At 45.5% G+C, this 288,358-nt stretch overlaps 4 protein-coding genes across 4 annotated transcripts in view; 2 read left to right on the top strand and 2 right to left on the bottom strand.

Moving 5' to 3' along the window:
• LOC121556697 (fibroblast growth factor receptor 3) overlaps positions 1–78,806 on the top strand; it is a gene marked incomplete at its 5' end in the record, with an annotated part of 202,654 nt that extends 123,848 nt beyond the window's left edge. The window contains 5 exons of the mRNA XM_045215005.1: positions 22,563–22,685; positions 23,178–23,248; positions 57,546–57,683; positions 57,810–57,915; positions 78,001–78,806. Coding sequence (XP_045070940.1) covers positions 22,563–22,685; positions 23,178–23,248; positions 57,546–57,683; positions 57,810–57,915; positions 78,001–78,168 — 606 coding nt within the window. The remainder of the gene's footprint in view (positions 1–22,562; positions 22,686–23,177; positions 23,249–57,545; positions 57,684–57,809; positions 57,916–78,000) is intronic.
• Positions 78,807–118,011: 39,205 nt separating this feature from the next.
• nsd2 (nuclear receptor binding SET domain protein 2) lies at positions 118,012–172,384 on the top strand. The gene is given in 22 exon segments (XM_041870581.2): positions 118,012–118,130; positions 121,220–121,871; positions 122,100–122,247; positions 122,424–122,593; positions 122,858–123,064; positions 123,066–123,932; positions 124,061–124,211; positions 124,333–124,395; positions 124,511–124,611; positions 131,440–131,757; positions 133,953–134,079; positions 134,176–134,364; positions 141,914–142,093; positions 145,099–145,255; positions 146,361–146,563; positions 153,967–154,070; positions 154,460–154,729; positions 157,537–157,653; positions 159,368–159,509; positions 160,770–160,876; positions 161,656–161,857; positions 171,614–172,384. Coding segments are annotated over 21 exon segments (4,614 nt in total). The 5' UTR covers positions 118,012–118,130; positions 121,220–121,244; the 3' UTR covers positions 171,778–172,384.
• A 267-nt stretch (positions 172,385–172,651) lies between these two features.
• Positions 172,652–175,359, bottom strand: LOC121556696 (early nodulin-75-like). The gene is made up of 2 exons (XM_041870587.2): positions 173,748–175,359; positions 172,652–173,631 (listed from the first exon to the last, which is right to left on the bottom strand). Exon 1 carries the CDS (start codon positions 175,227–175,229, stop codon positions 174,372–174,374), a length of 858 nt encoding a protein of 285 aa, XP_041726521.1. The 5' UTR covers positions 175,230–175,359; the 3' UTR covers positions 172,652–173,631; positions 173,748–174,371.
• Positions 175,360–175,777: 418 nt separating this feature from the next.
• Positions 175,778–262,975, bottom strand: LOC121556691 (protein Jade-1). Its single transcript, XM_045215004.1, has 12 exons — positions 262,819–262,975; positions 261,333–261,421; positions 228,611–228,675; positions 223,387–223,544; positions 207,944–208,128; positions 206,542–206,753; positions 198,539–198,706; positions 197,324–197,440; positions 189,497–190,033; positions 184,620–184,737; positions 176,195–176,425; positions 175,778–175,830 (listed from the first exon to the last, which is right to left on the bottom strand). The coding sequence occupies exons 1-12, from the start codon at positions 262,887–262,889 to the stop codon at positions 175,778–175,780; spliced, it is 2,004 nt and encodes a 667-aa protein (XP_045070939.1). The 5' UTR covers positions 262,890–262,975.
• Positions 262,976–288,358: the final 25,383 nt, after the last annotated feature.

The raw sequence follows: 288,358 nt of genomic DNA, 5'->3' as shown, positions 1-288,358 counted from the left end.
ACAGTATAATACAGTACAGTCCAGTGTGATGGTCTATACAGTATAATACAGTACAGTTCAGTGTGTTGGTCTGTACAGTACAATACAGCCTGGTACAGTCCAGTGTGTTGGTCTATACAGTATAATACAGTACAGTCCAGTGTGTGGGTCTATACAGTATAATACAGCCCGGTACAGTCCAGTGTGTTGGTCTATACAGTATAATACAGTACAGTCCAGTGTGTTGGTTTATACAATATAATACAGCCCGGTACAGTCCATTGTGTTGGTCTATACAGTATAATACAGCCTGGTACAGTCCAGTGTGTTGGTCTATACAGTGTAATACAGCCCGGTACAGTCCAGTGTGTTGGTCTATACAGTATAATACAGTACAGTCCAGTGTGTTGGTCTTTTCAGCCCGGTACAGTCCAGTGTGTTGGTCTATACAGTATAATACAGTACAGTCTAGTGTGTTGGTCTATACAGTATAATACAGCCTGTTACAGTCCAGTGTGTTGGTCTATACAGTATAATACAGCCTGGTACAGTCCAGTGTGTTGGTCTATACAGTGTAATACAGCCCGGTACAGTCCAGTGTGTTGGTCTATACAGTATAATACAGTACAGTCCAGTGTGTTGGTCTATTCAGCCCGGTACAGTCCAGTGTGTTGGTCTATACAGTATAATACAGTACAGTCTAGTGTGTTGGTCTATACAGTATAATACAGCCTGTTACAGTCCTGTGTGTTGGTCTATACAGTATAATACAGTACAGTCCAGTGTGTGGGTCTATACAGTATAATACAGCCCGGTACAGTCCAGTGTGTTGGTCTATACAGTATAATACAGTACAGTCCAGTGTGTTGGTTTATACAATATAATACAGCCCGGTACAGTCCATTGTGTTGGTCTATACAGTATAATACAGCCTGGTACAGTCCAGTGTGTTGGTCTATACAGTGTAATACAGCCCGGTACAGTCCAGTGTGTTGGTCTATACAGTATAATACAGTACAGTCCAGTGTGTTGGTCTATTCAGCCCGGTACAGTCCAGTGTGTTGGTCTATACAGTATAATACAGTATAGTCTAGTGTGTTGGTCTATACAGTATAATACAGCCTGTTACAGTCCATTGTGTTGGTCTATACAGTATAATACAGCCTGGTACAGTCCAGTGTGTTGGTCTATACAGTGTAATACAGCCCGGTACAGTCCAGTGTGTTGGTCTATACAGTATAATACAGTACAGTCCAGTGTGTTGGTCTATTCAGTATAATACAGTACAGTCTAGTGTGTTGGTCTATACAGTATAATACAGTACAGTCTAGTGTGTTGGTCTATACAGTATAATACAGCCTGTTACAGTCCAGTGTGTTTGTCTATACAGTATAATACAGTACAGTCTAGTGTGTTGGTCTATACAGTATAATACAGCCTGTTACAGTCCAGTGTGTTGGTCTATACAGTATAATACAACCTGGTACAGTCCAGTGTGTTGGTCTATACTGTATGATACAGCCCGGTACAGTCCAGTGTGTTGGTCTATACAGTATAATACAGCCCGGTACAGTCCAGTGTGTTGGTCTATACAGTATAATACAGTACAGTCCAGTGTGTTGGTCTATACAGTATAATACAGCCCGGTACAGTCCAGTGTGTTAGTCTGTACAGTATAATACAGTACAGTCCAGTGTGTTGGTCTGTACAGTATAATACAGCCTGGTACAGTCCAGTGTGTTGGTCTATACAGTATAATACAGTACAGTCCAGTGTGTTGGTCTATACAGTATAATACAGTACAGTCCAGTGTGTTGGTCTATAGAGTATAATACAGCCCGGTACAGTCCAGTGTGTTGGTATATACAGTATAATACAGCCCGGTACAGTCCAGTGTGTTGGTCTGTACAGTATAATACAGCCTGGTACAGTCCAGTGTGTTGGTCTGTACAGTATAATACAGCCCGGTACAGTCCAGTGTGTTGGTCTATACAGTATAATACAGTACAGTCCAGTTTGTTGGTCTATACAGTATAATACAGCCCGTACAGTCCAGTGTGTTGGTCTGTACAGTATAATACAGTACAGTCCAGTTTGTTGGTCTAAACAGTATAATACAGCCTGGTACAGTCCAGTGTGTTGGTCTATACAGTATAATACAGTACAGTCCAGTTTGTTGGTCTATACAGTATAATATAGCCAGGTACAGTCCAGTGTGTTGGTCTGTACAGTATAATACAGTACAGTCCAGTGTGTTGGTCTATACAGTATAATACAGTACAGTCCAGTGTGTTGGTCTGTACAGTATAATACAGCCCGGTACAGTCCAGTGTGTTGGTCTATACAGTATAATACAGTACAGTCCAGTGTGTTGGTCTGTACAGTATAAGACAGTACAGTCCAGTGTGTTGGTCTATACAGTATAATACAGCCCGGTACAGTCCAGTGTGTTGGTCTATACAGTATAATACAGTACAGTCCAGTGTGTTGGTCTATACAGTATAATACAGCCCGGTACAGTCCAGTGTGTTGGTCTATACAGTATAATACAGCCCGGTACAGTCCAGTATGTTGGTCTATACAGTATAATACAGTACAGTCCAGTGTGTTGGTTTATACAGTATAATACAGTACAGTCCAGTGTGTTGGTCTGTACAGTATAATACAGTACAGTCCAGTGTGTTGGTCTGTACAGTATAATACAGTACAGTCCAGTGTGTTGGTCTATACAGTATAATACAGCCTGGTACAGTCCAGTGTGTTGGTCTATACAGTATAATACAGCCCAGTACAGTCCAGTGTGTTGGTCTGTACAGTATAATACAGCCCGGTACAGTCCAGTGTGTTGGTCTATACAGTATAATACAGCCCGGTACAGTCCAGTGTGTTGGTCTATACAGTATAATATAGCCCGGTACAGTCCAGTGTGTTGGTCTATACAGTATAATACAGTACAGTCCAGTGTGTTGGTCTATACGGTATAATACAGTACAGTCCAGTGTGTTGGTCTATACAGTATAATACAGTACAGTCCAGTGTGTTGGTCTATACAGTATAATACAGCCTGGTACAGTCAAGTGTGTTGGTCTATACAGTATAATACAGCCCAGTACAGTCCAGTGTGTTGGTCTGTACAGTATAATACAGCCCGGTACAGTCCAGTGTGTTGGTCTATACAGTATAATACAGCCCGGTACAGTCCAGTGTGTTGGTCTATACAGTATAATACAGCCCGGTACAGTCCAGTGTGTTGGTCTATACAGTATAATACAGCCCAGTACAGTCCAGTGTGTTGGTCTATACAGTATAATACAGCCCGGTACAGTCCAGTGTGTTGGTCTATACAGTATAATACAGCCCGTACAGTCCAGTGTGTTGGACTATACAGTATAATACAGTACAGTCCAGTGTGTTGGTCTGTACAGTATAATACAGTACAGTCCAGTGTGTTGGTCTATACAGTATAATACAGCCCGGTACAGTCCAGTGTGTTGGTCTATACAGTATAATACAGCCCTGTACAGTCCAGTGTGTTGGTCTATACAGTATAATACAGTACACTCCAGTGTGTTGGTCTATACAGTATAATACAGTACAGTCCAGTGTGTTGGTCTATACAGTATAATACAGCCTGGTACAGTCCAGTGTGTTGGTCTATACAGTATAATACAGTACATTCCAGTTTGTTGGTCTGTACAGTATAATACAGCCTGGTACAGTCCAGTGTGTTTGTCTATACAGTATAATACAGTACAGTCCAGTGTGTTGGTCTATACAGTATAATACAGCCCGGTACAGTCCAGTGTGTTGGTCTATACAGTATAATACAGCCCGGTACAGTCCAGTGTGTTGGTCTGTACAGTATAATACAGTACAGTCCAGTGTGTTGGACTATACAGTTTAATACAGTACAGTCCAGTGTGTTGGTCTATACAGTATAATACAGCCCGGTACAGTCCAGTGTGTTGGTCTATACAGTATAATACAGTACAGTCCAGTGTGTTGGTCTGTACAGTATAATACAGTACAGTCCAGTGTGTTGGTCTATACAGTATAATACAGTACAGTCCAGTGTGTTGGTCTATACAGTATAATACAGCCCGGTACAGTCCAGTTTGTTGGTCTATACAGTATAATACAGCCAGGTACAGTCCAGTGTGTTGGTCTATACAGTATAATACAGCCCGGTACAGTCCAGTGTGTTGGTCTATACAGTATAATACAGCCAGGTACAGTCCAGTGTGTTGGTCTATACAGTATAATACAGCCCGGTACAGTCCAGTGTGTTGGTCTATACAGTATAATACAGTACAGTCCAGTGTGTTGGTCTATACAGTATAATACATCCCGGTACAGTCCAGTGTGTTGGTCTATACAGTATATTACAGCCTGGTACAGTCCAGTGTGTTGGTCTATACAGAATAATACAGTACAGTCCAGTGTGTTGGTCTATACAGTATAATACAGCCCGGTACAGTCCAGTGTGTTGGTCTATACAGTATAATACAGTACAGTCCAATGTGTTGGTCTATACAGTATAATACAGCCTGGTACAGTCCAGTGTGTTGGTCTATACAGTATAATACAGCCCGGTACAGTCCAGTGTGTTGGTCTATACAGTATAATACAGCCCGGTACAGTCCAGTGTGTTGGTCTATACAGTATAATACAGCCCGTACAGTCCAGTGTGTTGGACTATACAGTATAATACAGTACAGTCCAGTGTGTTGGTCTATACAGTATAATACAGTACAGTCCAGTGTGTTGGACTATACAGTATAATACAGTACAGTCCAGTGTGTTGGTCTATACAGTATAATACAGCCCGGTAGAGTCCAGTGTGTTGGTCTATACAGTATAATACAGCCCGGTACAGTCCAGTGTGTTGGTCTATACAGTATAATACAGCCCGGTACAGTCCAGTGTGTTGGTCTATACAGTATAATACAGCCCGGTACATTCCAGTGTGTTGGTCTATACAGTATAATACAGCCCGGTACAGTCCAGTGTGTTGGTCTATACAGTATAATAAAGTACAGTCCAGTGTGTTGGTCTATACAGTATAATACAGCCCGGTACAGTCCAGTGTGTTGGTCTATACAGTATAATACAGCCCGGTACAGTCCAGTGTGTTGGTCTATACAGTATAATACAGCCCGGTACAGTCCAGTGTGTTGGTCTATACAGTATAATACAGCCCAGTACAGTCCAGTGTGTTGGTCTATACAGTATAATACAGTACAGTCCAGTGTGTTGGTCTATACAGTATAATACAGCCCGGTACAGTCCAGTGTGTTGGTCTATACAGTATAATACAGCCAGGTACAGTCCAGTGTGTTGGTCTATACAGTATAATACAGTACAATCCAGTGTGTTGGTCTATACAGTATAATACAGCCCAGTACAGTCCAGTGTGTTGGTCTATACAGTATAATACAGTACAGTCCAGTGTGTTGGTCTATACAGTATAATACAGCCCGGTACAGTCCAGTGTGTTGGTCTATACAGTATAATACAACCTGGTACAGTCCAGTGTGTTGGTCTATACTGTATTATACAGCCCGGTACAGTCCAGTGTGTTGGTCTATACAGTATAATACAGCCCGGTACAGTCCAGTGTGTTGGTCTATACAGTATTATACAGTACAGTCCAGTGTGTTGGTCTATACAGTATAATACAGCCCGGTACAGTCCAGTGTGTTAGTCTGTACAGTATAATACAGTACAGTCCAGTGTGTTGGTCTGTACAGTATAATACAGCCTGGTACAGTCCAGTGTGTTGGTCTATACAGTATAATACAGTACAGTCCAATGTGTTGGTCTATACAGTATAATACAGTACAGTCCAGTGTGTTGGTCTATAGAGTATAATACAGCCCGGTACAGTCCAGTGTGTTGGTCTATACAGTATAATACAGTACAGTCCAGTTTGTTGGTCTATACAGTATAATACAGCCCGTACAGTCCAGTGTGTTGGTCTATACAGTATAATACAGTACAGTCCAGTGTGTTGGTTTATACAATATAATACAGCCCGGTACAGTCCATTGTGTTGGTCTATACAGTATAATACAGCCCGGTACAGTCCAGTGTGTTGGTCTATACAGTATAATACAGCCCGGTACAGTCCAGTGTGTGGGTCTATACAGTATAATACAGCCCGGTTCAGTCCAGTGTGTTGGTCTATACAGTATATTACAGCCTGGTACAGTCCAGTGTGTTGGTCTATACAGTATAATACAGTACAGTCCAGTGTGTTGGTCTATACAGTATAATACAGCCCGGTACAGTCCAGTGTGTTGGTCTATACAGTATAATACAGTACAGTCCAATGTGTTGGTCTATACAGTATAATACAGCCTGGTACAGTCCAGTGTGTTGGTCTATACAGTATAATACAGCCCGGTACAGTCCAGTGTGTTGGTCTATACAGTATAATACAGCCCGGTACAGTCCAGTGTGTTGGTCTATACAGTATAATACAGCCCGTACAGTCCAGTGTGTTGGACTATACAGTATAATACAGTACAGTCCAGTGTGTTGGTCTATACAGTATAATACAGTACAGTCCAGTGTGTTGGACTATACAGTATAATACAGTACAGTCCAGTGTGTTGGTCTATACAGTATAATACAGCCCGGTAGAGTCCAGTGTGTTGGTCTATACAGTATAATACAGCCCGGTACAGTCCAGTGTGTTGGTCTATACAGTATAATACAGCCCGGTACAGTCCAGTGTGTTGGTCTATACAGTATAATACAGCCCGGTACAGTCCAGTGTGTTGGTCTATACAGTATAATACAGCCCGGTACAGTCCAGTGTGTTGGTCTATACAGTATAATACAGTACAGTCCAGTGTGTTGGTCTATACAGTATAATACAGCCCGGTACAGTCCAGTGTGTTGGTCTATACAGTATAATACAGCCCGGTACAGTCCAGTGTGTTGGTCTATACAGTATAATACAGCCCGGTACAGTCCAGTGTGTTGGTCTATACAGTATAATACAGCCCAGTACAGTCCAGTGTGTTGGTCTATACAGTATAATACAGTACAGTCCAGTGTGTTGGTCTATACAGTATAATACAGCCCGGTACAGTCCAGTGTGTTGGTCTATACAGTATAATACAGCCCGGTACAGTCCAGTGTGTTGGTCTATACAGTATAATACAGTACAATCCAGTGTGTTGGTCTATACAGTATAATACAGCCCAGTACAGTCCAGTGTGTTGGTCTATACAGTATAATACAGTACAGTCCAGTGTGTTGGTCTATACAGTATAATACAGCCCGGTACAGTCCAGTGTGTTGGTCTATACAGTATAATACAACCTGGTACAGTCCAGTGTGTTGGTCTATACTGTATTATACAGCCCGGTACAGTCCAGTGTGTTGGTCTATACAGTATAATACAGCCCGGTACAGTCCAGTGTGTTGGTCTATACAGTATTATACAGTACAGTCCAGTGTGTTGGTCTATACAGTATAATACAGCCCGGTACAGTCCAGTGTGTTAGTCTGTACAGTATAATACAGTACAGTCCAGTGTGTTGGTCTGTACAGTATAATACAGCCTGGTACAGTCCAGTGTGTTGGTCTATACAGTATAATACAGTACAGTCCAGTGTGTTGGTCTATACAGTATAATACAGTACAGTCCAGTGTGTTGGTCTATAGAGTATAATACAGCCCGGTACAGTCCAGTGTGTTGGTCTATACAGTATAATACAGTACAGTCCAGTTTGTTGGTCTATACAGTATAATACAGCCCGTACAGTCGAGTGTGTTGGTCTATACAGTATAATACAGTACAGTCCAGTGTGTTGGTTTATACAATATAATACAGCCCGGTACAGTCCATTGTGTTGGTCTATACAGTATAATACAGCCTGGTACAGTCCAGTGTGTTGGTCTATACAGTGTAATACAGCCCGGTACAGTCCAGTGTGTTGGTCTATACAGTATAATACAGCCCGGTACAGTCCAGTGTGTGGGTCTATACAGTATAATACAGCCCGGTTCAGTCCAGTGTGTTGGTCTATACAGTATAATACAACCTGGTACAGTCCAGTGTGTTGGTCTATACTGTATTATACAGCCCGGTACAGTCCAGTGTGTTGGTCTATACAGTATAATACAGCCCGGTACAGTCCAGTGTGTTGGTCTATACAGTATAATACAGCACAGTCCAGTGTGTTGGTCTATACAGTATAATACAGCCCGGTACAGTCCAGTGTGTTGGTCTATACAGTATAATACAGTACAGTCCAGTGTGTTGGTCTGTACAGTATAATACAGCCCGGTACAGTCCAGTGTGTTGGTCTATACAGTATAATACAGTACAGTCCAGTGTGTTGGTCTATACAGTATAATACAGCCCGGTACAGTCCAGTGTGTTAGTCTGTACAGTATAATACAGTACAGTCCAGTGTGTTGGTCTATACAGTATAATACAGCCCGGTACAGTCCAGTGTGTTAGTCTGTACAGTATAATACAGTACAGTCCAGTGTGTTGGTCTGTACAGTATAATACAGCCTGGTACAGTCCAGTGTGTTAGTCTATACAGTATAATACAGTACAGTCCAGTGTGATGGTCTATACAGTATAATACAGTACAGTCCAGTGTGTTGGTCTGTACAGTACAATACAGCCTGGTACAGTCCAGTGTGTTGGTCTATACAGTATAATACAGTACAGTCCAGTGTGTGGGTCTATACAGTATAATACAGCCCGGTACAGTCCAGTGTGTTGGTCTATACAGTATAATACAGTACAGTCCAGTGTGTTGGTTTATACAATATAATACAGCCCGGTACAGTCCATTGTGTTGGTCTATACAGTATAATACAGCCTGGTACAGTCCAGTGTGTTGGTCTATACAGTGTAATACAGCCCGGTACAGTCCAGTGTGTTGGTCTATACAGTATAATACAGTACAGTCCAGTGTGTTGGTCTATTCAGCCCGGTACAGTCCAGTGTGTTGGTCTATACAGTATAATACAGTACAGTCTAGTGTGTTGGTCTATACAGTATAATACAGCCTGTTACAGTCCAGTGTGTTGGTCTATACAGTATAATACAGCCTGGTACAGTCCAGTGTGTTGGTCTATACAGTGTAATACAGCCCGGTACAGTCCAGTGTGTTGGTCTATACAGTATAATACAGTACAGTCCAGTGTGTTGGTCTATTCAGCCCGGTACAGTCCAGTGTGTTGGTCTATACAGTATAATACAGTACAGTCTAGTGTGTTGGTCTATACAGTATAATACAGCCTGTTACAGTCCAGTGTGTTGGTCTATACAGTATAATACAGTACAGTCCAGTGTGTGGGTCTATACAGTATAATACAGCCCGGTACAGTCCAGTGTGTTGGTCTATACAGTATAATACAGTACAGTCCAGTGTGTTGGTTTATACAATATAATACAGCCCGGTACAGTCCATTGTGTTGGTCTATACAGTATAATACAGCCTGGTACAGTCCAGTGTGTTGGTCTATAGAGTGTAATACAGCCCGGTACAGTCCAGTGTGTTGGTCTATACAGTATAATACAGTACAGTCCAGTGTGTTGGTCTATTCAGCCCGGTACAGTCCAGTGTGTTGGTCTATACAGTATAATACAGTACAGTCTAGTGTGTTGGTCTATACAGTATAATACAGCCTGTTACAGTCCATTGTGTTGGTCTATACAGTATAATACAGCCTGGTACAGTCCAGTGTGTTGGTCTATACAGTGTAATACAGCCCGGTACAGTCCAGTGTGTTGGTCTATACAGTATAATACAGTACAGTCCAGTGTGTTGGTCTATTCAGTATAATACAGTACAGTCTAGTGTGTTGGTCTATACAGTATAATACAGTACAGTCTAGTGTGTTGGTCTATACAGTATAATACAGCCTGTTACAGTCCAGTGTGTTTGTCTATACAGTATAATACAGTACAGTCTAGTGTGTTGGTCTATACAGTATAATACAGCCTGTTACAGTCCAGTGTGTTGGTCTATACAGTATAATACAACCTGGTACAGTCCAGTGTTTTGGTCTATACTGTATTATACAGCCCGGTACAGTCCAGTGTGTTGGTCTATACAGTATAATACAGCCCGGTACAGTCCAGTGTGTTGGTCTATACAGTATAATACAGTACAGTCCAGTGTGTTGGTCTATACAGTATAATACAGCCCGGTACAGTCCAGTGTGTTAGTCTGTACAGTATAATACAGTACAGTCCAGTGTGTTGGTCTGTACAGTATAATACAGCCTGGTACAGTCCAGTGTGTTGGTCTATACAGTATAATACAGTACAGTCCAGTGTGTTGGTCTATACAGTATAATACAGTACAGTCCAGTGTGTTGGTCTATAGAGTATAATACAGCCCGGTACAGTCCAGTGTGTTGGTATATACAGTATAATACAGCCCGGTACAGTCCAGTGTGTTGGTCTATACAGTATAATACAGCCTGGTACAGTCCAGTGTGTTGGTCTGTACAGTATAATACAGCCCGGTACAGTCCAGTGTGTTGGTCTATACAGTATAATACAGCCTGGTACAGTCCAGTGTGTTGGTCTGTACAGTATAATACAGCCCGGTACAGTCCAGTGTGTTGGTCTATACAGTATAATACAGTACAGTCCAGTGTGTTGGTCTATACAGTATAATACAGCCTGGTACAGTCAAGTGTGTTGGTCTATACAGTATAATACAGCCCAGTACAGTCCAGTGTGTTGGTCTGTACAGTATAATACAGCCCGGTACAGTCCAGTGTGTTGGTCTATACAGTATAATACAGCCCGGTACAGTCCAGTGTGTTGGTCTATACAGTATAATACAGCCCGGTACAGTCCAGTGTGTTGGTCTATACAGTATAATACAGCCCAGTACAGTCCAGTGTGTTGGTCTATACAGTATAATACAGCCCGGTACAGTCCAGTGTGTTGGTCTATACAGTATAATACAGCCCGTACAGTCCAGTGTGTTGGACTATACAGTATAATACAGTACAGTCCAGTGTGTTGGTCTGTACAGTATAATACAGTACAGTCCAGTGTGTTTGTCTATACAGTATAATACAGCCCGGTACAGTCCAGTGTGTTGGTCTATACAGTATAATACAGCCCTGTACAGTCCAGTGTGTTGGTCTATACAGTATAATACAGTACACTCCAGTGTGTTGGTCTATACAGTATAATACAGTACAGTCCAGTGTGTTGGTCTATACAGTATAATACAGCCTGGTACAGTCCAGTGTGTTGGTCTATACAGTATAATACAGTACATTCCAGTTTGTTGGTCTGTACAGTATAATACAGCCTGGTACAGTCCAGTGTGTTTGTCTATACAGTATAATACAGTACAGTCCAGTGTGTTGGTCTATACAGTATAATACAGCCCGGTACAGTCCAGTGTGTTGGTCTATACAGTATAATACAGCCCGGTACAGTCCAGTGTGTTGGTCTGTACAGTATAATACAGTACAGTCCAGTGTGTTGGACTATACAGTTTAATACAGTACAGTCCAGTGTGTTGGTCTATACAGTATAATACAGCCCGGTACAGTCCAGTGTGTTGGTCTATACAGTATAATACAGTACAGTCCAGTTTGTTGGTCTATACAGTATAATACAGCCAGGTACAGTCCAGTGTGTTGGTCTATACAGTATAATACAGCCCGGTACAGTCCAGTGTGTTGGTCTATACAGTATAATACAGCCAGGTACAGTCCAGTGTGTTGGTCTATACAGTATAATACAGCCCGGTACAGTCCAGTGTGTTGGTCTATACAGTATAATACAGTACAGTCCAGTGTGTTGGTCTATACAGTATAATACATCCCGGTACAGTCCAGTGTGTTGGTCTGTACAGTATAATACAGTACAGTCCAGTGTGTTGGTCTATACAGTATATTACAGCCTGGTACAGTCCAGTGTGTTGGTCTATACAGTATAATACAGTACAGTCCAGTGTGTTGGTCTATACAGTATAATACAGCCCGGTACAGTCCAGTGTGTTGGTCTATACAGTATAATACAGTACAGTCCAATGTGTTGGTCTATACAGTATAATACAGCCTGGTACAGTCCAGTGTGTTGGTCTATACAGTATAATACAGCCCGGTACAGTCCAGTGTGTTGGTCTATACAGTATAATACAGCCCGGTACAGTCCAGTGTGTTGGTCTATACAGTATAATACAGCCCGTACAGTCCAGTGTGTTGGACTATACAGTATAATACAGTACAGTCCAGTGTGTTGGTCTATACAGTATAATACAGTACAGTCCAGTGTGTTGGACTATACAGTATAATACAGTACAGTCCAGTGTGTTGGTCTATACAGTATAATACAGCCCGGTAGAGTCCAGTGTGTTGGTCTATACAGTATAATACAGCCCGGTACAGTCCAGTGTGTTGGTCTATACAGTATAATACAGCCCGGTACAGTCCAGTGTGTTGGTCTATACAGTATAATACAGCCCGGTACAGTCCAGTGTGTTGGTCTATACAGTATAATACAGCCCGGTACAGTCCAGTGTGTTGGTCTATACAGTATAATACAGTACAGTCCAGTGTGTTGGTCTATACAGTATAATACAGCCCGTTACAGTCCAGTGTGTTGGTCTATACAGTATAATACAGCCCGGTACAGTCCAGTGTGTTGGTCTATACAGTATAATACAGCCCGGTACAGTCCAGTGTGTTGGTCTATACAGTATAATACAGCCCAGTACAGTCCAGTGTGTTGGTCTATACAGTATAATACAGTACAGTCCAGTGTGTTGGTCTATACAGTATAATACAGCCCGGTACAGTCCAGTGTGTTGGTCTATACAGTATAATACAGCCCGGTACAGTCCAGTGTGTTGGTCTATACAGTATAATACAGTACAATCCAGTGTGTTGGTCTATACAGTATAATACAGCCCAGTACAGTCCAGTGTGTTGGTCTATACAGTATAATACAGTACAGTCCAGTGTGTTGGTCTATACAGTATAATACAGCCCGGTACAGTCCAGTGTGTTGGTCTATACAGTATAATACAACCTGGTACAGTCCAGTGTGTTGGTCTATACTGTATTATACAGCCCGGTACAGTCCAGTGTGTTGGTCTATACAGTATAATACAGCCCGGTACAGTCCAGTGTGTTGGTCTATACAGTATAATACAGTACAGTCCAGTGTTTTGGTCTATACAGTATAATACAGCCCGGTACAGTCCAGTGTGTTAGTCTGTACAGTATAATACAGTACAGTCCAGTGTGTTGGTCTGTACAGTATAATACAGCCTGGTACAGTCCAGTGTGTTGGTCTATACAGTATAATACAGTACAGTCCAGTGTGTTGGTCTATACAGTATAATACAGTACAGTCCAGTGTGTTGGTCTATAGAGTATAATACAGCCCGGTACAGTCCAGTGTGTTGGTCTATACAGTATAATACAGTACAGTCCAGTTTGTTGGTCTATACAGTATAATACAGCCCGTACAGTCCAGTGTGTTGGTCTATACAGTATAATACAGTACAGTCCAGTGTGTTGGTTTATACAATATAATACAGCCCGGTACAGTCCATTGTGTTGGTCTATACAGTATAATACAGCCTGGTACAGTCCAGTGTGTTGGTCTATACAGTGTAATACAGCCCGGTACAGTCCAGTGTGTTGGTCTATACAGTATAATACAGCCCGGTACAGTCCAGTGTGTGGGTCTATACAGTATAATACAGCCCGGTTCAGTCCAGTGTGTTGGTTTATACAGTATAATACAACCTGGTACAGTCCAGTGTGTTGGTCTATACTGTATTATACAGCCCGGTACAGTCCAGTGTGTTGGTCTATACAGTATAATACAGCCCGGTACAGTCCAGTGTGTTGGTCTATACAGTATAATACAGCACAGTCCAGTGTGTTGGTCTATACAGTATAATACAGCCCGGTACAGTCCAGTGTGTTGGTCTATACAGTATAATACAGTACAGTCCAGTGTGTTGGTCTGTACAGTATAATACAGCCCGGTACAGTCCAGTGTGTTGGTCTATACAGTATAATACAGTACAGTCCAGTGTGTTGGTCTATACAGTATAATACAGCCCGGTACAGTCCAGTGTGTTAGTCTGTACAGTATAATACAGTACAGTCCAGTGTGTTGGTCTATACAGTATAATACAGCCCGGTACAGTCCAGTGTGTTAGTCTGTACAGTATAATACAGTACAGTCCAGTGTGTTGGTCTGTACAGTATAATACAGCCTGGTACAGTCCAGTGTGTTAGTCTATACAGTATAATACAGTACAGTCCAGTGTGATGGTCTATACAGTATAATACAGTACAGTCCAGTGTGTTGGTCTGTACAGTACAATACAGCCTGGTACAGTCCAGTGTGTTGGTCTATACAGTATAATACAGTACAGTCCAGTGTGTGGGTCTATACAGTATAATACAGCCCGGTACAGTCCAGTGTGTTGGTCTATACAGTATAATACAGTACAGTCCAGTGTGTTGGTTTATACAATATAATACAGCCCGGTACAGTCCATTGTGTTGGTCTATACAGTATAATACAGCCTGGTACAGTCCAGTGTGTTGGTCTATACAGTGTAATACAGCCCGGTACAGTCCAGTGTGTTGGTCTATACAGTATAATACAGTACAGTCCAGTGTGTTGGTCTATTCAGCCCGGTACAGTCCAGTGTGTTGGTCTATACAGTATAATACAGTACAGTCTAGTGTGTTGGTCTATACAGTATAATACAGCCTGTTACAGTCCAGTGTGTTGGTCTATACAGTATAATACAGCCCGGTACAGTCCAGTGTGTTGGTCTATACAGTATAATACAGCCCGGTACAGTCCAGTGTGTTGGTCTATACAGTATAATACAGTACAGTCCAGTGTGTTGGTCTATACAGTATAATACAGCCCGGTACAGTCCAGTGTGTTGGTCTATACAGTATAATACAGCCCGGTACAGTCCAGTGTGTTGGTCTATACAGTATAATACAGCCCGGTACAGTCCAGTGTGTTGGTCTATACAGTATAATACAGCCCAGTACAGTCCAGTGTGTTGGTCTATACAGTATAATACAGTACAGTCCAGTGTGTTGGTCTATACAGTATAATACAGCCCGGTACAGTCCAGTGTGTTGGTCTCTACAGTATAATACAGCCCGGTACAGTCCAGTGTGTTGGTCTATACAGTATAATACAGTACAATCCAGTGTGTTGGTCTATACAGTATAATACAGCCCAGTACAGTCCAGTGTGTTGGTCTATACAGTATAATACAGTACAGTCCAGTGTGTTGGTCTATACAGTATAATACAGCCCGGTACAGTCCAGTGTGTTGGTCTATACAGTATAATACAACCTGGTACAGTCCAGTGTGTTGGTCTATACTGTATTATACAGCCCGGTACAGTCCAGTGTGTTGGTCTATACAGTATAATACAGCCCGGTACAGTCCAGTGTGTTGGTCTATACAGTATAATACAGTACAGTCCAGTGTGTTGGTCTATACAGTATAATACAGCCCGGTACAGTCCAGTGTGTTAGTCTGTACAGTATAATACAGTACAGTCCAGTGTGTTGGTCTGTACAGTATAATACAGCCTGGTACAGTCCAGTGTGTTGGTCTATACAGTATAATACAGTACAGTCCAGTGTGTTGGTCTATACAGTATAATACAGTACAGTCCAGTGTGTTGGTCTATAGAGTATAATACAGCCCGGTACAGTCCAGGGTGTTGGTCTATACAGTATAATACAGTACAGTCCAGTTTGTTGGTCTATACAGTATAATACAGCCCGTACAGTCCAGTGTGTTGGTCTATACAGTATAATACAGCCTGGTACAGTCCAGTGTGTTGGTCTATACAGTGTAATACAGCCCGGTACAGTCCAGTGTGTTGGTCTATACAGTATAATACAGCCCGGTACAGTCCAGTGTGTGGGTCTATACAGTATAATACAGCCCGGTTCAGTCCAGTGTGTTGGTCTATACAGTATAATACAACCTGGTACAGTCCAGTGTGTTGGTCTATACTGTATTATACAGCCCGGTACAGTCCAGTGTGTTGGTCTATACAGTATAATACAGCCCGGTACAGTCCAGTGTGTTGGTCTATACAGTATAATACAGCACAGTCCAGTGTGTTGGTCTATACAGTATAATACAGCCCGGTACAGTCCAGTGTGTTGGTCTATACAGTATAATAGAGTACAGTCCAGTGTGTTGGTCTGTACAGTATAATACAGCCCGGTACAGTCCAGTGTGTTGGTCTATACAGTATAATACAGTACAGTCCAGTGTGTTGGTCTATACAGTATAATACAGCCCGGTACAGTCCAGTGTGTTAGTCTGTACAGTATAATACAGTACAGTCCAGTGTGTTGGTCTATACAGTATAATACAGCCCGGTACAGTCCAGTGTGTTAGTCTGTACAGTATAATACAGTACAGTCCAGTGTGTTGGTCTGTACAGTATAATACAGCCTGGTACAGTCCAGTGTGTTAGTCTATACAGTATAATACAGTACAGTCCAGTGTGATGGTCTATACAGTATAATACAGTACAGTCCAGTGTGTTGGTCTGTACAGTACAATACAGCCTGGTACAGTCCAGTGTGTTGGTCTATACAGTATAATACAGTACAGTCCAGTGTGTGGGTCTATACAGTATAATACAGCCCGGTACAGTCCAGTGTGTTGGTCTATACAGTATAATACAGTACAGTCCAGTGTGTTGGTTTATACAATATAATACAGCCCGGTACAGTCCATTGTGTTGGTCTATACAGTATAATACAGCCTGGTACAGTCCAGTGTGTTGGTCTATACAGTGTAATACAGCCCGGTACAGTCCAGTGTGTTGGTCTATACAGTATAATACAGTACAGTCCAGTGTGTTGGTCTATTCAGCCCGGTACAGTCCAGTGTGTTGGTCTATACAGTATAATACAGTACAGTCTAGTGTGTTGGTCTATACAGTATAATACAGCCTGTTACAGTCCAGTGTGTTGGTCTATACAGTATAATACAGCCTGGTACAGTCCAGTGTGTTGGTCTATACAGTGTAATACAGCCCGGTACAGTCCAGTGTGTTGGTCTATACAGTATAATACAGTACAGTCCAGTGTGTTGGTCTATTCAGCCCGGTACAGTCCAGTGTGTTGGTCTATACAGTATAATACAGTACAGTCTAGTGTGTTGGTCTATACAGTATAATACAGCCTGTTACAGTCCAGTGTGTTGGTCTATACAGTATAATACAGTACAGTCCAGTGTGTGGGTCTATACAGTATAATACAGCCCGGTACAGTCCAGTGTGTTGGTCTATACAGTATAATACAGTACAGTCCAGTGTGTTGGTTTATACAATATAATACAGCCCGGTACAGTCCATTGTGTTGGTCTATACAGTATAATACAGCCTGGTACAGTCCAGTGTGTTGGTCTATACAGTGTAATACAGCCCGGTACAGTCCAGTGTGTTGGTCTATACAGTATAATACAGTACAGTCCAGTGTGTTGGTCTATTCAGCCCGGTACAGTCCAGTGTGTTGGTCTATACAGTATAATACAGTACAGTCTAGTGTGTTGGTCTATACAGTATAATACAGCCTGTTACAGTCCATTGTGTTGGTCTATACAGTATAATACAGCCTGGTACAGTCCAGTGTGTTGGTCTATACAGTGTAATACAGCCCGGTACAGTCCAGTGTGTTGGTCTATACAGTATAATACAGTACAGTCCAGTGTGTTGGTCTATTCAGTATAATACAGTACAGTCTAGTGTGTTGGTCTATACAGTATAATACAGTACAGTCTAGTGTGTTGGTCTATACAGTATAATACAGCCTGTTACAGTCCAGTGTGTTTGTCTATACAGTATAATACAGTACAGTCTAGTGTGTTGGTCTATACAGTATAATACAGCCTGTTACAGTCCAGTGTGTTGGTCTATACAGTATAATACAACCTGGTACAGTCCAGTGTTTTGGTCTATACTGTATTATACAGCCCGGTACAGTCCAGTGTGTTGGTCTATACAGTATAATACAGCCCGGTACAGTCCAGTGTGTTGGTCTATACAGTATAATACAGTACAGTCCAGTGTGTTGGTCTATACAGTATAATACAGCCCGGTACAGTCCAGTGTGTTAGTCTGTACAGTATAATACAGTACAGTCCAGTGTGTTGGTCTGTACAGTATAATACAACCTGGTACAGTCCAGTGTGTTGGTCTATACAGTATAATACAGTACAGTCCAGTGTGTTGGTCTATACAGTATAATACAGTACAGTCCAGTGTGTTGGTCTATAGAGTATAATACAGCCCGGTACAGTCCAGTGTGTTGGTATATACAGTATAATACAGCCCGGTACAGTCCAGTGTGTTGGTCTATACAGTATAATACAGCCTGGTACAGTCCAGTGTGTTGGTCTGTACAGTATAATACAGCCCGGTACAGTCCAGTGTGTTGGTCTATACAGTATAATACAGTACAGTCCAGTTTGTTGGTCTATACAGTATAATACAGCCCGTACAGTCCAGTGTGTTGGTCTGTACAGTATAATACAGTACAGTCCAGTTTGTTGGTCTAAACAGTATAATACAGCCTGGTACAGTCCAGTGTGTTGGTCTATACAGTATAATACAGTACAGTCCAGTTTGTTGGTCTATACAGTATAATATAGCCAGGTACAGTCCAGTGTGTTGGTCTGTACAGTATAATACAGTACAGTCCAGTGTGTTGGTCTATACAGTATAATACAGTACAGTCCAGTGTGTTGGTCTGTACAGTATAATACAGCCCGGTACAGTCCAGTGTGTTGGTCTATACAGTATAATACAGTACAGTCCAGTGTGTTGGTCTGTACAGTATAAGACAGTACAGTCCAGTGTGTTGGTCTATACAGTATAATACAGCCCGGTACAGTCCAGTGTGTTGGTCTATACAGTATAATACAGCCCGGTACAGTCCAGTGTGTTGGTCTATACAGTATAATACAGTACAGTCCAGTGTGTTGGTCTATACGGTATAATACAGTACAGTCCAGTGTGTTGGTCTATACAGTATAATACAGTACAGTCCAGTGTGTTGGTCTATACAGTATAATACAGCCTGGTACAGTCAAGTGTGTTGGTCTATACAGTATAATACAGCCCGGTACAGTCCAGTGTGTTGGTCTATACAGTATAATACAGCCCGGTACAGTCCAGTGTGTTGGTCTATACAGTATAATACAGCCCGGTACAGTCCAGTGTGTTGGTCTATACAGTATAATACAGCCCAGTACAGTCCAGTGTGTTGGTTTATACAGTATAATACATCCCGGTACAGTCCAGTGTGTTGGTCTATACAGTATAATACAGCCCGTACAGTCCAGTGTGTTGGACTATACAGTATAATACAGTACAGTCCAGTGTGTTGGTCTGTACAGTATAATACAGTACAGTCCAGTGTGTTGGTCTATACAGTATAATACAGCCCGGTACAGTCCAGTGTGTTGGTCTATACAGTATAATACAGCCCTGTACAGTCCAGTGTGTTGGTCTATACAGTATAATACAGTACACTCCAGTGTGTTGGTCTATACAGTATAATACAGTACAGTCCAGTGTGTTGGTCTATACAGTATAATACAGCCTGGTACAGTCCAGTGTGTTGGTCTATACAGTATAATACAGTACATTCCAGTTTGTTGGTCTGTACAGTATAATACAGCCTGGTACAGTCCAGTGTGTTTGTCTATACAGTATAATACAGTACAGTCCAGTGTGTTGGTCTATACAGTATAATACAGCCCGGTACAGTCCAGTGTGTTGGTCTATACAGTATAATACAGCCCGGTACAGTCCAGTGTGTTGGTCTATACAGTATAATACAGCCCGGTACAGTCCAGTGTGTTGGTCTATACAGTATAATACAGCCCGGTACAGTCCAGTGTGTTGGTCTATACAGTATAATACAGCCCGGTACAGTCCAGTGTGGTGGTCTGTACAGTATAATACAGTACAGTCCAGTGTGTTGGTCTATACAGTATAATACAGAACAGTCCAGTGTGTTGGTCTATACAGTATAATACAGCCCGGTACAGTCCAGTGTGTTGGTCTATACAGTATAATACAGTACAGTCCAGTGTGTTGGTCTGTACAGTATAATACAGTACAGTCCAGTGTGTTGGTCTATACAGTATAATACAGTACAGTCCAGTGTGTTGGTCTATACAGTATAATACAGCCCGGTACAGTCCAGTTTGTTGGTCTATACAGTATAATACAGCCAGGTACAGTCCAGTGTGTTGGTCTATACAGTATAATACAGCCCGGTACAGTCCAGTGTGTTGGTCTATACAGTATAATACAGCCAGGTACAGTCCAGTGTGTTGGTCTATACAGTATAATACAGCCCGGTACAGTCCAGTGTGTTGGTCTATACAGTATAATACAGTACAGTCCAGTGTGTTGGTCTATACAGTATAATACAGTACAGTCCAGTGTGTGGGTCTATACAGTATAATACATCCTGGTACAGTCCAGTGTGTTGGTCTGTACAGTATAATACAGTACAGTCCAGTGTGTTGGTCTATACAGTATATTACAGCCTGGTACAGTCCAGTGTGTTGGTCTATACAGTATAATACAGTACAGTCCAGTGTGTTGGTCTATACAGTATAATACAGCCCGGTACAGTCCAGTGTGTTGGTCTATACAGTATAATACAGTACAGTCCAATGTGTTGGTCTATACAGTATAATACAGCCTGGTACAGTCCAGTGTGTTGGTCTATACAGTATAATACAGCCCGGTACAGTCCAGTGTGTTGGTCTATACAGTATAATACAGCCCGGTACAGTCCAGTGTGTTGGTCTATACAGTATAATACAGCCCGTACAGTCCAGTGTGTTGGACTATACAGTATAATACAGTACAGTCCAGTGTGTTGGTCTATACAGTATAATACAGTACAGTCCAGTGTGTTGGACTATACAGTATAATACAGTACAGTCCAGTGTGTTGGTCTATACAGTATAATACAGCCCGGTACAGTCCAGTGTGTTGGTCTATATAGTATAATACAGCCCGGTACAGTCCAGTGTGTTGGTCTATACAGTATAATACAGCCCGGTACAGTCCAGTGTGTTGGTCTATACAGTATAATACAGCCCGGTACAGTCCAGTGTGTTGGTCTATACAGTATAATACAGCCCGGTACAGTCCAGTGTGTTGGTCTATACAGTATAATACAGTACAGTCCAGTGTGTTGGTCTATACAGTATAATACAGCCCGGTACAGTCCAGTGTGTTGGTCTATACAGTATAATACAGCCCGGTACAGTCCAGTGTGTTGGTCTATACAGTATAATACAGCCCGGTACAGTCCAGTGTGTTGGTCTATACAGTATAATACAGCCCAGTACAGTCCAGTGTGTTGGTCTATACAGTATAATACAGTACAGTCCAGTGTGTTGGTCTATACAGTATAATACAGCCCGGTACAGTCCAGTGTGTTGGTCTATACAGTATAATACAGCCCGGTACAGTCCAGTGTGTTGGTCTATACAGTATAATACAGTACAGTCCAGTGTGTTGGTCTATACAGTATAATACAGCCCAGTACAGTCCAGTGTGTTGGTCTATACAGTATAATACAGTACAGTCCAGTGTGTTGGTCTATACAGTATAATACAGCCCGGTACAGTCCAGTGTGTTGGTCTATACAGTATAATACAGCCCGGTACAGTCCAGTGTGTTGGTCTATACAGTATAATACAGTACAGTCCAGTGTGTTGGTCTATACAGTATAATACAGCCCGGTACAGTCCAGTGTGTTGGTCTATACAGTATAATACAGTACAGTCCAGTGTGTTGGTCTATACAGTATAATACAGCCCGGTACAGTCCAGTGTGTTGGTCTATACAGTATAATACAGTACAGTCCAGTGTGTTGGTCTATACAGTATAATACAGCCCGGTACAGTCCAGTGTGTTGGTCTATACAGTATAATACAGCCCGGTACAGTCCTATGTGTTGGTCTATACAGTATAATACAGCCTGGTACAGTCCAGTGTGTTGGTCTATACAGTATAATACAGCCTGATACAGTCCAGTGTGTTGGTCTATACAGTATAATACAGCCCGGTACAGTCCAGTGTGTTGGTCTATACAGTATAATACAGCCCGTACAGTCCAGTGTGTTGGACTATACAGTATAATACAGTACAGTCCAGTGTGTTGGTCTATACAGTATAATACAGTACAGTCCAGTGTGTTGGACTATACAGTATAATACAGTACAGTCCAGTGTGTTGGTCTATACAGTATAATACAGCCCGGTACAGTCCAGTGTGTTGGTCTATACAGTATAATACAGCCCGGTACAGTCCAGTGTGTTGGTCTATACAGTATAATACAGTACAGTCCAGTGTGTTGGTCTATTCAGCCCGGTACAGTCCAGTGTGTTGGTCTATACAGTATAATACAGCCCGGTACAGTCCAGTGTGTTGGTCTATACAGTATAATACAGCCCGGTACAGTCCAGTGTGTTTTAAACTGACGTGTTGTTCCTTTTCCTCCTCAGTGTATCCATAGAGACCTGGCAGCCAGGAACGTCCTTGTAACCGAAGACAACGTGATGAAGATCGCAGACTTCGGTCTGGCTAGAGATGTGCACAACATAGATTACTACAAGAAGACTACCAACGTGAGTTTAAGGTGTTATATCTGTTATGGAAAATACACTGTGGGATGGTTGGTATGGTATCTGTTATGGAAAATACAGTGTTTGGGGGGTGTGGGTGGGTTGGTATGGTATATGTTATGGAAAATACAGTGATTGGGGGTGTGTGGGTGGGTTGGTATGGTATCTGTTTTGGAAAATACAGTGTTTGTGGGGTGTGGGTGGGTTGGTATGGTATCTGTTATGGAAAATACAGTGATTGGGGGGGGGGTGTGGGTGGGTTGGTATCTATTCTGGGTAAGACAATATTTGGGAGGCGTAGTGGGTTGGTGGGGTATATCTGTTCTGGGTAAGACAGTATGTGGGAGGCGTAGTGGGTTGGTGGGGTATATCTGTTCTGGGTAAGACAGTATTTGGGAGGCGTAGTGGGTTGGTGGGGTATATCTGTTCTTGGGTGGCTGCTATTCTAATCCTTTATGCTGAGGTTATTGTTCTGTTGTCTGTGTGTTGTTGCAGGGTCGTCTGCCCGTGAAATGGATGGCACCAGAGGCTCTGTTCGACCGCGTCTACACGAACCAGAGTGACGTGTGAGTGGAGACAGCCAGCCTGTCAGCGTGCCTCTGCTCTGCCCATGTAGAGTTATGCAGGACAGGAATCTGTTTTGTAATATCATGACTTAGTGAATTAGCATCAAACCTAATGTCCTGTGGGTCAATATGGATTCAATAGCTTCCCTCCATCTCGCTCTCATCTATCTCTCGATATGTTTCTCTCGCTCTAGCTCTCCATCTCTGTCTCTCTCGGTATGTCTCTCTGCCTCTTCTACCTCCCTCCGTTTCTCTGTCCATCTCTCTCTCGCTCTCTCTCCCTTCCTCTCCCTCCCTCCATCTCTATCCGTCTCTCTCTCCCTCGGTATCTGTAACTCTTAATCTCCCTCGTATCTCCCTCGTATCTCCCTCTCTCTCTCTCTCTCTCTCTCTCTCTCTCTCTCTCTCTCTCTATCTCTCTCTCTCTCTCTCTCCCTGTCATCTGTGCTGTGTGATAATCTAGCTCCATTTAATCAGACCACCACATTCCATCCACTGTTTGTCTTTAATCTGTAAACGTGGCATCAGAGAGGCGTCACACAGCCCTTTGTTTTGTTGTAGCAGTGTAATCAACCATCTCTTATAGAAGATAACAGAGGTCAGTGTGATTACTGTCATCATCATCAATCTACACACAATACCCCATAATGACAAAGCGAAAACAGGTTTTTAGAAATGTTTGTTAATTTATTACAAATAAAAAACAGATACCTTATTTACATAAGTATTCAGACCCTTTGCTATGAGACTCGAAATTGAGCTCAGGTGCATCCTGTGTAATGTATACGCCAGGAGTCAGGAAGGTGAGTTAAATAATGAAACGATACAAATGAACAAACATGAGAAGAAAAGAACATGAGAGAAAACAATACTACCTACTGACTGAGGGCTAAATAAAGGGAGAGTAATCAGGGTGGTGGTGAAGCTACTGACTGAGAGCTAAATAAAGGGAGAGTAATCAGGGTGGTGATGAAGCTACTGACTGAGAGCTAAATAAAGGGAGAGTAATCAGGGTGGTGATGAAGCTACTGACTGAGGGCTAAATACAGGGAGAGTAATCAGGGTGGTGATGAAGCTACTGACTGAGGGCTAAATACAGGGAGAGTAATCAGGGTGGTGGTGAAGCTACTGACTGAGAGCTAAATAAAGGGAGAGTAATCAGGGTGGTGGTGAAGCTACTGACTGAGAGCTAAATAAAGGGAGAGTAATCAGGGTGGTGATGAAGCTACTGACTGAGAGCTAAATACAGGGAGAGTAATCAGGGTGGTGATGAAGCTACTGACTGAGAGCTAAATAAAGGGAGAGTAATCAGGGTGGTGATGAAGCTACTGACTGAGAGCTAAATAAAGGGAGAGTAATCAGGGTGGTGGTGAAGCTACTGACTGAGAGCTAAATAAAGGGAGAGTAATCAGGGTGGTGATGAAGCTACTGACTGAGAGCTAAATAAAGGGAGAGTAATCAGGGTGGTGGTGAAGCTACAGAGGGCTAAATAAAGGGAGAGTAATCAGGGTGGTGGTGAAGCTACTGACTGAGAGCTAAATAAAGGGAGAGTAATCAGGGTGGTGATGAAGCTACTGACTGAGAGCTAAATACAGGGAGAGTAATCAGGGTGGTGATGAAGCTACTGACTGAGAGCTAAATAAAGGGAGAGTAATCAGGGTGGTGATGAAGCTACAGAGGGCTAAATAAAGGGAGAGTAATCAGGGTGGTGATGAAGCTACTGACTGAGAGCTAAATAAAGGGAGAGTAATCAGGGTGGTGATGAAGCTACTGACTGAGAGCTAAATACAGGGAGAGTAATCAGGGTGGTGATGAAGCTACTGACTGAGAGCTAAATAAAGGGAGAGTAATCAGGGTGGTGATGAAGCTACAGAGGGCTAAATAAAGGGAGAGTAATCAGGGTGGTGGTGAAGCTACTGACTGAGAGCTAAATAAAGGGAGAGTAATCAGGGTGGTGATGAAGCTACTGACTGAGAGCTAAATACAGGGAGAGTAATCAGGGTGGTGATGAAGCTACTGACTGAGAGCTAAATACAGGGAGAGTAATCAGGGTGGTGATGAAGCTACTGACTGAGAGCTAAATAAAGGGAGAGTAATCAGGGTGGTGATGAAGCTACTGACTGAGAGCTAAATAAAGGGAGAGTAATCAGGGTGGTGATGAAGCTACTGACTGAGAGCTAAATAAAGGGAGAGTAATCAGGGTGGTGATGAAGCTACTGACTGAGAGCTAAATACAGGGAGAGTAATCAGGGTGGTGATGAAGCTACTGACTGAGAGCTAAATACAGGGAGAGTAATCAGGGTGGTGATGAAGCTACTGACTGAGAGCTAAATAAAGGGAGAGTAATCAGGGTGGTGATGAAGCTACAGAGGGCTAAATAAAGGGAGAGTAATCAGGGTGGTGATGAAGCTACTGACTGAGAGCTAAATACAGGGAGAGTAATCAGGGTGGTGATGAAGCTACTGACTGAGAGCTAAATAAAGGGAGAGTAATCAGGGTGGTGATGAAGCTACTGACTGAGGGCTAAATAAAGGGAGAGTAATCAGGGTGGTGATGAAGCTACTGACTGAGAGCTAAATACAGGGAGAGTAATCAGGGTGGTGATGAAGCTACTGACTGAGAGCTAAATACAGGGAGAGTAATCAGGGTGGTGATGAAGCTACTGACTGAGGGCTAAATAAAGGGAGAGTAATCAGGGTGGTGATGAAGCTACTGACTGAGGGCTAAATAAAGGGAGAGTAATCAGGGTGGTGATGAAGTCCAGGTGTGTGTAACAATGGGGAGCAAGTGTGCGCAATGATGGTTGCCAGGTGTGCGTAATGTGGGTTGCCAGGTGTGCGCAATGATGGTTGCCAGGTGTGCGTAATGTGGGTTGCCAGGTGTGCGTAATGTGGGTTGCCAGGTGTGCGTAATGTGGGTTGCCAGGACCGGTGGTTAGTAGACCGGCGACGTCGAGCGCCGGAGGGAGGGAGCAGGAGTAGGCATGACATCCTGTTTCCACTGAACATCCTTGAGATATTTCTACAACTTGATTGGAGTCCACCTGTGGTAAAATAAATTGATTGGACATGATTTGGAAAGGCACACACCTGTCTATATAAGGTCCCACAGTTGACAGTGAATGTCAGAGCAAAAACCAAGCCATGAGGTCGAAGGAATTGTCCGTAGCTCTCCGAGACAGGATTGTGTCGAGGCACAGATCTGGGGAAGGGTACCAAAAAATGTCTGCAGCATTGAAGGTCCCCAAGAACACAGTGGCCTCCATCATTCTTAAATTGAAGAAGTTTAGAACCACCAAGAGTCTTCATAGAGCTGGCCGCCCGGCCAAATTGAGCAATCGGGGGAGAAGGGCCTTGGTCAGGGAGGTGACCAAGAACCAGATGGTCTCTCTGACAGAGCTCCAGAGTTCCTCTGTGGAGATGGGAGAACCTTCCAGAAGGACAACCATCTCTGCAGCACTCCACCAATCAGGCCTTTATGGTAGAGTGACCAGACAGAAGCCACTCCTCAGTAAAAAGCACATGACAGCCAACTTGGAGTTTGCCAAAAGGCACCTAAAGGGCTCTCAGACCATGAGAAACAATAATTTCTGGTCTGATGAAACCAAGATTGAACTCGTTGGCCTGAATGCCAACCGTCACGTTTGGAGGAAACCATGGTGGGGATGTTTTTCAGCGGCAGGGACTGGGAGACTAGTCAGGATTGAGGGAAAGATGAACAGAGCAAAGTACAGAGAGATCCTTGATGAAAACCTGCTCCAGAGCGCTCAGGACCTCAGACTGGGGCGAAGGTTCACCTTCCAACAGGACAACAACCCTAAGCACACAGCCAAGACAACGCAGGAGTGGCTTGTGACAAGTCTCTAAATGTCCTTGAGTGGCCCAGCCAGAGCCTGGACTTGAACCCGATCGAACATCTCTGGAGAGACCTGAAAATAGCTGTGCAGCAACGCTCCCCAGCCAACCTGACAGAGCTTGAGAGGATCTGCAGAGAAAAATGGGAGAAACTCCCCAAATACAGGTGTGCCAAGCTTGTAGCGAAATACCCAAGAAGACTCTAGGCTGTAATCGCTGCCAAAGGTGCTTCAACAAAGTACTGAGTTTAGGGTCTGAATACTGATGTTTCATACATTTGCCTAAAAACCTGTGTTAGCTTTGTCATTGTGGGGTATTGTGTGTAGACAGTCAAATGTAACAAATAACTACATTTCTAATAAAGAAATGTACAAATTATACATTAGTGACACCAATATATTTTGTTTTTCAAAATTATTTGATACGGTAATATGAGCTCTGCATGTAAAACATTTACATTTGACATTTTCGTCATTTAGCAGAGGCTCTTATCCAGAGCGACTTACAGCAAGTGCATTCATCTTAAAGGGAAACTTCACCGCTAGACACTATTTGGGGTGTTTTCCCAGTCTCCCTACATAATTATGAGTGATGAGAGGTGTTTCAGACATAATTATGCACCATAGCGGTATTTTACAATTTTTGCGCCAGGAGAGTTCAACCAATGATGTCATCGGTTGATTGAGCCTGCTGTCTGATCTTAAAAATGAATGGAGTCATGTTTTGTAGCAATTATTGTGGCCTTTATGTTTCGCCAATTGCACGATCCCACTAGCAGTGAGTAGATATGGTTGCCCTTGTTCAATAGACCCATTGGACTTGTCTCAACGATGTTCCTATCTGCCACGACATTGCAGGATATCTAGATTGACTCATTTTCCCTGGCTTTGTAAAGACTACAGCCTGACGGGAGCCCTACTTCCTTGTCCAATTGTGTTCCCACCCTCGAATGTAGGCTTTTCAAAACGGGAATGGTACTAGTTTCTACAGGTTCACAGGAGCTATGATACCGTGCGCTGTCTATCTAAAATGGCTAAATAATTACAATGACTGCTTCTGATGATTCCTCTTTCCAAGAAGAGCTGGACGACAAAACCATTTTTGATGTTCTTTTACATACTAACATAGGGACATACAGCCCTATCCATTTGAGCCGGAAAACACTGAAGTGGAGTTGAGACAGCGAGAACAAGAATTACGAGACCAGCAAGCAGCAATGGGGAGGCACGGTCAGACTCAGGCACCACCAGTCTATGTGGGTGCTGTCCAGCCGTGCCAACAGAAGAGGAATGTCTGTGCTGCAAACTAATTCTATTGCAGACAGTTCTTACTGGAGAGAGTCACTGCAGACCCCATGGATCGTGTGTGTGTGACAAACGAGAATGTGGTAGCTAGCTAGCAATATAAGCACTCTCTTTACACATGGCAGTGTTGTTTAGTACAGTATAATTTGGGGATGGATTCAGCCATAACGGGGATTGTTAGTACCACTACAAGCCAAGCTAGCCAAGTTTAACTAGCTAGCTTTGTTTGCTATACCCAAAATGTACTGTAGCCTAACATTATAGTTAGCTAGCTACCTAGCCTAGCTAACCTCAGTAAATCTCATAAGGAGCTAAACTGGATAAATGTTTTGATGATTACGACGAGTAAAGGAAAGACTTTGGCTTGATGTCTCATATTAGTCTGAGTAACTATACCTGTGTGTTTTAGCTAGCTAGCTAGCTAGCGTGTCTGTGAGATGTCTCATATTAGTCTTGGAGTAACTATACCTGTGTGTTGTAGCTAGCTAGCGTGTCTGTGAGATGTCTTATATTCTACACCAACAGTAGTAATACAGACAGTACACAGTGATTGCAAGGCATTCTATATTATACTACAACATCAGTCTGACTGAATATGGATGTTGTGTTGGTTGAATGTTCCAGGCAGGGTGCTGAATGCTCTTCAGCTGGTGAACCTTGTCTTGTGTTGGGTAATGGCAGCTGGTTTAGCAGGCTGTGGTGATGTTGGCAGGGATGTTGGGTAATGGCAGCTGGTTTAGCAGGCTGTGGTGACGTTGGCAGGGATGTTGGGTAATGGCAGCTGGTTTAGCAGGCTGTGGTGATGTTGGCAGGGATGTTGGGTAATGGCAGCTGGTTTAGCAGGCTGTGGTGACGTTGGCAGGGATGTTGGGTAATGGCAGCTGGTTTTAGCAGGCTGTGGTGATGTTGGCAGGGATGTTGGGTAATGGCAGCTGGTTTAGCAGGCTGTGGTGACGTTGGCAGGGATGTTGGGTAATGGCAGCTGGTTTAGCAGGCTGTGGTGATGTTGGCAGGGTGCTGGGTAATGGCAGCTGGTTTAGCAGGCTGTGGTGATGTCTGAGATGTTGGGTAATGGCAGCTGGTTTAGCAGGCTGTGGTGATGTTGGCAGGGATGTTGGGTAATGGCAGCTGGTTTAGCAGGCTGTGGTGATGTTGGCAGGGATGTTGGGTAATGGCAGCTGGTTTAGCAGGCTGTGGTGACGTTGGCAGGGATGTTGGGTAATGGCAGCTGGTTTAGCAGGCTGTGGTGACGTTGGCAGGGATGTTGGGTAATGGCAGCTGGTTTAGCAGGCTGTGGTGATGTTGGCAGGGATGTTGGGTAATGGCAGCTGGTTTAGCAGGCTGTGGTGACGTTGGCAGGGATGTTGGGTAATGGCAGCTGGTTTAGCAGGCTGTGGTGATGTTGGCAGGGATGTTGGGTAATGGCAGCTGGTTTAGCAGGCTGTGGTGATGTTGGCAGGGATGTTGGGTAATGGCAGCTGGTTTAGCAGGCTGTGGTGATGTTGGCAGGGATGTTGGGTAATGGCAGCTGGTTTAGCAGGCTGTGGTGATGTTGGCAGGGATGTTGGGTAATGGCAGCTGGTTTACCAGGCTGTGGTGATGTTGGGTTTGGGGGAGCTGTGACTCTGGCTCCTTGTAGACAACCGTCTTGTCCTTTCTGCGTTCCACAGCCAGGTGGACAAGTCTCTCCCTGAAGTGGTGGGTTCTGGGCTCCACAGCCAGGTGGACAAGTCTCTCCCTGAAGTGGTGGGTTCTGGGCTCCACAGCCAGGTGGACAAGCCTCCCCCCTGAAGTGGTGGGTTCTGGGCTCCACAGCCAGGTGGACAAGTCTCTCCCTGAAGTGGTGGGTTCTGGGCTCCACAGCCAGGTGGACAAGCCTCCCCCCTGAAGTGGTGGGTTCTGGGCTCCACAGCCAGGTGGACAAGTCTCTCCCTGAAGTGGTGGGTTCTGGGCTCCACAGCCAGGTTGACAAGTCTCTCCCTGAAGTGGTGGGTTCTGGGCTCCACAGCCAGGTTGACAAGCCTCCCCCCTGAAGTGGTGGGTTCTGGGCTCCACAGCCAGGTTGACAAGCCTCCCCCCTGAAGTGGTGGGTTCTGGGCTCCACAGCCAGGTTGACAAGCCTCCCCCTGAAGTGGTGGGTTCTGGGCTCCACAGCCAGGTTGACAAGCCTCCCCCCTGAAGTGGTGGGTTCTGGGCTCCACAGCCAGGTTGACAAGCCTCCCCCTGAAGTGGTGGGTTCTGGGCTCCACAGCCAGGTTGACAAGCCTCCCCCTGAAGTGGTGGGTTCTGGGCTCCACATCCAGGTTGACAAGCCTCCCCCTGAAGTGGTGGGTTCTGGGCTCCACAGCCATGTTGACAAGCCTCCCCCTGAAGTGGTGGGTTCTGGGCTCGTACACTTTCTTCACCACCCACTGCTACGTCCAAGTCTCCTGGAAAGACATGAAGACTGATCATGAGAATGTGTAACCGTACCATAAACCATGTTAATCTGTAAACAATAAAGGGTGCAGTGGACTGGTATGTGTTTTGTTACACTCAGAGACAATAATGGGGCATTGAGATGGGCTGGTAGCAAAGGTGGGAAACGTTTGAGAGGGGCTTGACTTGTCGACAGTCCACATTTACATTTTAGTCATTTAGCAGATGCTTTTATACAGGCGACTTGCAGGAGACAATAGGGTTAAGTACCTTGCTCAAGGGCACATCGGCAGAGTTTTCACTTAGTTGGCACGGGGTTACTGGCCAACGCTCTTGGGCTACCTGCCACCCTAGTCGTGTATTGTTGTGTATGAGCACCTACAGTTGTGCTGTTGATTAGACAAGCACTGCCAACAATAGAGTGAACAGGCTAGAAGAGGACACTAGCAGCCCCTCTCCCCCAATAGAGTGAACAGGCTGGAAGAGGACACTAGCAGCCCCTCTCCCCCAATAGAGTGAACAGGCTAGAAGAGGACACTAGCAGCCCCTCTCCCCCAATAGAGTGAACAGGCTAGAAGAGGACACTAGCAGCCCCTCTCCCCCAATAGAGTGAACAGGCTAGAAGAGGACACTAGCAGCCCCTCTCCCCCAATAGAGTGAACAGGCTAGAAGAGGACACTAGCAGCCCCTCTCCCCCAATAGAGTGAACAGGCTAGAAGAGGACACTAGCAGCCCCTCTCCCCCAATAGAGTGAACAGGCTAGAAGAGGACACTAGCAGCCCCTCTCCCCCAATAGAGTGAACAGGCTAGAAGAGGACACTAGCAGCCCCTCTCCCCCAATAGAGTGAACAGGCTAGAAGAGGACACTAGCAGCCCCTCTCACCCAATGCCAAGCACTGCCAACAATAGAGTGAACAGGCTAGAAGAGGACACTAGCAGCCCCTCTCCCCCAATAGAGTGAACAGGCTGGAAGAGGACACTAGCAGCCCCTCTCCCCCAATGCCAAGCACTGCCAACAATAGAGTGAACAGGCTAGAAGGAGTGGTGATTTGTCTTGTAGACAGTTTAGTGGAGTGGTGATTTGTCTTGTAGACAGTTTAGTGGATTGGGGATTTGTCTTGTAGACAGTTTAGTGGAGTGGTGATTTGTCTTGTAGACAGTTTAGTGGAGTGGTGATTTGTCTTGTAGACAGTTTAGTGGAGTGGTGATTTGTCTTGTAGACAGTTTAGTGGATTGGGGATTTGTCTTGTAGACAGTTTAGTGGATTGGGGATTTGTCTTGTAGACAGTTTAGTGGAGTGGTGATTTGTCTTGTAGACAGTTTAGTGGATTGGGGATTTGTCTTGTAGACAGTTTAGTGGAGTGGTGATTTGTCTTGTAGACAGTTTAGTGGATTGGGGATTTGTCTTGTAGACAGTTTAGTGGATTGGGGATTTGTCTTGTAGACAGTTTAGTGGAGTGGTGATTTGTCTTGTAGACAGTTTAGTGGATTGGGGATTTGTCTTGTAGACAGTTTAGTGGAGTGGTGATTTGTCTTGTAGACAGTTTAGTGGATTGGGGATTTGTCTTGTAGACAGTTTAGTGGAGTGGTGATTTGTCTTGTAGACAGTTTAGTGGATTGGTGATTTGTCTTGTAGACAGTTTAGTGGAGTGGTGATTTGTCTTGTAGACAGTTTAGTGGATTGGTGATTTGTCTTGTAGACAGTTTAGTGGAGTGGTGATTTGTCTTGTAGACAGTTTAGTGGAGTGGTGATTTGTCTTGTAGACAGTTTAGTGGAGTGGTGATTTGTCTTGTAGACAGTTTAGTGGAGTGGTGATTTGTCTTGTAGACAGTTTAGTGGAGTGGTGATTTGTCTTGTAGACAGTTTAGTGGAGTGGTGATTTGTCTTGTAGACAGTTTAGTGGATTGGGGATTTGTCTTGTAGACAGTTTAGTGGATTGGTGATTTTGTTTTCTCAAGAGGGCATTGTGCTTTCATAAATACCTCTGGCTGTCCTGGCTTGTTTGAGTCCCACATCCTCATTATGCTCCAGGATAGCAAGGTGTGTCCACAGCAGGATTAATCTGTTGGACATACACTAGTCAGTGATTAGCCAACATCAATACACACTCACACAAGGTACTATATCCACTCACCACCCTCATATCAATAGATCATGCATTCTAACCTTCACACATAATACCCACCCCCAACGGGCATCAGTCAGTCACCCACACCATCCCCTCATTACTAATACCTGTGCTTTTCTCCAATTTAGACTTCAAGCCTTGCATGAACAATCAACTAAGCCTCCATAATACAGAGAAAACTACAGTAGAAGTTGTAGCCTACTTGTAAACATACCAACTATGACAACAAGACATGATACATGTTTATGCCTTGCTCCAGTATATTGATTTGCTGATCATGGAATGATTTAGCAAAGGTGATGCTGCTGTAGATGTTGATGGGATCAGACTCTGTAAATAGAACACATAGGCCAGTCACGTTAGCCTCAGCGGTAGTTAGTTAGCTAGCTAACGTTTAGATACGGTCCGGTAGGCTGTAGCTAACATTAGCTAACATTAGCTTGCAAAGTTACTAATCACATCGCCAGATAGCATCTGGCTACATTAACTCAGCTCGACTAATCCCATCGCCAGATAGCATCTGGCTACATTAACTCAGCTCGACTAATCACATCGCCAGATAGCATCTGGCTACATTAACTCAGCTCGACTAATCACATCGCCAGATAGCATCTGGCTACATTAACTCAGCTCGACTTGTTTTTCTGCTGCGCTGCTGTGGGCTGATAGGATGCCTTCCTCTTTGAAGTGAAGGGGAAATCGATGGAATAGCTTCACTTTTCGACGATCTTGCAACCCCATCTGGCTGATAGTGCTGGCTACAAACACATACATTTAGATATTTCTCCACATTTACATTTTAGTCATTTAGCAGACGCTCTTATACAGAGCAACTTACAGTTAGTGAATACATATTTTATATACTGGCCCCCCGTGGGAATTGAACCCACAACCCTGGCGTTGCAAACGCCATGCTCTATCAACTGAACTACATCCCTGCCGGCCATTCCCTCCCCTACCCTGGACCAATTGTGCGCCGCCCATGAGTCTCCCGGTCGCGGCCGGCTGCGACAGAGCCTGGATTCGAACCAGGATCTCTAGTGGCACAGATAGCTCTGCGATGCAGTGCCTTAGACCACTGCGCCACTCAGATCACATCATAGGCAGCGTTCTTTATTGCCGCCAGCCACTGTAAACTCAGAGGAATATCTCCGTCAGGTAACCAATGAAATGTTACCCCAGCAGCCTGTGCTTGTGTGTAGTTTGCACATCACAGAGCAGCACACCATGACTAAACTTTACAGTTGTTGTCGACACAAAAATACAAATAAATAGTTATTCACAATCTGACGTTCTATGAATGAGTGGCTGGTCCAGTGAGTAACGTTAGCTTACTGTTGACACCCATTCTCAACTGGATCCATCTCAACAGGGGCAGTACTACATCCTGAAATCGCTATGAATTCTGGATATTGTGCTTTGCTTACAACCAGGAAATGTAGATGGCCCGTTTCTGCCGGTAAGATGCTGAAACGCTCGTATTTGCGTATATTCTCTATTTTTATTATTGGACATATAGTGGAAGAGCAAAAGTGAAATGTCCCTTTAAGATGGTGAGACAACAACATATCCAGAATACATACATTCCACTCCAGCTAAACAAGGAATGTGGGTCTTTCTGGAAACTAGGGCACCAGTGGGTCTTTCTAGAAACTAGGGTACCAGTGGGTCTTTCTAGAAACTAGGGCACCAGTGGGTCTTTCTATAAACTAGGGCACCAGTGGGTCTTTCTATAAACTAGGGCACCAGTGGGTCTTTCTATAAACTAGGGTACCAGTGGGTCTTTCTATAAACTAGGGTACCAGTGGGTCTTTCTATAAACTAGGGTACCAGTGAGAATTTGTTACAGCAGTTGATAAGTCATTTATAATAATCTGCCAATTCTTTTCATTTTAGTACATTAAGATATAAGGGGGATCATAGCTATATTCAATAAAATTCACAAGTTGATTTAAAACCTATGTTTAACCCTTTATCATGGTTGATGTCTTGACAGATTTATCCAAAATCATGTGACATAAAACATTACTTCTCTGTCCTTGCATTTATGGCAGTGTAAGTTGTCGTTATATCATATATTAAGCATTATTCAGTTAAATTAGACATTGAACTTTAACCTTGGAAGAATCCTGGATCTAGCTGTCAGGCAGTTTTCTGTATAGAGATCTCGGAAATGCAGTGTAACTACGTAACAGTTTGTGTCTCCTTACACTACTGACCAAAAGTATGTGGACACCTGCCCGTCGAACATCTCATTCCAAAATCATGGGCATTAATATGGAGTTGGTCCCCCCTTTGCTGCTATAACAGCCTCCACTCTTCTGGGAAGGCTTTCCACTAGATGTTGGAACATTGCTGTGGGGACTTGCTTCCATTCAGCCACAAGAGCATTAGTGAGGTCGGGCACTGATGTTGGGCGATTAGGCCTGGCTCGCAGTCGGCGTTCCAGTTAATCCCAAAGGTGTTCGATTGGGTTGAGGTCAGGGCTCTGTGCAGGCCAGTCAAGTTCTTCCACACTGATCTCAACAAACCATTTCTGTATGGGCCTCGCTTTGTGCACCGGGGCATTTTCATGCTGAAACAGGAAAGGGCCTTCCCCAAACTGTTGCCACAAAGTTGGAAGCACAGAATCGTCTAGAATGTTGTTGTGTGCTGTAGCATTAAGATTTCCCTTCAATGAAACTAAGGGGCCTAGCCCGAACCATGAAAAACAGCCCTAGACCATTATTCCGCCTCCACCAAACTTTACAGTTGGCACTATGCATTGGGGCAGGTACTGTTCTCCTGGCATCCGCCAAACCCAGATTCATCCGTCAGACTGCCAGATGGTGAAGCATGATTCATCACTCCAAAGGCCGCAAGCTTTACACCACTCCAGCCAATGCTTGGCATTGCGCATGGTGATCTTAGGCTTGTGTGCGGCTGCTCGGCCATGGAAACCCATTTCATTAAGCTCCTGATGAACAGTTCTTGTGCTGACGTTGCTTCCAGAGGCAGTTTGGAACTCGGTAGTGAGTGTTGCAACCGAGGACAGGTGATTTTTAAGCGCTACGCTCTTCAGCACTCGGCGGTCCCGTACTGTGAGCTTGTGTGGCCTACCACTTCACGGCTGAGCCGTTCAGTAAGGCCATTCTACTGCCAATATTTGTCTATGGAGATTGCATGGCGGTGTGCTCGGTTTTATACACCTGTCAGCAACGGGTATGGCTGAAATAGCCGAATCCATTAATTTGAAGGGATGTCACACTACATCACCAAAAGTATGTGATGTTACGGGGTGAAAACAGTTTTCATGGGCACACAAATCCAAATAATAAATGTGATTGCAAAATCGAATGCTCCTAACCGAAAGAGTCACCTTACCTTGATACTTAAAACCTAAATCGATACTGTCATTAAAGTGGTTCTTCAATAATGATGCATAATACTGGTTGGATGTGGTGTCCAGCTGATTGGTTACGCCGTGAGATCTTCACACATCATCATCTGATCCAGGAAGTTTCCAAATGACAGTCGAGTGATGAACAGCTGTTGTGATAGTAGGTCTGGTTACAGTTATACAGTAGTAGCCCATGCGATGCAACAACAGCCCAAGTGCTGAAAAAAAAAGTGTTTGCTTGGAGTCATTTATTTTAGTCATTTAGCAGACGCTCTTATCCAGAGCGACTTACAGTTAGTGAGTGCATAAATGTTTCAACTTCACAGATCTTCATTGTAAAGGGTTTAAACACTGTTTCCCATGCTTGTTCAATGAACCATAAACAATTAATGAACATGCACCTGTGGAACGGTCGTTAAGACACTAACAGCTTACAGACGGTAGGCAATTAAGGTCACAGTTATGAAAACTTAGGACACTAAAGAGGCCTTTCTACTGACTCTGAAAAACACCAAAAGAAAGATGCCCAGGGTCCCTGATCATCTGCGTGAACGTGCCTTAGGCATGCTGCAAGGAGGCATGAGGACTGCAGATGTAGCCAGGGCAATAAATTGCAATGTCCATACTGTGAGACGCCTAAGACAGCGCTACAGGGAGACAGGACGGACAGCTGATCGTCCTCGCAGTGGCAGAACACGTGTAACAACACCTGCACAGGATTGGTACATCCGAACATCACACCTGCGGGACAGGTACAGGATGGCAACAACAACTGCCCGAGTTACACCAGGAACGCACAATCCCTCCATCAGTGATCAGACTGTCTGCAATAGGCTGAGAGAGGACTGGACTGAGGGCTTGTAGGCCTGTTGTAAGGCAGGTCCTCACCAGTCATCACCGGCAACAACGTCTCCTATGGGCACAAACCCACCGTCGCTGGACCAGACATGACTGGCAAAAAGTGCTCTTCACTGACGAGTCGCGGTTTGTCTCACCAGGGGTGATGGTCGGATTTGCGTTTATCATCGAAGGAATGAGCGTTACAGTTATACAGTAGTAGGTCTGGTTACAGTTATACAGTAGTAGGTCTGGTTACAGTTATACAGTAGTAGGTCTGGTTACAGTTATACAGTAGTAGGTCTGGGTTACAGTTATACAGTAGTAGGTCTGGGTTACAGTTATACAGTAGTAGGTCTGGTTACAGTTATACAGTAGTAGGTCTGGTTACAGTTATACAGTAGTAGGTCTGGGTTACAGTTATACAGTAGTAGGTCTGGTTACAGTTATACAGTAGTAGGTCTGGTTACAGTTATACAGTAGTAGGTCTGGGTTACAGTTATACAGTAGTAGGTCTGGTTACAGTTATACAGTAGTAGGTCTGGTTACAGTTATACAGTAGTAGGTCTGGGTTACAGTTATACAGTAGTAGGTCTGGTTACAGTTATACAGTAGTAGGTCTGGTTACAGTTATACAGTAGTAGGTCTGGTTACAGTTATACAGTAGTAGGTCTGGTTACAGTTATACAGTAGTAGGTCTGGTTACAGTTATACAGTAGTAGGTCTGGTTACAGTTATACAGTAGTAGGTATGGTTACAGTTATACAGTAGTAGGTCTGGGTTACAGTTATACAGTAGTAGATCTGGTTACAGTTATACAGTAGTAGGTCTGGTTACAGTTATACAGTAGTAGGTCTGGTTACAGTTATACAGTAGTAGGTCTGGTTACAGTTATACAGTAGTAGGTCTGGTTACAGTTATACAGTAGTAGGTCTGGGTTACAGTTATACAGTAGTAGGTCTGGGTTACAGTTATACAGTAGTAGGTATGGTTACAGTTATACAGTAGTAGGTCTGGTTACAGTTATACAGTAGTAGGTCTGGTTACAGTTATACAGTTGTAGGTCTGGTTACAGTTATACAGTAGTAGGTCTGGTTACAGTTATACAGTAGTAGGTCTGGTTACAGTTATACAGTAGTAGGTCTGGTTACAGTTATACAGTAGTAGGTCTGGTTACAGTTATACAGTAGTAGGTCTGGTTACAGTTATACAGTAGTAGGTCTGGTTACAATTATACAGTAGTAGGTCTGGTTACAGTTATACAGTAGTAGGTCTGGTTACAATTATACAGTAGTAGGTCTGGTTACAGTTATACAGTAGTAGGTCTGGTTACAGTTATACAGTAGTAGGTCTGGTTACAGTTATACAGTAGTAGGTCTGGTTACAGTTATACAGTAGTAGGTCTGGTTACAGTTATACAGTAGTAGGTCTGGTTACAGTTATACAGTAGTAGGGCTGGGTTACAGTTATACAGTAGTAGGTCTGGGTTACAGTTATACAGTAGTAGGTCTGGTTACAGTTATACAGTAGTAGGTCTGGTTACAGTTATACAGTAGTAGGTCTGGTTACAGTTATACAGTAGTAGGTCTGGTTACAGTTATACAGTAGTAGGTCTGGTTACAGTTATACAGTAGTAGGTCTGGTTACAGTTATACAGTAGTAGGTCTGGGTTACAGTTATACAGTAGTAGGTCTGGGTTACAGTTATACAGTAGTAGGTCTGGGTTACAGTTATACAGTAGTAGGTCTGGTTACAGTTATACAGTAGTAGGTCTGGTTACAGTTATACAGTAGTAGGTCTGGTTACAGTTATACAGTAGTAGGTCTGGTTACAGTTATACAGTAGTAGGTCTGGTTACAGTTATACAGTAGTAGGTCTGGTTACAGTTATACAGTAGTAGGTCTGGTTACAGTTATACAGTAGTAGGTCTGGGTTACAGTTATACAGTAGTAGGTCTGGGTTACAGTTATACAGTAGTAGGTCTGGTTACAGTTATACAGTAGTAGGTCTGGTTACAGTTATACAGTAGTAGGTCTGGGTTACAGTTATACAGTAGTAGGTCTGGGTTACAGTTATACAGTAGTAGGTCTGAGTTACAGTTATACAGTAGTAGGTCTGGGTTACAGTTATACAGTAGTAGGTCTGGGTTACAGTTATACAGTAGTAGGTCTGGTTACAGTTATACAGTAGTAGGTCTGGTTACAGTTATACAGTAGTAGGTCTGGTTACAGTTATACAGTAGTAGGTCTGAGTTACAGTTATACAGTAGTAGGTCTGGGTTACAGTTATACAGTAGTAGGTCTGGTTACAGTTATACAGTAGTAGGTCTGAGTTACAGTTATACAGTAGTAGGTCTGGTTACAGTTATACAGTAGTAGGTCTGGTTACAGTTATACAGTAGTAGGTCTGGTTACAGTTATACAGTAGTAGGTCTGAGTTACAGTTATACAGTAGTAGGTCTGGGTTACAGTTATACAGTAGTAGGTCTGGGTTACAGTTATACAGTAGTAGGTCTGGTTACAGTTATACAGTAGTAGGTCTGGGTTACAGTTATACAGTAGTAGGTCTGAGTTACAGTTATACAGTAGTAGGTCTGGGTTACAGTTATACAGTAGTAGGTCTGGGTTACAGTTATACAGTATTAGGTCTGGTTACAGTTATACAGTAGTAGGTCTGAGTTACAGTTATACAGTAGTAGGTCTGGGTTACAGTTATACAGTAGTAGGTCTGAGTTACAGTTATACAGTAGTAGGTCTGGGTTACAGTTATACAGTAGTAGGTCTGGTTACAGTTATACAGTAGTAGGTCTGGTTACAGTTATACAGTAGTAGGTCTGGTTACAGTTATACAGTAGTAGGTCTGAGTTACAGTTATACAGTAGTAGGTCTGGGTTACAGTTATACAGTATTAGGTCTGGTTACAGTTATACAGTAGTAGGTCTGAGTTACAGTTATACAGTAGTAGGTCTGGGTTACAGTTATACAGTAGTAGGTCTGGTTACAGTTATACAGTAGTAGGTCTGAGTTACAGTTATACAGTAGTAGGTCTGGGTTACAGTTATACAGTAGTAGGTCTGGTTACAGTTATACAGTAGTAGGTCTGGTTACAGTTATACAGTAGTAGGTCTGGTTAATGTTATACAGTAGTAGGTCTGGTTACAGTTATACAGTAGTAGGTCTGGTTACAGTTATACAGTAGTAGGTCTGGGTTACAGTTATACAGTAGTAGGTCTGGTTACAGTTATACAGTAGTAGGTCTGGTTACAGTTATACAGTAGTAGGTCTGGTTACAGTTATACAGTAGTAGGTCTGGTTACAGTTATACAGTAGTAGGTCTGGTTACAGTTATACAGTAGTAGGTCTGGTTACAGTTATACAGTAGTAGGTCTGAGTTACAGTTATACAGTAGTAGGTCTGGGTTACAGTTATACAGTAGTAGGTCTGGGTTACAGTTATACAGTAGTAGGTCTGGTTACAGTTATACAGTAGTAGGTCTGGTTACAGTTATACAGTAGTAGGTCTGGTTACAGTTATACAGTAGTAGGTCTGAGTTACAGTTATACAGTAGTAGGTCTGGTTACAGTTATACAGTAGTAGGTCTGAGTTACAGTTATACAGTAGTAGGTCTGAGTTACAGTTATACAGTAGTAGGTCTGGGTTACAGTTATACAGTAGTAGGTCTGGGTTACAGTTATACAGTAGTAGGTCTGGTTACAGTTATACAGTAGTAGGTCTGGTTACAGTTATACAGTAGTAGGTCTGGTTACAGTTATACAGTAGTAGGTCTGGGTTACAGTTATACAGTAGTAGGTCTGGGTTACAGTTATACAGTAGTAGGTCTGGGTTACAGTTATACAGTAGTAGGTCTGAGTTACAGTTATACAGTAGTAGGTCTGGTTACAGTTATACAGTAGTAGGTCTGGTTACAGTTATACAGTAGTAGGTCTGGTTACAGTTATACAGTAGTAGGTCTGGTTACAGTTATACAGTAGTAGGTCTGGGTTACAGTTATACAGTAGTAGGTCTGAGTTACAGTTATACAGTAGTAGGTCTGGGTTACAGTTATACAGTAGTAGGTCTGGTTACAGTTATACAGTAGTAGGTCTGGTTACAGTTATACAGTAGTAGGTCTGGGTTACAGTTATACAGTAGTAGGTCTGGTTACAGTTATACAGTAGTAGGTCTGGTTACAGTTATACAGTAGTAGGTCTGGGTTACAGTTATACAGTAGTAGGTCTGGGTTACAGTTATACAGTAGTAGGTCTGGTTACAGTTATACAGTAGTAGGTCTGGTTACAGTTATACAGTAGTAGGTCTGGTTACAGTTATACAGTAGTAGGTCTGGTTACAGTTATACAGTAGTAGGTCTGGTTACAGTTATACAGTAGAAGGTCTGGGTTACAGTTATACAGTAGTAGGTCTGGTTACAGTTATACAGTAGTAGGTCTGGTTACAGTTATACAGTAGTAGGTCTGGGTTACAGTTATACAGTAGTAGGTCTGGTTACAGTTATACAGTAGTAGGTCTGGTTACAGTTATACAGTAGTAGGTCTGGTTACAGTTATACAGTAGAAGGTCTGGGTTACAGTTATACAGTAGTAGGTCTGGTTACAGTTATACAGTAGTAGGTATGGGTTACAGTTATACAGTAGTAGGTCTGGTTACAGTTATACAGTAGTAGGTATGGTTACAGTTATACAGTAGTAGGTATGGTTACAGTTATACAGTAGTAGGTCTGGTTACAGTTATACAGTAGTAGGTATGGGTTACAGTTATACAGTAGTAGGTCTGGTTACAGTTATACAGTAGTAGGTATGGTTACAGTTATACAGTAGTAGGTATGGTTACAGTTATACAGTAGTAGGTATGGTTACAGTTATACAGTAGTAGGTATGGTTACAGTTATACAGTAGTAGGTCTGGGTTACAGTTATACAGTAGTAGGTCTGGTTACAGTTATACAGTAGTAGGTCTGGTTACAGTTATACAGTAGAAGGTCTGGGTTACAGTTATACAGTAGTAGGTCTGGTTACAGTTATACAGTAGTAGGTATGGGTTACAGTTATACAGTAGTAGGTCTGGTTACAGTTATACAGTAGTAGGTATGGTTACAGTTATACAGTAGTAGGTATGGTTACAGTTATACAGTAGTAGGTATGGTTACAGTTATACAGTAGTAGGTCTGGGTTACAGTTATACAGTAGTAGGTCTGGTTACAGTTATACAGTAGTAGGTCTGGTTACAGTTATACAGTAGTAGGTCTGGTTACAGTTATACAGTAGTAGGTCTGGTTACAGTTATACAGTAGTAGGTCTGGTTACAGTTATACAGTAGTAGGTCTGGGTTACAGTTATACAGTAGTAGGTCTGGTTACAGTTATACAGTAGTAGGTCTGGTTACAGTTATACAGTAGTAGGTCTGGTTACAGTTATACAGTAGTAGGTCTGGTTACAGTTATACAGTAGTAGGTCTGGTTACAGTTATACAGTAGTAGGTCTGGGTTACAGTTATACAGTAGTAGGTCTGGGTTACAGTTATACAGTAGTAGGTCTGGTTACAGTTATACAGTAGTAGGTCTGGTTACAGTTATACAGTAGTAGGTCTGGTTACAGTTATACAGTAGTAGGTCTGGTTACAGTTATACAGTAGTAGGTCTGGTTACAGTTATACAGTAGTAGGTCTGGTTACAGTTATACAGTAGTAGGTCTGGGTTACAGTTATACAGTAGTAGGTCTGGTTACAGTTATACAGTAGTAGGTCTGGTTACAGTTATACAGTAGTAGGTCTGGTTACAGTTATACAGTAGTAGGTCTGGTTACAGTTATACAGTAGTAGGTCTGGTTACAGTTATACAGTAGTAGGTCTGGTTACAGTTATACAGTAGTAGGTCTGGTTACAGTTATACAGTAGTAGGTCTGGTTACAGTTATACAGTAGTAGGTCTGGTTACAATTATACAGTAGTAGGTCTGGTTACAGTTATACAGTAGTAGGTCTGGTTACAGTTATACAGTAGTAGGTCTGGGTTACAGTTATACAGTAGTAGGTCTGAGTTACAGTTATACAGTAGTAGGTCTGGGTTACAGTTATACAGTAGTAGGTCTGGGTTACAGTTATACAGTAGTAGGTCTGGTTACAGTTATACAGTAGTAGGTCTGGTTACAGTTATACAGTAGTAGGTCTGGTTACAGTTATACAGTAGTAGGTCTGGTTACAGTTATACAGTAGTAGGTCTGGTTACAGTTATACAGTAGTAGGTCTGGGTTACAGTTATACAGTAGTAGGTCTGGGTTACAGTTATACAGTAGTAGGTCTGGGTTACAGTTATACAGTAGTAGGTCTGAGTTACAGTTATACAGTAGTAGGTCTGGTTACAGTTATACAGTAGTAGGTCTGGTTACAGTTATACAGTAGTAGGTCTGGTTACAGTTATACAGTAGTAGGTCTGGTTACAGTTATACAGTAGTAGGTCTGGTTACAGTTATACAGTAGTAGGTCTGGGTTACAGTTATACAGTAGTAGGTCTGGTTACAGTTATACAGTAGTAGGTCTGGGTTACAGTTATACAGTAGTAGGTCTGGGTTACAGTTATACAGTAGTAGGTCTGGGTTACAGTTATACAGTAGTAGGTCTGGTTACAGTTATACAGTAGTAGGTCTGGTTACAGTTATACAGTAGTAGGTCTGGGTTACAGTTATACAGTAGTAGGTCTGGGTTACAGTTATACAGTAGTAGGTCTGGTTACAGTTATACAGTAGTAGGTCTGGTTACAGTTATACAGTAGTAGGTCTGGTTACAGTTATACAGTAGTAGGTCTGGGTTACAGTTATACAGTAGTAGGTCTGGTTACAGTTATACAGTAGTAGGTCTGGGTTACAGTTATACAGTAGTAGGTCTGGGTTACAGTTATACAGTAGTAGGTCTGGGTTACAGTTATACAGTAGTAGGTCTGGTTACAGTTATACAGTAGTAGGTCTGGTTACAGTTATACAGTAGTAGGTCTGGTTACAGTTATACAGTAGTAGGTATGGTTACAGTTATACAGTAGTAGGTCTGAGTTACAGTTATACAGTAGTAGGTCTGGGTTACAGTTATACAGTAGTAGGTCTGGGTTACAGTTATACAGTAGTAGGTCTGGTTACAGTTATACAGTAGTAGGTCTGGTTACAGTTATACAGTAGTAGGTCTGGTTACAGTTATACAGTAGTAGGTCTGGTTACAGTTATACAGTAGTAGGTCTGAGTTACAGTTATACAGTAGTAGGTCTGGGTTACAGTTATACAGTAGTAGGTCTGGGTTACAGTTATACAGTAGTAGGTCTGGTTACAGTTATACAGTAGTAGGTCTGGTTACAGTTATACAGTAGTAGGTCTGGTTACAGTTATACAGTAGTAGGTCTGGGTTACAGTTATACAGTAGTAGGTCTGGTTACAGTTATACAGTAGTAGGTCTGGTTACAGTTATACAGTAGTAGGTCTGGTTACAGTTATACAGTAGAAGGTCTGGGTTACAGTTATACAGTAGTAGGTCTGGGTTACAGTTATACAGTAGTAGGTCTGGTTACAGTTATACAGTAGTAGGTCTGGGTTACAGTTATACAGTAGTAGGTCTGGTTACAGTTATACAGTAGTAGGTCTGGTTACAGTTATACAGTAGTAGGTCTGGTTACAGTTATACAGTAGTAGGTCTGGGTTACAGTTATACAGTAGTAGGTCTGGTTACAGTTATACAGTAGTAGGTCTGGTTACAGTTATACAGTAGTAGGTCTGGTTACAGTTATACAGTAGTAGGTCTGGTTACAGTTATACAGTAGTAGGTCTGGGTTACAGTTATACAGTAGTAGGTCTGGTTACAGTTATACAGTAGTAGGTCTGGCTTACAGTTATCAGTATTCACAGCTAGCTGATATCCCACCCACTGGAGCTACTGCCCATTTTCAGAGCACTTTACTAACATGTAACATGTTGTTACGTTACAGCCTTATTCTAAAATGGATTACATTCTTTTTTTCCCTCATCAATTTACAAACAATACCCCATAATGACAAAGCGAAAACAGGTTTTTAGATTTTTTTGCAAATGTATAAAATAAAAAAAACTGGATAACATATTTACATAAGTATTAATATCCTTGACTCAGTACTTTGTTGAAGCACCTTTGGCAGCGATTACAGCATTGAGTCTGTATTTCGCTACAAGCTTGGCACACCTGTATTTGGGGAGTTTCTCCCATTCTTCTCTGCAGATCCTCTCAAGCTCTGTCAGGTTGGATGGGGAGCGTCGCTGCACAGCTATTTTCAGGTCTCTCCAGAGATGTTCGATCAGGTTCAAGTCCGGGCTCTGGCTGGACCACTCAAGGACATTCAGAGACTTGTCCCGAAGCCAATCCTGTGTTGTCTTGGCTGTGTGCTTAGGGTCGTTGTCCAGTTGGAAGGTGAACCGTCGCACCAGTCTGAGGTCCTGAGCGCTCTGGAGCAGGTTTTCATCAAGGATCTCTCTGTACTTTCCTCAGTTCACCTTTCCCTTGATCCTGATTAGTCTCCCAGTTCATGCAGCTGAAAAACATCCCCACAGCATTTAAGAATGATGGAGGCCACTGTGTTCCTGGGGACAGTCAATGCTGCAGACATTTTTTGGTACCCTTTAGACATGAGTGGTCCAACCAGGCTTCTTAATGCTAATTTAGCTGACTGGTTGGACCACTCATGTCTAACGATATTGCCACTGTAAAGGACTCTTCTTAATGCACCCAACTTGAATTCACCTGCGCAATGGAAATCGAATGTATTGCAGTAACCGTAACACTGTCACTACAAATGTAATTCACTTTTGTTGACATATACCGCCCACAATCATCAAACAACATCTTCTATGAACATTTTAAAGCAATTCTAAAAGAACTTGGCACCACTGGAAAGTAAATAATTGTACTTGGTAATTTTAACTTAAACTGGGCTGACAAATAAAACAGAAATAGCTTAATGAAATCACTAGTCAATATGACTTTGCCCAGATGATTAATGGACCAACTAGAATCACACGTTCCTCAAAAACCCAAATGTATCTTATTTTCAGCAACAAACCAGAAAGGATTACAAAATCATTCAACTTTATTACAGGAATATCAAATCATAATCTGAATTCAATAACCAGGAATCCAAAAAGAGATGAATCTACAGACAAGACAAAAAGCAGAATACCTAAGAAGGATCTGGCGAAGTTTGAGGAAGAATTGAAACTAACAAACTGGAGTGACTTGGATGACTCATTTAGATGACTCATTTAGATGACTCATTTAGATGACTCATTTAGATGACTCATTTAGACGACTCATTTAGACGACTCATTTAGATGACTCATTTAGATGACTCATTTAGATGACTCATTTGGATGACTCATTTGGACGACTCATTTAGATGACTCATTTAGATGACTCATTTGGATGACTCATTTGGATGACTCATTTAGATGACTCATTTGATGACTCATTTAGATGACTCATTTGGATGACTCATTTAGATGACTCATTTGGATGACTCATTTAGATGACTCATTTAGATGACTCATTTGGATGACTCATTTAGATGACTCATTTAGATGACTCATTTCAACTCTTTATGGCTACTGTTAACGGTGTAAAGAACTAATAAACCCTGGTTGAATGACCAGTTGTGGACTCTCATGAAGCAAAGAGATTGCTCTGAAAACAGGTTTAAGTGCTGACATGAGGATGTTTAAGGACCTGCACAATAATGTTTTGAACAAGCTTAGAAAGGCCAAAGCAAACTTTTTTATTGATCTTCTCAACCAAGATAGAGGAAATAGTAAACTACTATGGCAGGGGTATTCAACAAAATTTAAAAAAGGTCCAGTTAGAGAAAATGTTTTGAAGCAAAGGTCCAGAAGATCATAATGTCTAACAATTTAGTGGTATATATATTTAAGTAGCCTAGTAGTTCTGAATGTAATCAATAACTGACCGTCTAATCAAATTAATTCAGTACAATTCAAAAACTTGTTGACAATATTTATTATCACGAAACATAGAACTGAACATTAGGGTTGTCCTCGACTAAAGAAATTCTTAGTCGACTAACACTTATATGAGTTTGTCGACTAATCGATTAGTTGATTTAATCGACAGAGCTGTGCAAGACTAGAAAAGCGCAATATAAATGTAGTTAATTAACCATCTGTAAAACTGAGTTTCTCCGAAATTAATCCTGCAAAAGCACCACTTTAAATCTCGTGTTCACCAGAAATGTTCTCATAAGTTACTTGGAAATGAGTAATTAAGCATGAATAAGCATAAAAAATGACTTATCGACTAAAGAAATCTTAGTCGACTAAGACCAAAACGACCGATTAGTCGACTAATCGACTAAGAGGGGCAGCCCTACTGAACATATATGTATGACTGTAGATATGTACAATGTGCTCTCATTAATTAACTAAATAAAACTAGGGCTGCATGTCAAAATAAGAGAAAATAAATAAAATGTGAAAATTGTGCATTTTCAAAAAAAGTGCTTAACTTCAGAAAAATAATATAAAGGGAGGAAAAGTTTGAATTTCCCCTTTTCTGTTTCACATCTTGACTCAACAGTCTCAACCAATTTTACAAATAATAAATCTCAACAGATCTTAACAATTGAACAGTTTTAGAGTATCACTTTCTTCCCCTCATATCCCACTCCACCATGTTTTTGCTCAGTGAGAGAATTGAGCTTTAGCCTGTCTTGCCAGAATTTTAAACCTGGGCTTGAATGGAGTCAGGGCCATTCTCATACACATGTGAAGGTGCTCATTGGTGAGCCTGGAACGATATTTAGTTTTAATTATGTTCATTGTGGAGAAAGCTGCCTCGCAGTTGTATGTGGAGCCAAACATGGTCAAGATGTATAGGGCTACTTTCCTCAGACCCGGGAAAGCAGTCTCAGGGACCATTTGGAACCAGAAAGTGGAAGGGTCAGTTCTTACAAACTGCTCTTTCAGGGCCACATCTGCTTGGAGATCAACCAATTGCATCTGGAGAGACCCAGCATTTACCCATTTAAAGTGCTGTGTGACTTCCTTTGAGAACCCCCTGACATCTGTGATCAGAAATGGGTTCTGAATGAACATGGTGAGCTGCTCTCCAAAGCTGAAGCTGTCAAAACGGTTGCTGAAGTTTACAATCAGCTTATCAATAAAATCAACAAAAGAAGACAAATCTCTCTGTCCCTGAACCTGTTCCTGCACTGCTGGGAAGTGTACACAGTCTCCCTGCAGGTCTTCCTTGAACACTTCAAGTTTCCTCTGAAAGGAGCGAACAGCTGTCATCAGTTCACAAATTGAATTGTCCTTGCCCTGTAGCCTCAAATTCAGTTCATTCAGATGTAACGTGATGTCAACCAAAAAGGCCACATTATCCATCCATTTCTCATTTTCTAAAAAGAGAGAAAACTGTGTTGCCTTCTGACTGCTTAGCTCTGCCAAAAAAGATGCTAATTCCCTCCTGATGGACCAAAAGCGCTCTAGCACCCTGCCTTTGCTGAGCCATCTCACATTGTTGTGCAGCAAAAGATCATCAGCATTGGCATCAACTTCTCTGAGGAATTCCCTAAGCATGCGATGCTGGTAGGAAGAGGATGCCCTGAGAACATTTATCATTTTCATCATTGTATTCATCACCTCAGCATGCTCATCTGACAGGGAGGCACAGAGGACAGATTGATGAATGATGCAATGGTAAGATAAAAGCTCAGGATTGTCCCCTTTCAGTCTTGCTACAGCTCCTTTTTCTTTCCCTATCATAGAAGGGGGCTCCATCTGTGGTTATTGAAACCACTTGTTTTGGCTCTATTCCTCTTTTTGTTAACATCTCCTTAATGGCCAGGTAGATATCCTCTCCTCTTGTACTGGTCTGAAGGGGAGTGACACCTAACATGTCTTCACAGAATGTTTTCTGGGCTGTGTTGAAAAACCTGGCAAACACTAACAGCTGAGCATTGTCACATATGTCAGTGGACTCATCCACAGCTAAGCCTACACATGGTGCCTTATGCATGGCTTCATCTAGCTGGGTTAGCACATCCTGAGTTAATATTTCACTTTTCTTTGTGGCAGATGATGCTGACATGGGAATTTGCTTTATTTTATCACAAAGCTCATTTTTTTGTTTTCCCTCAAGTAGTGTTTCAGCTACTGCACTCATGCATTCTTTGACAACCCCTCCATCTGTAAATGGCTTTTTGTGTTTACCCAAAATCCAAGAAACTCTGAGGGAACACTCAAGAGCACGTTGTTGGGCAGTGAATGTGTTGCTCAGGATCCTGGTGGACTGGTCATATGAGTCTGTCCATTCTGGATTAAATGCTCTGTTTTCATTGTCCACTTTTCTTTTTTTGGAGAGTGCCATTTGTTCCTTATTTTCTCTAACTGTTACCCTTTTTCTGCCTCACTCGTCTGTTTCGCTCCCTTTCTCCGTCTCACTCATATTTTCGTCAACTTTCTCCGTCTCACTCGTATTTTCCTCAGCTTTCTCCGGCACACTCGTCTGTATCTCTCCCTTTCTCCGTCTCATTCGTCTGTTTCTCACTCGTCTGTTTCGTTCCCTTTCTCCGTCTCATTCGTCTGTTTTCGCTCCCTTTGTTTTCTACATATATCGCTATCTTTTTAATCCGACTTTCTTTTCCTTGGTAACTTGCCTCTAAAACTCTCATCTGTCTGCACTGTAGAGTCCCAATGTTTACCGCCAGGAATGCAAAGACTTCATTGGCTGAGTGGTATCACGTGGGATCGCTTAACTCACATGCAATTGGTCGGTGAGTTTCCTCATTCACAAAACGAGTACCGTAAAGACTACAAAAGCTGTGCATATTAAAATAGAAGCGCCCCGTCAGGTTTTAATTCATAATCTTTTGTTTTGGTCCGGGTCCGTATGGGACGGCTTCTGGGTCCGGATCCGGACCGCGGTCCGCCTGTTAGTGACCTATGTACTATGGGATAATCTCAACACATCCAAGCTAGAGGAAATAGTAAACTATTATGGGATAATCGCAACACATCCAAGATAGAGGAAATAGTAAACTACTATGGGATAATCTCAACACATCCAAGAAAGGTGTAAAAGCAAAGCAGGTATATGAACTGAAAATACAAGGAAAGATGAAATAGCCTCAACATTTAACAATTTCCTTAGACTCAGTTGAGAACCAGGCAGTCACATTTGGCCATAGAAATAAAGTGATCCCTTCACCTGACTGACAGGCTCCTGTTTTAACATAGCTGAAGTACCTGAGCAGGAGATAATGAAAAAGGCCAAGGCACAGGATGTGTATGGAAATGACTTCCTGTGAACACAGGATGTGTATGGAAATGACTTCCTGTGAACACAGGATGTGTGGAAATGACTTCCTGTGAACACAGGATGTGTATGGAAATGACTTCCTGTGAACACAGGATGTGTGGAAATGACTTCCTGTGAACACAGGATGTGTGTGGAAATGACTTCCTGTGAACACAGGATGTGTATGGAAATGACTTCCTGTGAACACAGGATGTGTGGAAATGACTTCCTGTGAACACAGGATGTGTGGAAATGACTTCCTGTGAACACAGGATGTGTGGAAATGACTTCCTGTGAACACAGGATGTGTGGAAATGACTTCCTGTGAACACAGGATGTGTGGAAATGACTTCCTGTGAACACAGGATGTGTATGGAAATGACTTCCTGTGAACACAGGATGTGTGGAAATGACTTCCTGTGAACACAGGATGTGTGTGGAAATGACTTCCTGTGAACACAGGATGTGTATGGAAATGACTTCCTGTGAACACAGGATGTGTGGAAATGACTTCCTGTGAACACAGGATGTGTGGAAATGACTTCCTGTGAACACAGGATGTGTGGAAATGACTTCCTGTGAACACAGGATGTATGGAAATGACTTCCTGTGAACACAGGATGTGTATGGAAATGACTCCGCCATCCTGAAGACAAACGCCAGCACCCTGTGCTCTCCAGTGACTCATCTGGTAAATCTATCAATTAAACAAGCAGTGTTCCCTGACGACTGGAAATCTGCTGTCATAACACCAATCTTCAAGGCTGGAGATCTAACTGATGGCCTAATATAGACCCATCAGCGTTCTGGAGATCTAACTGATGGCCAAATATAGACCCATCAGCGTTCTGCCAATCATATCCGAGGTGGCAGAAAAGGTTGTGGCCAACCAACTAATAGCCCACCTAACTCAGGTCCCTCACCTCTCCATTCAGTGCAGTTTGGTTTCAGGACACATCATTCAACCGAAATGTGGGAGCTGTTTTCCTGGATTTAAAGAAAGCATTCGACATAGTGAACCACAATGTGCTGCTATCCAATCTGTCACCCCACAACCTATCAGCTTGCGCAAACAGATGGATGGAATCCTATCTGACCAAAAGAGAAGAAAGCACCAAAATCAAACTGACCGCTCTATCGGGGTCAACATCCTCTGACCGCTCTATCATCGGGGTCAACATCCTCTGACCTCTCTATCGGGGGTCAACATCCTCTGACCGCTCTATCGGGGGTCAACATCCTCTGACCGCTCTATCGGGGTCAACATCCTCTGACCTCTCTATCGGGGGTCAACATCCTCTGACCGCTCTATCGGGGGTCAACATCCTCTGACCGCTCTATCGGGGGTCAACATCCTCTGACCTCTCTATCGGGGTCAACATCCTCTGACCTCTCTATCGGGGGTCAACATCCTCTGACCGCTCTATCGGGGGTCAACATCCTCTGACCGCTCTATCATCGGGGTCAACATCCTCTGACCTCTCTATCGGGGGTCAACATCCTCTGACCGCTCTATCGGGGGTCAACATCCTCTGACCGCTCTATCGGGGGTCAACATCCTCTGACCTCTCTATCGGGGTCAACATCCTCTGACCTTTCTATCGGGGGTCAACATCCTCTGACCGCTCTATCGGGGGTCAACATCCTCTGACCGCTCTATCATCGGGGTCAACATCCTCTGACCTCTCTATCGGGGGTCAACATCCTCTGACCGCTCTATCGGGGGTCAACATCCTCTGACCGCTCTATCGGGGGTCAACATCCTCTGACCTCTCTATCGGGGGTCAACATCCTCTGACCGCTCTATCGGGGGTCAACATCCTCTGACCGCTCTATCGGGGGTCAACATCCTCTGACCTCTCCATCGGGGTCAACATCCTCTGACCTCTGACCGCTCTATCGGGGGTCAACATCCTCTGACCGCTCTATCGGGGGTCAACATCCTCTGACCGCTCTATCGGGGGTCAACATCCTCTGACCGCTCTATCGGGGGTCAACATCCTCTGACCGCTCTATCATCGGGGTCAACATCCTCTGACCGCTCTATCATCGGGGTCAACATCCTCTGACCTCTCTATCGGGGTCAACATCCTCTGACCGCTCTATCGGGGGTCAACATCCTCTGACCGCTCTATCATCGGGGTCAACATCCTCTGACCTCTCTATCGGGGGTCAACATCCTCTGACCTCTCTATCGGGGGTCAACATCCTCTGACCGCTCTATCATCGGGGTCAACATCCTCTGACCTCTCTATCGGGGTCAACATCCTCTGACCACTCTATTGGGGGTCAACATCCTCTGACCGCTCTATCATCGGGGGTCAACATCCTCTGACCTCTCTATCGGGGTCAACATCCTCTGACCGCTCTATCGGGGGTCAACATCCTCTGACCTCTCTATCGGGGTCAACATCCTCTGACCTCTCTATCGGGGTCAACATCCTCTGACCTCTCTATCGGGGGTCAACATCCTCTGACCGCTCTATCATCGGGGGTCAACATCCTCTGACCTCTCTATCGGGGGTCAACATCCTCTGACCGCTCTATCATCGGGGTCAACATCCTCTGACCGCTCTATCGGGGGTCAACATCCTCTGACCTCTCTATCGGGGGTCAACATCCTCTGACCGCTCTATCGGGGGTCAACATCCTCTGACCGCTCTATCAGGGTCAACATCCTCTGACCTCTCTATCGGGGGTCAACATCCTCTGACCTCTCTATCGGGGGTCAACATCCTCTGACCTCTCTATCGGGGTCAACATCCTCTGACCGCTCTATCGGGGGTCAACATCCTCTGACCGCTCTATCGGGGGTCAACATCCTCTGACCTCTCTATCGGGGGTCAACATCCTCTGACCTCTCTATCGGGGGTCAACATCCTCTGACCGCTCTATCGGGGGTCAACATCCTCTGACCGCTCTATCGGGGGTCAACATCCTCTGACCGCTCTATCGGGGGTCAACATCCTCTGACCGCTCTATCGGGGGTCAACATCCTCTGACCTCTCTATCGGGGTCAACATCCTCTGACCTCTGACCGCTCTATCGGGGTCAACTTGGATGGAAAATTACTGAGGATAATAATGGACGATATTACCACTGCTATTTGCCATATCTTCGATTTAAGCCTACTAGAAAGTGTGTGTCCTCAGGCCTGGAGGGAAGCAAAAGTCATTCCGTTACCTAAGAATAGTAAAGCCCCCTTTACTGGCTCAAATAGCCGACCAATCAACCTGTTACCAACCCAAAAATTGTTTGACCACATACAATGCTACAGTGAGGGAAATAAGTATTTGATCCCTTGCTGATTTTGTACATTTTCCCACTGACAAAGAAATGATCAGTCTATAATTTTAATGGTAGGTTTATTTGAACAGTGAGAGACAGGATAACAACAAAAAAATCCAGAAAAACACATTTCAAAAATGTTATAAATTGATTTGCATTTTAATGAGGGAAATAAGTATTTGACCCCTCTGCAAAACATGACTTAGTACTTGGTGGCAAAACCCTTGTTGGCAATCACACAGGTCCCATCTCTCGTACTGTGTCTCAACCACAGTAGTAGGTATCACAGCAATGAAACCAATAAACTCTCTAGAAACCAAAAGCTCTGAAAGTGCTGGACAAAAAACCAAACACATACAGTTGAAGTCGGAAGTTTACACTGTATATACAGTCGGAAGTTTACATACACCTTAGCCAAATACATTTAAACTCCGTTTTTCACAATTCCTGACATTTAATCCTAGTAAAAATTCCCTGTTTTAGGTCAGTTAGGATCACCACTTTATTTTAAGAATGTCAGAATAATAGTAGAGAGAGATTTATTTCAGCTTTTATTTATTTCATCACAGAAGTTTACATACACTCAATTAGTATTTGGTAGCATTGCCTTTAAATTGTTTAACTTGGGTCAAACGTTTCGGGTAGCCTTCCACAAGCTTCCCACAATAAGTTGGGTGAATTTTGGCCCATTCCTCCTGACAGAGCTGGTGTAACTGAGTTAGGTTTGTAGGCCTCCTTGCTCGCACACACTTTTTCAGTTCTGCCCACAAATGTTCTATAGGGTTGAGGTCAGGGCTTTGTGTTGGCCACTCCAATACATTGACTTTGTTGTCCTTAAGCCATTTTGGCACAACTTTGGAAGTATGCTTGGGGTCATTGTCCATTTGGAAGACCCATTTGCGACCAAGCTTTAACTTCCTGACTGATGTCTTGAGATTATGCTTCAATATATCCACATAATTTTCCTTCCTCATGATGCCATCTATTTTGTGAAGTGCACCAGTCCCTCCTGCAGCAAAGCACCCCCACAGCATGATGCTGCCACCCCCGTGCTTCACGGTTGGGATGGTGTTCTTCGGCTTGCAAGCGACCCCCTTTTTCCTCCAAACATAACGATGGTCATTATGGCCAAACAGTTATATTTTTGTTTCATCAGACCAGAGGACATTTCTCCAAAAAGTATGATCTTTGTCCCCATGTGCAGTTGCAAACCGTAGTCTGGCTTTTATGCGGTTTTGGAGCAGTGGCTTCTACCTTGCTGAGCGGCCTTTCAATATGATGTGATGAAAGAAACAAAATATGAAATAAATCATTCTCTCTACTATTATTCTGACATTTCACATTCTTAAAATAAAGTGGTGATCCTAACTAGGATTAAATGTCAGGAATTGTGGAAAAACTGAGTTTAAATGTACTTGGCTAAGGTGTATGTAAACTTCCGACTTCAACTGTATATACCTAGTATATATACAAAAGTCTGTGGACACCCCTTCAAATTAGTGGATTCGGCTATTTCAGTCACACACGTTGCTGACAGGTGTATAAGATTGAGCGCACAGCCATGCAATCTCCATAGACAAACATTGGCAGTAGAATGGCCTTACTGAAGAGCTCAGTGACTTTCAACGTGGTACTGTCATAGGATGCCACCTTTCCAACAAGTCAGTTCATTAAATTCCTGCCCTGCTAGAGCTGCCCTGGTCAACTGTAAGTGCTGTTATTGTGAAGTGGCAACGTCTAGGAGCAACAACGGCTCAGCCGTGAAGTGGTAGACCACACAAGCTCACAGAATGTGGACCGCCGAGTGCTGAAGCACGTACGTCTGTCCTCGGTTGCAACACTCACTACCGAGTTCCAAACTGCCTCTGGAAGCAACGTCAGCACAATAACTGTTTGTCGGGAGCTTCATGAAATGGGTTTCCACGGCCTAAGATAACAATGCGCAATGCCAAGCGTCGGCTGGAGTGGTGTAAAGCTCGCAGCCATTGGACTCTGGAGCAGTGGAAACGCGTTCTCTGGAGTGATGAATCATGCTTCACCATATGGCAGTCCGACAGATGAATCTGGGTTTGACGGATGCCTTGAGAACGCTACCTGCCCCAATGCATAGTGCCAACTGTAAAGTTTGGTGGAGGAGGAATAATGTTCTGGGGCTGTTTTTCAGTGTTCGGGCTAGGCCCCTTAGTTCCAGTGAAGGGAAATCTTAACTCTGGAGCTCTTTCAGAGTGACCATCAGGTTCATGGTCACCTCTCTGACCAAGGTCCTTCTCCCCCGATTGCTCAGTTTGGAAGGGCGGCCAGCTCAAGGAAGAGTCTTGGTGGTTCCAAACTTCTTCCATTTAAGAATGATGGAGGCCACTGTGTTCTTGGGGACCTTCAAGACTCTGCATGCAGAATTCTGCAAAAATATCCTCTGTGTACAACAGAAAACACAAAATAATGCATGCAGAGCAGAATTAGGCCGATACCCGCTATTTATCAAAATCCAGAAAAGAGCCGTTAAATTCTATAACCACTTAAAAGGAAGCAATGCCCAAACCTTCCATAACAAAGCCATCACCTACAGAGAGATGAACTTGGAGAAGAGTCCCTCCCCTAAGCAAGCTGGTCCTGGGGCTCTGTTCACAAACAGACCTCACAGAGCCCCAGGACAGCAATACAATTAGACCCAACCAAATCATGAGAAAACAAAAAGAGAATTACTTGACACATTGGAAAGAAATTGCAAAAAAACTGAGCAAACTAGAATGCTATTTGGCTCTAAACAGAGAGTACACAGTGGCAGAATACCTGACCACTGTGACTGACCCAAACTTAAGGAAAGCTTTGACTATGTAAAGACTCAGTGAACATAGCCTTGCTATTGAGAAAGGCCGCCGTAGGCAGACCTGGCTCTCAAGAGAAGACAGGCTATGTGCACACTGCCCACAAAATGAGGTGGAAACTGAGCTGCACTTCCTAACATCCTGCCAAATGTATGACCATATTAGAGACACATATTTCCCTCAGATTATACAGATCCACAAAGAATTCGAAAACAAACCCATTTTTGATCAACTCCCTTATCTACTGGGTGAAGGATGCAGAGAGAGGATGCTGGCCCTGTTGTACTGAGGCTGAGTGTCTAGGCTGCAGTGTATTCACAGACCCCTTGACTTTTTCCACATTTTGTTAAATTACAACCTTATTCTAAATTAATTTTTTCCTCATCAATCTATACACAATACCCCATAATGACGAAGCGAAAACAGGATTTTAGAAATCTTAGCACATTTATAAAAAAATAAAAAATCTCCAGGTGGTCCTAACCTCTCTCCAGGTGGTCCTAACCTCTCTCCAGGTGGTCCCTCCCTCTCTCCAGGTGGTCCTAACCTCTCTCCAGGTGGTCCCTCCCTCTCTCCAGGTGGTCCTAACCTCTCTCCAGGTGGTCCCTCCCTCTCTCCAGGTGGTCCTTCCCTCTCTCCAGGTGGTCCTAACCTCTCTCCAGGTGGTCCCTCCCTCTCTCCAGGTGGTCCTAACCTCTCTCCAGGTGGTCCTAACCTCTCTCCAGGTGGTCCCTCCCTCTCTCCAGGTGGTCCTAACCTCTCTCCAGGTGGTCCCTCCCTCTCTCCAGGTGGTCCCTCCCTCTCTCCAGGTGGTCCCTCCCTCTCTCCAGGTGGTCCTAACCTCTCTCCAGGTGGTCCTAACCTCTCTCCAGGTGGTCCTAACCTCTCTCCAGGTGGTCCTAACCTTTGATGTATGTTCCCTCCCTCCCTCTCTCCAGGTGGTCCTATGGGGTGCTGCTCTGGGAGATCTTCACCCTGGGGGGGTCCCCGTACCCCGGCATCCCTGTCGAGGAGCTGTTCAAACTGCTGAATGAGGGCCACCGCATGGACAAGCCTGCCAACTGCACACATGAACTGTACGTCATGTTTATACACTATCATATAGACATGGATCATGAGGGAGTGTTGTATTGTAACTGTTGTGTCTCTGTAGGTATATGATCATGAGGGAGTGTTGTATTGTAACTGTTGTGTCTCTGTAGGTATATGATCATGAGGGAGTGCTGGCATGCTGTTCCATCCCAGAGGCCTACCTTCAGGCAGCTGGTGGAAGACCATGACAGGGTTCTATCCATGACCTCCACGGACGTAAGTCACAACTATTACTGTAACTCTAACCCCAGATTACTGTAACCCTAACCCCAGATTACTGTAACCCTAACCCCAGATTACTGTAACCCTAACCCCAGATTACTGAAACCCTAACCCCAGATTACTGTAACCCTAACCCCAGATTACTGTAACTCTAACCCCAGATTACTCTAACCCTAACCCCAGATTACTCTAACCCTAACCCCAGATTACTGTAACCCTAACCCCAGATTACTGTAACCCTAACCCCAGATTACTGTAACCCTAACCCCAGATTACTGTAACCCTAACCCCAGATTACTGTAACCCTAACCACAGATTACTGTAACCCTAACCCCAGATTACTGAAACCCTAACCCCAGATTACTGTAACCCTAACCCCAGATTACTGTAACCCTAACCCCAGATTACTGTAACTCTAACCCCAGATTACTGTAACCCTAATCCCAGATTACTGTAACCCTAACCCCAGATTACTGTAACCCTAACCCCAGATTACTGTAACACTAACCCCAGATTACTGAAACCCTAACCCCAGATTACTCTAACCCTAACCCCAGATTACTGTAACTCTAACCCCAGATTACTGTAACCCTAACCCCAGATTACTGTAACCCTAACCCCAGATTACTGTAACCCTAACCCCAGATTACTGTAACCCTAACCCCAGATTACTGTGATTCTACCCCCAAGCCATAAGACTCCTGAACAGCTAATCATTGCTACCCGGACTATTTGCAGATAACCCTCTTGAACCCCAGTGTCCAAATAACCCTCTTTAACCCCAGTGTCCAAATAACCCTCTTTGACCCCAGTGTCCAAATAACCCTCTTTGACCCCAGTGTCCAAATAACCCTCTTTGACCCCAGTGTCCAAATAACCCTCTTGAACCCCAGTGTCCAAATAACCCTCTTGAACCCCAGTCCAAATAACCCTCTTTGACCCCAGTGGGTAATTAACCCTCTTGGACCCCAGTGTCCAAATAACCCTCTTGAACCCAAGTCTCCAAATAACCCTCTTGGACCCCAGTGTCCAAATAACCCTCTTGGACCCCAGTGTCTAAATAACCCCTTTGGACCCCAGTGTCCAAATAACCCTCTTGGACCCCAGTGTCTAAATAACCCTCTTGAACCCCAGTGTCCAAATAACCCTCTTTGACCCCAGTGGGTAATTAACCCTCTTGAACCCCAGTGTCCAAATAACCCTCTTGAACCCCAGTGTCCAAATAACCATCTTGAACCACAGTGTCCAAATAACCCTCTTGAACCCCAGTGTCCAAATAACCCTCTTGAACCCCAGTGTCCAAATAACCCTCTTGAACCACAGTGTCCAAATAACCCTCTTGAACCCCAGTGTCCAAATAACCCTCTTGAACCCCAGTGTCCAAATAAACCTCTTGAACCACAGTGTCCAAATAACCCTCTTGAACCCCAGTGTCCAAATAACCCTCTTGGACCCCACTGTTCAAATAACCCTCTTGAACCCCAGTCTCCAAATAACCCTCTTGGACCCCAGTGTCCAAATAACCCTCTTGAACCCCAGTCTCCAAATAACCCTCTTGGACCCCAGTGGGTAATTAACCCTCTTGAACCCCAGTGTCCAAATAACCCTCTTGAACCCCAGTGTCCAAATAACCCTCTTGAACCCCAGTGTCCAAATAACCCTATTGAACCCCAGTGTCCAAATAACCCTCTTGAACCACAGTGTCCAAATAACCCTCTTGAACCCCAGTCTCCAAATAACCCTATTGGACCCCAGTGGGTAATTAACCCTCTTGAACCCCAGTGTCCAAATAACCCTCTTGAACCCCAGTTTCCAAATAACCCTCTTGAACCACAGTGTCCAAATAACCCTCTTGAACCACAGTGTCCAAATAACCCTCTTGGACCCCAGTGTCCAAATAACCCTCTTGGACCCCAGTCTCCAAATAACCGTATTGGACCCCAGTGGGTAATTAACCCTCTTGAACCCCAGTGTCCAAATAACCCTCTTGAACCCCAGTGTCCAAATAACCCTCTTGAACCACAGTGTCCAAATAACCCTCTTGAACCCCAGTCTCCAAATAACCCTATTGGACCCCAGTGGGTAATTAACCCTCTTGAACCCCAGTGTCCAAATAACCCTCTTGAACCCCAGTGTCCAAATAACCCTCTTGAACCACAGTGTCCAAATAACCCTCTTGAACCCCAGTGTCCAAATAACCCTCTTGAACCCCAGTGTCCAAATAACCCTCTTGGACCCCACTGTTCAAATAACCCTCTTGAACCCCAGTCTCCAAATAACCCTCTTGAACCCCAGTGTCCAAATAACCCTCTTGAACCCCAGTCTCCAAATAACCCTCTTGGACCCCAGTGGGTAATTAACCCTCTTGAACCCCAGTGTCCAAATAACCCTCTTGAACCCCAGTGTCCAAATAACCCTCTTGAACCCCAGTCTCCAAATAACCCTATTGGACCCCAGTGGGTAATTAACCCTCTTGAACCCCAGTGTCCAAATAACCCTCTTGAACCCCAGTGTCCAAATAACCCTCTTGAACCACAGTGTCCAAATAACCCTCTTGAACCCCAGTGTCCAAATAACCCTCTTGAACCCCAGTGTCCAAATAACCCTCTTGGACCCCACTGTTCAAATAACCCTCTTGAACCCCAGTCTCCAAATAACCCTCTTGGACCCCAGTGTCCAAATAACCCTCTTGAACCCCAGTCTCCAAATAACCCTCTTGGACCCCAGTGGGTAATTAACCCTCTTGAACCCCAGTGTCCAAATAACCCTCTTGAACCCCAGTGTCCAAATAACCCTCTTGAACCCCAGTGTCCAAATAACCCTCTTGAACCCCAGTGTCCAAATAACCCTCTTGAACCACAGTGTCCAAATAACCCTCTTGAACCCCAGTCTCCAAATAACCCTATTGGACCCCAGTGGGTAATTAACCCTCTTGAACCCCAGTGTCCAAATAACCCTCTTGAACCCCAGTGTCCAAATAACCCTCTTGAACCACAGTGTCCAAATAACCCTCTTGAACCACAGTGTCCAAATAACCCTCTTGGACCCCAGTGTCCAAATAACCCTCTTGGACCCCAGTCTCCAAATAACCGTATTGGACCCCAGTGGGTAATTAACCCTCTTGAACCCCAGTGTCCAAATAACCCTCTTGAACCCCAGTGTCCAAATAACCCTCTTGAACCACAGTGTCCAAATAACCCTCTTGAACCCCAGTCTCCAAATAACCCTATTGGACCCCAGTGGGTAATTAACCCTCTTGAACCCCAGTGTCCAAATAACCCTCTTGAACCCCAGTGTCCAAATAACCCTCTTGAACCACAGTGTCCCAATAACCCTCTTGAACCCCAGTGTCCAAATAACCCTCTTGAACCCCACTGTTCAAATAACCCTCTTGGACCCCAGTGTCCAAATAACCCTCTTGGACCCCAGTGTCCAAATAACCCTCTTGGACCCCAGTGTCCAAATAACCCTCTTGAACCCCACTGTTCAAATAACCCTCTTGAACCCCAGTGTCCAAATAACCCTCTTGAACCCCAGTGTCCAAATAACCCTCTTGGACCCCAGTGTCCAAATAACCCTCTTTGACCCCAGTGTCCAAATAACCCTCTTGGACCCCAGTGTCCAAATAACCCTCTTGGACCCCAGTGTCCAAATAACCCCTTTGGACCCCAGTGTCCAAATAACCCTCTTGAACCACTGTGTGTTGTGTTGGTTCCGTCAGGAATACCTGGACCTGTCTGTTCTAATGCTGTGTGTTGTGTTACTACAGGAGTACCTGGACCTGTCTGTTCTAATGCTGTGTGTTGTGTTGGTTCCTTCAGGAGTACCTGGACCTGTCTGTTCTAATGCTGTGTGTTGTGTTACTACAGGAGTACCTGGACCTGTCTGTTCTAATGCTGTGTGTTGTGTTACTACAGGAGTACCTGGACCTGTCTGTTCTAACACTGTGTGTTGTGTTGGTTCCTTCAGGAGTACCTGGACCTGTCTGTTCTAATGCTGTGTGTTGTGTTGGTTCCTTCAGGAATTCCTGGACCTGTCTGTTCTAATGCTGTGTGTTGTGTTACTACAGGAGTACCTGGACCTGTCTGTTCTAACACTGTGTGTTGTGTTGGTTCCTTCAGGAGTACCTGGACCTGTCTGTTCTAATGCTGTGTGTTGTGTTGGTTCCTTCAGGAATTCCTGGACCTGTCTGTTCTAATGCTGTGTGTTGTGTTCCTTCAGGAGTACCTGGACCTGTCTGTTCTAACACTGTGTGTTGTGTTGGTTCCTTCAGGAATACCTGGACCTGTCTATTCTAACACTGTGTGTTGTGTTGGTTCCTTCAGGAGTACCTGGACCTGTCTGTTCTAATGCTGTGTGTTGTGTTGGTTCCTTCAGGAATACCTGGACCTGTCTGTTCTAATGCTGTGTGTTGTGTTGGTTCCTTCAGGAATACCTGGACCTGTCTGTTCTAACACTGTGTGTTGTGTTGGTTCCTTCAGGAATACCTGGACCTGTCTGTTCTAATGCTGTGTGTTGTGTTGGTTCCTTCAGGAGTACCTGGACCTGTCTGTTCTAATGCTGTGTGTTGTGTTGGTTCCTTCAGGAGTACCTGGACCTGTCTGTTCTAACACTGTGTGTTGTGTTACTACAGGAGTACCTGGACCTGTCTGTTCTAACACTGTGTGTTGTGTTGGTTCCTTCAGGAGTACCTGGACCTGTCTGTTCTAACACTGTGTGTTGTGTTACTACAGGAGTACCTGGACCTGTCTGTTCTAACACTGTGTGTTGTGTTGGTTCCTTCAGGAATACCTGGACCTGTCTATTCTAATGCTGTGTGTTGTGTTACTACAGGAGTACCTGGACCTGTCTGTTCTAATGCTGTGTGTTGTGTTGGTTCCTTCAGGAGTACCTGGACCTGTCTGTTCTAACACTGTGTGTTGTGTTGGTTCCTTCAGGAATACCTGGACCTGTCTATTCTAATGCTGTGTGTTGTGTTACTACAGGAGTACCTGGACCTGTCTGTTCTAACACTGTGTGTTGTGTTGTGTTACTACAGGAGTACCTGGACCTGTCTGTTCTAACACTGTGTGTTGTGTTACTACAGGAGTACCTGGACCTGTCTGTTCTAATGCTGTGTGTTGTGTTCCTTCAGGAGTACCTGGACCTGTCTGTTCTAATGCTGTGTGTTGTGTTGGTTCCTTCAGGAGTACCTGGACCTGTCTGTTCTAACACTGTGTGTTGTGTTGGTTCCTTCAGGAATACCTGGACCTGTCTATTCTAATGCTGTGTGTTGTGTTGGTTCCTTCAGGAGTACCTGGACCTGTCTGTTCTAACACTGTGTGTTGTGTTGGTTCCTTCAGGAGTACCTGGACCTGTCTGTTCTAACACTGTGTGTTGTGTTACTACAGGAGTACCTGGACCTGTCTGTTCTAATGCTGTGTGTTGTGTTGGTTCCTTCAGGAGTACCTGGACCTGTCTGTTCTAATGCTGTGTGTTGTGTTGGTTCCTTCAGGAATACCTGGACCTGTCTGTTCTAATGCTGTGTGTTGTGTTGGTTCCTTCAGGAGTACCTGGACCTGTCTGTTCTAATGCTGTGTGTTGTGTTACTACAGGAGTACCTGGACCTGTCTGTTCTAATGCTGTGTGTTGTGTTGGTTCCTTCAGGAATACCTGGACCTGTCTGTTCTAATGCTGTGTGTTGTGTTGGTTCCTTCAGGAATACCTGGACCTGTCTGTTCTAATGCTGTGTGTTGTGTTACTACAGGAGTACCTGGACCTGTCTGTTCTAATGCTGTGTGTTGTGTTACTACAGGAGTACCTGGACCTGTCTGTTCTAATGCTGTGTGTTGTGTTACTACAGGAGTACCTGGACCTGTCTGTTCTAACACTGTGTGTTGGTTCCTTCAGGAGTACCTGGACCTGTCTGTTCTAACACTGTGTGTTGTGTTGGTTCCTTCAGGAGTACCTGGACCTGTCTGTTCTAATGCTGTGTGTTGGTTCCTTCAGGAATACCTGGACCTGTCTGTTCTAACACTGTGTGTTGTGTTGGTTCCTTCAGGAGTACCTGGACCTGTCTGTTCTAATGCTGTGTGTTGTGTTGGTTCCTTCAGGAGTACCTGGACCTGTCTGTTCTAACACTGTGTGTTGTGTTCGTTCCTTCAGGAATACCTGGACCTGTCTGTTCTAACACTGTGTGTTGTGTTGGTTCCTTCAGGAATACCTGGACCTGTCTGTTCTAATGCTGTGTGTTGTGTTGGTTCCTTCAGGAGTACCTGGACCTGTCTGTTCTAATGCTGTGTGTTGTGTTGGTTCCTTCAGGAATACCTGGACCTGTCTGTTCTAATGCTGTGTGTTGTGTTGGTTCCTTCAGGAATACCTGGACCTGTCTGTTCTAATGCTGTGTGTTGTGTTGGTTCCTTCAGGAATACCTGGACCTGTCTGTTCTAATGCTGTGTGTTGTGTTACTACAGGAGTACCTGGACCTGTCTGTTCTAATGCTGTGTGTTGTGTTGGTTCCTTCAGGAGTACCTGGACCTGTCTGTTCTAACACTGTGTGTTGTGTTGGTTCCTTCAGGAGTACCTGGACCTGTCTGTTCTAACACTGTGTGTTGTGTTGGTTCCTTCAGGAATACCTGGACCTGTCTGTTCTAATGCTGTGTGTTGGTTCCTTCAGGAATACCTGGACCTGTCTGTTCTAATGCTGTGTGTTGTGTTGGTTCCTTCAGGAGTACCTGGACCTGTCTGTTCTAATGCTGTGTGTTGGTTCCTTCAGGAGTACCTGGACCTGTCTGTTCTAACACTGTGTGTTGTGTTACTACAGGAATACCTGGACCTGTCTGTTCTAATGCTATGTGTTGTGTTGGTTCCTTCAGGAATACCTGGACCTGTCTGTTCTAATGCTGTGTGTTGTGTTGGTTCCTTCAGGAATACCTGGACCTGTCTGTTCTAATGCTGTGTGTTGTGTTGGTTCCTTCAGGAGTACCTGGACCTGTCTGTTCTAATGCTGTGTGTTGTGTTACTACAGGAATACCTGGACCTGTCTGTTCTAATGCTGTGTGTTGTGTTACTACAGGAGTACCTGGACCTGTCTGTTCTAATGCTGTGTGTTGTGTTACTACAGGAGTACCTGGACCTGTCTGTTCTAATGCTGTGTGTTGGTTCCTTCAGGAATACCTGGACCTGTCTGTTCTAACACTGTGTGTTGTGTTGGTTCCTTCAGGAATACCTGGACCTGTCTGTTCTAATGCTGTGTGTTGTGTTGGTTCCTTCAGGAGTACCTGGACCTGTCTGTTCTAATGCTGTGTGTTGTGTTGGTTCCTTCAGGAGTACCTGGACCTGTCTGTTCTAATGCTGTGTGTTGTGTTACTACAGGAGTACCTGGACCTGTCTGTTCTAATGCTGTGTGTTGTGTTGGTTCCTTCAGGAATACCTGGACCTGTCTGTTCTAATGCTGTGTGTTGTGTTGGTTCCTTCAGGAATACCTGGACCTGTCTGTTCTAACACTGTGTGTTGTGTTGGTTCCTTCAGGAGTACCTGGACCTGTCTGTTCTAACACTGTGTGTTGTGTTGGTTCCTTCAGGAGTACCTGGACCTGTCTGTTCTAATGCTGTGTGTTGTGTTACTACAGGAGTACCTGGACCTGTCTGTTCTAATGCTGTGTGTTGTGTTGGTTCCTTCAGGAGTACCTGGACCTGTCTGTTCTAATGCTGTGTGTTGTGTTGGTTCCTTCAGGAGTACCTGGACCTGTCTGTTCTAATGCTGTGTGTTGTGTTGGTTCCTTCAGGAGTACCTGGACCTGTCTGTTCTAACACTGTGTGTTGTGTTGGTTCCTTCAGGAATACCTGGACCTGTCTGTTCTAATGCTGTGTGTTGTGTTGGTTCCTTCAGGAGTACCTGGACCTGTCTGTTCTAATGCTGTGTGTTGTGTTACTACAGGAGTACCTGGACCTGTCTGTTCTAATGCTGTGTGTTGTGTTACTACAGGAGTACCTGGACCTGTCTGTTCTAATGCTGTGTGTTGTGTTGGTTCCTTTAGGAATACCTGGACCTGTCTGTTCTAATGCTGTGTGTTGTGTTGTGTTACTAAAGGAGTACCTGGACCTGTCTGTTCTAACACTGTGTGTTGTGTTGGTTCCTTCAGGAATACCTGGACCTGTCTGTTCTAATGCTGTGTGTTGTGTTACTACAGGAGTACCTGGACCTGTCTGTTCTAATGCTGTGTGTTGTGTTGGTTCCTTCAGGAGTACCTGGACCTGTCTGTTCTAATGCTGTGTGTTGTGTTGGTTCCTTCCAGGAGTACCTGGACCTGTCTGTTCTAATGCTGTGTGTTGTGTTGGTTCCTTCAGGAGTACCTGGACCTGTCTGTTCTAATGCTGTGTGTTGTGTTGGTTCCTTCAGGAGTACCTGGACCTGTCTGTTCTAATGCTGTGTGTTGTGTTACTACAGGAGTACCTGGACCTGTCTGTTCTAACACTGTGTGTTGTGTTGGTTCCTTTAGGAATACCTGGACCTGTCTGTTCTAATGCTGTGTGTTGGTTCCTTCAGGAGTACCTGGACCTGTCTGTTCTAACACTGTGTGTTGTGTTGGTTCCTTCAGGAGTACCTGGACCTGTCTGTTCTAACACTGTGTGTTGTGTTGGTTCCTTCAGGAGTACCTGGACCTGTCTGTTCTAATGTGGTGTGTTGTGTTGGTTCCTTCAGGAGTACCTGGACCTGTCTGTTCTAATGCTGTGTGTTGTGTTGGTTCCTTCAGGAGTACCTGGACCTGTCTGTTCTAACACTGTGTGTTGTGTTACTACAGGAGTACCTGGACCTGTCTGTTCTAATGCTGTGTGTTGTGTTGGTTCCTTCAGGAGTACCTGGACCTGTCTGTTCTAATGCTGTGTGTTGTGTTGGTTCCTTCAGGAGTACCTGGACCTGTCTGTTCTAACACTGTGTGTTGTGTTGGTTCCTTCAGGAGTACCTGGACCTGTCTGTTCTAATGCTGTGTGTTGTGTTGGTTCCTTCAGGAGTACCTGGACCTGTCTGTTCTAATGCTGTGTGTTGTGTTGGTTCCTTCAGGAGTACCTGGACCTGTCTGTTCTAATGCTGTGTGTTGTGTTACTACAGGAGTACCTGGACCTGTCTGTTCTAATGCTGTGTGTTGTGTTGGTTCCTTCAGGAGTACCTGGACCTGTCTGTTCTAATGCTGTGTGTTGGTTCCTTCAGGAGTACCTGGACCTGTCTGTTCTAACACTGTGTGTTGTGTTACTACAGGAATACCTGGACCTGTCTGTTCTAATGCTATGTGTTGTGTTGGTTCCTTCAGGAATACCTGGACCTGTCTGTTCTAATGCTGTGTGTTGTGTTGGTTCCTTCAGGAATACCTGGACCTGTCTGTTCTAATGCTGTGTGTTGTGTTGGTTCCTTCAGGAGTACCTGGACCTGTCTGTTCTAATGCTGTGTGTTGTGTTACTACAGGAATACCTGGACCTGTCTGTTCTAATGCTGTGTGTTGTGTTACTACAGGAGTACCTGGACCTGTCTGTTCTAATGCTGTGTGTTGTGTTACTACAGGAGTACCTGGACCTGTCTGTTCTAATGCTGTGTGTTGGTTCCTTCAGGAATACCTGGACCTGTCTGTTCTAACACTGTGTGTTGTGTTGGTTCCTTCAGGAATACCTGGACCTGTCTGTTCTAATGCTGTGTGTTGTGTTGGTTCCTTCAGGAGTACCTGGACCTGTCTGTTCTAATGCTGTGTGTTGTGTTGGTTCCTTCAGGAGTACCTGGACCTGTCTGTTCTAATGCTGTGTGTTGTGTTACTACAGGAGTACCTGGACCTGTCTGTTCTAATGCTGTGTGTTGTGTTGGTTCCTTCAGGAATACCTGGACCTGTCTGTTCTAATGCTGTGTGTTGTGTTGGTTCCTTCAGGAATACCTGGACCTGTCTGTTCTAACACTGTGTGTTGTGTTGGTTCCTTCAGGAGTACCTGGACCTGTCTGTTCTAACACTGTGTGTTGTGTTGGTTCCTTCAGGAGTACCTGGACCTGTCTGTTCTAATGCTGTGTGTTGTGTTACTACAGGAGTACCTGGACCTGTCTGTTCTAATGCTGTGTGTTTTGTTACTACAGGAGTACCTGGACCTGTCTGTTCTAATGCTGTGTGTTGTGTTGGTTCCTTCAGGAGTACCTGGACCTGTCTGTTCTAATGCTGTGTGTTGTGTTGGTTCCTTCAGGAGTACCTGGACCTGTCTGTTCTAACACTGTGTGTTGTGTTGGTTCCTTCAGGAATACCTGGACCTGTCTGTTCTAATGCTGTGTGTTGTGTTGGTTCCTTCAGGAGTACCTGGACCTGTCTGTTCTAATGCTGTGTGTTGTGTTACTACAGGAGTACCTGGACCTGTCTGTTCTAATGCTGTGTGTTGTGTTACTACAGGAGTACCTGGACCTGTCTGTTCTAATGCTGTGTGTTGTGTTGGTTCCTTTAGGAATACCTGGACCTGTCTGTTCTAATGCTGTGTGTTGTGTTGTGTTACTAAAGGAGTACCTGGACCTGTCTGTTCTAACACTGTGTGTTGTGTTGGTTCCTTCAGGAATACCTGGACCTGTCTGTTCTAATGCTGTGTGTTGTGTTACTACAGGAGTACCTGGACCTGTCTGTTCTAATGCTGTGTGTTGTGTTGGTTCCTTCAGGAGTACCTGGACCTGTCTGTTCTAACACTGTGTGTTGTGTTGGTTCCTTCAGGAATACCTGGACCTGTCTGTTCTAATGCTGTGTGTTGTGTTGGTTCCTTCAGGAGTACCTGGACCTGTCTGTTCTAATGCTGTGTGTTGTGTTGGTTCCTTCAGGAGTACCTGGACCTGTCTGTTCTAATGCTGTGTGTTGTGTTGGTTCCTTCAGGAGTACCTGGACCTGTCTGTTCTAATGCTGTGTGTTGTGTTACTACAGGAGTACCTGGACCTGTCTGTTCTAACACTGTGTGTTGTGTTGGTTCCTTTAGGAATACCTGGACCTGTCTGTTCTAATGCTGTGTGTTGGTTCCTTCAGGAGTACCTGGACCTGTCTGTTCTAACACTGTGTGTTGTGTTGGTTCCTTCAGGAATACCTGGACCTGTCTGTTCTAATGCTGTGTGTTGTGTTACTACAGGAGTACCTGGACCTGTCTGTTCTAATGTGGTGTGTTGTGTTGGTTCCTTCAGGAGTACCTGGACCTGTCTGTTCTAATGCTGTGTGTTGTGTTGGTTCCTTCAGGAGTACCTGGACCTGTCTGTTCTAACACTGTGTGTTGTGTTACTACAGGAGTACCTGGACCTGTCTGTTCTAATGCTGTGTGTTGTGTTGGTTCCTTCAGGAGTACCTGGACCTGTCTGTTCTAATGCTGTGTGTTGTGTTGGTTCCTTCAGGAGTACCTGGACCTGTCTGTTCTAACACTGTGTGTTGTGTTGGTTCCTTCAGGAGTACCTGGACCTGTCTGTTCTAATGCTGTGTGTTGTGTTGGTTCCTTCAGGAGTACCTGGACCTGTCTGTTCTAATGCTGTGTGTTGTGTTGGTTCCTTCAGGAGTACCTGGACCTGTCTGTTCTAATGCTGTGTGTTGTGTTACTACAGGAGTACCTGGACCTGTCTGTTCTAACACTGTGTGTTGTGTTACTACAGGAGTACCTGGACCTGTCTGTTCTAATGCTGTGTGTTGTGTTACTACAGGAGTACCTGGACCTGTCTGTTCTAATGCTGTGTGTTGTGTTACTACAGGAGTACCTGGACCTGTCTGTTCTAATGCTGTGTGTTGTGTTACTACAGGAGTACCTGGACCTGTCTGTTCTAATGCTGTGTGTTGGTTCCTTCAGGAGTACCTGGACCTGTCTGTTCTAATGCTGTGTGTTGTGTTGGTTCCTTCAGGAGTACCTGGACCTGTCTGTTCTAATGCTGTGTGTTGTGTTACTACAGGAGTACCTGGACCTGTCTGTTCTAATGCTGTGTGTTGTGTTGGTTCCTTCAGGAGTACCTGGACCTGTCTGTTCTAATGCTGTGTGTTGTGTTACTACAGGAGTACCTGGACCTGTCTGTTCTAATGCTGTGTGTTGTGTTGGTTCCTTCAGGAGTACCTGGACCTGTCTGTTCTAATGCTGTGTGTTGTGTTACTACAGGAGTACCTGGACCTGTCTGTTCTAATGCTGTGTGTTGTGTTGGTTCCTTTAGGAATACCTGGACCTGTCTGTTCTAATGCTGTGTGTTGTGTTGTGTTACTAAAGGAGTACCTGGACCTGTCTGTTCTAACACTGTGTGTTGTGTTACTACAGGAGTACCTGGACCTGTCTGTTCTAATGCTGTGTGTTGTGTTGGTTCCTTCAGGAGTACCTGGACCTGTCTGTTCTAATGCTGTGTGTTGGTTCCTTCAGGAATACCTGGACCTGTCTGTTCTAATGCTGTGTGTTGTGTTGGTTCCTTCAGGAGTACCTGGACCTGTCTGTTCTAATGCTGTGTGTTGTGTTACTACAGGAGTACCTGGACCTGTCTGTTCTAATGCTGTGTGTTGTGTTGGTTCCTTCAGGAATACCTGGACCTGTCTGTTCTAATGCTGTGTGTTGTGTTACTACAGGAGTACCTGGACCTGTCTGTTCTAATGCTGTGTGTTGTGTTGGTTCCTTCAGGAATACCTGGACCTGTCTGTTCTAATGCTGTGTGTTGTGTTGGTTCCTTCAGGAATACCTGGACCTGTCTGTTCTAACACTGTGTGTTGTGTTGGTTCCTTCAGGAATACCTGGACCTGTCTGTTCTAATGCTGTGTGTTGTGTTGGTTCCTTCAGGAGTACCTGGACCTGTCTGTTCTAACACTGTGTGTTGTGTTGGTTCCTTTAGGAATACCTGGACCTGTCTGTTCTAATGCTGTGTGTTGGTTCCTTCAGGAGTACCTGGACCTGTCTGTTCTAACACTGTGTGTTGTGTTGGTTCCTTCAGGAATACCTGGACCTGTCTGTTCTAATGCTGTGTGTTGTGTTACTACAGGAGTACCTGGACCTGTCTGTTCTAACACTGTGTGTTGTGTTGGTTCCTTTAGGAATACCTGGACCTGTCTGTTCTAATGCTGTGTGTTGGTTCCTTCAGGAGTACCTGGACCTGTCTGTTCTAATGCTGTGTGTTGTGTTGGTTCCTTCAGGAGTACCTGGACCTGTCTGTTCTAACACTGTGTGTTGTGTTGGTTCCTTCAGGAATACCTGGACCTGTCTGTTCTAATGCTGTGTGTTGGTTCCTTTAGGAGTACCTGGACCTGTCTGTTCTAATGCTGTGTGTTGTGTTACTACAGGAATACCTGGACCTGTCTGTTCTAACACTGTGTGTTGTGTTGGTTCCTTCAGGAGTACCTGGACCTGTCTGTTCTAACACTGTGTGTTGTGTTGGTTCCTTCAGGAGTACCTGGACCTGTCTGTTCTAACACTGTGTGTTGTGTTGGTTCCTTCAGGAATACCTGGACCTGTCTGTTCTAACACTGTGTGTTGTGTTGGTTCCTTCAGGAGTACCTGGACCTGTCTGTTCTAATGCTGTGTGTTGTGTTGGTTCCTTCAGGAGTACCTGGACCTGTCTGTTCTAATGCTGTGTGTTGTGTTACTACAGGAGTACCTGGACCTGTCTGTTCTAATGCTGTGTGTTGTGTTACTACAGGAGTACCTGGACCTGTCTGTTCTAACACTGTGTGTTGTGTTGGTTCCTTCAGGAGTACCTGGACCTGTCTGTTCTAACACTGTGTGTTGTGTTGGTTCCTTCAGGAGTACCTGGACCTGTCTGTTCTAACACTGTGTGTTGTGTTACTACAGGAATACCTGGACCTGTCTGTTCTAATGCTGTGTGTTGTGTTGGTTCCTTCAGGAGTACCTGGACCTGTCTGTTCTAATGCTGTGTGTTGTGTTGGTTCCTTCAGGAGTACCTGGACCTGTCTGTTCTAATGCTGTGTGTTGTGTTGGTTCCTTCAGGAGTACCTGGACCTGTCTGTTCTAATGCTGTGTGTTGTGTTACTACAGGAGTACCTGGACCTGTCTGTTCTAATGCTGTGTGTTGTGTTGGTTCCTTCAGGAGTACCTGGACCTGTCTGTTCTAATGCTGTGTGTTGTGTTGGTTCCTTCAGGAGTACCTGGACCTGTCTGTTCTAACACTGTGTGTTGTGTTGGTTCCTTCAGGAATACCTGGACCTGTCTGTTCTAACACTGTGTGTTGTGTTGGTTCCTTCAGGAATACCTGGACCTGTCTGTTCTAATGCTGTGTGTTGTGTTGGTTCCTTCAGGAGTACCTGGACCTGTCTGTTCTAATGCTGTGTGTTGTGTTCCTTCAGGAATACCTGGACCTGTCTGTTCTAATGCTGTGTGTTGTGTTGGTTCCTTCAGGAGTACCTGGACCTGTCTGTTCTAATGCTGTGTGTTGTGTTGGTTCCTTCAGGAGTACCTGGACCTGTCTGTTCTAATGCTGTGTGTTGTGTTACTACAGGAGTACCTGGACCTGTCTGTTCTAATGCTGTGTGTTGTGTTGGTTCCTTCAGGAGTACCTGGACCTGTCTGTTCTAATGCTGTGTGTTGTGTTGGTTCCTTCAGGAGTACCTGGACCTGTCTGTTCTAACACTGTGTGTTGTGTTGGTTCCTTCAGGAGTACCTGGACCTGTCTGTTCTAATGCTGTGTGTTGTGTTGGTTCCTTCAGGAGTACCTGGACCTGTCTGTTCTAATGCTGTGTGTTGGTTCCTTCAGGAGTACCTGGACCTGTCTGTTCTAACACTGTGTGTTGTGTTGGTTCCTTCAGGAATACCTGGACCTGTCTGTTCTAATGCTGTGTGTTGTGTTGGTTCCTTCAGGAGTACCTGGACCTGTCTGTTCTAATGCTGTGTGTTGGTTCCTTCAGGAGTACCTGGACCTGTCTGTTCTAACACTGTGTGTTGTGTTGGTTCCTTCAGGAATACCTGGACCTGTCTGTTCTAATGCTGTGTGTTGTGTTGGTTCCTTCAGGAATACCTGGACCTGTCTGTTCTAATGCTGTGTGTTGTGTTGGTTCCTTCAGGAGTACCTGGACCTGTCTGTTCTAATGCTGTGTGTTGTGTTACTACAGGAGTACCTGGACCTGTCTGTTCTAATGCTGTGTGTTGTGTTACTACAGGAGTACCTGGACCTGTCTGTTCTAATGCTGTGTGTTGTGTTGGTTCCTTCAGGAGTACCTGGACCTGTCTGTTCTAATGCTGTGTGTTGTGTTACTACAGGAGTACCTGGACCTGTCTGTTCTAATGCTGTGTGTTGTGTTGGTTCCTTCAGGAATACCTGGACCTGTCTGTTCTAATGCTGTGTGTTGTGTTGGTTCCTTCAGGAATACCTGGACCTGTCTGTTCTAATGCTGTGTGTTGTGTTGGTTCCTTCAGGAGTACCTGGACCTGTCTGTTCTAATGCTGTGTGTTGTGTTACTACAGGAGTACCTGGACCTGTCTGTTCTAATGCTGTGTGTTGTGTTGGTTCCTTCAGGAGTACCTGGACCTGTCTGTTCTAATGCTGTGTGTTGTGTTGGTTCCTTCAGGAGTACCTGGACCTCTCTGTTCTAATGCTGTGTGTTGTGTTGGTTCCTTCAGGAATACCTGGACCTGTCTGTTCTAATGCTGTGTGTTGTGTTACTACAGGAGTACCTGGACCTGTCTGTTCTAATGCTGTGTGTTGTGTTGGTTCCTTCAGGAATACCTGGACCTGTCTGTTCTAATGCTGTGTGTTGTGTTACTACAGGAGTACCTGGACCTGTCTGTTCTAATGCTGTGTGTTGTGTTGGTTCCTTCAGGAATACCTGGACCTGTCTGTTCTAACACTGTGTGTTGTGTTGGTTCCTTCAGGAGTACCTGGACCTGTCTGTTCTAATGCTGTGTGTTGTGTTGGTTCCTTCAGGAGTACCTGGACCTGTCTGTTCTAATGCTGTGTGTTGTGTTACTACAGGAGTACCTGGACCTGTCTGTTCTAACACTGTGTGTTGTGTTGGTTCCTTCAGGAGTACCTGGACCTGTCTGTTCTAATGCTGTGTGTTGGTTCCTTCAGGAGTACCTGGACCTGTCTGTTCTAACACTGTGTGTTGGTTCCTTCAGGAGTACCTGGACCTCTCTGTTCTAATGCTGTGTGTTGTGTTACTACAGGAGTACCTGGACCTGTCTGTTCTAACACTGTGTGTTGTGTTGGTTCCTTTAGGAATACCTGGACCTGTCTGTTCTAATGCTGTGTGTTGGTTCCTTTAGGAGTACCTGGACCTGTCTGTTCTAACACTGTGTGTTGTGTTGGTTCCTTTAGGAATACCTGGACCTGTCTGTTCTAATGCTGTGTGTTGTGTTGGTTCCTTCAGGAGTACCTGGACCTGTCTGTTCTAATGCTGTGTGTTGTGTTACTACAGGAGTACCTGGACCTGTCTGTTCTAACACTGTGTGTTGTGTTGGTTCCTTCAGGAATACCTGGACCTGTCTGTTCTAACACTGTGTGTTGTGTTGGTTCCTTCAGGAATACCTGGACCTGTCTGTTCTAATGCTGTGTGTTGTGTTGGTTCCTTCAGGAATACCTGGACCTGTCTGTTCTAACACTGTGTGTTGTGTTGGTTCCTTCAGGAGTACCTGGACCTGTCTGTTCTAATGCTGTGTGTTGTGTTACTACAGGAGTACCTGGACCTGTCTGTTCTAATGCTGTGTGTTGTGTTACTACAGGAGTACCTGGACCTGTCTGTTCTAATGCTGTGTGTTGTGTTGGTTCCTTCAGGAATACCTGGACCTGTCTGTTCTAATGCTGTGTGTTGTGTTGGTTCCTTCAGGAATACCTGGACCTGTCTGTTCTAACACTGTGTGTTGTGTTGGTTCCTTCAGGAGTACCTGGACCTGTCTGTTCTAACACTGTGTGTTGTGTTGGTTCCTTCAGGAATACCTGGACCTGTCTGTTCTAACACTGTGTGTTGTGTTGGTTCCTTCAGGAATACCTGGACCTGTCTGTTCTAATGCTGTGTGTTGTGTTACTACAGGAGTACCTGGACCTGTCTGTTCTAATGCTGTGTGTTGTGTTACTACAGGAGTACCTGGACCTGTCTGTTCTAACACTGTGTGTTGTGTTGGTTCCTTCAGGAGTACCTGGACCTGTCTGTTCTAATGCTGTGTGTTGGTTCCTTCAGGAGTACCTGGACCTGTCTGTTCTAACACTGTGTGTTGGTTCCTTCAGGAGTACCTGGACCTGTCTGTTCTAATTCTGTGTGTTGTGTTGGTTCCTTCAGGAGTACCTGGACCTGTCTGTTCTAACACTGTGTGTTGTGTTGGTTCCTTTAGGAATACCTGGACCTGTCTGTTCTAATGCTGTGTGTTGGTTCCTTTAGGAGTACCTGGACCTGTCTGTTCTAACACTGTGTGTTGTGTTGGTTCCTTCAGGAGTACCTGGACCTGTCTGTTCTAATGCTGTGTGTTGTGTTACTACAGGAGTACCTGGACCTGTCTGTTCTAACACTGTGTGTTGTGTTGGTTCCTTCAGGAGTACCTGGACCTGTCTGTTCTAATGCTGTGTGTTGTGTTGGTTCCTTCAGGAATACCTGGACCTGTCTGTTCTAACACTGTGTGTTGTGTTGGTTCCTTCAGGAGTACCTGGACCTGTCTGTTCTAATGCTGTGTGTTGTGTTGGTTCCTTCAGGAATACCTGGACCTGTCTGTTCTAATGCTGTGTGTTGTGTTGGTTCCTTCAGGAGTACCTGGACCTGTCTGTTCTAATGCTGTGTGTTGTGTTGGTTCCTTCAGGAATACCTGGACCTGTCTGTTCTAACACTGTGTGTTGTGTTGGTTCCTTCAGGAATACCTGGACCTGTCTGTTCTAATGCTGTGTGTTGTGTTGGTTCCTTCAGGAGTACCTGGACCTGTCTGTTCTAATGCTGTGTGTTGTGTTGGTTCCTTCAGGAATACCTGGACCTGTCTGTTCTAATGCTGTGTGTTGTGTTGGTTCCTTCAGGAGTACCTGGACCTGTCTGTTCTAACACTGTGTGTTGTGTTGGTTCCTTCAGGAATACCTGGACCTGTCTGTTCTAATGCTGTGTGTTGTGTTGGTTCCTTCAGGAATACCTGGACCTGTCTGTTCTAATGCTGTGTGTTGTGTTACTACAGGAGTACCTGGACCTGTCTGTTCTAATGCTGTGTGTTGTGTTGGTTCCTTCAGGAGTACCTGGACCTGTCTGTTCTAATGCTGTGTGTTGTGTTGGTTCCTTCAGGAGTACCTGGACCTGTCTGTTCTAATGCTGTGTGTTGTGTTACTACAGGAGTACCTGGACCTGTCTGTTCTAATGCTGTGTGTTGTGTTACTACAGGAGTACCTGGACCTGTCTGTTCTAATGCTGTGTGTTGTGTTGGTTCCTTCAGGAGTACCTGGACCTGTCTGTTCTAATGCTGTGTGTTGTGTTGGTTCCTTCAGGAGTACCTGGACCTGTCTGTTCTAATGCTGTGTGTTGTGTTACTACAGGAGTACCTGGACCTGTCTGTTCTAATGCTGTGTGTTGTGTTGGTTCCTTCAGGAGTACCTGGACCTGTCTGTTCTAACACTGTGTGTTGTGTTGGTTCCTTCAGGAATACCTGGACCTGTCTGTTCTAACACTGTGTGTTGTGTTGGTTCCTTCAGGAATACCTGGACCTGTCTGTTCTAACACTGTGTGTTGTGTTGGTTCCTTCAGGAATACCTGGACCTGTCTGTTCTAATGCTGTGTGTTGTGTTACTACAGGAGTACCTGGACCTGTCTGTTCTAATGCTGTGTGTTGTGTTACTACAGGAGTACCTGGACCTGTCTGTTCTAATGCTGTGTGTTGTGTTGGTTCCTTCAGGAGTACCTGGACCTGTCTGTTCTAATGCTGTGTGTTGTGTTACTACAGGAGTACCTGGACCTGTCTGTTCTAATGCTGTGTGTTGTGTTGGTTCCTTCAGGAGTACCTGGACCTGTCTGTTCTAACACTGTGTGTTGTGTTGGTTCCTTCAGGAATACCTGGACCTGTCTGTTCTAATGCTGTGTGTTGTGTTACTACAGGAGTACCTGGACCTGTCTGTTCTAACACTGTGTGTTGTGTTGGTTCCTTCAGGAGTACCTGGACCTGTCTGTTCTAACACTGTGTGTTGTGTTGGTTCCTTTAGGAATACCTGGACCTGTCTGTTCTAATGCTGTGTGTTGTGTTACTACAGGAATACCTGGACCTGTCTGTTCTAATGCTGTGTGTTGTGTTACTACAGGAGTACCTGGACCTGTCTGTTCTAACACTGTGTGTTGTGTTGGTTCCTTCAGGAGTACCTGGACCTGTCTGTTCTAATGCTGTGTGTTGGTTCCTTCAGGAGTACCTGGACCTGTCTGTTCTAATGCTGTGTGTTGGTTCCTTCAGGAGTACCTGGACCTGTCTGTTCTAACACTGTGTGTTGTGTTGGTTCCTTTAGGAATACCTGGACCTGTCTGTTCTAATGCTGTGTGTTGTGTTGGTTCCTTCAGGAGTACCTGGACCTGTCTGTTCTAATGCTGTGTGTTGTGTTACTACAGGAGTACCTGGACCTGTCTGTTCTAATGCTGTGTGTTGTGTTACTACAGGAGTACCTGGACCTGTCTGTTCTAACACTGTGTGTTGTGTTGGTTCCTTCAGGAGTACCTGGACCTGTCTGTTCTAATGCTGTGTGTTGGTTCCTTCAGGAGTACCTGGACCTGTCTGTTCTAATGCTGTGTGTTGTGTTGGTTCCTTCAGGAATACCTGGACCTGTCTGTTCTAATGCTGTGTGTTGTGTTACTACAGGAGTACCTGGACCTGTCTGTTCTAACACTGTGTGTTGGTTCCTTCAGGAGTACCTGGACCTGTCTGTTCTAATGCTGTGTGTTGGTTCCTTCAGGAGTACCTGGACCTGTCTGTTCTAATGCTGTGTGTTGTGTTGGTTCCTTCAGGAGTACCTGGACCTGTCTGTTCTAATGCTGTGTGTTGTGTTGGTTCCTTCAGGAGTACCTGGACCTGTCTGTTCTAATGCTGTGTGTTGTGTTGGTTCCTTCAGGAGTACCTGGACCTGTCTGTTCTAACACTGTGTGTTGTGTTACTACAGGAGTACCTGGACCTGTCTGTTCTAACACTGTGTGTTGTGTTACTACAGGAGTACCTGGACCTGTCTGTCCCGTTTGAGCAGTACTCTCCAACCTGCCAAGACTCCAGCAGCACCTGTTCCTCAGGAGACGACTCAGTGTTCGCCCACGACCCCCTCCCAGACGAACCCTGCTTCCCCACGACCCCCTCCCAGACGAACCCTGCTTCCCCAAACTGATCCAGGGAAACGAACCATGTCTCCCAAACCCTGTCAAACTGCTGCAGACCAATGGGGTGATCAGGACATAGATCTTTGAACCTCCACCAGATATGGAAACAGAACAGTGCATGCACTACTGCAGACCAATGGGGTGATCAGGACATAGATCTTTGAACCTCCACCAGATATGGAAACAGAACAGGGCATGCACTACTGCAGACCAATGGGGTGATCAGGACATAGATCTTTGAACCTCCACCAGATATGGAAACAGAACAGGGCACTACTTCCAGAGTGCTTCAGATATGTTTGTGTTCCTACTCTTGTTAGAAATTAAATGTAGTACAAACTGACACGTTTTTAAAAGACTCTTTGCATTGAAGGATGGATTATTATTATTATTATTATTATTTATTTAGCATGTTTTTTTTTTCTTCTTTAAAATGAAAATGTATATTTTTGTACTTGGTCTTTAGTTAATCAATCCGATGGGTCACACCAAAGCCAGTCAGCCCCTTCAGTCACACCACACCCAGTCAGCCCCTTCAGTCAGCCCCTTCAGTCACACCACACCCAGTCAGCCCCTTCAGTCAGCCCCTTCAGTCACACCACACCCAGTCAGCCCCTTCAGTCACACCACACCCAGTCAGCCCCTTCAGTCACACCACACCCAGTCAGCTCCTTCAGTCACACCACACCCAGTCAGCTCCTTCAGTCAGCCCCTTCAGTCAGCTCCTTCAGTCAGCCCCTTCAGTCAGCCCCTTCAGTCACACCACACCCAGTCAGCCCCTTCAGTCAGCCCCTTCAGTCACACCACACCCAGTCAGCCCCTTCAGTCAGCCCCTTCAGTCAGCCCCTTCAGTCACACCACACCCAGTCAGCCCCTTCAGTCAGCCCCTTCAGTCAGCCCCTTCAGTCACACCATACCCAGTCAGCCCCTTCAGTCAGCCCCTTCAGTCAGCCCCTTCAGTCACACCACACCCAGTCAGCCCCTTCAGTCAGCCCCCTTCAGTCACACCACACCCAGTCAGCCCCTTCAGTCAGCCCCTTCAGTCACACCACACCCAGTCAGCCCCTTCAGTCAGCCCCTTCAGTCACACCATACCCAGTCAGCCCCTTCAGTCAGCCCCTTCAGTCACACCACACCCAGTCAGCCCCTTCAGTCAGCCCCTTCAGTCACACCACACCCAGTCAGCCCCTTCAGTCAGCCCCTTCAGTCACACCATACCCAGTCAGCCCCTTCAGTCAGCCCCTTCAGTCACACCACACCCAGTCAGCCCCTTCAGTCAGCCCCTTCAGTCACACCATACCCAGTCAGCCCCTTCAGTCAGCCCCTTCAGTCACACCACACCCAGTCAGCCCCTTCAGTCAGCCCCTTCAGTCAACTCCTTCAGAAGGAGAGAAATATAGATGGGGGAGGTTTCTATGTATCTTTGAAAAGTTGTTATTGTAAATATATAAACTCAAATATGTATCATATTGCTTCCACGTACTTAAAATCATTTCCTAAAATATTGTTTTCGAATCAAAGCATTGCAATACACTGTCATGAGCATGTAATCATTTAAAGTGATACAAAATGTTTATTTTAATAATTAACATGTATATTTGTAAAGATATTTATAGACTTAACATGTTGTTCATCTAGTTTAGGATGTTAGTACTGTAAGCAAATATTTTTTATTTCTTTTTTTGTAACTTATTTGACAACAGAACAACATTATTTTCACAACTGGCAGATTTTATTTCTGCCGTTTTTTTATCCATCTTTTTTTATTTTACAGTAAAAGAATAAAGAATGTATGAAAGAATTTAAGCAATTTTAATGAGCAGAGCAGGACAAGGAAACTTAGCGCTATGAAATGTTGATCTAGGGTGTGAAACATTATTGAGCGTTACCTTGGTTACCTTGGTTACCTTGGTTACCTTGGTAGCAAAATTTACTTTTGCAACATCAAAGCGACAAGTAACTCTTGCTGGGGAAGAAGAAGAAGAAGAGGAAGAAGAGGAAGAAGAGGAAGAAGAAGAGGAAGAAGAAGCCGCCAGAGAGGGTTTTAGTAACATTATTGCTAAATGTCACATTTATTTCACTGCTTTTTACGTTTTAATTATGTTTTCCCATGCTAGTTCTAGACGTAATAGTCTTCATCCAATATATTATTTAAACTCTTACAGTGAGGGAAAAAAGTATTTGATCCCCTGCAGATTTTGTACGTTTGCCCACTGACAAAGAAATGATCAGTCTATAATTTTAATGGTAGGTTTATTTGAACAGTGAGAGACAGAATAACAACAAAAAATAAATTGATTTGCATTTTAATGAGGGAAATAAGTATTTGACCCCCTCTCAATCTGAAAGATGTCTGGCTCCCAGGTGTCTTTTATACAGGTAACGAGCTGAGATTAGGAGCACACTTAAAGGGAGTGCTCCTAATCTCAGCTTGTTACCTATATAAAAGACACCTGTGCACAGAAGCAATCAATCAATCAGGTTCCAAACTCTCCACAAGAGCTCTCCAAGGATGTCAGGGATAAGATTGTAGACCTACAATCTGGAATGGGCTACAAGACCATCGCCAAGCAGCTTGGTGAGAAGGTGACAACAGTTGGTGCGATTATTCGCAAATGGAAGAAACACAAAATAACTGTTAATCTCCCTCGGCCTGGGGCTCCATGCAAGATCTCACCTCGTGGAGTTGCAATGATCATGAGAACGGTGAGGAATCAGCCCAGAACTACACGGGAGGATCTTGTCAATGATCTCAAGGCAGCTGGGACCATAGTCACCAAGAAAATAATTGGTAACACACTACGCCGTGAAGGACTGAAATCCTGCAGCGCCCACAACGTCCCCCTGCTCAAGAAAGCACATATACAGGGCCGTCTGAAGTTTGCCAATGAACATCTGAATGATTCAGAGGAGAACTGGGTGAAAGTGTTGTGGTCAGATGAGACCAAAATCGAGCTCTTTGGCATCAACTCAACTCGCTGTGTTTGGAGGAGGAGGAATGCTGCCTATGACCCCAAGAACACCATCCCCACCGTCAAACATGGAGGTGGAAACATTATGCTTTGGGGGTATTTTTCTGCTAAGGGGACAGGACAATTTCACCGCATCAAAGGGACGATGGACGGCGCCATGTACCGTCAAATCTTGGGTGAGAACCTCCTTCCCTCAGCCAGGGCATTGAAAATGGGTCGTGGATGGGTATTCCAGCATGACAATGACCCAAAACACATGGCCAAGGCAACAAAGGAGTGGCTCAAGAAGAAGCACATTAAGGTCCTGGAGTGGCCTAGCCAGTCTCCCGACATTAATCCCATAGAAAATCTGTGGAGGGAGCTGAAGGTTCGAGTTGCCAAACGTCAGCCTCGAAACCTTAATGACTTGGAGAAGATCTGCAAAGAGGAGTGGGACAAAATCCCTCCTGAGATGTGTGCAAACCTGGTGGCCAACTACAAGAAACGTCTGACCTCTGATTGCCAACAAGGGTTTTGCCACCAAGTACTAAGTCATGTTTTGCAGAGGGGTCAAATACTTATTTCCCTCATTAAAATGCAAATCAATTTATAACATTTTTGACATGTGTTTTTCTGGATTCTTTTGTTGTTATTCTGTCTCTCACTGTTCTAATAAACCTACCATTAAAATTATAGACTGATCATTTCTTTGTCAGTGGGCAAACGTACAAAATCAGCAGGGGATCAAATACTTTTTTCCCTCACTGTATACTGTAATAAATAGAGAGCTAGTAATATATATATTGTAATTTATTCCAAAATTGTTATCTAGTGTTACTGAAACATCTCAAACATATTCTACAGTGTTACTGAAACATGTTCTAGAGTGTTTCTGAAACATTATCTAGTGTTACCGAAACATCTGACCAGGCGCTCCAGGTTTCCTTGCTACTCTCCAGTGTTAATATAGAATATGAAGGCCTGCTCTGTGGTGTCACAATCACAAGGTAGATAGTTATAACATTATAGCATTCACTCTGAATCATGTGTGTGTGTTTGTAAGTAATTGATGTGCCAATGTAGTGGAATATAACTTAAGAGGTTTTTATTAAATGCAAAATGTGCAACAAGATGGTAAAGTGCAAGATCCTAAAATGTAGTTTATCAAGAACGAAGTGCCAAATTATTCTTAATTATTTTTCATCTTATTTAAAAATCTCCTGAACCAAATACTGCACTGTTAAGAGAATGTAAGCAGAGTGATGTTGCGACTAGATCTATCTAGGTGCAGTAGGATCAGGAGATATATAAACAAATACCCTGTCATTATGCAATTGTCTTTCCAGTTGACCTTCAGTGGTCTAAATGTTTACAGTCTATATTTAGTAACTAAAGGGAAAATAATGATCAAGTGGCATCAAAGGGTTCCGGAACATGATCCACCAGCTGCTAAGAAGAAGAAGAGCATCAAAGGGTTCCAGAACTGCTGCTACAGTTTCAACTGTTCTGCCTGCGGCTATGGAACCCTGACCTGTTCACCGGACGTGGTACCTTGTCCCAGACCTTCTGTTTTCGACTCTCTCTCTGTCTACTGCACCTGCTGTGTCGACCTCTGAATGCTCGGCTATGAAAAGCCAACTGACATTTACTCCTGAGGTGCTGACCTGTTGCACCCTCTACATCCACTGTGATTATTATTTGACCCTGCTGGTCATCTATGAACGTTTGAACATCTTGAAGAACAATCTGGCCTTAAATGGCCATGTACTGTAATAATCTCCACCCGGCACAGCCAGAAGAGGACTGGCCACCCCTCAGAGCCTGGTTCCTCTCTAGGTTTCTTCCTAGGTTCCTGGAGTTTCCAAAACCCTGTTTTTGCCTTGTCATTATGGGGTATTGTGTGTAGATTGATGAGGGAAAAAAACAATTGAATCCATTTTAGAATAAGGCTGCCCTTGTCCTAACTCGGCAGTTGGGTTCTGGACTGAGGCTACAGGCTGCCCTTGTCCTAACTCGGCTGTTGGGTTCTGGACTGAGGCCACAGGCTGCCCTTGTCCTAACTCGGCTGTTGGGTTCTCTACTGAGGCTACAGGCTGCCCTTGTCCTAACTCGGCTGTTGGGTTCTGGACTGAGGCCACAGGCTGCCCCTTGTCCTAACTCGGCTGTTGGGTTCTCTACTGAGGCTACAGGCTGCCCTTGTCCTAACTCGGCTGTTGGGTTCTGGACTGAGGCTACAGGCTGCCCTTGTCCTAACTCGGCTGTTGGGTTCTCTACTGAGGCTACAGGCTGCCCTTGTCCTAACTCGGCTGTTGGGTTCTGGACTGAGGCTGCAGGCTGCCCTTGTCCTAACTCGGCTGTTGGGTTCTGGACTGAGGCTGCAGGCTGCCCTTGTCCTAACTCGGCTGTTGGGTTCTGGACTGAGGCCACAGGCTGCCCTTGTCCTAACTCGGCTGTTGGGTTCTCTACTGAGGCTACAGGCTGCCCTTGTCCTAACTCGGCTGTTGGGTTCTGGACTGAGGCTACAGGCTGCCCTTGTCCTAACTCGGCTGTTGGGTTCTCTACTGAGGCTACAGGCTGCCCTTGTCCTAACTCGGCTGTTGGGTTCTGGACTGAGGCTACAGGCTGCCCTTGTCCTAACTCGGCTGTTGGGTTCTGGACTGAGGCTACAGGCTGCCCTTGTCCTAACTCGGCTGTTGGGTTCTGGACTGAGGCCACAGGCTGCCCTTGTCCTAACTCGGCTGTTGGGTTCTGGACTGAGGCTACAGGCTGCCCTTGTCCTAACTCGGCTGTTGGGTTCTGGACTGAGGCTACAGGCTGCCCTTGTCCTAACTCGGCTGTTGGGTTCTGGACTGAGGCCACAGGCTGCCCTTGTCCTAACTCGGCTGTTGGGTTCTGGACTGAGGCCACAGGCTGCCCTTGTCCTAACTCGGCTGTTGGGTTCTCTACTGAGGCTACAGGCTGCCCTTGTCCTAACTCGGCTGTTGGGTTCTGGACTGAGGCTACAGGCTGCCCTTGTCCTAACTCGGCTGTTGGGTTCTGGACTGAGGCCACAGGCTGCCCTTGTCCTAACTCGGCTGTTGGGTTCTGGACTGAGGCTACAGGCTGCCCTTGTCCTAACTCGGCTGTTGGGTTCTGGACTGAGGCTACAGGCTGCCCTTGTCCTAACTCGGCTGTTGGGTTCTGGACTGAGGCCACAGGCTGCCCTTGTCCTAACTCGGCTGTTGGGTTCTGGACTGAGGCTGCAGGCTGCCCTTGTCCTAACTCGGCTGTTGGGTTCTGGACTGAGGCTACAGGCTGCCCTTGTCCTAACTCGGCTGTTGGGTTCTGGACTGAGGCTGCTGCTCGGCCGTTGGCCCGGATCCCATCCTGTCTGAAGTGCATCCTGAAGGGAACTTCCTGTACCTCAGTGGAACTTCCTGCTGCTGCTGAATATTTCTATAGCTCTATTCACGTCTACTGAGGGGGCTTGTTCGCTACTCAGGGGATAGTTCTGTTTCCACGATGCTGCTGCTGGGAAGGTTTTCCATCCATCCCTCCTCCTTCTCTCCTCCCCTCGCTCCTCCCTTTTCTTTTTCCTCCCCCTCCTTCTCTCCTCCCCTCGCTCCTCCCTTTTCTTTTTCCTCCCCCTCCTTCTCTACTTTCGCCTCCCCCTCTGCTTCTCTTTGCTCCTCCTCCTCCTCTCCTCCCGCTCTTTTCCCCATCCCCTGCCTCATGCCTCTTTTCTTCACCCGTCCCAACCCCCGTCTGGACCAACCTCTAAATCATCCCTCAACCCACCAGGGTAGATGAGGAAGAGGAGAAGGAGGGAGAGGAGGAGGAGAGGAAGAGTCATTGATACATAAAGATGCCTAGTACTATTTGACTATTTCAATATTAAAACGTGTTGAGGTGAAAGTAGAGAACATTTTTTTTAACATTTGACATTTTAGTCATTTAGACTTACAGTTAGTGCATTCATCTTAGGACAGCTAGGTGGGACAACCACATATCACAGGCAGAAAGTACATTTTTCCTCAATAACATAGCTATCAGTCAGAGATAGAAGGGGGGAAGTCAAGTGCAATGGAGTGTGTGGAGGAGCGGGTGACATGGGAGAACTTGGGGAGGTTGAAAACCTGGTTGCAGAGGTTTGATGGCACAAGCGGGGAGCCCAGCCAACAGCGAGTTGCAGTAGTCCAGACGGGAGAGGACAAGTGCCTGGATTAGGACCTGCGCTGCTTCCTGTGTGAGGTAGGGTCGTACTCTACGGATGTTATAGAGCATGAACGGGTCAAATCAAATCAAATTTTATTGGTCACATGCGCCGAATACAACAGGTGCAGACATTACAGTGAAATGCTTACTTACAGCCCTTAACCAACAGTGCATTTATTTTTAACAAAAAAAGTAAAAATAAAATAACAACAAAAAAAGTGTTGAGAAAAAAAGAGCAGAAGTAAAATAAAATAACAGTAGGGAGGCTATATATACAGGGGGGTACCGTTGCAGAGTCAATGTGCGGGGGCACCGGCTAGTTGAGATAGTTGAAGTAATATGTACATGTGGGTAGAGTTAAAGTGACTATGCATAAATAATTAACAGAGTAGCAGCAGCGTAAAAAGGATGGGGTGGGGGGGCAGTGCAAATAGTCCGGGTAGCCATGATTAGCTGTTCAGGAGTCTTATGGCTTTGGGGAAGAAGCTGTTGAGAAGTCTTTTGGACCTAGACTTGGCACTCCGGTACCGCTTGCCGTGCGGTAGCAGGGAGAACAGTCTATCACTGCTTTGATGTTTGCAGAGAACGACAGGGTTCTTTGCACTCTGGGAGGGCGACACTGTGGAGTTGTCAACCGTGATGGAGAGGTCTTTGAGTGGGTAGGCCTTCCCGGGGAGGAAGAGCAGTTCCGTCTTGTCGAGGTTGAGCTTGAGGTAACAGGCCGACATCCAGGTTGAGATATCTGCCAGGCACGCAGAGATACGTGTCGCCACCTGGGTGTCAGAAGGGGGGAAGGAGAAAAGTAGTTGAGGGACACCCACATACACAGTGCTTTTAACATAAAGTGTTTTCAACAGGCATATTTGAGACATGATTACATTGTGTATTCATACAGTAATGTAATTTATCATGTCCTCACCTGGGATTTGAACTCACAACCTCTTGGTTCACGGCGTTCCAGTCTTCCTGCTACGCCACCATGGTTCACGGCGTTCCAGTCTTCCTGCTACGCCACCATGGTTCACGGCGTTCCAGTCTTCCTGCTACGCCACCATGGTTCACGGCGTTCCAGTCTTCCTGCTACGCCACCATGGTTCACGGCGTTCCAGTCTTCCTGCTACGCCACCATGGTTCACGGCGTTCCAGTCTTCCTGCTACGCCACCATGGTTCACGGCGTTCCAGTCTCCCTGCTACGCCACCATGGTTCACGGCGTTCCAGTCTTCCTGCTACGCCACCATGGTTCTATCATGTCTGTATCATTTTTGTGATTTCACCTCTAGGGCTATTCCTACTCTTTGCACCTCAAAGTAAATCTCATCTCTGGTAAAAAAATATACTGAAGAAAACGATTCTATTTATCATAGTGATTCAAGAGTAACATTAAAACAGAACAATATGTCCCACCAACATTAGAAAACTATACTGAAAACCCAAACTCAAATAGCTGAAATAAATACACTGAACAAAAATACAACCAAAACATGCAACAATTTCAACGATTGTACTGAGTTACAGTTCATATAAGGAAGTCAGTCAATTTAAATAAATTAGGCCCTACTCTATGGATTTCACATGACTGGGCAGGGGTGCAGCCATGGGTGGGTCTGGGAGGGCATAGGCCCACCCACTGGGGAGCCAGGCGCAGCCAATCAGAATGAGTTTTTCCCCACAAAAAGGCTTTATTACAGACAGAAATACTCCTCAGTTTCATCAGCTGTCCGGGTGGCTGGTCTCAGACGATCCCGCAGGTGAAGAAGCCAGATGTGGAGGTCCTGGTCTGGCGTCGTTACACATGTTCTGCAGTTGTGAGGCCGGTTAGACGTACTGCCAAATTCTCTAAAACGACATTGGAGGTGGCTTATGGTAGAGAAATTAACATTCAATTGTCTGGCAACAGCTCTGGTGGACATTCCTGCAGTCAGCATGCCAATTGCACAATCCCTCAAAACTTGAAACATCTGTGGCATTGTGTTGTGTGACAAAACTGCACATTTTGTCCCCATGTATAATGATCATGCTGTTTATCAGTTTATTGATATGCCACACCTGTCAGGTGGATGGATTATCTGAAAATGGGGAATATTCCTGGTGTCTAGATAGTTGGACTAACATGGGGAATATTCCTGGTGTCGTGATAGTTGGATAGTTGGACTAACATGGGGAATATTCCTGGTGTCTAGATAGCTGGATTAACATGGGGAATATTCCTGGTGCTGGGATAGTTAGATAGTTGGATTAACATGGGGAATATTCCTGGTGTCTAGATAGCTGGATTAACATGGGGAATATTCCTGGTGCTGGGATAGTTAGATAGTTGGACTAACATGGGGAATATTCCTGGTGTTGTGATAGTTGGATAGTTGGATTAACATGGGGAATATTCCTGGTGTCTAGATAGCTGGATTAACATGCGTAATATTCCTGGTGTCTAGATAGTTGGATTAACATGGGGAATATTCCTGGTGTTGGGATAGTTAGATAGTTTGATTAACATGGGGAATATTCCTGGTGTCGTGATAGTTTGATAGTTGGATTAACATGGGGAATATTCCTGGTGCTGGGATAGTTAGATAGTTGGATTAACATGGAGAATATTCCTGGTGCTGGGATAGTTAGATAGTTGGATTAACATGGGGAATATTCCTGGTGCTGGGATAGTTAGATAGTTGGATTAACATGGGGAATATTCCTGGTGCTGGGATAGTTAGATAGTTGGATTAACATGGAGAACATTACTGGTGCCAAGGTAGCTGGATTAACATGCGTAATATTCCTGGTGTCTAGATAGCTGGATTAACATGGGGAATATTCCTGGTGTCTAGATAGTTGGATTAACATGGGGAATATTCCTGGTGCTGGGATAGTTAGATAGTTGGATTAACATGGGGAATATTCCTGGTGCTGGGATAGTTAGATAGTTGGATTAACATGGGGAATATTCCTGGTGCTGGGATAGTTAGATAGTTGGATTAACATGGAGAACATTACTGGTGCCAAGGTAGCTGGATTAACATGCGTAATATTCCTGGTGTCTAGATAGCTGGATTAACATGGGGAATATTCCTGGTGTCTAGATAGTTGGATTAACATGGGGAATATTCCTGGTGCTGGGATAGTTAGATAGTTGGATTAACATGGGGAATATTCCTGGTGCTGGGATAGTTAGATAGTTGGATTAACATGGGGAATATTACTGGTACAGGGATAGTTAGATAGTTGGATTAACATGGGGAATATTACTGGTACAGGGATAGTTAGATAGCTGGATTAACATGGGGAATATTCCTGGTGTCTAGATAGTTGGATTAACATGGGGAATATTCCTGGTGCTGGGATAGTTAGATAGTTGGATTAACATGGGGAATATTCCTGGTGCTGGGATAGTTAGATAGTTGGATTAACATGGGGAATATTACTGGTACAGGGATAGTTAGATAGTTGGATTAACATGGGGAATATTCCTGGTACAGGGATAGTTAGATAGTTGGATTAACATGGGGAATATTCCTGGTACAGGGATAGTTAGATAGTTGGATTAACATGGGGAATATTCCTGGTGCTGGGATAGTTAGATAGTTGGATTAACATGGGGAATATTCCTGGTGCTGGGATAGTTAGATAGTTTGATTAACATGGGGAATATTCCTGGTGCTGGGATAGTTAGATAGTTGGATTAACATGGGGAATATTCCTGGTACAGGGATAGTTAGATAGTTGGATTAACATGGGGAATATTCCTGGTGCTGGGATAGTTAGATAGTTGGATTAACATGGGGAATATTACTGGTGCCAAGGTAGCTGGATTAACATGCGTAATATTCCTGGTGTCTAGATAGTTGGATTAACATGGGGAATATTCCTGGTGCTGGGATAGTTAGATGGTTGGATAGTTGGATAGCTGGAATAACATGGAGAATATTCCTGTTGCAGGGATGGTTGGATAGTTGGATAGTTGGATTAACATGGAGAATATTCCTGGTACAGGGATAGTTAGATAGTTGGATTAACATGGGGAATATTCCTGGTGCTGGGATAGTTAGATAGTTGGATTAACATGGGGAATATTCCTGGTGCTGGGATAGTTAGATAGTTGGATTAACATGGGGAATATTCCTGGTGCTGGGATAGTTAGATAGTTGGATTAACATGGAGAACATTACTGGTGCCAAGGTAGCTGGATTAACATGCGTAATATTCCTGGTGTCTAGATAGCTGGATTAACATGGGGAATATTCCTGGTGTCTAGATAGTTGGATTAACATGGGGAATATTCCTGGTGCTGGGATAGTTAGATAGTTGGATTAACATGGGGAATATTCCTGGTGCTGGGATAGTTAGATAGTTGGATTAACATGGGGAATATTCCTGGTGCTGGGATAGTTAGATGGTTAGAGGGAGAACCAGCAGAGAGGGTTGGCAACCCAAATGGCAACCTATTCCCTACATAGTGCACTACCTATTCACCCTGGTCAAAAGCAATGCACCATATAGTGAATAGGGTGCCATTTGGGATGCTGAGTAACACAGAGGACTGGAGGTTGGAGACTGTTGTTTCACTGTGAAAAAAGGTTGTATTTCTACATGTGATTTCAGCACAGACAGAGCTACTTCAGGATAGTGTGTGTGTGTGTGTGTGTGTGTGTGTGTGTGTGTGTGTGTGTGTGTGTGTGTGTGTGTGTGTGTGTGTGTGTGTGTGTGTATGCGTGTGCGTGTGCGTGTGCGCAGGGGGGTTAAGGTCCTGAAACCGGAGCTTGGAATGTTGTCTGTGTGCCAAATCAGAGATTAGGGATCTCAGGGCAGGATAGTGGTGTAGAGGAGGGAGGACTAGGAACAGGTGGCAGTAACCCTAGCCTGTTTACTGAACTACCCTCCCAGCGGCCAGAAATCCACTGAGACCTACTGAGCTAACTAACCCTAGCCCCAAACATAGTAGCACTCAGCTAACTAACCCTAGCCCCAAACATAGTAGCACTCAGCTAACTAACCCTAGCCCCAAACATAGTAGCACTCAGCTAACTAACCCTAGCCCCAAACATAGTAGCACTCAGCTAACTAACCCTAGCCCCAAACATAGTAGTTCTCAGCTAACTAACCTAGCCCCAAACATAGTAGTTCTCACTACTAACCCTAGCCCCAAACATAGTAGTTCTCAGCTAACTAACCCTAGCCCCAAACATAGTAGCACTCAGCTAACTAACCCTAGCCCCAAACATAGTAGCACTCAGCTAACTAACCCTAGCCCCAAACATAGTAGTTCTCAGCTAACTAACCCTAGCCCCAAACATAGTAGCACTCAGCTAACTAACCCTAGCCCCAAACATAGTAGCACTCAGCTAACTAACCCTAGCCCCAAACATAGTAGCACTCAGCTAACTAACCCTAGCCCCAAACATAGTAGCAGTGAGCTAACTAACCCTAGCCCCAAACATAGTAGCACTCAGCTAACTAACCCTAGCCCCAAACATAGTAGCACTCAGCTAACTAACCCTAGCCCCAAACATAGTAGCACTGAGCTAACTAACCCTAGCCCCAAACATAGTAGCACTCAGCTAACTAACCCTAGCCCCAAACATAGTAGCACTCAGCTAACTAACCCTAGCCCCAAACATAGTAGCACTCAGCTAACTAACCCTAGCCCCAAACATAGTAGCACTCAGCTAACTAACCCTAGCCCCAAACATAGTAGCAGTGAGCTAACTAACCCTAGCCCCAAACATAGTAGCACTCAGCTAACTAACTCTAGCCCCACACAGCTAACTAAGGCAATGGTTCCCTAACTGTATTTTTAATATATGTATTTTTAAGGAACTCAGTCCGGCTTTAAATTTACTCTTGAAAGTTGTAATAGTAGAATGCACAAGGTGCAATTTCGAAATTGGGTAGTGCATCACCAGTTCCTCTTGTCATGTCAGTCATTGCAGACCTTAGTGAGCTATTTATAACTTGTCAGAAATGTCCAGATCAACTAGCCCATGTCAGCTAACGTATTTCGTTTTTTAAGCCCATTGATATTATTGTATTGTTTTTGTTTCTCAAATATCACATGAATACACATTAGACATGGCAAAATGTATAGAATTGGACGGAAATATACTCTAAAACTGCAACATTTTGGGAACCCCTGAACTACGGGATGGATCGAAATGTATAGAATGGGTACCTCGAGGAAAATGGGGTAGGGTCATGCTTTTCCAATTTCAGTCAAGGGGAGGGTTTAGTATTTTTTAAATCTAGTCCAGGGGAGGGTCATGTAATTTGTAATTGATGAAATGTCAATATTTCTTAGTGTTTTAGAATTAAACTGAACAAAAATATAGATGCAACATGCAACAATTTGCCATTTATAAATAGCAATTATGTTCATTGTCCGTAGCTTATGCCTGCCCATACCACAACCCCACCGCCACCATGGAGCACTCTGTTCACAACATTCGCATCAGTAAACTGCTCATATGCCCGGTACCATCTGCCCGGTACAGTTGAAACCAGAATTCATCAGTGAAGAGAAACACTTCTCCAGTGTGCCAGTGGGCATCGAAAGTGAGCATTTGCCCGCTAAAGTCGGTTACGATGCCAAACTGCAGTCAGGTCAAGACCCTGGTGAGGACAACAAGCATGCAGATGTGGCCTCCAGAGTGTCGCAGCAGTCTAAGGTACTGCATCGCAGTGCTTGAGGCGTCACTACAGACCCGGGTTCGATCCCAGGCTGTGTCACAGCCGGCCGTGACCGGGAGACCCATGAGGCGGCGCACATTTAGCACAGCGTCGTCCAGGTTAGGGGAGGGTTTGGCCAGCCCGGATGTCCTTGTCACATTGCGCTCTAGCGGCTCCTTGTGGCGGGCCAGGTGCCTGCATGCTGACATCGGTCGCCAGTTGTACCGTGTTTCCTCCGACACATTGGTGCAGCTGGCTTCTGGGTTAGGGTTAGGGTTAGGAGAGGAGGTGAGCAGTGTGAGCAGTGTGTCAGCAGCCGCGGCACAATCAATCAGAAATGGACAGCTCATGGTGCTGAAAGTAGGCAAATTCGAGTAGGCATAATTCATTTAAACCATCTTCGTTTTAATTAGACTTTACTAACAACAAGAGGGCTTTGTGTTGGAGCCTTTTTCTTCCTATTTAAGAGATAAGAGGTAGGCCTTCCTGTTTGACAGACGAAATTAGGCTATAGGCTGCTATATCCATAGATTTGTCGGTCAATTCAAATCAAATTTTATTTGTCACATACACGTGTTTAGCAGATGTAATTGCGGGTGTAGCGAAATGCTTGTGCTTCTAGCTCCGACAGTGCAGTAATATCTAACAAGTAATATCTAACAATTTCACAACATATACCCAATACACACAAATCTAGTAAGGAATGGAATTTAAGAATATATACATATATGGACAAGCAATGACAGAGCGGCATGGACTAAGATATAGTAGAATATTATAGAATAGAATACAGTATATACAGTGGGGGAAAAAAGTATTTAGTCAGCCACCAATTGTGCAAGTTCTCCCACTTAAAAAGATGAGAGAGGCCTGTAATTTTCATCATAGGTACACGTCAACTATGACAGACAAATTGAGGGAAAAAAATCCAGAAAATCACATTGTAGGATTTTTTATGAATTGATTGGCAAATTATGGTGGAAAATAAGTATTTGGTCACCTACAAACAAGCAAGATTTCTGGCTCTCACAGACCTGTAACTTCTTCTTTAAGAGGCTCCTCTGTCCTCCACTCGTTACCTGTATTAATGGCACCTGTTTGAACTTGTTATCAGTATAAAAGACACCTGTCCACAACCTCAAACAGTCACACTCCAAACTCCACTATGGCCAAGACCAAAGAGCTGTCAAAGGACACCAGAAACAAAATTGTAGACCTGCACCAGGCTGGGAAGACTGAATCTGCAATAGGTAAGCAGCTTGGTTTGAAGAAATCAACTGTGGGAGTTATTATTAGGAAATGGAAGACATACAAGACCACTGATAATCTCCCTCGATCTGGGGCTCCACGCAAGATCTCACCCTGTGGGGTCAAAATGATCACAAGAACGGTGAGCAAAAATCCCAGAACCACACGGGGGGACCTAGTGAATGACCTGCAGAGAGCTGGGACCAAAGTAACAAAGCATTCCATCAGTAACACACTACGCCGCCAGGGACTCAAATCCTGCAGTGCCAGGCGTGTTCCCCTGCTTAAGCCAGTACATGTCCAGGCCCGTCTGAAGTTTGCTAGAGTGCATTTGGATGATCCAGAAGAGGATTGGGAGAATGTCATATGGTCAGATGAAACCAAAATATAACTTTTTGGTAAAAACTCAACTCGTCGTGTTTGGAGGACAAAGAATGCTGAGTTGCATCCAAAGAACACCATGCCTACTGTGAAGCATGGGGGTGGAAACATCATGCTTTGGGTCTGTTTTTCTGCAAAGGGACCAGGACGACTGATCCGTGTAAGGGAAAGAATGAATGGGGCCATGTATCGTGAGATTTTGAGTGAAAACCTCCTTCCATCAGCAAGGGCATTGAAGATGAAACGTGGCTGGGTCTTTCAGCATGACAATGATCCCAAACACACCGCCCGGGCAACGAAGGAGTGGCTTCGTAAGAAGCATTTCAAGGTCTCTGGTCTGTCCTAGGAGTGGGGGTAAACCCTAGGAGTGGGGGTAATCCCTAGGAGTGGGGGTAAACCCTAGGAGTGGGGGTAAACCCTAGGAGTGGGGGTAAACCCTAGGAGGGGGGGTAAACCCTAGGAGTGGGGGTAAACCCTAGGAGGGTCACTTGGCGTATAGGGGAGGGTCACTTGGTGTATAGGGGAGGGTCACTTGGTGTATAGGGGAGGGTCACTTGGTGTATAGGGGAGGGTCACTTGGCGTATAGGGGAGGGTCACTTGGTGTATAGGGGAGGGTCACTTGGCGTAGAGGGGAGGGTCACTTGGTGTAGAGGGGAGGGTCACTTGGCGTATAGGGGAGGGTCACTTGGTGTATAGGGGAGGGTCACTTGGCGTATAGGGGAGGGTCACTTGGCGTATAGGGGAGGGTCACTTGGCGTAGAGGGGAGGGTCACTTGGCGTATAGGGGAGGGTCACTTGGCGTAGAGGGGAGGGTCACTTGGCGTAGAGGGGAGGGTCACTTGGCGTATAGGGGAGGGTCACTTGGTGTATAGGGGAGGGTCACTTGGCGTATAGGGGAGGGTCACTTGGTTTCTTTCAAGCATTCAGAGAGGCCCGATTTTATCCTTTTTATAAACAACATTCACTCCCTAACCCTAGCCCCACACAGCCAACTAATTAACCCTATCCCGAAACAGACCCAGTCAGCTAACTAACCCTATCCCCAGATATACCCAGTCACCTAACTAACCTTAGCCCCAGATATACCCAGTCAGTTAACTAACCTTAGCCCAACACAGACCCAGTCAGCTAACTAAACCTATCCCGACACAGACCCAGTCGGAGTGGACTTCTAGTCTGACTCAGGAGGCGGGCACACCATCCACCGCTTCTGAGTATATTACTCACTAATGTTCAGTCTAATGGACAATATAGTAGATGAGCTCAGGGCGAGGATCTCCTTCCAGAGGGACATCAGGGACAGTAACATACTCTGTTTCACAGAATCATGGCTCTATCGGGATATATTGTCCCCGTCCATACATCCAGCTGGGTTCTCAGTTCATCGCGCAGACAGGAAGAAGAAAGGCGGGGGTGTATGTTTCATGATTAACTACTCATGGTGTGATTGTGAGTTCACCCGAAAATGAATACCTGTGTATATTCCCCCTCAAGCCGATACCACGACGGCCCTCAAGGAACTACACTGGACTTTATGCAAACTGGAAACCACATATCCTGAGGCCGCATTTATTGTAGGTGGGGATTTTAACAAAGCAAATTTGAGGAAAATGCTAACGAAGTTCTATCAACACATTGACTGTAGTACTGGCTTAGGAAAAACATTAGATCATTGCTACTCGCCTTTTCGAAACGCCTACAAGGCCCTCCCCCGCCCTCCCTTCGGCAAATCAGATCATGACTCCATTTTGCTCCTCCCTTCCTATAGGCAGGAACTCAAACAGGAAGTACCCATGCTAAGGTCTATTCGACGCTGGTCTGACCAATCGGAATCCATACTTCAAGATTGTTTTGATCACGCGGACTGTGATATGTTCCGGGTAGCCTCAGAGAATAACATTGACATGGTGACTGAGTTCATCAGGAAGTGTATAGGGGATGTTGTTCCCTCGGTGTCTATTAAAACCTACCCAAACCAGAAACCGTGGATAGATGGAAGCATTCGCGCAAAACTGAAAGCACGAACAACCGCATTTAACCATGGCAAGGTGACTAGGAATATGGTTGAATACAAACAGTGTAGTTATTCCCTCCGTAAGGCAATCAAACAGGCAAAACGTCAGTACAGAGACAAAGTAGAGTCGCAATTCAACGGCTCAGACACAAGACGTATGTGGCAGGGTCTATAGACAATCACGGATTACAAAGGGAAAACCAGCCACATCGCGGACACCGATGTCTTGCTCCCAGATAAGCGAAACACGTTCTTCGCCCATTTTGAGGATAACACAGTACCACCGACGCGGCCCGCTCCCAAGGACTGTGGGCTCTCATTCTCCGTGGCCGACGTGAGTAAGTCATTCAAGCGCGTTAACGTTCGCAAGGCTGCCGGCCCAGACAGCATCCCTAGCCGAGTCTGACTGGAGTGTTTACGGATATATTCAATCTCTCAGCTAACTAACCATAGCCTCACACAGACCCAGTCAGCTAACTAACCATAGCCCCACACAGACCCAGTCAGCTAACTAACCATAGCCCCACACAGACCCAGTCAGCTAACTAACCATAGCCTCACATAGACCCAGTCAGCTAACTAACCCTAGCCCCACACAGTCAGCTAACTAACCATAGCCTCACACAGACCCAGTCAGCTAACTAACCATAGCCCCACACAGTCAGCTAACTAACCCTAGCCCCAGATATACCCAGTCAGCTAACTAACCCTAGCCCCAGATATACCCAGTCAGCTAACTAACCCTAGCCCCAGATATACCCAGTCAGCTAACTAACCCTAGCCCCAGATATACCCAGTCAGCTAACTATCCCTAGCCCCAGATATACCCAGTCAGCTAACTAACCCTAGCCCCACACAGACCCAGTCAGCTAACTAACCCTAGCCCCACACAGTCAGCTAACTATCCCTAGCCCCAGATATACCCAGTCAGCTAACTAACCCTAGCCCCACACAGACCCAGTCAGCTAACTAACCCTAGCCCCACACAGTCAGCTAACTAACCCTAGCCCCAGATATACCCAGTCAGCTAACTAACCCTAGCCCCACACAGACCCAGTCAGCTAACTAACCCTAGCCCCAGATATACCCAGTCAGCTAATTAACCCTAGCCCCAGATATACCCAGTCAGCTAACTAACCCTAGCTCCAGATATACCCAGTCAGCTAACTAACCCTAGCCCCAGATATACCCAGTCAGCTAACTAACCCTAGCCCCACACAGTCAGCTAACTAACCCTAGCCCCAGATATACCCAGTCAGCTAACTAAACCTAGCCCCAGATATACCCAGTCAGCTAATTAACCCTAGCCCCAGACCGTCAGCTAACTAACCTTAACTCCACACATACCCAGTCAACTAACTAACCCTAGCCCCACACAGACCCAGTCAGCTAACTAACTAACCTTAGCCCCACATAAACCCAGTCAGCTAACTAAACCTAGCCCACATAGATTCAGTTAGCTAATGTAACAGATGTATATCGTACTCTCCTTGCGTTGTGTTTTCTCCTAATAAATCACATCAGCCAGTGGTCCCAGTTGAGCATCATTTATTTCTGTTGTTAAATGGGGAACAGTACGTTAGTTGTGCAGAGCTTAACGATATTGATGGCTGTCGATGGCAAAATCCCTTGCATCACATTTTCATACTGGGCGAACAAAATACAAAAATACAATACGAAATATAACATGTGTAAATACCTGTTGTTAAATGGGAAACAGCACGTTAGTTGTGCAGAGCTTAACGATATTGATGGCTGTCGATGGCAAAATCTGTAGCATGAAGGCAACTGTGTTAGCAGTGGGCTCATGTGACCATTACGTCTGTGTATGCTAGCTAACACACTTATCTACAGCAATCATATGCCAAAGCACATCCCAGAAAGCCCCTCAATCCCTAACAGGTACCATATACCCACACATGTATGAATCAGTAACGTACAGCAACCTTGTACACATTGTAATATATTAAACAGTATTCAGAACATGACCTACCCCTTACATCACATTATCATACTGGGGAGACCTGACGTTCACACTCACCTCCTAGCTGCAAGCGGGGCCAATCACAACACGCCTTATTGTCATCAGAGTTGAACCAACAAATAAGAATGCTTGAACATTAAATACACATTTCTTTAGAGGCAAGTGGAAACATAACCAACCCTGTTACACTAACTAACCCTATTCCCACACAGACCCAATCAGCTAACTAATGCTAGCCCCACACATACTCAGTCAACTAATTAACCCTATCCCCACACAGACTGTCAGCTAACTAACCCTAGCCCCACACAGTCAGCTAACTAACCCTAGCCCTACACAGACCCAGTCAGCTAACTAACCCTAGCCCTACACAGACCCAGTCAGCTAACTAACCCTAGCCCCACACAGTCAGCTAACTAACCCTAGCCCTACACAGACCCAGTCAGCTAACTACCCCTAGCCCTACACAGACCCAGTCAGCTAACTAACCCTAGCCCCACACAGTCAGCTAACTAACCCTAGCCCTACACAGACCCAGTCAGCTAACTACCCCTAGCCCAACACAGACCCAGTCAACTAACTAAGCCTATCCTGAAACAGACCCAGTCAGCTAACTATGCATAGCCCTACACAGACCCAGTCAGCTAACTAACCCTAGCCCAACACAGACCCAGTCAGCTAACTATGCATAGCCCTACACAGACCCAGTCAACTAACTAAGCCTATCCTGAAACAGACCCAGTCTGCTAACTAACCCTAGCCCCAAACAGACTCAGTCAACTAATTAACCCTAGACCCACAGAGACCCAGTCAGCTAACTAACCTTAGACCCACACAGACCCAGTCAGCTAACTAACCATAGCCCCAAATAGACCCAGTTAGCTAACTAACCCTAGCCCCACATAGATCCAGTCAGCTAACTAACCATAGCCTCACATAGACCCAGTCAGCTAACTAACCAGAGAGGCACACAGTCAGCTAACTAACTCTAGCTGAGAGACACAACATTTAAAATGTAGTCAATTGCGAACCCACACTCCGTTTTTGATCTTACACCACCCCCCTGTCTTATATTTATCTAGAATACTGGCGCATGGGTTTTCTCTAGATAAACGTCGAAAAACGGTAAACCGGATGACGATCCCGTTTTGGATTATTAAAGGATTACTACCTTCACTACAGCAGATTTAAACTGTTAATTTTCCTGCTGTACTTTCCAGATATCAATTCCCCCAAAACCCATGAATAAAAATTACTGACCTTATCTGGGATTTCAATTTTGGTTGGATCTCGTCACCGTTTCTGTGGTGTACCAGTTTGACCCTCCATTTCAGAGTCAGGTCTTTGTCTTACGGATCCTGGACCTGCCTGTGCACGGTTTCGGGGTTCCCTGGAACGACAGAAAACGGGTGTTGAGATCCGGCTCGAAGGACCAAGTTGTCACGAGAATGTTGTTATCTCAATGGTTGAAGTCAACTACTTCTCAAGCTTTCAATAATTCCCAGAGGTTGTAAGGCTCTAGTTAATAATGAATTAAACAAAGTCCCATTCTACAAGGAATCAGTTCTTTATTCATGAGAGCTCTGCCCCTCTCAAGACGGGTCAATCCTTTTACACACACACACACACACAAGTTTTGAGTCTAGGCTATGCCTGCTCAGGCAGGCTGTATTTTCCCACTATACTCCTACATGGTTATCGCATTTCACAACATTCTGCAAGCCTCTCACTCCCCCTCCCTGTGGGGGGGACGTCTGGTCTCAGATCCTCTTTCTTTGTTCTTGTTCTGGAAGTTGCACCCAGCTGGTACAACTACACAATACAGTTTTTTACAATCACTTTGGCAAAACTCACAACCAATTATCAAAATGCAAATTTTTCAAAACTCTAACACTTTTTTCAATTGCTTGGATACAATACACATAAAACTAAGATCATTTGTTCATTTAACAAAAATCACCTGTTCAATATGACACAACTTAACATCAAAGTACTACTATTTCAAAAGGCAATTCACACATTACATTTCAGATGAGTGTCTATTCATTTCATTACAATTATCCAACTATCAATTGATACAACTGCTCAAAATGATAAGTAACTGTTGCATTACTCTTAATGCATAGTTGTATGGAAACAGACAAACAATATTGTCACGATTTCGGCCGAGGCGGCTCCTCCTCCTTGTTCGGGCAGGTTTCGCCGGTCGTCGTCTCCGGAGTACTAGCTGCCACCGCTCTATGTTTCTTGTTTGATTGGTTTTGTCTGTTAGTCACACCTGTTTTGTGTTATGTCTCATTTAGCACCCTATTTAGTTTCCTTGTTGTTAGTTTAGTGTTGTGTGTAATTGTTCGTGTCGTGTCGTTGCGCTACCCGTGTCGGTACGCTATTTTCATAGCTTCCTCCTTGTGTTTAGGAGAGTATTTTCGCACCTGTGTGTGCGCTCGCTTATTTTACGCCTGTGTGCGTCCTTTTGCCTCCGGCTGTTTGGATTACTTTTGTGTGCTCTAGTAAAGTCTTGTTGGACTTATCCTCTGCTTCCTGCGCCTGATTCTACACCACACCAATCCACAGCAACGTGACAGAATTACACACCTTTTATGGAATCAGCAGGAGCACCCGTCGACATCATGGAGGAGCGTCTCCTTGGTCAAGAGCACCGAATCAACCAGATCGGGCACGCCTTGGAGGGCGTCATGGACACCCTTCGTCGATGGGAAACCAGCGGGGTTCCCACAGCCCCACCTATCGCACCATCACTACCGGACAGCCAGCCCGTCCATCGACCGGAACCCAGTGGGATTCGGCTCTCGCTCCCGAGGGCGTACGACGGCACCGCTGCCGGGTGTCAGGGGTTCCTCTTACAAGTGGAGCTCTACCTTGCCACCATACACCCGGCGCCCTCGGGATACGAGAGCGTTTCCGCCCTCATCTCCTGTCTCACCGGCAAGGCGTTGGAGTGGGCCAACGCCGAATGGAGGGGAATAGACGCCGCCACAGTCACCTATGCGGAGTTCTCCCGCCGCTTCCGTGCAGTCTTCGACCATCCACCAGAGGGGAAGGCGGCGGGGGAGCGTCTATTCCACCTCCGACAGGGGATGAGGAGCGCTCAAGAGTTTGCGCTGGAGTTCCGGACTCTAGCGGCTGATGCTGGGTGGAATGAGAGGGCCCACATAGACCACTTTAGATGTAGCCTTCGGGAGGATGTCCGCAGGGAGTTAGCATGCAGGGACACTACACTAACATTTGACCAGCTGGTGGACATGGCCATTCGACTGGACACCCTGCTTGCGACCCGCGGACGTCCCAGGTGGGGGCCTCCCATTCCACCCTCCAGCGCCTCCGAGCAGAGCTTGGAGGTGCTGGCGCTAGAGGGAGAGGAGGTAGGAGCCCGAGGGGGGCAGTCTCCTGCACCAAGTGTGGCCGCGGAGGGCACACCGCGGCTAGGTGCTGGGGAGGGTCCCCTGGTGAGGGAGATGGCAGGTCATACAGTGGGGAGTCCTCCCAGGTGAGTAGGCGCCCTACTTACCCAGAGCTTTCTGTCGTACACATTACATTACCTGTTTGTTTCCCACAGGTTGCACCTCGTTCCCAGCATAAGGCGCTAGTCGATTCAGGCGCAGCTGGGAATTTTGTAGATCGGAGATTCTGTGTTAAGTTAGGGATTCCCCTCCTTCCAGTCGAAAAGCCCTTTCCTGTACATGCCTTAGATAGTCGTCCGTTAGGATCTGGGTTGATTGGGGAGGTCACAGCGCCACTTAGGATGATGACGCAGGGGGGTCATGAGGAGACGATTCAACTCTATCTGATCGACTCTCCTGCGTATCCGGTGGTACTGGGGCTTCCCTGGTTGATTACCCATGATCCTACTATTTCGTGGCGAGAGAAGGCTCTTAAAGGGTGGTCTGCTCAGTGTGAGGGGTTATGTCTGGGTGTTTCCGTAGGGGCGACCTCGGTGGAGAGTCCGAACCAGATGCCAGCACTGCACATTCCTCCTGAGTATGAGGATTTTTTAGTAAGACCAGAGCGGCACGGTTGCCACCTCATAGACAGGGGGATTGTGCGATAGACCTCCAGACAGGAGCCGCGCTTCCGCGGAGCCATGTGTATCCTTTGTCACAGGAGGAGAAAAGGGCAATGGAGACTTACATTGCCGAGTCTCTGAGACAGGGATACATACGGTCCTCCACTTCTCCCGCGTCCTCGAGCTTCTTTTTTGTGAAGAAAAAGGATGGGGGTTTGCGTCCGTGTATTGATTACCGCGGTCTCAATCAGGTAACTGTGAAATATAGTTATCCACTCCCGCTGATTGGGACCATGGCGGAGTCATTACACGGGGCACGGTTCTTCACAAAATTGGACCTCAGGAGCGCATATAACTTGGTGCGCATTAGGGAGGGCGATGAGTGGAAGACAGCATTTAGTACTACCTCCGGCCATTCGAGTATCTCGTCATGCCATATGGGTTAATGAATGCTCCATCAGTCTTCCAATCGTTTGTAGATGAAATTTTCCGGGACATGCAGGCGCAGGGAGTAGTGGTGTACATAGATGATATTCTTGTGTACAGTTCTACTCGGGCCGAGCATGTAGCCCTGGTGCGCAGGGTATTGAGGAGACTGTTGGAGCATGACCTGTATGTCAAAGCTGAGAAGTGTCTGTTCTTTCAGGAGTCAGTTTCCTTTTTGGGTTACCAGTTGTCTGCGTCAGGGGTGAGAATGGAGGTGGACCGAGTGGCAGCCGTGCGTAATTGGCAAACCCCAACTACAGTTAAAGAGGTGCAGCGGTTCTTGGGTTTTGCAATTACTACCGGAGGTTTATCCGGGGTTTTGGACAGGTGGCAGCTCCCATAACGTCTCTTCTGAAGGGGGGTCCGGTGCGCTTGCAGTGGTCGGCTGAGGCGGACAGGGCCTTTGGGAGACTGAAGGACCTGTTTACCTCGGCTCGGTGTTGGCGCACCCGGATCCCACTTTACCCTTCCAAGTTGAGGTGGACGCGTCTGAGGCCGGTATCGGGGCAGTTCTTTCTCAACGATCCGGTACACCACCTAAGCTCCGCCCCCTGTGCTTTTTATTCTAAGAAGCTCAGTCCGGCGGAGCGGAATTATGACGTAGGGGACAGGGAGCTGTTAGCCGTAGTACAGGCCCTAAAGGTGTGGAGGCATTGGCTTGAGGGGGCTCAGCACCCTTTCCTCATTCTGACCGACCATCGTAACCTGGAATACATTCGGGCAGCTAGGAGACTGAATCCTCGCCAGGCTCGATGGACTATGTTTCTCGCCCGGTTTGTGTTTAAGATCACTTACATCCCTGGGTCCCAGAACGGGAAGGCAGATGCTCTGTCCCGTCGGTATGACACGGAGGAGAGGTGCGTGGAGTCCATTCCCATACTACCGGAGTCTTGTCTGGTGGCACCGGTGGTGTGGGAGGTCGATGCGGAGATCGAGCGGGCGTTACGCACCGACCCTAGTCCTCCACAGTGTCCGGTGGGTCGGGCGTACGTCCCGCTCGAGGTTCGGGATCGGCTGATTTATTGGGCTCACACGTCCCCCTCCTCTGGACATCCAGGTATTGGCCGGACGGTGCACTGCCTTAGTACGAAGTACTGGTGGCCAACGTTAGCCAGGGATGTGAGGGTTTATGTCTCCTCCTGCTCAGTGTGTGCCCAGTGTAAGGCGCCCAGACACTTGCCCAGGGGGTAAATTACAGCCCCTGCCCGTTCCACAACGACCCTGGTCTCACCTCTCGGTGGATTTTGTTACCGATCTTCCCTCCTCACAGGGGAATACCACCATCCTGGTCGTTGTGGATCGGTTCTCGAAGGCCTGTCGTCTCCTTCCCATGCCGGGTCTTCCTACTGCCCTACAGACCGCTGAGGCTCTATTTACTCACGTCTTCCGGCATTACGGGGTGCCCGAGGATATAGTGTCCGATCGAGGCCCCCAGTTTACCTCCAGAGTCTGGAGAGCATTTATGGAACGTTTGGGGGTCTCGGTGAGCCTTACCTCGGGTTACCACCCGGAGAGTAATGGGCAGGTCGAACGAGTCAACCAGGATGTGGGTAGGTTTCTGAGGTCATATTGTCAGGGCCGGCCGGAGGAGTGGGCGAGATATGTGCCCTGGGCCGAGATGGCACAGAACTCTCTCCGCCACTCCTCCACGAGACTAACCCCTTTCCAGTGTGTGTTAGGGTACCAGCCGGTTCTGGCACCGTGGCATGAGAGCCAGATCGAGGCCCCCGCTGTGGATGAGTGGGTGCGGCGCTCGGAGGAGACGTGGAACGCTGCACACGTCCATCTGCAGCGTGCCATACGTCGACAGAAGACGAGCGCCGACCTACACCGCAGTGAGGGGCCAGTGTACGCACCTGGAGATCGAGTCTGGCTCTCAACCAGAAACCTGCCCCTCCGCCTGCCCTGCCGGAAGCTGGGTCGGCGGTTTGTGGGGCCTTTTAAAGTCCTGAGGAGATTGAACGAGGTGTGTTACAGGTTAGAACTACCTATTGATTACAAGAATATTAACCCCTCGTTCCATGTGTCTCTCTTCAGGCCGGTGGTAGCTGGTCCACTCCAGGACTTTGAGATTGAGGAGACTCCTCCGCCCCCGTTGGACATCGAGGGGGCTCCGGCGTACACTGTTCGGACCATCCTGGATTCGAGACGCCGGATGGGGGTCTCCAATATCTCGTGGACTGGGAGGGGTGCGGTCCGGAGGAGCGGTGCTGGGTGCCGAGGAGGGACATTCTGGATCCGTCCCTGATGACCGAATTCCATCGTGGTCATCCTACGCGCCCCTGCTCCGCGTCCCCTGGTCGTCCCCGAGGCCGAGGCGGCGCGCGGCTGGAGCCGCGCGTCAAGGGGGGGGTACTGTCACGGTTTCGGCCGAGGCGGCTCCTCCTCCTTGTTCGGGCAGGTTTCGCCGGTCGTCGTCTCCGGAGTACTAGCTGCCACCGCTCTATGTTTCTTGTTTGATTGCTTTTGTCTGTTAGTCACACCTGTTTTGTGTTATGTCTCATTTAGCACCCTATTTAGTTTCCTTGTTGTTAGTTTAGTGTTGTGTGTAATTGTTCGTGTCGTGTCGTTGCGCTACCCGTGTCGGTACGCTATTTTCATAGCTTCCTCCTTGTGTTTAGGAGAGTATTTTCGCACCTGTGTGTGCGCTCGCTTATTTTACGCCTGTGTGCGTCCTTTTGCCTCCGGGCTGTTTGGATTACTTTTGTGTGCTCTAGTAAAGTCTTGTTGGACTTATCCTCTGCTTCCTGCGCCTGATTCTACACCACACCAATCAACAGCAACGTGACAAATATTCCATGTTTAGATCATGAAAGTTTCAAGATAACGAGATTCATTGTCACCAATTAGCGTGGAGCATGAACCAATTAGACTACATTATCTATGGATGTAATATTTCATCATCATTCTTTATTAGACACCGTTTCTATGGTCCCATGTACCACCTTTTCAGACTATTTACAGTATTGACAGTACTGCACTGTATGGATGAAGGCCCTTGTAATTGCTTGTCCAATTCTGCCAACTTGTTACTGATGATTGAGTTCACATTATGGAACGAGTATATAAAGAATTGATTGGGATCCACTTGCAACAATATAGCAATACGTACTGTAACATGGAGCCGGCAGGTGATCCAGGTCACAATAGAGGTCAAGCAGTGGTGGGAGGAAGACAAGGAAGACGTGTTGGTCAAAGGAATGGCAGGGGACAAGCACCTCTTCTGAGAGATGGTCGTGGGCCTCGTTTGAGAGGTGTGGGGGAACGTGGTAGAGGACAAGGCCACGGACCAAGACAGCGGCAGCAACAGCAAAGAGTGTCCAATGAAATCCGAGCAAGCATGGTTTCAGGCCCATGCACAATTTACCACCCTGTATTTACCCCCATACTCTCCTTTACTTAACCCGATTGAGGAATTTTTCTCCACATGGAGATGGAAGGTTTATGATAGGCGCCCTCATGAACAAGTCACTTTTCTCCAGGCCATGGATGACACATGCAATGACATCACGGCAGACCAGTGTCAGGCCTGGATTCGCCATGCCCGAAGGTTTCTTCCAAGAGGTTTGGCTAATGAAAACATCCATTGTGATGTAGATGAGAACCTGTGGCCAAATCCACAAGCCAGAGTTGATGAAAATGTAGAAGAACAGAAATCACTCCTATGTTTTGCTTTTTACAGTACAAGCAAGTAAGTTTAGGAACACTGCATTTGATGTTTTACAGTACTGTATCGTTTTACATCAACATATTTCAGATTTTGTTAAATGATTCCACTGTGTCTGTAGTATTCTCTCTACTACAGCAGTACTTTTACAGGGATGTATTTACATGTAGGACCATAATGAAACATGTATCACCTATTTTGTACTACAATATTTAATGATTGTACGAACAATGACACAGTGAAACTATCGGTTGCTTGTGTGTGGGTGATCTAAATTAACGTTTCATTGGTATTTCACAATAAATTTGTTTTTTGAACCAATGATTGTGCAAGTGCAAGATTTCTTTAAAGATATGAACGCACAATGCAATGTTTTGAACATTGGACAGCCTGTGTTACAAGTGATGACCGTTTTGAGTTTTGTGTCTAGAGTTTTGAAAAATGACGTCAAGGTTCTGAAATTAGTGCCAAAGTGATTGTAAAAAACTGTAACACAACGTCCTAGTTCTAACTCTGAGTGTTACACTGTGTCTCTATGTGTTACTGTCACGCCCTGGCTCGGGGGACTCTTAAATGTTGAGCCAGGGTGTGGGATTTCTGTTACATTTTCTATGTTTTCGTTCTAGATCGTTTAGATCTATGTTGGCCAGGGTGGTTCCCAATCAGAGGCAGCTGTAGCTCGTTGTCTCTGATTGGGGACCATACTTAGGCAGCCTGTTTTCACTAGTTTATTGTGGGATCTTGTTCTGTAAGGTTTTGTGTATAACCCAGGACTTCACGTATCGTTTGGTTTGTTGTTTTGTTTCGTGTGCAGTACGGTAAATAAAGTATGTACGCTTATCACGCTGCGCCTTGGTCCGCTTCATCTGTCGACGATCGTGACAGAAGATCCCACCACCAGAGGACCAAGCAGCGTGCCCAGGAGGAGAAGTTGGCGATGTCCCAGGTGGGCGAATGGTGGTCATGGGAGGACATATTCGCGGGCAGAGGGCCATGGGCAAAAGTAAATGCCCAGGCAGGAGAGGAGAAACGGCGCCAACCGTGCCGACGACGGACACGCGAGAGGCAACCCTAAGAAAATGTTTTGGGGGGGCACACAGCGTGGACGACGGGGCTGCTGGAGGCAGCTACAGGACGAATCGGCGGACTAGGAAAGGAGGCCACCAGGTTTGAGGGGCTGGAAGGGTGGTTGGCGGAGCCTAGAGGTAGAGCAGAGCCAACTCCCCGTACTCAGGCTAGGCAGCGTGAGACTGGGCAGGTTCCGTGTTATGCGGAGCCACGTACTGTGCCGCGATTGTTCCGGCACAGTCCTGTACGTCCTGTGCTAGCACCACGCACGTGTCGTGCTAAGGTGGGCATGCAGCCAGGACGGAGTCTGCCGGCTCAACGCTCGTGGCCTCCAGTACCCCTCCTCGGTCCCGGATATCCTGCGCCAGTGCCACGTGCTGTAGTGCCAGTACGAGTGCACAGCCCTGTACGTCCTGTGCTGATGCCTCACACAGATTGTGTGGAAGTAGGCATTCAGCCAGGACGGGTTGTGTCAGCTCTCCGCTCCAGACCTCCAGTCCGTCTCCACAGTCCAGCCCGGCCTGTTCCTGTCCCTCGCACCAAGCCTGTGGTGCACGTCGTCAGCCCGGTCCGGCCTGTTCCTGCTCCCCTCACCAAGCCTTTGGTGCGCGTCGCCAGCCCGGTCCGGCCTGTTCCTGCTCCCCGCACCAAGCCGGTGGTGCGCGTCGCCAGCCCGGTCCGGCCTGTTCCTGCTCCCCGCACCAAGCCGGTGGTGCGCGTCGCCAGCCCGGTCCGGCCTGTTCCTGCTCCCCGCACCAAGCCGGTGGTGCGCGTCGCCAGCCCGGTCCGGCCTGTTCCTGCTCCCCGCACCAAGCCGGTGGTGCGCGTCGCCAGCCCGGTCCGGCCTGTTCCTGCTCCCCACACCAAACCAGTGGTGCGCGTCGCCAGCCCGGTCCAGCCTGTTCCTGCTCCCCGCACCAAGCCAGTGGTGCGCGTCGTCAGCCCGGTCCGGCCCGTTCCTGCTCCCCGCACCAAGCCAGTGGTGCGCGTCGCCTGCCCGGTCCGACCTGTTCCTGCTCCCCGCACCAAGCCAGTGGTGCGCGTCGTCGGCCCGGTCCGGCCCGTTCCTGCTCCCCGCACCAAGCCAGTGGTGCGCGTCGCCAGCCCGGTCCGGCCCGTTCCTGCTCCCCGCACCAAGCCAGTGGTGTGCGTCGTCAGTCCGGCACGGTCCGTGCCTGTTCCATCAATCCGCTCCACCGGTGTCCAGTCCAGCTCCGGCCAGCGGGGCCAGACCAGACCAGGGGCGCTACGGGGGGGTAGACAGAGAGTGGTGGTCACGCCCGGAGCCGGATCCGCCTCCAAGGCGGAATGCCCACCCGGCCCCTACCCCGTTGTGTTGGTATGGCGCGGTCGCAGTCCGCGCCTTTGGGGGGGGGTACTGTCACGCCATGGCTCGGGGGACTCTTAAATGTTGAGCCAGGGTGTGGGATTTCTGTTACATACTATGTTTTCGTTCTAGATCGTTTAGATCTATGTTGGCCAGGGTGGTTCCCAATCAGAGGCAGCTGTAGCTCGTTGTCTCTGATTTGGGACCATACTTAGGCAGCCTGTTTTCACTAGTTTATTGTGGGATCTTGTTCCGTAAGGTTTTGTGTATAACCCAGGACTTCACGTATCGTTTGGTTTGTTGTTTTGTTTCGTGTGCTGTACGGTAAATAAAGTATGTATGCTTATCACGCTGCGCCTTGGTCCGCTTCATCTGTCGACGATCGTGACAGTTACACTGTGTCTCTATGTGTTACACTGTGTCTCTATGTGTTACACTGTGTATATATGTGTTACACTGTGTCTCTATGTGTTACACTGTGTATCTATGTGTTACACTGTGTCTCTATGTGTTACACTGTGTGTCTAATTGTGTTACACTGTGTCTCTCTGTGTTACACTGTGTCTCTGTGTTACACTGTGTCTCTAAGTGTGTTACACTGTGTCTCTATGTGTTACACTGTGTCTCTATGTGTTACACTGTGTCTCTGTGTTACACTGTGTCTCTCTGTGTTACACTGTGTCTCTATGTGTTACACTGTGTCTCTGTGTTACACTGTGTCTCTAAGTGTTACACTGTGTCTTTAAGTGTGTTACACTGTGTCTCTATGTGTTACACTGTGTCTCTGTGTTACACTGTGTCTCTCTGTGTTACACTGTGTCTCTAAGTGTGTTACACTGTGTCTCTAAGTGTGTTACATTGTGTCTCTCTGTGTTACACTGTGTCTCTAAGTGTGTTACACTGTGTCTCTATGTGTGTTACACTGTGTCTCTATGTGTTACACTGTGTCTCTGTGTTACACTGTGTCTCTCTGTGTTACACTGTGTCTCTAAGTGTGTTACACTGTGTCTCTAAGTGTGTTACATTGTGTCTCTCTGTGTTACACTGTGTCTCTAAGTGTGTTACACTGTGTCTCTGTGTTACACTGTGTCTCTGTGTGTTACACTGTGTCTCTAAGTGTGTTACACTGTGTCTCTAAGTGTTACACTGTGTCTCTAAGTGTGTTACACTGTGTCTCTGTGTTACACTGTGTCTCTGTGTGTTACACTGTGTCTCTAAGTGTGTTACACTGTGTCTCTCTGTGTGTGTTACACTGTGTCTCTGTGTGTGTTACACTGTGTCTCTAAGTGTGTTACACTGTGTCTCTCTGTGTTACACTGTGTCTCTAAGTGTGTTACACTGTGTCTCTGTGTTACACTGTGTCTCTGTGTGTTACACTGTGTCTCTCTGTGTGTGTTACACTGTGTCTCTGTGTGTGTTACACTGTGTCTCTAAGTGTGTTACACTGTGTCTCTCTGTGTTACACTGTGTCTCTAAGTGTGTTACACTGTGTCTCTGTGTTACACTGTGTCTCTGTGTGTTACACTGTGTCTCTAAGTGTGTTACACTGTGTCTCTAAGTGTTACACTGTGTCTCTGTGTGTGTTACACTGTGTCTCTAAGTGTGTTACACTGTGTCTCTGTGTTACACTGTGTCTCTCTGTGTTACACTGTGTCTCTAAGTGTGTTACACTGTGTCTCTGTGTTACTCTGTGTCTCTAAGTGTTACACTGTGTCTCTGTGTGTGTTACACTGTGTCTCTATGTGTTACACTGTGTCTCTGTGTTACACTGTGTCTCTGTGTGTTACACTGTGTCTATGTGTTACACTGTGTCTCTGTGTTACACTGTGTCTCTGTGTGTTACACTGTGTCTCTGTGTGTGTTACACTGTGTCTCTATGTGTTACACTGTGTCTCTAAGTGTTACACTGTGTCTCTAAGTGTGTTACACTGTGTCTCTGTGTTACACTGTGTCTCTGTGTTACACTGTGTCTCTAAGTGTTACACTGTGTCTCTAAGTGTTACACTGTGTCTCTATGTGTTACACTGTGTCTCTCTGTGTTACACTGTGTCTCTATGTGTTACACTGTGTCTCTATGTGTTACACTGTGTCTCTATGTGTTACACTGTGTATATATGTGTTACACTGTGTCTCTATGTGTTACACTGTGTCTCTATGTGTTACACTGTGTATCTATGTGTTACACTGTGTCTCTCTGTGTTACACTGTGTCTCTGTGTTACACTGTGTCTCTAAGTGTTACACTGTGTCTCTAAGTGTGTTACACTGTGTCTCTATGTGTTACACTGTGTCTCTATGTGTTACACTGTGTCTCTGTGTTACACTGTGTCTCTCTGTGTTACACTGTGTCTCTATGTGTTACACTGTGTCTCTGTGTTACACTGTGTCTCTAAGTGTGTTACACTGTGTCTCTAAGTGTGTTACACTGTGTCTCTAAGTGTGTTACACTGTGTCTCTAAGTGTTACACTGTGTCTCTAAGTGTGTTACACTGTGTCTCTATGTGTTACACTGTGTCTCTGTGTTACACTGTGTCTCTCTGTGTTACACTGTGTCTCTAAGTGTGTTACACTGTGTCTCTAAGTGTGTTACATTGTGTCTCTCTGTGTTACACTGTGTCTCTAAGTGTGTTACACTGTGTCTCTAAGTGTGTTACATTGTGTCTCTAAGTGTGTTACACTGTGTCTCTGTGTTACACTGTGTCTCTAAGTGTGTTACACTGTGTCTCTAAGTGTGTTACATTGTGTCTCTCTGTGTTACACTGTGTCTCTAAGTGTGTTACACTGTGTCTCTATGTGTTACACTGTGTCTCTATGTGTTACACTGTGTATATATGTGTTACACTGTGTCTCTATGTGTTACACTGTGTCTCTATGTGTTACACTGTGTATCTATGTGTTACACTGTGTCTCTCTGTGTTACACTGTGTCTCTGTGTTACACTGTGTCTCTAAGTGTGTTACACTGTGTCTCTGTGTTACACTGTGTCTCTGTGTGTTACACTGTGTCTCTAAGTGTGTTACACTGTGTCTCTAAGTGTTACACTGTGTCTCTGTGTGTGTTACACTGTGTCTCTAAGTGTGTTACACTGTGTCTCTGTGTTACACTGTGTCTCTCTGTGTTACACTGTGTCTCTAAGTGTGTTACACTGTGTCTCTGTGTTACTCTGTGTCTCTAAGTGTTACACTGTGTCTCTGTGTGTGTTACACTGTGTCTCTATGTGTTACACTGTGTCTCTGTGTTACACTGTGTCTCAGTGTTACACTGTGTCTATGTGTTACACTGTGTCTCTGTGTTACACTGTGTCTCTGTGTGTTACACTGTGTCTCTGTGTGTGTTACACTGTGTCTCTAAGTGTGTTACACTGTGTCTCTGTGTTACACTGTGTCTCTGTGTTACACTGTGTCTCTAAGTGTTACACTGTGTCTCTAAGTGTTACACTGTGTCTCTATGTGTTACAATGTGTCTCTATGTGTTACACTGTGTCTCTGTGTTACACTGTGTCTCTCTGTGTTACACTGTGTCTCTATGTGTTACACTGTGTCTCTGTGTTACACTGTGTCTCTAAGTGTGTTACACTGTGTCTCTAAGTGTGTTACACTGTGTCTCTAAGTGTGTTACACTGTGTCTCTAAGTGTTACACTGTGTCTCTAAGTGTGTTACACTGTGTCTCTATGTGTTACACTGTGTCTCTGTGTTACACTGTGTCTCTCTGTGTTACACTGTGTCTCTAAGTGTGTTACACTGTGTCTCTAAGTGTGTTACATTGTGTCTCTCTGTGTTACACTGTGTCTCTAAGTGTGTTACACTGTGTCTCTAAGTGTGTTACATTGTGTCTCTAAGTGTGTTACACTGTGTCTCTGTGTTACACTGTGTCTCTAAGTGTGTTACACTGTGTCTCTAAGTGTGTTACATTGTGTCTCTCTGTGTTACACTGTGTCTCTAAGTGTGTTACACTGTGTCTCTAAGTGTGTTACATTGTGTCTCTAAGTGTGTTACACTGTGTCTCTGTGTTACACTGTGTCTCTAAGTGTGTTACACTGTGTCTCTAAGTGTGTTACATTGTGTCTCTCTGTGTTACACTGTGTCTCTAAGTGTGTTACACTGTGTCTCTGTGTTACACTGTGTCTCTAAGTGTTACACTGTGTCTCTAAGTGTGTTACACTGTGTCTCTGTGTTACACTGTGTCTCTAAGTGTTACACTGTGTCTCTAAGTGTTTTACACTGTGTCTCTAAGTGTTACACTGTGTCTCTAAGTGTGTTACACTGTGTCTCTAAGTGTTACACTGTGTCTCTATGTGTTACACTGTGTCTCTGTGTGTTACACTGTGTCTCAATGTGTTACAAGTGGATTTTGCAACCCTCAAACACAGGAAATAGTTGGCTGTATAAGACAGATCTTCAGGTGGGCGGGGCATGCACATTGCTAATAGTAGTAGCTTTCTTAGTTCATGTAGTAGTGATGAACTACTACCGCCATCCCTGGGGCTTACCTGGGGCTTACCTGGGGCTTACCTGGGGCTTACCTGGGGCTTACCTGGGGCTTACCTGAGGCTTACCTGGGGCTTACCTGGGGCTTACCTGGGGCTTACCTGAGGTTTGAGGTGGTGATCCGACTAGCGTTCCATTATTAAAGTGGCCAGTGATTCCATGTCTATGTACATAGGGCAGCAGCCTCTAAGGTACGGGGTTGAGTAACCGGGTGGTAGCCGGCTAGCGATGGCTATTTAACAGTCTGATGGCCTTGAGATAGAAGCTGTTTTTCAGTCTCTCGGTCCCAGCTTTGATGCACCTGTACTGACCTCGCCTTCTGGATGGTAGTGGAGTGAACAGTCTGTGGCTCAGGTGGCTGAAGTCCTTGATGATCTTCTTGGCCTTCCTGTGACACTGGGTGCTGTAGATGTCCTGAAGGGCAGGCTGCGTGCCCCCGGTGATGTGTTGGGCCGCACCACCCTCTGGAGAGCCCTTCTGTTGCGTGCGGTGCAGTTGCCGTACCAGGCGGTGATTTAGCCCTACAGGATGCTCTCAATGGTGCATTTGTAAAAGTTTTATCTCCTTCTATCTTTAAAACACAGAAACACACAATTTTCACATATGTCGATGTTGGGGTGATACTGGAGATGATGAATATGAAGTTGACATTTTTTGAAATGTCTCTACCATAACCCTTACTTAACCTTATCCATTTAAAATGTAAACTTCAATGTGGTGGGGACGTCGGGGAGCGGCGTGTTTGAATGAACGAAGGAGGCGGAGTGGAGAAAAGATGGCGGAAACAGATGATGAAGTGGATTCTGAATCTAATGGCGAAGAAGAATCAAGGAGAATTTAAATATTGTCCAAAATAATAGAAAACTGAGCCAAGTAGAGTACAGTGATGTCACCTCCTATCTAGTAGGAGGACGGTTTGTAAATGAGGAGCAGAGTAGAGTACAGTGATGAGAATGTCACTTCCTATCTTGTAGGAGGACGGTTTGTAAATGAGGAGCAGTGATGAGAATGTCACTTCCTATCTAGTAGGAGGACGGTTTGTAAATGAGGAGCAGTGATGAGAATGACCAATCTTGAGGAATCCATTTGAGATCATCCAAACTGGTGGAGAGAGTGCTGGGTAGAGTGAAGGCTGTGAGGATCCAAACTGGTGGAGAGAGTGCTGGGTAGAGTGAAGGCTGTGGAATCCATTTGATATCCAAACTGGTTGAGAGAGTGCTGGGTAACTGGTGGAGAGAGTGCTGGGTAGAGGGAAGGCTGTGAGGATCACGAGAGGCGAGCTGGTTTAGATTTTTTGTGCTTCTGCGGATCAGAAGAAACATGTGTTGAATCTCACCCGATTTGATAAGTTTGAAGTGTCGTGTGTCTCTCTTAGGAACAGGGCAACCCTCAAGGGGGTTATATCTGGCGTCTCGTGGGAAGTCGATGTCGAAGAGATGAAAAATATTCCTGGAGTGATTGATGCACGGAATACCTAGAATAGTATAACAGTAATCCTTCTGCCCCCCTCCCACACCCCCCATTTAAAAATATAAATAAAACATAAATAAAAAGGGAGTGGTTGTCCCACTGGCTATCCTAAGTTGAATGCACCAATTTGTAAGTCGCTCTGGATAAGAGAGTCTGCTAAATGACTTAAATGTTAAATGTAAATGCACGTCGGATGAATCGTGTGGTGAATGAAGAAAAAGTGAAGAGTCTATCAGTTCTTTTGTTTTTTGATATGGAGTCTCTCCCTACTCAAGTGCAGTTGGGGTATATTAACTACAGAGTCAGAGCATCTATCCCAAGACTAATGCAGTGTGATCACTGTAAAGCTTTTGGTCATGTTTCAAGTGTTTGCAGAAGGGAGAAGCCGAGATGTCCAAGTTGTGGAAAATATCATATTATGTGTTATAAAAGTGATGAAAATGTGACACGTTGCACTTGAGGTGGGAACCATGAAGCCACGTCTTCTGAATGCCCCACAGGGGTAAAGGAGAATGAGGTGGCCCTAGTCAGGGCTGTCCAGAGCATATCATATGCAGCAGCTGTTAAAAGGGTTGAGGGTTTGAATGGTGCTCCTGAAGAGTCCATGGTGGTGGATAGGCCTTCGCTGCAGGCTGCAGGGGTTGCCTTTCACCAGCAGGATCCTGACATTTGAAAGGTTAAGAAGGTGGACTTTGTGGCCTTTATAGCTATGGTGATTAATGACACTGCCAAGGTGGAGAGAAGGTCCAGGAAGATAGAAATCATTGTGGATGCGGCTGAGCGGTTCCTGGGGCTGAAAGATTTCTCGGCGAAGGAGTTACATGGAATATTGTCACAAGCCGTCCCACCCCCTCAGGGCCTAGAGCCGGAGACGGTAGATATGGAGAACTAAAAAAAATTATTTTTTTATTTCACCTTTATTTAACCAGGTAAACCAGTTGAGAACAGGTTCTCATTTACAACTGCGACCTGGCCAAGATAAAGCAAAGCAGTGCAATAAAAACAACACAGAGTTACATATGGGGTAAAAAACATAAAGTCAAAAATACAACAGAAAATATATATACAGTGTGTGCAAATGTAGCAAGTTATGGAGGTAAGGCAATAAATAGGCTATAGTGCAGAATAATTACAATAGTATTAACACTGGAATGCTAGATGTGCAAGAGATTATGTGCAAATAGAGATACTGGGGTGCAAAAGAGCAAAATAAATAACAATATAGGGATGAGGTAGTTGGGTGGGCTAATTTCAGATGGGCTGTGTACAGGTGCAGTGATCGGTAAGGTGCTCTGACAACTGATGCTTAAAGTTATTGAGGGAGATAAGAGTCTCCAGCTTCAGAGATTTTTGCAATTCGTTCCAGTCATTGGCAGCAGAGAACTGGAAGGAATGGCGGCCAAAGGAGGTGTTGGCTTTGGGAATGACCAGTGAGATATACCTGCTGGAGCGCAGACTACGGGTGGATGCTGCTATGGTGACCAATGAGCTAAGATAAGGCGGGGATTTGCCTAGCAGTGATTTATAGATGGCCTGGAGCCAGTGGGTTTGACGACGAACATGTAGTGAGGACCAGCCAACAAGAGCGTACAGGTCACAGTGGTGGGTAGTGTATGGGGCTTTGGAGACAAAACGGATGGCACTGTGATAGACTACATCCAATTTGCTGAGTAGAGTGTTGGAGGCTATTTTGTAAATGACATCGCCGAAGTCAAGGATCGGTAGGATAGTCAGTTTTACGAGGGCATGTTTGGCAGCATGAGTGAAGGAGGCTTTGTTGCGAAATAGGAAGCCGATTCTAGATTTAACTTTGGATTGGAGATTCTTTATGTGAGTCTGGAAGTTGAGTTTACAGTCTAACCAGACACCTAGGTATTTGTAGTTGTCCACATACTCTAGGTCAGACCCGTCGAGAGTGGTGATTCTAGTCGGGTGGGCGGGTGCCAGCAGCGTTCGATTGAAAAGCATGCATTTAGTTTTACTAGTGTTTAAGAGCAGTTGGAGGCTACTGAAGGATTGTTGTATGGCATTGAAGCTCGTTTGGAGGTTTGTTAACACAGTGTCCAATGAAGGGCCAGATGTATACAAAATGGTGTCGTCTGCGTAGAGGTGGATCTGAGAGTCACCAGCAGCAAGAGCGACATCATTGATATACACGGAGAAAAGTGTCGGCCCAAGAATTGAACCCTGTGGCACCCCATAGAGACTGCCATAGGTCCAGACAACAGGCCCTCCGATTTGACACACTGAACTCTATCTGAGAAGTAGTTGGTGAACCAGGCGAGGCAGTCATTTGAGAAACCAAGGCTATTTAGTCTGCCAATAAGAATGCGGTGGTTGACAGAGTCGAAAGCCTTGGCCAGGTCGATGAAGACGGCTGCACAGTACTGTCTATTATCAATCGCGGTTATAATATTGTTTATGACCTTGAGCGTGGCTGAAGTGCACCCGTGACCAGCTCGGAAACCGGATTGCATAGCGGAGAAGGTACGGTGGTATTCGAAATGGTCGGTGATCTGTTTGTTAACTTGGCTTTCAAATACTTTCGAAAGGCAGGGCAGGATGGATATAGGTCTGTAGCAGTTTGGATCTAGAGTGTCACCCCCTTTGAAGAGGGGGATGACCGCGGCAGCTTTCCAATCTCTGGGGATCTCAGACGTTATGAAAGAGAGGTTGAACAGACTAGTAATAGGGGTTGCGACAATTTCGGCGGCTAGTTTTAGAAAGAAAGGGTCCAGATTGTCTAGCCCAGCTGATTTGTAGGGGTCCAGATTTTGCAGCGCTTTCAAAACATCAGCTGTCTGAATTTGTGTGAAGGAGAAGCGGGGGGGGCATGGGCAAGTTGCAGCAGAGGGTGCAGAGTTGGTGGCCGGGTTAGTGGTAGCCAGATGGAAAGCTTGGCCAGCCGTAGCAAAATGCTTGTTGAAATTCTCGATTATTGTAGATTTATCGGTGGTGACAGTGTTTCCTAGCCTCAGTGCAGTGGGCAGCTGGGAGGAGGTGCTCTTATTCTCCATGGACTTTACAGTGTCCCAAAACTTTTTGGAGTTAGTGCTACAGGATGCAAATTTCTGTTTGAAAAAGTTAGCCTTTGCTTTCCTGACTGCTTGTGTATATTGGTTCCTAACTTCCCTGAAAAGTTGCATATCGCGGGGGCTATTTGATGCTAATGCTGTACGCCACAGGATGTTTTTGTGCTGGTCAAGGGCAGTTAAGTCTGAGGAGAACCAGGGGCTATATCGGTTCTTAGTTCTGTATTTTTTGAAAGGGGCATGCTTATTTAAGATTGAGAGGAAAGCACTTTTAAAGAACAACCAGGCATCCTCTACTGACGGAATGAGGTCTATATCCATCCAGGATACCTGGGCCAGGTCAATTAGGAAGGCCTGCTCGCTAAAGTGTTTTAGGGAGCGTTTGACAGTGATGAGGGGTGGTCGTTTGACCGCGGACCCGTTACGGACGCAGGCAATAAGGCAGTGATCGCTGAGATCCTGGTTGAAGACAGCTGAGGTGTATTTAGAGGGTATGTTAGTCAGGATGATATCTATGAGGGTACCCATGTTTACGGATGGGTACCCTAAAAGAAGGAAGAAGAGGGAGTTTTGTTTGTTTTGGCAATGTACTATTTTTATTTGGGTGGATTAAGTTAGTTTCCCTATTACGTATGGATTTTTATTTTTGATCTTGTTTAGGTTTTAACCCGTCCAGTTGGTGGCGGCAATACACCTTTGTAGGTTGTAGTCCGCCATAAAACCCACAGAAGAAGAAGGTAGGGACGTCCCAAGGATCTCAGATAGCTGGGACGTCCCAAGGATCTCGGATAGCACAGACATTTTTGAAAGGGCAGGTTAAACTCGTCACTGCTCCCAACCAATCGGAAGTGAGTATTTTTCGCGCTGATTGGGAGAAGAGTTTCCCGCAAGCTTTGATTCAAGTTGAATGAAATCGGCGTTTTCAAGATGATTCAAACATACTATTTTCAAATTTGATAACTATTCGAGAAATTCAACAGGTAATTTAACAAATTACTATAATTATGTGAGGAAAAGGCGAGTGTGGTCATATTTTAATAAACTTGTATCTTCTAACATAGCGAGTTAGCTAGCAATGTAACGTTAGCTAGCTAACTAGCTGTAGCTGCGCATGTCAGGCAAGTTGGCACGTCGCTAGCCAGCTAACTGAATGGTGGCTAGATAGCTACTGTAGCTAACTAACGTTAACTCGGAAGCTAGTGTCATTGAGCGTCGGTTAATTTAAATCATTTGCGGATTCATTTCATTATGTGAAGTAGCTAACAGAACACTGTCATTCTGTATTTTTCATATGCCGTGGTTTAGTTGACGCTACTTTAGCTAGCTGCAACTAACCTTGGCCATTACCCTGAGATCCTAGCTAAGTTATACCAGTTAGCTAACTGTAGCTAACTAATTAGTTATTGTTGTCGCGTCAGTATCTCAAAATGGGAAATCTGTTACCAGATTCCTAAAGAGTGAGACTTTTCATTTTATTTGTATTATTCACTTTTATTTATTCATCATCTGTGATGTGGTTGGCAATGTTAAATTTTTTCTGTTGGTGAAATATGTTAACTCATGTTTCCGCGGCTTTTCCCGGTCGGCGATGTTGGCTGCGTTACTGTTATACATTGCATTTGGTTAGCGAGCTAGCTGGTCCTTGCCTGGACTAGCCATTCATTCAATGTTGGGACGTTGCAGTATTAAGCAAGCCAACTACTGTAGAGCGATTAGCTAGTTGTTAAGTTTTCTGATTGCTACATTTGACATCATATACTGTAACAAAGTGTCCACTCGGCGCGCATCAGATGACCAACTACTAGCTGTAGTTGGTCAGCATGTTATCAAGATAGCTAACTGTACTACTAGCTCATTTACACTTCAGATTTGAATGTGGAGCGATCTTAGCGCGTTAACGACGCGGCTTTATCAGCTCTATCAGTCCAGTGTTTGATGTATCCGCCTGTGCGTTTTCACTGACTAGTTAGTTATTTGTTTGTTGCACTATTGTTTTGAGTTAGACTTTCTGCATCACCCGGGTTAGGGTTAGGGTTAGGGTTAGGCTAGTTCACCATGCATTGGGTTAGGGTTAGGGTTAGGCTAGTTCACCATGCATTGGGTTAGGGTTAGGGTTAGGCTAGTTCACCATGCATTGGGTTAGGGTTAGGGTTAGGCTAGTTCACCATGCATTGGGTTAGGGTTAGGGTTAGGCTAGTTCACCATGCATTGGGTTAGGGTTAGGGTTAGGCTAGTTCACCATGCATTGGGTTAGGGTTAGGGTTAGGCTAGTTCACCATGCATTGGGTTAGGGTTAGGCTAGTTCACCATGCATTGGGTTAGGGTTAGGGTTAGGCTAGTTCACCATGCATTGGGTTAGGGTTAGGCTAGTTCACCATGCATTGGGTTAGGGTTAGGCTAGTTCACCATGCATTGGGTTAGGGTTAGGGTTAGGCTAGTTCACCATGCATTGGGTTAGGGTTAGGCTAGTTCACCATGCATTGGGTTAGGGTTAGGGTTAGGCTAGTTCACCATGCATTGGGTTAGGGTTAGGCTTAGGCTAGTTCACCATGCATTGGGTTAGGGTTAGGGTTAGGCTAGTTCACCATGCATTGGGTTAGGGTTAGGGTTAGGCTAGTTCACCATGCATTGGGTTAGGCTTAGGCTAGTTCACCATGCATTGGGTTAGGGTTAGGCTAGTTCACCATGCATTGGGTTAGGGTTAGGCTAGTTCACCATGCATTGGGTTAGGGTTAGGAGTTAGGCTAGTTCACCATGCATTGGGTTAGGGTTAGGCTAGTTCACCATGCATTGGGTTAGGGGTTAGGCTAGTTCACCATGCATTGGGTTAGGGGTTAGGTTAGGCTAGTTCACCATGCATTGGGTTAGGGTTAGGGTTAGGGTAGTTCACCATGCATTGGGTTAGGGTTAGGCTTAGGCTAGTTCACCATGCATTGGGTTAGGGTTAGGGTTAGGCTAGTTCACCATGCATTGGGTTAGGGTTAGGGTAGTTCACCATGCATTGGGTTAGGGTTAGGGTTAGGCTAGTTCACCATGCATTGGGTTAGGGTTAGGCTAGTTCACCATGCATTGGGTTAGGGTTAGGGTTAGGCTAGTTCACCATGCATTGGGTTAGGGTTAGGGTAGTTCACCATGCATTGGGTTAGGGTTAGGCTTAGGCTAGTTCACCATGCATTGGGTTAGGGTTAGGGTTAGGGTTAGGCTAGTTCACCATGCATTGGGTTAGGGTTAGGGTTAGGCTAGTTCACCATGCATTGGGTTAGGGTTAGGGTTAGGCTAGTTCACCAGGGTTAGGGTTAGGGTTAGGCTAGTTCACCATGCATTGGGTTAGGGTTAGGGTTAGGCTAGTTCACCATGCATTGGGTTAGGGTTAGGGTTAGGCTAGTTCATCATGCATTGGGTTAGGGTTAGGGTTAGGCTAGTTCACCATGTATTGGGTTAGGGTTAGGGTTAGGGTAGTTCACCATGCATTGCTAAACCACTCAGAACAGGTCCAGATCACCATGCATTGGGTTAGGGTTAGGGTAGTTCACCATGCATTGGGTTAGGGTTAGGGTTAGGCTAGTTCACCATGCATTGCTAAACCACTCAGAACAGGTGCAGCACACCCTAGCTCAACATGCATTGCTAAACCACTCAGAACAGGTGCAGCTCACCATGCATTGCTAAACCACTCAGAACAGGTGCAGTTGTGAATGTTGTTTTTCACCTGTAGATCAAGCTTGTTGCAAATTGTTTTGGCATGCTCAGTATTGTCATTCTTGACTCTTAGAAAAAGTCCTGACTATTCCATTAGTCTGACAATACACACTTTTTAAAATATGAATTGCTGCCTTAAAATATGTAATGTGAAATTTAGAATGCCTCATGTATTTCCATTTTATTAAGAGTTAGTGTAAATATGATTTTGATTGTCTAGTTACTAGAATAACATCATGATGTGTAATGTAGTAATCAGACTGATGCGTATTGAATCAGACTTTAAAGTGGAAGTGTGTTTGGAAGGTCCTTGGGCTTTGGACCATAAAGAGTCATTAATGATTTCTCTCCTTCCCTCTCTGTGCTGTAGCTGGGTGAGGCTGGAGTTGGATGGGATGGACAGTAAGGGACGGTCTGGGATGGACAGTACTAGTAAGGGGAGGTCTCTGCCCTCGATGCCAGAGGCCCTGAACCCAGTCAGCATGAAGCAGCCGTCTGAGCCCCTGGGGGGGAGGAAGGGTCGGGGTGGGGGGGACCTGGGGGCAGACCCGGCCCTGCTGATGGACAAGGCAGCTGCCCAGCTGGCCGTGACGCTCCAGGACAGTGTTCTAAACAAGATGGCCTCCCATGTTCATAGCCATGAGAGGCTGAAGGACCTGACGTCCCGCATGCTGAACGGAGACCAGGACAAGCTGACCAAGCTGTGCCCCCCCGAGCCCCCCATCCTGAAGGGTGCTGAGGCCCCCTCCTCCCACCCCAGCCCCCAGAGGAAGGCCACCTCCCCTGAAATTAAACTGAAGATCACCAAGATGGTGGCCAAGGGGAAGCCGGCGCGCTTCGAGACATTCTGTGGAGAGGGGCCCAACCTGCCTACTGAGGGCCTCCTGGCTCCAGCCAGCAGGAAGAGAAGACTCATCAAACCCAAACCTGCCTCTAACCCTGTTCCTGTTCCTGTTCCTGTGGAGGTGGTGTCATCTGCCAGTCTGCCAGAGGAGGGCACTGCTGCACCACAACAGGTGGGGGTGGGTTCTATAGTTCAATACACAGAAGGCCAAATCATTGAGATAAAACAACTGTTGTATCTCTATGGGCTGGACCCTGACTAAATGAAAGGTTGATCATAGAGAATGTCAGTCTGTGTGATTCAATAGAACTCTTATCATTCACTCCTTGTGAGTCCTTGTTTCTGAGAGTCCTCCTGATCCTCAGTGTTGATATTGAGGTTTCTGACAGCATGCTGTTCCTCTCAGATCCAGCAGGCCCGTCCTCAGGAGGAGCTCCCGGTCCATGCAGTGTTCTCTGTGGGTGATGTGGTGTGGACCAAGGTGTCAGGATACCCCTGGTGGCCCTGCATGGTCTCTACCGACCCAGAACTCAACACACACCTCAAACACAAAGGTAAGAACACATAACAGAACAGACTACCTGCCCAGTCCTTAGACACACACGGTTTGGTTAGATTGAAAAGAGAAGTTAGAAACCATGTTTTAGATGGCAATAGTAACCAGTGGAATCTTTTTGCATGGAAGTTGTAACATTCATCAGCTAATGTTTTTAATGTTACTTTATTTCAGCAATTAACAGCCATACGTCTGGCATCCTGTACCACGTTCAGTATTTTGGGAACACCCCGGAGAGGGGCTACATCTTTGAGAAGAACATGGTGTCATTCAGGGGGGAGGAGCAATATGTTGAGCTCTGCCATGGCAACAAACAACCATCCTCCCGGGTCGTCCACAGAAAGGTACAGTCACCCTAAACCCCCACCCAATCACTCAAGTTTTCTTCAGGACATTTACCTTTTCTAGTAATGTCATCACTGTCCTCTGAGCTCTACTGTCAATCTGAGCTCTACTGTCAATCTGAGCTCTACTGTCAATCTGAGCTCTACTGTCAATCTGAGCTCTACTGTCAATCTGAGCTCTACTGTCAATCTGAGCTCTACTGTCAATCTGAGCTCTAATGTCCTCTACTAGTAGTTCTGAGTTCTGCTCTCCTCTGTCCCCAGAGTACCACTTCTTCCGTGCCCAGGAAGCTCCATGCCCAGTGGGTGGTGGGCATCACTCAGGCCAAGGAAGCTGCCAGCCTGGCCCTGGATGAACGCCTGGCCAAGTACACCTTTACCTACGATACTGACGGACCACACCTCAACCCCCGCCTGCTGGCTGAGCCTGGCCCAAACCCCAACCCTGCTGGCCCAGACCCCAACCCTGCTGAGGCTGGCCCAGACCCCAACCCTGCTGAGGCTGGCCCAGACCCCAACCCTGCTGAGGCTGGCCCAGACCCCAACCCTGCTGAGGCTGGCCCAGACCCCAACCCTGCTGAGGCTGGCCCAGACCCCAACCCTGCTGAGGCTGGCCCAGACCCCAACCCTGCTGAGGCTGGCCCAGACCCCAACCCTGCTGAGGCTGGCCCAGACCCCCAACCCTGCTGAGGCTGGCCCAGACCCCAACCCTGCTGAGGCTGGCCCAGACCCCAACCCTGCTGAGGCTGGCCCAGACCCCAACCCTGCTGAGGCTGGCCCAGATCCCAACCCTGCTGAGGCTGGCCCAGATCCCAACCCTGCTGAGGCTGGCCCAGACCCCAACCCTGCTGAGGCTGGCCCAGACCCCAACCCTGCTGAGGCTGGCCCAGACCCCAACCCTGCTGAGGCTGGCCCAGACCCCAACCCTGCTGAGGCTGGCCCAGACCCCAACCCTGCTGAGGCTGGCCCAGACCCCAACCCTGCTGAGGCTGGCCCAGACCCCAACCCTGCTGAGGCTGGCCCAGACCCCAACCCTGCTGAGGCTGGCCCAGACCCCAACCCTGCTGAGGCTGGCCCAGACCCCAACCCTGGACTAGAGCAGACACAGGCCCAAGCACCGGACCATGAGCAGGAACCATCCAGGCTGACCCTCCTGCCTCCCAGCCCAGCCAGACCCCCAGTCCAGCCCACCCCCACAGACCGCAGCACTTCACTGGGGAAGAAGAAGAGCAGCAGCCCCAGAACTACAGACGGAACCGAGAAAGGAGGGAAACGGAAGCAGACCACTTCAACGACTAAGAAGACTAACGTCCTGGTCTCCCATAAAGGACAAACACAGGTCTGGATAAACTAGAATAATGTTCATGGTCTATATACTATGTTATTTACAGGTGAAATGTATTGAGTTTCAAGAGTGAAAACAGTCACTTTCTGGTGTCCTTATTTTGAGGAAGTTGTTGTTTGTAGGATATCGTCTCCCCCAGCTCAGAGACTGAACTACTTGAACCTCACAAGCAGAAACAGAAGAAGTCCAAACTGAAACCTCAACTACCTGCCAAGACGGGGAGGAAGAGGTGCAAAGGGGTTGCCTTGACTACCAACATCCATGCACCTATAGGTAAGTTAGGGTCATATCAACATATCGTCAGTTAATCAATGTGTCGTCAGTTATAGGTAGGGTATTATTTAGCTTTGTAAAATGTGTCACTTGTCAGCTAACATGTCTGTTTTCCTCATAGCTAAGAATGGTTCCAAAACCAAGACCTGTCCCATTAAAGAAGAGCTAAAGGCAGAACCTAAAGGTGAAAAGCTGCTGTTGATACCAACTCAGCCATTAGTTCCACAGAGCATCTACTGATCAGGTGAATGTCTGTCTGTTGGAGTTTCATCACTATCTGTTCTCTAACTTGTTTCCAGGGAAGAAGAGTCCTCAGAAGCAGCCGCTTAAGCAAGCTCCAGAGGAGACCGACGAGGACCAGCAACCCAAGAAGAAACGCAAAGTTGGTGACAAACAGAAGGTGAGTTATTCATCTGTTATGTTGTGTGTCAGGTACGATACGGTGGTGTATCCAGTACGATACGGTGGTGTATCCAGTACGATACGGTGGTGTATCCAGTACGATACGGTGGTGTATCCAGTACGATACGGTGGTGTATCCAGTACGATACGGTGGTGTATCCAGTACGATACGGTGGTGTATCCAGTACGATACGGTGGTGTATCCAGTACGATACGGTGGTGTATCCAGTACGATACGGTGGTGTATCCAGTACGATACGGTGGTGTATCCAGTACGATACGGTGGTGTATCCAGTACGATACGGTGGTGTATCCAGTATGATCAGTGATTTCCATTGGCACCGGCTGTCGGCTACTTTTCCCTCTTCATATTAACTTTGCAAACATTTTTTTAAATGTTTGCAAATGTATTAAAAATAAACAAACCTCATTTACATAAGTATTCAGACCCTTTGCTATGAGACTCAAAATTGAGCTCAGGTGCATCCTGTTTCCATTGATCATCCTTGAGATGTTTTTAGAACGTGATTGGAGTCCACCTGTGGTAAATTCAATTGATTGGATATTATTTGGAAAGGCAGACACCTGTCTATATAAGGTCCCACAGTTCATAGTGCATGTCAGAGTAAAAACCAAGCCATGAGGCCGAAGGACTTGTCCGTAGAGCTCCGAGACAGGATTCTGTCGAGGCACAGATCTGGGGAAGAGTACCAAAACATTTCTGCAGCATTGAAGGTCCCCAAGATCACAGTGGCCTCCATCATTCTTAAATGGAGGAAGTTTGGAACCACCACCAATCTTATTAAAGCTGGCTGCCCGGGCAAACTGAGCAATCGGGGGAGAAGGGCCTTGGTCTAGGAGGTGACTAAGAACCCGATGATCACTCTGACAGAGCTCTAGAGGTCCTCTAGAGTTTTTCAGCGGCAGATGAATTGAGGGAAAGATGAACGGAGCAAAGTACAGAGAGATCCTTGATGAAAACCTGCTCCAGAGCGCTCAGGACCTCAGACTGGGGCGAAGGTTCACCTTCCAACAGGACAACGACCCAAAGCACACAGCCAAGACAACACAGGAGTGGCTTCGGGACAAGTCTCTGAATGTCCTTGACTGGCCCAGCCAGAGCCCGGACTTGAACCAGATCAAACATCTCTGGAGAGACCTGAAAATAGCTGTGCAGCAACGCTCCCCATCCAACCTGACAGAGCTTGAGAGGATCCGCAGAGAAGAATGGGAGAAACTCCCCATATACAGGTGTGCCAAGCTTGTAGCGTCATACCCAAGAAGACTCTAGGCTGTAATCGCTGCCAAAGGTGCTTCAACAAAGTACTGAGTAAAGGGTCTAAATACTATGGATATTTCAGTTTTTTATTTAATACATTTGCAAACATTTCTAAAATCCATATTTTTGCTTTGCCATTATGGGGTATTGTATGTAGATCGATGGAATAAAATTTAAAAAATCAATTTTAGAAATGGGCTGTAACAGAATGTGGAAAAAGTCAAGGGGTCTGAATACTTTCCAAATACACATACAGTACCAGTCAAAAGTTTGGACACCTACTCATTCAAGGGTTTTCCTTTATTTTTACTATTTTCTACATTGTAGAATAATAGTGAAGACATCAAAACTATGAAATAACACATATAGAATCATGTAGTAACCAAAAAAGTGTTAAACAAATCAAAATATATTTTAGATTCTTCAAAGTAGCCACCCTTTGCCTTGATGACAGCTTTGCACACTATATTTTTTTCTTCTCACTCAAATCACATTTACATAATTATTCAGACCCTTTACACATTACTTTGTTGAAGAACCTTTGGCAGCGATTACATCCTCAAGTCTTCTTGGGTATGAAGCTACAAGCTTTGTACACCTGTATTTGGGGAGTTTCTCCCATTATTCTCTGCAGATCCTCTCAAGCTCTGTCAGGTTGGATGGGGAGCATCGCTGCACAGCTATTTTCAGGTCTCTCCAGAGATGTTCGGTCACTCTACCATAAAGGCCTGATTGGTGGAGAGCTGCAGAGATGGTTGTCCTTCTGGAAGGTTCTCCCATCTCCACAGAGGAACTCTGGCGCTCTGTCAGAGTGACCATTGGGTTCTTGGTCACCTCCCTGACCAATGCCCTTCTCCCCCGATTGCTCAGTTTGGCCGGGCGGCCAGCTCTAGGAAGAGTCTTGGTGGTTCCAAACTTCTTCCATTTAAGAATGATGGAGGCCACTGTGTTCTTGGGGACCTTCAATGCTGCAGAAATGTTTTGGTACCCTTCCCCAAAAATGTTCACCTGCCCCTTTAAGGGCGGGAGGTTACCGTGGTAACGCGACTGGAGTCATGTGCTTGTGAGATTGAGTCTGACTTCTCTTCCCTAGCAGTTGAAATTCAAACATTGAAATACAACCTAGGTTTTTTTGTTCACAATGTAAATAGCCAAAAAACACAAGGACAAAGTCTCACGTCAGTGTTTAGTTTCAAGTAAATTAGACCAACTTTTATGGCTGTGCACAGCGCTGATTAAAATGTATCTTTCACTCAGCTCTTCATGTGCACACGGCCCCCAGCCAGGCAGTGTTGCAGTGCGAGGTGGGACAGGCTATAGGATTCCTAGTTATTTTACTTTGTGCGATTTAATTTACCACCTATGAAACAAAACGGCAGAAATACTTTGAAACAGCTACTGCAGCATCTATTTTGCTATAAATGTGATCATACTTATGGCTGTGACGGTCATTACATGTTTTCAGCCGGTTATTGTCATGCAAAAGTCTGCCGGTCTCATGGTAATTAACCGTTAATTAACACTAACACGTTTAGCACCTCCTGGCCTCCAAGCCTCTGATGCGAGCCTTTGGAACTTCTACATTTAAAAAAACTCATGGTTTATTGTGATGGTGTATATTCAATTAATGTACACCATCAGGCCATTAGGGACCTGATGGTTAGAGGGACAATAGAGCCCTGAGTACCAGGCCGTTAGGACCTGATGGTTAGAGGGACAATAGAGCCCTGAGTACCAGGCCATTAGGACCTGATGGTTAGAGGGACAATAGAGCCCTGAGTACCAGACCATTAGGACCTGATGGTTAGAGGGACAATAGAGCCCTGAGTACCAGGCCATTAGGACCTGATGGTTAGAGGGACAATAGAGCCCTGAGTACCAGGCCATTAGGACCTGATGGTTAGAGGGACAATAGAGCCCTGAGTACCAGGCCATTAGGACCTGATGGTTAGAGGGACAATAGAGCCCTGAGTACCAGGCCATTAGGACCTGATGGTTAGAGGGACAATAGAGCCCTGAGTACCAGACCATTAGGGACCTGATGGTTAGAGGGACAATAGAGCCCTGAGTACCAGGCCATTAGGGACCTGATGGTTAGAGGGACAATAGAGCCCTGAGTACCAGGCCATTAGGGACCTGATGGTTAGAGGGACAATAGAGCCCTGAGTACCAGGCCATTAGGACATGATGGTTAGAGGGACAATAGAGCCCTGAGTACCAGGCCATTAGGACCTGATGGTTAGAGGGACAATAGAGCGCTGAGTACCAGGCCATTAGGACCTGATGGTTAGAGGGACAATAGAGCCCTGAGTACCAGGCCATTAGGGACCTGATGGTTGGAGGGACAATAGAGCCCTGAGTACCAGACCATTAGGACCTGATGGTTAGAGGGACAATAGAGCCCTGAGTACCAGACCATTAGGACCTGATGGTAAGAGGGACAATAGAGCCCTGAGTACCAGACCATTAGGACCTGATGGTTAGAGGGACAATAGAGCCCTGAGTACCAGGCCATTAGGACCTGATGGTTAGAGGGACAATAGAGCCCTGAATACCAGGCCATTAGGACCAGATGGTTAGAGGGTCAATAGAGCCCTGAGTACCAGGCCATTAGGGACCTGATGGTTAGAGGGACAATAGAGCCCTGAGTACCAGGCCATTAGGACCTGATGGTTAGAGGGTCAATAGAGCCCTGAGTACCAGGCCATTAGGACCTGATGGTTAGAGGGACAATAGAGCCCTGAATACCAGGCCATTAGGACCTGATGGTTAGAGGGACAATAGAGCCCTGAGTACCAGGCCATTAGGGACCTGATGGTTAGAGGGTCAATAGAGCCCTGAGTACCAGGCCATTAGGACCTGATGGTTAGAGGGACAATAGAGCCCTGAATACCAGGCCATTAGGACCTGATGGTTAGAGGGACAATAGAGCCCTGAGTACCAGGCCATTAGGACCAGATGGTAGTTAGCGTGTTGGGTTCTACCAAAGCATGTCAAATCAAATCAAATTTTATTGGCCACATGCGCCGAATACAACAGGTGCTGACATTACAGTGAAATGCTTACATACAGCCCTTAACCAACAGTGCATTTATTTTTAACAAAAAAGTAAAAATAAAACAACAACAACAAAAGTGTTGAGAAAAAAAGAGCAGAAGTCAAATAAAATAACAGTAGGGAGGCTATATATACAGGGGGGTACCGGTACAGAGTCAATGTGCGGGGGCACCGGCTAGTTGAAGTAATATGTACATGTGGGTAGAGTTAAAGTGACTATGCATAAATAATTAACAGAGTAGCAGCAGCGTAAAAGGATGGGGTGGGGGGGCAGTGCAAATAGTCTGGGTAGCCATGATTAGCTGTTCAGGAGTCTTATGGCTTGGGGGTAGAAGCTGTTGAGAAGTCTTTTGGACCTAGACTTGGCACTCCGGTACTGCTTGCCGTGCGGTAGCAGAGAGAACAGTCTATGACTAGGGTGGCTGGAGTCTTTGACAATTTTTAGGGCCTTCCTCTGACACCACCTGGTATAGAGGTCCTGGATGGCAGGAAGCTTGGCCCCAGTGATGTACTGGGCCGTACGCACTACCCTCTGTAGTGCCTTGCGGTTGGAGGCCAAGCAGTTGCCATACCAGGCGGTGATGCAACCAGTCAGGATGCTCTTGATGGTGCAGCTGTAGAACTTTTTGAGGATCTGAGGACCCATGCTAAATCTTTTCAGTCTCCTGAGGGGGAATAGGCTTTGTCGTACCCTCTTCACGACTGTCTTGGTGTGTTTGGACCATGGTAGTTTGTTGGTGATGTGGACACAAAGGTACTTGAAGCTCTTAACCTGTTCCACAATCATCTCCTTTTGTCTTGATCACGTTGAGGGAGAGCTTGTTATCCTGGCACCACATGGCCAGGTCTCTGACCACCTCCGTATAGGCTGTCTCATCGTTGTCGGTGATCTGGCCTACCACTGTTGTGTTGTAGGCAAACTTAATGATGGTGTTGGAGTCGTGCCTGGCCATGCAGTCATGAGTGAACAGGGAGTACAGGAGGGGACTGAGCACGCACCCCTGAGGGGCCCCCGTGTTGAGGGTCAGCGGGGCAGATGTGTTGTTACCTACCCTTACCACCTGGGGGTGGCCCAGGTGCTCTCATGCATGCTTCAGTGTTGCTTCCCTTGAAGCGAGCATAGAAGTGATTTAGCTCGTTTTGGGAGGCTTGTGTCACTGGGCAGCCCTTTTTTTGTTTGTTTCAATTGAACTTTTAATTTATTTTTCAAGAGAATGTGGGCTATGTTTCTGTTTTAGTAAAATACGTCATTTGAATTGTGACAATTCATATCTCGCAGTAAAACTTGAAATAATACTTTAATCTCGAGGAGACGTGTTAAATGTTCTCTTAGAAAATAGTCTATCACATAGGCCTAGACGAAATGCAAAACAACTAACAATGCACTGAATTCAGAAATGTTCTGTGATTTTTATTTATTTATTGTAAAGTCAATTATTTCTACTCAATACCACACATTTTTCCAATCTGCTATTTTGGTATTTTATTAGGATCCCCATTAGCTGTTGTGAAAGCAGCAGCTACTCTTCCTGGGGTTTATTAGGGATCCCCATTAGCTGTTGTGAAAGCAGCAGCTACTCTTCCTGGGGTTTATTAGGGATCCCCATTAGCTGTTGTGAAAGCAGCAGCTACTCTTCCTGGGGTTTATTAGGGATCCCCATTAGCTGTTGTGAAAGCAGCAGCTACTCTTCCTGGGGTTTATTAGGGATCCCCATTAGCTGTTGTGAAAGCAGCAGCTACTCTTCCTGGGGTTTATTAGGGATCCCCATTAGCTGTTGTGAAAGCAGCAGCTACTCTTCCTGGGGTTTATTAGGGATCCCCATTAGCTGTTGTGAAAGCAGCAGCTACTCTTCCTGGGTTCCAGACAAAACATGAAACATGACATAATACAGAACATTAATAGACAAGAACAGCTCAAGGACAGAACTACATCAATTTTCAAAAAGGCACACGTAGCCTACATATCAATACATACACACAAACTATCTAGGTCAAATAGGGGAGAGGCGTTGTTCCTGGCTCTATATAATACTGTACGCTTCCTTGAATTTGTCAGAGCTGTGTGTAAATTGACTATGCAAACAATTGAGAATTTTCTTTTAAAAAGAAGTGATGCAGTCAGTCTCTCCTCAACTCTTAGCCAAGAGAGACTGGCATGCATAGTATTAATATCAGCCCTCTGATTACAATGAAGAGCAAGACGTGCTGCTCTGTTCTGGGCCAGCTGCAGCTTAACTAGGTCTTTCCTTGCAGCACTCGACCACACGACTGGACAATAATCAAGATAATACAAAACTAAACTCGATCATTTTGCTGTGTATTTTGGATCGAATTAAGGCATTAGAATGTACCAGAGGCTACCAAAACCTACCTAGCTGGCCCCTGTATTCTATTTGGATGGCTACTCTATGTACTGCCAGTATGTTGCCTTTTTAGATGTCCATGATGATAATGATGAGTCTGATTTTCCTCTCCTAACTCTAACCCCAGGCTGTAGCAGCAGACTCCTCCGCCCCCACGAAGAAGAGAAACAGAAAGAAAACGGAGACACAAGTCAAAGGATCCACTAGTTCTAAATCACCAGAGAAAGAACCAGAGAAGACCAAGCCAATCAGGAAGAGGAGGCAGGACTCAGCCAGCCAATCAGCAGCCTCCCAGACCAGCAAGAGGAAGCGAGCAGCAGCCAGTCCTGAGCCAGAGTGCTCTGGCAGTGAGGAGCGTCCAGAGTCCCCCAGTGACAGCATAGACCAGACCAACGGGACCAAGAAGACCAACGGTGGAGGCCCCAAGAAGGAATCTGTCTGTCAGGTGAGAACAGCTCATCTCCCAGGGTTAGGTTGGGGGGGAGTTTCAATCTTATCAGTTTCACTGTGTTGTGTTATAGGGGTGTGGTTCACTGTGTTGTGTTATAGGGGTGTGGTTCACTGTGTTGTGTTATAGGGGTGTGGTTCACTGTGTTGTGTTATAGGGGTGTGGTTCACTGTGTTGTGTTATAGGGGTGTGGTTCACTGTGTTGTGTTATAGGGGTGTGGTTCACTGTGTTGTGTTATAGGGGGTGTGGTTCACTGTGTTGTGTTATAGGGGTGTGGTTCACTGTGTTGTGTTATAGGGGTGTGGTTCACTGTGTTGTGTTATAGGGGTGTGGTTCACTGTGTTATAGGGGTGTGGTTCACTGTGTTGTGTTATAGGGGTGTGGTTCACTGTGTTGTGTTATAGGGGTGTGGTTCACTGTGTTGTGTTATAGGGGTGCGGTTCACTGTGTTGTGTTATAGGGGTGTGGTTCACTGTGTTGTGTTATAGGGGTGTGGTTCACTGTGTTGTGTTATAGGGGTGTGGTTCACTGTGTTGTGTTATAGGGGTGTGGTTCACTGTGTTGTGTTATAGGGGTGTGGTTCACTGTGTTGTTATAGGGGTGTGGTTCACTGTGTTGTGTTATAGGGGTGTGGTTCACTGTGTTGTGTTATAGGGGTGTGGTTCACTGTGTTATAGGGGTGTGGTTCACTGTGTTGTGTTATAGGGGTGTGGTTCACTGTGTTGCTGACTGTGTTGTGTTATAGGGGTGTGGTTCACTGTGTTGTGTTATAGGGGTGTGGTTCACTGTGTTGTGTTATAGGGGTGTGGTTCACTGTGTTGTGTTATAGGGGTGTGGTTCACTGTGTTGTTATAGGGGTGTGGTTCACTGTGTTGCTGACTGTGTTGTGTTATAGGGGTGTGGTTCACTGTGTTATAGGTGTGTGGTTCACTGTGTTATAGGGGTGTGGTTCACTGTGTTGTGTTATAGGGGTGTGGTTCACTGTGTTATAGGGGTGTGGTTCACTGTGTTGTGTTATAGGGGTGTGGTTCACTGTTATAGGGGTGTGGTTCACTGTGTTGTGTTATAGGGGTGTGGTTCACTGTGTTGTGTTATAGGGGTGTGGTTCACTGTGTTGTGTTATAGGGGTGTGGTTCACTGTGTTGTGTTATAGGGGTGTGGTTCACTGTGTTGTGTTATAGGGGTGTGGTTCACTGTGTTGTGTTATAGGGGTGTGGTTCACTGTGTTGTGTTATAGGGGTGTGGTTCACTGTGTTGTGTTATAGGGGTGTGGTTCACTGTGTTGTGTTATAGGGGTGTGGTTCACTGTGTTATAGGGGTGTGGTTCACTGTGTTATAGGGGTGTGGTTCACTGTGTTATAGGGGTGTGGTTCACTGTGTTGTGTTATAGGGGTGTGGTTCACTGGGTTGTGTTATAGGGGTGTGGTTCACTGGGTTGTGTTATAGGGGTGTGGTTCACTGGGTTGTGTTATAGGGGTGTGGTTCACTGGGTTGTGTTATAGGGGTGTGGTTCACTGTGTTATAGGGGTGTGGTTCACTGTGTTATAGGGGTGTGGTTCACTGTGTTATAGGGGTGTGGTTCACTGTGTTATAGGGGTGTGGTTCACTGTGTTGTGTTATAGGGGTGTGGTTCACTGTGTTGTGTTATTGGGGGTGTGGTTCGCTGTGTTGTGTTATAGGGGTGTGGTTCACTGTGTTGTGTTATAGGGGTGTGGTTCACTGTGTTATAGGGGTGTGGTTCACTGTGTTATAGGGGTGTGGTTCACTGTGTTGTGTTATAGGGGTGTGGTTCACTGTGTTGTGTTATAGGGGTGTGGTTCACTGTGTTGTGTTATAGGGGTGTGGTTCACTGTGTTGTGTTATAGGGGTGTGGTTCACTGTGTTGTGTTATAGGGGTGTGGTTCACTGTGTTGTGTTATAGGGGTGTGGTTCACTGTGTTGTGTTATAGGGGTGTGGTTCACTGTGTTGTGTTATAGGGGTGTGGTTCACTGTGTTATAGGGGTGTGGTTCACTGTGTTGTGTTATAGGGGTGTGGTTCACTGTGTTATAGGGGTGTGGTTCACTGTGTTGTGTTATAGGGGTGTGGTTCACTGTGTTGTGTTATAGGGGTGTGGTTCACTGTGTTGTGTTATAGGGGTGTGGTTCACTGTGTTGTGTTATAGGGGTGTGGTTCACTGTGTTGTGTTATAGGTGTGTGAGCAGGCTGGAGAGGACGTGGTGCCATGTGAGGGTCAGTGCTGTGGGTCCTTCCACCTCTCCTGTCTAGGACGCACCCTGAAACCACAGGACAAGCTGCTCTGTCCAGAATGCACCTCAGGTAAGATCATCCGTCAAGCTGCCTGTGTGGAGCAGCTCCGGTAATGACTGGTGGCAGGTTAACCCCTTCTGTCTGTCCTCCTCTTTCTCTCTCCAGGGGTGCACCAGTGTTTCAGCTGTAAGCTATCAGATGGGGAGGTGCATCGTTGTAATGTGCAGCACTGTGGGAAGTTCTACCATGAAGCCTGCGTCCGCCCCAACGCCCTCACGGTGTTCGACAACAAGGGCTTCCGCTGCCCCCTCCACACCTGTCTCAGCTGCCACTCTAAACCCAAGGCTGCCAAGGGTGAGTCAGTACCCTAACCCAAGGGTGAGTCAGTACCCTAACCCAAGGGTGAGTCAGTACCCTAACCCAAGGGTGAGTCAGTACCCTAACCCAAGGGTGAGTCAGTACCCTAACCCAAGGGTGAGTCAGTACCCTAACCCAAGGGTGAGTCAGTACCCTAACCCAAGGGTGAGTCAGTACCCTAACCCAAGGGTGAGTCAGTACCCTAACCCAAGGGTGAGTCAGTACCCTAACCCTAGACTACTAAGGGTGAGGCAGACTGGGTCCCTCACCGCTAAACCCTAACCCTTTCCATGAGATTTAGTCAATGGGCAGTTTTGACTCTGAGATCTGTAGGCTGTTGGTCGACCGAGATATCTTTAGTCGAGCAGTCGCAAATACAGTGAGGGAAAAAAGTATTTGATCCCCTGCTGATTTTGTACGTTTGCCCACTGACAAAGACATGATCAGTCTATAATTTTAATGGTAGGTTTATTTGAACAGTGAGAGACAGAATAACAACAAAAAAATCCAGAAAAACACATGTCAAAAATGTTATAAATTGATTAGCATTTTAATGAGGGAAATAAGTATTTGACCCCTCTGCAAAACATGACTTAGTACTTGGTGGCAAAACCCTTGTTGGCAATCACAGAGGTCAGACGTTTCTTGTAGTTGGCCACCAGGTTTGCACACATCTCAGGAGGGATTTTGTCCCACTCAAATACTTTTTTTTCCCTCACTGTAGTAATTTTTTTTCATGACGCACAAGACACCAGTCTGGCTCCTGTCTGAGTGGACTGATCCATTGTGGAGGCCGTTGGGACACCTGTCTGATTGGAGCCTGTCTGAGTGGACTGATCCATTGTGGAGGCCGTTGGGACACCTGTCTGATTGGAGCCTGTCTGAGTGGACTGATCCATTGTGGAGGCTGTTGGGACACCTGTCTGATTGGAGCCTGTCTGAGTGGACTGATCCATTGTGGAGGCCGTTGGGACACCTGTCTGATTGGAGCCTGTCTGAGTGGACTGATCCATTGTGGAGGCCGTTGGGACACCTGTCTGATTGGAGCCTGTCTGAGTGGACTGATCCATTGTGGAGGCCGTGGGGACACCTGTCTGATTGGAGCCTGTCTGAGTGGACTGATCCATTGTGGAGGCCGTGGGGATGGCACAGTCCATCAGTCTAAGACAAGTGTTACTGAAATTGTATATGGTTATATTATGTAAGAACAATGGTGCAACACTAATACAAATTATATTATCTTATAGCAAATGCGCTTTCTCCCACGTTGGATAGTGGTCGCTGTCCGCGGTTCTGAAACACATCAGTGTGCTTTTGAATTGCCGCCTTTTCCTAGACCATGTTGCTATGTGCATAATAGCAAAGTTAACCAGCATATTGGTGTTGAGAACAAAGCGGGGGAGGCAGCAGCGGAGGGAGGAGATGAGGAAACAGCCCTTGCCTCAATTGTCTAAGAAAAGTGAGGCGAGAGGAAACCCCAACTTAATTAGGTCTATAATCAATAGCCTAACTGTTAATGTGCCGGGCTTTATGAATCTAAATCAAATTTTGTCACATGCGCCGAATACAACAGGTATCGTGAAATGCTTATGAGCCCTTAACCAACAAAATACAAATAACATGCATATATACAAGGAGTACCAGTACTGAGTCAATGTGCAAAGGTACAGTTATAATTGAGATAATATGTCCATATACTGTAGGTAGGGGTAAAGGGACTATGCATAGTAAATAAACAGAGGAGCAGCAGTATATGAGAAGAGTGTGAATGTGTCAGTTTAGTGCATGTGTGATTAGAGTCCAGTGAGTGCACATCGAGCATGTGCAAGAGAGTCGGTAATAAAATAAGGGGTCAATGCAAATAGTCCATTTGATTAACTGTTCAGCAGTCTTATGGCTTGGGGGTAGAAGCTGTTAAGGAGCCTTTTGGTCCCAGACTGGCACTCAGGTACCGCTTGCCGTGCGGCAGCAGAGAGAACGGTCTATGAATTGGGGGCTGGAGTCTTACCATTTTTAGGGCCTTCCTCTGACACCGCCTGGTATAGAGGTCCTGGATGGCAGGAAGCTTGGCCCCAGTGATCTGTAGCGCCTTGCGGTCGGATGCTGAGCACTTGCCATACCAGGTGGTGACGCAACCAGTCAGGATGCTCTCGATGGTGCAGCTGTAGAATGTTTTGAGGATATGAGGTCCCATGCCGAATCTTCTCAGCCCCCTGAGGGTGAAGAGGCGTTGTGTCCTCTACACGACTTCTGGTGTGTTTGGACCATAATAGGTCCTTAGTGATGTAGACACATTTACATTTAACATTTAAGTCATTTAGCAGAGGCTCTTATCCAGAGCGACTAACAGTTAGTTCAACTTAGGATAGCCAGTGGGACAACCACCTTTTTTTTGGGGGGGGGGGACAGTGACTCCGCTGTCCTGGCATTGAGTGCCAGAGCAGCGAATAGCTTTGACTGGGCTGAGCGGGAACTGTGCTTCCGTAGAGGTAGGGGGGCTAGCAGGGCAGAGGTGGATGAATGTAGTGCCCTCATTTGGGTGTAGGGTCTGATCAGAGCCTGAAGGTAAGGAGGTGCCGTTCCCCTCACAGCTCCATAGGCAAGCACCATGCGGAGGAGCGGGGTGACATGAGAGAACTTGGGAAGGTTGAACACCAGACGGGCTGCAGCGTTCTGGATAAGTTGTAGGGGTTTAATGGCACAGGCAGGGAGCCCAGCCAACAGCGAGTTGCAGTAATCCAGACGGGAGATGCCTGGATTAGTACCTGTGCCGCTTTCTGTGTAAGGTAGGGTCGTACTCTCCGAATGTTGTAGAGTATGAACCTGCAGGATCGGGTCACCGCTTTGATGTTAGCGGAGAACGACGGGGTGTTGTCCAGGGTCACGCCAAGGTTCCTTGCACTCTGGGAGGAGGACACAATGGAGTTGTCAACCGTGATGGCGAGATCATGGAGCGGGCAGTCCTTTCCCGGGAGGAAGAGCAGCTCCGTCTTGCCGATGTTCAGCTTGAGGTGGTGATCCGAAATCCACACTGATATGTCTGCCAGACATGCAGAGATGCGATTCGCCACCTGGTTATCAGAAGGGGGAAAGGAGAACATTAATTGTGTGTCGTCTGCGTAGCAATGATAGGAGAGACCATGTGAGGATATGACAGAGCCAAGTGACTTGGTGTATAGAGAGAATAGGAGAGGGCCTAGAACTGAGCCCTGGGGGACACCAGTGGTGAGAGCACGTGGTGCGGAGACAGATTCTCGCCACGCCACCTGGTAGGAGCGACCTGTCAGGTAGGACGCAATCCAAGAGTGAGCAGCGCCAGAGATGCCCAACTCGGAGAGGGTGGAGAGGAGGATCTGATGGTTCACTGTATCAAAGGCAGCAGACAGGTCTAGAAGGACAAGAGCAGAGGAGAGAGAGTTAGCTTTAGCAGTGCGGAGAGCCTCCGTGACACAGAGAAGAGCAGTCTCAGTTGAATGACCAGTCCTGAAACCTGACTGGTTTGGATCAAGAAGGTCATTCTGAGAGAGATAGCAGGAGAGTTGGCTAGAGACGGCACGCTCAAGAGTTTTGGAGAGAAAAGAAAGAAGGGATACTGGTCTGTAGTTGTTGACATCGGAGGGATCGAGTGTAGGTTTTTTGAGGAGGGGTGCAACTCTCGCTCTCTTGAAGACGGAAGGGACATAGCCAGCGGTCAAGGATGAGTTGATCAGCGAGGTGAGGTAAGGGAGAAGGTCTCCGGAAATGGTCTGGAAAAGAGAGGAATGGATAGGGTCAAGCGGGCAGGTTGTTGGGCGGCCGGCCGTCACAAGTCGCAAGATTTCATCTGGAGAGAGAGGGGAGAAAGAAGTCAAAGCATAGGGTAGGGCAGTGTGAGCAGGACCAGCGGTGTCATTTGACTTAATAAATGAGGATCAGATGTCGTCAACCTTCTTTTCAAAATGGTTGACGAAGTTATCCACAGAGAGGGAGGGGGGATTCAGCAGGGAGGAGAAGGTGGAAAAGAGCTTCCTAGGGTAAGAGGCAGAGGCTTGAAATTTAGTGGTAGAAAGTGGCTTTAGCAGCAGAAACAGAGGAAGAAAATGTAGAGGAGGGAGTGAAAAGATGCCAGGTCCGCAGGGAGTCTAGTTTTCCTCCATTTCCGCTCGGCTGCCCGGAGCCCTGTTCTGTGAGCTCGCAATGAGTCGTCAAGCCACGGAGCTGGAGGGGAGGACCGAGCCGGCCGGGAGGATAGGGGACATAGAGAGTCAAAGAATGCAGAAAGGGAGGAGAGGAGGGTTGAGGACGCAGAATCAGGAGATTGGAGGGAGAAGGATTTAGCAGAGGGAAGAGATGATAGGATGGAAGAGGAGAGAGTAGCGGGGGAGAGAGAGTGAAGGTTGCGACGGCACATTACCATCTGAGTATTCATTCTCCTGAGTGGCGCAGTGGTCTAAGGCACTGCATCACAGTGCTAGCTGTGCCACTAGAGATCCTGGTTTGAATCCAGGCTCTGTTGTAGCCGGCCGCGACCGGGAGACCCATTGGGCGGCGCACAATTGGCCCAGCATCGTCCAGGGTAGGGGAGGGAATGGCCGGCAGGGATGTAGCTCAGTTGGTAGAGCATGGCGTTTGCAACGCCAGGGTTGTGGGTTCGATTCCCACGGGGGGCCAGTATGGGAAAAAATAAAAATAATGTATGCACTCACTTAACTGTAAGTCGCTCTGGATAAGAGCGTCTGCTAAATGACTAAAATGTAAATGAGGAGAGGCAGAGGGAGTAGTGTTGGAGGAGAGCGAGAGAGAAAAGGATACAAAGTAGTGGTCGGAGACTTGGAGGGGAGTTGCAGTGAGATTAGTAGAAGAACAGCATCTAGTAAAGATTAGGTCAAGCGTATTGCCTGCCTTGTGAGTAGGGGGAGACGGTGAGAGGTTTAGGTCAAAAGAGGAAAGGAGTGGAAAGAAGGAGGCAGAGAGAAATGAGTCAAATGTAGACGTAGGGAGGTTGAAATCCCCCAGAACTGTGAGGGGTGAGCCATCCTCAGGAAAGGAACTTATCAAGGCGTCAAGCTCATTGATGAACTCTCCAAGGGAACCTGGAGGGCGATAAATTATAAGGATGTTAAGCTTGAATGGGCTAGTGACAGCATGGAATTCAAATGAGGAGATGGACAGATGGGTCAGGAGAAAAAGAGAGAATGTCCACTTGGGAGAGATGAGGATTCCTGTGCCACCACCCCTCTGACCAGATGCTCTCGGGTATGCGAGAACACATGGTCAGACGAGGAGAGAGCAGTAGGAGTAGCAGTGTCTTCAGTGGTAATCCATGTTTCCGTCAGCGCCAAGAAGTCGAGGGACTGGAGTGTAGCATAGGCTGAGATGAACTCTGCCTTGTTGGCCGCAGAACTGCAGTTCCAGAGGCTGCCGGAGACCTGGAACTCCACGTGGGTAGTGCGCGCAGGGACCACCAGATTAGAGTGGCAGCAGCCACGCGGTATGAAGCGTTTGTATGGCCTTTGCGGAGAGGAGAGAACAGGGATAGACAGAGGCATAGTTGATAGGCTACAGAAAATGGCTACAATAATGCAAAGGAGATCGGAATGAAATGAACTAAACATCTGGGGAAGCGAGAGAGCGGGGCCTCCCTCACTTACGTTTCACTGAAACACTCAAATATAACTCTCCCTACTTCCACTTTAGAAATTATAATTGTTGTAAACTACAGCGGTTCAATGTTTTCTAGGAATAGACTAACTTAGTTTATTCAGCTAGCTAACTTGGTACAGTATTCTTATGTGAAAACCGCCCAGGGCTCTGACAATGAGAAACGAGATTCTCTGGTCTGATGAAACCAAGATTGAACTCTTTGGCCTGAATGCCAAGCATCACGTCTGGAGGAAACCTGGCACCATATCTACGGGGAAGCATAGTGAACTGTAGGGTTAGGGTTAATATCATGTGGTGAACTGTAGGTAAGATGATGTCAGGTGTGTTAATATAATGTTGTGGTGTATTGTAGGGAAGATGATGTCAGGTGTGTTAATATAATGTTGTGGTGAACTGTAGGTAAGATGATGTCAGGTGTGTTAATATAATGTTGTGGTGTACTGTAGGTAAGATGATGTCAGGTGTGTTAATATAATGTTGTGGTGTATTGTAGGGAAGATGATGTCAGGTGTGTTAATATAATGTTGTGGTGTACTGTAGGTAAGATGATGTCAGGTGTGTTAATATAATGTTGTGGTGTATTGTAGGTAAGATGATGTCAGGTGTGTTAATATAATGTTGTGGTGTATTGTAGGTAAGATGATGTCAGGTGTGTTAATATAATGTTGTGGTGTATTGTAGGTAAGATGATGTCAGGTGTGTTAATATAATGTTGTGGTGTATTGTAGGTAAGATGATGTCAGGTGTGTTAATATAATGTTGTGGTGTATTGTAGGTAAGATGATGTCAGGTGTGTTAATATAATGTTGTGGTGAACTGTAGGTAAGATGATGTCAGGTGTGTTAATATAATGTTGTGGTGTATTGTAGGGAAGATGATGTCAGGTGTGTTAATATAATGTTGTGGTGTATTGTAGGTAAGATGATGTCAGGTGTGTTAATATAATGTTGCGGTGTATTGTAGGGAAGATGATGTCAGGTGTGTTAATATAATGTTGTGGTGTATTGTAGGGAAGATGATGTCAGGTGTGTTAATATAATGTTGTGGTGTATTGTAGGGAAGATGATGTCAGGTGTGTTAATATAATGTTGTGGTGTATTGTAGGTAAGATGATGTCAGGTGTGTTAATATAATGTTGTGGTGTATTGTAGGGAAGATGATGTCAGGTGTGTTAATATAATGTTGCGGTGTATTGTAGGGAAGATGATGTCAGGTGTGTTAATATAATGTTGTGGTGTATTGTAGGGAAGATGATGTCAGGTGTGTTAATATAATGTTGTGGTGTATTGTAGGGAAGATGATGTCAGGTGTGTTAATATAATGTTGTGGTGTATTGTAGGGAAGATGATGTCAGGTGTGTTAATATAATGTTGTGGTGTATTGTAGGGAAGATGATGTCAGGTGTGTTAATATAATGTTGTGGTGTATTGTAGGGAAGATGATGTCAGGTGTGTTAATATAATGTTGTGGTGTATTGTAGGGAAGATGATGTCAGGTGTGTTAATATAATGTTGTGGTGTATTGTAGGGAAGATGATGTCAGGTGTGTTAATATAATGTTGTGGTGTATTGTAGGGAAGATGATGTCAGGTGTGTTAATATAATGTTGTGGTGTATTGTAGGGAAGATGATGTCAGGTGTGTTAATATAATGTTGTGGTGTATTGTAGGGAAGATGATGTCAGGTGTGTTAATATAATGTTGTGGTGTATTGTAGGGAAGATGATGTCAGGTGTGTTAATATAATGTTGTGGTGTATTGTAGGGAAGATGATGTCAGGTGTGTTAATATAATGTTGTGGTGTATTGTAGGGAAGATGATGTCAGGTGTGTTAATATAATGTTGTGGTGTATTGTAGGGAAGATGATGTCAGGTGTGTTAATATAATGTTGTGGTGTATTGTAGGGAAGATGATGCGTTGCCTGCGCTGCCCGGTGGCGTACCATACAGGAGAGGTGTGTGTTGCGGCTGGCAGTGAGATGGTGACCCCCACCACCACCATCTGCACCAACCACTTCTCCCCCAAGAAGGGCTACAGTCACCACTCACATGTCAACGTCAGCTGGTGCTTCGTCTGCTCCAAAGGTACACAACTACAGACACTATTAACTACAGGTACACAACTACAGGTACACAACTACAGACACCATTAACTACAGGTACACAACTAAAGGTACACAACTACAGACACCATTAACTACAGGTACACAACTACAGACACTATTAACTACAGGTACACAACTACAGACACTATTAACTACAGGTACACAACTACAGACACTATTAACTACAGGTACACAACTACAGACACCATTAACTACAGGTACACAACTACAGACACCATTAACTACAGGTACACAACTACAGACACCATTAACTACAGGTACACAACTACAGACCCTATTAACTACAGGTACACAACTACAGACACCATTAACTACAGGTACACAACTACAGACACTATTAACTACAGGTACACAACTACAGACACTATTAACTACAGGTACACAACTACAGACACTACTAACTACAGGTACACAACTACAGACACCATTAACTACAGGTACACAACTACAGACACTATTAACTACAGGTACACAACTACAGACACTATTAACTACAGGTACACAACTACAGACACCATTAACTACAGGTACACAACTACAGACACTATTAACTACAGGTACACAACTACAGACACCATTAACTACAGGTACACAACTACAGACACCATTAACTACAGGTACACAACTACAGACACGATTAACTACAGGTACACAACTACAGACACGATTAACTACAGGTACACAACTACAGACACTATTAACTACAGGTACACAACTACAGACACTACTAACTACAGGTACACAACTACAGACACTATTAACTACAGGTACACAACTACACAGACACTATTAACTACAGGTACACAACTACAGACACTATTAACTACAGGTACACAACTACAGACACTACTAACTACAGGTACACAACTACAGACACTACTAACTACAGGTACACAACTACAGACACTAACTACAGGTACACAACTACAGACACTATTAACTACAGGTACACAACTACAGACACTAACTACAGGTACACAACTACAGACACTACTAACTACAGGTACACAACTACAGACACTATTAACTACAGGTACACAACTACAGACACTACTAACTACAGGTACACAACTACAGACACTATTAACTACAGGTACACAACTACAGACACTACTAACTACAGGTACAAAACTACAGACACACAACTACAGACACTATTAACTACAGACACACAATTACAGACACTATTAACTACAGACGAACAATTACAGACACTATTAACTACAGACGCACAACTACAGACGCTATTAACTACAGTTGCACAACTACAGACACTATTAACTACAGGTACACAACTACAGACACTATTAACTACAGGTACACAACTACAGACACTATTAACTACAGTTGCACAACTACAGACCCTATTAACTACAGGTACACAACTACAGACACCATTAACTACAGGTACACAACTACAGACACCATTAACTACAGGTACACAACTACAGACACCATTAACTACAGGTACACAACTACAGACACTACTAACTACAGGTACACAACTACAGACACCATTAACTACAGGGACACAACTACATACACTATTAACTACAGGGACACAACTACATACACTATTAACTACAGGTACACAACTACAGACACTATTAACTACAGTTGCACAACTACAGACCCTATTAACTACAGGTACACAACTACAGACACTACTAACTACAGGTACACAACTACAGACACCATTAACTACAGGGACACAACTACATACACCATTAACTACAGGGACACAACTACAGACACTACTAACTACAGGTACACAACTACAGACACTACTAACTACAGGTACACAACTACAGACACTACTAACTACAGGTACACAACTACAGACACTACTAACTACAGGTACACAACTACAGACACTATTAACTACAGGTACACAACTACAGACACCATTAACTACAGGTACACAACTACAGACACTACTAACTACAGGTACACAACTACAGACACTACTAACTACAGGTACACAACTAACCACTAACTACACAACTAACTACAGATGCAGCACTAACTACACAGATACACAATATCAACTACAGAGACACAACTATACAGATACACAACTACAGAGATACTCCTACACAGATGCACAACTACACTACTAACTACACAGATATACAACTACACAGATGCACAACTACTAACTACACAGATGCACAACTACACAGATATATATATATAACTACACAGACGCACAACAACAACCGCTAACGACACAGACGTGCAACTACAAAGATGCCCAACTACATTTTAGTCATTTAGCAGACACTCTTATCCAGAGTGACTTACAGTTAGTGAGTGCATACATTTTTCATACTGGCCCCCCGTGGGAAACGAACCCACAACCCTGGCGTTGCAAACGCCATGCTCTACCAACTGAGCTACACAGACGCACAACTACACAACGAAAACTAATAGGTCTGACCCCAATTAGTTGGTCGACACATAATTTTATTGTCGTGCAGTAGCATAGACAGTGCATTTGGAAAGTATTCAGACCCCTTGACTTTTCCACATTTTGTTACGTTACAGCCTTATTCTAAAATGGATTAAAATGTCCTCCCTCATCAATCTACAAACAATACCCCATAATGACAAAGCAAAAACTGATTTTTAGAAATTGTTTTAAAAATAAAAACAAATTAAGTATTCAGACCCTTTACTATGACACTCAAAATTGAGCTCAGGTGCATCCTGTTTCAGTTGATCATCCTTGAGATGTTTCTACAACTTGATTGGAGTCCTCCTGTGGTAAATTCAATTGATTGGACATGATTTGGAAAGGCACACACCTGTCTATATAAGGTCCCACAGTTGACAGTGCATGTCAGAGCAACAACCACCACTCAAACGTCAGCTACACAACTCTTGTTTTGATCAGTAGTTACAGCCTGAGTCCAAGCAGGAGAGATGAGTGGCCTTGTGTTCTAAGTCGGTGTATGTGTGTAGGTGGCCAGCTCCTGTGCTGTGAGTCGTGTCCAGCAGCGTTCCATCCAGACTGTCTGAACATCGCCATGCCGGATGGCAGCTGGTTCTGCAATGACTGCCGGGCCGGAAAGAAACCCAAATACAGAGACATCATCTGGGTCAAACTGGGCAACTACAGGTCAGTACAGAGACATGGGCAACTACAGGTCAGTACAGAGACATGGGCAACTACAGGTCAGTACAGAGACATGGGCAACTACAGGTCAGTACAGAGACATGGGCAACTACAGGTCAGTACAGAGACATGGGCAACTACAGGTCAGTACAGAGACATGGGCAACTACAGGTCAGTACAGAGACATGGGCAACTACAGGTCAGTACAGAGACATGGGCAACTACAGGTCAGTACAGAGACATGGGCAACTACAGGTCAGTACAGAGACATGGGCAACTACAGGTCAGTACAGAGACATGGGCAACTACAGGTCAGTACAGAGACATGGGCAACTACAGGTCAGTACAGAGACATGGGCAACTACAGGTCAGTACAGAGACATGGGCAACTACAGGTCAGTACAGAGACATGGGCAACTACAGGTCAGTACAGAGACATGGGCAACTACAGGTCAGTACAGAGACATGGGCAACTACAGGTCAGTACAGAGACACGGGCAACTACAGGTCAGTACAGAGACACGGGCAACTACAGGTCAGTACAGAGACACGGGCAACTACAGGTCAGTACAGAGACACGGGCAACTACAGGTCAGTACAGAGACACGGGCAACTACAGGTCAGTACAGAGACATGGGCAACTACAGGTCAGTACAGAGACATGGGCAACTACAGGTCAGTACAGAGACACGGGCAACTACAGGTCAGTACAGAGACACGGGCAACTACAGGTCAGTACAGAGACATGGGCAACTACAGGTCAGTACAGAGACATGGGCAACTACAGGTCAGTACAGAGACATGGGCAACTACAGGTCAGTACAGAGACATGGGCAACTACAGGTCAGTACAGAGACATGGGCAACTACAGGTCAGTACAGAGACATGGGCAACTACAGGTCAGTACAGAGACATGGGCAACTACAGGTCAGTACAGAGACACGGGCAACTACAGGTCAGTACAGAGACACGGGCAACTACAGGTCAGTACAGAGACATGGGCAACTACAGGTCAGTACAGAGACATGGGCAACTACAGGTCAGTCAGCAGTATGTTTGTGTAGAGCACTGCCTCTTCCCTGGCCTAACTAACCCTAACCCTGTCCAGGTGGTGGCCTGCAGAGATCCAGCATCCTCGGAACATCCCCACCAACATCCAGCACCTTCGCCACGAGATCGGAGAGTTCCCCGTCTTCTTCTTCGGTTCTAAGGACTACTTCTGGACGCACCAGGGCCGAGTGTTCCCCTACATGGAGGGAGACCGGGGCAGCAGGTTCCAGAAGACTGGGATAGGGAAGGTCTTCAGGAACGGTGAGCTGGAATATACAGCCAACCCCCATCTTATTGGATCCTCTAAGATAGGGTTTCCCTAAATCTGACCTGCCCCCCTAAAAAATTATATGTGCACCTTGGGGGGGGGGGGTAATAGTGTGTGTTATTTATATTTATATATATATACATACATACATACATACATACATACATACATACATACATACATACATACATACATACACACACATACACATACACAGCTGTGGAAAAAATTAAGAGACCACTGCAAATTGTTCTTAAATCAGCATCTCTACATGTATGACAGCCATTCCATCCCAGTGTCTGTTGAATTCCAACACAGGCACACCTCATTCTACTGAATTAGGTACTGATTAGGTGATCACATGAACCAAATCTTATTTAACAAGGAAAAGTATAAAAACCACTGCTGTGGTCATCACTATCCTCTTGCAATAGGTCCAGCTGGATGGCAAAAACAGTGCTAATAGTACCTCAAAAGTAATATTAATCCAAAAATAACTATTGACCATGAGAACATTTTGAGTGAGGGAAAAGAAGGGTTCAATTCTGGCTTTACTGGCAGAGGGAAACGGTGAGCGTCAGGTTGCTTCCATCCTTAAAATTTCAAAGACGGCGGTTCATAAGAACAAGGTCAAGCAGCAGACATTGGGGACAACAAAGCTACAGACCGGCAGAGGGCGAAAACGACTCTCTACTGACCGGGATGACCGCCAACTCATTCGAATGTCACTCAACAACTGTAGGATGACATCAAGTGACCTACAAAAATAATGGCAAACGGCAGCTGGGGTGAAGTGCACAGCCAGGACGGTTCGAAACATGCTCCTAGGGGCAGGGCTGAAGTCGTGCAAAGCTAGAAAAAAGCCCTTCATCAATGAGAAGCAAAGAAGAGCCAGGCTGAGGTTTGCAAAAGACCATAAGGATTGGACCGTAGAGGACTGGAGTAAGGTAATCTTCTCTGATCCAATTTTCAGCTTTGCCCAACACCTGGTCGTCTAATGGTTAGACGGAGACCTGGAGAGGCCTACAAGCCACAGTGTCTCGCACCACTGTGAAACTTGGTGGAGGATCGGTGATAATCTGGGGATACTTCAGCAAGGCTGGAATTGGGCAGATTTGTCTTTGTGAAGGACGCATGAATCAAGCCACGTACAAGGTTGTCCTGGAAGAAAACTTGCTTCCTTTTGCTCTGACATTGTTCCCCAACTCTGAGGATTGGTTTTTCCAGCAGGGAAATGCGCCATGCCACACAGCCAGGTCAATCAAGGTGTGGTTGGAGGACCACCAGATCAATACCGTGTCATGGCCAGCCCAATCTCCAGACCTGAACCCCATTGAAAACTTCTGGAATGTGATCAAGAGGAAGATGGATGGTCACAAGCCATCAAACAAAGCCGAGCTGCTTGAATTTTTGCGCCAGGAGTGGCATAAAGTCACCCAACATCAATGTGAAGGACTGGTGGAGAGCATGCCAAGACGCATGAAAGCTGTGATTGAAAATCAGGGTTATTCCACCAAATATTGATTTCTGAACTCTTCCTAAGTTAAAACATTAGTATTGTGTTTAAAAATGAACATGAACTTATTTTCTTTGCATTATTCGAGGTCTGACAACACTGCATCTTTTTTTGTTATTTTGACCAGTTGTCATTTTCTGCAAATAAATGCTCTAAATGACAATATTTGTATTTGGAATTTGGGAGAAATGTTGTCAGTTTATAGAATAAAACAAAAATGTTATTTTTACCCAAACACATCCCTATAAATAGTAAAACCAGAGAAACTGATCATTTTTAAGTGGTCTCTTACATTTTTCCAGACCTGTGTGTGTGTATATATATGTGTGTGTGTGTGTGGCAGACCAAGTGTAACAACATCTGCACAGGATCGGTACATCCGAACATCACACCTGCGGGACAGGTACAGGATGGCAACAACAACTGCCCAAGTTACACCAGGAACGCACAATCCCTCCATCAGCGCTCAGACTCTCCGCAATAGGCTGAGAGAGGCTGGACTGAGGGCTTGTAGGCCTGTTGTAAGGCAGGTCCTCACCAGACATCACCGGCAACAACGTCGCCTATGGGCACAAACCCACCGTCGCTGGACCAGACAGGACTGGCAAAAGTTATCTTCACTTACGAGTCACAGTTTTGTCTCACCAGGGGTGATGATCGGATTCGTGTTTATCGTCGAAGGAATGAGCGTTACACCGAGGCCTGTACTCTGGAGCGGGATCGATTTGGAGGTGGAGGGTCCGTCATGGTCTGGGGCGGTGTGTCACAGCATCATCGGACTGAGCTAGTTGTCATTGCAGGCAATCTCAACGCTGTGCGTTACAGGGAAGACATCCTCCTCCCTCATGTGGTACCCTTCCTACAGACTCATCCTGACATGACCCTCCAGCATGACAATGCCACCAGCCATACTGCTCGTTCTGTGCGTAATTTCCTGCAAGACAGGAATGTCAGTGTTCTGCCATGGCCAGCGAAGAGCCCTGATCTCAATCCCATTGAGCACGTCTGGGACCTGTTGGATCGGAGGGTGAGGGTTAGGGCCATTCCCCCCAGAAATGTCCGGGAACTTGCAGGTGCCTTGGTTGAAGAGTGGGGTAACATCTCACAGCAAGAACTGCATTTGACAGTGAGAGGACGTTTCTTTTTTTGCTGAGTTTACATACAGTGTATTCTGAAAGTTTTCAGACCCCTTGACTTGTTCTAAAATTGATTAAATACATGTTTTCATCAATCTAAACACAATACCCCATAATGACTATATATATATATATATATATATATATATATATATATATATATATATATATACACACACAGTGGGGGAAAAAAGTATTTAGTCAGCCACCAATTGTGCAAGTTCTCCCACTTAAAAAGATGAGAGAGGCCTGTAATTTTCATCATAGGTACACGTCAACTATGACAGACAAAATGAGGGAAAAAAATCCAGAAAATCACATTGTAGGATTTTTTATGAATTTATTTGCAAATTATGGTGGAAAATAAGTACTTTTCAGCATGGTCCTCTGTAGCTCAATTGGTAGAGCATGGCGCTTGTAACGCCAGGGTAGTGGGTTCGATCCCCGGGACCACCCATACGTAAAAATGTATGCACACATGACTAAGTCGCTTGGAGCGTCTGCTAAATGGCATATTATTATTATTATTATTATTATCATATTATTACTGTGTGCCTCCCATAGTCTGTTCTGGACTTGGGGACTGTGAAGAGACCTCTGATGGCATGTCTTGTGGGGTATGCATGGGTGTCTGAGCTGTGTGCTAGAAGTTCAAACAGACAGCTCGGTGCATTCAACATGTCAATACCTCTCACAAATACAAGTAGTGATGAAGTCAATCTCTCCTCCACTTTGAGCCAGCCATATTATTAATATTAGCTATCTTTGTACATCCAAGGGCCAGCTGTGCTGCCCTGTTCTGAGCCAATTGCAATTTTCCTAAGTCCCTTTTTGTGGCACCTGACCTCACGACTGAACAGTAGTCCAGGTGTGACCAAACTAGGGCCTGTAGGACCTGCCTTGTTGAAGGTGCTGTTAAGAAGGCAGAGCAGGGCTTTATTATGGACAGACTGAACAGTAGGACCTGCCCTGTTGATAGTGCTGTTAAGAAGGCAGAGCAGGGCTTTATTATGGACAGACTGAACAGTAGGACCTGCCCTGTTGATAGTGCTGTTAAGAAGGCAGAGCAGGGCTTTATTATGGACAGACTGAACAGTAGGACCTGCCCTGTTGATAGTGCTGTTAAGAAGGCAGAGCAGGGCAGTATTATGGACAGACTGAACAGTAGGACCTGCCCTGTTGATAGTGCTGTTAAGAAGGCAGAGCAGGGCTTTATTATGGACAGACTGAACAGTAGGACCTGCCCTGTTGATAGTGCTGTTAAGAAGGCAGAGCAGGGCTTTATTATGGACAGACTGAACAGTAGGACCTGCCCTGTTGATAGTGCTGTTAAGAAGGCAGAGCAGGGCTTTATTATGGACAGACTGAACAGTAGGACCTGCCTTGTTGATAGTGCTGTTAAGAAGGCAGACCAGGGCTTTATTATGGACAGACTGAACAATAGGACCTGCCCTGTTGATAGTGCTGTTAAGAAGGCAGAGCAGAGCTTTATTATAGACAGACTTCTCCCGACTGAACAGTAGGACCTGCCCTGTTGATAGTGCTGTTAAGAAGGCAGAGCAGGGCTTTATTATGGACAGACTGAACAGTAGGACCTGCCCTGTTGATAGTGCTGTTAAGAAGGCAGAGCAGGGCTTTATTATGGACAGACTGAACAATAGGACCTGCCCTGTTGATAGTGCTGTTAAGAAGGCAGAGCAGGGCAGTATTATGGACAGACTGAACAATAGGACCTGCCCTGTTGATAGTGCTGTTAAGAAGGCAGAGCAGGGCTTTATTATGGACAGACTGAACAGTAGGACCTGCCCTGTTGATAGTGCTGTTAAGAAGGCAGAGCAGGGCTTTATTATGGACAGACTGAACAGTAGGACCTGCCCTGTTGATAGTGCTGTTAAGAAGGCAGAGCAGGGCTTTATTATGGACAGACTGAACAGTAGGACCTGCCCTGTTGATAGTGCTGTTAAGAAGGCAGAGCAGGGCTTTATTATGGACAGACTGAACAGTAGGACCTGCCCTGTTGATAGTGCTGTTAAGAAGGCAGAGCAGGGCTTTATTATGGACAGACTGAACAGTAGGACCTGCCCTGTTGATAGTGCTGTTAAGAAGGCAGAGCAGGGCTTTATTATGGACAGACTGAACAGTAGGACCTGCCCTGTTGATAGTGCTGTTAAGAAGGCAGAGCAGGGCTTTATTATGGACAGACTGAACAGTAGGACCTGCCCTGTTGATAGTGCTGTTAAGAAGGCAGAGCAGGGCTTTATTATGGACAGACTGAACAGTAGGACCTGCCCTGTTGATAGTGCTGTTAAGAAGGCAGAGCAGGGCTTTATTATGGACAGACTGAACAGTAGGACCTGCCCTGTTGATAGTGCTGTTAAGAAGGCAGAGCAGGGCTTTATTATGGACAGACTGAACAGTAGGACCTGCCCTGTTGATAGTGCTGTTAAGAAGGCAGAGCAGGGCTTTATTATGGACAGACTGAACAGTAGGACCTGCCCTGTTGATAGTGCTGTTAAGAAGGCAGAGCAGGGCTTTATTATGGACAGACTGAACAGTAGGACCTGCCCTGTTGATAGTGCTGTTAAGAAGGCAGAGCAGGGCTTTATTATGGACAGACTGAACAGTAGGACCTGCCCTGTTGATAGTGCTGTTAAGAAGGCAGAGCAGGGCTTTATTATGGACAGACTGAACAGTAGGACCTGCCCTGTTGATAGTGCTGTTAAGAAGGCAGAGCAGGGCTTTATTATGGACAGACTGAACAGTAGGACCTGCCCTGTTGATAGTGCTGTTAAGAAGGCAGAGCAGGGCTTTATTATGGACAGACTGAACAGTAGGACCTGCCCTGTTGATAGTGCTGTTAAGAAGGCAGAGCAGGGCTTTATTATGGACAGACTGAACAGTAGGACCTGCCCTGTTGATAGTGCTGTTAAGAAGGCAGAGCAGGGCTTTATTATGGACAGACTGAACAGTAGGACCTGCCCTGTTGATAGTGCTGTTAAGAAGGCAGAGCAGGGCTTTATTATGGACAGACTGAACAGTAGGACCTGCCCTGTTGATAGTGCTGTTAAGAAGGCAGAGCAGGGCTTTATTATGGACAGACTGAACAGTAGGACCTGCCCTGTTGATAGTGCTGTTAAGAAGGCAGAGCAGGGCTTTATTATGGACAGACTGAACAGTAGGACCTGCCCTGTTGATAGTGCTGTTAAGAAGGCAGAGCAGGGCTTTATTATGGACAGACTGAACAGTAGGACCTGCCCTGTTGATAGTGCTGTTAAGAAGGCAGAGCAGGGCTTTATTATGGACAGACTGAACAGTAGGACCTGCCCTGTTGATAGTGCTGTTAAGAAGGCAGAGCAGGGCTTTATTATGGACAGACTGAACAGTAGGACCTGCCCTGTTGATAGTGCTGTTAAGAAGGCAGAGCAGGGCTTTATTATGGACAGACTGAACAGTAGGACCTGCCCTGTTGATAGTGCTGTTAAGAAGGCAGAGCAGGGCTTTATTATGGACAGACTGAACAGTAGGACCTGCCCTGTTGATAGTGCTGTTAAGAAGGCAGAGCAGGGCAGTATTATGGACAGACTGAACAGTAGGACCTGCCCTGTTGATAGTGCTGTTAAGAAGGCAGAGCAGGGCTTTATTATGGACAGACTGAACAATAGGACCTGCCCTGTTGATAGTGCTGTTAAGAAGGCAGAGCAGGGCTTTATTATGGACAGACTGAACAGTAGGACCTGCCCTGTTGATAGTGCTGTTAAGAAGGCAGAGCAGGGCTTTATTATGGACAGACTGAACAGTAGGACCTGCCCTGTTGATAGTGCTGTTAAGAAGGCAGAGCAGGGCTTTATTATGGACAGACTGAACAGTAGGACCTGCCCTGTTGATAGTGCTGTTAAGAAGGCAGAGCAGGGCTTTATTATGGACAGACTGAACAGTAGGACCTGCCCTGTTGATAGTGCTGTTAAGAAGGCAGAGCAGGGCTTTATTATGGACAGACTGAACAGTAGGACCTGCCCTGTTGATAGTGCTGTTAAGAAGGCAGAGCAGGGCTTTATTATGGACAGACTGAACAGTAGGACCTGCCCTGTTGATAGTGCTGTTAAGAAGGCAGAGCAGGGCTTTATTATGGACAGACTGAACAGTAGGACCTGCCCTGTTGATAGTGCTGTTAAGAAGGCAGAGCAGGGCTTTATTATGGACAGACTGAACAGTAGGACCTGCCCTGTTGATAGTGCTGTTAAGAAGGCAGAGCAGGGCTTTATTATGGACAGACTGAACAGTAGGACCTGCCCTGTTGATAGTGCTGTTAAGAAGGCAGAGCAGGGCTTTATTATGGACAGACTGAACAATAGGACCTGCCCTGTTGATAGTGCTGTTAAGAAGGCAGAGCAGGGCAGTATTTGTTTTGCTCTGACATGCGTTGTCAAGGATGATCAGTGGAAACAGGATGTGCCTGAGCAAGTTCCAGTCTCATAGCAAAGGGTCTGAATACTGTAAGGAATTTCTGTTTTTTTATTTAATACATTTGACAAAAATTATACAAACCTGTTTTCGCTTTGTCATTATTGGGTATTGTGTGTAGATAGAGAGAGATAGATATACAATTTTTTTTTGAATAAGGCTGTAACATAACAAAATGAGGAAAAGTCAAGGGGTGTGAATACTTTCCGAATGCACTGTAACTAACAACATAATATAACTACATATGTTATTAATATAATATAACAATATAATCTCTCTCCAGCGCTTTTGGAGGCGGAGACTCGCTTCAAGGAGATCAAGATGGAACGGGAGGCCAAGGAGGCGCTGGAGAACAACAGGAAACCCCCTCCATACAAATACATCAAGGTATAACCCTAACCCTAGTCCATCAAACTCAGTCCAACCTAGTCCATCAAACTCAGTCCAACCTAGTCCATCAAACTCAGTCCAACCTAGTCCATCAAACTCAGTCCAACCTAGTCCATCAAACTCAGTCCAACCTAGTCCATCAAACTCAGTCCAACCTAGTCCATCAAACTCAGTCCAACCTAGTCCATCAAACTCAGTCCAACCTAGTCCATCAAACTCAGTCCAACCTAGTCCATCAAACTCAGTCCAACCTAGTCCATCAAACTCAGTCCAACCTAGTCCATCAAACTCAGTCCAACCTAGTCCATCAAACTCAGTCCAACCTAGTCCAGTTTTGATATATTACATGTATGTAATAGTTGTTCTCCCCTGTGTGTGTGCTGCAGATCAACAAGCCATGTGGCCGGGTGCATGTCTATACAGCCGACGTGTCGGAGATCCCCAAGTGTAACTGTAAGCCCACGGACGAGAAGCCATGTGGGTTTGAGTCAGAATGCCTGAACAGGATGTTGATGTACGAGTGCCACCCTCAGGTCTGTCCCAACGCAGAGCGATGCTGCAACCAGGAATTCACCAAGAGACACTACCCAGAGACTAAGATCATCAAGACTGCTGGCAAGGGCTGGGGCCTGGTGGCTCTACGGGATATTAAGAAGGTATATTTACTATAGACAGTGGATTGGGAAAGTATTCAGACCCCTTGACTTTTTCCACATTTTGTTACTTTACAGCCTTATTCTAAAATGGATTTAAATGTTTTTTTTCTCTCATTCTATACACAATACCCCGTAATGACAAAGCAAAACAGGCTTTTAGAATTTTTTCAAATGCGGAGCAGGTTGTAATCAAGGATCTCTCTGTACTTTGCTCCGTTCATCTTTCCCTCGATCCTGACTAGTCTCCCTGCCGCTGAAAAACATCCCCACAGCATGATGCTGCCACCACCATGCTTCACCGTAGGGATGGTGCCAGGTTTCCTCCAGACGTCACGCTTGGCATTCAGGCCAAAGAGTTCTATCTTGGTTTCATCAGAGTCCTTTAGGTGCCTTTTGGCAAACTCCAAGCGGGCTTTCGTGCCTTTTACTGAGGAGTTGCTTCCATCTGGCCACACTCCCATAAAGGCCTGATTGGTGGAGTGCTGCAGAGATGATTGTCCTTCTGGAAGATTCTCCCATCTCCACAGAGGAACTCTAGAGCTCTGTCAGTGACCATCAGGTTTTTGGTCACCTCCCTGACCAAGGCCCTTCTCCCCCGATTGCTCAGTTTGGCCGGGCGGCCAGCTCTAGGAAGAGTCTTGGTGGTTCCAAACTTCTTCCATTTAAGAATGATGGAGGCCACTGTGTTCTTGGGGACCTTCAATGCTGCAGAAATGTTTTGGAACCCTTCCCCAGATCTGTGCCTCGACACAATCCTGTCTCGGAGCTCTACGGACAATTCCTTCGACCTCATAGCTTGGTTTTTACTCTGACATGCACGGTCAACTGTGGGACCTTTTATAGACAGGTGTGTGCCTTTCCAAATGATGTCCAATCAATTGAATTTACCACAGGTGGACTACAATCAAGTTGTAGAAACATCTCAAGGATGATCAATGGAAACAGGAGGCACGAGCTCAATTTCGAGTCTCATAGCAAAGGGTCTGAATACTGTAAATAAGGTATTTCAGTTTTTTATTTTTACATTTGCAAAAATGTATAACCTGTTTTCGCTTTGTCATTATGGGGAATTGTGTGAAGATTGATGAGGAATTTTTATTTATTTAATGCATTTTAGAATAAGGCTGTAACGTAACAAAATGTGGAAAAGGGGAAGGGGTCTGAATGCACTGCTATGGCCATGTCACAGCCATGATAAACATGTCATAACACTTTGCATAAATATATTATAGATATTATATTGTTTATATTATTATACAAAAGGTGAGGAGAGGATTTATTACAGTAGTTTATAGATGATCAAATCAAACTTTATTTGTCACATGCGCCGAATACAACAGGTGTAGACCTTACAGTGAAATGCTTACTTACAAGACCTTAACCAGCAATGCAGTTTTAAGAAAATAGAGTTAAGAAAATATTTACTAAATAAAACGTCACACAATAAGATAACAATAATGAGACTATATACAGGGGGTACCGGTACCAAGTCAATGTGTGGAGCTACAGGTTAGTAGAGGTAATATGTACATGTAGGTGTGACTATAAATAGATATTAAACAGCGAGTAGCAGCAGTGTAAATCAAAGGGGGGGGGGGGGTTAATGCCAATAGTCCTGGTAGCCATTTGATTAATTGTTCAGCAGTCTTATGGCTTGGGGGTAGAAGCTGTTAAGGAGCCTTTTGGACCTAGAATTGGAGCTCCGGTACCGCTTGCCGTGCGGTAGCAGAGAGAACAGTCTATGACTAGGGTGACTGGAGCCTTTGGCAATTTTTTGGGCCTTCCTCTGACACCGCCTGGTATAGAGGTCCTGGATGGCAGGAAGCTTGGCCCCAGTGATGTACTGGGCCGTACGCACTACCCTCTGTAGTGCCTTACGGTTGGAGGCCGAGCAGTTGCCATACCAGGCGGTGATGCAACCAGTCAGGATGCTCTCAATGGTGCAGCTGTAAAACTTTTTGAGGATCTGGGGACCCATTCCAAATCTTTTCAGTCTCCTGAGGGGGAATAGGCATTGTCGTGCCCTCTTCACAACTTTCTTGGTGTGTTTGGACCATGATAGTTTGTTGGTGATGTGGACACCAAGGAACTTGAAGCTCTCAACCTGTTCCACTACAGCCCTGTTGATGTGAATGGGGGCGTGCTCAGTCCTCCTTTTCCTGTAGTCCACAATCATCTCCTTTGTCTTGGTCACGTTGAGGGAGAGGTTGTTGTCCTGGCACCACACTGCCAGGTCTCTGACCTCCTCCCTATAGGCTGTCTCATCGTTGTCGGTGATCTGGGCTACCACATGTTATGTCGTCAGAAAACTTAATGTTGGTGTTGGAGTCGTGCTTGGCCACGCAATCGTGGGTGAACAGGGAGTACAGGAGGGGACTGAGCACGCACCCCTGAGGGGCCCCCGTGTTGAGGATCAGCGTGGAAGATGTGTTTTTGCTTACCCTTACCACCTGGGGGCGGCCCGTCAGGAAGTCCAGGATCCAGTTAGAGAGGGTGTTTAGTCCCAGGGTCCTTAGCTTAGTGATGAGCTTTGAGGGCACTATGGTGTTGAATGCTGAGATGTAGTCAATGAACAGCATTCTCAGGTGTTCCTTTAGTCCAGGCGGGAAAGGGCAAAGTGGAGTGCGATTGAGATTGCGTCATCTGTGGATCTGGTAGGGCGGTATGCGAAATGGAGTGGGTCTAGGGTTTCTGGGATAATGGTGTTGATGTGAGCCATGACCAGCCTTTCAAAGCACTACATGGGTATCAGTAATCTGATTGGTGAAGGTGAATAAGTGCTCTGATTGGTGGATGCCTCTCCGCAGGGGGAGTTTGTGAATGAGTACATCGGAGAGCTGATCGATGAAGAGGAATGTCGCACCAGGATCAAGGACTACCAGGAGAATGACATCACTCACTTCTACATGCTTACCATCGACAAGGTACCCTCCCTGGTGTAGTACACTACTCTACCCTCCCTGGTGTAGTACACTACTCTACCCTCCCTGGTGTAGTACACTACTCTACCCTCCCTGGTGTAGTACACTACTCTACCCTACCCTCCCTGGTGTAGTACACTACTCTACTCTACCCTCCCTGGTGTAGTACACTACTCTACTCTACCCTCCCTGGTGTAGTACACTACTCTACCCTCCCTGGTGTAGTACACTACTCTACCCTCCCTGGTGTAGTACACTACTCTACCCTATCCTCCCTGGTGTAGTACACTACTCTACCCTCCCTGGTGTAGTACACTACTCTACCCTCCCTGGTGTAGTACTCTACTCTACCCTCCCTGGTGTAGTACACTACTCTACCCTCCCTGGTGTAGTACACTACTCTACCCTCCCTGGTGTAGTACACTACTCTACCCTCCCTGGTGTAGTACACTACTCTACCCTCCCTGGTGTAGTACACTACTCTACACTATCCTCCCTGGTGTAGTACACTACTCTACTCTACCCTCCCTGGTGTAGTACACTACTCTACTCTACCCTCCCTGGTGTAGTACACTACTCTACTCTACCCTCCCTGGTGTAGTACTCTACTCTACCCTCCCTGGTGTAGTACACTACTCTACCCTCCCTGGTGTAGTACACTACTCTACTCTACCCTCCCCGGTGTAGTACACTACTCTACCCTCCCTGGTGTAGTACTCTACTCTACCCTCCCTGGTGTAGTACACTACTCTACCCTCCCTGGTGTAGTACACTACTCTACTCTACCCTCCCTGGTGTAGTACACTACTCTACTCTACCCTCCCTGGTGTAGTACACTACTCTACCCTCCCTGGTGTAGTACACTACTCTACCCTCCCTGGTGTAGTACACTACTCTACTCTACCCTCCCTGGTGTAGTACACTACTCTACTCTACCCTCCCTGGTGTAGTACACTACTCTACCCTCCCTGGTGTAGTACACTACTCTACTCTACCCTCCCTGGTGTAGTACACTACTCTACTCTACCCTCCCTGGTGTAGTACACTACTCTACCCTCCCTGGTGTAGTACACTACTCTACACTATCCTCCCAGGTGGAGTACATTTACATGTTCGTCATTGAGCGGATGCTCTCAACCAGAGTGACTTAGTGCATTCATCTTAATAAGATAACTAGGTGGGACAACCACATATCACAGACATAGCTACTTTATTAAGGAAAAATATACTTACGCTGATAGTATCAGAGCTAGTGAGTGGGGAAAAAAGTAAAGTGCAAGTGTTTCACCAAATCTTTTTGGGGGTGATGTGGGTGGTGCTGTGAAATTGTTTTCAGATGTTCAGGGACTGCTATCGTAGCTTCAGGGGGAAGCTGGTTCCACTATTGGGGTGCCAGGACAGAGAAAAGCTGTCTGCTCCTCCATGAGAGGACCTGTCTGTCTGTGGCAGTGTCCCTGATTTGCTGGAGCCAGAGGAACAGTATTGCTTTGGGGATGTTACACTCAAGACCTCTGTGACATTACAGAAAACAATACTACACATCTATAACTGTAGCTCTATCTTAATACTACACATCTATAACTGTAGCTCTATCTTAATACTACACATCTATAACTGTAGCTCTATCTTAATACTACACATCTATAACTGTATCTGTCTTTTTCTGTTCCTATAATATTACTGCATACCTCACCAGCCTGACCTGTGTTGTTTCCAGGATCGGATCATAGACGCCGGCCCTAAAGGGAATTACTCCCGCTTCATGAACCACAGCTGCCAGCCCAACTGTGAGACGCAGAAATGGACGGTGAACGGAGATACCAGGGTTGGGCTGTTCGCGGTCTGTGACATCCCTGCTGGTGAGAATCAACCACCACCTTGGTCAGGTCGTTATTGTAAAATAAAAAAGATGGTATGCCAGAGATGTCTAATGCTGTTGTCTTGGTGGTTTGGTTTATTGACAGGCCAGAGATGTTTTTAATGCTGTTGTCTTGGTGGTTTGGTTTATTGACAGGCCAGAGATGTTTAATGCTGTTGTCTTGGTGGTTTGGTTTATTGACAGGCCAGAGATGTCTAATGCTGTTGTCTTGGTGGTTTGGTTTATTGACAGGCCAGATATGTTTAATGCTGTTGTCTTGGTGGTTTGGTTTATTGACAGGCCAGAGATGTTTAATGCTGTTGTCTTGGTGGTTTGGTTTATTGACAGGCCAGAGATGTTTAATGCTGTTGTCTTGGTGGTTTGGTTTATTGACAGGCCAGATATGTTTAATGCTGTTGTCTTGGTGGTTTGGTTTATTGACAGGCCAGAGATGTTTAATGCTGTTGTCTTGGTGGTTTGGTTTATTGACAGGCCAGATATGTTTAATGCTGTTGTCTTGGTGGTTTGGTTTATTGACAGGCCAGAGATGTTTAATGCTGTTGTCTTGGTGGTTTGGTTTATTGACAGGCCAGAGATGTTTAATGCTGTTGTCTTGGTGGTTTGGTTTATTGACAGGCCAGAGATGTTTAATGCTGTTGTCTTGGTGGTTTGGTTTATTGACAGGCCAGAGATGTTTAATGCTGTTGTCTTGGTGGTTTGGTTTATTGACAGGCCAGAGATGTTTAATGCTGTTGTCTTGGTGGTTTGGTTTATTGACAGGCCAGAGATGTTTAATGCTGTTGTCTTGGTGGTTTGGTTTATTGACAGGCCAGAGATGTTTAATGCTGTTGTCTTGGTGGTTTGGTTTATTGACAGGCCAGAGATGTTTAATGCTGTTGTCTTGGTGGTTTGGTTTATTGACAGGCCAGAGATGTTTAATGCTGTTGTCTTGGTGGTTTGGTTTATTGACAGGCCAGAGATGTTTAATGCTGTTGTCTTGGTGGTTTGGTTTATTGACAGGCCAGAGATGTTTAATGCTGTTGTCTTGGTGGTTTGGTTTATTGACAGGCCAGAGATATTTAATGCTGTTGTCTTGGTGGTTTGGTTTATTGACAGGCCAGAGATGTTTAATGCTGTTGTCTTGGTGGTTTGGTTTATTGACAGGCCAGAGATGTTTAATGCTGTTGTCTTGGTGGTTTGGTTTATTGACATAATGCTCAAGGGAAGTTGTAATAATATTCTAGTGTGTTGTGGTCTGCAGGTACAGAGCTGACCTTCAACTACAACCTGGATTGCCTTGGTAATGAGAAGACTGTGTGTCGCTGTGGGGCTCCCAACTGTAGTGGTTTCCTTGGAGACCGGCCCAAGGTGAGTTGGCTTCTCTTGGTACATACAAGACAAGTAGATTTAGAACATCCATACTTTATAACACCTTTTAAAAGTCTGAAAGATGATACCCCAAGGAACAGATGGAATTCTTGAGGTCCATCTAACAGCCCAAACATGGGGTCTGCCCCCACCTGACTGTTTCCTGTCAGACCTCTGGTGGACAGAACCCTATCTGACTGTTTCCTGTCCAGACCTCTGGTGGCCAGACCCATATCTGACTGTTCTTCCCTGTCCAGACCTCTGGTGGCCATGCCCCTATCTGACTGTTTCCTGTCCAGACCTCTGGTGGCCAGAACCCTATCTGACTGTTTCCTGTCCAGACCTCTGGTGGCCAGGCCCATATCTGACTGTTCTTCCCTGTCCAGACCTCTGGTGGCCAGGCCCATATCTGACTGTTTCCTGTCCAGACCTCTGGTGGCCAGGCCCCTATCTGACTGTTCTTCCCTGTCCAGACCTCTGGTGGCCAGGCCCATATCTGACTGTTTCCTGTCCAGACCTCTGGTGGCCATGCCCCTATCTGACTGTTTCCTGTCCAGACCTCTGGTGGCCATGCCCCTATCTGACTGTTTCCTGTCCAGACCTCTGGTGGCCAGGCCCATATCTGACTGTTCTTCCCTGTCCAGACCTCTGGTGGCCAGGCCCATATCTGACTGTTCTTCCCTGTCCAGACCTCTGGTGGCCAGGCCCCTATCTGACTGTTCTTTCCTGTCCAGACCTCTGGTGGCCAGGCCCATATCTGACTGTTCTTCCCTGTCCAGACCTCTGGTGGCCAGGCCGTGGAGCCCAAGGGGAAGAAACCCAAGAAGAAGGTGAAGAAGCGCCGGGTGCGTAATGAGGGGAAGGAGTCTGAGGACGAGTGTTTCCGCTGCAGAGATGGAGGGCAGCTGGTTCTGTGTGACAAGAAGAGCTGCACCAAGGCCTACCACCTCTCCTGCCTGGACCGCACCAAGAGGCCCTTCGGTAAGACCCCTAACCCCCTAACCCTACCACCCCTAACCCCCTAACCCTACCACCCCTAACCCCCTAACCCTACCACCCCTAACCCCCTAACCCTACCACCCCTAACCCCTAACCCTACCACCCCTAACCCTACCACCCTAACCCCTAACCCTACCACCCCTAACCCCCTAACCCTACCACCCCTAACCCCTAACCCTACCACCCCTAACCCCCTAACCCTACCACCCCTAACCCCCTAACCCTACCACCCCTAACCCTACCACCCCTAACCCCCCTAACCCTACCACCCCTAACCCCCTAACCCTACCACCCCTAACCCTCCTAACCCCCTAACCCTACCACCCCTAACCCCTAACCCTACCACCCTAACCCCCTAACCCTACCACCCCTAACCCTACCACCCCTAACCCCTAACCCTACCACCCCTAACCCCCCTAACCCTACCACCCCTAACCCTACCACCCCCTAACCCCCTAACCCTACCACCCCTAACCCCCTAACCCTACCACCCCCTAACCCCTAACCCTACCACCCCTAACCCTACCACCCCCTAACCCTACCACCCCTAACCCCCTAACCCTACCACCCCTAACCCCCCTAACCCTACCACCCCTAACCCCCCTAACCATACCACCCCTAACCCCCTAACACTACCACTGTGTCTGTTAGGGTTAGATAGATATATAATATTATGTTAGGGTTAGATGGATAATATTATCTAACCCTAACACATTATATATCCATCTAACCCTAACACATTATATATCCATCTAACCCTAACACATTATATATCCATCTAACCCTAACACATTATATATCCATCTAACCCTAACACATTATATATCCATCTAACCCTAACACATTATATATCCATCTAACCCTAACACATTATAATAATATTATATATCCATCTAACCCGAACACATTATATATCCATCTAACCCTAACACATTATATATCCATCTAACCCTAACACATTATAATAATATTATATATCCATCTAACCCAAACACATTATATATCCATCTAACCCTAACACATTATATATCCATCTAACCCTAACACATTATATATCCATCTAACCCGAACACATTATATATCCATCTAACCCTAACACATTATATATCCATCTAACCCTAACACATTATATATCCATCTAACCCTAACACATTATATATCCATCTAACCCGAACACATTATATATCCATCTAACCCGAACACATTATATATCCATCTAACCCGAACACATTATATATCCATCTAACCCTAACACATTATATATCCATCTAACCCTAACACATTATATATCCATCTAACCCTAACACATTATATATCCATCTAACCCTAACACATTATATATCCATCTAACCTGAACACATTATATATCCATCTAACCCTAACACATTATATATCCATCTAACCCTAACACATTATATATCCATCTAACCCTAACACATTATAATAATATTATATATCCATCTAACCCAAACACATTATATATCCATCTAACCCTAACACATTATATATCCATCTAACCCTAACACATTATATATCCATCTAACCCTAACACATTATATATCCATCTAACCCAAACACATTATATATCCATCTAACCCGAACACATTATATATCCATCTAACCCTAACACATTATAATAATATTATATATCCATCTAACCCAAACACATTATATATCCATCTAACCCTAACACATTATATATCCATCTAACCCTAACACATTATATATCCATCTAACCCTAACACATTATATATCCATCTAACCCTAACACATTATAATAATATTATATATCCATCTAACCCGAACACATAATAATAATATTATATATCCATCTAACCCGAACACATTATAATAATATTATATATCCATCTAACCCGAACACATAATAATAATATTATATATCCATCTAACCCAAACACATTATATATCCATCTAACCCTAACACATTATATATCCATCTAACCCTAACACATTATATATCCATCTAACCCTAACACATTATAATAATATTATATATCCATCTAACCCTAACACATTATATATCCATCTAACCCTAACACATTATATATCCATCTAACCCTAACACATTATATATCCATCTAACCCTAACACATTATATATCCATCTAACCCTAACACATTATATATCCATCTAACCCTAACACATTATATATCCATCTAACCCTAACACATTATATATCCATCTAACCCTAACACATTATATATCCATCTAACCCTAACACATTATATATCCATCTAACCCTAACACATTATATATCCATCTAACCCTAACACATTATATATCCATCTAACCCGAACACATTATAATAATATTATATATCCATCTAACCCGAACACATTATAATAATATTATATATCCATCTAACCCGAACACATAATAATAATATTATATATCCATCTAACCCAAACACATTATATATCCATCTAACCCTAACACATTATATATCCATCTAACCCTAACACATTATATATCCATCTAACCCGAACACATTATAATAATATTATATAACCATCTAACCCTAACACATTATATATCCATCTAACCCTAACACATTATATATCCATCTAACCCTAACACATTATATATCCATCTAACCCTAACACATTATATATCCATCTAACCCTAACACATTATATATCCATCTAACCCTAACACATTATATATCCATCTAACCCGAACACATTATATATCCATCTAACCCTAACACATTATATATCCATCTAACCCGAACACATTATAATAATATTATATATCCATCTAACCCCTAACACATTATATATCCATCTAACCCTAACACATTATATATCCATCTAACCCTAACACATTATATATCCATCTAACCCTAACACATTATATATCCATCTAACCCTAACACATTATATATCCATCTAACCCTAACACATTATATATCCATCTAACCCGAACACATTATATATCCATCTAACCCTAACACATTATATATCCATCTAACCCGAACACATAATAATAATATTATATATCCATCTAACCCTAACACATTATATATCCATCTAACCCTAACACATTATATATCCATCTAACCCTAACACATTATATATCCATCTAACCCTAACACATTATATATCCATCTAACCCTAATACATTATATATCCATCTAACCCTAACACATTATATATCCATCTAACCCTAACACATTATATATCCATCTAACCCTAACACATTATAATAATATTATATATCCATCTAACCCGAACACATTATAATAATATTATATATCCATCTAACTCGAACACATAATAATATATTATATATCCATCTAACCCAAACACATTATATATCCATCTAACCCCTAACACATTATATATCCATCTAACCCTAACACATTATATATCCATCTAACCCTAACACATTATAATAATATTATATATCCATCTAACCCTAACACATTATATATCCATCTAACCCTAACACATTATATATCCATCTAACCCGAACACATAATAATAATATTATATATCCATCTAACCCAAACACATTATATATCCATCTAACCCTAACACATTATATATCCATCTAACCCTAACACATTATATATCCATCTAACCCTAACACATTATATATCCATCTAACCCTAACACATTATATATCCATCTAACCCTAACACATTATATATCCATCTAACCCTAACACATTATATATCCATCTAACCCTAACACATTATATATCCATCTAACCCTAACACATTATATATCCATCTAACCCTAACACATTATATATCCATCTAACCCTAACACATTATATATCCATCTAACCCTAACACATTATATATCCATCTAACCCCTACACATTATATATCCATCTAACCCTAACACATTATATATCCATCTAACCCTAACACATTATATATCCATCTAACCCTAACACATTATAATAATATTATATATCCATCTAACCCGAACACATTATATATCCATCTAACCCGAACACATTATATATCCATCTAACCCTAACACATTATATATCCATCTAACCCTAACACATTATATATCCATCTAACCCTAACACATTATATATCCATCTAACCCTAACACATTATATATCCATCTAACCCTAACACATTATATATCCATCTAACCCTAACACATTATATATCCATCTAACCCTAACACATTATATATCCATCTAACCCTAACACATTATATATCCATCTAACCCTAACACATTATAATAATATTATATATCCATCTAACCCAAACACATTATATATCCATCTAACCCTAACACATTATATATCCATCTAACCCTAACACATTATATATCCATCTAACCCTAACACATTATATATCCATCTAACCCTAACACATTATATATCCATCTAACCCTAACACATAATAATAATATTATATATCCATCTAACCCGAACACACAATATTATACAGTGCATTCTGAAAGTTTTCGGACCCCTTCACTTTTGTTACGTTACAGCCTTATTTTAAAATTGATTAAATTATTTTTTCCCCTCATCAATCTACACACAATACCCCATAATGACAAAGCGAAAACAGGTTTTTAGAGATGTTTGCACAAAAAAACAGAAAAACCTTATTTACATAAGTATTCAGACCCTTTGCTAGGAGACTCGAAATTGAGCTCAGGTACATCCTCTTTCCATTGATCATCCTAGATGTTTTTACAACTTGATTGGACATCATTTGGAAAGGCACACACCTGTCTATATAAGGTCCCACAGTTGACAGACAGTGCATGTCAGAGCAAAAAATCAAGCGGTCGAAGGAATTGTCCGTTGAGCTTTGACAGGATTGTGTCGAGGCAGCGATCTGGGGAAGAGTACCAAAACATTTCTGCAGTGGCCTCCATCATTCTTAAATGGAAGAATTTTGGAACCACCAAGGCTCTTCCTAGAGCTGGCCGCCCGGCCAAACTGAGCAATCAGGGGAGAAGGGCCTTGGTCAGGGAGGTGACCAAGAACCTGATGGTCACTCTGACAGAGCTCTAGAGTTCCTCTGTGGTGATGGGAGAACCTTCCAGAAGGACAATCATCTCTGCAGCACTCCACCAATCAGGCCTTTATGGTAGAAGCCACTCCTCAGTAAAAGGCACATGACAGCCCACTTGGAGTTTGCCAAAATGCACCTAAAGGACTCTCAGACCATGAGAAACAAGATTCTCTGGTCTGATGAAACCAAGATTGAACTCTTTTGCCTGAATGCCAAACGTCACTTCTGGAGGAAACCTGGCACCATCCCTACGGTGAAGCATGGTGGTGGCAGCATCATGCTGTGGGGATGTTTTTCAGCGGCAGGGACTGGGAGACTAGTCAGGATCGAGGGAAAGATGAACGGAGCAAAGTACAGAGGTGTGATGGTGCTTTGCTGGTGACACTGTCTGTGATTTATTTAGAATTCAAGGCACACTAAACCAGCATGGCTACCACAGCATTCTGCAGAGATACGCCATCCCATCTGGTTTGGGCTATCATTTGTTTTTCAACAGGACAATGACCAAACACACCTCCAGGCTGTGTAAGGGCTATTTAACCAAGAAGGAGAGTGATGGAGTGCTGCAACAGATGACCTGGCCTCCACAATCCCCCGACCTCAACCAAATTGAGATGGTTTGAGGAGTTGCACAGAAGATTGAAGGAAAAGCAGCCAACAAGTGCTCAGCATATGTGGGAACATCTTCAAGACTGTTGGAAAAGCATTCCAGGTGAAGCTGGTTGAGAGAATGCCAATAGTATGCAAAGCTGTCGTCAAGGCAAAGGGTGGCTATTTGAAGAATCTCAAATATATAATATATTTTGATTTGTTAAACACTTTTTTGGTTACTACATCATGTGTTACTTCATAGTTTTGATGTCTTCACTATTATTCTACAATGTAGAAAATAGTAAAAAATTAAGAAAAACCCTTGAATGAGTAGGTGTTATAACTTTTGACCGGTTATGTGTGTGTGTGTGTGTGTGTGTGTGTGTGTATGTATGTGTATAGATATATATATATATATATATATATATATATATAGATATATAGATATATAGATATATATATATAGATATATAGATATATATATATAGATAGATAGATAGATAGATATCTATATATATATATATATACACACACACACACATAACCGGTCAAAAGTTGTATATATATATTATATATAGATATCTATCTGTGTTGAAGTTGGAAGTTTACATACACTTAGGTTGGAGTCATTAACTTGTTTTTCAACCACTCCACTAATTTCTTGTTAACAAACTATAGTTTTGGCAAGTCGGTTAGGACATCTACTTTGTGCATGACACAAGTAATTTTTCCAACAATTGTTTACAGACAGATTATTTCACTTATAATTCACTGTATCACAATTCCAGTGGGTCAGACGTTTACATACACTAAGTTGACTGTGCCTTTAAACAGCTTGGAAAATTCCAGAAAATGATGTCATGGCTTTAGAAGCTTCTGATATGCTAATTTACATAATTTGAGTCAATTGGAAGTGTACCTGTGGATGTATTTCAAGGCCTACCTTCAAACTCAGTGCCTCTTTGCTTGACATCATGGGAAAATCAAAATAAATCAGCCAAGACCTCAGAAAAAAATGTGTAGACCTCCACAAGTCTGGTTCATCCTTGGGAGCAATTTCCAAACGCCTGAAGGTACCACGTTCATCTGTACAAACAATAGTACGCAAGTATAAAAACCATGGGACCACGCAGCCGTCATGAAGGAGATTCGTTCTGTCTCCTAGAGATGAATGTACTTTGGTGCGAAAAGTGCAAATCAATCCCAGAACAACAGCAAAGGACCTTGTGAAGATGCTGGAGGAAACGGGTACAAAGTATCTATATCCACAGTAAAAGGAGTCCTATATCGACATAACCTGAAAGGCCACTCAGCAAGGAAGAAGCCACTGCTCCAAAACCGCCATAAAAAAGCCAGACTACGGTTTGCAACTGCACATGGGGACGAAGATCGTACTTTTTTGGAGAAATGTCCTCTGGTCTGATGAAACAAAAATATAGCTGTTTGGCCATAATGACCATCGTTATGTTTGGAGGAAGGGGAGGGTGGCTTGCAAGCCGAAGAACACCATCCCAACCGTGAAGCACGGGGGTGGCAGCATCATGCTGTGGGGGTGCTTTGCTGCAGGAGGCACTGGTGCACTTCACAAAATAGATGGCATCATGAGGAAGGAAAATTATGTGGATATATTGAAGCAACATCTCAAGACATCAGTCAGGAAGTTAAAGCTTGGTCACAAATGGGTCTTCCAAATGGACAATGACCCCAAGCATACTTCAAAAGTGGCAAAAGTGGCAAAATGGCTTAAGGACAACAAAGTCAAGGTATTGGAGTGGCCATCACAAAGCCCTGACCTCAATCCTATAGAAAATTAGTGGGCAGAACTGAAGGCCTACAAACCTGACTCAGTTACACCAGCTCTGTCAGGAGGAATGGGCCAAAATTCACCCAACTTATTGTGGGAAGCTTGTGGAAGGCTACCCGAAACGTTTGCCCAAAGTTAAACAATTTAAAGGCAATGCTACCAAATACTAATTGAGTGTATGTAAACTTCTGACCCCCTGGGAATGTGATGAAAGATATAAAAGCTGAAATAAATCATTCTCTCTACTATTATTCTGACATTTCACATTCTTAAAATAAAGTGGTGATCCTAACTGACCGAAGACAGGGAATTTTTACTAGGATTAAATGTCAGGAATTGTGAAACTGAGTTTAAATGTATTTGGCTAAGGTGTATGTAAACATCCGACTTCAACTGTGTGTGTGTATATATATCTATCTCAGCAAAAAAGAAACGTCCTCTCACTGTCAACTGCGTTTATTTTCAGCAAACTTAACGTGTAAATATTTGTATGAACATAAGATTCAACAACTGAGACATAAACTGAACAGGTTCCACAGACATGTGACTAACAGAAATTGAATAATGTTTTCCTGAACAAAGGGGGTGGTCAAAAGTAACAGTCAGTATCTGGTGTGGCCACCAGCTGCATTAAGTACTGCAGTGCATCTCCTCCTCATGGACTGCACCAGATTTGCTAGTTCTTGCTGTGAGATGTTACCCCAGTCTTCCACAAAGGCACCTGCAAGTTCCTGGACATTTCTGGGGGGAATGGCCCTAACCCTCACCCTCCGATCCAACAGGTCCCAGACGTGCTCAATGGGATTGAGATCAGGGCTCTTCGCTGGCCATGGCAGAACACTGACATTCCTGTCTTGCAGGAAATCACGCACAGAACGAGCAGTATGGCTGGTGGCATTGTTATGCTGGAGGGTCATGTCAGGATGAGCCTGTAGGAAGGGTACCACATGAGGGAGGAGGATGTCTTCCCTGTAACGCACAGCGTTGAGATTGCCTGCAATGACAACAAGCTCAGTCCGATGATGCTGTGACACACCGCCCCAGACCATGACGGACCCTCCACCTCCAAATCGATCCCGCTCCAGAGTACAGGCCTCGGTGTAACGCTCATTCCTTCGACTGGTAAACGCGAATCCGACCATCACCCCTGGTGAGACAAAACCGCGACTCGTCAGTGAAGAGCACTTTTTGCCAGTCCTGTCTGGTCCAGCGACGGTGGGTTTGTGCCGGTGATGTCTGGTGAGGACCTGCCTTACAACAGGCCTACAAGCCCTCAGTCCAGCCTCTCTCAGCCTATTGCAGACAGTCTGATCACTGATGGAGGGATTGTGCGTTCCTGGTGTAACTCGGGCAGTTGTTGTTGCCATCCTGTTCCTGTCCCGCAGGTGTGATGTTCGGATGTACCGATCCTGTGCAGATGTTGTTACACGTGGTCTGCCACTGCGAGGACGATCAGCTGTCCGTCCTGTCTCCCTGTAGCGCTGTCTTAGGCGTCTCACAGTACGGACATTGCAATTTATTGCCCTGGCCACATCTGCAGTCCTCATGCCTCCTTGCAGCATGCCTAAGGCACGTTCACGCAGATGATCAGGGACCCTGGGCATCTTTCTTTTGGTGTTTTTCAGAGTCAGTAGAAAGGCCTCTTTAGTGTCCTAAGTTTTCATAACTGTGACCTTAATTGCCTACCGTCTGTAAGCTGTTAGTGTCTTAACGATCGTTCCACAGGTGCATGTTCATTAATTGTTTATGGTTCATTGAACAAGCATGGGAAACAGAGTTTAAACTCTTTACAATGAAGATCTGTGAAGTTATTTGGATTTTTTTCAAGTATGTTTGAAAGATAGGGTCCTGAAAAAGGGATGTTTTTTTTTTTTTGCTGAGTTTATATATGCATGCATGCACTGAACTCAGTAAAATCTTTGAAATTGTTGCATGTTGTGTTCATATTTTTGTTCAGCGCTGAACAAAAATATAATGCCCAGCCAATCAGAATTGGGTTTTCCCCACAAAAGGGCTTTATTACAGACAAAAATACTCCTCAGCACCATTTTAGTGGCCTTTTATTGTCCCCAGCACAAGTGTAATGATCATTCTGTTTAATCAGTTTATTGATATGCCACACCTGTCAGGTGGTTTGGATTATCTTGGAGAAGGAGAAATGCTCACTAACAGAGATGGAAACACATTTGAAAGAAATAAGCTTTTTGTGCATCTGGAACGGACATTTCAGGGATTTTTTTTAATTTCAGCTCATGAAACATGGGACCAATACTTTGTTTTATATTTTTGTTCTGTGTATAATATGTTAATGTTGTTATATTTCAGGGCGCTGGGATTGCCCGTGGCACCACTGTGATGTGTGTGGGAAGCCGTCGGAGGTGTTCTGCCAGCTGTGCCCCAACTCCTTCTGCAAGAACCACCAGGAGGGGGCGCTGCGGCTCTGGCCCCACACTGGACAACTCTGCTGCCAGGAGCACGATGACCCCTGACCCGGAGCGGACTGAGAGTTCAGGTCTACAGTCTGGGAGGTGCTGACCTGCAGCAGAACAGGACCCAACTCCATAATAATGTTTTCAATATGACAGACAGAAAGCACTGTATGTATGATGTCTCTCCTCATCAGGGTTCTGCTCTACAGCTCATTCAACCAATCAGGTCCTTTTACACTCAGCCAGCCAGCCAATCGGGTCCTTCCACTCAGCTTGTACCTGTTGTTTGTCTGTAACTTGTCTGCAGTGAGAGAACACCTGGTAGAGAAGCACAGACGACAGGTACAGCATTAGTCTCTTCACTCCTTCTCTCCCCAGTAGAGGTTTATATGTTATGTGTGTGTATATATATATGTGTATGTGTGTATATGAAAGACCAAAATTATAATAATACTGGAATCTTGTTAGTACTAGGTTGGCAGGTTGGATCTGTTTTTATCTGAAGTAATATCGTTAAACACGACACTATGGATAGGTCTTGACTTGCGTTTACTATAGACAAGTACTGAATATTTTTTAAACTAATTGTTTTCATTTGAGTAATGCTAGTACAGAAATGTGATATCCACCTGTTCAGAGTGTTATTAAAGCACAGAGCTGAAACCTTGTGGACTTTAACTCAGTCTCTTCGTTGCTGACGCCTGCGTAGGTATTTTACGTATCAGCTAACCCACGTCATAGCAATCTGGTGCCCGACGACGTAGAACACTTTCATCAATATCAACATGGACCTGTGGCTTTAATACCAGAATAAAGAGGCCTTTATTGGTTAGTTCATTCCACGATCTGCTGGAGAAAAGTCTGGAACATTTCCCCATTCAGTCTAATGATCCCTTAATCTGTGTTCAGGAAACACATTGAGGTGATGTAAGAGTGAAACTTGAAAATCCACCAGAATTTATTTAAGACATGACTGGTCATTTGCATAATGACAATACAGCAGCAGTCGATGGTACAAAATGTTTTTCTGTAAAAAGGATTTCCTCCAAACCCAGCCCAGCAATCCTGTCTTAGTGCAAACACTTTTAATAAAGATAGGCACATGATGAATGACATCTGTCACAGGAAGTCCATCCGATGACCCCTGGATGAGTCAGAACAGGAAGTGGTTTGTCTTCAGCTCTGGGCCAGTCTCCATAAAGCCTCTGACAGACAGACAGGTCCTAGATCGGCACTCCTACTAGACGTGTCATGGACTTGAGGCTCTATTCAATCTGTATCGCTGAAGGTCAGCGTGATTGAAATTTTAAAGGCAACGTTCCAGCATATGTCAACTCAGTCAGTCCTTCCCGCCATCTAACACCTCAGTCAGTCCTTCCCGCCATCTAACACCTCAGTCAGTCCTTCCCGCCATCTAACACTTCAGTCAGTCCTTCCCGCCATCTAACACCTCAGTCAGTCCTTCCCGCCATCTAACACTTCAGTCAGTCCTTCCCGCCATCTAACACTTCAGTCAGTCCTTCCCGCCATCTAACACCTCAGTCAGTCCTTCCCGCCATCTAACACTTCAGTCAGTCCTTCCCGCCATCTAACACCTCAGTCAGTCCTTCCCGCCATCTAACACCTCAGTCAGTCCTTCCCGCCATCTAACACTTCAGTCAGTCCTTCCCGCCATCTAACACCTCAGTCAGTCCTTCCCGCCATCTAACACTTCAGTCAGTCCTTCCCGCCATCTAACACCTCAGTCAGTCCTTCCCGCCATCTAACACCTCAGTCAGTCCTTCCCGCCATCTAACACCTCAGTCAGTCCTTCCCGCCATCTAACACCTCAGTCAGTCCTTCCCGCCATCTAACACCTCAGTCAGTCCTTCTCGCCATCTAACACCTCAGTCAGTCCTTCCCGCCATCTAACACCTCAGTCAGTCCTTCCCGCCATCTAACACCTCAGTCAGTCCTTCCCGCCATCTAACACCTCAGTCAGTCCTTCTCGCCATCTAACACCTCAGTCAGTCCTTCCCGCCATCTAACACTTCAGCGATAGATTGAATCCAGCCTTAACCACTAAGCACCATCAGACAGTGTTAGCCCAGGGAGGTTCCTCATTACGCTATCGTAGTTCACCAATACCCGGCCGCCTCCACAGCATCAGCCTCCACTTGATTGGTTCAAGGGTTTCTCAGGTTCTCTAGCAATATCAGGCCTCTCTCCCCCAACCTCTTGATTCACTGCTGGGAAGTATATAAATGTGATTTATTCTGATTCTTTGTGTAGTTTTCATGGTTTCAGGTTAAATTTCCATTATTCAATACTTCATTCATACTTTACCATTCTGCAAGTGCTATAATGTGATTTCGCAAACTACAAATTAAATACATGGCTTATGCTTCAACAAAAATCAGTTGTCAGGTGTGATTTTGTTGAGGCTATGAGCATGTCTAGAGTTAGTGGCCATCATACATTCACTGAAAAATAACACCTTATCAATAAAACAAGTTTTTCAACAGAATTGAAAATATTTACAAATGATACAAATAAAAAAATAAATATCAGTTCTGTAAATTTGATTATGAAAAAATAAAATATTAAAAGCAACCATGGGCTAGCTTCGTTTTCTATAAACATGGTGCTGTTTGTTTCTCAGCAGGATGATGTCATCAGGAGGCTAGAACCTCTTGGTGGATGATGTCAGAGCCGTAGGCCCCGCCCCTCAGCTGGTGGGAGTGGCATCTCTTCTGACACGCCTCCATATCCACCCCACTGGGCGGAGTTTCAGGGGTAGCGGAGGAGTACCCATCGCTCTCTGTCCCAGTTCGGAGTCGTGTCCTGGGGTACGACAGCTCACTGGTGTTGGGGGGAGTTCTGTGCAGAGGTCTGCCCTGTGGGGGGTTGTGGTTAGGAGGTCTGCCCTGTGGGGGGTTGTGGTTAGGAGGTCTGCCCTGTGGGGGGTTGTGGTTAGGAGGTCTGCCCTGTGGGGGGTTGTGGTTAGGAGGTCTGCCCTGTGGGGGGTTGTGGTTAGGAGGTCTGCGCTGTGGGGGGTTGTGGTTAGGAGGTCTGCCCTGTGGGGGGTTGTGGTTAGGAGGTCTGCGCTGTGGGGGGTTGTGGTTAAGAGGCCTGCACTGTGGGGGGTTGTGGTTAAGAGGCCTGCTCTGTGGGGGGTTGTGGTTAAGAGGCCTGCTCTGTGGGGGGTTGGGGATTGATGGCTCCTCCTTTGGCCTTTCGCTCCTCTTGGGGATTCTGAATTTACCCCAGTTTTTAAGATTGCTGCCGCCAGGCCCACTGGCTAGCCAGCCGTTGTGTTTGGTTGTCATGGGTACAGTGGTGTCTCTGGGGTCTGATTGGCTGTCCTCTGTTCCGCTGAGCCTGGCCTTCCTATCCTTCACTTCAGTCACATGATCACTAACCCTAACCCTCGTTAACCTGACCCTAGCCTCAGTCACATTATGAACCTTGATCCTAGTTAACCTAACCCTAGCTTCAATCATATCACTAACATTAATCCTAGCGTCAGTCATATCACTGACCCTACTCGCAGGTTTCTCACTGGTTTTGGCTTTGATAGAGCTTTCCTTGAGTCCTCTCCTCCTTTCCCTCGTTCCCTGGTCCTCCTCTCCTCTCCTCCTCTCCCTCGTTCCCTGGTCCTCTCCTCTCCTCCTCGTTCCCTGGTCCTCTCCTCTCCTCCTCTCCTTTGTTCTCTGGTCCTCCTCTCCTCTCCTCCTCTCCCTCTCCTTTGTTCCCTGGTCCTCCTCTCCTCTCCTCCTCTTCCTCTCCTTTGTTCCCTGGTCCTCCTCTCCTCTCCTCCTCTCCGTTCCCTGGTCCTCCTCTCCTCTCCTCTCCTCCATTCCCTGGTCCTCCTCACCTCTCCTCCTCTTCTCCATTCCCTGGTCCTCCTCTCCTCTCCCCTTCTTCCTTTCCTCCATTCCCTGGTCCTCTCCTCTCCTCCTCTTCTCTGTTCCCTGGTCCTCCTCTTCTCTCCTCCTCTTCTTCCTTTCCTCCGTTCCCTGGTCCTCCTCTCCTCTCCTCCTGCTGATCTTCTGCTGCTCAGGTTCTGGGACCTCCTTCCTCAGGCTCCTCCTACCCTCCACTCTGAATCTGCCGCTCTCTCTACTTTCCATCCTGGAGTTGATGTCTGTCTCTACTCTGGAGTTGATGTCTGTCTCTACTCTGGTATGGTTGTCTGTCTCTACTCTGGTATGGTTGTCTGTCTCTCCTCTGGTATGGTTCTCTCTCTCTACTCTGGTATGGTTCTCTCTCTCTCCTCTGGTATGGTTGTCTCTCTCTACTCTGGTATGGTTGTCTCTCTCTCCTCTGGTATGTTTGTCTGTCTCTCCTCTGGTATGGTTGTCTCTCTCTCCTCTGGTATGGTTCTCTCTCTCTCCTCTGGTATGGTTGTCTGTCTCTCCTCTGGTATGGTTGTCTCTCTCTCCTCTGGTATGGTTGTCTCTCTCTCCTCTGGTATGGTTCTCTCTCTCTACTCTGGTATGGTTGTCTCTCTCTCCTCTGGTATGGTTGTCTGTCTCTCCTCTGGTATGGTTGTCTGTCTCTCCTCTGACGTGTCTGCCTCCCCCAGTCAGACTGTGTGGTAGATGTAGGCCTCCTTTACGGTGCCCTCCCCTCCCTCGGTCTCTCCTATGGGTCTTCAGGCCGCTGTATCCCAACACCGCCATTGGAGCCGAAACCACACTGAGTACCACGCTGTCGTTCAGACACCCTGATGAAGACAACACCAGACAACACAGGGTCAACACAGGGTCAACTGGACATTACACTGATCTGCCTAACAACAGTTATCACTCCGAGTCAGACTGATCAAGAGATAAACGTGGCCGTTATAGCACATGGTCGATATGAATGTTCTTGCATATTATTATTATTATTATTGCATATGTTGAGTCTTGAAAGTGTTTGCAACATGTGAACCAAAAGGCTGTCAAAGTTAAACCCATTACATGTTCTATGCCATCATGTTTTGGACACATTTAATCACATCTCCTTTTCTTCTCCGCATGGGTCCACGTTAAGCGCACGTGTTTTCCGCACGGACCCTATTTCACCTGGACACTGGACACTGCACTCGGTGGCAGCTGCAGTTATGTAGTGTTGTTGGTCTTTATTATGGGCACAGCTTTGAGCAATTGTACAGAAGTACAGTAGCTAGCTAGTTATGCTAACGTTAGCTAGCTAACCAAAATAACATTACAATGCCATGGCTGAATGCCTCTTGATATAACCAACTTCCCACAATGATTTTAATCAGAAAATGACCTCCATTCCATTCAGATATTGTTTTTGTTGTAGTTGTCAGGTCAAAAGATTATAATATCCTATGTTTCACTGAGTCATGGCTGACATGGAAAATATACATCTAGCAGTTTTTCTATACATCGGCAGGACAGAACGACAGCGTCGGGGAAGCTCAGGGGGTGTGTCTCTTTGTTAACAGCTGGTGCGTGATCTCTAATATTAAGGAAGTCTCGAGATTCTGCTCGCCTCATGATAAGCTGTACACATTTTAGTCATTTAGCGGACGCTCTTATCCGGAGTGGCTAACATTTAGTGCATTCATCTTAAGATAGCTACGTGGGACAACCACATATCACTCTCATAGTAAGTATATTTTTCCTCAATAAAGTAGCTATCAGCGAAGTCAGAGCTAGTAAAAAATAACTTTTTTTTTATTTTACGTGCAAGTGTTAGTTCCCGAAAGGCATTCTTTTTTTCCTTGACGGCACAAGCGGGGAGCCCAGCCAACAGCAATCCAGACGGGAGAGGACAAGTGCCTGGATTAGGACCTGTGCCGCTTCCTGTGTGAGGTAGGGTTGTGTACTCTCTGGATGTTGTAGAGTATGAACCTGCAGGATCGGGTCACTGCTCTGACGTTTGCAGAGAACGACAGGGTGTTGTCCAGGGTCACAAAATGGTTATTTGCCTTCTGGGAGGGGGACACTGTGGAATTGTCAACCGGGACGGAGAGGTCTTGGAGCGGACAGGCCTTCTCCGGGAGGAAGAGCAGCTCTGTCTTGTTGAGGTTGAGCTTGAGGTGGTGGGCCGACATCCAAGCTGAGATATCTGCCAGGCACGCAGAGATGCGTCTTGCCACCTGGGTGTCAGAAGGGTGGAAGAGAAAAGTAGTTGAGTGTCATCTGCATAGCAATGATAGGAGAGACCATGTGAGGATATGACAGAGCCGAGTGACTTGGTGTATAGAGAGAATAGGAGAGGGCCTAGAACTGAGCCCTGGGGGACACCAGTAGTAAGAGTACATGGTGCAGACACAGATCCTCTCCACGTCACCTGGTAGGAGCGGCCTGCCAGGTAGGATGCAATCCAAGAGTGTGCAGAGCCTGAGACACCCAGCCCTGAGAGGGTGGAGAGGAGGATCTGACGGTTGTGGATAGATCTATAAGGATGAGATCAGAGGAGAGCAGTCTCAGTTGAGTGACCCGTCTTGAAGCCTGACTGGTTAGGGTCAAGAAGTTCGTTCTGAGAGAGAACGAGATTAAGGAGGGAGGAGGTAATTTAAAAAAATACCAGAACCAGCCCTTAACTTTCTGTGCCAGTGGTATGTGGTTGTCCCACCTAGCTATCTTAAGATGAACTGTAAGTGGCTCTGGATAAGTACGTCTGCTAAATGTCTCAAATGTAAAGGTGGAAAAGAGTTTCCTAGGGTTAGAGGCAGAAGCTTTAAATTTAGAGTGGTAGAAAGTGGCTTTAGCAGCGGATACAGAGGAAGAGAAGACAGAGAGGAGGGAGTGGAAGGATGGCTTTAGCAGCGGATGCAGAGGAGAGAAGGTAGAGAGGAGGGAGTGAAAGGATGGCTTTAGCAGCGGATACAGAGGAAGAGAAGACAGAGAGGAGGGAGTGAAAGGATGATAGGTCCTCCGGAAGTTTAGTTTTCCTCCATTTCGCTCAGCTGCCTGCAGCCCTGTTCGGTAAACTCGCAATGAGTCACTCAGCCACGGAACAGGAGGGGAGGGACGAGCCGGCTTCCTGTTCGGTAAGCTCGCAATGAGTCACTCAGCCATGAAGGAGGAGGGGAGGACCGAGCCGGCCGGGAGGAAAGGGGACAGTGCAAGTCATAGGATGCAGAAAGGGAGGATAGTAGGGTCGAAGAGGCAGAATCAGGAGACAGGAGGGAGAAGGATTTAGCAGAAGGGAGAGATGATAGGATAGAAGAGGAGAGAGTAGTGGGAGAGAGAGAGCAAAGATTGCGATGGCGCATGACCATCTGGTTAGGGGCTGAGTGGTTAGGGTTGGAGGAAAGGGAGACAGAAAAGGAAACAAAGTAGTGATCAGAGACCTGGAGGGGGGGTTGCAGTGAGATTAGTAGGAGAACAGCCTCTAGTAAAGATGAGGTCAAGCGTATTGCCTGCCTTTTGAGTGAGAGGGGAAAGGGTGAGTTTAAAAGAGGCAAAGAGGGGAAAGAGAGTTGGAAAGAAATTAATCGAAGGCAGACGTCGGGAGGTTGAAGTCGCCCAGTATGAAGAGCGGTGAGCCATCGTCAGGAAATGAGCTTATCAAGGTGTCAAGCTCATTGAGGAACTCTCTAAGGGCACCTGGTGGGCGATAGATGACAACAACAACATTAAGCTTGACTGGAAAGGCGACAGCGACAGCATGGAATCCAAATGAGCAGATGGACAGGTGAGAGAGGGAGAAATGAGCAGCCCTGTGCCATCACCATGACAACCAGATGCTGTCGGACTAGGAGAGAAAACATAGTCAGATGAAGAGAGAGCAGCTGGAGTAGCAGTGTTCTCTGGGGTGATCCATGTCTCCGTCAGGGCCAAAAAGTTAAGGGACTGAAGGGCAGCAACGCCAGGGTTGTGGGTTCGATTCCCACGGGGGGCCAGTATGAAAAATGTATGCACTCACTAACTGTAAGTCACTCTCGATAAGAGCGTCTGCTAAATGACTAAAATGTCAAATGTAAATGAACTCGGCGTTCTTGACTGCAGTTCCAAATGCTGCCAGAGACCAGGAATTCCACATGGGTTGTTTACATTAGTTGCTATGAGACTCGAAATTGAGCTCAGGTGCATCCTGTTTCCATTGATCATCCTTGAGATGTTTCTACAACTTGATTGGAGTCCACCTGTGGTAAATTCAATTGATTGGACATGATTTGGAAAGGCACACCTGTCTATATAAGGTCCCACAGTTGACAGTGCATGTCAGAGCAAAAAACCAAGCCATGAGGTCGAAGGAATTGTCCGTAGAGCTCCGAGACAGGATTGTGTCGAGGCACAGATCTGGGGAAGGGTACCAAACACTTTCTGCAGCATTGAAGGTCTCCAAGAACACAGTGGCCTCCATCATTCTTAAATGGAAAAAGTTTGGAACCACCAAGACTCTTCCTAGAGCTGGCCGCCCGGCCAAACTGAGCAATCGGGGGAGAAGGGCCTTGGTCAGGGAGGTGACCAAGAGCCTGATGGTCACTCTGACAGAGCTCCAGAGTTCCTCTGTGGAGATGGGAGAACCTTACATGAGGACAACCATCTCTGCAGCACTCCACCAATCAGGCCTTTATGGAAGCCACTCCTCAGTAAAAGGCACATGACAGCCCGCTTGGAGTTTGCCAAAAGGCTCCTAAAGGACTATGACAATGAGAAACAAGATTCTCTGGTCTGATGAAACCAAGATTGAACTCTTTAGCCTGAATGCCAAGCGTCACGTCTGGAGGAAACCTGGCACCATCCCTACGGTGAAGCATGGTGGTGGCAGCATCATGCTGTGGGGATGTTTTTCAGCGGCAGGGACTGGGAGACTAGTCAGGATCGAGGGAAAGCGGAACGGAGAAAAGTACAGAGAGATCCTTCATGAAAACCTGCTCCAGAGCGCTCCGGACCTCAGACTGGGGTGATGGTTCAACTTCCAACAGAACAACAACCCTAAGCACACAGCCAAGACAATGCAGGATTGGCTTCGGGACAAGTCTCTGAATGTCCTTGAGTGGCCCAGCCAGAGCCCGGACTTGAACCAGATCAAACATCTCTGGAGAGACCTGAAAATAGCTGTGCAGCAACGCTCCCCATCCAACCTGACAGAGCTTGAGAGGATCTGCAGAGAAGAATGGGAGAAACTCCCCAAATACAGGTATGCCAAGCATGTAGCGTCATACCCAAGAAGACTCTAGGCTGTAATCGCTGCCAAAGGTTCTTCAACAAAGTAGAGTAAAGGGTCTGAATACTTACGTATATGTTATATTTCAGTTTTTTTTTTTTTTATAAATTAGCAAACATTTCATTATGGGGTATTGTGTGTAGATTGATGAGGAAAAAAAACAATGTAATACATTTTAGAATAAAGCTGTAACGTAACAAAATTCGAAGTCAAGGGGTCTGAATACTTTCAGAAGGCACTGTATCCATAGTTTTTTTCCTGTAGTCAATCCTTCAATCAGACATTGGTAGAACACCCATTTAGAACGCCTGTAGCTTTAACAGTACGTGTGTGTGTGTGTGTGTGTGTGTGTGTGTGTTCGTTCGTGCCCGATCAAGTGTTACTCTCTCTTATCAATGTTGTTGAAATGTAAGTAACTTAAACATTGGGAGCATTTGGTTTCTGTCCCTTACAATCAAAGCATATTCCTGTAACTCAACGCACTGCTTTTTAAATGAAAAAAATATTTATTTTGTTGAGCAAAAACAAAAATTGTCAAAAATTGTGATTAATCGCGATTAACTTAGGGTGAAAACGCACTTTGGTGATGAAATGTTACTTCCTTGTGTTAAAAAATAAATTTTACCAAGACATGATTATTCATGTTCTGAATCGTTCAGTGGGCTCTTTCTCTAACATATTATAACATTATATCTAAAAAGTCGGATTTCATAACCTAATACATCCTATAATAAGCACTGAGCTTAGTTGACATAGCGGTGCAGGTTTCTTGTAACAACTTGAGAATTTTACAATTTGGGGTCGTCGTCTTCAAAGTTTATTTCCAACAGAATTAGCATGACACAAGCAGAATTAAATGAAAAAGGCTTTGAAAATAAAAAGCTTGGTATACGCTCAGTGCACCATTGACATTTCGCAGAGATACGCTTGTTTTTGTAAAAAGAACAGGAATTTCAAATGAATATGAAAAGCGTATACTAAAATATGAAAATACTACGTCATGTCTCAAAATCGATATCTTACCTCTATATTGTTTTATGTCCTGCGGATTGGAGAAGAAAGATGACGAGTTCAAGGGGAAAGTGAGCCTGTCAGGTGGCCAGTAGCCTTCATTCTTGCAGAGAATCTTGCTGATAATTTTTGACCACTTTTTTTCTTTGATTTTGTCACCCTAATTCTGGCCATCCTACAAGGGTAAAACCGCCAATAACCTTTGAACAGATTACGAAAGATACATGAGGTTTGGACCTTTGTTATTTTTTAAGGATTATCTACACAATTAACATATTTTATCCATTGGTCAAAAAGCTTTTGATTGGATACCCTAATTAACTACAGAAAATCATGAGATTAATCGCAATTAATTATTTTAATTGTTTAACAGCCCTAGTTACAATACGAATATCCTTGACTAATGTATATATATTTATGTGCCAGACCGTTTATTGGTCAATAACAGACTAGTATCATGTTCTTTTAGCTACCAGTCTGACAGACCTTTGTCCATAGATGCCACATAACAAGTTACGTGCAGATCGGTCATTCGGTGCCAGAGGAGGAGCGTATAGATCCATAGATGCCACATAACAAGTTACGTGCAGATCGGTCATTCGGTGCCAGAGGAGGAGCGTTTTAAGTGTTGAACAAAATTCTAAATGGCAGAAAACCCATTATGGTGGACCTTATGGGTCCTTGAGGTCCTTGTGAGGAGAGGGACCTGAGGTCCCTGTGAGGAGAGGGACCTGAGGTCCCTGTGAGGAGAGGGACCTATGGGTCCCTGAGGTCCCTGTGAGGAGAGGGACCTATGGGTCCCTGAGGTCCTTGAGGTCCTTGTGAGGAGAGGGACCTATGGGTCCCTGAGGTCCCTGTGAGGAGAGGGACCTATGGGTCCCTGAGGTCCCTGTGAGGAGAGGGACCTGAGGTCCCTGTGAGGAGAGGGACCTATGGGTCCCTGAGGTCCTTGTGAGGAGAGGGACCTATGGGTCCCTGAGGTCCTTGTGAGGAGAGGGACCTGAGGTCCCTGTGAGGAGAGGGACCTGAGGTCCCTGTGAGGAGAGGGACCTATGGGTCCCTGAGGTCCCTGTGAGGAGAGGGACCTGAGGTCCCTGTGAGGAGAGGGACCTGAGGTCCCTGTGAGGAGAGGGACCTATGGGTCCCTGAGGTCCTTGTGAGGAGAGGGACCTGAGGTCCCTGTGAGGAGAGGGACCTGAGGTCCCTGTGAGGAGAGGGACCTATGGGTCCCTGAGGTCCTTGTGAGGAGAGGGACCTGAGGTCCCTGTGAGGAGAGGGACCTATGGGTCCCTGAGGTCCCTGTGAGGAGAGGGACCTATGGGTCCCTGAGGTCCTTGTGAGGAGAGGGACCTGAGGTCCCTGTGAGGAGAGGGACCTGAGGTCCCTGTGAGGAGAGGGACCTATGGGTCCCTGAGGTCCCTGTGAGGAGAGGGACCTATGGGTCCCTGAGGTCCTTGTGAGGAGAGGGACCTGAGGTCCCTGTGAGGAGAGGGACCTGAGGTCCCTGTGAGGAGAGGGACCTATGGGTCCCTGAGGTCCCTGTGAGGAGAGGGACCTATGGGTCCCTGAGGTCCTTGTGAGGAGAGGGACCTGAGGTCCCTGTGAGGAGAGGGACCTATGGGTCCCTGAGGTCCTTGTGAGGAGAGGGACCTGAGGTCCCTGTGAGGAGAGGGACCTGAGGTCCCTGTGAGGAGAGGGACCTATGGGTCCCTGAGGTCCCTGTGAGGAGAGGGACCTATGGGTCCCTGAGGTCCCTGTGAGGAGAGGGACCTATGGGTCCCTGAGGTCCTTGTGAGGAGAGGGACCTGAGGTCCCTGTGAGGAGAACCCTAACCCTATGGGGGACCTATGCACTGAATTTCATGACTTTAGGTCAAACGGGGGGAGGGGGAGGGGGCGTGACCTTTCAAAGTTCGCATTTTCAATCACCTGTTATAGCGCCACCATCTGGGCAATCCGTGTAATTTTGTAAATGCCGGATATCTATGGCAAGAAGCTTCATTCACCCAAGTTTCGTCAAAATGGGGCCAGTGGTGTCTGAGATATCGCATGTGATGTCCGTTAGCACGTTAGCACACACACACGTACGGACAGAGACAGATCCATAGTCCCCCCTCCTCGATTTCATGGTGGGAGACAACCAGAGAAGCACATGGGAGCTTTACATTATTAGTATTAGCTATATATTATTATTTTATTATAACGTCTAACCATTAAATAACTAACCCTAATCCGTCCCGAACGTACCAGTCTAGCCCTAACCAGTCTAGCCCTAACCATGACGTACCAGTCTAGCCCTAACCATGACGTACCAGTCTAGCCCTAACCATGACGTACCAGTCTAGCCCTAACCAGTCTAGCCCTAACCAGTCTAGCCCTAACCATGACGTACCAGTCTAGCCCTAACCATGACGTACCAGTCTAGCCCTAACCATGACGTACCAGTCTAGCCCTAACCAGTCTAGCCCTAACCATGACGTACCAGTCTAGCCCTAACCATGACGTACCAGTCTAGCCCTAACCATGACGTACCAGTCTAGCCCTAACCATGACGTACCAGTCTAGCCCTAACCATGACGTACCAGTCTAGCCCTAACCATGACGTACCAGTCTAGCCCTAACCAGTCTAGCCCTAACCATGACGTACCAGTCTAGCCCTAACCATGACGTACCAGTCTAGCCCTAACCATGACGTACCAGTCTAGCCCTAACCATGACGTACCAGTCTAGCCCTAACCATGACGTACCAGTCTAGCCCTAACCATGACGTACCGTTGATGATCTCCTGGTCCAGCAGCAGGGCCTGGTGTGTGAAGATCTGTTCCTGGATCCTCCACAGAGACCTCTTAATCTTCTCCCTCCGGGTCACCATGTAGGTCAGGTTACGCACCTGCAACACAAGCAGGTGACACGCAGAACCAGGTGACACGCAGAACCAGGTGACACGCAGAACCAGGTGACACGCAGAACCAGGTGACACGCAGAACCTGTCATTTTACAGACTCAAACGTCCCATACATACTCCCCAGCATATGGACCCATTCTATCTCATCTTGTCATACACAACTACAACATGAGTAGGGTGACATTCTGGTCCTCTGTCTCTCGCTAAGTGTTCTGTTTCCAGCTGCTGTCTGTCTAGTAGAGTAGTTCTGTCTGTCTGTCTGTCTGTCTGTCTAGTAGAGTAGTTCTGTCTGTCTGTCTGTCTGTCTAGTAGAGTAGTTCTGTCTGTCTGTCTGTCTGTCTGTCTAGTAGAGTAGTTCTGTCTGTCTGTCTGTCTAGTAGAGTAGTTCTGTCTGTCTGTCTGTCTAGTAGAGTAGTTCTGTCTGTCTGTCTGTCTAGTAGAGTAGTTATGTCTGTCTGTCTGTCTGTCTGTCTAGTAGAGTAGTTCTGTCTGTCTGTCTGTCTAGTAGAGTAGTTCTGTCTGTCTGTCTGTCTGTCTAGTAGAGTAGTTCTGTCTGTCTGTCTGTCTAGTAGAGTAGTTCTGTCTGTCTGTCTGTCTGTCTGTCTAGTAGAGTAGTTCTGTCTGTCTGTCTAGTAGAGTAGTTCTGTCTGTCTGTCTGTCTGTCTGTCTGTCTAGTAGAGTAGTTCTGTCTGTCTGTCTGTCTGTCTGTCTGTCTGTCTGTCTGTCTAGTAGAGTAGTTCTGTCTGTCTGTCCGTCTGTCTAGTAGAGTAGTTCTGTCTGTCTGTCCGTCTGTCTAGTAGAGTAGTTCTGTCTGTCTGTCTAGTAGAGTAGTTCTGTCTGTCTGTCTAGTAGAGTAGTTCTGTCTGTCTGTCTAGTAGAGTAGTTCTGTCTGTCTGTCTGTCTGTCTGTCTGTCTGTCTGTCTGTCTGTCTAGTAGAGTAGTTCTGTCTGTCTGTCTGTCTAGTAGAGTAGTTCTGTCTGTCTGTCTGTCTGTCTAGTAGAGTAGTTCTGTCTGTCTGTCTGTCTAGTAGAGTAGTTCTGTCTGTCTGTCTGTCTAGTAGAGTAGTTCTGTCTGTCTGTCTAGTAGAGTAGTTCTGTCTGTCTGTCTGTCTAGTAGAGTAGTTCTGTCTGTCTGTCTGTCTAGTAGAGTAGTTCTGTCTGTCTAGTAGAGTAGTTCTGTCTGTCTGTCTGTCTGTCTGTCTGTCTATCTAGTAGAGTAGTTCTGTCTGTCTGTCTGTCTGTCTGTCTGTCTGTCTGTCTAGTAGAGTAGTTCTGTCTGTCTGTCTGTCTAGTAGAGTAGTTCTGTCTGTCTGTCTAGTAGAGTAGTTCTGTCTGTCTGTCTGTCTAGTAGAGTAGTTCTGTCTGTCTGTCTGTCTGTCTAGTAGAGTAGTTCTGTCTGTCTGTCTGTCTAGTAGAGTAGTTCTGTCTGTCTGTCTGTCTAGTAGAGTAGTTCTGTCTGTCTGTCTAGTAGAGTAGTTCTGTCTGTCTGTCTGTCTAGTAGAGTAGTTCTGTCTGTCTGTCTGTCTAGTAGAGTAGTTCTGTCTGTCTAGTAGAGTAGTTCTGTCTGTCTGTCTGTCTGTCTGTGTCTGTCTGTCTAGTAGAGTAGTTCTGTCTGTCTGTCTGTCTAGTAGAGTAGTTCTGTCTGTCTGTCTGTCTGTCTAGTAGAGTAGTTCTGTCTGTCTGTCTAGTAGAGTAGTTCTGTCTGTCTGTCTGTCTAGTAGAGTAGTTCTGTCTGTCTGTCTGTCTAGTAGAGTAGTTCTGTCTGTCTGTCTGTCTAGTAGAGTAGTTCTGTCTGTCTGTCTGTCTAGTAGAGTAGTTCTGTCTGTCTGTCTGTCTAGTAGAGTAGTTCTGTCTGTCTGTCTGTCTGTCTGTCTGTCTAGTAGAGTAGTTCTGTCTGTCTGTCTGTCTAGTAGAGTAGTTCTGTCTGTCTGTCTGTCTGTCTAGTAGAGTAGTTCTGTCTGTCTAGTAGAGTAGTTCTGTCTGTCTCTGTCTGTCTGTCTGTCTAGTAGAGTAGTTCTGTCTGTCTGTCTGTCTGTCTGTCTAGTAGAGTAGTTCTGTCTGTCTCTCTGTCTAGTAGAGTAGTTCTGTCTGTCTGTCTGTCTGTCTGTCTGTCTGTCTGTCTGTCTGTCTGTCTGTCTAGTAGAGTAGGTCTGTCTGTCTAGTAGAGTAGTTCTGTCTGTCTGTCTGTCTAGTAGAGTAGTTCTGTCTGTCTGTCTAGTAGAGTAGTTCTGTCTGTCTGTCTAGTAGAGTAGTTCTGTCTGTCTAGTAGAGTAGTTCTGTCTGTCTGTCTAGTAGAGTAGTTCTGTCTGTCTAGTAGAGTAGTTCTGTCTGTCTGTCTAGTAGAGTAGTTCTGTCTGTCTGTCTAGTAGAGTAGTTCTGTCTGTCTGTCTGTCTGTCTGTCTGTCTAGTAGAGTAGTTCTGTCTGTCTGTCTGTCTAGTAGAGTAGTTCTGTCTGTCTGTCTAGTAGAGTAGTTCTGTCTGTCTGTCTGTCTAGTAGAGTAGTTCTGTCTGTCTGTCTGTCTAGTAGAGTAGTTCTGTCTGTCTGTCTGTCTAGTAGAGTAGTTCTGTCTGTCTGTCTAGTAGAGTAGTTCTGTCTGTCTGTCTGTCTAGTAGAGTAGTTCTGTCTGTCTGTCTAGTAGAGTAGTTCTGTCTGTCTGTCTAGTAGAGTAGTTCTGTCTGTCTGTCTGTCTAGTAGAGTAGTTCTGTCTGTCTGTCTAGTAGAGTAGTTCTGTCTGTCTGTCTGTCTAGTAGAGTAGTTCTGTCTGTCTGTCTGTCTAGTAGAGTAGTTCTGTCTGTCTGTCTGTCTGTCTGTCTAGTAGAGTAGTTCTGTCTGTCTGTCTGTCTAGTAGAGTAGTTCTGTCTGTCTGTCTGTCTGTCTAGTAGAGTAGTTATGTCTGTCTGTCTGTCTAGTAGAGTAGTTCTGTCTGTCTGTCTGTCTGTCTGTCTGTCTAGTAGAGTAGTTCTGTCTGTCTGTCTGTCTGTCTGTCTGTCTGTCTAGTAGAGTAGTTCTGTCTGTCTGTCCGTCTGTCTAGTAGAGTAGTTCTGTCTGTCTGTCCGTCTGTCTAGTAGAGTAGTTCTGTCTGTCTGTCTAGTAGAGTAGTTCTGTCTGTCTGTCTAGTAGAGTAGTTCTGTCTGTCTGTCTGTCTGTCTGTCTGTCTGTCTGTCTGTCTGTCTGTCTAGTAGAGTAGTTCTGTCTGTCTGTCTGTCTGTCTAGTAGAGTAGTTCTGTCTGTCTGTCTGTCTAGTAGAGTAGTTCTGTCTGTCTGTCTGTCTAGTAGAGTAGTTCTGTCTGTCTGTCTAGTAGAGTAGTTCTGTCTGTCTGTCTGTCTAGTAGAGTAGTTCTGTCTGTCTGTCTGTCTAGTAGAGTAGTTCTGTCTGTCTAGTAGAGTAGTTCTGTCTGTCTGTCTGTCTGTCTGTCTGTCTGTCTAGTAGAGTAGTTCTGTCTGTCTGTCTGTCTAGTAGAGTAGTTCTGTCTGTCTGTCTGTCTGTCTGTCTGTCTGTCTGTCTAGTAGAGTAGTTCTGTCTGTCTGTCTAGTAGAGTAGTTCTGTCTGTCTGTCTGTCTAGTAGAGTAGTTCTGTCTGTCTGTCTGTCTAGTAGAGTAGTTATGTCTGTCTGTCTGTCTAGTAGAGTAGTTCTGTCTGTCTGTCTGTCTAGTAGAGTAGTTCTGTCTGTCTGTCTGTCTAGTAGAGTAGTTCTGTCTGTCTGTCTGTCTGTCTAGTAGAGTAGTTCTGTCTGTCTGTCTGTCTGTCTAGTAGAGTAGTTCTGTCTGTCTGTCTGTCTGTCTAGTAGAGTAGTTCTGTCTGTCTGTCTGTCTAGTAGAGTAGTTCTGTCTGTCTGTCTGTCTGTCTAGTAGAGTAGTTCTGTCTGTCTAGTAGAGTAGTTCTGTCTGTCTGTCTGTCTGTCTGTTTGTCTAGTAGAGTAGTTCTGTCTGTCTGTCTGTCTGTCTGTCTGTCTAGTAGAGTAGTTCTGTCTGTCTCTCTGTCTAGTAGAGTAGTTCTGTCTGTCTGTCTGTCTGTCTGTCTGTCTGTCTGTCTGTCTAGTAGAGTAGGTCTGTCTGTCTGTCTGTCTAGTAGAGTAGTTCTGTCTGTCTGTCTAGTAGAGTAGTTCTGTCTGTCTGTCTAGTAGAGTAGTTCTGTCTGTCTAGTAGAGTAGTTCTGTCTGTCTAGTAGAGTAGTTCTGTCTGTCTGTCTGTCTAGTAGAGTAGTTCTGTCTGTCTGTCTAGTAGAGTAGTTCTGTCTGTCTGTCTGTCTAGTAGAGTAGTTCTGTCTGTCTGTCTGTCTAGTAGAGTAGTTCTGTCTGTCTGTCTAGTAGAGTAGTTCTGTCTGTCTGTCTAGTAGAGTAGTTCTGTCTGTCTGTCTGTCTAGTAGAGTAGTTCTGTCTGTCTGTCTAGTAGAGTAGTTCTGTCTGTCTGTCTGTCTAGTAGAGTAGTTCTGTCTGTCTAGTAGAGTAGTTCTGTCTGTCTGTCTGTCTGTCTGTCTGTCTATCTAGTAGAGTAGTTCTGTCTGTCTGTCTGTCTGTCTGTCTGTCTGTCTAGTAGAGTAGTTCTGTCTGTCTGTCTGTCTAGTAGAGTAGTTCTGTCTGTCTGTCTAGTAGAGTAGTTCTGTCTGTCTGTCTGTCTAGTAGAGTAGGTCTGTCCCTCTGTCTGTCCAGTTGAGTAGCCAGTGCCGGCTGCCTGAGCGTGGCTGGCCTGGGTGGCGTGGCCTGACCCCTTCCCCAGGGAAACAGGAAGAGGAAGTAGAACCTACCCTCTCCAGATCCTGGCGGAGATGAGTGAACAGCTGTAGGCGGCGGAGGAGGACATCATGCTCTCTCCTCGCCAGACTCTCCTCCTCCTCCTTCTGGGGGGTCAGTAGCGGCTGGCTGTGATTGGCTCGGCGCTTCAGCTTCCAGTACTGATACAGGAAGTCTACTGTTTCCGGGGGCAACTGCAGGTGATTGGCTACCTCCTTAAAGTCAACTAACTGGTAGAACTCTTCCTCCAGCTGCTGGAGTTTGATCTGACGGAGGTTCACCTCCTCCTGGGGGGTCGGGACGGGCGCTGGGGTCGGGAGGGGCGGAACTTCATCACCTCTAACTCTGTCACTCTTCCTCCACTTCTTGTCTCTGGCCCCCTCCTTTCCCTCCTCCCCCTCTCCGTCCTGTTCTCCCTCCAGACCGGAGTGTTTGGGGCAGAAGGCTTTGAACTTGACCTCGTCCTGCTCCGTCAGGATGGTGTTCATCTCCAGGCTGCTCTGTAAGGCACAGCTCACATGGAACGCTGTCCGACAGCTCTTTGCTGAACACTGAGGGAATACAGAGAGAGAGTTACAGCTCTTAGCTGAACACTGAGGAAATACAGAGAGTTACAGCTCCTAGCTGAACACTGAGTTACAGTTCTTAGCTGAATACACAGAGAGGGAGAGTTATGGCTCTTAGCTGAACACTGAGGAAATACAGAGAACACTGAGGGAATACAGAGAGAGTTACAGCTCTTAGCTGAACACTGAGGGAATACAGAGAGAGAGTTACAGCTCTTAGCTGAACACTGAGGGAATACAGAGAGAGAGAGAGAGACAGCTCTTAGCTGAACACTGAGGGAATACAGAGAGCATTACAGCTCTTAGCTGAACACTGAGGGAATACAGAGAGAGAGAGAGAGAGAGAGAGAGACAGCTCTTAGCTGAACACTGAGGGAATACAGAGAGCATTACAGCTCTTAGCTGAACACTGAGGGAATACAGAGAGAGAGAGAGAGAGAGAGACAGCTCTTAGCTGAACACTGAGGGAATACAGAGAGCATTACAGCTCTTAGCTGAACACTGAGGGAATACAGAGAGCAGTTACAGCTCTTAAATGAACACTGATTTAGAGATCTTAGCTGAAGACTGAGGGAACACAGAGAGCTAAATCTCTTAGCTGAACACTGAGGGAATGCAGAGAGTTACAGCTCTTAGCTGAACACTGAGGAAAAACAGAGCGCATTACAGCTCTTAGCTGAACACTGAGGGAATACAGAGAGCTAAATCTCTTAGCTGAACACTGAGGGAATGCAGAGAGTTACAGCTCTTAGCTGAACACTGAGGGAATACAGAGAGTTACAGCTCTTAAATTAACACTGAAGGTATTAAGAGCGTGAGAGAGAGTTACCGCTCTTAGCTGAACACTGAGGGAATACAGAGAGTTACAGCTCTTAAATTAACACTGAAGGTATTAAGAGCGTGAGAGAGAGTTACCGCTCTTAGCTGAACACTGAAGGAATACAGAGAGTTACAGCTCTTAAATTAACACTGAAGGAATTAAGAGCGCGAGAGAGAGTTACCGCTCTTAGCTGAACACTGAAGGAATACAGAGAGTTACAGCTCTTAAATTAACACTGAAGGAATTAAGAGCGCGAGAGAGAGTTACCGCTCTTAGCTGAACACTGAAGGAATACAGAGAGTTACAGCTCTTAAATTAACACTGAAGGAATTAAGAGCGCGAGAGAGAGTTACAGCTCTTAGCAGAACACTGAGGGAATTTAGAGAGCGAGTTACAGCTCATAAATGAAGAATGATTTAGAGATCTTAGCTTAACACTGAGGGAACACAGAGAACTAAATATCTTAGCTGAAGACTGAGGGAATACAGAGAACATTACAGCTCATAGCTGAACACTGAGGGAATACAGAGAGTTACAGCTCTTAGCTGAACACTGAGGGAATACAGAGAGAGAGAGAGAGAGAGAGAGTTACAGTTCTTAGCTGAACACTGAGGGAAAACAGAGAGTTACAGTTCTTAGCTGAACACTGAGGGAAAACAGAGAGTTACAGCTCTTAGCTGAACACTGAGGGAATACAGAGAGAGAGTTACAGCTCTTAGCTGAACACTGAGGGAAAACAGAGAGAGAGAGTTACAGCTCTTAGCTGAACACTGAGGGAATACAGAGAGAGAGTTACAGCTCTTAGCTGAACACTGAGGGAATACAGAGAGAGAGTTACAGCTCTTAGCTGAACACTGAGGGAAAACAGAGAGAGAGAGTTACAGCTCTTAGCTGAACACTGAGGGAATACAGGGTTACCTCTCAGCTGAACACTGAGGGAATACAGAGAGTTACAGCTCTTAGCTGAACACTGAGGGAATACAGAGAGTTACAGCTCTTAGCTGAACACTGAGGGAATACACAGAGAGAGAGCTACAGCTCTTAGCTGAACACTGAGGGAATACAGAGAGAGAGAGTGCATTACAGCTGTTAGCTGAACACTGAGGGAATACAGAGAGAGAGTTACAGCTCTTAGCTGAACACTGGGGGAATACAGAGAGTTACAGCTCTTAGCAGAACACTGAGGGAATACAGAGAGAAATAGAGAGTTACAGCTCTTAGCTGAACACTGAGGCAATACAGAGAGAGAGAGAGTTACAGCTCCTAGCTGAACACTGAGGGAATACAGAGAGAGAGAGAGTTACAGCTCTTAGCTGAACACTGAGGGAATACAGAGAGAGCGAGAGTTACAGCTCTTAGCAGAACACTGAGGGAATACAGAGAGAGAGAGAGTTACAGCTCTTATCAGAACACTGAGGGAATACAGAGAGAGAGAGTTACAGCTCTTAGCAGAACACTGAGGGAATACAGAGAGAGAGAGAGTTACAGTTCTTAGCTGAACACTGAGGGAATACAGAGAGAGAGTTACAGCTCTTAGCTGAACACTGGGGGAATACAGAGAGTTACAGCTCTTAGCAGAACACTGAGGGAATACAGAGAGAAATAGAGAGTTACAGCTCTTAGCTGAACACTGAGGCAATACAGAGAGAGAGAGAGTTACAGCTCTTAGCAGAACACTGAGGGAATACAGAGAGAGAGAGAGTTACAGCTCTTAGCAGAACACTGAGGGAATACAGAGAGAGAGAGAGAGTTACAGCTCTTAGCTGAACACTGAGGGAATACAGAGAGAGAGTTACAGCTCTTAGCAGAACACTGAGGGAATACAGAGAGAGAGAGTTACAGCTCTTAGCAGAACACTGAGGGAATACAGAGAGAGAGAGAGTTACAGCTCTTAGCAGAACACTGAGGGAATACAGAGAGAGAGAGTTACAGCTCTTATCAGAACACTGAGGGAATACACAGAGAGAGAGAGAGTTACAGCTCTTAGCAGAACACTGGGGGAATACAGAGAGAGAGAGAGTTACAGCTCCTAGCAGAACACTGAGGGAATACAGAGAGAGAGAGAGTTACAGCTCTTAGCTGAACACTGAGGGAATACAGAGAGAGAGTTACAGCTCTTAGCAGAACACTGAGGGAATACAGAGAGAGAGAGAGAGTTACAGCTCTTAGCAGAACACTGAGGGAATACAGACAGCTACAGCTCTTAGCAGAACACTGAGGGAATACAGAGAGAGAGAGAGTTACAGCTCTTAGCAGAACACTGAGGGAATACAGAGAGAGAGAGTTACAGCTCTTAGCAGAACACTGAGGGAATACAGAGAGAGAGAGAGTTACAGTTCTTAGCTGAACACTGAGGGAATACAGAGAGAGAGAGAGTTACAGCTCTTAGCTGAACACTGAGGGAATACAGAGAGAGAGAGAGTTACAGCTCTTAGCTGAACACTGAGGGAATACAGAGAGAGAGAGTTACAGCTCTTATCAGAACACTGAGGGAATACAGAGAGAGAGTTACAGCTCTTAGCTGAACACTGAGGGAATACAGAGAGAGAGAGAGTTACAGCTCTTATCAGAACACTGAGGGAATACAGAGAGAGAGAGAGTTACAGCTCTTAGCAGAACACTGAGGGAATACAGAGAGAGAGAGAGTTACAGCTCTTATCAGAACACTGAGGGAATACAGAGAGAGAGAGAGTTACAGCTCTTATCAGAACACTGAGGGAATACAGAGAGAGAGAGTTACAGCTCTTATCAGAACACTGAGGGAATACAGAGAGAGTTACAGCTCTTAGCTGAACACTGGGGGAATACAGAGAGAGAGAGAGTTACAGCTCTTAGCTGAACACTGAGGGAATACAGAGAGAGAGAGTTACAGCTCTTAGCTGAACACTGAGGGAATACAGAGAGAGAGAGTTACAGCTCTTAGCAGAACACTGAGGGAATACAGAGAGTTACAGCTCTTAGCAGAACACTGAGGGAATACAGAGTTACAGCTCTTAGCAGAACACTGAGGGAATACAGAGAGAGAGAGAGTTACAGCTCTTAGCAGAACACTGAGGGAATACAGAGAGAGAGAGAGTTACAGCTCTTAGCTGAACACTGAGGGAACACAGAGAGAGAGAGAGAGAGAGTAACAGCTCTTAGCAGAACACTGAGGGAATACAGAGAGAGAGAGAGTTACAGCTCTTAGCTGAACACTGAGGGAATACAGAGAGAGAGTTACAGCTCTTAGCTGAACACTGAGGGAATACAGAGAGAGAGAGTTACAGCTCTTAGCAGAACACTGAGGGAATACAGAGAGAGAGAGAGTTACAGCTCCTAGCTGAACACTGAGGGAATACAGAGAGAGAGTTACAGCTCCTAGCTGAACACTGAGGGAATACAGAGAGAGAGAGAGTTACAGCTCCTAGCTGAACCCTGAGGGAATACAGAGAGAGAGTTACAGCTCCTAGCTGAACACTGAGGGAATACAGAGAGAGAGTTACAGCTCCTAGCTGAACACTGAGGGAATACAGAGAGAGAGAGAGTTACAGCTCTTAGCTGAACACTGAGGGAATACAGAGAGAGAGAGAGTTACAGCTCTTAGCAGAACACTGAGGGAATACAGAGAGAGAGAGTTACAGCTCTTAGCAGAACACTGAGGGAATACAGAGAGAGAGAGTTACAGCTCTTAGCAGAACACTGAGGGAATACAGAGAGAGAGTTACAGCTCTTAGCAGAACACTGAGGGAATACAGAGAGAGAGAGAGTTACAGCTCTTAGCAGAACACTGAGGGAATACAGAGAGAGAGAGAGTTACAGCTCTTAGCAGAACACTGAGGGAATACAGAGAGAGAGAGAGTTACAGCTCTTAGCAGAACACTGAGGGAATACAGAGAGAGAGAGAGAGTTACAGCTCTTAGCAGAACACTGAGGGAATACAGAGAGAGAGTTACAGCTCCTAGCTGAACACTGAGGGAATACAGAGAGAGAGAGAGTTACAGCTCTTAGCAGAACACTGAGGGAATACAGACAGCTACAGCTCTTAGCAGAACACTGAGGGAATACAGAGAGAGAGAGAGTTACAGCTCTTAGCAGAACACTGGGGGAATACAGAGAGAGAAGAGTTACAGCTCTTAGCAGAACACTGAGGGAATACAGAGAGAGAGAGAGTTACAGCTCTTAGCAGAACACTGAGGGAATACAGAGAGAGAGAGAGTTACAGCTCTTAGCAGAACACTGAGGGAATACAGAGAGAGAGAGAGTTACAGCTCTTAGCAGAACACTGAGGGAATACAGAGAGAGAGAGCTACAGCTCTTAGCAGAACACTGAGGGAATACAGAGAGAGAGAGTTACAGCTCTTAGCAGAACACTGAGGGAATACAGACAGCTACAGCTCTTAGCAGAACACTGAGGGAATACAGAGAGAGAGAGAGAGTTACAGCTCTTAGCAGAACACTGAGGGAATACAGAGAGAGAGAGAGAGTTACAGCTCTTAGCTGAACACTGAGGGAATACAGAGAGAGAGAGTAACAGCTCTTAGCAGAACACTGAGGGAATACAGAGAGAGAGAGAGTTACAGCTCTTAGCTGAACACTGAGGGAATACAGAGAGAGAGAGAGAGTTACAGCTCTTAGCTGAACACTGAGGGAATACAGAGAGTTACAGCTCTTAGCAGAACACTGAGGGAATACAGAGAGTTACAGACAGTTCTTAGCGTAACACTGAGGGAATACAGAGAGTTACAGCTCTTAGCTGAACACTGAGGGAATACAGAGAGTTACAGCTCTTAGCTGAACACTGAGGGAATACAGAGAGAGAGTTACAGCTCCTAGCTGAACACTGAGGGAATACAGAGAGAGAGAGAGTTACAGCTCTTAGCAGAACACTGAGGGAATACAGACAGCTACAGCTCTTAGCAGAACACTGAGGGAATACAGAGAGAGAGAGAGTTACAGCTCTTAGCAGAACACTGAGGGAATACAGACAGCTACAGCTCTTAGCAGAACACTGAGGGAATACAGAGAGAGAGAGCTACAGCTCTTAGCAGAACACTGAGGGAATACAGACAGCTACAGCTCTTAGCAGAACACTGAGGGAATACAGAGAGAGAGAGAGTTACAGCTCTTAGCAGAACACTGGGGGAATACAGAGAGAGAGAGAGTTACAGCTCTTAGCAGAACACTGAGGGAATACAGAGAGAGAGAGAGTTACAGCTCTTAGCAGAACACTGAGGGAATACAGAGAGAGAGAGAGTTACAGCTCTTAGCAGAACACTGAGGGAATACAGAGAGAGAGAGAGTTACAGCTCTTAGCAGAACACTGAGGGAATACAGAGAGAGAGAGCTACAGCTCTTAGCAGAACACTGAGGGAATACAGAGAGAGAGAGTTACAGCTCTTAGCAGAACACTGAGGGAATACAGACAGCTACAGCTCTTAGCAGAACACTGAGGGAATACAGAGAGAGAGAGAGAGTTACAGCTCTTAGCAGAACACTGAGGGAATACAGAGAGAGAGAGAGAGTTACAGCTCTTAGCTGAACACTGAGGGAATACAGAGAGAGAGAGTAACAGCTCTTAGCAGAACACTGAGGGAATACAGAGAGAGAGAGAGTTACAGCTCTTAGCTGAACACTGAGGGAATACAGAGAGAGAGAGAGAGTTACAGCTCTTAGCTGAACACTGAGGGAATACAGAGAGTTACAGCTCTTAGCAGAACACTGAGGGAATACAGAGAGTTACAGACAGTTCTTAGCGTAACACTGAGGGAATACAGAGAGTTACAGCTCTTAGCTGAACACTGAGGGAATACAGAGAGTTACAGCTCTTAGCTGAACACTGAGGGAATACAGAGAGAGAGTTACAGTTCAGTAGCTCCATAGGTCCAGTGTGTGTCTGTACCTGTATACAGGCTCCAGTCTGGTTAGGGTTAGGGTTAGGGTTAGGGTTAGGGTCTGTACCTGTATACAGGCTCCAGTTGGGTTAGGGTTAGGGTTAGGGTTAGGGTCTGTACCTGTATACAGGCTCCAGTCTGGTTAGGGTTAGGGTTAGGGTTAGGGTTAGGGTCTGTACCTGTATACAGGCTCCAGTTGGGTTAGGGTTAGGGTTAGGGTCTGTACCTGTATACAGGCTCCAGTCGGGTTAGGGTTAGGGTTAGGGTCTGTACCTGTATACAGGCTCCAGTCTGGTTAGGGTTAGGGTTAGGGTTAGGGTTAGGGTTAGGGTCTGTACCTGTATACAGGCTCCAGTAGGGTTAGGGTTAGGGTCTGTACCTGTATACAGGCTCCAGTTGGGTTAGGGTTAGGGTTAGGGTTAGGGTCTGTACCTGTATACAGGCTCCAGTCTGGTTAGGGTTAGGGTTAGGGTTAGGGTTAGGGTCTGTACCTGTATACAGGCTCCAGTAGGGTTAGGGTTAGGGTTAGGGTCTGTACCTGTATACAGGCTCCGGTCGGGTTAGGGTTAGGGTTAGGGTCTGTACCTGTATACAGGCTCCAGTTGGGTCTTTACAGAGACAGCAGGTCAGAGCCCATCTGTTACTGGGGATGTGGGACATGTTGGTGATCGGCTCCATCTTCTCTGGGTTCCCAATGCTCACCTACACACACACAGACACACAATCATTAGACAATACACTCCTTTATGCAACCATCATTGAAACACTAGGATAGTATCACTTGATAACTACTGCAACCATCATTGAAACACTAGCATAGTATCACTTGATAACTACTGCAACCATCATTGAAACACTAGGATAGTATCACTTGATAACTACTGCAACCATCATTGAAACACTAGGATAGTATCACTTGATAACTACTGCAACCATCATTGAAACACTAGGATAGTATCACTTGATAACTACTGCAACCATCATCGAAACACTAGGATAGTATCACTTGATAACTACTGCAACCATCATTGAAACACTAGGATAGTATCATTGAAACACTAGGATGGTATAATTGAAACACTAGGATCGTATCATTGAAACACTAGGATAGTATCATTGAAACACTAGGATAGTATCATTGAAACACTAGGATTGTATCATTGAAACACTAGGATGGTATCATTGAAACACTAGGATAGTATCATTGAAACACTAGGATAGTATCATTGAAACATTAGGATAGTATCATTGAAACACTAGGATAGTATCATTGAAACACTAGGATAGTATCATTGAAACACTAGGATAGTATCATTGAAACACTAGGATAGTATCATTGAAACACTAGGATGGTATCATTGAAACACTAGGATGGTATCATTGAAACATTAGGATAGTATCATTGAAACACTAGGATAGTATCATTGAAACACTAGGATAGTATCATTGAAACACTAGGATAGTATCATTGAAACACTAGGATAGTATCATTGAAACACTAGGATAGTATCATTGAAACACTAGGATAGTATCATTGAAACATTAGGATAGTATCATTGAAACACTAGGATAGTATCATTGAAACACTAGGATAGTATCATTGAAACACTAGGATAGTATCATTGAAACACTAGGATAGTATCATTGAAACACTAGGATAGTATCATTGAAACACTAGGATGGTATCACTTGATAACTTCTAGCCTCCTTGATGAGACTGCATACCAGGATGGGCCTGGACAAAGACATATGATTGGACAGACCATATAGACTTGGGGGTCAGAGGTTAGAGTTCATCACCTCTGGGATCCACAGGGCACAGCTGACGTGGACCCACTTGGTTCCGCTGCGGGTGGGCTTCATGGCCCCACCCTTCTTGGGGCAGAGTTGGCATTTTGGCAAGATGCCGAGGGCACAGGTCCGACACAGCCAGCTTCCCTTTGGCACCTTCAGAATACCATAACACGCCTGGAACACAGAACATACAGATATAACACGACTGGAACACAGAACATACAGATATAACACGACTGGAACACAGAACATACAGAGATAACACGCCTGGAACACAGAACATACAGATATAACACGCCTGGAACACAGAACATACAGATATAACACGCCTGGAACACAGAACATACAGATATAACACGCCTGGAACACAGAACATACAGATATAACACGCCTGGAACACAGAACATACAGAGATAACACACCTGGAACACAGAACATACAGAGATAACACAACTGGAACACAGAACATACTGATATAACACGCCTGGAATACAGAACATACAGATTTAACACGACTGGAACACAGAACATACAGACATAACACGACTGGAACACAGAACATACTGATATAACACGCCTGGAACACAGAACATACAGATATAACACGACTGGAACACAGAACATACAGATATAACACGACTGGAACACAGAACATACAGATATAACACGACTGGAACACAGAACATACAGATATAACACGACTGGAACACAGAACATACTGATATAACACGCCTGGAACACAGAACATACTGATATAACACGCCTGGAACACAGAACATACAGATATAACACTTCACCAACGCAACACAAGCCCGAATGTAGACGTGAAGCTTAATCAGACAGAGATCATGTCAAATGTCGTGGAATCGGGTAGGCCAAGGTTTTTTTTCTTCATATTTATTGACAGTTTGGAACATAGTTAGCATTTAGCTAAATGAAAACTCATGCAAATCTAGCTAGCTAACATTAGCTAGCAGCAAGCTAACTGTCAACAACAGAGCAAGCTAGCTAGCTAACGTTAGCTAGCTATAATCTTTCTTATTTATACTCTATTCAAAGAATAGGATAGAATTAGCCAACGTGCTGTTTGAAGTTTGTTGTTTTGGCAATGTTTAGCTAATTATTGTTCTATCTCTAGACAACGTTAGTAAACAATGCTGTTTTTGACAAGGGAAAACAAAGCTGAACAATCTGCTGTAAATTAGCTGAATGTTCCTGACTGTTCTTCACCAGCCTGTCAAAGAACTGTGAGGTCTACACCAAGTTATGTAATGCACAGTGGTTGACGACGGACACAGGGCTCCGGGCAGCCGAGCGGAAATGGAGGAAAACTAGACTCCCTGCGGACCTGGCATCTTTTCACTCCCTCCTCTCTACATTTTCTTCATCTGTTTCTGCTACTAAGGCCACTTTCTACCACTCTAAATTCCAAGCATCTGCCTCTTACCCTAGGAAGCTCTTTGCCACCTTCTCCTCCCTGCTGAATCCCCCCCCCCCCCCTCCTCCCTCTCTGTGGATGACTTAGGTTGACGACATCCGATCCTCGTTTGTTAAGTTAAATGACACTGCTGGTCCTGCTCACACTGCCCTACCCTATGCTTTGACTTCTTTCTCCCCTCTCTCTCCAGATAAAATCTTGCGACATGTGACGGCCGGCCGCCCAACAACCTGCCCGCTTGACCCTATCCCCTCCTCTCTTCTCCAGACCATCTCCGGTGACCTTCTCCCTTACCTCACCTCGTTGATCAACTCATCCTTGACCGCTGGCTATGTCCCTTCCGTCTTCAAGAGAGCGAGAGTTGCACCCCTTCTCAAAAAACCAACACTCGATCCCTCTGATGTCAACAACTACAGACCAGTATCCCTTCTTTCTTTTCTCTCCAAAACTATTGAGCGTGCCGTCTTTAGTCAACTCTCTTGCTATCTCTCTCAGAATGACCTTCTTGATCCAAACCAGTCAGGTTTCAAGACTGGTCATTCAACTGAGACTGCTCTTCTCTGTGTCACAGAGGCTCTCCGCACTGCTAAAGCTAACGCTCTCTCCTCTGCTCTTGTCCTTCTAGACCTGTCTGCTGCCTTTGATACTGTGAACCATCAGATCCTCCTCTCCACCCTCTCCGAGCTGGGCATCTCCGGCGCGGCTCACTCTTGGATTGCGTCCTACCTGACCGGTCGCTCCTACCAAGTGGCGTGGCGAGAAGCTGTCTCCGCACCACGTGCTCTCACCACTGGTGTCCCCCAAGGCTCAGTTCTAGGCCCTCTCCTATTTTCGCTATACACCAAGTCACTTGGCTCTGTCATATCCTCACATGGCCTCTCCTATCATTGCTACGCAGACGACACACAACTAATCTTCTCCTTTCCCCCTTCTGATAACCAGGTGGCGAATCGCATCTCTGCATGTCTGGCAGACATATCAGTGTGGATGACGGATCACCACGCTGAACCTTGGCAAGACGGAGCTGCTCTTCCTCCCGGGGAAGGACTGCCCGTTCCATGATCTTGCCATCACGGTTGACAACTCCGTTGTGTCCTCCTCCCAGAGTGCGAAGAGCCTTGGCGTGACCCTGGACAACACCCTGTCGTTCTCCGCTAACATCAAGGCGGTGACCCGATCCTGTAGGTTCATGCTCTACAACATTTGGAGAGTACGACCCTGCCTTACACAGGAAGCGGCACAGGTACTAATCCAGGCACTTGTCATCTCCCGTCTGGATTACTGCAACTCGCTGTTGGCTGGGCTCCCTGCCTGTGCCATTAAACCCCTACAACTCATCCAGAATGCCACAGCCCGTCTGGTGTTCAACCTTCCCAAGTTCTCTCACGTCACCCCGCTCCTCCGCACACTCCACTGGCTTCCAGTTGAAGCTCGCATCTGCTACAAGACCATGGTGCTTGCCTACGGAGCTGTGAGGGAAATACTCAGAAATGAGTATTCAACAATGCTTTAGTATAACATATAGTATAACATAACTGTGTCATCAGTGATAGGGTTAGACTGTACAATATCTTAATCCTGGTCCTGGGGAACCAAAGCGGTGCACATGTTTGTTTTTTCCTTAGCACTACACATCTGATTCAAATCATTAAAGCTTGATGAATTGATCATTTATCAGCTGTGTAGTGCTAGGACAGGTGTCTCAAACCAGAGAGAGGGAGGCGACGCGAGAGCCCCGTCTCTACCCAAAATCTGTCCACATTAAGCAGATCGTTAATTATTAAGCAGGTGAGGGGGGCAAAGAGATCTTCTGTTAAATCTGACAATTCATCTTGATGGTTGTAAAGTCGTCTCAAATAAAACTGTGAAGGACCTAGGCGTTACTCTTGACCCTGATCTCTCTTTTGACGAACATATCAAGACTGTTTCAAGGACAGCTTTTTTCCATCTACGTAACATTGCAAAAATCAGAAATTTTCTGTCCAAAAATGATGCAGAAAAATTAATCCATGCATTTGTTACTTCTAGATTAGACTACTGCAATGCTCTATTTTCCGGCTACCCGGATAAAGCACTAAATAAACTTCAGTTAGTGCTAAATACGGCTGCTAGAATCCTGACTAGAACCAAGAAATTTGATCATATTACTCCAGTGCTAGCTTCCCTACACTGGCTTCCTGTTAAGGCAAGGGCTGATTTCAAGGTTTTACTGTTAACCTATAAAGCGTTACATGGGCTTGCTCCTACCTATCTTTCCGAGTTGGTCCTGCCGTACATACCAATACGTACGCTACGGTCACAAGACGCAGGCCTCCTAATTGTCCCTAGAATTTCTAAGCAAACAGCGGGAGGCAGGGCTTTCTCCTATAGATCTCCATTTTTATGGAACAGTCTGCCTACCCATGTGAGAGACGCAGACTCGGTCTCAACCTTTAAGTCTTTACTGAAGACTTATCTCTTCAGTAGGTCATATGATTGAGTGTAGTCTGGCCCAGGAGTGTGAAGGTGAACGGAAAGGCTGGAGCAACGAACAGCCCTTGCTGTCTCTGCCGGGCCGGTTCCCCTCTCCACTGGGGTTCTCTGCCTCTAACCCTGTTGCAGGGGCTGAGTCACTGGCTTGCTGGTGCTCTTTCATGCCGTCCCCTGGGAGGGGTGCGTCACTTGAGTGGGTTGAGTTACTGACGTGATCTTCCTGTCTGGGTTGGCGCCCCCCTTGGTTTGTGCTGTGGTGGAGACCTCTGTGGGCTATACTCGGCCTTGTCTCAGGATTGTAAGTTGGTGGTTGGGGATATCCCTCTAGTGGTGCGGGGGCTGTGCTTTGGCGGAGTGGGTGGGGTTATATCCTTCCTGTTTGGCCCTGTCCGGGGTTTCTTCGGATGGGGCCACAGTGTCTCCGGACCGCTCCTGTCTCAGCCTCCAGTATTTATGCTGCAGTAGTTTATGTGTCGGGGGGCTGGGGTTAGTTGGTTATACCTGGAGTACTTCTCCTGTCTTATCCAGTGTCCTGTGTGAATTTAAGTATGCTCTCTCTAATTCTCTCGTTCTCTCTTTCTCTCTGAGAACCTGAGCCCTAGGACCATACGTCAGGACTACCGGGCATGATGACACCTTGCTGTCCCCAGTCCGCCTGGCCTTGCTGCTATTCCAGTTTCAACTGTTCTGCCTGCGGCTACGAAACCCCTACCTGTCCCAGACCTGCTGTTTTCAACTCTAAATGATCGGCTATGAAAAGCCAACTGAGAGACCTGAGCCCTAGGACCATACGTCGGGACTACCGGCCGTGGTGACTCCTTGCTGTCCCCAGTCCGCCTGGCCTTGCTGCTATTCCAGTTTAAACTGTTCTGCCTGCGGTTATGGAACCCCTACCTGTCCCAGACCTGCTGTTTTAAACTCTAATGATCGGCTATGAAAAGCCAACTGAGATTTATTCCTGATTATTATTTGACCATGCTTGTCACTTATGAACATTTTTGAACATCTTGGCATGGTTCTGTTATAATCTCCACCCGGCACAGCCAGAAGAGGACTGGCCACCCCTCATAGCCTGGTTCCTCTCTAGGTTTCTTCCTAGGTTTTGCCTTTCTAGGGAGTTTTTCCTAGCCACCGTGCTTCTACACCTGCATTACTAGCTGTTTGGGGTTTTAGGCTGGGTTTCTGTACAGCACTTCGAGATATTAGCTGATGTAAGAAGGGCTATATAAAATAAAATTGATTGATTGAATGAGAGTGTCGAATTTAGTCAAGATAAACATGATTTGCTATTTTGATACGCAAGGCTTATTTTAGAGTGTCAACCCACTGGTGAAAACGCGCTTTGGTGATGAAACTTCACTTCCTTACGTTAGAAAATAAATTTTACCAAGACATGATTATTCATGTTCTGAATCGTTCAGTGGGGTCTTTCTCTAACATATCATAACATTATATCTAAAAAGTCGGATTTCATAACCTAATACATCCTATAATAAGCACTGAGCTTAGTTGACATAGCGGTGCAGGTTTCTCGTAACAACTTTTGAGGATTTTACAATTTGTGGTCGTCGTCTTCAAATTTGTTTCCGCGGGTCTCAAAAAGCAAAATTACCTGTGCTGAATTAAATGTAAAAGGCTTTGAAAATAAAAAGCTTGGTATACGCTCAGTCAGTGGTCACCAACCGGTCGATCGACTGGTCGATCTTTAAGGCATTACAAGTCGATCACCAAACATTTCTGTAGAAAAGCCAACGATAAAGACTTGCGTTCCTTTTCTTTTTTTATTTGTGTTGCGCTGTTGGCGGTAGGTGCACTTGATTCAGAAGCCCTGCACACTGGAGATCTGTCAAGTAAAAATAAAAAAGCATTTTATTTGCACATATTTAAATTTATGCTGATCTATTTAGTTATCAAAGCTGGAGTTGTGAAATATAATATGGTCTGAGAAGAACAGTATTGACAGGCCAGGCATATAGCCAATATGCTGTGATAATGTATTAGGTCTACTGCACAAACCCCATTCCTACAAAACTGGTTTTATTAGGTTAATGTTACATTTATAAAGTCATGTTTAAAACCAAACATCTGAGTGGTAGATCTCGGCTTGCTTTTTGACTGTGAAAGTGATCTGGACTCAGAAAAGGTTGGCGACCACAGCGCTAAGTGCTCCGTTGCCATTTCACAGAGATACGCTTGTTTTTGTGAGAAATCTCAAAATCGATATCTTACCTCTATATTGTTTTATGTCCTGCGGATTGGAGAAGAAAGATGACGAGTTCAAGGGGAAAGTGAGCCTGTCAGGTGGCCAGTAGCCTTCATTCTTGCAGAGAATCCTAACTGACGAGATGCCATTTTCCTGATTTTGGACCACTTTTTTTCTCTGGCTTCCATTGATTTAGTCACCTTAATTCTGGTCATCTTACAATGGTAAAAACTAAAATAACTTTTCATCGGATTATGATAGGCATGGACCAATGGTTTTCTTAGGGCAATATCTACACAATTAACATTATTTTACCCATTGGTCAAAAGATTTGATCAAATAGAAGTTTGGTAATGCTGAGGTTGTTAGGATTGTACTGATAGAAGTGTGATGCACGTGATATCCACTTGAGAAGAAACCCTTTACATCAGAGTTGTCCCTGTAGAAATACAAGACTGTCTATTCATGATGCTAGCATAGCATCTCAGTCTCCATTGAATACAGACGCTGACACCAACACCTCTCATACTAAAAGTATTCAAATAACGAGATGTATCCACCAATCCAAAAAGCGGAATAGGCGGGAGCTTGACAGCTGCATGACAGCCCGCCGCTCTGCTCTGTGGACAACAAATCCCACTGTTAGGGAGGAGACTCATCTCATCTGCTCCTTCCATGGAGGTCCTAGTGTCTGCTGGTTTTCGGTTTTTCCTTTCAATTAAGACCTAGACAACCAGGTGAGGGGAGTTCCCCACTACTTAGTGACCTAGACAACCAGGTGAGGGGAGTTCCCCACTACTTAGTGACCTAGACAACCAGGTGAGGGGAGTTCCTTACTAATTAGTGACCTAGACAACCAGGTGAGGGGAGTTCCTTACTAATTAGTGACCTAGACAACCAGGTGAGGGGAGTTCCTTACTAATTAGTGACCTAGACAACCAGGTGAGGGGAGTTCCTTACTAATTAGTGACCTAGACAACCAGGTGAGGGGAGTTCCTTACTAATTAGTGACCTAGACAACCAGGTGAGGGGAGTTCCTTACTAATTAGTGACCTAGACAACCAGGTGAGGGGAGTTCCTTACTAATTAGTGACCTAGACAACCAGGTGAGGGGAGTTCCTTACTAATTAGTGACCTAGACAACCAGGTGAGCGGAGTTCCTTACTAATTAGTGACCTAGACAACCAGGTGAGGGGAGTTCCTTACTAATTAGTGACCTAGACAACCAGGTGAGGGGAGTTCCTTACTAATTAGTGACCTAGACAACCAGGTGAGGGGAGTTCCTTACTAATTAGTGATCTAGACAACCAGGTGAGGGGAGTTCCTTACTAGTTAGTGACCTAGACAACCAGGTGAGGGGGAGTTCCTTACTAATTAGTGACCTAGACAACCAGGTGAGGGGAGTTCCTTACTAATTAGTGACCTAGACAACCAGGTGAGGGGGAGTTCCTTACTAATTAGTGACCTAGACAACCAGGTGAGGGGAGTTCCTTACTAATTAGTGACCTAGACAACCAGGTGAGGGGAGTTCCTTACTAATTAGTGACCTAGACAACCAGGTGAGGGGAGTTCCTTACTAATTAGTGACCTAGACAACCAGGTGAGGGGAGTTCCTTACTAATTAGTGACCTAGACAACCAGATGAGGGGAGTTCCTTACTAAGACCTAGACAACCAGGTGAGGGGAGTTCCTTACTAATTAGTGACCTAGACAACCAGGTGAGGAGTTCCTTACTAATTAGTGACCTAGACAACCAGGTGAGGAGTTCCTTACTAATTAGTGACCTTCATTCATCAATCAAGTACAAGGGAAGAGTGAAACCCTGCAGACACTCGGTCCTCCGTGGAATGAGCTGGACACGTGCTAGTGCAATAACGCTGGATTACAGAAACATACCTGGTGAACACAGATGTTGCACTTGTCACAGAAGACCATCTCATTGTTGTCCTCGCTGTCAGGTGACCGACAGATGTCACACACAACATCCTCGTCATACTCGATGCCAAGCCCTTCCTCCGTTGCCACGGCGTGGCTCATTCTGTCATAGCAACGCCGCTCAAACTCCTCCATCACTCTCTCCATGGTCATCTCGTCCAGCAGCACCATGCCTGGAGAATAGTTAACATTAAACACTACACAGTGCTGAACCATGACACAGTCAACACTACACAGTGCTGAACCATGACACAGTCAACACTACACAGTGCTGAACCATGACACAGTCAACACTACACAGTGCTGAACCATGACACAGTCAACACTACACAGTGCTGAACCATGACACAGTCAACACTACACAGTGCTGAACCATGACACAGTCAACACTACACAGTGCCGAACCATGATACAGTCAACACTACACAGTGCCGAACCATGACACAGTCAACACTACACAGTGCCGAACCATGACACAGTCAACACTACACAGTGCTGAACCATGACACAGTCAACACTACACAGTGCTGAACCATGACACAGTCAACACTACACAGTGCCGAACCATGACACAGTCAACACTACACAGTGCTGAACCATGACACAGTCAACACTACACAGTGCTGAACCATGACACAGTCAACACTCCACAGTGCTGAACCATGACACAGTCAACACTCCACAGTGCCGAACCATGACACAGTCAACACTACACAGTGCCGAACCATGACACAGTCAACACTCCACAGTGCTGAACCATGACACAGTCAACACTACACAGTGCTGAACCATGACACAGTCAACACTACACAGTGCTGAACCATGACACAGTCAACACTACACAGTGCTGAACCATGACACAGTCAACACTACACAGTGCTGAACCATGACACAGTCAACACTCCACAGTGCTGAACCATGACACAGTCAACACTCCACAGTGCCGAACCATGACACAGTCAACACTACACAGTGCCGAACCATGACACAGTCAACACTCCACAGTGCTGAACCATGACACAGTCAACACTACACAGTGCTGAACCATGACACAGTCAACACTACACAGTGCTGAACCATGACACAGTCAACACTACACAGTGCTGAACCATGACACAGTCAACACTACACAGTGCTGAACCATGACACAGTCAACACTACACAGTGCCGAACCATGACAGTCAACACTACACAGTGCTGAACCATGACACAGTCAACACTACACAGTGCTGAACCATGACACAGTCAACACTACACAGTGCTGAACCATGACACAGTCAACACTCCACAGTGCTGAACCATGACACAGTCAACACTCCACAGTGCTCTGTCCAGTAGTAGTTGAGGGGGTGAATCTACTGACCCATCTGAGAGAACTGGTGGTTGATGAGCTCCAGCCAGGCCACGTCAGTGTCGTTGAGGTCGTATCGACACGTCCCCTCAGCCAGGGTCTGGATGTCCACGTACCCCAGCGCCCCTGAACACCCCGAACGGATCCACTTCTTGGGCTTGGAGAACATCACCTCCATCCCCTCCTCGGCCACTCCCCTACGGAGCAGAGATAGTTAGATATGACTAGAGAGCAGAGATATATATCAATAGAGAGCAGAGATAGTTAGATATGACTAGAGAGCAGAGATAGTTAGATATGACTAGAGAGCAGAGATAGTTAGATATGACTAGAGAGCAGAGATAGTTAGATATGACTAGAGAGCAGAGATATATATCACTAGAGAGCAGAGATAGTTAGATATGACTAGAGAGCAGAGATAGTTAGATATCACTAGAGAGCAGAGATATATATCACTAGAGAGCAGAGATAGTTAGATATGACTAGAGAGCAGAGATATATATCACTAGAGAGCAGAGATAGTTAGATATGACTAGAGAGCAGAGATAGTTAGATATCACTAGAGAGCAGAGATATATATCACTAGAGAGCAGAGATAGTTAGATATGACTAGAGAGCAGAGATAGTTAGATATGACTAGAGAGCAGAGATAGTTAGATATGACTAGAGAGCAGAGATAGTTAGATATGACTAGAGAGCAGAGATATATATCACTAGAGAGCAGAGATAGTTAGATATGACTAGAGAGCAGAGATAGTTAGATATGACTAGAGAGCAGAGATATAGTATCACTAGAGAGCAGAGATAGTTAGATATGACTAGAGAGCAGAGATATAATATCACTAGAGAGCAGAGATATTAATATCACTAGAGAGCAGAGATAGTTAGATATCACTAGAGAGCAGAGATATATATCACTAGAGAGCAGAGATAGTTAGATATGACTAGAGAGCAGAGATATATATCACTAGAGAGCAGAGATAGTTAGATATGACTAGAGAGCAGAGATAGTTAGATATGACTAGAGAGCAGAGATAGTTAGATATGACTAGAGAGCAGAGATAGTTAGATATGACTAGAGAGCAGAGATAGTTAGATATGACTAGAGAGCAGAGATAGTTAGATATGACTAGAGAGCAGAGATAGTTAGATATGACTAGAGAGCAGAGATAGTTAGATATGACTAGAGAGCAGAGATAGTTAGATATGACTAGAGAGCAGAGATAGTTAGATATGACTAGAGAGCAGAGATAGTTAGATATGACTAGAGAGCAGAGATAGTTAGATATGACTAGAGAGCAGAGATAGTTAGATATGACTAGAGAGCAGAGATATATATCACTAGAGAGCAGAGATAGTTAGATATGACTAGAGAGCAGAGATATATATCACTAGAGAGCAGAGATAGTTAGATATGACTAGAGAGCAGAGATATATATCACTAGAGAGCAGAGATAGTTAGATATGACTAGAGAGCAGAGATAGTTAGATATGACTAGAGAGCAGAGATATATATCACTAGAGAGCAGAGATAGTTAGATATGACTAGAGAGCAGAGATAGTTAGATATGACTAGAGAGCAGAGATAGTTAGATATGACTAGAGAGCAGAGATAGTTAGATATGACTAGAGAGCAGAGATAGTTAGATATGACTAGAGAGCAGAGATAGTTAGATATGACTAGAGAGCAGAGATAGTTAGATATGACTAGAGAGCAGAGATAGTTAGATATGACTAGAGAGCAGAGATAGTTAGATATGACTAGAGAGCAGAGATATATATCACTAGAGAGCAGAGATAGTTAGATATGACTAGAGAGCAGAGATATATATCACTAGAGAGCAGAGATAGTTAGATATGACTAGAGAGCAGAGATATATATCACTAGAGAGCAGAGATAGTTAGATATGACTAGAGAGCAGAGATATATATCACTAGAGAGCAGAGATAGTTAGATATGACTAGAGAGCAGAGATATAATATCACTAGAGAGCAGAGATAGTTAGATATGACTAGAGAGCAGAGATATATATCACTAGAGAGCAGAGATAGTTAGATATGACTAGAGAGCAGAGATAGTTAGATATGACTAGAGAGCAGAGATAGTTAGATATGACTAGAGAGCAGAGATAGTTAGATATGACTAGAGAGCAGAGATAGTTAGATATGACTAGAGAGCAGAGATAGTTAGATATGACTAGAGAGCAGAGATAGTTAGATATGACTAGAGAGCAGAGATAGTTAGATATGACTAGAGAGCAGAGATAGTTAGATATGACTAGAGAGCAGAGATAGTTAGATATGACTAGAGAGCAGAGATAGTTAGATATGACTAGAGAGCAGAGATATATATCACTAGAGAGCAGAGATAGTTAGATATGACTAGAGAGCAGAGATAGTTAGATATCACTAGAGAGCAGAGATAGTTAGATATGACTAGAGAGCAGAGATAGTTAGATATGACTAGAGAGCAGAGATATATATCACTAGAGAGCAGAGATAGTTAGATATGACTAGAGAGCAGAGATAGTTAGATATGACTAGAGAGCAGAGATAGTTAGATATGACTAGAGAGCAGAGATATATATCACTAGAGAGCAGAGATAGTTAGATATGACTAGAGAGCAGAGATAGTTAGATATCACTAGAGAGCAGAGATATATATCACTAGAGAGCAGAGATAGTTAGATATGACTAGAGAGCAGAGATAGTTAGATATGACTAGAGAGCAGAGATAGTTAGATATGACTAGAGAGCAGAGATAGTTAGATATGACTAGAGAGCAGAGATAGTTAGATATGACTAGAGAGCAGAGATATATATCACTAGAGAGCAGAGATAGTTAGATATGACTAGAGAGCAGAGATATATATCACTAGAGAGCAGAGATAGTTAGATATGACTAGAGAGCAGAGATATATATCACTAGAGAGCAGAGATAGTTAGATATGACTAGAGAGCAGAGATATATATCACTAGAGAGCAGAGATAGTTAGATATGACTAGAGAGCAGAGATATATATCACTAGAGAGCAGAGATAGTTAGATATGACTAGAGAGCAGAGATATATATCACTAGAGAGCAGAGATAGTTAGATATGACTAGAGAGCAGAGATAGTTAGATATGACTAGAGAGCAGAGATAGTTAGATATGACTAGAGAGCAGAGATAGTTAGATATGACTAGAGAGCAGAGATATATATCACTAGAGAGCAGAGATAGTTAGATATGACTAGAGAGCAGAGATATATATCACTAGAGAGCAGAGATAGTTAGATATGACTAGAGAGCAGAGATAGTTAGATATGACTAGAGAGCAGAGATAGTTAGATATGACTAGAGAGCAGAGATAGTTAGATATGACTAGAGAGCAGAGATAGTTAGATATGACTAGAGAGCAGAGATAGTTAGATATGACTAGAGAGCAGAGATAGTTAGATATGACTAGAGAGCAGAGATAGTTAGATATGACTAGAGAGCAGAGATAGTTAGATATGACTAGAGAGCAGAGATAGTTAGATATCACTAGAGAGCAGAGATAGTTAGATATGACTAGAGAGCAGAGATAGTTAGATATGACTAGAGAGCAGAGATAGTTAGATATGACTAGAGAGCAGAGATAGTTAGATATGACTAGAGAGCAGAGATAGTTAGATATCACTAGAGAGCAGAGATAGTTAGATATGACTAGAGAGCAGAGATAGTTAGATATGACTAGAGAGCAGAGATAGTTAGATATGACTAGAGAGCAGAGATAGTTAGATATGACTAGAGAGCAGAGATAGTTAGATATGACTAGAGAGCAGAGATAGTTAGATATCACTAGAGAGCAGAGATAGTTAGATATGACTAGAGAGCAGAGATATATCACTAGAGAGCAGAGATAGTTAGATATGACTAGAGAGCAGAGATAGTTAGATATGACTAGAGAGCAGAGATATATCACTAGAGAGCAGAGATAGTTAGATATGACTAGAGAGCAGAGATAGTTAGATATGACTAGAGAGCAGAGATATATATCACTAGAGAGCAGAGATAGTTAGATATCACTAGAGAGCAGAGATAGTTAGATATCACTAGAGAGCAGAGATAGTTAGATATCACTAGAGAGCAGAGATATATATCACTAGAGAGCAGAGATAGTTAGATATCACTAGAGAGCAGAGATAGTTAGATATGACTAGAGAGCAGAGATAGTTAGATATGACTAGAGAGCAGAGATAGTTAGATATGACTAGAGAGCAGAGATAGTTAGATATGACTAGAGAGCAGAGATAGTTAGATATGACTAGAGAGCAGAGATAGTTAGATATGACTAGAGAGCAGAGATAGTTAGATATGACTAGAGAGCAGAGATAGTTAGATATGACTAGAGAGCAGAGATATATATCACTAGAGAGCAGAGATAGTTAGATATCACTAGAGAGCAGAGATAGTTAGATATCACTAGAGAGCAGAGATATATATCACTAGAGAGCAGAGATAGTTAGATATGACTAGAGAGCAGAGATATATATCACTAGAGAGCAGAGATAGTTAGATATGACTAGAGAGCAGAGATATTAGATATGACTAGAGAGCAGAGATAGTTAGATATGACTAGAGAGCAGAGATATTTAGATATGACTAGAGAGCAGAGATAGTTAGATATGACTAGAGAGCAGAGATATATATCACTAGAGAGCAGAGATAGTTAGATATGACTAGAGAGCAGAGATATATATCACTAGAGAGCAGAGATAGTTAGATATCACTAGAGAGCAGAGATAGTTAGATATCACTAGAGAGCAGAGATATATATCACTAGAGAGCAGAGATAGTTAGATATGACTAGAGAGCAGAGATAGTTAGATATGACTAGAGAGCAGAGATAGTTAGATATGACTAGAGAGCAGAGATATATATCACTAGAGAGCAGAGATAGTTAGATATCACTAGAGAGCAGAGATAGTTAGATATCACTAGAGAGCAGAGATAGTTAGATATCACTAGAGAGCAGAGATATATATCACTAGAGAGCAGAGATAGTTAGATATGACTAGAGAGCAGAGATAGTTAGATATGACTAGAGAGCAGAGATAGTTAGATATGACTAGAGAGCAGAGATATATATCACTAGAGAGCAGAGATAGTTAGATATCACTAGAGAGCAGAGATAGTTAGATATCACTAGAGAGCAGAGATATATATCACTAGAGAGCAGAGATAGTTAGATATGACTAGAGAGCAGAGATATATATCACTAGAGAGCAGAGATAGTTAGATATGACTAGAGAGCAGAGATAGTTAGATATGACTAGAGAGCAGAGATATATATCACTAGAGAGCAGAGATAGTTAGATATGACTAGAGAGCAGAGATAGTTAGATATGACTAGAGAGCAGAGATAGTTAGATATGACTAGAGAGCAGAGATAGTTAGATATGACTAGAGAGCAGAGATAGTTAGATATGACTAGAGAGCAGAGATAGTTAGATATGACTAGAGAGCAGAGATAGTTAGATATGACTAGAGAGCAGAGATAGTTAGATATGACTAGAGAGCAGAGATAGTTAGATATGACTAGAGAGCAGAGATATATATCACTAGAGAGCAGAGATAGTTAGATATGACTAGAGAGCAGAGATAGTTAGATATCACTAGAGAGCAGAGATATATATCACTAGAGAGCAGAGATAGTTAGATATGACTAGAGAGCAGAGATAGTTAGATATGACTAGAGAGCAGAGATATATATCACTAGAGAGCAGAGATAGTTAGATATGACTAGAGAGCAGAGATATATATCACTAGAGAGCAGAGATAGTTAGATATCACTAGAGAGCAGAGATAGTTAGATATCACTAGAGAGCAGAGATATATATCACTAGAGAGCAGAGATAGTTAGATATGACTAGAGAGCAGAGATAGTTAGATATCACTAGAGAGCAGAGATATATATCACTAGAGAGCAGAGATAGTTAGATATGACTAGAGAGCAGAGATATATATCACTAGAGAGCAGAGATAGTTAGATATGACTAGAGAGCAGAGATAGTTAGATATGACTAGAGAGCAGAGATAGTTAGATATGACTAGAGAGCAGAGATAGTTAGATATGACTAGAGAGCAGAGATAGTTAGATATGACTAGAGAGCAGAGATAGTTAGATATGACTAGAGAGCAGAGATATATATCACTAGAGAGCAGAGATAGTTAGATATGACTAGAGAGCAGAGATATATATCACTAGAGAGCAGAGATAGTTAGATATGACTAGAGAGCAGAGATAGTTAGATATGACTAGAGAGCAGAGATATATATCACTAGAGAGCAGAGATAGTTAGATATGACTAGAGAGCAGAGATATATATCACTAGAGAGCAGAGATAGTTAGATATGACTAGAGAGCAGAGATATATATCACTAGAGAGCAGAGATAGTTAGATATCACTAGAGAGCAGAGATAGTTAGATATCACTAGAGAGCAGAGATATATATCACTAGAGAGCAGAGATAGTTAGATATGACTAGAGAGCAGAGATATATATCACTAGAGAGCAGAGATAGTTAGATATCACTAGAGAGCAGAGATAGTTAGATATGACTAGAGAGCAGAGATAGTTAGATATGACTAGAGAGCAGAGATAGTTAGATATGACTAGAGAGCAGAGATAGTTAGATATGACTAGAGAGCAGAGATAGTTAGATATGACTAGAGAGCAGAGATAGTTAGATATGACTAGAGAGCAGAGATATATATCACTAGAGAGCAGAGATAGTTAGATATGACTAGAGAGCAGAGATAGTTAGATATGACTAGAGAGCAGAGATAGTTAGATATGACTAGAGAGCAGAGATAGTTAGATATGACTAGAGAGCAGAGATATATATCACTAGAGAGCAGAGATAGTTAGATATGACTAGAGAGCAGAGATATATATCACTAGAGAGCAGAGATAGTTAGATATGACTAGAGAGCAGAGATAGTTAGATATGACTAGAGAGCAGAGATAGTTAGATATGACTAGAGAGCAGAGATATATATCACTAGAGAGCAGAGATAGTTAGATATGACTAGAGAGCAGAGATAGTTAGATATCACTAGAGAGCAGAGATATATATCACTAGAGAGCAGAGATAGTTAGATATGACTAGAGAGCAGAGATAGTTAGATATCACTAGAGAGCAGAGATATATATCACTAGAGAGCAGAGATAGTTAGATATGACTAGAGAGCAGAGATAGTTAGATATGACTAGAGAGCAGAGATAGTTAGATATGACTAGAGAGCAGAGATAGTTAGATATGACTAGAGAGCAGAGATAGTTAGATATGACTAGAGAGCAGAGATAGTTAGATATGACTAGAGAGCAGAGATATATATCACTAGAGAGCAGAGATAGTTAGATATGACTAGAGAGCAGAGATAGTTAGATATCACTAGAGAGCAGAGATATATATCACTAGAGAGCAGAGATAGTTAGATATGACTAGAGAGCAGAGATAGTTAGATATGACTAGAGAGCAGAGATAGTTAGATATGACTAGAGAGCAGAGATAGTTAGATATGACTAGAGAGCAGAGATAGTTAGATATGACTAGAGAGCAGAGATAGTTAGATATGACTAGAGAGCAGAGATAGTTAGATATGACTAGAGAGCAGAGATAGTTAGATATGACTAGAGAGCAGAGATAGTTAGATATGACTAGAGAGCAGAGATATATATCACTAGAGAGCAGAGATATATATCACTAGAGAGCAGAGATAGTTAGATATGACTAGAGAGCAGAGATAGTTAGATATGACTAGAGAGCAGAGATAGTTAGATATGACTAGAGAGCAGAGATAGTTAGATATGACTAGAGAGCAGAGATAGTTAGATATGACTAGAGAGCAGAGATAGTTAGATATGACTAGAGAGCAGAGATATATCACTAGAGAGCAGAGATAGTTAGATATGACTAGAGAGCAGAGATAGTTAGATATGACTAGAGAGCAGAGATAGTTAGATATGACTAGAGAGCAGAGATATATATCACTAGAGAGCAGAGATAGTTAGATATGACTAGAGAGCAGAGATATATATCACTAGAGAGCAGAGATAGTTAGATATGACTAGAGAGCAGAGATAGTTAGATATCACTAGAGAGCAGAGATATATATCACTAGAGAGCAGAGATAGTTAGATATGACTAGAGAGCAGAGATATATATCACTAGAGAGCAGAGATAGTTAGATATGACTAGAGAGCAGAGATAGTTAGATATGACTAGAGAGCAGAGATAGTTAGATATGACTAGAGAGCAGAGATAGTTAGATATGACTAGAGAGCAGAGATATATATCACTAGAGAGCAGAGATAGTTAGATATGACTAGAGAGCAGAGATATATATCACTAGAGAGCAGAGATAGTTAGATATGACTAGAGAGCAGAGATAGTTAGATATGACTAGAGAGCAGAGATAGTTAGATATGACTAGAGAGCAGAGATAGTTAGATATGACTAGAGAGCAGAGATAGTTAGATATGACTAGAGAGCAGAGATAGTTAGATATGACTAGAGAGCAGAGATAGTTAGATATGACTAGAGAGCAGAGATAGTTAGATATGACTAGAGAGCAGAGATAGTTAGATATGACTAGAGAGCAGAGATATATATCACTAGAGAGCAGAGATAGTTAGATATGACTAGAGAGCAGAGATATATATCACTAGAGAGCAGAGATAGTTAGATATGACTAGAGAGCAGAGATAGTTAGATATGACTAGAGAGCAGAGATAGTTAGATATGACTAGAGAGCAGAGATAGTTAGATATGACTAGAGAGCAGAGATAGTTAGATATGACTAGAGAGCAGAGATAGTTAGATATGACTAGAGAGCAGAGATAGTTAGATATGACTAGAGAGCAGAGATAGTTAGATATGACTAGAGAGCAGAGATATTCTAAAATGTATTTAAAAAATACAAAAATCCTCATCAATCTATACACAATACCCATAAGGACAAAGCGCAAACAGGCTTTTAGAAGTTATTACACATTTGTTAAAAATAAAAAACACAAACACTTTATTTACATAAGTATTAAGACCCTTTGCTATGAGATTCGAAATTGAGTGCAGGTACGTTCCGTTTCCATTGATCATCCTTGAGATGTTTCTACAACTTGATTGGAGTCCACCTGTGGTAAATTCAATTGATTGGACATCATTTGGAAAGGCACACACCTGTCTATAAAAGGTCCCAAAGTTGACAGTGCATGTCAGAGCAAAAACCAAGCCATGAGGTCGAAGGAATTGTCCGTAGAGCTCCGAGACAGGATTGTGTCGAGGCACAGATCTGGGGAAGGGTACCAAAAAATGTCTGCAGCATTGAAGGTCCCCAAGAACACAGTGGCCTCCATCATTAAATGGAAGAAGTTTGGAACCACCAAGACTCTTCCTAGAGCTGGCCGCCCGGCCAAACTGAGCAATCGGGGGAGAAGGGCCTTGGTCAGGGAGGTGACTAAGAACCCAATGGTCACACTGACAGAGCTCCAGAGTTCCTCTGTGGAGATGGGAGAACCTTACAGAAGGACAACCATCTCCGTATAAATAAGGTATTTCAATTTTTTATTTTTTATAGTTGCCTTATTTCTCAGAATGAGAACAAGATCCCAATTCCTTATTTAACTGTGTTTTATAAAACAGACTAGACAGCCAGTATAGACACTATAGACAGTACAGTGAGGGGAAAAAGTATTTGATCCCCTGCTGATTTTGTACGTTTGCCCACTGACAAAGACATGATCAGTCTATAATTTTAATGGTAGGTTTATTTGAACAGTGAGAGACAGAATAACAACAACAAAATCCAGAAAAACGCATGTAAAAAATGTTTTAAATTGATTTGCATTTTAATGAGAATGACCAGTTAGCTGTGCAACCTGGTCAGGCCCCAGAAGGACACCAACCACTACTGGCTACTCTGGCTCCTCCCTGTCCACTACTGGCTACTCTGGCTCCTCCCTGTCCACTACTGGCTACTCTGGCTCCTCCCTGTCCACTACTGGCTACTCTGGCTCCTCCCTGTCCACTACTGGCTACTCTGGCTCCTCCCTGTCCACTACTGGCTACTCTGGCTCCTCCCTGTTAGGACACTCATGTCCTGGTCACCTCAAAGACGTCCAATCAACCTTGTCCACTAGTTTCAGTGGGTAAAAGAGGGGTAATGTTAGAGCTGAACATATCCACTGCTAGAGTAGCTGACTGTATTATTACAGGTTGTTTTACTGGAACTTGGTTACACTACTATGTGCTTGTGTCGTGAAAAACATGAACACATTGAAAAGCTAGTTTGCTTCAGCTATTCAAACACAACAGAGGCATGTCAGTGCCACTCATAGTGCTAGTTATACCAGGAGCCTTAGGAAACCATTTAAAAACAGAATAACACAATACACAATAAACCAGGGCAATTTATATGCAGGTGAAGGTGTTTGAGTCTAATTATGTTGGCCATATTGGATTCAGAATCAAATTGATTTAAACCAAAACAGTCTATCACAATTCAGAAAAAAATGCCACATCTACAAACTTCATATTTACACCCATCAAATGGTAGTATTGCAGCCATTTTGGATTTTGGACGCCATATTGGATTTTAGGCAAAATCCAGGGTGGCCCCAAAGATAATCTGTGGTGGCCCCCTGACTAAACAAGAGTAGGGGCTAAAGATACTTTTTTACATTTTAGTAATTTAGCAGACACTCTTATCCAGAGCGACATACAGTTAGTGAGCGCATACATTTTCATACTGGTCCCCCATGGGAATTGAACCCACAACCCTGGCGTTGCAAGCACCATGCTCTACCTTCAAGGAACCTTGGACCCCAAAATGTAATTTCGATGTCTGAGCCCATTTGTTTTCCTTAGTGACGATTACAACATCAAAAAACATGTGTAACTGTGTGTATTGTTATCAGACAGGACCATGCAGCACTGAATGAGGGAACATTTGACTTGGAAAGTTGTCTATTAATCAGCTAACAAAAAGTCAAGCTTACATTTATCATAAATATCAATAGTTGCTATATTCACCTATTGTATCTCTGTGTTTACAGGTCTATGTTTCCAAGATGCATTAAGATATCCTAATGCTGTTTGTTTGTGTATGTAGTGCAGACAACAGACTACTTCTATTCCACATTGTAGCAATATCAGAGCTTGTAATATTGGGTTACATGAGTTTGTGGCCCATCCCCCTTCCAGCCAGGCATGTTTTGCACTTTTTGAGTTAAGGGGGTGTCTCACAATATAATATGTCTCACAATATTGATACATTTAACCACTTTTGCAGTAAAATTCTTTTATACAACCATCCATTTTATGAATGGGAGACATTAGGGATGTGAAAAAACATGGTTGGGTATCTAAAAAATGTAGGGGCCTTGCCACTAGACTACTACAGGCTACATGTCCTTACAGGCAACAGGCTGAGGGATGGTCCCACCAGGCAACAGGCTGAGGGATGGTCCTACCAGGCAACAGGCTGAGGGATGGTCCTACCAGGCAACAGGCTGAGGGATGGTCCTACCAGGCAACAGGCTGAGGGATGGTCCCACCAGGCAACAGGCTGAGGGATGGTCCCACCAGGCAACAGGCTGAGGGATGGTGTCTAGGCTACATGTCCCACCAGGCTGCAGGCTGAGGGATGGTCCCACCAGGCAACAGGCTGAGGGATGGTGTCTAGGCTACATGTCCCACCAGGCAACAGGCTGAGGGATGGTCCCACCAGGCAACAGGCTGAGGGATGGTCCCACCAGGCAACAGGCTGAGGGATGGTCCCACCAGGCAACAGGCTGAGGGATGGTGTTTAGGCTACATGTCCCACCAGGCAACAGGCTGAGGGATGGTGTCTAGACTACTACATGTCCTTACAGGCTCCAGGCTGAGGGATGGTGTCTAGACTACTACATGTCCTTACAGGCTACAGGCTGAGGGATGGTGTCTAGACTACTACATGTCCCACCAGGCAACAGGCTGAGGGATGGTGTCTAGGCTACATGTCCCACCAGGCAACAGGCTGAGGGATGGTGTCTAGGCTACATGTCCCACCAGGCAACAGGCTGAGGGATGGTCCCACCAGGCAACAGGCTGAGGGATGGTCCCACCAGGCAACAGGCTGAGGGATGGTGTCTAGGCTACATGTCCCACCAGGCAACAGGCTGAGGGATGGTGTGTAGGCTAAATGTCCCACCAGGCAACAGGCTGAGGGATGGTGTCTAGGCTACATGTCCCACCAGGCAACAGGCTGAGGGATGGTGTCTAGGCTACATGCCCTACCAGGCTGCATGTCCTACCGGGCTACAGGCTGGAGGATGGTGTCTAGGCTACATGTCCCACCAGGCTACATGTCCTACCGGACAACAGGCTGAGGGATGGTGTCTAGGCTACATGTCCCACCAGGCAACAGGCTGAGGGATGGTGTCTAGGCTACATGTCCCACCAGGCAACAGGCTGAGGGATGGTGTCTAGGCTACATGTCCCACCAGGCAACAGGCTGAGGGATGGTGTTTAGGCTACATGTCCCACCAGGCTACATGTCCTACCGGACAACAGGCTGAGGGATGGTGTCTAGGCTACATGTCCTACCAGGCAACAGGCTGAGGGATGGTGTCTAGGCTACATGTCCCACCAGGCAACAGGCTGAGGGATGGTGTTTAGGCTACATGTCCCACCAGGCTACATGTCCCTACCGGACAACAGGCTGAGGGATGGTGTCTAGGCTACATGTCCTACCAGGCAACAGGCTGAGGGATGGTGTCTAGGCTACATGTCCCACCAGGCAACAGGCTGAGGGATGGTGTCTAGGCTACATGTCCCACCAGGCAACAGGCTGAGGGATGGTGTCTAGGCTACATGTCCCACCAGGCAACAGGCTGAGGGATGGTGTTTAGGCTACATGTCCCACCAGGCTACATGTCCTACCGGACAACATGCTGAGTGATGGTGTCTAGGCTACATGTCCTACCAGGCAACAGGCTGAGGGATGGTGTCTAGGCTACATGTCCCACCAGGCAACAGGCTGAGGGATGGTGTTTAGGCTACATGTCCCACCAGGCTACATGTCCTACCGGACAACAGGCTGAGGGATGGTGTCTAGGCTACATGTCCTACCAGGCAACAGGCTGAGGGATGGTGTCTAGGCTACATGTCCCACCAGGCAACAGGCTGAGGGATGGTGTCTAGGCTACATGTCCCACCAGGCAACAGGCTGAGGGATGGTGTTTAGGCTACATGTCCCACCAGGCAACAGGCTGAGGGATGGTGTCTAGGCTACATGTCCCACCAGGCAACAGGCTGAGGGATGGTGTCTAGGCTACATGTCCCACCAGGCAACAGGCTGAGGGATGGTGTCTAGGCTACATGTCCCACCAGGCAACAGGCTGAGGGATGGTGTTTAGGCTACATGTCCCACCAGGCAACAGGCTGAGGGATGGTGTCTAGGCTACATGTCCCACCAGGCAACAGGCTGAGGGATGGTGTCTAGGCTACATGTCCCACCAGGCAACAGGCTGAGGGATGGTCCCACCAGGCAACAGGCTGAGGGATGGTCCCACCAGGCAACAGGCTGAGGGATGGTGTCTAGGCTACATGTCCTACCGGGCAACAGGCAGAGGGATGGTCCCACCAGGCAACAGGCAGAGGGATGGTCCCACCAGGCAACAGGCTGAGGGATGGTCCCACCAGGCAACAGGCTGAGGGATGGTGTTTAGGCTACATGTCCCACCAGGCAACAGGCTGAGGGATGGTGTCTAGGCTACATGTCCCACCAGGCTACATGTCCTACCGGACAACAGGCTGAGGGATGGTGTCTAGGCTACATGTCCCACCAGGCAACAGGCTGAGGGATGGTGTCTAGGCTACATGTCCCACCAGGCAACAGGCTGAGGGATGGTGTCTAGGCTACATGTCCCACCAGGCAACAGGCTGAGGGATGGTGTTTAGGCTACATGTCCCACCAGGCTACATGTCCTACCGGACAACAGGCTGAGGGATGGTGTCTAGGCTACATGTCCCACCAGGCAACAGGCTGAGGGATGGTCCCACCAGGCAACAGGCTGAGGGATGGTGTTTAGGCTACATGTCCCACCAGGCAACAGGCTGAGGGATGGTGTCTAGGCTACATGTCCCACCAGGCAACAGGCTGAGGGATGGTGTTTAGGCTACATGTCCCACCAGGCAACAGGCTGAGGGATGGTGTCTAGGCTACATGTCCCACCAGGCAACAGGCTGAGGGATGGTGTCTAGGCTACATGTCCCACCAGGCAACAGGCTGAGGGATGGTGTCTAGGCTACATGTCCCACCAGGCAACAGGCTGAGGGATGGTGTTTAGGCTACATGTCTCACCAGGCAACAGGCTGAGGGATGGTGTTTAGGCTACATGTCCCACCAGGCAACAGGCTGAGGGATGGTGTTTAGGCTACATGTCCCACCAGGCTAGAATCTGAGGGATGGTGTCTAGGCTACATGTCCCACCAGGCAACAGGCTGAGGGATGGTGTCTAGGCTACATGTCCCACCAGGCAACAGGCTGAGGGATGGTGTTTAGGCTACATGTCTCACCAGGCAACAGGCTGAGGGATGGTGTTTAGGCTACATGTCCCACCAGGCAACAGGCTGAGGGATGGTGTTTAGGCTACATGTCCTACCAGGCAACAGGCTGAGGGATGGTGTTTAGGCTACATGTCCCACCAGGCTGCAGGCAGAGGGATGGTGTTTAGGCTACATGTCCCACCAGGCTGCAGGCTGAGGGATAGTGTTTAGGCTACATGTCCTACCGGGCTAGAATCTGAGGGATGGTGTTTAGGCTACATGTCCTAGCGGGCTACAGGCTGAGGGATGATGATTAGGCTACATGTCCTACCAGGTTAGAGGCTGAGGGATGGTGTTTAGGATACATGTCCCACCAGGCTACAGTGTGAGGGATGGTGTTTAGGCTACATGTCCTACCAGGCTACATGTCCTACCGGGCAACAGGCTGAGGGATGGTGTTTAGGCTACATGTCCTACCAGGCAACAGGCTGAGGGATGGTGTTTAGGCTACATGTCCTACCAGGCAACAGGCTGAGGGATGGTGTTTAGGCTACATGTCCTACCAGGCTACATGTCCTACCGGACTACAGGCTGAGGGATGGTGTTTAGGCTACATGTCCTACTGAGCTACATGTCCTACCGGACTACAGGCTGAGGGATGGTGTTTAGGCTACATGTCCTACTGAGCTACATGTCCTACCGGACTACAGGCTGAGGGATGGTGTTTAGGCTACATGTTCTACATGCTACATGTCCTACCGGGCTACAGGCTGAGGGATGGTGTTTAGGCTACATGTCCTACTGAGCTACATGTCCTACATGCTACATGTCCTACCGGGCTACAGGCTGAGGGATGGTGTTTAGGCTACATGTCCTACTGAGCTACATGTCCTACCGGGCTACAGGCTGGGGGATGGTGTGAGGGCTGACAGGGACCTGGACTCCCTTCTCCCACTCCTGTCTCCAGGGGTCAGCCAGGACGTAGTAATCCTCTGGGTTCAGATGGTATGTGTCATGGAGCTTCATGGCCGTGATGAAGTCTGTCCTGAACACCTGCACAACACAGGAACATTGACCGGACACTCACTTAATACCTGGGACATAGGGACACAGACAGACAAATCACTAAATACCAGGGACATAGGGACACAGACAGATCACTAAATACCTGGGACATAGGGACACAGACAGACAGATCACTCACTAAATTCCTGGGACATAGGGACACAGACAGACAGATCACTCACTAAATTCCTGGGACATAGGGACACAGACAGACAGATCACTCACTAAATACCAGGGACATAGGGACACAGACAGATCACTAAATACCTGGGACATAGGGACACAGACAGACAGATCACTCACTAAATTCCTGGGACATAGGGACACAGACAGACAGATCACTCACTAAATTCCTGGGACATAGGGACACAGACAGACAGATCATTAAATACCTGGGACATAGGGACACAGACAGACAGATCATTAAATACCTGGGAAATAGAGAGACAGACAGACAGATCACTAAATACCAGGGACATAGGGACACAGACAGACAGATCACTAAATACTTGGGACATAGGGACACAGACAGACAGATCACTAAATACTTGGGACATAGGGACACAGACAGACAGATCATTAAATACCTGGGAAATAGAGAGACAGACAGACAGATCACTAAATACCAGGGACATAGGGACACAGACAGATCACTAAATACCAGGGACATAGGGACACAGACAGACAGATCACTAAATACTTGGGACATAGGGACACAGACAGACAGATCACTAACTACCAGGGACATAGGGACACAGAGACAGATCACTAACTACTAGGGACATAGAGACACAGACAGATCACTAACTACTAGGGACATAGAGACACAGACAGACACTCAGTAAATACTTGATGAGTGTAGGGTAGGACTGAGAGTCGTCTGTTCTTTCGTGATTGGTGATTGGTCAACATTTTTAAAACATGTGTTTTTCCATATATAAAATCAACTATATGCACTGAGCTTGTCTGAAGCTTTAAGCGCACTGTTTGATTAAATAATTAGGACACACAAATGACTCTAGAGCAGGGGTGTCAAACGTCCGGCCCGCGGGCCGGATCAGGCCCGCAAACGGATTTAATCCGGCCCGCGAGATGATTTTGAAGAAAAAATAAATAAAACAATTGTTATTTCCCTCATTCAAATGCAAATCAATTTATAACATTTTTGACATGCGTTTTTCTGGATTTTGTTGTTGTTATTCTGTCTCTCACTGTTCAAATAAACCTACCATAAAAAGTCTAGACTGATCATTTCTTTGTCAGTGGGAAAACGTACAAAATCAGCAGGGGATCAATTACCTTTTTCCCTCACTGTAGTGTATTCTATAATATTCTACTGTATCTTAGTCCATGCCGCTCTGTCATTGCTCGTCCATATATGTATATATTGTCAATTCCATTCCTTACTTAGATTTGTGTGTATTGGGTATATGTTGTGAAATTGCTAGATATTACTTGTTAGATATTACTGTACTGTCGGAGCTAGAAGCACAAGCATTTCGCTACACAAGCAATAACATCTGCTAAACACGTGTATGTGACAAATAAAATTTGATTTGACATAGGGACACAGACTAATCACTAAATATCTGGGACATAGGGACACAGACAGAACCCTCACTAAAAACCTGGGACATAGGGACACAGACAGACAGATCATTCATTACCTGGGACATAGGGACACAGACAGACAGATCACTAACTACCTGGGACATAGAGACAGACAGATCACTAACTACCTGGGACATAGGGACACAGACAGACAGATCACTAACTACCTGGGACATAGAGACACAGACAGACAGATTACTAACTACCTGGGACATAGAGACACAGAAAGATCACTAACTACCTGGGACATAGAGAGACAGACAGACAGATCACTAACTACCTGGGACATAGAGACACAGACAGACAGATCACTAACTACCTGGGACATAGAGAGACAGACAGACAGATCACTAACTACCTGGGACATAGAGAGACAGACAGATCACTAACTACCTGGGACATAGAGACACAGACAGACAGAACACTAACTACCTGGGACATAGAGAGACAGACAGACAGATCATTCATTACCTGGGACATAGGGACACAGACAGACAGATCACTAACTACCTGGGACATAGAGACAGACAGATCACTAACTACCTGGGACATAGAGACACAGACAGACAGATTACTAACTACCTGGGACATAGAGACACAGAAAGATCACTAACTACCTGGGACATAGAGACACAGAAAGATCACTAACTACCTGGGACATAGGGACACAGACAGACAGATCACTAACTACCTGGGACATAGGGACAGACAGATCACTAACTACCTGGGACATAGAGACAGACAGATCACTAACTACCTGGGACATAGAGACACAGACAGACAGATCACTAACTACCTGGGACATAGAGAGACAGACAGACAGATCACTAACTACCTGGGACATAGGGACACAGACAGACAGATCACTAACTACCTGGGACATAGAGACACAGACAGACAGATCACTAACTACCTGGGACATAGGGACACAGACAGAACACTAACTACCTGGGACATAGGGACAGACAGATCACTAACTACCTGGGACATAGGGACACAGACAGAACACTAACTACCTGGGACATAGAGACACAGACAGACAGATCACTAACTACCTGGGACATAGGGACACAGACAGAACACTAACTACCTGGGACATAGGGACAGACAGATCACTAACTACCTGGGACATAGAGACACAGACAGACAGATCACTAACTACCTGGGACATAGGGACACAGACAGATCACTAACTACCTGGGACATAGAGACACAGACAGATCACTAACTACCTGGGACATAGAGACACAGACAGACAGATCACTAACTACCTGGGACATAGAGACACAGACAGATCACTAACTACCTGGGACATAGAGAGACAGACAGACAGATCACTAACTACCTGGGACATAGAGACACAGACAGACAGAACACTAACTACCTGGGACATAGAGACACAGACAGATCACTAACTACCTGGGACATAGGGACAGACAGATCACTAACTACCTGGGACATAGAGACACAGACAGATCACTAACTACCTGGGACATAGGGACACAGACAGACAGATTACTAACTACCTGGGACATAGAGACACAGAAAGATCACTAACTACCTGGGACATAGGGACACAGACAGACAGATTACTAACTACCTGGGACATAGAGACAGACAGATCACTAACTACCTGGGACATAGGGACACAGACAGACAGATTACTAACTACCTGGGACATAGGGACACAGACAGATCACTAACTACCTGGGACATAGGGACAGACAGATTACTAACTACCTGGGACATAGAGACAGACAGATCACTAACTACCTGGGACATAGAGACAGACAGATCACTAACTACCTGGGACATAGAGACACAGACAGACAGATCACTAACTACCTGGGACATAGAGAGACAGACAGACAGATCACTAACTACCTGGGACATAGGGACAGACAGATCACTAACTACCTGGGACATAGAGACACAGACAGACAGATCACTAACTACCTGGGACATAGAGAGACAGACAGACAGATCACTAACTACCTGGGACATAGGGACAGACAGATCACTAACTACCTGGGACATAGAGACACAGACAGATCACTAACTACCTGGGACATAGAGACACAGACAGATCACTAACTACCTGGGACATAGAGACACAGACAGACAGATCACTAACTACCTGGGACATAGAGACAGACAGATCACTAACTACCTGGGACATAGAGAGACAGACAGACAGATTACTAACTACCTGGGACATAGAGACACAGACAGATCACTAACTACCTGGGACATAGAGACACAGACAGACAGATCACTAACTACCTGGGACATAGAGAGACAGACAGACAGATCACTAACTACCTGGGACATAGAGACACAGACAGACAGATCACTAACTACCTGGGACATAGAGACACAGACAGACAGATCACTAACTACCTGGGACATAGAGACAGACAGATCACTAACTACCTGGGACATAGAGACACAGACAGACAGATCACTAACTACCTGGGACATAGAGACACAGACAGATCACTAACTACCTGGGACATAGAGACACAGACAGACAGATCACTAACTACCTGGGACATAGAGAGACAGACAGACAGATCACTAACTACCTGGGACATAGGGACAGACAGATCACTAACTACCTGGGACATAGAGACACAGACAGATCACTAACTACCTGGGACATAGAGACACAGACAGATCACTAACTACCTGGGACATAGAGACACAGACAGACAGATCACTAACTACCTGGGACATAGAGACAGACAGATCACTAACTACCTGGGACATAGAGAGACAGACAGACAGATTACTAACTACCTGGGACATAGAGACACAGACAGATCACTAACTACCTGGGACATAGAGACACAGACAGACAGATCACTAACTACCTGGGACATAGAGAGACAGACAGACAGATCACTAACTACCTGGGACATAGAGACAGACAGATTACTAACTACCTGGGACATAGAGACACAGACAGATCACTAACTACCTGGGACATAGAGACACAGACAGATCACTAACTACCTGGGACATAGAGACACAGACAGACAGATCACTAACTACCTGGGACATAGAGACACAGACAGATCACTAACTACCTGGGACATAGAGACACAGACAGACAGATCACTAACTACCTGGGACATAGAGAGACAGACAGACAGATCACTAACTACCTGGGACATAGAGACACAGACAGATCACTAACTACCTGGGACATAGAGACACAGACAGACAGATCACTAACTACCTGGGACATAGAGAGACAGACAGACAGATCACTAACTACCTGGGACATAGAGAGACAGACAGACAGATCACTAACTACCTGGGACATAGAGAGACAGACAGACAGATCACTAACTACCTGGGACATAGACAGACGTCCTTCGGCAGCAGACAGCAACAGGCAGAGAGAAGCTGGGTAAGGGGTTAGGTGTGGGGTGACTTACCTCTGAGGGCTTCTTCCCATTGGCTCTCCTGGGTTGAGAATGTTGGGACCAGGAAGTGGAGTTACCTTAGAGATGACAGAGAAATGACATCAGACTTCAGTCATCTCAATGATCTTTTCCCTACTTGTAGGCTCACAATTGGCCCAGCGTCGTCCAGGGTAGGGGAGGGAATGGCCGGCAGGGATGTAGCTCAGTTGATAGAGCATGGCGTTTGCAACGCCAGGGTTGTGGGTTCGTTTCCCACGGGGGGCCAGTATGAAAATAATAATGTATGCACTCACTAACTGTAAGTCGCTCTGGATAAGAGCGTCAGCTAAATGACATAAATGTAAATGTATTGTATATGTATAGTATATCTACAGAGTAGTTCCTCCTGTATAGTATATCTACAGAGTAGTTCCTCCTGTATAGTATATCTACAGAGTAGTTCCTCCTGTATATTCTATGTATAGTATATCTACAGAGTAGTTCCTCCTGTATATTCTATGTATAGTATATCTACAGAGTAGTTCCTCCTGTATATTCTATGTATAGTATATCTACAGAGTAGTTCCTCCTGTATATTCTATGTATAGTATATCTACAGAGTAGTTCCTCCTGTATAGTATATCTACAGAGTAGTTCCTCCTGTATATTCTATGTATAGTATATCTACAGAGTAGTTCCTCCTGTATATTCTATGTATAGTATAGCTACAGAGTAGTTCCTCCTGTATAGTATATCTACAGAGTAGTTCCTCCTGTATATTCTATGTATAGTATATCTACAGAGTAGTTCCTCCTGTATATTCTATGTATAGTATATCTACAGAGTAGTTCCTCCTGTATATTCTATGTATAGTATATCTACAGAGTAGTTCCTCCTGTATATTCTATGTATAGTATATCTACAGAGTAGTTCCTCCTGTATAGTATATCTACAGAGTAGTTCCTCCTGTATATTCTATGTATAGTATATCTACAGAGTAGTTCCTCCTGTATATTCTATGTATAGTATATCTACAGAGTAGTTCCTCCTGTATATTCTATGTATAGTATATCTACAGAGTAGTTCCTCCTGTATATTCTATGTATAGTATATCTACAGAGTAGTTCCTCCTGTATAGTATATCTACAGAGTAGTTCCTCCTGTATATTCTATGTATAGTATATCTACAGAGTAGTTCCTCCTGTATATTCTATGTATAGTATAGCTACAGAGTAGTTCCTCCTGTATAGTATATCTACAGAGTAGTTCCTCCTGTATATTCTATGTATAGTATATCTACAGAGTAGTTCCTCCTGTATATTCTATGTATAGTATATCTACAGAGTAGTTCCTCCTGTATATTCTATGTATAGTATATCTACAGAGTAGTTCCTCCTGTATATTCTATGTATAGTATATCTACAGAGTAGTTCCTCCTGTATAGTATATCTACAGAGTAGTTCCTCCTGTATATTCTATGTATAGTATATCTACAGAGTAGTTCCTCCTGTATAGTATATCTACAGAGTAGTTCCTCCTGTATAGTATATCTACAGAGTAGTTCCTCCTGTATAGTATATCTACAGAGTAGTTCCTCCTGTATAGTATATCTACAGAGTAGTTCCTCCTGTATAGTATATCTACAGAGTAGTTCCTCCTGTATAGTATATCTACAGAGTAGTTCCTCCTGTATATTCTATGTATAGTATATCTACAGAGTAGTTCCTCCTGTATAGTATATCTACAGAGTATTTCCTCCTGTATATTCTATGTATAGTATGTCTACAGAGTAGTTCCTCCTGTATAGTATATCTACAGAGTAGTTCCTCCTGTATATTCTATGTATAGTATATCTACAGAGTAGTTCCTCCTGTATATTCTATGTATAGTATATCTACAGAGTAGTTCCTCCTGTATATTCTATGTATAGTATATCTACAGAGTAGTTCCTCCTGTATATTCTATGTATAGTATATCTACAGAGTAGTTCCTCCTGTATAGTATATCTACAGAGTAGTTCCTCCTGTATATTCTATGTATAGTATATCTACAGAGTAGTTCCTCCCTGTATATTCTATGTATAGTATATCTACAGAGTAGTTCCTCCTGTATATTCTATGTATAGTATATCTACAGAGTAGTTCCTCCTGTATATTCTATGTATAGTATATCTACAGAGTAGTTCCTCCTGTATAGTATATCTACAGAGTAGTTCCTCCTGTATAGTGTATCTACAGAGTAGTTCCTCCTGTATAGTATATCTACAGAGTAGTTCCTCCTGTATATTCTATCTACAGAGTAGTTCCTCCTGTATAGTATATCTACAGAGTAGTTCCTCCTGTATAGTATATCTACAGAGTAGTTCCTCCTGTATAGTATATCTACAGAGTAGTTCCTCCTGTATAGTATATCTACAGAGTAGTTCCTCCTGTATAGTATATCTACAGAGTAGTTCCTCCTGTATAGTATATCTACAGAGTAGTTCCTCCTGTATAGTATATCTACAGAGTAGTTCCTCCTGTATATTCTATGTATAGTATATCTACAGAGTAGTTCCTCCTGTATATTCTATGTATAGTATGTCTACAGAGTAGTTCCTCCTGTATAGTATATCTACAGAGTAGTTCCTCCTGTATATTCTATGTATAGTATATCTACAGAGTAGTTCCTCCTGTATATTCTATGTATAGTATATCTACAGAGTAGTTCCTCCTGTATATTCTATGTATAGTATATCTACAGAGTAGTTCCTCCTGTATATTCTATGTATAGTATATCTACAGAGTAGTTCCTCCTGTATAGTATATCTACAGAGTAGTTCCTCCTGTATAGTGTATCTACAGAGTAGTTCCTCCTGTATAGTATATCTACAGAGTAGTTCCTCCTGTATATTCTATCTACAGAGTAGTTCCTCCTGTATAGTATATCTACAGAGTAGTTCCTCCTGTATAGTAGTTCCTCCTGTATAGTATATCTACAGAGTAGTTCCTCCTGTATAGTATATCTACAGAGTAGTTCCTCCTGTATAGTATATCTACAGAGTAGTTCCTCCTGTATAGTATATCTACAGAGTAGTTCCTCCTGTATAGTATATCTACAGAGTAGTTCCTCCTGTATAGTATATCTACAGAGTAGTTCCTCCTGTATAGTATATCTACAGAGTAGTTCCTCCTGTATAGTATATCTACAGAGTAGTTAGAGGGGAATATCCTACCACCTGTCAGACAGTGCCAGAGTAGCTCCTCATAAAGTCTGTAGAGACTAGTTAGAGGAGTCTGTAGAGACTAGTTAGAGGAGTCTGTAGAGACTAGTTAGAAGAGTCTGTAGAGACTAGTTAGAGGAGTCTGTAGAGACTAGTTAGAGGAGTCTGTAGAGACTAGTTAGAAGAGTCTGTAGAGACTAGTTAGAGGAGTCTGTAGAGACTAGTTAGAGGAGTCTGTAGAGACTAGTTAGAAGAGTCTGTAGAGACTAGTTAGAAGAGTCTGTAGAGACTAGTTAGAAGAGTCTGTAGAGACTAGTTAGAGGAGTCTGTAGAGACTAGTTAGAGGAGTCTGTAGAGACTAGTTAGAGGAGTCTGTAGAGACTAGTTAGAAGAGTCTGTAGAGACTAGTTAGAGGAGTCTGTAGAGACTAGTTAGAAGAGTCTGTAGAGACTAGTTAGAGGAGTCTGTAGAGACTAGTTAGAAGAGTCTGTAGAGACTAGTTAGAGGAGTCTGTAGAGACTAGTTAGAGGAGTCTGTAGAGACTAGTTAGAGGAGTCTGTAGAGACTAGTTAGAGGAGTCTGTAGAGACTAGTTAGAGGAGTCTGTAGAGACTAGTTAGAAGAGTCTGTAGAGACTAGTTAGAAGAGTCTGTAGAGACTAGTTAGAAGAGTCTGTAGAGACTAGTTAGAGGAGTCTGTAGAGACTAGTTAGAGGAGTCTGTAGAGACTAGTTAGAGGAGTCTGTAGAGACTAGTTAGAGGAGTCTGTAGAGACTAGTTAGAAGAGTCTGTAGAGACTAGTTAGAGGAGTCTGTAGAGACTAGTTAGAGGAGTCTGTAGAGACTAGTTAGAGGAGTCTGTAGAGACTAGTTAGAGGAGTCTGTAGAGACTAGTTAGAGGAGTCTGTAGAGACTAGTTAGAGGAGTCTGTAGAGACTAGTTAGAGGAGTCTGTAGAGACTAGTTAGAGGAGTCTGTAGAGACTAGTTAGAGGAGTCTGTAGAGACTAGTTAGAGGAGTCTGTAGAGACTAGTAAGAGGAGTCTGTAGAGACTAGTTAGAGGAGTCTGTAGAGACTAGTTAGAGGAGTCTGTAGAGACTAGTTAGAGGAGTCTGTAGACTACTGGAGTGAAACGTGTTTTTGTAAACCCAGTCATTGCGCAACAAATAACAATTCTAAATGCAATCGCGTTTTAACTTTTGTGGCCCGATTTAAAAAGCTATTTTCTTTTCTCAATCTCAATTCGTAAAGTGCGCCTCCCAATCGCCATTCGGATGCATAAGCTATATTCTGCTTACCGTTGACTATCAGCGATTCACCCACCAATGTGAGCTTGAGGCAGCATAATGTAATTTGTATTTATTATGGATCCCCATTCCTGGGGTCCAGCAAAATTAAGGCAGTTATATAATTTTTTACATTGCAATACATTCACAGATTTCACAACACACTGTGTGCCCTCAGGCCCCTACTCCACCACTACCACATATCTACAGTACAAAATCCATGTGTAGGTGTGTGTATAGTGCGTATGTTATAGTGTGTCTATGTTTGTGTTGCTTCACAGTCCCCGCTGTTCCATAAGGTGGATTTTTATCTGTTTTTTAAATCTGATTTTCCTGCTTGCATCAGTTACCTGATGTGGAATAGAGTTCCATGTAGTCATGGCTCTATGTAGTACTGTGCGCCTCCCATAGTCTGTTCTGGACTTGGGGACTGTGAAGAGACCTCTGGTGGCATGTCTTGTGGGGTATGCATGGGTGTCCAGTCCAGGCAGTATAATGTAATGTGGGCTTGAAACAGTATAATTGTTTGAAACCTGAACGTTTTACTTTAATTCAAATAATGAGGCATGTTTTGCCTTCCTTCAAAGTAGCGTAGAGGCAATTATTTTATAAAGACTTCCTCATGCCATTAACCAGCATTTCTCTCCTGTTCTATTGGTTTTCATATAAACTTTTTTTCATTGTCCAGAAGCACAGTCCTAGTCATATTAGCAACCCATCATAGTAGTTGCTATTAGATTCCCCCTCTAAGTTTCTAACTGGGATGTTCATTTCTGTCACATATGGAACCTCTAGCATTAGGTGCGCTGTTTAGAATGGTTGTTTTCCGTGAATTGCATTTTGGCAAATGTTTGAAAATTGCGTTTTATTAGCTGCTTCATTACAGGAGTTGTATGTTCAATAACAGTTTATAGCCTTTTGACTGTAAGATAATAGGCTTGCTATTGTTGCATGTTTACATTCAGCTCTTATCAGAGAGGAAGAGGCGAAGCAAGAGGTTTCACTCTCGCCAGCTATCTGTCCAAAATAGGTCCAATGCATTTCTATGGGCTTATTTTGGGCCTAAGCTTGTTGTTAGGGCGGAAACATAAGCATCGTCATTATAAGCAAAGGCTAACTTTTTCAAACAGAAATTTGCATCCTGTAGCACTAACTCCAAAAAGTTTTGGGACACTGTAAAGTCCATGGAGAATAAGAGCACCTCCTCCCAACTGCCCACTGCACTGAGGCTAGGAAACACTGTCACCACCGATAAATCTACAATAATCGAGAATTTCAACAAGCATTTTGCTACGGCTGGCCATGCGTTCCACCTGGCTACCACTATCCCGGCCACCAACTCTGCACCCTCCGCTGCAACTTGCCCATGCCCCCCCCGCTTCTCCTTCACACAAATTCAGACAGCTGATGTTTTGAAAGCGCTGCAAAATCTGGACCCCTACAAATCAGCTGGGCTAGACAATCTGGACCCTTTCTTTCTAAAACTAGCCGCCGAAATTGTCGCAACCCCTTTTACTAGTCTGTTCAACCTCTCTTTCGTAACGTCTGAGATCCCCAGAGATTGGAAAGCTGCCGCGGTCATCCCCCTCTTCAAAAGGGGGTGATACTCTAGATCCAAACTGTTACAGACCTATATCCATCCTGCCCTGCCTTTCGAAAGTTTTTGAAAGCCAAGTTAACAAACTTCTCCGCTATGCAATCCGGTTTCCGAACTGGTCATGGGTGCACTTCAGCCACGCTCAAGGTCCTAAACGATATTATAACTGCGATCGATAATAGACAGTACTGTGCAGCCGTCTTCATCGACGTGGCCAAGGCTTTCGACTCTGTCAACCACCGCATTCTTATTGGCAGACTAAATAGCCTTGGTTTCTCAAATGACTGCCTCGCCTGGTTCACCAACTACTTCTCAGATAGAGTTCAATGTGTCAAATCGGAGGGCCTGTTGTCTGGACCTATGGCAGTCTCTATGGGGGTGCCACAGGGTTCAATTCTTGGGCCGACTCTTTTCTCTGTGTATATCAATGATGTCGCTCTTGCTGCTGGTGACTCTCAGATCCACCTCTACGCAGACGACACCATTTTGTATACATCTGGCCCTTCATTGGACACTGTGTTAACAAACCTCCAAACGAGCTTCAATGCCATACAACACTCCTTCAGTAGCCTCCAACTGCTCTTAAACACTAGTAAAACTAAATGCATGCTCTTCAATCGAACGCTGCTGGCACCCGCCCACCCGACTAGAATCACTACTCTCAACGGGTCTGACCTAGAGTATGTGGACAACTACAAATACCCAGGTGTCTGGTTAGACTGTAAACTCTCCTTCCAGACTCACATTAATCTCCAATCCAAAGTTAAATCCAGAATCGGCTTCCTATTTCGCAACAAAGCCTCCTTCACTCATGCTGCCAAACTGACTATCCTACCGATCCTTGACTTCGGCGATGTCATTTACAAAATAGCCTCCAACACTCTACTCAGCAAATTGGATGTAGTCTATCACAGTGCCATCCATTTTGTCACCAAAGCCCCATATACTACCCACCACTGTGACCTGTACGCTCTTGTTGGCTGGTCCTCATTACATATTCGTCGCCAAACCCACTGGCTCCAGTCCATCTATAAATCACTGCTAGGCAAATCCCCACCTTATCTTAGCTCATTGGTCCCCATAGCAACACCCACCCGTAGTCTGCGCTCCAGCAGGTATATCTCACTGGTCATTCCCAAAGCCAACACCTCCTTTGGCCACCATTCCTTCCAGTTCTCTGCTGCCAATGACTGGAACGAATTGCAAAAATCTCTGAAGCTGGAGACACGTATCTCCCTCACTAACTTTAAGCATCAGTTGTCAGAGCAGCTTACCGATCACTGCACCTGTACACAGCCCATCTGAAATTAGCCCACCCATCTACCTCATCCCCATATTGTTATTTATTTTGCTCTTTTGCACCCCAGTATCTCTATTTGCACATAATCTCTTGCACATCTAGCATTCCAGTGTTAAAACTAATAGTAATTATTTTGCACTATGGCCTATTTATTGCCTTACCTCCATGACTTGCTACATTTGAACACACTGTATATATATTTTCTGTTGTATTTTTGACTTTGTTTTGTTTACCCCACATATTTGTAACGCACTGCTTTGCTTTATCTTGGCCAGGTCGCAGTTGTAAATGAGAACTTGTTCTCAACTGGCTTACCTGGTTAAATAAAGGTGAAATAAAATAAAATAAATAAAATATACAGATCTCTGTTAGTATTTTCTGTTGGTCACGTAATTTTACTGTTTGGAAAAAATGTAACCGTTTGTTGACCGGTTAATGAGGGTCAGTCGGAAGCAAAATTGACCAAAATGTGCATCTCTATTATAAAGAATGTAAGTAGCTGATTAATAACCTCTTAAATGTAATGGCAAAATGTAGATTTCAGCCTAAATAGACATACCCAAAAGTAACTGCTATTCATGTATAATTACATGATTCTGACATGCAAAAACTTGCTATATTTGGAAAGACGACATCTGGGAGATGATGAGGAGATGATCAGAAGATAGATAGGAGTTCCATAGTTCAGAATACACAAGATCAAACACACACAAAACTAGTTTTTTTATTATTTTTTTATTTTGAAAGTCATCTTTCATTGACAAGCTATAAGTGAATTATTGATGACAAGAGCTGGAAACACATCAGATGACTTCCACAACATGTGAACAATATCATTAAAAAAGGGATTGATAGACCTAACAACTAGAAATGGGCAGATGTTTTAGTGAGTGTTGTCAGGTGTGGTCACGGGGCGGCAGGTAGCTTAGTGGGTAAGAGCGTTGTGCCAGTAACCGAAAGGTCGCTGGTTCTAATCCCCAAGCCGACTAGGTGAAAAATCTGTCGATGTGCCCTTGAGCAAGGCACTTAACCCTAATTGCTCATGTAAGTCGCTCTGGATAAGAGCGTCTGCTAAATGACTAAAATGTAAAATGTAAATGTTTCCAAGTGTCCCTAAACCTCTCCAAAGTGGCATATGTCTGTAAATTAGATAATTCCAGTGCTATTACATATTTGCAATCCCTAAATGCTATTTGTTCAGTATAAAAACACAATTTCTACCATATCAACCTCAGTCAAACATTGTGGTGGTGTTATGGGGTATACAGGGTTCATTAAATTGTCCTTTCAACCTCTCCAAAGTGTCTGAATGTGGTAAATGCACTGTTTTTGCACACTGGATGTGCCTAAAATTTATTGTTCACTATAAAAACTACATTTCTACAACACCAACCTCTCTCAAACATTGTGGTGGTGTCGGGGGACGTACAGGGGATATCCAAGCGTTTTATCATCCTCTCCCAAGTGCCTGAACGTTTAGCCTTGGCATATCCAATGTATTGGTCCCACATACAAATGAACTGTTTACAAAAACAATATAAAAGCAACAGATATACATAAAAAATATATACAAATGTCTTATCAAACACAAACTTGGTTACACACGTGTCCTTCACTAAAAAAGGTGCAAAAATAGAAATAAGATAAACTATTTACAAATGGCATCGTGTTCGTTTTACATCCCAGGTGTAGATGATTAGATTTGACTTTCACCATAGCTCCTGCATGTTGAAGCAGTCCCTCTCTGCCAGGAAACAAAAAGCCAACTGGCATTTCGGACAGAAGATCTGGCATTTCCCCCTTTTCTTCCCCCCTGTGTTTTGAACAATGCTTGCAGTTCTTCCTTTTGTCTTTTGGCATGTGTGTTGGATAGTGGCGCTCACCTTGAGTGGGGGGTGTTGTGATGGTTGGGAGGTTGTGATGGTTGTGATGGTTGGGAGGTTGTGATGGTTGGGAGGTTGTGATGGTTGGGAGGTTGTGATGGTTGGGAGGTTGTGATGGTTGGGAGGTTGTGATGGTTGGGAGGTTGTAATGGTTGGGAGGTTGTGATGGTTGGGAGGTTGTGATGGTTGGGAGGTTGTGATGGTTGGGAGGTTGTGATGGTTGGGAGGTTGCTTTGAGCCTCCAATTCAGCCATTTCCAACACCAGCTGCTCTCGGAAGGCCAACTGGGAGAGAGGGGTTTGACCTTTTGATTTGGCCATCTGCTTGTGGAGAATGAAAGCATTTACCGTAGCAATGTCCACAAAGTGGTAAAACAAAGTCTTATACCACTTCCTGATCTTGTGGAGGACCTGGTAGTAGCCTATCAGAGATCAGATAGGTCGACCCCCCCCCCCCATGCTGGCATTGTAGTCCTTCATCAGATAGGTCAACACCCCCCATGCTGGCATTGTAGTCCTTCACAGAAACGGGGACATTCTTCCCCACGCACGCCCCATTGTCATTTTTCACCCTCCTTGAGGTATGGTCGTTATTGAATGCCTTATGCTGTGTGGTGAGCATGGTTACTTCCCTAGTGTCCTTCCATTTCACAACAAGCAGCTTGTTAGTCCTGATCCAACGTATGGTCCCCCTCTCCACTGTCTTGGTCATGTGGTTTACCTTGGTCCTGGGGAAACCCATTCTGTTAGGACGACTGGTGCCACAAGCCTCTATTTTATTTTTCAAGAGGTCTATGAAAAGCATGGGACTAGTATAAAAATTGTCCACAGAGAGCTTGTACCCCCTGCCAATAAGGGGAAGTCCATCAGCTGGATGACAGAGTCATGACTAAGGCCCTTCCCAGTGAGGGTGATCGCCTTGCCTTCATAGATGAACAAGTTCCACATGTAGGCAGAGGCTGAATCAGCTAGCACAGAGCTTGTAGCCCCATTTGGTCAGCTTATTTTTCATATATTGCTTCAAGCCAATTCGAGCATTTGAGGCAACCATGCGCTCATCTACAGATAGATTTTGAGCAGGCTGGAAGAAAGTTTTGCATGCCTCCACCATGTCATGATAAAGGGGCTTGACTCTTACAAGACAATCATACCCTGCAGTCCTCTTCTTCTGGACATTCTCCTGATCCCTCTGTGGGTCACTCATGTGAAGAGTACGGTTGATGGCCAAGAATCGGTTTTCACTCATGATGGAGGTGGGGAACTCCAACCGATAGAGTGGGGACTTGCTCTAGTTGTCAACTAGTCTTGATACCTTTACCAGTCCCATGTAAATCATCAAGGAAGTGTAGTTGAGCATGTCACCCATGGCGACAGGTTTCCAGGACCTCTTCCTTCCCCCCTGCTGCTTCCTGTCCCCATACTTGTTGGTATGACTAATTAGTGTTCCCAGTATAGCGGCGGTAAAGTAGAGCTGAAACAGCTGTAGGGGGTGTATGGTTCATCACCAACCAACTGCCTTCAGGTCGTTGGGGTTTAAACCTAAACTGTTCTGGCTCCTCATCATCTTCAAGGACCGTATGCCTCCTGTCCTCAGTTTCATCTCCCTCTCCTGTCCTCCGTTTCATCTCCCTCTCCTGTCCTCCGTTTCATCTCCCTCTCCTGTCCTCCGTTTCATCTCCCTCTCCTGTCCTCCGTTTCATCTCCCTCTCCTGTCCTCCGTTTCATCTCCCTTTCCTGTCCTCCGTTTCATCTCCCTCTCCTGTCCTCCGTTTCATCTCCCTCTCCTGTCCTCCGTTTCATCTCCCTCTCCTGTCCTCCGTTTCATCTCCCTCTCCTGTCCTCCGTTTCATCTCCCTCTCCTGTCCTCCGTTTCATCTCCCTCTCCTGTCCTCCGTTTCATCTCCCTCTCCTGTCCTCCGTTTCATCTCCCTCTCCTGTCCTCCGTTTCATCTCCCTCTCCTGTCCTCCGTTTCATCTCCCTCTCCTGTCCTCCGTTTCATCTCCCTCTCCTGTCCTCCGTTTCATCTCCCTCTCCTGTCCTCCGTTTCATCTCCCTCTCCTGTCCTCCGTTTCATCTCCCTCTCCTGTCCTCCGTTTCATCTCCCTCTCCTGTCCTCCGTTTCATCTCCCTCTCCTGTCCTCCGTTTCATCTCCCTCTCCTGTCCTCCGTTTCATCTCCCTTTCCTGTCCTCAGTTTCATCTCCCTCTCCTGTCCTCAGTTTCATCTCCCTCTCCTGTCCTCCGTTTCATCTCCCTCTCATGTCCTCCGTTTCATCTCCCTCTCCTGTCCTCCGTTTCATCTCCCTCTCCTGTCCTCCGTTTCATCTCCCTCTCCTGTCCTCCGTTTCATCTCCCTCTCCTGTCCTCCGTTTCATCTCCCTCTCCTGTCCTCCGTTTCATCTCCCTTTCCTGTCCTCAGTTTCATCTCCCTCTCCTGTCCTCCGTTTCATCTCCCTCTCATGTCCTCCGTTTCATCTCCCTCTCCTGTCCTCCGTTTCATCTCCCTCTCCTGTCCTCCGTTTCATCTCCCTCTCCTGTCCTCCGTTTCATCTCCCTCTCCTGTCCTCCGTTTCATATCCCTTTCCTGTCCTCCGTTTCATCTCCCTCTCCTGTCCTCCGTTTCATCTCCCTTTCCTGTCCTCCGTTTCATCTCCCTCTCATGTCCTCCGTTTCATCTCCCTCTCCTGTCCTCCGTTTCATCTCCCTCTCCTGTCCTCCGTTTCATCTCCCTCTCCTGTCCTCCGTTTCATATCCCTTTCCTGTCCTCCGTTTCATCTCCCTCTCCTGTCCTCCGTTTCATCTCCCTCTCCTGTCCTCCGTTTCATATCCCTCTCCCTCTCCTCTGTTGAGGCCTAGATCTCCTCTCTGCCCCCACACCTCCAGATGAACTTGCAGAGAGGGGAGTGGTGCCAGGGCCTGCAGTGGGGGTGGTTGAAGAGGAGTGGGGGTGGTTGAAGAGGAGTGGGGTCTTTGCGGAGTAGTGGATGTATAACCATCAGACGGGGTGATTGACATAGCAGTGGGGGGTGAAGACCTTGACCGGACGGGGGCGCTTGCTGGGGAGGGGTGGCTCCCAAACGTCATCATCCAAATCCTCTGCATCCTCCACTCTGTGGTGAATAAAATAAAGGGATATATTGTTGTAAGACACACAGAATTACACATGACTAAATTTACAAAACGACATTACTGTAAAGTAAAAACACCAAGCCTAAACTTTATCTGTACAGTGACTCACATAGAAAGCAAACAGCAACACTTTGGAGACAAAGGTAGAGGTGAGAACCACAAATAAACAATGGCCATGAGAGTTTAGTGGCCTCTCAAGTTACAAGGATGAAACTTGGAACAGCAAACAGTGAACTAATATGAAACGTAGACAATAACTACTTTGGAATTATATAACATTGAAATTACTTGTTACATAGGCCTATGTAAACTAAATCCAAAGCACAAAAGCAGACAACTTATAAAAAAACGAAATACATATAGTAAATTAGCTATATAAAAAGTCATGAAAATAATTTACTTACAGATCTAAAAGTGGATCCAATCCTTCTAGAAAGCAATCTTCGGCGGCCGAGTTGAAATCCTCGTTGTCCAAATCGCTCCCCTGATCCGAGTCCGACTCCAGTATTTTGTCGGTATAATTATTAATTATAATAATATTGTCTAGAGGTGATTAATTATTCATAGCTGCCTTCTTTTTAGCTTCCTGATATTCTTAGTTTTTACCTTTTCTTTCATTTTCTTGAGAAGCCATCTTTTATGCTAAAGCGATGAAATTAAAGCGATGAAATCTGTTTCCAATGTAATGTAGCTGCACGGTGCGTCTCGTCTCTGAGCCAGGTAGCAATAGTTCGCATTACGCAGAAAATAATCTAGGCCTTGCTTTGTCCCACCCAGGTCAACTGCACATCCCTGGAAAGCTTCTCATTGGCTACAAGACTGTCAAGGTGCCATAGCAGCCAATCCCCTGTGTAATGGATGCCTACAGCGCGTAAGCAGGCATCATATTTTTGATGCGCAAAGATATAGTCATTCAGTGGACATCCGATGTTGCCATTAAGTCATACTTCATCAGATAACATTGGTAATAGGCTAGATTTGTTCCCCAGCCTTCACCGTGTCTGTTCCCCAGCCTTCACCGTGTCTGTTCCCCAGCCTTCACCGTGTCTGTTCCCCAGCCTTCACCGTGTCTGTTCCCCAGCCTTCACCGTGTCTGTTCCCCAGCCTTCACCGTGTCTGTTCCCCAGCCTTCACCGTGTCTGTTCCCCAGCCTTCACCGTGTCTGTTCCCCAGCCTTCACCGTGTCTGTTCCCCAGCCTTCACCGTGTCTGTTCCCCAGCCTTCACCGTGTCTGTTCCCCAGCCTTCAATGATATTCTAATAACCTAAATAATTCCATATGCGATGTCTAGCCAGCTATATCATTGTTTGAAACCTGGCCGTAAACATTTTACTGTTGTATGCATTTTATATTTTCCTGGCCTATCGTCCTGCAACTGTCCCAAAGTCTGAACCATCCCAGTCATATTGTTTATCTTCCCGGGATGGGACGGCCTTCATTCCGACCCCTGGTTATACGTCTTTTGAGGTTGTTGTAATCTTCACTAAAGAAAACAAGTGGGCTCAGAGAGTGAAAACTGTCATTTATTTTCCTCTGTGGATTTTATGTTCTCCAAATCCATTATGGTCTCCAAAATCCAATATGGCGGCCACAATAGCATTAAATGGTGTTTTAAATCACCTGTATATTTAAATGAGACATCTTTCAGATGTGTGTAGTGTACTTACAAGCTGTACCTCATACTATGTTGGGAATCCAGTAGGTCTGCCATAGTGACACTCAATCACCATTGTCTGGATATAGGAAAGGCAGCAGACTGGTTGGCATGGCAACACCTAGTATTCCAAGTCACAAGCCTCTGAGGATCAATGAGGCAACTCGGAGGCTCCAATGAAAGGAGTGAGATCCCTGGACTCTGACCCCTTCTCCCTAGCTCTACAACTTACAGTATACCAACTGGGAGGCTCCAATGAAAGGAGAGAGATCCCTGGACATCCTCCAACTGGGAGGCTCCAATGAAAGGAGAGAGATCCCTGGACATCCTCCAACTCGGAGGCTCCAATGAAAGGAGAGAGATCCCTGGACATCCTCTCCCTAGCTCTACAACTTACAGTTTACCAACTGGGAGGCTCCAATGAAAGGAGAGAGATCCCTGGACATCCTCTCCCTAGCTCTACAAATGACAGTTTACCAACTGGGAGGCTCCAATGAAAGGAGAGAGATCCCTGGACATCCTCTCCCTAGCTCTACAACTTACAGTTTACCAACTGGGAGGCTCCAATGAAAGGAGAGAGATCCCTGGACATCCTCTCCCTAGCTCTACAACTTACAGTTTACCAACTGGGAGGCTCCAATGAAAGGAGAGAGATCCCTGGACATCCTCTCCCTAGCTCTACAACTTACAGTTTACCAACTGGGAGGCTCCAATGAAAGGAGAGAGATCCCTGGACATCCTCTCCCTAGCTCTACAACTTACAGTTTACCAACTGGGAGGCTCCAATGAAAGGAGAGAGATCCCTGGACATCCTCTCCCTAGCTCTACAAATTACAGTTTACCAACTGGGAGGCTCCAATGAAAGGAGAGAGATCCCTGGACATCCTCTCCCTAGCTCTACAACTTACAGTTTACCAACTGGGAGGCTCCAATGAAAGGAGAGAGATCCCTGGACATCCTCTCCCTAGCTCTACAACTTACAGTTTACCAACTGGGAGGCTCCAATGAAAGGAGAGAGATCCCTGGACATCCTCTCCCTAGCTCTACAACTTACAGTTTACCAACTGGGAGGCTCCAATGAAAGGAGAGAGATCCCTGGACATCCTCTCCCTAGCTCTACAACTTACAGTTTACCAACTGGGAGGCTCCAATGAAAGGAGAGAGATCCCTGGACATCCTCTCCCTAGCTCTACAAATTACAGTTTACCAACTGGGAGGCTCCAATGAAAGGAGAGAGATCCCTGGACATCCTCTCCCTAGCTCTACAACTTACAGTTTACCAACTGGGAGGCTCCAATGAAAGGAGTGAGATCCCTGGACTCTGACCCCTTCTCCCTAGCTCTACAACTTACAGTATACCAACTGGGAGGCTCCAATGAAAGGAGAGAGATCCCTGGACATCCTCTCCCTAGCTCTACAACTTACAGTTTACCAACTGGGAGGCGCCAATGAAAGGAGAGAGATCCCTGGACATCCTCTCCCTAGCTCTACAACTTACAGTTTACCAACTGGGAGGCTCCAATGAAAGGAGAGAGATCCCTGGACATCCTCCAACTGGGAGGCTCCAATGAAAGGAGAGAGATCCCTGGACGTCCTCTAACTGGGGTATAACTGCCTCCAGGATTGGGATCTTAAGTTCCCTCATTATTTAGCAGTGAGCTTTGATTCATGGCTAGTCCAATACAGCTGCCTGAATCCAACATCACCCTTCTGCTGGCTCAATGCATGTGTGATGTCATTGGGATGTTCTGGTGCACTCTTCTGCTGTTTGGGTAGGTCTGGCACATTGCTTTTTCCAGACAATCATTTCTACAATCTTGGCTGTCTGCCCTGGAGTTGACTTGGTGACATTATGGTGGATGGGGAAGATGTAACCTCACATGATGACAAACTCATAAGGCAGGTGTTCACCACATTGAGCCAACACAACTCCAATGTCAATGCTATCATGAATCTCCCAGAACTGTCCTCGATAGACCCACTCCACCATCAATCCTCCACTCAGGCTGTTACTAGAGACCGAGACACCATGGAGCTGGACTGACACTCAACAGGTGGCCATTCAACAGCAAAGATGCTGTCTGGAAAGTGCTGGAGTGCATTGCCCTCATATGTACCTACACTACTGACCAAAAGTATGTGGACACCTGCTTGTCAAACATCTCATTCCAAAATTATGGCCATTAATATGGAGTTGGTCCCCTCTTTGCTGCTATAACAGCCTCCACTCTTCTGGGAAGGCTTTCCACTAGATGTTGGAACATTGCTGTGGGGACTTGCTTCCATTCAGCCACAAGAGCATTAGTGAGGTCGGCACTGATGTTGAGTGATTAGAACTGTCTCGCAGTCAGCGTTCCAATTAAATCCAAAGGTCTTCGATGGGGTTGAGGTCAGGGCTCTGTGCAGGCCAGTCAAGTTCTTCCACACCAATCGACAAACCACTTCTGTATGGATCTCGCTTTGTGCACAGGGGCATTGTCATGCTGAAACAGGAAATGGCCTTCCCCAAGCTGTTGCAACAACGTTGGAAGCACAGAATTGTCTAGAATGTCATTGTATGCTGTAGCGTTAAGATTTCCCTTCACTGGAAATAAGGGGCCTAGCACAAACCATGAAAAACAGCCCCAGACCATTATTCATCCTCCACCAAACTTTACAGTTGGCACTATGCATTGGCCAAACCCAGATTCGTCCGTCGGACTGCCAGATTGTGAATCGTGATTCATCACTCCAGAGAACGCGTTTCCACTGCTCCAGAGTCCAATGGCGGCGAGCTTTACACCACTCCAGCTGACGCTTGGCATTGTGCATGGCGATCTTAGGCTTGTGTGCGGCTGCTCGGCCATGGAAACACATTTCATGAAGCTCCCGACGAACAGTTATTGTGCTGACATTGCTTCCAGATGCAGTTTGGAACTTGGTAGTGAGTGTTGCAACCGAGGACAGGCATTTTTGTGCTACTCGCTTCAGCACTCGGCGGTCCCGTTCTGTGAGCTTGTGTGTCCTACCACTTCACGGCTGAGCCGTTGTTGCTCCTAGATGTTTCCACTTCACAATAACAGCACTTACAGTTGACCGGGGCAGCTCTAGCAGGGCAGAAATTTGACTGACTGACTTGTTGGAAAGGTGGCATCCTATGACGGTGCCACGTTGAAAGTCACGGAGTTCTTCAGTAAGGCCATTTTTCTTCCGGTGTTTGTCTATGGAGACTGCATGGCTGTGTGCTCCATTTTATACACCTGTCAGCAACGGTCGAGTCTGAATAACCCAAGCCACTAATTGGAAGGGTGTCCACATACTTCTGGATAAATAGGGTATTTTGCTATCACCCATAGAGGGCCAGCCCATGTGACACCTGAACTGGACTCGCATGTGAAGAATGCGCTTTCATGCTGGGGTGACTCATGCATTGGTCTGGGAAACTGTTCTTAAACAACGATGCTGTATGTGATTATGTATGGTGGCTGGGGATTGACTGGGAGAGAGTGGTCTTTGTGCACCATGGTTGACCAGCTCCACCTCCTCTGCTGGGGATTGACTGGGAGAGAGTGCTCTTTGTGCACCATGGTTGACCAGCTCCACCTCCTCTGCTGGGGATTGACTGGGAGAGAGTGCTCTTTGTGCACCATGGTTGACCAGCTCCACCTCCTCTGCTGGGGATTGACTGGGAGAGAGTGCTCTTTGTGCACCATGGTTGACCAGCTCCACCTCCTCTGCTGGGGATTGACTGGGAGAGAGTGCTCTTTGTGTACCATGGTTGACCAGCTCCACCTCCTCTGCTGGGGATTGACTGGGAGAGAGTGCTCTTTGTGCACCATGGTTGACCAGCTCCACCTCCTCTGCTGGGGATTGACTGGGAGAGAGTGCTCTTTGTGCACCATGCTTGACCAGCTCCACCTCCTCTGCTGGGGATTGACTGGGAGAGAGTGCTCTTTGTGCACCATGCTTGACCAGCTCCACCTCCTCTGCAAGCCCTTCACTGTCCATCAAAGTCCAGGGACCATCTTCAGATGTAAATATGTGTGGAGCTGTTCTCCGTCCCTCACAACCAACGCTTCTTAGTCCTAGTCTAGGACCTAGCTACACTCTAACTGACCTCTAGGTCACCTGAGGTCACCCTCACAGGTTCTGGGTCTCTCCACATCTCCTGCTGGGCCTGTCCCAGACCCTAATCACAGCCAACTACCCACAGTAAATATTGGCCAAATAATCATTGTATCCGACTCCCAAAGGAATATATAGGACGTGACCTGCAGGACTTTTTGCCACATTTAATGTAAAAACCTCCACCCACAGGTCAATTAGGCGTTGTAAAGATCTAAGAGCAGGTCTGTTTGTGATAGTCCTTTCACAGACTGTCCTTCATAACCAGACACCCAACCATTCCACTACTGGAGTATCCCCAGCATCATTCAGGCTGAGATAACATTCCAGTTAGTCAATGGGTCTCGTTGGAATGCAAGCTGCATCTGCTGAGTACCTGCACCCAACTGTCGTAGACATGGCAACTGATCCCCACCCAGCCCCAATACCCTGCCAGTCATACAGGAAGGACACTGCCCTTGTCGCTGCAGCTTGCCCAGAATGACCAGTTAGCTGTGCAACCTGGTCAGGCCCCAGAAGGACACCAACCACTACTGGCTACTCTGGCTCCTCCTTGTTAGGACACACTCATGTCCTGGTCACCTCAAAGACATCCAATCAACCTTGTCCACTAGTTTCAGTGGGTAAAAGAGGGGAAATGTTAGAGCTGAACATATCCACTGCTAGAGTAGCTGACTGTATTATTAAAGGTTGTTTTACTGGAACTTGGTTACACTACTATGTGCTTGTGTCGTGAAAAACATGAACACATTGAAAAGCTAGTTTGCTTCAGCTATTCAAACACAACAGAGGCATGTCAGTGCCACTCATAGTGCTAGTTATACCAGGAGCCTTAGGAAACCATTTAAAAACAGAATAACACAATACACAATAAACCAGGGCAATTTATATGCAGGTGAAGGTGTTTGAGTCTAATTATGTTGGCCATATTGGATTCAGAATCAAATTGATTTAAACCAAAACAGTCTATCACAATTCAGAAAAAAATGCCTCATCTACAAAATTCCTATTTACACGTGATTTGAACTCCATCATATGGTAGTATGGCTGCCATATTGGATTTTGGACGCCATATTGGATTTTGTGACTGTCTATGTGTCGTGCTTCTCAATTCAATTCAAAGGGCTTTATTGGCATGGGAAACATATGTTTACATTGCCAAAGCAAGTGAAAAATAAAAAATTAACAGTAAATATTACACTCACAAAAGTTCCAAAATAATAAAGATTTTTCAAATGTCATTATGTATATATACAGTGTTATAATGATGTGCAAATAGTTAAAGTACAAAAGGGAAAATAAATAAACACAAATATGGGTTGTATTTACAATGGTGTTTGTTCTTCACTGGTTGCCCTTTTCTTGTGGCAACAGGTCACAAATCTTGCTGCTGTGATGGCACACTGTGGTTTTTCACCCAGTAGATATGGGAGTTTATCAAAATTGGGTTTGTTTTTGAATTCTTTGTGGATCTGTGTAATCTGAGGGAAACGTGTCTCTAATACGGTCATACATTTGGGAGGAGGTTAGGAAATGCAGCTCAGTTTCCACCTCATTTTGTGGGCAGTGTGCACATAGCCTGTCTTCTCTTGAGAGCCAGGTCTGCCTACGGCGGCCTTTCTCAATAGCAAGGCTATGCTCACTGAGTCTGTACATAGTCAAAGCTTTCCTTAAGTTTGGGTCAGTCACAGTGGTCAGGTATTCTGCCACTGTGTACTCTCTGTTTAGGGCCAAATACCATACTAGTTTGCTCTGTTTTTTTGTTAATTATCTTTAGTTTTCTCATGATTTGGTTTGGTCTAATTGTGTTGTTGTCCTAAGGCTTTGTGGGGTCTGTTTGTGTTTGTGAACAGAGCCCCAGGACCAGCTTGCTTAGGGGACTCTTCTCTAGATTCTTCTGTCTAGAGGTGATGGTTTGTTATGGAAAGTTTGGGAATCGCTTCCTTTTAGGTGGTTGTAGAATTTAACAGCTCTTTTCTGGATTTTGATAAAATCGCCCTAATTCTGTTTTGAATGCATTATTTGGTGTTTTACGTTGTACACGGACAATATTTTTGCAGAATTCTGCATGCAGAGTCTCAATTTGGTGTTTGTCTCATTTTATGAATTCTTGGTTGGTGAGCGGACCCCAGACCTCACAACCATAAAGGGCAATGGGTTCTATAACTGATTCAATTGGTTTGTCGAATGTTATGTTCCTTTTGATGGCATAGAAGGCCCTTTTTGCCTTGTCTCTCAGATCGTTCACAGCTTTGTGGAAGTTACCTGTGGCGCTGATCTTTAGGCCGAGGTATGTAGCGTATTTTGTGTTCTCTAGGGCAACGGTGTCTAGATGGAATTTGTATTTGTGATCCTGGCAACCTGACCTTTTTTGGAACACCATTATTTTTGTCTTACTGATATTTACTGTCAGGGCCCAGGTCTGACAGAATCTGTGCAGAAGATCTAGGTGCTGCTGTAGGCCCTCCTTGGTTGGTGACAGAAGCACCAGATCAACAGCAAATCTCTCTCGCTCTCTCTCTGTTCCTTCTCTCTGTTCCTTCTCTCTGTTCCTTCTCTCTGTGTGTCTCTCTGTTCCTTCTCTCTGTGTGTCTCTCTGTTCCTTCTCTCTGTGTGTCTCTCTGTTCCTTCTCTCTGTGTGTCTCTCTGTGTGTCTCTCTGTTCCTTCTCTCTGTGTGCCTCTCTGTTCCTTCTCTCTGTGTGTCTCTCTGTTCCTTCTCTCTGTGTGTCTCTCTGTGTGTCTCTCTGTTCCTTCTCTCTGTGTGTCTCTCTGTTCCTTCTCTCTGTGTGTCTCTCTGTTCCTTCTCTCTGTTCCTTCTCTCTGTGTGTCTCTCTGTTCCTTCTCTCTGTGTGTCTCTCTGTGTGTCTCTCTGTTCCTTCTCTCTGTGTGTCTCTCTGTTCCTTCTCTCTGTTCCTTCTCTCTGTGTGTCTCTCTGTTCCTTCTCTCTGTGTCTCTCTGTTCCTTCTCTCTGTGTCTCTCTGTTCCTTCTCTCTGTGTGTCTCTGTTCCTTCTCTCTGTGTGTCTCTCTGTTCCTTCTCTCTGTGTGTCTCTCTGTTCCTTCTCTCTGTGTGTCTCTCTGTTCCTTCTCTCTGTGTGTCTCTCTGTTCCTTCTCTCTGTGTGTCTCTCTGTTCCTTCTCTCTGTGTGTCTCTCTGTTCCTTCCCTCTGTGTGTCTCTCTGTTCCTTCTCCCTGTGTGTCTCTCTGTTCCTTCTCTCTGTGTGTCTCTCTGTTCCTTCTCTCTCTGTGTCTCTCTGTTCCTTCTCTCTGTGTGTCTCTCTGTTCCTTCTCTCTGTGTGTCTCTCTGTTCCTTCTCTCTGTGTGTCTCTCTGTGTGTCTCTCTGTTCCTTCTCTCTGTGTGTCTCTCTGTTCCTTCTCTCTGTTCCTTCTCTCTGTTCCTTCTCTCTGTGTGTCTCTCTGTTCCTTCTCTCTGTGTGTCTCTCTGTTCCTTCTCTCTGTGTGTCTCTCTGTTCCTTCTCTCTGTGTGTCTCTCTGTTCCTTCTCTCTGTGTGTCTCTCTGTTCCTTCTCTTTGTTCCTTCTCTCTGTGTGTCTCTCTGTTCCTTCTCTCTGTGTCTCTCTGTTCCTTCTCTCTGTGTCTCTCTGTTCCTTCTCTCTGTGTGTCTCTCTGTTCCTTCTCTCTGTGTCTCTCTGTTCCTTCTCTCTGTGTGTCTCTCTGTTCCTTCTCTCTCTGTGTCTCTCTGTTCCTTCTCTCTGTGTGTCTCTCTGTTCCTTCTCTCTGTGTGTCTCTCTGTTCCTTCTCTCTGTGTGTCTCTCTGTGTGTCTCTCTGTTCCTTCTCTCTGTGTGTCTCTCTGTTCCTTCTCTCTGTGTCTTCTTGTGTCTCTCTGTTCCTTCTCTCTGTGTCGTCTCTCTGTTCCTTCTCTCTGTGTGTCTCTCTGTTCCTTCTCTCTGTGTGTCTCTCTGTTCCTTCTCTCTGTGTGTCTCTCTGTTCCTTCTCTCTGTGTGTCTCTCTGTCTTCCTTCTCTCTGTGTTTCTTCTCTCTGTTCCTTCTCTCTGTGTGTCTCTCTGTTTCCTTCTCTCTGTGTGTCTCTCTGTTCCTTCTCTCTGTGTCTCTCTGTCTTTCGTTCCTTCTCTCTGTGTGTCTCTCTGTTCCTTCTCTCTGTGTGTCTCTCTGTTCCTTCTCTCTGTGTGTCTCTCTGTTCCTTCTCTCTGTGTGTCTCTCTGTTCCTTCTCTCTGTGTGTCTCTCTGTTCCTTCTCTCTGTGTGTCTCTCTGTTCCTTCTCTCTGTGTGTCTCTCTGTTCCTTCTCTCTGTGTGTCTCTCTGTTCCTTCTCTCTGTGTGTCTCTCTGTTCCTTCTCTCTGTGTGTCTCTCTGTGTGTCTCTCTGTTCCTTCTCTCTGTGTGTCTCTCTGTTCCTTCTCTCTGTGTGTCTCTCTGTCTCTGTGTCTCTCTGTTCCTTCTCTCTGTGTGTCTCTCTGTTCCTTCTCTCTGTGTGTCTCTCTGTTCCTTCTCTCTGTGTGTCTCTCTGTTCCTTCTCTCTGTGTGTCTCTCTGTGTCTCCTTCTCTCTGTGTGTCTCTCTGTTCCTTCTCTCTGTGTGTCTCTCTGTGTGTCTCTCTGTTCCTTCTCTCTGTGTGTCTCTCTGTTCCTTCTCTCTGTGTGTCTCTCTGTGTGTCTCTCTGTTCCTTCTCTCTGTGTGTCTCTCTGTTCCTTCTCTCTGTGTGTCTCTCTGTTCCTTCTCTCTGTGTGTCTCTCTGTGTGTCTCTCTGTTCCTTCTCTCTGTGTGTCTCTCTGTTCCTTCTCTCTGTGTGTCTCTCTGTTCCTTCTCTCTGTGTGTCTCTCTGTTCCTTCTCTCTGTGTGTCTCTGTGTGTCTCTCTGTTCCTTCTCTCTGTGTGTCTCTCTGTTCCTTCTCTCTGTGTGTCTCTCTCTGTTCCTTCTCTCTGTGTCTCTGTTCCTCTCTCTGTGTGTCTCTCTGTTCCTTCTCTCTGTGTGTCTCTCTGTTCCTTCTCTCTGTGTGTCTCTCTGTCTCCTTCTCTCTGTGTGTCTCTCTGTGTGTCTCTCTGTGTCTCTCTGTTCCTTCTCTCTGTGTGTCTCTCTGTTCCTTCTCTCTGTGTGTCTCTCTGTTCCTTCTCTCTGTGTGTCTCTCTGTTCCTTCTCTCTGTGTGTCTCTCTGTTCCTTCTCTCTGTGTGTCTCTCTGTTCCTTCTCTCTGTGTGTCTCTCTGTGTCCTTCTCTGTGTGTCTCTCTGTTCCTTCTCTCTGTGTCTCTCTGTTCCTTCTCTCTGTGTGTCTCTCTGTTCCTTCTCTCTGTGTGTCTCTCTGTTCCTTCTCTCTGTGTGTCTTCTCTCTGTGTGTCTCTCTGTTCCTTCTCTCTGTGTGTCTCTCTGTTCCTTCTCTCTGTGTGTCTCTCTGTTCCTTCTCTCTGTGTGTCTCTCTGTTCCTTCTCTCTGTGTGTCTCTCTGTTCCTTCTCTCTGTGTGTCTCTCTGTTCCTTCTCTCTGTGTGTCTCTCTTTCCGTCTCTCTGTGTGTCTCTCTGTTCCTTCTCTCTGTGTGTCTCTCTGTTCCTTCTCTCTGTGTGTCTCTCTGTTCCTTCTCTCTGTGTTCCTCTCTCTGTTCCTTCTCTCTGTGTGTCTCTGTTCCTTCTCTCTGTGTCTCTCTGTTCCTTCTCTCTGTGTGTCTCTGTTCCTTCTCTCTGTGTGTCTCTCTGTTCCTTCTCTCTGTGTGTCTCTCTGTTCCTTCTCTCTGTGTGTCTCTCTGTGTGTCTCTCTGTTCCTTCTCTCTGTGTGTCTCTCTGTTCCTTCTCTCTGTGTGTCTCTCTGTTCCTTCTCTCTGTGTGTCTCTCTGTTCCTTCTCTCTGTGTGTCTCTCTGTTCCTTCTCTCTGTGTGTCTCTCTGTTCCTTCTCTCTGTGTGTCTCTCTGTTCCTTCTCTCTGTGTGTCTCTCTGTTCCTTCTCTCTGTGTGTCTCTCTGTTCCTTCTCTCTGTGTGTCTCTCTGTGTGTCTCTCTGTTCCTTCTCTCTGTGTGTCTCTCTGTTTCCTTCTCTCTGTGTGTCTCTGTGTTCTCTGGTCTCCTTCCTCTGTGTGTCTCTCTGTTCCTTCTCTCTGTGTGTCTCTCTGTTCCTTCTCTCTGTTCCTTCTCTCTGTGTGTCTCTCTGTTCCTTCTCTCTGTGTGTCTCTCTGTTCCTTCTCTCTGTGTGTCTCTCTGTTCCTTCTCTCTGTGTGTCTCTCTGTTCCTTCTCTCTGTTCCTTCTCTCTGTGTGTCTCTCTGTTCCTTCTCTCTGTGTGTCTCTCTGTTCCTTCTCTCTGTGTCTCTCTGTTCCTTCTCTCTGTGTCTCTCTGTTCCTTCTCTCTGTGTGTCTCTCTGTTCCTTCTCTCTGTGTGTCTCTCTGTTCCTTCTCTCTGTGTGTCTCTCTGTTCCTTCTCTCTGTGTGTCTCTCTGTTCCTTCTCTCTGTTCCTTCTCTGTGTGTCTCTCTGTTCCTTCTCTCTGTGTGTCTCTCTGTTCCTTCTCTCTGTGTTCTCTCTGTTCCTTCTCTCTGTGTGTCTCTCTGTTCCTTCTCTCTGTTCCTTCTCTCTGTGTGTCTCTCTGTTCCTTCTCTCTGTGTGTCTCTCTGTTCCTTCTCTCTGTGTGTCTCTCTGTTCCTTCTCTCTGTGTGTCTCTCTGCTCCTTCTCTGCTGTGTGTCTCTCTGTTCCTTCTCTCTGTGTGTCTCTCTGTTCCTTCTCTCTGTGTGTCTCTCTGTTCCTTCTCTCTGTGTGTCTCTCTGTTTCCTTCTCTCTGTGTGTCTCTCTGTTCCTTCTCTCTGTGTGTCTCTCTGTTCCTTCTCTCTGTGTGTCTCTCTGTTCCTTCTCTCTGTGTGTCCTTCTCTCTGTTCCTTCTCTCTGTGTGTCTCTCTGTTCCTTCTCTCTGTGTGTCTCTCTGCGTTCTCTCTGTTCCTTCTCTGTGTGTCTCTCTGCTCCTTCTCTCTGTGTGTCTCTCTGTTTCTTGTTCCTTCTCTCTGTGTGTCTCTCTGTTCCTTCTCTCTGTGTGTCTCTCTGTTCCTTCTCTCTGTGTGTCTCTCTGTTTCTCCTTCTCTCTGTGTGTCTCTCTGTTCCTTCTCTCTGTGTGTCTCTCTGTTTCTCTCTGTTCCTTCTCTCTGCTGTGCTTCTCTCTGTTCCTTCTCTCTGTGTGTCTCTCTGTTCCTTCTCTCTGTGTCTCTCTGTTCCTTCTCTCTGTGTGTCTCTGTTCCTTCTCTCTGTGTGTCTCTCTGTTCCTTCTCTCTGTGTGTCTCTCTGTTCCTTCTCTCTGTGTGTCTCTCTGTGTGTCTCTCTGTTACTTCTCTCTGTGTGTCTCTCTGTTCCTTCTCTCTGTGTGTCTCTCTGTTCCTTCTCTCTGTTTCTTCTCTCTGTGTGTCTCTCTGTTCCTTCTCTCTGTGTGTCTCTCTGTTCCTTCTCTCTGTGTGTCTCTCTGTTCCTTCTCTCTGTGTGTCTCTCTGTTCCTTCTCTCTGTGTGTCTCTCTGTTCCTTCTCTCTGTGTGTCTCTCTGTTCCTTCTCTCTGTGTGTCTCTCTGTGTGTCTCTCTGTTCCTTCTCTCTGTGTGTCTCTCTGTTCCTTCTCTCTGTGTGTCTCTCTGTTCCTTCTCTCTGTGTGTCTCTCTGTTCCTTCTCTCTGTGTGTCTCTCTGTTCCTTCTCTCTGTGTGTCTCTCTGTTCCTTCTCTCTGTGTGTCTCTCTGTTCCTTCTCTCTGTGTGTCTCTCTGTTCCTTCTCTCTGTGTGTCTCTCTGTGTGTCTCTCTGTTCCTTCTCTCTGTGTGTCTCTCTGTTCCTTCTCTCTGTTCCTTCTCTCTGTTCCTTCTCTCTGTGTGTCTCTCTGCTCCTTCTCTCTGTGTGTCTCTCTGTGTGTCTCTCTGCTCCTTCTCTGTGTGTCTCTCTGCTCCTTCTCTGTGTGTCTCTCTGTTCCTTCTCTCTGTGTGTCTCTCTGTTCCTTCTCTCTGTGTGTCTCTCTGTTCCTTCTCTCTGTGTGTCTCTCTGTTCCTTCTCTCTGTGTGTCTCTCTGTTCCTTCTCTCTGTGTGTCTCTCTGTTCCTTCTCTCTGTTCCTTCTCTCTGTTCCTTCTCTCTGTTCCTTCTCTCTGTGTGTCTCTCTGTTCCTTCTCTCTGTTCCTTCTCTCTGTTCCTTCTCTCTGTGTGTCTCTCTGCTCCTTCTCTCTGTGTGTCTCTCTGTGTGTCTCTCTGTTCCTTCTCTGTGTGTCTCTCTGCTCCTTCTCTGTGTGTCTCTCTGTTCCTTCTCTCTGTGTGTCTCTCTGTTCCTTCTCTCTGTGTGTCTCTCTGTTCCTTCTCTCTGTGTGTCTCTCTGTTCCTTCTCTCTGTTCCTTCTCTCTGTTCCTTCTCTCTGTGTGTCTCTCTGCTCCTTCTCTCTGTGTGTCTCTCTGCTCCTTCTCTCTGTGTGTCTCTCTGTGTGTCTCTCTGTTCCTTCTCTCTGTGTGTCTCTCTGTTCCTTCTCTGTGTGTCTCTCTGTTCCTACTCTCTGTTCCTACTCTCTCTCTCTCTCGCTCTCTCTCTCCCTCCCTCCAATGGGCTTTTTTTGGAATGTGAAACATGTTTACACTGCCAAAGCAAATGGAATAGACAAACAAATGGGAAATGAACAAGGGAAACATTACTCACAAAAGTTTTAAAATAAAATAAACTTTTGACACAAATCAGCTACTTTGACCACTTCGCCAAACACTTACACAAAACGTTAGAGGGTATCTTCCTCTACTTCTCTGCTATTACAATGTGAAATAATAACAGAATGATCTGGTCCCGATCAAGCGTTACAGCTGTTTAAGTGACCACAACAACATTTTCTCTAACATTTTTATACAGAGTTGCCTAGTGGTCTAAGGCACTGCATCGCAGTGCTAGCTGTGCCACTAGAGATCCTGGTTCGAATCCAGGCTCTGTCGTAGCCGGCCGCGACCGGGAGACCCATGGGGCGGCGCACAATTGGCCCAGCGTCGTCCAGGGTAGGGGAGGGAATGGCCGGCAGGGATGTAGCTCAGTTGGTAGAGCATGGCTTTTGCAACGTCAGGGTTGTGGGTTCGATTCCCACGGGGGGCCAGTATGAAAAATAAAAAATTAATGTATGCACTCACTAACTGTAAGTCGCTCTGGATGAGAGCATCTGCTAAATGACTAAAATGTAAATGTTATAAACTGGCATTTTGACCACTTTCCCAACAAGTTAGGCAAAGGGGTAGAGGGTATGACATTTTACATTTACATTTTAGTCATTTAGCAGACGCTCTTATCCAGAGCGACTTACAGTTAGTGAGTGCATACATTTTTATACTGGCCCCCCGTGGGAATCGAACCCACAACCCTGGCGTTGCAAACGCCATGCTCTACCAACTGAGCTACAAGGGCCTACTATGACATCTGTCTACTTCTGTGCTATTCAAATGTGAAATCAGAACAGAAATATCTACTACCAATAAAGAGGTACTGCTGATTTAGTAACCATTCAACTCATTCTGCCAACTTCCCGCTGTTGAATTAACTACCATGGAACCTTTCAGAACTTTCACATTTTAACGATGGAGGAGAACATTCTAAGCATGAGACAATGAGTAAACATCGTGACTTTGACACTAATCACCTTGACCACGTTTCTCAACACCGCAAACAAAGTGTATGACACCTTGGTGCACTTCTCTGCAGAACAGCAATAACAACTACCAATCACCCCTCCACACTATCCACACCTTCAACCATCCACATACCAACTAGTCCAACTGAACCTTGTTTTATCCCTCCATCATTAGGTCTTCCTGTGTACTTTATATATCCAGTCATAACTTTCTTTTATCATTTGATTAAGAAATTAATGTATGGTTGAATTAAGGGATAAACGCTAGGATAAAATAAAGTTTTGTAATTTATTTTAAACTTCAATGCCTCCTTGTCTTCTGTACTCTATTCTTACAGGTTCATATACTGTGGTATTCTAGTAGGAGACTGGATACAAGTGTAGTAGGCTAGTCTGAGTGTAGTTATTTGTAATGAAATGTGTGATCTAACTGCCCCACAATTCAAAGTCATAAGGTTGATAGTGTAGTCTATCAAAGTAATTAGACCAATTAATTAACTACATTTTACTTTGACTATATTTAACTTATTGGCTTAAGTAAAACATTTTAAACGTCTTCCACTACCACAAAAATACTTGTAAAGAGTTAAAGCAAGTCCCACCAATTTTTCTTCATGGAAAAATACCATCTAGTTTAAAATTCTAGATCCGAACCCACTCGGGTCCCGGATCGGGTCTCGGGTATTCGGGTACAATTGGATCCGTGAAGACCTATAGTCTGGGGTAGAGGTTAGGTAGGGCTCGATATTAACGCTTGTCCGGGATAAGTTATAAAAAAAAATATATAAAAAATAACTAAAAAAAGATTCATGCAAAATCACATTATCAAACAATTACTGCAATCAGAATTGGATCAGAACTGAGCATGTGAGCGGTTAGGGAAATCCTGCTCTGGTGCTCCACATCCTTTCCAACTGCTCCACTAAAAAACGCTCCTCGCACACAGGAAAAATAAATAAAAATGCAGCTCCAAATTCTGTCCATTAAAATGACAATTTCACCAACACCAATCTATTTTTGTAACTACCTGGACCTACCATTTGGTTTTTAAGTTTTGAAACCAAATCATATAATTTGAATGAAAAGTATTTTTTATAAAACATGAAAAGGTGACTGTAAGAAGCGCTCATCATTTCAAATAGTCTACATGTCGTATGAAACAGCATATCAACACTAAATAGGTCAGGAGACAGGTATAATTATTTAGGCTATATTATTATTATTAGCATATTATTAGCATATTATTTCAATTATTTCAAGACTAACCTACAAAGAAAGAAATTGTGCCACACTAGGCTGGCAGGAACATTACAGCTAAGCACGTAAACAACATGTTGCTGTATTAAATCATTATAGTCTATCAATTGCAACATATAGGATGTGACTTACTTAGAATGAAATACAAATGAAAAATGCCTTTTTAGGCTCAGTGCCTTTGAATTCATTTTTAGAAATACGCGTTTGGCCAGTCTGTGGCTTTAGGCTCATTCGAACTGATATTTACATCTCTGTCACATGAAACCGCTTGCGTATGCGGTTTCCCGCTAATTGCGTTTTGGAACATTTGCATGTAGCCTACAGCCATTGCTGAGCTTATAATATGAAGAAATAAAACGTAATCAACATTTTAAGCTAAGCGGTCTTATCTGTTGCATCAGCCTCATTGCTATAGGCTACCAAGGGTACTTTGAGACAGGCTTGAATATGCAAAGAAGCCAATATGCAAAGAAGCCAATAGGCAGAGTAGCCAATAGGCAGAGTAGCCAATAGGCAGAGTAGCCTACTTTGTCTGATTCTCTATGGGGAAATATAGTAATGCATTTCATTTTGTAAAGTGGTTCCTATACATTATATTATGTAAATATGGTGTTACAGAGCACTTTTTATTTTTTAAGTGACTTGAGCTTTCTCACAAGTAAAAAAAATAAGTTAATGTCAAGTCCTGGGGTTAGTCTGTGGTAGAGGTTAGGTTTAGTCTGGGGTAGAGGTTAGGTTTAGTCTGGGGTAGAGGTTAGGTTTAGTCTGGGGTAGAGGTTAGGTTTAGTCTGGGGTAGAGGTTAGGTTTAGTCTGGGGTAGAGGTTAGGTTTAGTCTGGGGTAGAGGTTAGGTTTAGTCTGGGGTAGAGGTTAGGTTTAGTCTGGGGTAGAGGTTAGGTTTAGTCTGGGGTAGAGGTTAGGTTTAGTCTGGGGTAGAGGTTAAGGCATCAGCATGCCAAAACATATATATAGAAAAAAGACTGTCCCTTGAAAAAAAATATTTAAAAATGTACTAATAAATTAATACAAAATCGGCAATTGTACACTTCCTCAAAATAGTCAGAATTAATCTAATATAACTCAAGAAATGTCATTAATTTTGACGAGGAGATCTTAGACGCGGATGTTTGGTGCAGTATTTCTCAATGGAAAAAATGTGCATGAAAACGAGTCGTCTCTCGTAGAATGACAACCAAGACTTTATTGAAGAATCCTGTTGACCAATCACCGAACTTTGGCTTGCCTCCATAATGTGCCCAAACAGCCCCTCAAAAAACTTGCCAAAGTCCAAAACAAACAAAAACGTCTCAAAAGGCGTCACAATACAGTGCATTCGGAAAGTATTCAGACCCCTTGACTTTTTCCAAATGTTTATGTTCCAGCCTTATTCTAAAATGGATTAAATTATTTGGTTTTTTCCTCATCATTCTACACACAATACCCCATAATGACAAAGCAAAAACAGGTTTTTAGACATTTTTGCAAATGTATTTAAAATACATTTACATTTAAGTCATTTAGCAGACGCTCTTATCCAGAGCGACTTACAGGAGCATTTAGGGTTAAGTGCCTTGCTTAAGGGCACAGACAGATTTTTCACCTAGTCGGCCCGGGGATTAGAACCAGCAACCTTAATAAAAATAAAGTATTCAGATCCTTTACTCAGTACTTTGTTGAAGTACCTTTGGCAGCGATTACAGCCTCGAGTCTTCTTGGGTATGACGCTACAAGCTTGGCACACCTGTATTTGGGGAGTTTCTCCCATTTTTCTCTGCAGATCCTCTCAAGCTCTGTCAGGTTGGATGGGGAGCGTTGCAGCACAGCTATTTTCAGGTCTCTCCAGAGATGTTCGATCAGGTTCAAGTCCGGGCTCTGGCTGGGCCACTCAAGGACATTCAGAGACTTGTCCCGAAGCCACTCCTGTGTTGTCTTGGCTGTGTGCTTAGGGTCGTTGTCCTGTTGGAAGGTGAACCTTCTCCCCAGTCTGAGGTCCTGAGCGCTCTGGAGAAAACTTTCATCAAGGATCTCTCTGTACTTTGCTCCGTTCATGTTTGCCTCAATCCTGACTAGTCTCCCTGCCGCTGAAAAACATCCCCACAGCATGATGCTGCCACCACCATGCTTCACTGTTGGGATGGTGCCAGGTTTCCTCCAGACGTGACACTTGGCATTCAGGCCAAAGAGTTAAATCTTGGTTTCATCAGTCCAAAGAATCTTGTTTCTCATGGTCTGAGAGTCCTTTAGGTGCCTTTTGGCAAACTCCAAGTGGGCTGTCATGTGCCTTTTACTGAGGAGTGGCTTCCGTCTGGCCACCACCATAAAGGCCTGATTGGTGGAGTGCTGCAGAGATGGTTGTCTCTTCTGGAAGGTTCTCCCATCTCCACAGAGGAACTCTGGAGCTCTGTCAGAGTGACCATCGGGTTCTTGGTCACCTCCCTGACCAAGGCCTTTCTCCCTCGATTGCTCAGTTTGGCCGGGCAGCCAGCTCTAGGAAGAGTCTTGGTGGTTCCAAATATCTTCCATTTAAGAATGATAGAGCCCACTGTGTTCTTAGGGACCTTCAATGCTGCATAAATGTTTTGGTAACCTTCCCCAGATCTGTGCCTCGACACAATCCTGTCTCAGAGCTCCTCAGACAATTCCTTCGACCTCATAGCTTGGTTTTTGCTCTGACGTGCACGGTCAACTGTGGGACCTTATATAGACAGGCGTGTGCCGTTCCAAATCATGTCCAATCAATTGAATTGACCACAGGTGGACTCCAATCAAGTTGTAGAAACATCTCAAGAATGATCAATGGAAACAGGAGGCACCTGAGCTAAATGTTGAGTCTCATAGCAAAGGGTCTGAATACTTATGTAAATAAGGTATGTTTTATTTTTAATACATTTGCAATTTTTCAAAATAAATGTTTTTGCGTTGTCATTATGGGGTAGTGTGTGTAGATTGATGAGGATTTTTTTAAACATTTGATCCATTTTAGAATAATGCTGTAACGTAACAAAATGTGGAAAAAGTCTGAATACTTTCCGAATGCACTGTAAGTATTGAAATATAGGCCTAAGTAAGTTACGGTATTAAAATGCGCAACATTTTCTAAAAACCTGTTTTCGCTTTGTCATTATGGGCTATTGTGTGTAGATTGATGAGGGGGATGCACTGTATATGCACTGACTCTTCCGAACTGTTTCGTCTGGAAAGCATGCGGACACCTTCAGGGTCAGTCTGGGGGAGAGGTTAGGGTTATGCCGTGTTCAAAACAACTGGGAACTCTGAAAAAAAATTGTTCCGACTGGGAAAATGTGATTTGAACGGTCATCCAAGTCAGTATTCCAACTCGGGAACTCTAGCCTTTTTCTAGAGCTCCGACTTTTTACATTTTTAGTCATTTAGCTGACGCTCTTATCCAGAGCGACTTACAGTTAGTGAATACATATTTTTTTATACTGGCCCCCCGTGGGAATTGAACCCACAACCCTGGCATTGCAAACGCCATGCTCTATCAACTGAGCTACATCCCTGCCGGCCATTCCCTCCCCTACCCTGGACGACGCTGGGCCAATTGTGCGCCGCCCATGAGTCTCCCGGTTGCGGCCGGCTGCGACAGAGCCTGGATTCGAACCAGGATCTCTAGTGGCACAGCTAGCACTGCGATGCAGTGCCTTAGACCACTGCGCCACTCAGGAGACTTTCCGACCTGAAAATCACTGAAGTCATGATTTGACCTTGTATTCTTCTGAGTTCCCAGTTGTTTTGAACGCAGCATTAGTCTAGACTAGAGAGAATGCTTACTTCCATTATCAGAGTCTTCTTCGCTGCTGCTTGGATGCCGACTTCTCTTCATGGTCAGTCTTGGCGAGGTCAAGGTGTAATGGTGTAATCTGAAAAGAGGAGATTCATAACCAACTGCCCAGTCCAGACAGATTCCTTTGCCTCCATGTACCTAACTCTGTCACCAGACACTAAACATGGCTGTCATCTGCCTGACTGATGATCAATGAAGAGTTGTTGGACAGAGTAGACAGAATAGTATGGTAAATAGTTTGCAATTATGAAGAAACAAAATATTAACCTCAACAGTAACATCACACAGAAGTGTTAGTCACTCTTCATACATTAGTTTCAAGCCTCCTAACTAACTATGGAGGAGTGAAACACACCTGTTCTAATGACGTGTTAATTCCCATCCAAGACGTCAAGCAAAAAACACTATTAACTACGTAACAATGACCTCATGGCTGTGTCTGAACGTTCTACACAGGTGTGCCCATGATGACCTATGCCGCGTTCCAAACAACTGGGAACTCGGAAATCTCCGACTTCCGAACGTTCACGAAAACTGGGACGAACTCCGAATGTGAAAAAATCGTTTTGAACTGTCATCAAACTCGGAATTCCAACTTAGGAACTTCGGCCTCTTTCTAGAGCTCCGACTTCCCGACCTGAAGATCACTACGGTCATGATTTGACCTCGTATTTTGAGAGTTCCCAGTTGTCGTGAACGCACATGATGAACGCGCCCCAGGTTAAACCGTGTAAGGTTAGAACATGTTTAGCTATAATAAACCACCCCAATGTTCAAACAACTAGCTAGGCAGGAACATACTCATATTAGACAAAAAAATTCTTAGCGAATCTACTACCTTATGTTGACCAAGCACAACCATGTATGACCTGCGACAACGTGTCAAACAAACAAGCATGCGCAGCTAGTTAGCTAGCTATACGAACAACAGTAAATAAGAAAACATGTTTGTTTGTCACTGAAAGACAGCTTGCCTGACGTGCCAACTTGGCAGAGACCGCTTGTCGCGCTCACACCCTAACTAGTAAACACGGTAGCTAGTTAACTAGCTAAGCTAACTGGCTAGCTAGTAGCTATCTGCTTTAAGCCACGTAAGGTGAACGTTAGCAAGTCAGCTAGCCTAGCTAATGCTAAGTTCCCATTCAGCGAATTTGGCTAAGATGAGATGTATAGTATCGCTTGACCACAATATTATGCCACCGCTCTGCATATACAATTAAAGAGGACGTTAGCGAGTGCGAATATAATTTCTTATGTTTATTATGGAACATTATGACAGATTCGGTGGCCCTCTGAACTTCAATCTTGGCGCCATTTTAAATGACGTACTAACTAGCGGCAACTCTGTGCTAACGGGCTGGGAATATGGTAGCACAACCCTACCTGGGATGAAAAACATAGTTTAAATGAGAAATGCCTGTTGTTTAAAAACCAGAGGAATAATATTTTTTTTAAAAACGGGACAATACCTACAGCACGTCTGGCCGATGCGGTGGTGTGTCTAAATACAGCTCTCGCAGCAGCGGGTACCGCTCACCCCGCATTCCTCAAACACAAACAGTGGCGTATTTGGAGGGTATACTCGACTACTGCCTGTTGTCGCAAGAGGGGGCACTTTCATTGGGCAAAGCGTTTTTGCGTGATTAATCGAAAAGGTGACCTAAAAGCTTCATATATATATATATATATATATATATATATATAGATAGATAGATAGTCATTGCCTAAAACCGCCTGAAAAAAGTTCACAATCGCCAATGCTCCTCGTTATAACCTTCAACCGAAGAACCAAAAATATATCCATAGGTCGATTTTTTTTTTTTGGAACGCAAACCTGTACATTGGCCTTTTCTCAATCGCATTCTCCTCGCGTCCTTTCGTCTCCTTCTCAAAACCCATTGGAGGAGAAGGTCAGAGGGGCGGGACTTCTGGCTTTGTCATCCAATGGGTTTTGAGTTGTGTGTCTTGATAGTTGACAAATGACCAGTCATCAGCTATTGGGTTGTCACTAGTTACCACAGCCACAAAGTATATCATAAAAATTCATGAAAACAACAATGTGCTTTTAGGTGTTAATTTAAGGCTAGGCATAAAGTTGGCAGTGTGGTTAGGGTTAGCTTTATATAGGCGGGGTTTATGACTTTGTTGCTGTGGTAACTAGTGACGACCTCACCATTGGCACAGCATTGTAATGACAAAATGTATAAAATGTACATTACATTTTTACATTTTTAGTCATTTAGCAGACGCTCTTATCCAGAGCGACTTACAGTTAGTGAATACAAGGGAATTATGGTGGCGCAGCAGTCTAAGGCACTGCATCTCAGTGCTAGAGGCATCATTACAGACCCTGGTTCAATTCCAGCCTGTATCACAATCCGGCCTTGATTGGGAGTCCCATAGGGTGGTGCACAATTGGCCAAGCATCCTCAGGGTTTGGCTGGGGTAGGCCATCATTGTAAATAAGAATTTGTTCTTAACTGACTTGCCTAGTTAAATAAAGGTTTAAAATAATAATTTAAAAAAATGTGCTTTAACAGACAACTGGGAACTCTGGGGGAAAAACGAGGTCAAATCATGACTTCAGTGATCTTCAGGTCGGAAATCTTGAAAGAGGCCCGAGTTCCCAAGTTGGAATTTCGTGTTGGATGACCATTCAAATCGATTTTTCCCAGTCGGAGCTCGTTTTTTACGAGTTTCCAGTTGTTTTGAACACTCGGAGTTCCCAAATCCGAGTTCCTAGTTGTGTTGAACGCGGCATTATACTGCCCTTTTCGGTGGTGGGCGAACGCCGAAAACAGTGAAGTTGATCGATCTACGTCGAGGGAGGAGCTGAGTTTTTGTATCTGACAATGAAATATTCTTGATTACTGTCAAATTTGTTGCACATTCAATTCTTGCACAGTTAGTCAGAAAAAGTATATTTCAACACTGCTCAGGCATATTTGCAAACTGCACAACTTGGAACCAATCAGAACTAACCGTACATACCCCTCGTGATTAAGGCAGCCAATGGCCTGCATCTATCTACGATGTGTACCAAAGATTATGGATATACGGACAAGATACTTGTTTCTCAGCCCTATTGGTGCTTTCACGACATCTGGGAACTACTGAGGTATAATAAGAACTGGAGACTGCGTCCAAGATGTCCGCCCGTTCTTTTTAAGGTCATCTACTCACGTCAGAGAGGAAAAGGAAGAGAGTGGCCCAACTCGGTGAAAAATCTCTCCCTCCAGCAGGTGGCATTGTTTCGCCCAACAAGGAATTCGTTTTTGTATGGAGGTCAATAAGAGTGTCGAATTTGGTCAACAACAAACAATGAATGGCTTATTTGCTACATGAGGTTTATTTGATCGAATAGAAGTTTCGTAATGCTTAAGTTGTTACGAGTTTACTGATATAAGTAGGGCACGTGACACGGCAATATTGAGAAAAAACACTATATCAGAGTTGTCTCGAGATGGCTATGCATGTTCGTGGTATGAGGCTAGTAGTGTGATATAATTGAAAGTGCCTTAATAATAACTAAATAATACAGAATCATAATGTGTACCAGCAAGTCATTTTCTATTCATTTATCTAATGTTGATAATACGATCGGTGTCCTCTATGGATGTCTGATCTGAGTTTGATTGGTTATACCTAGGAATTCCTATAGGGGTGCACAGGGGATGACTATGGTTCTGGTTCAGGAAAAATATAGATTTAAATAGTGGAGTAGGGTGGTGGGTTTTTAATGAGTGTAGTGTTAGATGGAATGGTATTTAATAGTGGAGTAGGGTGGTGGGTTTTTAGTGAGTGTAGTGTTAGATGGAAGGGTATTTAATAGTGGAGTAGGGTGGTGGGTTTTTAGTGAGTGTAGTGTTAGATGGAAGGGTATTTAATAGTGGAGTAGGGTGGTGGGTTTTTAGTGAGTGTAGTGTTAGATGGAAGGGTATTTAATAGTAGAGTAGGGTGGTGGGTTTTTAGTGAGTGTAGTGTTAGATGGAAGGGTATTTAATAGTGGAGTAGGGTGGTGGGTTTTTAGTGAGTGTAGTGTTAGATGGAAGGGTATTTAATAGTGGAGTAGGGTGGTGGGTTTTTTAGTGAGTGTAGTGTTAGATGGAAGGGTATTTAATAGTGGAGTAGGGTGGTGGGTTTTTAGTGAGTGTAGTGTTAGATGGAAGGGTATTTAATAGTAGAGTAGGGTGGTGGGTTTTTAGTGAGTGTAGTGTTAGATGGAAGGGTATTTAATAGTAGAGTAGGGTGGTGGGTTTTTAGTGAGTGTAGTGTTAGATGGTCGGGTATTTGTTGATTTATTTAAGCAAAGTATAAGGGAGTTATACTCCAGTCTAGTAGGTGGCGGTAATGGAACATTTATTGGATGCCAACCGCCGTTAAACCTCATCGAAGAAGAAGAAGTACATCTCTGTGTGATTTATTTATACACTGCTCAAAAAAATAAAGGGAACACTTAAACAACACAATGTAACTCCAAGTCAATCACACTTCTGTGAAATCAAACTGTCCACTTAGGAAGCAACACTGATTGACAATACATTTCACATGCTGTTGTGCAAATGGGATAGACAATGGGTGGAAATTATAGGCAATTAGCAAGACACCCCCAATAAAGGACTGGTTTTGCAGGTGGTGACCACAGACCACTTCTCAGTTCCTATGCTTCCTGGCTGATGTTTTGGTCACTTTTGAATGCTGGCGGTGCTTTCACTCTAGTGGTAGCATGAGACGGAGTCTACAACCCACACAAGTGGCTCAGGTAGTGCAGCTCATCCAGGATGGCACATCAATGCGAGCTGTGGCAAGAAGGTTTGCTGTGTCTGTCAGCGTAGTGTCCAGAGCATGGAGGCGCTACCAGGAGACAGGCCAGTACATCAGGAGACGTGGAGGAGGCCGTAGGAGGGCAACAACCCAGCAGCAGGACTGCTACCTCCGCCTTTGTTCAAGGAGGAGCAGGAGGAGCACTGCCAGAGCCCTGCAAAATGACCTCCAGCAGGCCACAAATGTGCATGTGTCTGCTCAAACGGTCAGAAACAGACTCCATGAGGGTGGTATGAGGGTCCAATGTCCACAGGTGGGGGTTGTGCTTACAGCCCAACACCGTGCAGGACGTTTGGCATTTGCCAGCGAACACCAAGATTGGCAAATTCGCCACTGGCGCCCTGTGCTCTTCACAGATGAAAGCAGGTTCACACTGAGCACATGTGACAGACGTGACAGAGTCTGGAGACGCCGTGGAGAACGTTCTGCTGCCTGCAACATCCTCCAGCATGACCGATTTGGAGGTGGGTCAGTCATGGTGTGGGGTGGCATTTCTTTGGGGGGCCGCACAGCCCTCCATGTGCTCGCCAGAGGTAGCCTGACTGCCATTAGGTACCGAGATGAGATCCTCAGACCCCTTGTGAGACCATATGCTGGTGCGGTTGGCCCTGGGTTCCTCCTAATGCAAGACAATGCTAGACCTCATGTGGCTGGAGTGTGTCAGCAGTTCCTGCAAGAGGAAGGCATTGATGCTATGGACCGCCCGTTCCCCCAGACCTGAATCCAATTGAGCACATCTGGGACATCATGTCTCGCTCCATCCACCAACGCCACGTTGCACCACAGACTGTCCAGGAGTTGGCGGATGCTTTAGTCCAGGTCTGGGAGGAGATCCCTCAGAGACCATCCGCCACCTCATCAGGAGCATGCCCAGGCGTTGTAGGGAGGTCATACAGGCACGTGGAGGCCACACACACTACTGAGCCTCATTTAGACTTGTTTTAAGGACATTACATCAAAGTTGGATCAGCCTGTAGTGTGGTTTTCCACTTTAATTTTGAGGGTGACTCCAAATCCAGACCTCCATGGGTTGATACATTTGATTTCCATTGATAATTTTTGTGTGATTTTGTTGTCAGCACATTCAACTATGTAAAGAAAAAAGTATTTCATAAGATTATTTCATTCATTCAGATCTAGGATGTGTTGTTTAAGTGTTCCCTTTATTTTTTTGAGTAGTGTATATTTCCCCCTTTCAGGTGTATAACATTTTGGAGGCCCCGCTGAGATGAATGTACCTAAGATCATCTCCACGAGATAGGAAGACCCTCAACCGACATTCATCTTCAAAACCAACACAAGCAGACGACAGAGTGTGACAGACGACTACGGTGGAGGTTCGACAGACACTGGAAAAGGAGTGCGTGCAAACTGAAGTCAGTGAACATCAGGAAGCATCATGGTCCATTCAGTAAAAGAGAACCTTCATTAAAAGTGTTGTTGTCCATTTTTTGCTCTTATGGAACCAGCATTAGAGGATATGCTAATTGGAAGTGAAAGGAGCGTTGTGTAAACGGACTAAAGATGATGTCAGTGAAACATCAGGACCAAACCAAGAGAATCTAACGGGTAAAACATCAGGACCAAACCAAGAGAATCTAACGGGTAAAACATGACCCTTGTTTCACATGTTATAAAATACACAATATATACAAAAGTATGTGGATACCCCTTCAAATTAGTGGATTTGGCTATTTCAGTCACACCCGTTCCTGACAGGTGTATAAAATTGAGCACACAGCCATGCAATCTCCACAGACAAACATTGGCAGTAGAATGGCCTTACTGAAGACCTCAGTGACTTTCAACGTCGCACAGTCATAGGATGCCACCTTTCCAACAAGTCAGTTTGTAAAATTTCTGCCCTGCTAGAGCTGCCCCGGTCAACTGTCAGTGCTGTTATTGTGAAGTGGAAATGTCTAGGAGCAACAACGGCTCAGCCATGAAGTGGTAGGCCACACAAGCTCACAGAACGGGACCACCGAGTGCTGAAGAGCGTAGGGTTAGGGTTAACAATCATCTGTCCTCTGTTGCAACACTTACTACCAAGTTCCAAACTGCCACTGGAAGCACCTCAGCACAAGAACTGTTCGTCGGGAGCTTAATGAAATGGGTTTCCATGGCCAAGCAGCCGCACACAAGCCTAAGATCACCATGCGCAATGCCAAGCGTCGGCTGGAGTGGTGTAAAGCTCGCCGCCATTGGACTCTGGAGCAGTGGAAACGCGTTCTCTGGAGTGATGAATCATGCTTCACCATATGGCAGTCCGACAGACGAATCTGGGTTTGACGGATGCCTTGAGAACGCTACCTGTCCCAATGCATAGTGCCAACTGTAAAGTTTGGTGGAGGAGGAATAATGGTCTGAGGCTGTTTTTCATGGTTCGGGCTAGGCCCCTTAGTTCCATTGAAGGGAAATCTTAACGCTACAGTATACAATTACATTCTAGACGATTCTGTACTTCCAACTTTGTGGCAACAGTTTGGGGAAGGCCCTTTCCTGTTTCAGCATGACAATGCCCCCTTGAGGTCTAGAGAATCTGGTTTGTTGAGATCGGTGGGGAAGAACTTGACTGGCCTACACAGAGCCCTGACCTTTAACCCCATCGAACACCTTTGGGATGAATTGGAACACCGACTGCGAGCCAGGTCTAATCGCCCAACATCAGCGCCCGACCTCACTAATGCTCTTGTGGCTGAATGGAAGCAAGTCACCGCAGCAATGTTCCAACATCTAGTGGAAAGCCTTCCCAGAAGAGTGGAGGCTGTTATAGCAGCAAAGAGGGGACCAACTCCATATTAATGGCCATGATTTTGGAATGAGGTGTTGGACGAGCAGTCATGTAGTGTATCTGGAAGGAAGAAATAAAAGACCTGGAGGGACATAAACTACCAACAGAGCAATGAAACAAAAGGAAAGTGGGATGCAGGAGCTTGTTAACAAAAATGGAAATGACACTGACAAAAACCAGCCCCCTTCCTTAAACCAGCCCCCCTTCCTTAAACCAGCCCCCTTCCTTAAACCAGGCCCCCTTCCTTAAACCAGGCCCCCTTCCTTAAACCAGCCCCTTCCTTAAACCAGGCCCCTTCCTCAACCAGCCCCCTTCCTTAAACCAGGCCCCCTTCCTTAAACCAGGCCCCCTTCCTTAAACCAGCCCCCTTCCTTAAACCAGGCCCCCTTCCTCAAACCAGCCCCCCTTCCTTAAACCAGGCCCCTTTCCTCAAACCAGCCCCCCTTCTTCAAACCAGGCCCCCTTCCTCAAACCAGGCCCCCTTCCTTAAACCAGCCCCCCCTTCCTTAAACCAGGCCCCCCTTCCTCAAACCAGCCCCCCTTCCTTAAACCAGGCCCCCCTTCCTCAAACCAGGCCCCCCTTCCTCAAACCAGGCCCCCCTTCCTCAAACCAGCCCCCCAAATAGGGTTAGAGTTCAGGATATCCGGTCCAATAGGGTTAGAGTTCAGGATATCCGGTCCAATAGGGTTAGAGTTCAGGATATCCGGTCCAATAGGGTTAGGGTTAGAGTTCAGGATATCCGGTCCAATAGGGTTAGAGTTCAGGATATCAGGTCCAATAGGGTTAGAGTTAGAATTCAGGATATCTGGTCCAATAGGGTTAGGGTTAGAGTTCAGGATATCTGGTCCAATAGGGTTAGGGTTAGAGTTCAGGATATCCGGTCCAATAGGGTTAGAGTTCAGGATATAAATTCCAATAGGGTTAGGCTTAGAGTTCAGGATATCCGGTCCAATAGGGTTAGAGTTCAGGATATCAGGTCCAATAGGGTTAGAGTTAGAGTTCAGGATATCCGGTCCAATAGGGTTAGAGTTCAGGATATCAGGTCCAATAGGGTTAGAGTTCAGGATATCAGGTGCAATAGGGTTAGGGGTTTGAGTTCAGGATATCCGGTCCAATAGGGTTAGAGTTCAGGATATCAGGTCCAATAGGGTTTGGGTTAGAGTTCACGATATCTGGTCCAATAGGGTTAGGGTTAGAATTCAGGATATCCGGTCCAATAGGGTTAGGGTTAGAGTTCAGGATATCAGGTCCAATAGGGTTAGGGTTAGAATTCAGGATATCCGGTCCAATAGGGTTAGGGTTAGAGTTCAGGATATCCGGTCCAATAGGGTTAGAGTTCAGGATATCCAGTCCAATAGGGTTAGAGTTCAGGATATCCGGTCCAATAGGGTTAGGGTTAGAGTTCAGGATATCAGGTCCAATAGGGTTTGGGTTAGAGTTCAGGATATCCGGTCCAATAGGGTTAGAGTTCAGGATATCAGGTCCAATAGGGTTAGGAGTTCAGGATATCAGGTGCAATAGGGTTAGGGTTTGAGTTCAGGATATCCAGTCCAATAGGGTTAGAGTTCAGGATATCAGGTCCAATAGGGTTTGGGTTAGGAGTTCACGATATCTGGTCCAATAGGGTTAGGGTTAGAATTCAGGATATCCGGTCCAATAGGGTTAGGGTTAGAGTTCAGGATATCAGGTCCAATAGGGTTAGGGTTAGAATTCAGGATATCCGGTCCAATAGGGTTAGAGTTCAGGATATCCGGTCCAATAGGGTTAGAGTTCAGGATATCCGGTCCAATAGGGTTAGGGGTTAGAGTTCAGGATATCAGGTCCAATAGGGTTAGGGTTAGGAATTCAGGATATCCGGTCCAATAGGGTTAGGGTTAGAGTTCAGGATATCCGGTCCAATAGGGTTAGGGTTAAAGTTCAGGATATCCGGTCCAATAGGGTTAGAGTTCAGGATATCCGGTCCAATAGGGTTAGAGTTCAGGATATCCGGTCCAATAGGGTTAGGGTTAGAGTTCAGGATATCCGGTCCAATAGGGTTAGGGTTAGAGTTCAGGATATCCGGTCCAATAGGGTTAGAGTTCAGGATATCAGGTCCAATAGGATTAGAGTTAGAATTCAGGATATCTGGTCCAATAGGGTTAGGGTTAGAGTTCAGGATATCTGGTCCAATAGGGTTAGGGTTAGAGTTCAGGATATCCGGTCCAATAGGGTTAGAGTTCAGGATATAAATTCCAATAGGGTTAGGGTTAGAGTTCAGGATATCCGGTCCAATAGGGTTAGAGTTCAGGATATCAGGTCCAATAGGGTTAAGTTAGAGTTCAGGATATCCGGTCCAATAGGGTTAGAGTTCAGGATATCAGGTCCAATAGGGTTAGAGTTCAGGATATCAGGTGCAATAGGGTTAGGGTTTGAGTTCAGGATATCCGGTCCAATAGGGTTAGAGTTCAGGATATCAGGTCCAATAGGGTTTGGGTTAGAGTTCACGATATCTGGTCCAATAGGGTTAGGGTTAGAATTCAGGATATCCGGTCCAATAGGGTTATGGTTAGAATTCAGGATATCCGGTCCAATAGGGTTAGGGTTAGATTCAGGATATCCGGTTCAATAGGGTTAGAGTTCAGGATATCCGGTCCAATAGGGTTAGAGTTCAGGATATCCGGTCCAATAGGGTTAGGGTTAGAGTTCAGGATATCAGGTCCAATAGGGTTTGGGTTAGAGTTCAGGATATCCGGTCCAATAGGGTTAGAGTTCAGGATATCCGGTCCAATAGGGTTAGAGTTCAGGATATCCGGTCCAATAGGGTTAGGGTTAGAGTTCAGGGTATCCGGTCCAATAGGGTTAGGGTTAGAGTTCAGGATATCCGGTCCAATAGGGTTAGGGGTTAGAGTTCAGGATATCCAGTCCAATAGGGTTAGGGTTAGAGTTCAGGATATCCAGTCCAATAGGGTTAGGAGTTCAGGATATCCAGTCCAATAGGGTTAGAGTTCAGGATATCCGGTCCAATAGGGTTAGGGTTAGAGTTCAGGATATCCGGTCCAATAGGGTTAGAGTTCAGGATATCCTGTCCAATAGGGTTAGGGTTAGAGTTCAGAATATCAGGTCCAATAGGGTTAGAGTTAAGGATATCCGGTCCAATAGGGTTAGGGTTAGAGTTCAGGATATCAGGTCCAATAGGGTTTGGGTTAGAGTTCAGGATATCCGGTCCAATAGGGTTAGAGTTCAGGATATCAGGTCCAATAGGGTTAGAGTTCAGGATATCAGGTGCAATAGGGTTAGGGTTTGAGTTCAGGATATCCGGTCCAATAGGGTTAGAGTTCAGGATATCAGGTCCAATAGGGTTTGGGTTAGAGTTCACGATATCTGGTCCAATAGGGTTAGGGTTAGAATTCAGGATATCCGGTCCAATAGGGTTAGGGTTAGAGTTCAGGATATCAGGTCCAATAGGGTTAGGGTTAGAATTCAGGATATCCGGTCCAATAGGGTTAGGGTTAGAGTTCAGGATATCCGGTCCAATAGGGTTAGAGTTCAGGATATCCAGTCCAATAGGGTTAGAGTTCAGGATATCCGGTCCAATAGGGTTAGGGTTAGAGTTCAGGATATCAGGTCCAATAGGGTTTGGGTTAGAGTTCAGGATATCCGGTCCAATAGGGTTAGAGTTCAGGATATCAGGTCCAATAGGGTTAGAGTTCAGGATATCAGGTGCAATAGGGTTAGGGTTTGAGTTCAGGATATCCAGTCCAATAGGGTTAGAGTTCAGGATATCAGGTCCAATAGGGTTTGGGTTAGAGTTCACGATATCTGGTCCAATAGGGTTAGGGTTAGAATTCAGGATATCCGGTCCAATAGGGTTAGGGTTAGAGTTCAGGATATCAGGTCCAATAGGGTTAGGGTTAGAATTCAGGATATCCGGTCCAATAGGGTTAGAGTTCAGGATATCCGGTCCAATAGGGTTAGAGTTCAGGATATCCGGTCCAATAGGGTTAGGGTTAGAGTTCAGGATATCAGGTCCAATAGGGTTAGGGTTAGAATTCAGGATATCCGGTCCAATAGGGTTAGGGTTAGAGTTCAGGATATCCGGTCCAATAGGGTTAGGGTTAAAGTTCAGGATATCCGGTCCAATAGGGTTAGAGTTCAGGATATCCGGTCCAATAGGGTTAGAGTTCAGGATATCCGGTCCAATAGGGTTAGGGTTAGAGTTCAGGATATCCGGTCCAATAGGGTTAGAGTTCAGGATATAAATTCCAATAGGGTTAGGCTTAGAGTTCAGGATATCCGGTCCAATAGGGTTAGAGTTCAGGATATCAGGTTCAATAGGGTTAGAGTTAGAGTTCAGGATATCCGGTCCAATAGGGTTAGAGTTCAGGATATCAGGTCCAATAGGGTTAGAGTTCAGGATATCAGGTGCAATAGGGTTAGGGTTTGAGTTCAGGATATCCGGTCCAATAGGGTTAGAGTTCAGGATATCAGGTCCAATAGGGTTTGGGTTAGAGTTCACGATATCTGGTCCAATAGGGTTAGGGTTAGAATTCAGGATATCCGGTCCAATAGGGTTAGGGGTTAGAGTTCAGGATATCAGGTCCAATAGGGTTAGGGTTAGAATTCAGGATATCCGGTCCAATAGGGTTAGGGTTAGAGTTCAGGATATCCGGTCCAATAGGGTTAGAGTTCAGGATATCCAGTCCAATAGGGTTAGAGTTCAGGATATCCGGTCCAATAGGGTTAGGGTTAGAGTTCAGGATATCAGGTCCAATAGGGTTTGGGTTAGAGTTCAGGATATCCGGTCCAATAGGGTTAGAGTTCAGGATATCAGGTCCAATAGGGTTAGAGTTCAGGATATCAGGTGCAATAGGGTTAGGGTTTGAGTTCAGGATATCCAGTCCAATAGGGTTAGAGTTCAGGATATCAGGTCCAATAGGGTTTGGGTTAGAGTTCACGATATCTGGTCCAATAGGGTTAGGGTTAGGAATTCAGGATATCCGGTCCAATAGGGTTAGGGTTAGGAGTTCAGGATATCAGGTCCAATAGGGTTAGGGTTAGAATTCAGGATATCCGGTCCAATAGGGTTAGAGTTCAGGATATCCGGTCCAATAGGGTTAGAGTTCAGGATATCCGGTCCAATAGGGTTAGGGGTTAGAGTTCAGGATATCAGGTCCAATAGGGTTAGGGGTTAGAATTCAGGATATCCGGTCCAATAGGGTTAGGTTAGAGTTCAGGATATCCGGTCCAATAGGGTTAGGGTTAAAGTTCAGGATATCCGGTCCAATAGGGTTAGAGTTCAGGATATCCGGTCCAATAGGGTTAGAGTTCAGGATATCCGGTCCAATAGGGTTAGGGTTAGAGTTCAGGATATCCGGTCCAATAGGGTTAGGGTTAGAGTTCAGGATATCCGGTCCAATAGGGTTAGAGTTCAGGATATCAGGTCCAATAGGATTAGAGTTAGAATTCAGGATATCTGGTCCAATAGGGTTAGGGTTAGAGTTCAGGATATCTGGTCCAATAGGGTTAGGGTTAGAGTTCAGGATATCCGGTCCAATAGGGTTAGAGTTCAGGATATAAATTCCAATAGGGTTAGGGTTAGAGTTCAGGATATCCGGTCCAATAGGGTTAGGAGTTCAGGATATCAGGTCCAATAGGGTTAAGTTAGAGTTCAGGATATCCGGTCCAATAGGGTTAGAGTTCAGGATATCAGGTCCAATAGGGTTAGAGTTCAGGATATCAGGTGCAATAGGGTTAGGGTTTGAGTTCAGGATATCCGGTCCAATAGGGTTAGAGTTCAGGATATCAGGTCCAATAGGGTTTGGGTTAGAGTTCACGATATCTGGTCCAATAGGGTTAGGGTTAGAATTCAGGATATCCGGTCCAATAGGGTTATGGTTAGAATTCAGGATATCCGGTCCAATAGGGTTAGGGTTAGATTCAGGATATCCGGTTCAATAGGGTTAGAGTTCAGGATATCCGGTCCAATAGGGTTAGAGTTCAGGATATCCGGTCCAATAGGGTTAGGGTTAGAGTTCAGGATATCAGGTCCAATAGGGTTTGGGTTAGAGTTCAGGATATCCGGTCCAATAGGGTTAGAGTTCAGGATATCCGGTCCAATAGGGTTAGAGTTCAGGATATCCGGTCCAATAGGGTTAGGGTTAGAGTTCAGGGTATCCGGTCCAATAGGGTTAGGGTTAGAGTTCAGGATATCCGGTCCAATAGGGTTAGGGTTAGAGTTCAGGATATCCAGTCCAATAGGGTTAGGGTTAGAGTTCAGGATATCCAGTCCAATAGGGTTAGAGTTCAGGATATCCAGTCCAATAGGGTTAGAGTTCAGGATATCCGGTCCAATAGGGTTAGGGTTAGAGTTCAGGATATCCGGTCCAATAGGGTTAGAGTTCAGGATATCCTGTCCAATAGGGTTAGGGTTAGAGTTCAGAATATCAGGTCCAAAAGGGTTAGAGTTAAGGATATCCGGTCCAATAGGGTTAGGGTTAGAGTTCAGGATATCAGGTCCAATAGGGTTTGGGTTAGAGTTCAGGATATCCGGTCCAATAGGGTTAGAGTTCAGGATATCAGGTCCAATAGGGTTAGAGTTCAGGATATCAGGTGCAATAGGGTTAGGGTTTGAGTTCAGGATATCCGGTCCAATAGGGTTAGAGTTCAGGATATCAGGTCCAATAGGGTTTGGGTTAGAGTTCACGATATCTGGTCCAATAGGGTTAGGGTTAGAATTCAGGATATCCGGTCCAATAGGGTTAGGGTTAGAGTTCAGGATATCAGGTCCAATAGGGTTAGGGTTAGAATTCAGGATATCCGGTCCAATAGGGTTAGGGGTTAGAGTTCAGGATATCCGGTCCAATAGGGTTAGAGTTCAGGATATCCAGTCCAATAGGGTTAGAGTTCAGGATATCCGGTCCAATAGGGTTAGGGTTAGAGTTCAGGATATCAGGTCCAATAGGGTTTGGGTTAGAGTTCAGGATATCCGGTCCAATAGGGTTAGAGTTCAGGATATCAGGTCCAATAGGGTTAGAGTTCAGGATATCAGGTGCAATAGGGTTAGGGTTTGAGTTCAGGATATCCAGTCCAATAGGGTTAGAGTTCAGGATATCAGGTCCAATAGGGTTTGGGTTAGAGTTCACGATATCTGGTCCAATAGGGTTAGGGTTAGAATTCAGGATATCCGGTCCAATAGGGTTAGGGTTAGAGTTCAGGATATCAGGTCCAATAGGGTTAGAGTTCAGGATATCCGGTCCAATAGGGTTAGGGTTAGAGTTCAGGATATCAGGTCCAATAGGGTTAGGGTTAGAATTCAGGATATCCGGTCCAATAGGGTTAGGGTTAGAGTTCAGGATATCCGGTCCAATAGGGTTAGGGTTAAAGTTCAGGATATCCGGTCCAATAGGGTTAGAGTTCAGGATATCCGGTCCAATAGGGTTAGAGTTCAGGATATCCGGTCCAATAGGGTTAGGGTTAGAGTTCAGGATATCCGGTCCAATAGGGTTAGGGTTAGAGTTCAGGATATCCGGTCCAATAGGGTTAGAGTTCAGGATATCAGGTCCAATAGGATTAGAGTTAGAATTCAGGATATCTGGTCCAATAGGGTTAGGGGTTAGAGTTCAGGATATCTGGTCCAATAGGGTTAGGGTTAGAGTTCAGGATATCCGGTCCAATAGGGTTAGAGTTCAGGATATAAATTCCAATAGGGTTAGGGTTAGAGTTCAGGATATCCGGTCCAATAGGGTTAGAGTTCAGGATATCAGGTCCAATAGGGTTAAGTTAGAGTTCAGGATATCCGGTCCAATAGGGTTAGAGTTCAGGATATCAGGTCCAATAGGGTTAGAGTTCAGGATATCAGGTGCAATAGGGTTAGGGTTTGAGTTCAGGATATCCGGTCCAATAGGGTTAGAGTTCAGGATATCAGGTCCAATAGGGTTTGGGTTAGAGTTCACGATATCTGGTCCAATAGGGTTAGGGTTAGAATTCAGGATATCCGGTCCAATAGGGTTATGGTTAGAATTCAGGATATCCGGTCCAATAGGGTTAGGGTTAGGATTCAGGATATCCGGTTCAATAGGGTTAGAGTTCAGGATATCCGGTCCAATAGGGTTAGAGTTCAGGATATCCGGTCCAATAGGGTTAGGGTTAGAGTTCAGGATATCAGGTCCAATAGGGTTTGGGTTAGAGTTCAGGATATCCGGTCCAATAGGGTTAGGAGTTCAGGATATCCGGTCCAATAGGGTTAGAGTTCAGGATATCCGGTCCAATAGGGTTAGGGTTAGAGTTCAGGGTATCCGGTCCAATAGGGTTAGGGTTAGGAGTTCAGGATATCCGGTCCAATAGGGTTAGGGTTAGAGTTCAGGATATCCAGTCCAATAGGGTTAGGGTTAGAGTTCAGGATATCCAGTCCAATAGGGTTAGAGTTCAGGATATCCAGTCCAATAGGGTTAGAGTTCAGGATATCCGGTCCAATAGGGTTAGGGTTAGAGTTCAGGATATCCGGTCCAATAGGGTTAGAGTTCAGGATATCCTGTCCAATAGGGTTAGGGTTAGAGTTCAGAATATCAGGTCCAATAGGGTTAGAGTTAAGGATATCCGGTCCAATAGGGTTAGGGTTAGAGTTCAGGATATCAGGTCCAATAGGGTTTGGGTTAGAGTTCAGAATATCCGGTCCAATAGGGTTAGAGTTCAGGATATCAGGTCCAATAGGGTTAGTTCAGGATATCAGGTCCAATAGGGTTAGGGTTAGAGTTCAGGATATCTGGTCCAATAGGGTTAGAGTTCAGGATGAGAGGTCACAGCTCGTTGATGAGAGGTTGTTGGGTGAGGTCGTCGGGTCGTCGGGTAAGCTTGGCTTTATACATAGTTTGGGCTTTGTCGCGTAAGGCTTAAACTATGTATTTAGATTGTAGTTAGATATTGTAGGTAGTTATCGTGGGTTGTTGTATGTAATTATTGTAGGTTAGTATTGTATTCGCCTGAGCCCGGTGAAGCACGAAGCTAGCTGGCTAACCCACTACCTAGCGGGTAGCTACTGGCAACTATTAGCAACGGTATAGTTGTTTCACGCCTGAGAGGGCCTGTAATTACGCCAGCTGGCTGCCTACAATAATTACATTGTCACGAGTTGCTAAGCCAGAACCCAGAAGCAGACCAGGACAAGGTAAGTTGAAACGAAGGTGAGTGTTTATTACAAATTCAAGAGTGATGCTGAATAATCCAGGGAACAGAGCGGGCGGCGTTGATTAGTTGTTGGGGGTGCAGTGGTTGATCCCATCCTGGGTCGGCAGCCGCACCACCAGGCAGAGGTTGGATGAAGGTTCCGGACGGTGACTGCAGATGGAACAAAACGGGGGTAAGTAAGCAACAAACCAACAAGGTGCAAAAACAACAAAACTAACGCTAGGCTCTAAGACTGATACTCTGGTAAACCTACTGTTCATGGCTAACGATCCGGCAGGGAATGGATGTTAGGCCAGAGCCTAAGAAGGGTGATGATCAGGACCAGGTGTGCAGATTGCTGATGGGATGCAGGTGCGGAAATCAAGAGAGCTCCCCCGAGCTGTTCCCCGAACCCTCGGGAAACTGGAGATCACGAACAGAAAAACTAGTCCACAGACAGGACCCGACTCAGACTGCCGGGATCGTTACAGTACCCCCTCCGACGAACGCCACCGGGCGGACTCCCGGAGCGCCAGGATGGAGGCGGTAGAAGTCACGGATGAGGTCAGCATCTAGGATCTGTCGCCGCGGAATCCAACTCCTCTCTTCAGGACCATACCTCCCAGTCCACGAGATACTGGAAACCCCGGCCCCGCCGTCTGGAATCCATGATGCGTCGCACCGTGTAGGCAGGACCACCTCCGATCATCCGAGGAGGAGGAGGGGGAGGCGGAGGAGGCAACAGAGGACTGAGGAAAACAGGCTTGAGGCAGGAGACATGAAAGGTGGGATGGACTCTGGAGCGTCCTCGGTAGTTTGAGTCGAACTGCCACTGGATTGATCACCTTCTCCACCACAAACGGACCAATGAACTTCGGTAACAACTTCCTAGACTCAGTCCGTAACGGAAGATCCGGTGGCCAACCAAACCCCTATCTCCGATGGTATAGGTGGGAGCGGGATCCGGCGACGATTCGCCTGGAGCTGATACCGGTCCGAAACTCTAAGGAGTGCCTTTCTGGCCCGATGCCAGGTCCGGTGGCAACGACGAATATGGGCCTGAACAGAAGGCACTGAGAGCTCCTTCTCCTGAGAAGGGAACAGGGGAGGTTGGTAGCCATACAGGCACTGGAAGGGAGACATCCCAGTGGCAGATGTAGGGAGAGTATTGTGGGCATACTCAACCCAAGGCAACTGAGAGACCCAGGAGGTGGGGGTTGGAAGAGACCAGGCAGCGTAGCGTGGATTCCATCTTCTGGTTGGCTCTCTCCGCCTGACCATTGGATTGGGGGTGAAAACCAGATGTGAGACTGACTGTAGCTCCAATGGCCAAACAGAAGGACTTCCAGACAGCAGAGGTAAACTGAGGGCCACGGTCGGAAACGATATCACTGGGCAAACCGTGGACCCTGGAAAACCTCCCTAACCAGGATCTCGGACGTCTCCGAGGCAGAGGAAGCTTGGCAATTGGCACAAAGTGGGCGAACTTGCTGAATCTGTCCACGATAGTCAGAACGACCGTGTTCCCCTCAGAAGCGGGCAACCCAGTGACGAAGTCCAGGGCCAGATGCGACCATGGTCGCCGGGGAATAGGAAGGGGGTGAAGTAGTCCAGAGCTGGGCCGATTGGTACTCTTATTCTGCGCACACACTGGACAGGCAGCAACAAAACCCCCGAGTATCCTCGGCCATGGCAGGCCACCAAAAACGTCTGCGAAGAAACGCCATTGTCCGAGCCACGCCAGGGTGACAAGCCATCTTGCTGGCGTGGGACCATTTGAGGACAGCAGGACGAACCGACTCAGGCACAAACAACCGACCGGGTGGACCGTTACCGGGACCGGGCTGAGTCCGAAGGGCCGCCAGCACCTCCTCCTCAATCTTCCACATAACTGCTCCCACGACGCAGTTCCGGGGGAGAATTGTCTCGGTCTTGGACCCACTCTCCTCCGTCTTGGAGAACATCCGGGACAAGGCGTCCGCCTTGCCGCTCTTAGATCCAGGTCGGAACGTCAGGGAAAACTTGAATCGTCCGAAAAACAACGCCCACCTGGCCTGGACGGGAGTTGAGACGTTTAGCCGATTGCACGTAAGCAAGATTCTTGTGGTCAGTCCAGACAATAAACGGTTGCTCCGCCTCCAACCAGTGGCGCCACTCCTCCAAGGCAAGTTTCACCGCGAGAAGCTCCCGGTTACCCACATCGTAATTCCTCTCCGCAGGCGAAAGGCGACGAGAGTAGTAGGCGCAGGGATGGAGTTTACTGTCCGTGGAGCATCGCTGCGACAGGATGGCGCCAACTCCCACATCAGACGCATCCACTTCAACGACGAACTGACGGGCCGTGTCCGGTTGAGAGAGAATCGGGTGCGTTGGTGAATCGCCTCTTCAAATCCAGAAACGCTTCGATCCGCCTCCGGATTCCACTTGAAGGTCCTGATACTGGAAGTCAAGGCAGTTAACGGAGCGGCCACACGGCTGTAATCCCGGATGAATCTGCGGTAGAAATTCGCAAACCCCAAAAAATCTCTGGAGCTGCAATCTCGTACCGGGCTGGGCCCATTCCAGAACCGCTCTAACCTTCTCCTGGTCCATCCTAATCTCTCCCCTGGAGATGATGTACCCGAGAAAGGATGTCGTGTGGGCGTGAAACTCGCACTTCCTCGGCCTTCACGAACAGGCGATTCTCCAACAATCGCTGCAGAACCTGCCGGACATGCTGGACGTGGTCGGAAGGTTCCTTCGAGAAGATCAGAATGTCATCCAGGTAAACAAACACAAAGAGACCGATCATATCTCTCAGGACGTCGTTCACCATACTCTGGAATACCGCTGGAGCATTGGTCAGTCCAAACGGCATCACCTGATACTCAAGTGACCCATCGGTGTATTGAAACCCGCCAACCACTCGCCCCCTCTCTGATCCGGACCATGTGATACGCATTGCGTAGGTCTAGCTTGGTGAACACCGTAGCACCCTGTAAGGAGTCGAAGGCAGAACTCATCAAGGGCAGGGGATACTTGTTCTTGACCGTGATGTCATTCAACCCCCGATAATCAATACACGGTCGAAGAGAGCCATCCTTCTTACCCACAAAGAAGAATCCTGCCCCCCAGGGGTGATGACGAGGGACGAACGAGACCAGCAGCTAGGGACTCCTTGATGTAGGTCTCCAAAGCCTCACGTTCAGGTCGGGAGATACTGTATAACCTTCCCTTGGGGTAGACAGCTCCAGGGAACAGGTTGATGGCACAATCATATGGTCGGTGGGGAGGGAGTGACAGAGCCTTCTGCTTACTGAAAACTTCCCCAAATCGTGATATGTCTCGGGAACCAGGGACAAATCTGGGGGTTTAGCCTCAATCACCTGACTGGGAACCGAATGGGGGCAGGCAGTCTTGAGACAGTTAGCATGACAATCAAGGCTCCAACTCGTTACCTTGCCCGTCACCCAATCGAACGTGGGATTGTGTTCCTTCAGCCAGGGGTATCCAAGGACCAGAGGAACATGGGAAGACGGCAGAATGAAGAATGAAATCATCTCAGAATGATTCCCCGACAACCGCATCTTAACCGGTTCAGTCCTCATCGTGATACGTGCCAGACTACTGCCGTCCAGAGTGGTAGCTTCAATGGCTTCCGGCAATTGCTCCTGGAAAGCCCCAGCTGTTCCACCAACTCGGCATCTAGAAAGCTTCCATCGGCACCTGAATCGATAAAAGCGTTAATCGCTAAGCTCTGATTCCTGTTCATAAGGGTAGCCGGAAACGGGGTCTGACAGAGGTATTGAGAGGTCGAAACTGGCTCGCTAAAAGTCCTCCCAACTTTAGCGAGCCGCGCAGTTTGACGACCCGACTGGAACCTGAGAAGCTGATCGGTTGGACGGAACCCATTGCTTCTCCCCTCCTTCGCTCTCGGACTCGATTATCCACCCGAATAGACAAGGCTACCAAGCTGTCCAGGTCACCAGGCTCCGGATAGGAGATCAACTCATCCTTGAGCTGCTCCGACAGACCCTGGTAAAAGGCCGCTTGCAGAGCCTCCTCATTCCACCCACTCTCCACAGCCAACGTCTTGAACTCGATCACGAAGTCGGCCACGCCGCAGTTCCTTGGCGAGCGAAAACAGGCGCCTAGCTGCGTCCCCTCCCTCGGACGGAATGGTCGAAGAGCTTCCTCATCTCGGCCGTGAACCCCTGGTATGAAGCCATGCAGGGATCCTGTCGTTCCCAAACGGCTGAAGCCCACTCCAGCGCTCGACCACGCAGCAACTCAATCACAAAGGCTATCCTAGCCTTGTCTGTGGCATAAGAGTAGGGCTGTAGATCGAACACTAATCCACACTGCATCAGGAAGGAACGGCATCTTCCCAGCTCCCCCTCATATTTATCCGGCAACGGAACCTTGGCCTCACGGAAGGACACAGCTTCAGAAGCGGCAGGCGAGATGGGTGAAACCGGTAGTGGATCCTCCACCGGACACTTGCGTTGGTTCTGGACCTCCGTCAGACCGGTAGAAAGGTTCCGAACTGACAACGCGATCTCCTGTAGTACCGTGCTATGATGGCCCAACATCTTCTCCTGCTGGGTAATGGCATGGCGAACAGAGTCCAGGTCCGCTGGGTTCATTACTGGCCGGATCGTTCTGTCACGAGTTGCTAAGCCAGAACCCAGAAGCAGACCAGGACAAGGTAAGTTGAAACGAAGGTGAGTGTTTATTACAAATTCAAGAGTGATGCTGAATAATCCAGGGAACAGAGCGGGCGGCGTTGATTAGTTGTTGGGGGTGCAGTGGTTGATCCCATCCTGGTCGGCAGCCGCCGACCACCAGGCAGAGGTTGGATGAAGGTTCCGGACGGGTGACTGCAGATGGAACAAAACGGGGTAAGTAAGCAACAAACCAACAAGGTGCAAAAACAACAAAACTAACGCTAGGCTCTAAGACTGATACTCTGGTAAACCTACTGTTCATGGCTAACGATCCGGCAGGGAATGGATGTTAGGCCAGAGCCTAAGAAGGGTGATGATCAGGACCAGGTGTGCAGATTGCTGATGGGATGCAGGTGCGGAAATCAAGAGAGCTCCCCGGAGCGTTCCCGAACCCTCGGGAAACTGGAGATCACGAACAGAAAAACTAGTCCACAGACAGGACCCGACTCAGACTGCCGGGATCGTTACATACATACAATAATTGCCTACATTTTTTACATTTACATTTTAGTCATTTAGCAGACGCTCTTAACCAGAGCGACTTACAGGAGCAATTAGGGTTAAGTGCATTGCTCAAGGGCACATTTACGTCATTTAGCAGACGCTCTTATCCAGGTAATCCTTAAAGAGGTGGGGTTTCAAATGTCTCCGGAAGGTGGTGAGTGACTCCGCTGTCCTGGCGTCGTGAGGGAGCTTGTTCCACCATTGGGGTGCCAGCGCAGCGAACAGTTTTGACTGGGCTGAGCGGGAGCTGTGCTTCCGCAGAGGAAGGGGAGCCAGCAGGCCAGAGGTGGATGAACGCAATGCCCTCGTTTGGGTGTAGGGACTGATCAGAGCCCGAAGGTACAGAGGTGCCGCTCCCCTCACTGCTCCATAGGCAAGCACCATGGTCTTGTAGCGGATGCGAGCTTCAACTGGAAGCCAGTGGAGTGTGCGGAGGAGGGGGTGACGTGAGAGAACTTGGGAAGGTTGAACACCAGACGGGCTGCGGCATTCTGGATGAGTTGTAGGGGTTTAATGGCACAGGCAGGGGAGGCCAGCCAACAGCGAGTTGCAGTAGTCCAGACGGGAGATGACAAGTGCCTGGATTAGGACCTGTGCCGCTTCCTGTGTAAGGCAGGGTCGTACTCTCCGAATGTTGTAGAGCATGAACCTGCAGGGAGCGGGTCACCGCCTTGATGTTGGCGGAGAACGACAGGGTGTTGTCCAGGGTCACGCCTAGGCTCTTCGCACTCTGGGAGGAGGACACAGCGGAGTTGTCAACCGTGATGGCGAGATCATGGAACGGGCAGTCCTTCCCCGGGAGGAAGAGCAGCTCCGTCTTGCCAGGGTTCAGCTTGAGGTGGTGATCCGTCATCCATACTGATATGTCTGCCAGACATGCAGAGATGCGATTCGCCACCTGGTTATCAGAAGGGGGAAAGGAGAAGATTAGTTGTGTATCGTCAGCGTAGCAATGATAGGAGAGGCCATGTGAGGATATGGACGAACATATCAAGACTGTTTCAAGGACAGCTTTTTTCCATCTACGTAACATTGCAAAAATCAGAAATTTTCTGTCCAAAAATGATGCAGAAAAATTAATCCATGCATTTGTTACTTCTAGGTTAGACTACTGCAATGCTCTACTTTCCGGCTACCGGATAAAGCACTAAATAAACTTCAGTTAGTGCTAAATACGGCTGCTAGAATCCTGACTAGAACCAAGAAATTTGATCATATTACTCCAGTGCTAGCTTCCCTACACTGGCTTCCTGTTAAGGCAAGGGCTGATTTCAAGGTTTTACTGTTAACCTATAAAGCGTTACATGGGCTTGCTCCTACCTATCTTTCCGAGTTGGTCCTGCCGTACATACCAATGCGTACGCTACGGTCACAAGACGCAGGCCTCCTAATTGTCCCTAGAATTTCCTAAGCAAACAGCGGAGGCAGGGCTTTCTCCTATAGATCTCCATTTTTATGGAACAGTTTGCCTACCCAGAGAGAGACGCAGACTCGGTCTCAACCTTTAAGTCTTTACTGAAGACTTATCTCTTCAGTAGGTCATATGATTGAGTGTAGTCTGGCCCAGGAGTGTGAAGGTGAACGGAAAGGCTCTGGAGCAACGAACAGCCCTTGCTGTCTCTGCCAGGCCGGTTCCCCTCTCTCCACTGGGGTTCTCTGCCTCTAACCCTGTTACAGGGGCTGAGTCACTGGCTTGCTGGTGCTCTTTCATGCCGGTCCCTAGGAGGGGGTGCGTCACTTGAGTGGGTTGAGTTACTGACGTGATCTTCCTGTCTGGGCTGGCGCCCCCCTTGGTTTGTGCTGTGGTGGAGACCTCTGTGGGCTATACTCGGCCTTGTCTCAGGATTGTAAGTTGGTGGTTGAGGATATCCCTCTGGTGGTGCGGGGGCTGTGCTTTGGCAGAGTGGGTGGGGTTATATCCTTCCTGTTTGGCCCTGTCCGGGGTTTCTTCGGATGGGGCCACAGTGTCTCCGGACCGCTCCTGTCTCAGCCTCCAGTATTTATGCTGCAGTAGTTTATGTGTCGGGGGCTGGGGTTAGTTGGTTATACCTGGAGTACTTCTCCTGTCTTATCCAGTGTCCTGTGTGAATTTAAGTATGCTCTCTCTAATTCTCTCGTTCTCTCTTTCTCTCTGAGAACCTGAGCCCTAGGACCATACGTCAGGACTACCGGGCATGCTGACACCTTGCTGTCCCCAGTCCGCCTGGCCTTGCTGCTATTCCAGTTTCAATTGTTCTGCCCATGGGGTTACGAAACCCCTACCTGTCCCAGACCTGCTGTTTTCAACTCTTAATGATCGGCTATGAAAAGCCAACTGAGAGACCTGAGCCCTAGGACCATACGTCGGGACCACCGGCCGTGGTGACTCCTTGCTGTCCCCAGTCCGCCTGGCCTTGCTGCTATTCCAGTTTCAACTGTTCTGCCTGCGTGTTATGGAACCCCTACCTGTCCCAGACCTGCTGTTTTCAACCTAATGATCGGCTGTGAAAAGCCAACTGAGATTTATTCCTGATTATTATTTGACCATGCTTGTCACTTATGAACATTTTTGAACATCTTGGCATGGTTCTGTTATAATCTCCACCCGGCACAGCCAGAAGAGGACTGGCCACCCTCATAGCCTGTTCCTCTCTAGGTTTCTTCCTAGGTTTTGGCCTTCTAGGGAGTTTTTCCTAGCCACCGTGTTTCTACACCTGCATTACTAGCTGTTTGGGGTTTTAGGCTGGGTTTCTGTAAAGCACTTCGAGATATTAGCTGATGTAAGAAGGGCTATATAAATAAAATTGATTGATTGATTGAAGTGACTTGGTGTATAGGGGAGAAAAGCGAGAGGGCCTAGAACTGAGCCCTGGGGGACACCAGTGGTGAGAGCACGTGGTGCGGAGACAGCTTCTCGCCACGCCACTTGGTAGGAGCGACGGTCAGGTAGGACGTAATCCAGGAGTGAGCCGCCGCCGGAGATGCCCAGCCTCGGAGAGGGTGGAGAGGAGGATCTGATGGTTCACAGTATCAAAGGCAGCAGACAGGTCTAGAAGGACAAGAGCAGAGGAGAGAGGAAGTTGGCTTTAGCAGTGCGGAGAGTCTCCGTGACACAGAGAAGAGCAGTCTCAGTTGAATGACCAGTCCTGAAAACCTGACTGGTTTGGATCAAGAAGGTTCATTCTGAGAGAGATAGCAAGAGAGTTGGCTAAAGACGGCACGCTCAATAGTTTTGGAAAGAAAAGAAAGAAGGGATACTGGTCTGTAGTTGTTGACATCAGTGGGATCGAGTGTTGGTTTTTTGAGAAGGGGAGCAACTCTCGCTCTCTTGAAGACGGAAGGGACATGGCCAGCGGTCAAGGATGAGTTGATCAGCGAGGGTGAGGTAGGGGGAGAAGGTCACGGGAGATGGTCTGGAGAAGAGAGGAGGGGATGGGGTCAAGCGGGCAGGTTGTTGGGCGGCCTGCAGTCACAAGTCGCAGGATTTTATCTGGAGAGAGAGGGGAGAAAGAAGTCAAAGCATAGGGAAGGGCAGTGTGAGTAGGACCAGCAGTGTCATTAGACTTAGCAAACGAGGATCGAATGTCGTCAACCTTCTTTTCAAAGTGGTTGACGAAGTCATCCACAGAGAGAGAGGAGGGGGGGAGGATTCAGCAGGGAAGAAAATGTGGCAAAGAGCTTCCTAGGGTTAGAGGCAGATGCTTGGAATTTAGAGTGGTAGAAAGTGGCCTTAGCAGCAGAAACAGATGAAGAAAATGTAGAGAGGAGGGAGTGAAAAGATGCCAGGTCGGCTAGGGAGTTTAGTTTTCTTCCATTTCCCGGCTCCGCTGCCCGGAGCTCTGTTCTGTGAGCTCGCAATGAGTCAACAAGCCACGGAGCTGGAGGGGAGGACCGAGCCGGCCGGGAGGATAGGGGACACAGAGAGTCAAAGGATGCAGAAAGGGAGGAGAGGAGGGTTGAGGAGGCAGAATCAGGAGATTGGAGGGAGAAGGATTGAGCAGAGGGAAGAGATGATAGGATGGAAGAGGAGAGAGTAGTGGGAGAGAGAGCGCAAGGTTGCGGCGGCGCATTACCATCTGTGTAGGGGGCAGAGTGAGTAGTGTGGGAGGAGAGCGAGAGAGAAAAGGAAACAAAGTAGTGGTCAGAGACATGGAGGGAGTTGCAGTGAGATTAGTAGAAGAGCAGCATCTAGTAAAGATGAGGTCAAGCGTATTGCCTGCCTTGTGAGTAGGGGGGACGGTGAGAGGGTGAGGTCAAAAGAGGAGAGGAGTGGAAAGAAGGAGGCAGAGAGAAATGAGTCAAATGTGGACACAGGGAGGTTGAAATCCCCCAAAACTGTGAGGGGTGAGCCATCCTCAGGAAAGGAACTTATCAAGGCGCTCAAGCTCATTGATGAACTCTCCAAGGGAACCTGGGGGCTATAGATGACAAGGATATTAAGCAAATGGGCTAGTGACTGTGACAGCATGGAATTCAAATGAGGAGATAGACAGATGGGTTAGGGGGAAAATTGAGAATGTCCACTTGGGAGAGATGAGGATTCCTGTGCCACACCCTCTGACCAGATGCTCTCGGGGTATGCGAGGAAACACATGGTCAGACGAGGAGAGAGCAGTAGGAGTAGCAGTGTTTTCAGTGGTAATCCATGTTTCATCCAGCGCCAGGAAGTCGAGGGACTGGAGGGGTAGCATAGGCTGGGATGAAGTCAGCCTTGTTGGCGGCAGAACGGCAGTTCCAGAGGCTGCCTGAGACCTGGAACTCAGGTGTGGTGCGTGCAGGGACCACCAGGTTAGAGAGGCAGCACACGCGGTGTGAGGCGTTTGTGTAGCCTGCGGAGAGGAGAGAACAGGGATAGGCAGAGGCATAGTTGACAGGCTGTAGCAGATGGCTACAATAATGCAGAGGAGATCGGGAAGAAATGAACTAAACATCAGGGAAAAGGAGAGAGCAGGCCTCCCTCACCAAAAAATATATATAACCCTCCCAACTTCCACCTCAGAAACTATAATTGTTTCACTGAACCACCCGAGTAAAACTCTCCCAACTTCCACTTTAGAAATTAGAATT

This window comes from Coregonus clupeaformis, unplaced genomic scaffold (genome assembly GCF_020615455.1).
Source record: "Coregonus clupeaformis isolate EN_2021a unplaced genomic scaffold, ASM2061545v1 scaf0350, whole genome shotgun sequence".
NCBI classification, from domain to species: Eukaryota; Metazoa; Chordata; class Actinopteri; order Salmoniformes; family Salmonidae; genus Coregonus; species Coregonus clupeaformis.
Note: the sequence above shows the minus strand (reverse complement) of the source record. Positions and strands in the feature narration are given on the sequence as shown.

Coding starts and splice junctions, on each gene's coding strand:
- LOC121556691 (XM_045215004.1), bottom strand. CDS start 262,889: ATGCGGGGTGAGCGGTACCCGCTGCTGCGAGAGCTGTATTTAGACACA. Junction 208,129..223,386: donor ATCCCCCAGCCTGTAGCCCG/GTAGGACATGTA, acceptor TCTGCTCCGTAG/GGGAGTGGCCGAGGAGGGGA. Junction 197,441..198,538: donor GTGCCCTGTGGATCCCAGAG/GTGATGAACTCT, acceptor GTGTGTGTGTAG/GTGAGCATTGGGAACCCAGA.
- LOC121556696 (XM_041870587.2), bottom strand. CDS start 175,229: ATGACTGACGCTAGGATTAATGTTAGTGATATGATTGAAGCTAGGGTT.